At 36.7% G+C, this 288,358-nt stretch overlaps 1 protein-coding gene across 1 annotated transcript; it reads right to left on the bottom strand.

Annotated features, from left to right (window-relative positions):
- Window positions 1-46,467: 46,467 nt before the first annotated feature.
- Window positions 46,468-286,042, bottom strand: CHSY3 (chondroitin sulfate synthase 3). The gene is made up of 3 exons (XM_058539852.1): window positions 284,731-286,042; window positions 281,905-282,188; window positions 46,468-48,872 (listed from the first exon to the last, which is right to left on the bottom strand). The coding sequence occupies exons 1-3, from the start codon at window positions 285,530-285,532 to the stop codon at window positions 47,310-47,312; spliced, it is 2,649 nt and encodes an 882-aa protein (XP_058395835.1). The 5' UTR covers window positions 285,533-286,042; the 3' UTR covers window positions 46,468-47,309.
- Between the last annotated feature and the right edge of the window lie 2,316 nt (window positions 286,043-288,358).

The raw sequence follows: 288,358 nt of genomic DNA, 5'->3' as shown, positions 1-288,358 counted from the left end.
AAGTATTTTTAAATTAAGGTACGTACATTAGTTTTTTAGACATAATGCTATTGCACACTTAATAGACTGCAATATAATGTAAACATAACTTTTATATGTATTGGGAAACCAAAAAATTCGTGTGACTCGCTTTATTGCAATATTTGCTTTATTGTGGTGGTCTGGAACTGAACCTACAATATTTCTGGAGTATGTATGTATAATTTTATAGTGTTGTGATAACTTATAGGGCAAGTTCTCACGTTATTCTCTTCCTTCAAGAGGTCTTGGCTACTCTTTGGGCTTTGTATTTCTATGTAAATTTTAGAAGAAATTTTCAAGTTCCATAGAAAACCTGCCAGGATTCTGATAAAATTGCCTATAATTTAAAAATTTGGGAGGAGAATTTAATTATTTATGATTTTGTGTTTTCTTTCCATAAATATGTGATATTTATCTATTAACTTAGCGCTTCTTTAATATCTTTCAACAATCTATGTTTTGATAATTCTTGCTCATCTGAGTACTAATAGTTCTGTTTTATTATTATTATGCCCTACGGTAAATGGTGTTTTTCCTAATTATATTTCTAACTCTAGTTAATTTCTACTCTTCCTTTTTTCTCATTTATTTATAATCCATTCATTTTTACTGTGGTTATTAATCCATTCAAACTTACTTGTATCATCTTAATTTTTTTGTCCTAGTTTTCTATATTATTGCTTTTGTTTTTCCTTCTGTTTTAGACATGTATATCCATTATTTGTTTTAGCTTTTATCCTTGAATTTTATAAAAAAATTCTATTTATTGAAGAATTTATTAACCCCTCTCTAAAATAATGCATGACTCTTAAAACATTTTAACTCTAATTATGTCCCACCTAACATACATGCTACTGTTGTTTTATATTTTAGTTCTTTTGTCTGTACATACACAATATTTGTTCAGGTGTACATAGATTTTCCATTTGATTTCTCACCAGTTCCTTTACATTTCAGATTTCCTCTTCCTTAAAATTATACTGTTCTGTTATGAGAATTTCCTCAAACAACCAAGTCTGCCATTCTGTCAGAAGCAGAAGATCACGTGATAAATTTTTTAAAATTCCTGATAGAATAAAGCTCATATATTTTCTCTCCCCAGGATGAACACTAAATTCACATGATTGAGGTTTTTTTTCCCCTAAAGTTAGAACTATTCATTTTTTAAATAAATTCTGAAGTTGGGAGAAATATTTTCCCAGCTGGCATATGTGGCAGTGCTATCAGCCTCTAATTCCATATATTTTATTTTATAGAAGCTCATGTCTCTACTTCATAGATTTTTCAAAAAGTTCTGATTTGTTCTTGAAAATAGTGCTCCATTCTATATCAAGTAATAGATGCTTGTTGTCTGTCTTACTGCATTACATCATTTATATTATTTCTCAGAGATCTCTTGTGGACTGTGAGCACAGTCTGAAATATTACAGAAGCACCATAAAAATCTAACTCTGAAATCTTAACTTTCCTTTGAAATCACAAACAAATGTGATTGTTTTTTAAAAATTGTGGGGCTAGTTTATTAAGAACCCATAGAATATATAAAAATTATATTCAGACAGATGTCTTATAAATATTAAAATCACACAGGCTTTAGATAGATTGAATGCATTATTAGTGTGGTCCTTTCTGCCATTCAGTTTAGTCCTTTAGTTATCACAGAAAACCTCAAGGTTAGCATCTGCATTCTTCACTACCTACGCTGATGTGCAAAACTTCTGTAAATATCTAGCCAGCAAATTATGAGCTCCATGTCTAAACGGTCTTTCAGTATTCTTAAATAAAAGATTTTGAAAACACTTTTATTTGACATATAGTGCTAAGCAAAAGTGTATTTCCACACTTTTCTGCAGAGCCACATTTTAAGTAAAATGACCCCAGAAATCTTATACATACTCTATCAAAGCATTTGTGCCAATAAAAATATTTCCTAAGGCTGCATAAGCAAATGACATTAAGATTTATTATTAAAAAGTTTGATTTTAAACAGAACCCTAGATAAGTTACTAAGCTGCTATGTACATTACTGTGCAAAACCCATCTATCATGCTAGGATATTCTAACATGAAGTTTTCAGTAGGTTTCCTGCAACTGCCTCTTTTGTTTGTCTCTCTCTTAGTCAGTGTCCCACCTGCACCGGGTAATCCTGCAATTTTCAGATTTGGATTGAAGACCACACTGCAAGGTATGGGACTAAAGGGGAGCAGAATTTCTCACCCCAAAATATGCCTCTTTGGCATAAGTGTTATTTAAGGTTGATTATTTTTAAGAAACAGCAGGCACAGAGAAAGCTCTGAAAACCGAGTAGAAGCTTACCCTTTTGTAGGAGAAATTTACATTTATAAGGGAAATCTCCATTTGTAAGGGTATCTCCCTCTCTGTACCAGGAAGAGGAGGATGACTAAATCTCTAGACATGCTTATCAATGGAGAAGGCAGCAACTTAATTCTGCATAGCAACCCCATACCCTTGTTTACTGTGCTTTTCCTGGTAACCTCCCATAACCGGCTGCCCCACCCCCAACATCTTCTTTTGTCTTTAGCTGAAGATGGCATTTAAGGTGGTAGCTTGGGCCATTTCAGGAAATCACTCAGTTTTCCTGGGTATCTCCCATGTATACAGGAGGTAGACATGTTATTAAACTTATGTTTTTCTCCTGTTAATCTGTCTTTTATTACAGGGTGATTTCAGTCAAGAACCTAGAAAGATAGAGGAAAAATTATTTTTCCTCCCCTAAGGGACTTCATTTCTTGAGTGGTTGCTGAAGGGCCAGATGATGCAATCCAGAATCCTTAGCCCCCTTGGGATAAATCTTGACCAATGGGAAATAGGAAACAGGAAGGAGCCAGTCAGATAAATGCCTCTTTTTTTTTTCTCTCCTATAGATTACTCCAAGTTTAATTCCTTTTGTATTTCTTCGTAAGAAGCCCTGTACCTGGCCAAGTAAACAAATCTGCCTAGTGAGGTGCTGTATGCATCACATTATATCTCTTGCCTCATTTCCATTTTCCTCACTCTCAATACCTTAGCCTTGTACTTTCCCCCCAAATTATTGCCAAAGAAATTTTTTTGTGTGTGTGAGGAAGATCAGCCCTGAGCTAACATCCATGCTAATCCTCCTCTTTTATTTTTTTTTCTGCTGTGGAAGACTGGCTCTGAGCTAACATCTATTACCAATCCTGCCTCCTTTTGTTTTTTTCCACAAAGCCCCAGTAGATAGTTGTATGTCATAGTTGCACATCCTTCTAGTTGCTGTATGTGGGATGCGGCCTCAGCGTTGCTGGAGAAGCAGTGCGTCGGTGCGCGCCCAGGATCCGACCTCGGGCCGCCAGTAGCACAGCACGTGCACTTAACGGCTAAGCCACAGGGCCGGCCCCCAAAGTAATTTTTGTCTCCAGCTCTACTATCTAGAAGACTAGGCAAAGGCAGTAGTGCATCTTTATTACAAAGGTTATATATATAATAAAAATTACGCATATAATTGGGACTTTAGCTAGAGGAAAAACCTATTGTATCTTTGGGTAAATAGGAATGTTTCCTGAATTTCTTTTCCTTAAAAATTAAAATCTTGGGGCCAGCCTAGTGCTGTCATGGTTAAGTTCACATGCTCCACTTCGGCAGCCCAGGGTTCACAGGTTTGGATCCTGGGCATGGACCTATGCACCGCTCATCAAGCCATGCTGTGGTGGCATCCTATATACAAAATAGAGGAGGATGGGCACAGATGTTAGTTCAGGGCTAATCTTCCTCACCAAAAAAATAAATAAATAAATAAATAAAATCTTTCTTATATTCTTAAATTTCAAGAAATACTATTATTGAGTTAAATAATATTAATTACGCTAAGGTGTAAGATTGATATAGATTTCTGAGGTTTGACTCAGGACACCAACACAAACCAGAATTCTTCAAAGTTTATGAGCAGATATTGAAAATTATAAAGTGCTATGATCTCAATAAGAGTAAGATAGAATAAGAGTTCCCAGAACAAAGCATAAATAGCAACAATATTCTGATAAGGTTTCTTCTACCTTACTTCTTCCTACATGTTCCCCTCATATGGATATAGGTGGTTATAGTGTTGTTTGAGAGGGTGAAGTAATAAGCAAAAAGAGAAGTAAGCATAACCACAGGCCCACTAGGACCAGTTCAAACTGATTTCATCTCTTATCAACAGAGTGGTTAAGAGTTGTTCTTCAGAAAACATGCAAAGTCTCATAGCCAGAGCATGCGCAGAAGAGAAAATCTTGACCTGAAATGACACTGGAACCAAAGATTCTCCCCACCACAAAACCAGAGGACTGGGACATGACCAAACTTGAAAGTCAGACTCTCATCAGAGGTGAGCGGTCCATCGTCTAGGAAGATCCAGTGTTAAAGCCCCTTCCCAAACCTTACCATACATGTTTAAAACCTTACCATAAATGTTTAAAGCCCTCCAAGCAAAACCTGCCCAGCCAGTGTTTCCATGTACCAGCCTGTTCTCCCTAACCTCTTAAATTTCTCCCCAAATCCTGAGTCATGGAGACAGATTTGAGAGCTTTTACCTCCTGTCTCCTTGCAGGTGGACCTCACAATAAAGCTTTTTTTCTTTTCTCACAAGCTGATGCCTTAATAATTGGCTTTTTATGCACATTGGGCAAGAGAACATCATCTTTGTGTGGTAACATAAGGCACTATTCTGTAGTGAAAAAAAAATCATTAAGACCCTTTCTCTGTGTCAGCCTTGTCTAAGGTATTTCTTCGCTTCCATGAGTACAGGAATGCCACGAAGAAATGAAAACATCTTAAGTTTTCTACAATCTGCTTTGCAGATTCGTATTTTCAGTAGGGGCTCTAAATAAAAGAGGGGTTGTAAGGTATAAGGAGTATACTATACTGTCTATACTTACACTTGACAAATAAGTAAATTGAAGTACAAAGAAGTTATATTATTTCCCTAATTGTGTCTAACTCTGAAGCTTCTGTTTATTTCGTTATGCCACATGTAGTAAATGATAAGTGTAAAATGAGGGTTACAAATGAAAATTTTCTAATATCTAGCAATTCTATTGAAGAAGTCATAAAAGTTTGTGGAAACTCTGTTGGAGATCAGTTTTGATAATTTTCTTTAAAGGTATGATAGTTATTCTGAGTATGACATGTTTTCCTAATGAGTCCTGTTTTTCTAAGCTATCATTAGGTGGCACTAAATGGTTCTGAAAAATATGATCTCTTAAGGTAACTTTTGTGTTGAGATGTCAAGATGCAAATCTGTGGACAAAGACTGTAGAAAGTGAGACAATACATTGCCAAAGTTTAAGGGTAAGTCAAATGTTTGTGAAAATGAAATCCTCAAACACCTTACTATTCAAAGAATGGTCCTGGGATTAGCAGCATAGATATCAGCTGAAAGCTTGCTGGAAATGCGGAAATTAATGCCCTATTCCAGACACAATAGTAGAACTGCATTTTAGCAAGGTCCCTGAGTTTGAGTAGTAATGCTCTAATAGACTATATAGAAATGTTGGCTCCAACTAAAATCAAAAGAGGAGGCATGAAATCATTTAATTTTTGCTGAAATGAAGAGGATAAGAAAACTAGTTTCCAGTGTATTAGTCAGGGGTCTCCATAGAAATAAAATCAATAGGATATCAATCTATATTAAATATATACATGTATATTATATATATAGACACATACAGATGATATATAAACATATACCTCTTCATATTATATATATATATACCTCTCTCTATATATATTTATATAGATAGCTATATATCTATATTTAAATCTCTGTCTATAAAGAAACATCTCTCTCTCTCTCTCTGTCCATATATAGATGAGAGAAAGAGATTTATTGGAAAGAATTGGCTCGTGTGATTATGGAGGCTGACAAGTCTCAAGATCTGCATTTGGCAAGTTGGAGACCCAGGAGAGCCGATGGTATAGTTTCAGTCTGAAAGCCACCAGGCTCAAGACCCATGAGAGCTGATGTTTCAGTTCAAGTCCAGAAACTGGAAAATACCAATGTCCCTGTTCAAGGCAGTCAACAGGATAGAACTTCTTATTCAGCCTTTTTATTCTATTCATACCTTCAGTGGATTGGTGAGGCCTACCCACATTAAAGAAAGCAATTTGCTTAATTCAGCCTGCCAATTCAAATGTTAATTTCATCCAGAAACAGGACACCCTTCCAGACACACCCAGAATAATGTTTGACCTAATATCTGGGCACTCTTGGCTAGACACGTAAAACTAACACACAAAATTAACCATCATATCTGGTAAGATCTAGAACTAAATGATGGTAGCTCCATCAAAAAAGTGTAACTTTAAATTACTAAAGAAATAGCCTCAACACAGATCTGGAATTAAGAAAGCAATCCTCATAGGGTCAAGACAAAACAATTTTCTAGTTCTTCCTACAATTTTCAGCGAGTTTTAAGACAAAATAACTCATTCCGATTTAAAACACATTGAAAATTAAATGCCTACAGGCGGGTAATTCAAATGCAGACAGTAGAGCATGTGTAAAAAAAATCCAACTACCAGAAATAAAATCTCAATGTAAGCATTCAGTAAAATAAAATGTAGGTAATACTGGACATTACAGTTTAATTATAGTAATATTTAATTCTTAAATTTTTTCTTTCATCACGTTACTGCTTTGATTTGCAATCTGAAGCCTGACACATTTCTATGGCACCCAAGTATAAAAATCAGGAATTATTTCAATTTTGATCCTTTAACTTGGAGCAATATTTATTTATTTAATGTTTTAATAGTTTATAACATTGTGAAATTTTGGGTTGTACATTTTTGTTTGTCCATCACCATATATATGTCTCCCTTCACCCCTTGTGCCCACCCCCTACCCCCATTGCCCCTGGTAACCACAATACAGTTTTCTCTCTCCATGTGTTGGTTTGTATTCCACATATGAGTGAGATCATACAGTGTTTGTCTTTCTCTTTCTGGCTTATTTCACTTAACATAATACGCTCCAGGCCCATCCATGTTGTTGCAAGTGGGACGATTTTGTCTTTTTTTATGGCTGAGTAGTATTCCATTGTATATATATACCACACTTTCTTGATCCAGTCGTCCGTCGAGGGACACTTAGGTTGCTTCCACTTCTTGGCTATAGTGAATAATGCTGCAATGAACATAGGGGTGCATAAACCTCTTTGGATTGTTGATTTCAGGTTCGTTGGATAGATTCCCAGTAGTGGGATGGCTGGATCATAGGGCATCTCTATTTTTAATTCTTTGAGGAATCTCCATACCCGTTTTCCATAGACGCTGCACCACTTTGCATTCCCACCAGCTGTGTATGAGGGTTCCTGTTTCTCCACATCCTCTCCAACATTTGTTGTTTTTTGTCTTGGTGATTATAGCCATTCTAATGGGTGTGAAGTGATATCTTGGTGCTGTTTTGATTTGCATTTCCCTGATGATTAGTGATATTGAACATCTTTTCATGTGTCTATTGGCCATCTGTATATCTTCTTTGGAGAAGTGTCTGTTCGTTTCCTCTGCCCATTTTTTGATCAGGTTGTTTGTTTCTTTCTTGTTCAGTCGTGTGAGTTCTTTATATATTATGGAGATCAACCCCTTGTCAGATATATGTTTTGCAGATATTTTCTTCCAGCTGGTTCATCTTGATTCTGGTTTCATTTGTCTTATAGAAGCTCTTTAATCTGATAAAGTCTCACCTGCTTATTTTTTCTTTAGTTTCCCTAGTCTGGGTAGGCATGTCATCTGAAAAGATTCCTTTATGACCAATGTCAAATAGTGTGTTACCTATATTTTCTTATATGAGTTTTATAGTTTCAGGTCTCACCTTCAGGTCTTTGATCCATTTTGAGTTAATTTTTGTGAATTGCAATAGCAGATGGTCCACTTTCATCCTTTTGCATGTGGCTGTCCAGTTTTCCCAACACCACTTATTGAACAGACTTTCCTTTCTCCGTTGTATGTTCTCAGCTCCTTTGTCAAAAATTAGCTGTCTGTATATGTGTGGTTTTATTTCTGGGCTTTCAATTCTGTTCCATTGATCTGTGTGTCTATTTTTGTACCAGTACCATGCTGTTTTGATTACTGTTGCTTTGTAGTATGTTTTGAAGTCAGGGATTGTGATGCCTCCAGCTTTGTTCTTTTTTCTTAGGATTGCTTTAGCTATTCGGGATCTTTTGTTGCCCCATATGAATTTTAGTATTCTTTTTTCTATTTCCGTGAAGAATGTCATTGGGATTCTGAGTGGGATTGCATTGAATCTGTAGATTGCTTTAGGTAATATAGACATTTTAACTGTTTATTCTTCCAATCCATGTGCATGGGATGTCTTTCCATTTCTTTATGTCATCATCGATTTCTTTCAGTAATGTCTTGTAGTTTTCATTGTATAGGTCTTTCACCTCCTTGGTAAGATTTATTCCTAGATATTTTATTCTTTTTGATGCAATTGTAAATGGTATTATCTTTTTGAGCTCTCTTTCTGTTAGTTCATTATTGGCATACAGAAATGCAACTGATTTTTGTAGATTGATTTTGTACCCTGTGACTTTGCTGTAGTTGTTGATTATTTCTAATAGTTTTCCAATGGATTCTTTAGGGTTTTCTGTATATAAAATCATGTCATCTGCAAATAGTGAGAGTTTCACTTCTTTGTTGCCTATTTGGATTCCTTTTATTCCTTTCTCTTGCCTAATTGTAACTTGGAGCAATATTTATTTTTAAGCAGTTTCTTAGTTGAAAAGAGTGGTACACAAACATAGGTATTTATGAACATGGATAATATCTTGCAGCATTATTTGTGTTTTTAGGGAAACAACTCCTAAGATATTTATAGAATTCTGGTTTCTAATATTATCTCATTTAATTTTAGTACTATGTAGTCCTATAATTCAATAAGATCCATTAGTAGTTTTTCATTCACACTTTCAAACTTATGAGAGAAAAGTGAACTGGAAAATTATAGTTTATTTTCATCAGGTTTGAAATCAAAGAAACATTTTTTTTGAAAATTACTCTTTAACCCTCAAATTTTTGGAATCCAACTCAGGCCATTACTTTCATTTTGAAAACCTACTTCTGCTGAGGGCAGCAGAATGAATTTCCAGAATGAATTTCCCAGAGTCATAATTTCACTAGGAATGAGCAAATTAAAGCGTGTATTGGTGCAAATTCTCTTGAAGACCTTGCCGATAAAGAGTCAAAGGATTTCAATAGGTTAAAATGTTCATCCAAAAATTTTTGATCCAGTCTCCATTGGTTAGCTGATTTTCACTGTTTTAAAATTTCCATAAAAGGATCCAGCACCACTTCATAAGAAAACCATCTAACCTCAGTTTAATAGAGCCAACCACCGTGTTGTGCTTACAGTTCACCAATCAAGACGGAACTGTCTCCAGCTCAAGCCAGGAGAACACAGGTAAGATGACAGTGTCTGTTCTTATCTACCATCTACATCCCTTTTCTTCCATCCCAATAGAACCCTGATTTTTTCTAGAAAATCATCTTCTTCTAAGTTTTCATGTATCTCAGGAGAAAGTGACCCACCTTCCAGCTTCCAGGGCAGACTTCACTGGTCTAAGTATAATTCCTTTTTCAGGTGATTGGTTTCAGGAAAGGTCTCTCATCTTCCTCTGGGTATGAACATTTTAAAAAAGTGTGTTCAGCACCTCATCAGTCAGGCCTCTTGTTAAAGCCCAAGTATAAAACTGACATTGAGGATGCATATGGTCTTTAATGACAGTGAGATTTTGAATCCACCAACCTTAAAACCCTCCCTTTCTCTGCAATTTTCTGCATACGAAATTAGTAATTTTTCTATTTTTAAGCCAACTTCAGTTGGAACTTTCTATTCCTTGCAGCTGAAACAATCCTATATGATACGTGAAATCTTTCACTTTGAAGTTTTGAACACAATTCCATCCTGCTGAAGGACATGATGAACTTATGTTAATACAGCATCACAAAATATTGTCTCCTTGCATTTAAGTTCTATAACAGCTCCAGTGTTAGAAGGACCATCCCTCAGTTGCACCATCTATAGGCACTCTTACTAATTTTGATTAGTCTATGTTAACATTTATAAGATGCTTTTCAAAACAAAGAATTAATCTGCTCTTAATGTTGTGCTCGTTTTGGGTGCCATGTCCAAATTTTTTTGATCACACAAGACTTCTGTCAAAATATTATCTAGGTGGAATTATTTATATCTGAATTCTCAACATCCACTGTAGAAAAATACCACAAACAATTTAACTTTTTCATGCAATTGCTCTGGAAATTCTCAACTATATCTTCAACATGCTGATGAGTAGTATTTCTGGTAAGAATTAATTTAGAAAATATTAATTCAGATTCACCATTTTTCATTTCATTTCACCATTTTTGTTGCATTCACAGATACTTTCATCTGTCAGAGATTTAAATACTTGGACAACAATTTTATTTAGACAAAACTGCATTCCACAGCAGTACTAGTTATTTTTTTCACATATAGAAAAAAAAAAAAACCTTGTTAAAATTATAGTCTTTTATATCCTGGGCATTAAGTTTTTTTTTTATCACAAATATTTTCAAATACTTATCATAATTCTGACCAAAGTAATTGTGTTTCATAGTAACGTCTTAGTCTGCATTTTTCTGACACAGACACATTTGGTTTGCATACTGAACACATAGCATCCTCTTCAATTCTAGTAAGAAATATCGATTCCCATTTTTCTTTAAAAAATATATTGCCCTCTCACTTTTATTTTCTAATTTTGAGAGGGAAATACTTCTCTGAACTCCACTATAAGAAAGCAAGAGCACAAGCACAGTGATAAATGGCAATTGACACTTTGTTTCATTGCCAAAGAAAAAACAGGAACTAGTAGGGACTGTAGTGACTAAAGAGTGCATGACCAGGGCGAACCCGGCTGTGGCTAGTCAGCTCCTGCTAATTTGTGCCACATTGGAAGGTGGCCCAAGTGTGGCTAGAGTCTCTCATTCTCAATAGAAACTAAAATCACATTTTTATGCGAAACCCGCAATTTTAGATGATGGCAACCGATACCAACTTGAAAAGCCCTCTTTGGACCAACACTGTGCAAACTAGAAAGAACACATCTGCAGACCAGGTATCAACTTTGAGCTGTGAATGTGAAGCCACTGGTCTAAATGTTAATAAGTGAGTATAAAAATGCACCAAGGAGGTGTCACCGGGAAGCACTACAGGCTGTTAGCTAAGAGGCTTCAGGCGAGGACCTCTTTTTAAAAAGTAAACTTATTTTTTATAAAAGACATTTATGCACACAGTTCAAAGGGTAAAATGGTAATGAAAAGTTTACTACGAAAACCAGTAGTCCTCTCTCCCACCCCACCCCCATTTCTTGCTCCTTCTAGGAAACTACTTTCAACTAGTTTAGTCAGTCCTTTTTGTATTTGCCTTTGGTGTTATATATCTATAGAACATGGCTGTTAATGTCATTTCTTGAATTTTCAGTTTTAGGCATTATCTATTGAACTTCTCACTATGGGAATCATTATCCCCTACACATGTCACATTCTTGCAAACACACCTGTAAACACACACTTTTCTTCCTCCCATACTTTCATTATATTTAGAATATTAAAATTATATTTAGGCTATTAAGAATACATAAATACTATTAATAGCTGAGCTCTTTATTATACTATAATATAAAAACTTTTCCTTGTTTTTATAACTTTGTGTTTTCCTTGAATTTATATTTTTATTTTTTCATTTGGTTTAGTTTTTTGTTTAGTTATCACCAACTCATCCTCAAAGCCTCCTTCAGTTTTCTCGATATCTCAAAGCACATTAAGTCATCTATCAATTTTACATTCTTGGAAACACCTTTCACAGAGCTTTGGACCTTTCTCAGCTTGAATGAGTTTCTCTCTAGGCCCTTCATAGCCGTCATTCTAGAAAAATCCTTTACCATCATCTTGAGAATGTTTTTTGTCCAGTTTTGGAGTGGAAGGCCCTGCTTCCACAGTACCATGTGTTCCTCTTCCTCCAATTATGGCCTCAATTTGTTTAGCACCTTCTTTTAGCACCTTCTGAAAAATGAGTGGGAGATACTTTTTGAGACTCTATGTGTAAGAAAATGTCTTAAGAATATCCCTACACTTGCTGATAACTTGGCTGAGTATGGAAAGTTGGAGATGAAATTAATTTTCCCTCAGATTGAGAGGTTATTGCTTCGTTCTGCTATCTTCTGGGATTTGAAATTCTGAAGCCATTCAAATTCTTATTCTTTGTAAGCTCTGCCTAGAAGGTAAAGACCTCGATTCCAGCTGAAGGAGGCAAGAGGTTTTATAGTCTCTGCATGTGGTATGCACACATTGAGTTAACCCCCAGTTTTCAGTAAGCATCCCCAATCTCACTAGTGCCTGGTGGTATCTCCCAAGTAAATTACTCTCACGAGGAAAAAATCTCCAGCATCTTGTGGTGAGGAATGGGGAGATGAAGAGGGGATGGTGGCAAATGTTTGCCTATGTGGCGTGGGGTGGGGGATTTATAAATCTTACCTCTTAAAAAGACTGCTAACCAAGTCGCCTTCTTTCATACCCTCTTCTAGAAGGTCCTAGGGCCAACAACTTCCAAATTTTGGGGGAATTTTCTATTCGGCTTAAATGTTTACGGCTTATTCAAGTAATTTCCAGCTTCCAAAATTTCGCTACTTTGTCTCCTCTCCCATTCTCCATGTCCTTGTGAGTTTTATGCCTATTAAAGACAGATATGTTTAACCTCTACCTTTAACTAGGAGGTGCAGATCAGCCCTCTTAAATATATTGAAATTACCGTGGTTTTCTTTGGGCCTTTAACCTTGCAGGGAGTAAATGGTGATGATGATGATGATGATGGTGGTGATAGGTACTTGAGTACTCACTCTGTGTAAAACCTCTGCTAAATGCTTTACAGGGAAAAAATATCTTCAAGTATATTTAAAAACAGTATAAGGTTGGTATTAATATCCATACTTTAATATTTTATCTTTGGGGAAAATGTGGATCAGATACTAACTTTAAAAACTTTCAGCAATAAAATATTTTCTTACCAATATTTTTACCTCATCCTTTTCTCTTGTCTTGCTGCAGTGGCTACAATGCAATAGGATGTTATGCAGGAGTAGTCATTGCTTATACCTGGTTGATGGGAATGTTTCTAATGTTTTACCTCTATTTTTCTCTAATTATGATGATTATTGTAGATTTCTGATAGAACACCATCTATAAAGGCAGTTTCCTTCTACTTTTAGCTTGCTAAGTGTTTTGTTTTTTATTCATTTATCAAATTAGGAATTATTACATTTTATCAGTTTTTATTAATCAAATTGTACATTGATAATGTACAATGTAAAATCAAATTGTACATAGATAATAAAGTCAATTATATTAACAAATTTCCCAATATTAAGTCCTCTTTGTATTTCTACAATAAAGTTTATTTGCTCCTAATATGCAATGATTTCACTTGCTTGAATTTAGGATATTTGCAACTGTTCTCATACCTGATATTTATTTTTTTTTTTTTGAGGAAGATTAGCCTTGAGCTAATATCTGTTGCCAATCCTCCTCTTTTTGCTGAGAAAGATTGGCCCTGGGCTAACATCTGTGCCCATCTTCCTCCACTTTATATGGGACGCTGCCACAGCATGGCTTGACAAGTGGTGGGTTGGTCTGCGCCCAGGATCCGAACCTGCAAAGCCCGGGCCGGGCTGCTGAAGCAGAGCGTGAGAACTTAACCACTACGCCCCTGGGCCAGCCCCTCATACTTGATATTTAAAGGACAGTTTTCAGTTTGTGTGATATCCTTGCCTGATTTTGGTCTGCCTCATAAAATAAGTTGGAAATATTTCAGTTGTTTCTTTATCAGAACTGTCTGAATCAGGGATTATCTGTTCTTTAGAGATTGAGTAAAACTCACTCCTCTGGGTCTAGTTAAAAGTTGGGAGATAGATCTTTGACAAGCTTTCTAAATTCTCATACTGTAATTATCAATCCAGAAAATCTAGACATTTTTATGCTGGTTTTGGTAGAAAATCATCTACGTTTTCTGTATTTCCAAATTTATTGACACATAAAATTGAAAATAGTGTTGCAAAGAGGTTTAAATAATAAAAAGCATATAAAAGCACTTAGAACAGTTCTGTCATGTAGAAAGTGCTCCATAAAAATTATAATTATTAATTGGATATGCTAAGATTTATTTTTATAATTATTTTATGTATTCAACATAATTATATATATATATACACAGACACACACACACACACATATACTTCTGTGTATGTGTGTTTAATCAAGTCATTTTAAACTTATACAGACCAAGATGGCTTTTGCCTCTTTAAAACCATTGTAATTTTTGGTCACTGAAAAATTATCTTTTAATGGAAAATCTCAGTTCTCTCATTTAAAATTTGGGGGGAAATCAAGCTTATAAATCCTCCATAAGGACAAGAATGAGCAGTCAATGCAGAGTTTTTTATCCAATTAAGGGTGGAGAACTTGTTTTAGAGGATGATTTTTTTAAAAATTAGAGGTAGCAGGAAAAAGTAATATTTACTTGCTTCCTTGTTCTTAGAAACATATTTAAATTACTATTTATTTAGTAACTCCTACATGCCAAATGCCATGCTAGTGACTGAGAGATGCAAAGATGAATAAGACATGGTTCCTAGTATCTAATTGCTCAAAATTTAGTGAGGAAGCCTGACATATCAATAAATCACTGTAATGCAATGTGGCAAAGTATGTCAAATACATAAAAGAGATACACAGAAATGTTGTCGAAATGCACATATGGAACAAAATTATTCCACACCTTGTATATGGTGTGGAGACGTTGAAGAAAGTTACAGAGAGATGTCCCCAGCCCGACATTGGTTGATAGCTTTAATAGGATAAGGCTCGTTTATTTTCCTGAATCTCAGCAGCCACAGGTAATAAACTGACTGATATTTGGCTCCATGTCCTACCCAATTCTGTTTCTGAAATTAGTCTATCTGCTCATGTGTGTTGGAGAGTGATTGACTATCTGTTTATTGGAAGCATTAGGAAGGAGAACGCCCTGATTACCCACTCTGGGGATCTCAGGCTGGAGCTGCCTATAATACAACAATTACCACAAGCTCCATTTCTGCAATTCTGATTTTTAGCCCTAGAACCAGGACTTTGGTTACTGCCCCACTTTTCATTCTTCCTCATTGGTTCCATTCAACAGCTATTGACCACACATTATTTCCATTTGTCACTGCTTTTTCTGTTCATTGTAGATGTTTCCATTCACTGTGGACAGCTTTCAGGCAAATTAGAGTATCTGTCCATCCCCTCGCATATTTGAGCTCCCCTGAAGTCTTGTGCAATCTTAGTCAGATCACATCACTTCTCTGCTTACGATTTCCAAAAAGCTTTCCATCTGATTAAGAGTTAAAGCCAAAGTCATTACATCTTACAATGCCCTATATGACCTGGCCCCTCACTCCCTCTAAGGCCTCATCTCTTACCACCTTCCGCCACTACTACTGCTTTATAACCACATGTGCCTCTTTGCTGTCCCTCCAACCTCAAGTGAAGTCCCACCTTAAAACATTGCACTTGCTATTCTCTTTGCTGAGGAAATCTTATCTCAGACATCAGTCTATCTTTACCCACTTCAAATCTCTGCTCAATTGTCACCTTATTAGAGAGATCTTCGCAGGCTACTATGTATAAAATAGCAACCTCTGCTCAGTCTGGCACTACCTATCTTCCTTACTCTGCTTTACTTTGCTTCATAGCACATAATATACTTGACATATTTGCCTGTTTTATTTGTTTTCTGTTTCCTCCTGCAGAACGTGGGCATGGTGCTTCGTTTTGTCCACTGTTTTGTCTCTGGTACCTGGAATGGTACCTGACACTTAGTAGGTCCTCATTAAATATTTGCTGAAAGATTGAATTCCTAAGGCATTTGGTGCTATTCCTGTGCTGCTCATTTCACTCAAATTTGCACTGTAGTTCACTTTCACACCTGGTTTGTTCTGTATATTACATTGCCAGATCTTTGAGTAATGAGATTATGCAAAACCCCAATATGAGCACATAAGAATTGAATGGATAAACAAATGTATATCGTTGCATAGAAACAAGATACATTTCTAGATAAAAAAGAGTATGCTTAGAGGAATAAAGGATATACATTTTGTGGAGAAATCAAATATATACACAGACATCTTCTGTCCACTTAGTTCATCCAGAATGTTGAGAGTTATCAATAACTTTTTAAATATATCGAAATTTTGGGGACCTGAGTAGACTCTTCTTTCTTTTATGTGATTCATCTTACTCAGTAGGCGGGATGCTCCATCTTTATAATTGAGGCCTGTTTAATTTAGTCTAGGATACTCTGAGACCTGGTTTATAACAAATAAAATAATTTAGAAGCAAAATAGGATGAAGAAATAATTTTTCCAAATGTCTTTCCCCAGGGAAAGTTCTGCTTGTTAGGGCTAGCCTGAGTTGATCTGAAGGCTTATTAACAGAAAATGAAAGATTTGTAAATGGTTCTGTTTGTTTTAAGTAAGAGTAGGAATGCATTATTTTTATTCCCTAGGGGGAAAATATGCAGCAACTTGATTCTACTCTTTCCACTGCAGAAGCCAGAAGCAATTTCCTCATAAGCATTTCCATTCTTTTTCTCCAAGTCCTCTGTTAAGTATTTTAACAGCAAAATATTCTCTAAAAGAAATGGGAGTTACGTGAATATAAAGAAAAGAGAATATTTGGGTTACTTAGGTTAGAAAGTAAATCAAAATGATCTACATGATTCCTGCTTTTTTAAATTTATTAAGGTTTTCTTGGTGGCCTAGTAAATAATCAGTTGTTTTAAGAGTTTCACGGGAGTACAAAAAGAAAAAATGTTCTTTATTGTCAGGGTATTGTGTTTGAGAAATATTAATTAGGTCAACCATCTGATTTATTATATTACATGCACTCTTACATGTTTTGGTGTACCTCATCAATCATGAACTGACAGAGTTTATTGAAATTCACCAACAATCATTGTGAATTTCTACTAGCATTTTTGCTTTATGTATTTTTGTGGTAGGATAGTTGCTGAATAAAGATGTTTGAAAGTTATATCCTTATTTTGGATTACATGCTTCATCATTTAAAGGTGCCCTCTTTTTCTTATTTAACATTTTGCCTTGAATAAAACTCATCCACCAAGTTCACCAATTTGTTAAATACCCAAATACATCCTTCATTCCATTAGTAACTATTTCCATATCTGAGTATTTTTTTATTTTTCTAAATTTAGTTATAGTGCTACTCTGATGTACTGAAAACTCAGGACTAAATTACGAATGTAACCACTACCAACACACTTTGGATAAAATAGTAAGATAAAAGAAAAAAAAGGGGAAATTGATTAAATACATAAATTTGCAAATATCAAAAACAAAAACAAGCAAACAAATGAACAAAAAAACCATGAGTTGTTGTTATAGTTGTTTCTTCAACTGGTCTTGAGGTCATACTTCCTATTTATCAATTCCATGTTCCTCAGCTGGTAGAGTTGAGTGATGCAAACCTTTCTTCTTGTGGTGGCTGAGCCTTGGTAGTTTATTATTATTATTGATTTGCTTGAAACTCCCATGAACATTTTCAACTGGATGCAGAAGTGCTAAGAGGCATCCCAGAGAAACTCCTGAGTTTCAGACATACCCTTCCCCTATCGTGTAATAACATCGATCATATTCACTCTGGGATCAGCCACCACAGACAGTCTATCAATTCCCTTCTTTCCTCATTGCTTCCAGGGCAGGAGGAGCCCCAATAGTCTACTGGCAGATTCAGCATTGAGATCAATCGAACCATTATTTCGTGCCCTTGTGAAACCACTCCTGCCTTGTAAACCAGAAATTCTAAATCAGCCAAAATCATAGCTAAAGAGAATGAAAGCAAATTCTTTACAAGAAGGTCATTAAGAGAAATAATGAAAAGTACCATGCTCTAGGTGGCTATATTCTGGCTATGGAAAAAAAAAGAATCAGATACTGGTTACTGGTTCAGAACATATAGAGCAGCCTATAGGATAACACCTCAAATCTGCAACTTGTTGTCACCCAGCTGGTGTCATATTGAAGTAATTTGTTGACCATTGCACCATTTTGTAATGAATTCCTTAAGCATCAGCCTGTTTACTCACTTTTTCACCATAAAACCGTTTCTTTGTTAAAAGCAATGTATAAGAGATACAACGATGGGCAATAAGGGATTCAGGACTGCCTAAGAAAGACAAATCTGTATCTAGAATAAATGTTTATTCCAGCGGGGAGAAATTTTTCCTCATCCATGCTGACATAGTAGGTTGCTCAACCCTGCCCTCCCTTAACCTGAGGAAAGACAGTCAGTTTTGTCTCTACTATTAGTGGATGAGGCACTTAGCAGTGGGGTTAGCCAGATAAACTTCAGTGAGGGAAAACCAAGGTTGTTGAGAATACATATAACTTCCATCTTGGCTACTGTGGCCACTTTTCTCATTGACTCATTGAGCAAACCAGCACTGAGGTAACAGGGAAGAGTCACAGAGACATCCATAGAATGTGTGATATTGTTCATGTGATTATTGAAAGCTTGCTCTGCAATGGGTGGTCTTAATGAATATTCATATGGGACGCATATATTCTTATACTCTGGACCCTTCTGAGACAACCCTACTTAAAAAGGGCTCAACTCTTGTTCCTAGTCCTCAAATCCTGTTCATTTCAATTATCTGACCATTCCATCCAAACTTTAGCCACTATTCATGAATCGGTATACATTCCTACTTGTTGCCATTTCTTTTTCCAGGCCCTCCAGATATATCATCTGAAGACATAGCCAACAGGATACTATTGCTTCCTCACTATAGTCCAAGGATACCTCTGAGATACTGCAACAGTTCGTTTCCGGCTAGTACCATCATATTGTGCATACTTAGCTGCAAACCAGGCTCAACTATTTCCTTCCTCAGTCAACTCTGTCTCAGGGATCTTGATATTTGGCCGTAGATGTATGTTGAGGAAAAGGTGGCAGTGCCACAGGAGTAGATGTACTAAGAGTAGATGCACTGACTACCAAATACCAGGCGCATGTGCAGTACGCAACCATTCAGCCAGCCTTGGCCTACAGGGCCCTCCAGGCCCATGGGACCATGGCCCATCCAATCCACCCGAATATTGTCCTGGGTGGAGGGCACTCCCTTGCAATACAATCTGATATTGGGCCTGCAAAAGTGACGCCAGTTAGGCCGCATTTGGTCATGCTTCTGATGGGGTCGTGGGCCCCTCCACGAACCAGGACTCCCAGGTGTCTCTCATTACATGACAGGTCCGTCTTACCAATCAAGGCCTCAGTGTTCCCACCATATCTGGCTTCAGGATGAATAAGAGTCTCTATGTAGATGCAGGCTTAGACATTAGCAGATGCCTGGTTTCCCCCAAGAATCCCTGAGAGTAATTTGGCTTCTTCTGAACCAGGTCCGGCCTGGACTGCTTCCAGGCTGGGTCTCATTTCCCCTTACTCCAGGGAGCTGTCTGGACCTGCACGTGCATTCGCTCTCCCGCCTTGGCCTCCAGCCATGACCATCCCAGCAACCAGGATTCCCAGGTGTCTCTTATTGGAGGAGTCCCCGGCCAGCCCTTCCCCACCCTGTCCTGGCAAGACTTTTGAGTTCCCTCCAACTCAGCCTTCATGGGGAATAGGTGACATTAGGTAGGATAGGGATTGGAATTATGTAGACACCTTGGGTCCCCCAAAAACCAGTGATCTGGCCCCTCACAACCCTTGAACTCTTCCAGATCTCTGGCTTCCCTGAACCTCAAGGCATGCTCGTGCACAGTACACACCCCTTCAGTAGGCCTTGGGCTATGGGACCCTTCAGGCTTGTAGGGCCTTGGCTGGTCCAAACCCCATGAATATTGTCCTGGGTGGAGGGATTTTCTCCTTTGTCTTGCAACACAATCTGAAACTGGAACTGCAAAGGTGGCGACAATCTGTCCCCTTCGAAACCTTTATGCAAACTACACAAGAAGATACAAAATAAAACAGGTACAAGCATCTGAGACATCTGAGACAATGGTAAGGGCTGTAAAGGTAGGAAGAAAATACCTAGGTCGGTGACATTTGTCCATCTAGGTACATGTGTCTCCAGAATCGTAAGAAAATATAGGAGGTGATGTCACACAGTGGTTAAGATTGTGAGCTCCAGAGACTGAGAATACCAGCTCAACCACTTAAAAACTGAGTGATTGGATCTGTTACCTCTTTGGGCCTCATATTCCCATTTGTAAAAATGGGAATACTAGGTGTATGTACCTCATAGGGTTGTGCAGAGGATTAAGTGACCTAATATATATAAAACATTCAGAATAGTACATGGCACACGAAAGAGTGGAGGAAATGTTAGCTATTGTGATTTAGATTACAAGACAATTCTTCTTAGAGATGCATGAAGATAAAGAATATAAAACACAGTGTAGAATGGAGATGGTCTGGAGGAAGCAGAGAGGTGATAGAATGAAATAATTGTAAGGTTGAACAAACTGTACAAAAACTATATAGAAAGTATTAAACAGTTCATATGGAGCAAGAAGAAAAGGCTCCAGATGAGAGATAAATCTGGTTACAACAGCAAAAGAGGAAAGAGGTGTATGAAGGAAGGGAATGTCATCCAAAAAAATTAATGGAGGGAAAGTACAAAATGGCAATAACTTTTTTATAGAAAGAGAAAACACTTAAGAGAGTAAGAGGGATGAGGAAGAAATGGGAGAATTCAGACTACAATTTAAAAGGTGAGGAGGAATAGGTGGCATTTACATTCACTCTAAAGTGGGGGTGTTGGGAAGGGGGAAGTGAATAGTTGGATATAGATATGTTGTTGACAAATTGGATGTTGATCACTGGAGCAGATATAACAAGCCTATAATCCATAAATTATTTATTAGGGGTAAAATTGTTCTCATGAAGACAGGGAAGAATTCATTACTTCAATAAACTTTCACTTAGTACCTACTATGTGTTAGGCCCTATGCTAAATCCCAAGACTAAAGAAATAAAACACTGTGCCTGTTTCCCAGAGTTCAAAGTGTAGTGGAGGAAGGACAAGAAAAGCAACAATTACAATGCAGAAGGATAAGTATAGAGGTAAAAACATGGTTCTTTAAGAGAATCAAGGAAGATCACTCGGGAAGGAAACTTGGTTGAATTGGAAAGACTGAATATAGCTTCCAAGAGGCTTTTTTTTCTCATTAATTCATTTAATATTTAATAATCACAAGCAACAATTCCTGATAGTATCTTGAAGAATGAATAGTGTTTGGTCAGGAAGACAAAGAAGGAAAGAAAAAAGTGCAAAGGTAACAGAGCCACTTGGTATAGAGCTGGAATACAAGGTGGACTGTGTTCACTCTCCACCTCCCTTCCTCAATAAAAAGGGAGGAATTACTAGAGGAAAAAATATGGAAAGGGAAAATCATATATATAATAAAGCAGAAATTATGCTTTCCGTAAATTCACATGAAAAATAATAAGGAAGGAAGTTGGGAAATAACGTAGTGGTATATTTGCTGTATACTCTCCCCTTGCCTCTCTAGGATTCCACTCCTCTCCCTGCTCTTTCCCCAAAAGCTGATGTTTATGAATTGCGTCAACTTTATTTCTTCCTCTCTGGCTTTTGGAAGCTTGCAGCCAATAGCAGTCCTTAGCATCAGACTGAGAATGGGAAGAAATAAAGATGAGGATATTTATTCCTCCCATTCCCTCCCTGTCAGGCCTTGGTTTGACAATTGCTATGTTCCTCTTCCTAAGGTCACAGCTGGTTTTTACCGGTTCTTTCCCTCAGGAGGATACATTTTTAGAAAGTCTGATAAGAGAACTGGCAAGGTCTTTAAATGAAAATTGGCATCATTCCCTCTGCCCCACTACACAATACATTGGAATTTAGAACATTCCAACACAGACCTTAATAGCTTGAATCTCTATCCACCTTGAGGACTCAGAAGGCACTTTCTCAGGCACGTAAAATTTGGAAAACTTGAGGATCTTGAAATAAATCCCTTAATATTTACCGTGTGCTCATATTCTTAAAGTGTTAACATGATGCCAGTAGTTCACAAATCCACTTTGAAGACTGCTTTCTAGCTATAATAAAGTACTTGTGGTTTATGAATATGATCATTTCTTTCCTACAGCTATATAAAAAAGCATAGCTGCTCTCTCTTCTTTAAAAATATTCACTTCACCCTTTACCTAGAGATAATTCCTCCTTGCTTCATAATTTCTGGTGGGCTTCCCTCAACCACGTCCATACCTAGTAAATAGTTCCTTCCTCAAACTTTTTTTATTCTTGCATTTTGAGTATGCCATCTCTTCCTTGGCAGAAACCTTACCAATAGAGGTAACAGACAGAGATTTTATGAATCATGTTCTCACGCATCTTTGCACCATTAACCTACTCCACTATTCAGGTAGCAGAATAGATTCGTATATCCGCTGATTAATGTGAAAAGCAAATATAGGTAGAAAAAATAAGTTAGTTAAGCTTTTAACAGAAACTAGAATCTTAAAAACCACAACTCTTAATTTCAAGAGCTAGAGAAAAGAGTTTCTTGAATTCCAAATGACTGACTCCTCATATCGAGGGCCAAAGTCAAGAGAACTATAAATATGGGTTAATAACATAAACCATAAAACAGGGAAAGATTCCAGATGATAATTTGAGAACAGTTTTTCTGCCAATTTTGTTGAATTATAGGAGTTAGGAAGTGGTATTTTGGAGAGAGAGATCTGAAAGAAGGAGAAAATAGTATAGATGCAAATGTGAAATCCTGTCTTCTGCTCTCCATTGGGCTGAGATCTCCAGGGCTCAAAGAAATTCCACATAAGTTTGGGTGAATCTGAGAACAGATAGATTTATTCTTCACTTTGGGTAGTCTAAGAAGGTTCTTGTGCTTTAGAGGCATATGCATCTAAAGAGTACCCAGGCAATGGTTGAGTGAGTAACATAGGCAGATGGTCCAGAGGGCAAATTCCTACAGTCCTTTATACTCCACAGCAGTGAAGGAAAGCATTAGACAAGAGCCCCAAGAGGGAAAGAGACACGACGAAGAAGAGTAAGGAGGGCAAAGAAGATACAGATTACAAGGATCTGATGTTTGTAAATCATTAGCATTATCTGGTAGTTTAGGATGACAGGGATCAGGTAAGATGCTGCTCCTCAATAAAAGCTAGAATCAAGACCAAAATGGTATGATGATACAATAACTATCTCCCAGTGCCAGGATGGTAACTGGCATATTAGATGCTGGCTACATATCCAAGGAGATGAGAATGAAAATGAGGACCGGTGGGGACTCGAATTGGACTGGCTATTTACCCAACATACTGAATTCTGAAGCCGGTGTGACTGAGTTACTTGAATTGGCATATTTAAATTTTTTATCATCAGCAGAAATAGTAGTGCATGATCTTTATAACTGATTTATACAGAAATAAATATCATCTTTGTGCTTCTAAATATTGTGGATTGTTGTAATTGGCAAGGAAGTAGTGATGGACTAAATTCCAGAGTAAAACAAGCCCTTTACAGGTAAGCAGAGCCATATCAGTATTCCTACTTGGAGAAAGGTGCCTAATTTGGATACAGGTGGGGATGCAATGGACTACGGAGAAACTTTGTATGCAGAAGGCGAAACAGAAAACAACATTAGAGGAGGGGCTGTTGAGGAGAGAGAAATCACATAGTGCATTATCAAGGTAAGCGGATTCTGCAGCCCACCTAGAGCTGAATCTAAAGGTGAACTAAAAATATTTAAAATTTCTGCCAATCCTGTCACTATGCAAATAATGAATATATCAAAGAGATAGCACCTCAGGGAATTGGGGCTTGAGTTAATCACAGGTGAACTCCATCTATTTACAGCCTCAACCTGGTTCCAGCTCAACATATGCTGGGAGAAATCTGAATAATTAGCCTTCAAACAAGCTGGTGGATGCAGAAAAGGGCTTGCACTATCTGGAAAACAAACAAAACACATATATTCAGTCTCCAATATTCTTGTATACATAATTCTCAGCATACAATAAAATACACTACAAACATATGAAGGAGGAAAATGTGTCTCAGATTCAAGAGAAACAGTCAACAGAAGCAGACTTGCAGATAGGCAAGTTATTGAAATTAGCAGACAAGGACTTTAACAATTATTAATAATATGTTAAATAACTTAAAGGAAAAGATGGATATAGTTTTTGAAGAGATGGGATACTTCAAGAAGAGAATAGAAACTCTAAAATAGCACTAAGTAGAAATTTTAGATCTTGAAAATTCAATAACTGAAATCAAAATTCGAATGGATTGGTTTTTTTCTTGCAGTGCCCAATCTGCTGTTTATATCATGATCCAGAGATAGTTCAGTGAAACAGAAGTTAAAACCAAAATGAAATATCAGAAAGACTAAAATTAGAAAGACTTATACGTACTGGAAAAAAGGAAAAAGAAGTCTCATACATTGCTGGTGGGGCTGTAAATAAAATAGTAAACCACTTTGAACAACTGTTTACATATACTTGTAAAATTAAACATACCCATATCTGTTGTTCTAGCAATTCTACTCCTTGGATTACACGGCCAAGAGAAACAAGAACATGTATATACAAAAAAGAATGCATAAGACTTATTCATGGTAGACCCAAACTGGAAACAATTCAAATGTCTACCCATAGCATAATTGATTAAAAAATTGTGGTGTATTCATATAATGAGGTACTCTCCAGTAGAGAAAAAGAAATATTACTGCTACATATAACTACATGGATAAATCACAAAAACAGTGTGTTGAGTGAAAGAAATAGGACTTAAAAATGTACCTACTGTATGATTCTGTTTACATGAAAAAGGGAATGAGAATTCAGAATTCAGAAAGAGAATCCATTCAGAAAGAGAATGAAACTAGTTTATGGTGATAGAGTTTATGATAGTGGTTCTCTCTAAAAAATATCTATAATTAGTAGAATGCTTGGAAAATGACTAGGTATCAATAAATGTTTATTATTATTATTTGTAGTATTATTCAAACCTGTATCTTTTTTAGATATAAATATTGGTTAAAAGTAGCCCATGCATCTGTTTTAAGGAAGAAATAAAGACATTTCATAGTTTTCATAGTTTCAAAATATTTCTGAAGATTTATTCTAAAAAGTAATAAAATATATTTAGGGAGACAAACACACTCAGATTTCTTATATCAAAAGATTTTGGGAAGAGAAAGCACTTTATACACATATATGAGGGCATGGATAGAGAATTTTATAAATAATATGTTGAAAATTTTCACAAAATTGAAGATAAAGGTCATGGACTTTAACATTTGATTATGGAAAAAAATACTCTAAATGCATGTTTGTCCTTGTCATTTTCCATCTAGCCCTTGTTTACAGAATAAATTCCAAAGTCCTTAGTATGACAGAAAAGGTCTTTATTTGACCTTTTTTGGAGCAGATGACCCCTGCCTGCTCTGTTTTGTCCCAAGAAAAATTTGTACCAACTCCGCTGAACCTCCAATGCATTCATTCCTCTGCTGTGGTATTGCATGGGTTGTGCAATGGTTCTTTGCTCTTCTTCCTCTTTGCTAAACTATGAATTCCTTAAGGGCAACAGCCTATTTTAGTCAGCTTCATACGACCAGAGATTAGTGCTATGATGGGAGGAATACAGCAGGCACACCAAAACCATTTACTGAATGAATAACTATTTAAAAGTCTAGAATTAATAGAAAGTGGGAAAAAAGTCAGAGAGCACACACAGCTGTCTAAAATTATCAAAAACATTCATTCTTTAAATCAATGTAAAATCGGAAGAGCAGGGGAGTCGGCATCTGCCTAAAGGAAGAATGATGAAAAATAAAGATAGAGCAACAGCTTTTCATTTATCATTTTCAGAGCAACAAGCAGCTATTTAGAGCCATTCGTCAAAGGTTACTTAGGAAAACAAAGATGATGATGATGATGAAGTGTGATGAGCTTTAGGTAAAAAAAAAAAAAGATTATTACTATTATTGTTATTATTTACTCTAATGGAAAGGAGAAAGGAAAAAGATTTCTAAAATTTATTCTTGAAAATTAAAACCATTGGACACCAGGAGTATTGAAATTCATGTAAATCAGACCTGTTCTCAATTACAAAAACCAAAAAAAACAAGAAGAAAAGAAAGTGACACAAATAACAAGGAAATAATGACACGGTGAAAAATAGCTAGATTTATACAAAACATGTATATATTGTCTGTTGGGGTATCAATGACCTTGTTTGGTTGCAGGAAAATTTTAAACGTGTATTATTTCTATAATGCTTTTATATAAAAAATGTTTATCTTTTTATCTTTTAGGTTATTTTATGAACTATTGGTAAACAAAAATGCTGGGTTTACCTGTGTGAAAGTGCTAAATTCTTCAGGACACTTGAAAATTGCTGGAGAGATAAAGCAACCAATTAAACATACTCTTTCGAGATTTAAGTTTCCTGTGTCAATTTAACACTTTTGTCTAATCAACTCTTGATTGACACGTCCTCATATCACGGCATTTACAGCCTGCCAGAAATTCCTTGTTTCTGTGAGAGATTGACAGGCAATGTTAATAAAAAGTGTTTCATGCGTACCTTTTAAACATCCTTTCTATGAATACACCTTCATTCTTCTTGGGGGTAAAAAAAGTAATAGTTCAACTCTTGGTCTTTTTCTTTATGGTTAAATACATCATTTTGTTTGTTTCAATTTGTCTAATATTGAGATTGAAGTTTTAAGCTCTGAAGAGAGGCAGTTTTTCTTTCTCTAGCTTTAATTCCCTGGTTTCAGGAGAGAAAGAGATGAAGCAATTTTCTAAGTATATTGAATATACAAGAGATTCGAAAGGGCCATAAACCGTTTGCAATTATTCCCATTGAAAGGTAGAGTGGAGTCCCCTCTCCTTAGTGACTTGCTTGATGACTAGAATGTGGCAGACTTCTGGAGCTAGGTTATAAGAAGCCTTGCAGACCCTGCCTTGGTATCTCAGAACTCTTGCTCTTGGAGCCCTGAGCTGCCTTGTAAGAAGTTCAACAACCCTGGGGCAACCATGCTTTGAGAAACTCAAGCCACATGAAGAGAATGAGGAGGATGAAGAGGTTGAGACACCTTGTGGAGAGACAGAGAAAGGATCAAGAGCTCCGGACGTGTGAGTGAGGACGCCTTCTTAGAACTGGATCCTCCAGCCCCAGCCACCCCAGCAGTTGCCATGTGGATCAGCTCAGCCCTAACCCCACAAAATCATGAACAATAAAAAATATTTGTTTTAAGCCACTAAGTTTTGGGGGTAGTTGGTTATGCAGCAGTAGTTGACCATAACAAATGGGAGTCTACTGAAAACTTCTTGAGATATATTTGTAAGATCAACTTTGCTTTCTCCTTTAGCATTTTTATCAGGGAGAAGCTTCAGTAGAGCATTTGGATAAATAATAAAATAACTATTAAATTATAAAGGCAAGAAAAGTTATTCAGTTTGCATGCAATAAGGTCACTCAGAGAATGCTCAACCAAAATAGAACTTTTGATTACAAAAATAATAATAACAAAAAATTAATCTTCTTCACACCCATCCTTAATTTTTCCCCAAGCAATGATAAAGTGTCAACCATTTCTAACTGCCTAAACATTTCTTCAGAACGGTTTGTGCCTTTTTGACCTGGTTGAGAACTGATGAGAGAAGAGGATGTCAAGTTCATAAAAATGACAAATGCTTCTGTCATTAAGGGACGCATTAATCTCTATCAGGAGAAAACCTTTCATCTGAGGGAAAAGATAAATAAAAGTCGAATGCTGAAATTTGATTCCAATTGAAAACAAGCTTTTAGTAACTAAACTTCATTTGGGATGAAATAGTGTTATTTTTTGTTACTTGTAAGGGTGGACAGTTAACATAAAAGTGTCTCATTTCTGTCTAAACAAAATTCCAATGAATGGTTACACACTGCAAACTGAAACACGAGAGGAGTACGTGTTATATACGTGAGCATTATTTTTTAGGAGAAAGTTTCTAAGAGTTTTCTAGACAAAAATATTGAGTTAGACTTTATTTTTACCTTCTTTTTAAGTATTATATTGCTTCTTTCAGTTTTCTGAATCAATATAAAAGTGGGCCTTCAAAAACCTAATTTCATGAGTTATTGACAGGTAAGAGAATTGTGAGAAAAAGAGAAGCACACTCACCCTGATAACCAAGGCTTAAAAGAAAATAAAGCGTTTTGAAACAGGCACTGAGAGAAAGTATGGTTACTTCCCAACCTTGATAGAAAACCAGTTTCATGCCCCAGAGGCTGCCATAGCATATCATATTCTGTCAAATCACTAAGAGGCCATCTTAAGAGGGAGTACACACTGGTTTCAGGAGACAATGTGCCATGAATATTTTCATGTTTCTTCAGAGTCAGAGCTTTCTGAGAAGAGAGTGCTAGCAATCTGGGTTAAAAGATGAATGGAGGAGAGGAGTCAAGATGGCGGTGTAAGCAGACTCTGAACTCACCTCCTCCTGCGGACACAGCCAATTTACAACTACTCGTGGAAAAATTACCCCTGAGACAGAACTGAAAACTGGATGAGAGGAACTCCTGCAACAACGGACAATCCTAACTGAGGTGGAAGAGGCAGAGACTCCCTTCTGGAGAGGAAAAACGCCGCCTTCACAAGCCGCCAGCTTCACGGCCGCCGGGAGCAGCTCACAGGTATGCACCCTTCCTGGAGACGCGGGGCCCTGAGCCGGGGAGCACCCCCGCTGTGGGCACTTTGTGGACCCAGCACAATCGAGACCAGCGGCATAATATTTGACTGTTCCTGCTACTAAAACACTAGGGAGCACCCCCAGAAAACCCGGTTCACAAAGAAACTAAAACTGGCTCTTAAAGGGCCCGCACGCAAACTCACCCATTTCAGGAAGCACCCTAAAATCACCAGAGAGAAAGGTGCACAGTGCTTTGGTGACAAGAGACTCACCTAATAGGCCCTGAGTGCATCTCGGTGAGAGGTGAGACCTCTCCAGGGACTGGGACATTGGCGGCGGCCATTGTTGTGGCCTGGTGTGGGTGTGCTGACACAGACACCATTGGAGTTCTCCCAGAGGCCTGCTAGCCCAGGGTCTGCCCCACCCGCTAGAGCACCGATTTAATCCAGCTCAGCCAGGGCGGGCAACCCACCCTAGAGACTGACCCCACCCAACAACAAGCCCTCAGGCAACTTGTGGGCCTGCATAGATTGGTGACAGGATTCTCTGCAGCCTGGCAACTGAGCCGACTTGAGCAGGGCAGGGTGTGCACAAGGAGTGGGTGGAGAGTGTGGGGCTCCCGCCGTGGAGAGACTGGGTCTGCTTGGGGAGGTCGGGGAGCTCACACGGGGCAGGACTGTGTTGACTGTGTGTGTGGACCTGTGGGCGGCAGGGCTTCTCAGCTGCAGAAGACTTGTACTTCTCAAAGACCCACATAGGAGGTTTGCTCCACCTTCCAAAACCTGAAACAATTGGGTGCTCCTGTGCCTGAGGCCAGCCCCGCCCAGCTGCAATCCTCAGAGAGCTGACAAGAGACCTAATAGGCTAGAGGCTTACAGCAATTGTAAGGCCCTGAGCCTAACAACCTGCCACGGTGGGGGCCTACTCACTTAAAAGAAATACTGCAACACAAATGTGGTATTAGAACTTGCAGCCAACTGTGCTGGGGATCCCCACACCTGATAAAGAGACTGAAGGGCTCACAACAACTACAAGCAGCTGAGCATTACAACAGCTGGCCAGGAGCATAACTCAGCCTCCCTGGGCGCCTACAGGGAGAGCAAACAGGCCACAACAGAAGGACACACGTAGCCCACATAGGGGTCATGCCTGGAACATTGAGAACTGAGGGAAGCACACTGGAAGCCTCCTAAGCCATCACTTACATAAGGTCTCCTATCCAAGAGCAGGAGACGTAGCTGACCTACCTAATACGTAGACACAAGCCAGGGAAAGAGGCAAAATGAAGAGGCAAAAGAATATATTCCAAGTAAGGGAACAGGACAAAACCCCAGAAAAGGAACTAAGTGAAACAGAAATGAGCAACCTACCCGACAGAGAGTTCAAACTAAGAGTGTTAAGGATGCTCACTGATCTGGGGAGAAGAATAGATGAACTCAGTGAGAATGTCAACAAAGAAATGGAAGATATAAAAAAGAACCAATCAGAAATGAAGAATACAATACTGGAAATGAAAAATTCATTAGAGGGACTCAAAAGCAGAGTAGAGGATACAGAAGAACGGATCTGTGAGCTGGATGAAAGACTAGAAGAAATTACCCAAGGTGAACAGGTAAAAGAGAAAAGAATTAAAAACACTGAGGACAGTCTAAGGGACCTCTGGGACAACATCAAGCGCACTAACATCTGTGTTATAGGTGTCCCGGAAGGAGAAGAGCGAGACAAGGGGGCAGAGAATCTATTTCAAGAAATAATAGATGAAAACTTCCCTAACCTAAGGAAGGAAACAGACATCCAGGTACAGGAAGCACAGAGAGCCCCAAACAAGATAAACCCAAAGAGGCCCACACCAAGACACATCATAATCAAAATGTCCAGAATTAAAGATAAAGAGAGAATCCTAAAAGCCGCAAGAGAATGTCAAGTTACGTACAAAGGAAACCCCATAAGCCTATCAGCTGACTTCTCTGCAGAAACCTTACAGGCTAGAAGAGAATGGCACGATATATTTAAAGTGCTAAAAGGAAAAAACTTACAGCCAAGAATACTCTACCCGGCAAGGTTATCATTCAAAATGGAAGGAGAGATCAAAATTTTCCCAGATAAGCAAAAATTAAAGGAGTTTGTCACCAAGAAACCAGTGCTACAAGAAATGTTAAAGGGACTGATTTAAGGGGAAAAGAAAAGACCACAAATAGGAAAAATTATCTATTTCCATGATTAGAACGTAATGGATACAAATGCACAACAAAGAGGTTAGATATGACATCAAAAACATGAGGGAGGAGGGGAGTTAAAGAGTAGAGCTTTCAGACAGAGGTCAAACTAAAGTGACCATCAATTCTGTGTAGAAGAAGAAAGGAACAGAGAAGCACTACTAAAACACTGAGGAAAAAAAAGTTAAAAAATGGCAGTAAGTACATACTTATCAATAGCTACTTTAAAGGTCAATGGACTAAATGCCCCAATTAAAAGGCATAGGGTGGCTGACTGGATAAAAAAACAAGACCCATATATATGCTGCATACAAGAGACACACTTCAGACCTAAAGACACTCACAAACTGAAAGTGAAGGGATGGAAAAAGATACTCCACGCAAATGGCAATGAAAAGAAAGCTGGGGTAGCAGTACTCATATCAGACAAAATAGACTTTAAAACAAAAACTGTAAAAAGAGACAAAGAAGGGCATTACATAGTGATCAAGGGAACAATCCAACAAGAGGATATAACACTTGTAAATATCTATGCACCCAATGTAGGTGCACCTAAATATATAAAGCAATTATTAACAGACATAAAAACAGAAATAGTAACACAATAATAGTAGGGGACTTTAACACTCCACTTACACCAATGGATAGATCATCCAAACAGAAGATCAATAAGGAAACATTGGCCTTAAACGACACACTACAACAGATGGACCTAGTAGATATATACAGAGCATTCCATCCAAAAACCGAAGAATACACGTTCTTTTCAAAGGCACATGGAACATTCTCCAGGATTGATCACATATTAGGCCACAAAACAAGTCTCCATAAATTTAAGAAGATTGAAATAATACCAAGCATCTTTTCTGACCACAACGGTATGAAACTGGAAATCAACTATAGGAAGAAAATCAGAAAAGCCACAAATGCGTGGAGATTAAACAAAATGCTACTGAACAACGACTGGGTTAACGAAGAAATCAAAGAAGAAATCAAAAAATACCTGGAGACAAATGAAAATGAAAATACGACATGCCAGAATTTATGGGATACAGCAAAAGCAGTTCTAAGAGGGAAGTTTATAGCGATACAGGCCTATCTCAACAAACAAGAAAAATCTCAAATAAACAATCTAACAATGCACCTGAAGGAACTGGAAAAAGAAGAACAAACAAAGCCCAAAATCAGTAGAAGAAGGGAAATAATAAAAATCAGAGCAGAAATAAATGAAATAGAGACCAAAAAAACAATAGAAAAAATTAATAAAACCAAGAGCTGGTTCTTTGAAAAGATCAACAAAATTGACAAACCTTTATCTAGACTCACCAAGAAAAAAAGAGAGAAGGCACAAATAAGTAAAATCAGAAATGAAAGAGGAGAGATTACAACAGACACCTCAGAAATACAAAAGATTATAAGAGAATACTATGAAAAGCTATATGCCAACCAATTCGACAATCTGGAAGAAATGGATAAATTCTTAGAATCATACAACCTTCCAAAACTGGATCAAGAAGAAGTAGAGAATTTGAATAGACCAATCACCAGTAAGGAGATCGAAACAGTAATCACAAACCTCCCCAAAAATAAAAGTCCAGGACCAGACGGCTTCCCTGGGGAATTCTACCAAACATTCAAAGAAGACTTAATACCTATCCTTATCAAACTCTTCCAAAAAATTGAGGAGGGGGGGAAGCTCCCTAACTCATTCTATGAAGCTGACATTACCCTGATACCAAAACCAGACAAGGACAACACAAAAAAAAGAAAATTACAGGCCAATATCACTGATGAACATCGATGCAAAAATCCTCAATAAAATACTAGCAAATCGCATACAACAATACGTTGAAAAGATTATACACCATGATCAAGTGGGATTTATTCCAGGGATGCAGGGATGGTTTAACATTCGCAAATCAATCAACGTAATACACCACATTAATAAAATGAAGAATAAAAATCACATGATCATCTCAATAGATGCAGAGAAAGCATTTGACAAGATATAGCATCCATTTATGATAAAAACTCTGAATAAAATGGGTATAGAAGGAAAGTACCTCAACATAATAAAGACCATATATGAGAAACCCACAGCTAATTTCATCCTCAATGGTGAAAAACTGAAAGCCATCCCTCTAAGAACAGGAACCAGACAAGGATGCCCACTGTCACCACTCCTATTTAACATAGTACTGGAAGTCCTAGCCAGAGCAATCCGGCAAGAGAAAGAAATAAAAGGGATCCAAATTGGAAAGGAAGAAGTGAAACTGTCACTATTTGCAGATGACATGATTTTATATATAGAAAACCCTAAAGAATCCACCAGAAAACTTTTAGAAGTAATAAACAAATATGGTAAAGTTGCAGGATACAAAATCAACATACAAAAATCAGTTGCATTTCTGTACACTAACAACGAAGTAGCAGAAAGAGAAATTAAGAATACCATCCCATTTACAATTGCAACAAAAAGAATAAAATACCTAGGAATAAACTTAACCAAAGAGGTGAAAGATCTGTACACCGAAAACTATAAAACATTTCTGAAAGAAATTGAAGAAGACACAAAGAAATGGAAAGATATTCCATGCTCTTGGATTGGAAGAATTAACATAGTTAAGATGTCCATACTTCCTAAAGCCATCTATAGATTCAATGCAATCCCTATCAAAGTTCCAACAGCATTTTTCACAGAAATAGAACAAAGAATCATAAAATTTATATGGAACAACAAAAGACCCCGAATAGCTAAAGGAATCCTGAGAAAAAAGAACAAAGCTGGAGGTATCACACTCCCTGATTTCAAAATATACTACAAAGCTGTAGTAACCAAAACTGCATGGTACTGGCACAAAAACAGACACACAGATCAACGGAATAGAATCGAAAGCCCAGAAATAAACCCACACATCTATGGACAGCTAATATTTGACAAAGGAGCCAAGAACATACAATGGGGAAAAGAAAGTCTCTTCAACAAATGGTGTTGGGAAAACTGGATAGCCATATGCAAAAAAATGAAAGTAGACCCTTACCTTACACCATACAGAAAAATTAACTCCAAATGGATTAAAGACTTGAATGTAAGACCTGAAACTGTGAAACTTCTAGAAGAAAACATAGGCAGTACGCTCTTCGACATCAGTCTTAGCAACATCTTCTCAAACACCACATCTGACCGGGCAAGAGAAACAATAGAAAAAATAAACAAATGGGACTACATCAAACTAAAAAGCTTCTGCACAGCAAAGGAAACCATCAACAAAACGAAAAGACAACCTAACAATTGGGAGAAGATATTTGCAAACCATACTTCAGATAAGACCTTAATCTCCAAAATATATAAAGAACTCATGCATCTTACCAACAAAAAAACTACCAAACCAATTAAAAAATGGGCAAAGGACCTGAACAGACATTTCTCCAAAGAAGATATACAGATGGCCAACAGACACATGAAAAGATGTTCAAAATCATTAACTATCAGGGAAATGCAAATCAAAACTACAATGAGATATCACCTGACGCCCGTCTGAATGGCTATAATTAACAAGACAGGAAACAACATGTGTTGGAGAGGATGTGGAGAGAAGGGAACTCTCATACACTGCTGGTGGGAGTGCAAACTGGTGCAGCCACTATGGAAAACAGTATGGAAATTCCTCAAAAAATCAAGGCTAGAACTACCATATGATCCAGCCATCCCACTGCTGGGTATTTATCCAAAGAACTTGAAAACACCAATTTGTAAAGGTACATGCACCCATGTGTTCATTGCAGCATTATTCACAATAGCCAAGACTTGGAAGCAACCTAAGTGCCCATCAAGGGACGAATGGATAAAGAAGCTGTGGTATATACACACAATGGAATACTACTCAGCCATAAGAAACGATGAAATCCAGCCATTTGTGACATCATGGATGGACATTGAGGGTATTATGCAAAGTGAAATAAGTCAGAGGGAGAAGGTCAAATACTGCATGATTTCCTTCATTAAGTAGTAGATAATAACAACACTAAACAAACACATAGGGACAGAGATTGGAGTGGTGGTTACCAGAGGGGAAGGGGGGAGGGAGGAGGGTGAAAGGGATAATTCGGTACATGTGTGTGGTGATGGGTTGTAATTAGTATGTTGGTGGTGAACATGATGTAATCTATGCAGAAATAGAAGTACAATGATGTACACCTGAAATTTTTACAATGTTATAAACCAATGTTACTGCAATAAACAAAAAATTAAAAAAAAAAAAGATGAATGGAAGGCAAGCACACCTTGGAAGTTAAATTCAGATACCTCAGGGAGAGATTTACAGATTTATCATCTCCCCTGTAATCATTTGTTTAGATTACAAGGGAATGGTTCTAGAGACCTTCTCCCCCTCTCAGGGAGAATTCGTTCATTTGAAAGATAAGGTCTCTCTTTCTTCTGAGGGGAGGATGGGCAACTATGCCAGGTATCGGAGGAAAGCTCTGAGATTCATAATTTCAGAGTTCCTCTCCTGAGATACACACCCCACCCCTTGCATACACCAGGTACACCTGGCTTTCATCGCATCACCCTGTAGGGGTTGGGGTACGGGAAACTAATGCAAGATGTTCTGTAATTAAATAATCAATCTGTTTTTTAAGCCAGAAACCTCATGTCTTCTGTCAGGACAAAATAAATATAGGTATGAAAACTTACAGGACTACGGTCTGTGGGATAAAATCCCCCATCCTTGTGGTGAAAGCTATGTTGTTTGGAGCTTGGGGCTCCTTAAGTCTGCTAATCAGGTTCCTATCCTTAGTTTTTTTTATAATCTCTGAAGAATAAAATATTTTAATAAAGGTCATGCTATTTGTTGGAAAATATTGTTAAATATAAAAATTAAACACTTATTTTTTTAAATAGAATTACACAAAAATTTTAGCTAGTCCCCAAACTCTGTGCATCACCAGAATTTGAAAGCAAGGGCAGAAATTGTCACTAGTGAAGGAGACAATCATTTCTCTCACTTATATGAAATGGATGAGATTGTGGGGGAGGGGATACAGGTTTTGCCAGTTCACATCTCTAATCTCGGCACAGTGCCTTGTCTTAGCTAGTTCTCAGTAAAGTTTAATGGAGGTAAGTCATAGGAGTAGTTTGTCCTAAGACATAGTTTGTACGTTTATGGCTCCTGGGATCAGAGACCCATCGCCAAATCTCATAGATTTAATGTAATGATGAAACCAATATAAAATAACTTGTAATCTGATCACATTTAATATGTACATCATGAAGGCATGTTGTCATGATAGAAGAATAATGGTCTGCACAGAGGCTGGAATAGGAAGAGAAGAAGAGGCACCTCCATCATTTTGGGGAGACTGGCAGCCTGGAGTTTTCTGGGCTGCTTGGTAGTTACATGCTTATAGTGAAAAAGCCAGAGCTGGTCTGGAGTTAACAAAGGTCAAGGTGCAAGTCATACATCAAACAATTTGCTTTTTATATAACTCAATACTCTTTTATATATATATATATATATATATATAAATATATTTGTGATGGATATAACATCAAGTAGTCATTAGTCATTACCTGTGGCTAGTCACTTTTTCAATTGATTACTTAAAAGATGATGCCTTCACGTACTACTTCTCCACTTTAGTTGCAAAGTACAAATATAATTGCAAAGTTCAAATAGTTGTCATTAAAAAAAAAAAAAAACCTGTCTGTGTAATTGGAGTGAGATCAAGACAGTGCAGACTTCTGATTATTTTTATTCTCTTTTGTCTTTTTATCCTGACCATTAGTCACGGATGCACATTCATAAGAATCAGTTTTTCATAATTGCTTTGGCATAGAATGCAAGTTTTTAATTTGCCCCAGTTGATATTTTACAAAATATACTTTATTAAATTCTGTAAGTGAAACAGGTCAAAATATTTCACACTAACACTAGACAGTTTATTCACATGGCACTTATGACTGAAGCAGGCATATAGTAACGTGCCTTGGGTGGATGGCCTGCAGTTCCTCTAGTGATGGAAGGGTGAGTATTGCTATCTAGGATGAAGGCTCATAGTCCAGGGAGGTCCTTGTCCCTGGGAAATAGTCATCTACTTTCCTGCTAGGTAAAGGCTCCTCTAACTCTCAGGCCCGCCCAGCTTGATGGCAGTATGGCTTAAAGTCATCATGTATTTTCATTAACTCCAAACCTGTGCTTACCAGACAACATTTTTTCCTAAATTTTGCTTCTGAGAAAGACTTGGACATTGGAAGGAAAATAATATGGGGCCAACCAATATGCTCTTGTGTTATCTTTGTATTGAGCAGCCAATTGGTATTCTGTGCCTTGTAAGATTTGCTAATGCAGCTCAATCAATCTCAAAATCGGCTCTAAACCCCTTGATAAGGTGGAGCCCTGAGCCTACAGGATCACGGATAGACCCCAGAGCTGTTCAGATTCCACAGAAGTGTAGACCCTCCTAAGTCACAGTCTTTGATCTGAAACTTCAAACATAAGAGAGATTTGAAAGCACGATTAGGTGATAGTACAACGACACCCAGGGACACGGTTTATTTTCCTCCTGTATTCTGGAAGAAGAAAACGACTTTCAAAAGCAACCCCTGCCACAAATGTGAAGAATAGGGAGAAGAAAGGAATAAGGAAGAGTATCCTTGCTGATATGCTGAAGGACACTTAATTTGGGGTTTGGTTTTTTGTGTTTTGTTGTTATTATATGGAGGCGGTATGTTTTTCCTGCATTGTTTAGTATTTAACAAATATTCAGCTGATACTAAACAATGGAAAACTTGGTGATGAATGGGCGGAGGAGTAAAAGGGGTAAAATGATGCATGACACTGAATACTGAAGCTTGAGATCCACAAAGCCAAAATAAAAGAAAAAGGTGAATTGAGAAAGAAGAGAGATTAAAGGGGGTAGGGGTAGAGAAGACAGAAATGGAGAGGAGCTAAACCGAGCTGAGCCTGAGCAGTCAAAGTCAGTGACGCCCTATCTAAGGCAGGGTCCTGCTCCTGGCCCTGAGATCCCTGAGCCAGGGCATGAGTTCAGCCTGGCGGTCTTCTAGAGCCTGGGGGCACAGCACTGGGCAAGACAGTTATTGTCCCTCTTCTCGTGGAGCATATTATTTTAGAGAGGACAGAGACAAGGAGATAGATATAAAGAAGTAAACAATGACGATACCAGTTTCACAGTAAACACAATATACAGATAGAGGTATGTGAGATGCTGTATCAGAGTGATAATTGTTACGCGATGGTGATGAACAGAGAGGTTGAGGAAAATGACTTGGAGGGAGTGGCAGAGGGAGATATTTAAGATGGGGTGGTTAGGAGAGCTGTGCTCAGGAGGTGACAGTTGTGGTGAGATCTGAATTACAAAAAGGAGCCAACCATGAGAAGAGTTCAAGGACAAACTTTCCTAGTTCAGAGAGCAGGCAGGGCAGAGGCCTGAAGGCGGGAGCAAGCTTGGCCTGCCTGCAAGTCCAAGCGTAGGCCGGTGTGAGGGGAGCAGAACGAAGCAGCCTGCGAGTGAGGGGAGAAGGGGCCAGGGAGGAGGCAGGGGCAAATCATGTTATTTGCCAGGGCAAGGAGTTTAGGTTTTATTCTAAGTAAATTTGGAAAACTTTAGAGAGTTTTAGGAAGAGAAGTTACAATGAAACTATACATAATCAAAACCCTGCTTATTTTCAGTTTTATAATGTGCTAATTCAAACAACAACTTGGGTCTTCAAAAGTCAGTGTAGCTTCTTGTGGAAATAAAGACTAAATATCCTTAGATATTATTTTAATGAAAATGAATCTGGTAATTTCTAAAGCAATTTCCAGTTTTTTAAGCTCCTTTTTTTTTTAAACTACATTTGACTTCAGTGGAAAGCAAAAAGAGGTTAGTATTATGCATCTTTGATATATTTTGAGATGAAATGTATTTTTTCAAAAAAATAATGTTTAAAAGAATTTATTAAATATCCATTAAAAGAATTTTTAAGTGGTGATATAAAATTACAGTTTCTGAAGATGCTGCAGAAATCAATTAGAATGAGAAATGAATTCAGCTGTTCTGCCCACGTGAGGGAGAGACAGCCACTGAGAACAAGAGAAATAAAGAGCCACAGAGTAGAGTTCTTGGCTTAGAAACAATTCCCAGCTAAAGAAAGAGGTATTAGTATCAAAAAGGTCAAGGAATAAAAAATACAGAAAAATGTATAAAAGCACAGAAGGAGGAAGAGACTAATTTGCATGCACTTTTCTCCTAAAAGGCTTTAACTTCCTTGCAGTCAATGTTTTGTAAAGGAATTTAAAGCTCAAATTCCTTTTCTGAGAATGCCCAGAAAAAAAATACCTGCAACTAACTCACAACAGGATTTTGTGTGTGTGTGTGTGTGTGTGTGAGAAAGATCAGCCTTGAGCTAACATCTGTTGCCAATCCTCCTCTTTTTGCTGAGGAAGATTGGCTCTGGTCTAACATCTGTGCCCATCTTCCTCCACTTTATATGGGACACCGCCACAGCATGGCTTGACAAGCGGTGCACCAGTCTGCAGAACTGACCCTGCGAACCCCAGGCCACCGAAGCGGAGCACTTGAACTTAACCACTATGCCACCAGGCCAGCCCCTCCTTAAGATGTTTTGATGAGATCAAATCATGAATTGTGGCATATGGACAACGCAGTCATTTAGTGTAGATTGGTGCTATCAAGGCAGTGGTCTGAACAAAATGAGATGTTTCCTGGCACATTGTCTCAAATGAGGCATTAGTGTATGTTTGCTAAGTGAAGGAACTAAGGAAGGAAGGAGGGAGGGTAGGAGTGAAGGAGACAGAAAGGAAGAGAACTTTTCTGTCAGAACCATTCTGCCATCACCGACATGGTGCCAGTATAAATGCACCTCAATCTTGTTCAAAGAGCCCCCTGGGCGATCTTTAAACATTAGGAAGGTAGACAGATACACACTCCATCCTGCCTAACTTATTGTGGCTGGGGGAAAGTATGTGTCTGCCCTCAGATGGACCTGTGTTTGACTCTCAGCTCAAACCCAGATATTTTCATTTTGGAGAACAAAATGAATGTCTCTGAAATCCATTTTGCTCATCTGTAAAATGGGGATAATGGTACCTATTCTAGAGTTGATGAAGCTCAAAGGAGATACTGTTTCTCAAGTAACAGTGCAGAGTCACTAAGTACTTAGTGAACAATAGCTGTTTTGCTGTTATAATGATGAGTCAAATAACATAAACAAATCACTTTGCATTTTCCTCTTCCTTATTAAAACAGCTTCCTGTATGAAGTGACAAATGGGAGAAGTGTTTGGAGACAAAGGGACTCTTCCCTAAATTAACTGCACGCTGCCTAAGTAAAAGAAAAGATTGATGATTATGAGCAATAGTGGTTCCTTTCCCTTCTGAGCCCTTTCTGAGGTCTTAGCCTTCTTAGAATTCTGCTGTCTTATGTAGAATATGAAAATGTGAACATTACTGATATTGGGAAAACACAGTGATAACTGTATAAATCATATAATTATTTGATATTCCTAAGATCTATATAATAATGGCTTACCAAAAATATTATAAAATATATGTAAACTGATATCTTTATTATAAATTTATTTTGCAAAAGCAAAATAGTTTCTAAAAATACACATTAAAATTTATTCATGAAATCTCTTTTCCTTTAAACGAATAATTAATTCAGTAACAATTCTGATGCAATGCATTTTCCATTAAAGTACAAACCTGAATTTAAAGTTGAACAGATTAATCAAGAAGTGGGAAGCTCTTGGAGGGAATCAAAGTTCTCTGCCTTCAGGTTTTAGTCTACATACTGAAGAGGTTATGTAAGACCCGTGCCCTGGGGAGTCCAGTCAGCTAACAAGGAGGAGAAATAAATCCCAGCATACTTTAAATAGACCAGGGTTGCTTATGAAAGAGTTGAAAAACATATGTTAACTTCAGCCTTCAAGCTCATGATTTGTACAATAGTAACATCTCAAAACCAATACTAGAATGTTGTAGTCCAAACCTTATATAGCTTGTATCAAGTAGTTCCTAAGTGCCGGAGACAGGGAAGTATCCCCCAGCCGAGAAAAAGAAGGAAAATATTGAAAGGAAAAGTAGGTGGTCATCAGTGTGTTAGAAAGGCATAAAAACTTGGAGGCAAGTGAAAAAGAAGAAAATAATGCAAAGATCCGCAATGCACTGCCCTTCCCTTTTATTTTCTCAGTATTATGCCCTTAACATTTTATCACCTATTATTTTCCTTTTAGAAACAGGTATTAGAGTCACTATGTTAGGTATGGGAGGAAAAGGGAAATTGAGGCTGATTGTGATGACAGAATATTTAATAAATTAGATGTAGAGAGTTATTAATCCTAAGGTTGTGGTATTTGTTTTCATTTTTATGTCAACTTTTGGCCTGGAGTTATTTCTGACCGATGTTAAGTTGATCACTCGATGCCAGAAACAAGACACAGAGTCAAGGAAGGCTCATATTTCTGTATTGGAAGTTCCCCTACAGATCTTAGAGTCTATTTGGCTTATACACATACTTGTCCCCACATGGATAAAACAAGAAAATGTGATGTCTGTGGGAATTTAGGTGATAGGAATTGGAGAAGAACTGAGACAGAGATGGAGCACAGCCCCTCAGGAGGCCTGGGAGCAGCGGTAGGTCTGCTTTCAGGGGATGCATATTTTCACAGTCTTCGAGTTTCTACCTGAGATTGTTCCCAAACAAGTTCTCAATAAATATTTGCTAACTGGTTAATACTACAGATAAGAGCAAGTATTCTAGGGGGAAAAAAGCTTTTAAAAAAATTCTATTGAAGTGTCTTTTTTTACTAATAGTTCCATTTTAAATTTTATCCTTCTAATCTTATACACACCAGTTCCTTCAGTATTGACCCTATAAATAAAGACTGAAGTTGGTTGATAATGGAATAGCAAGAATGTATACCTGTGCATGATGGATAATCAAAACTGAGTAAGCTCAGCTTTTATACCAACCTATGCACTAATACATATCGATTGAGTTCAATTGAAATAAAATCCTGCAGGGAGTAGAATCCCAAATACGGTGCAGACCTTGGCAGCTTCTGACGTGAGAAAGGAAGAGGGAAACAGATAATTGGATGTCAAATTGTAGGCAGTACTAGAATATCCTGGCATCTTTGTGCCTGTGCCAGGTGGTTTGCTGCTTGCTGCAGATGTGACTGTATCGCCACCTGGGGGCATGAATCACTGCTGATGTCTCATCATCCCCACCATCTGTCGTGTCAACCTTGGCAGCGCGGCTGGGGCCTGAGTGAGGCTGTGGGGCACACAGAGGCAGAGCTGCACTGGCACATTCCAGGACTCCATCCTGCCTCTACTGTTGCTACTGCTTGAAAACTGAAGGGCTAGGAGGCTTTGGGACTCAGCACAGTCAGACTATCTTTACTGTACATTTGACAATGATTAGGATGCTAATAAAAGTGGAGAGGGGGAAGGTGGGCAAGTCAGCACTAAGAACCAGTAACAGCTCCCTTTATTGTCCCTTAGGACACTATTTTGCCCATTTGCCCAGTAATATCCATAATCACAGGCTACTTCCTGAAGAGATATGCCTTCATTAATGAGCACAAATGAGAGCTTAAGTGGACAATTCCCTGGATTACTAGCAGTCCACTTTTAGACAGAGATATCCCTAGGGTAAGGCACACTAGGTTACTATGACTTGCAGGGCCACAGATGCAGTGACTCAGAAAGCAGCAGGTGATAGGGAGAGAAAAGTAGCTTGGCCACATAATGTGAGTGTCTTGATGCCTTCATTCTCCTGTACCAATCTCATCATCACGGCCAACATAGAGCTACAGATATTGTACTGGCTATTTGAGACTCATCTTGATGTATTTTATCTGCTTAAACATATTTTCTGTTGGGTGGAGAGAGGTAAAGAGGGGAGATACCAAGTCTCTCTCTAGCTCCAAGCCTAGCTTAGGCTATTGTCTCCAGGACAAGGCAGTCCTAGGTGAAGGCTCAACAGTCCTGGCAGCACTACAGCCTCTCTTCTGGGCAGTCCAAGCTGTTAGAAAGGAGCCTCATCTTCTGGGTCCTCCTTGCGAAGAAGGAACTGCCCAGGGCTAATCTGAAAATGCAACCATGGGAAATCAGAGTGGCCCAGCCATGGGGCTGCTGACTAGAGAGGGGCACCAGCTTTCTTATGCTAAAAACAGAGGGATTTTATAATTTACATTTCCAGTGAGCATTTTTTCTCTTGGTTGGACTATCAGTTTGCACACTTGGGTATTTCATTCCTGTACTTCCCCATCTATTAACTAGGCACAATGGGCTCAACTCTTAGATTCAGAAATATCTCAGCTCTGACGAAGCTGCTTTATGCCAAGTCTGTATGATTCAAGAGACAAATAGTCAAGCAACGACGTGATGGTGTTCATTGTGGACAGCTTCTGCTCTCAGCTGGCTGAGACCATATAGAAGAACTGTTGCTGGCATCAGGGATTCTGAGAATTTTTTTCTGCTGGCTGAGGTCCAGTGACTTGTGAGCAAGTAGACAAAAGAAACCCTTCCCCAACACAGTGCTACTGAGAGGGAGCTAGCAAAGTGGTGGAAGACTGAGATGAAAAGCCTGAAGGGGCCCTAACTGAGCAAAACATCAGCAAACTTAGCTCTGTCCTAAATGAGCATACGGCAGAAGCAAGCTGAATGGTGGATCAAACACGTTTATAGTGTCAGCTAGACCTTAGCTCTCCTGTTGTCTTCCTATCACCCCAACAACTGAGAAGCTATGGGTGAGAGTGGAAAGACAGGTGCTTGAGATTCAGGCAGTAATAAACTTAAATCTTAACTCTATAGTATGGCAACTGCGTGAACTCAGGACAAATTACTTAATCATTCATGGCCTCGGTTTCCATATCTGTTGAATGAAGAAAATATTACCTGAGAGCTATAGTGAGGATTACATTTAAAAGGACAATGCAAGTAAAATGCTTAGCGTGGTGCAGAGTGGACAGTAGATGATCAATAAGATGATGTTGAAGGTTGACGGAACTGTTATTGGGGTAACATTTAAACAGAACATCCATAGGTGTCCAAATAAGGTAATGCCAATAATGTACACATATTGTGCTTCAGTTTGCATTCACATTGTGTTGCTCTTCAACCTTAAAGGGATTTTAAGTAGTAGATACTACAAGGATAGAAAAACACTCTTAATTTTACTAAGATAATTCCAATAAATTTTCAGTCAGGAAATATTGCAATGCCTGAAAAAAAACATAGGAAAGCTCAATGCAAAATTATAAAATAGAATTTAAATGCACTTATATTAATTTCAGCATAGTGTGCACATGAATAATTAAGTTCAAATGAGATCTCTGCCTTGCCCTGTTTCATCAGTATAATGGAGAATGCCACTTCATCCCTGGGCAGCTGTCTCAGGACTCTCGAAGACTCGGGGTGTTTCAAATGAGGCCTTCACATTTATTCCTCAGTAAAACTGTCTGTTATTTCAATTGTCTAAGTTAAAGAAAAGAGCAGATCCTGATTTCTTTTCTTCATTAATAAAATCATTAATAAACACTATTTAGTAATAGATCTTCCCAAATGACTATCTTTACTGCATGTTAATATATTTACTCTTCAGGAAAATAAAACTGGCATAAGAGCTAAGTGATGTGGGCCGGCCTCATGGCTTAGTGGTTAAGTGCGTGCGCTCTACTACTGGCGGTTCGGGTTCGGATCCCGAGCGCGCACCGAGGCACCGCTTCTCTGGCCATGCTGAGGCTGCGTCCCACATACAGCAACTAGAAGGATGTGCAACTATGACATACAACTATCTACTGGGGCTTTGAGGGAAAAAAAAGGAGGAGGATTGGCAATAGATGCTAGCTCAGAGCCAGTCTTCCTCAGCAAAAAGAGGAGGATTAGCATGGATGTTAGCTCAGGGCTGATCTTCCTCACAAAAAAAAAAGAGCTAAGTCATGTAACGTAGGAAAATAAGCTATTACAGAAAGGGTTTGTGAAGGCCAGAGACAATATTAAAGCAGAGATCAATTCTAAATGGTTGACCCTGTCAAGATTTTTAACATCTAAAAGTGCCATTAATTCCTTTCTAATGAATCTGACATTATTAAGATTATAGGTTATAGTCAAGGAGAGTGCCATCATGTTTGTCGCAATATTAAGCGGTATTATTTTTTTGAGGCCTCGCAGAACGTCTTCACTAAAAGAGAGTGTTGCCGTGTAAGGAATCCATCACTAAGGCAAATGCCATATGGCCTCCTGGAAATCAGTTCCAAATAACGGTAACAATTTACAACAATCGCTTTCAAATAAATTTTGATGTAAATTTTAGTCTTATTGTGTGAAGAAAGAAAATGTAAGTGCAGAACAGTATGTACAATATGCTACATTTTGTGTATAAAGGACGAAAAAGTAAAATATGTGTCTTTTCTGCTTAAGAAACTGGAAAGACATACAGACACCCCAAACAGTGGATATGTGTGGTCGGAGGCAGATCCAGGTGGATAGAGAGTGGGACTGATAGCCGTAGACATTTAAAAATTTCCTTTGATTTTGGAACCATGCAAATGTATCACCTATTTACAAGATGAAATTTAAAAAATATGCCTTCGTGAGATCTTCTTGAATGAATTTCCATTTTTTCTTACATTTCTTGAATGAGATTGTTTTTCTACAAAGTGGACACCATTGATTCAGATTTAAGAATGAATGATAAGTGACATTAAATCAGATATTTTCCTGTGTTTTATATAATTGCAAAATTCTAATTGTAAAATTATTTTTATATTCATAATTTCCCCATTGATTTTTTTTTTTTTTTGTGAGGAAGATCAGCCCTGAGCTAACATCCATGCTAATCCTCCTCTTTTTGCTGAGGAAGACCAGCTCTGAGCTAACATCTATTGCCAATACTCCTCTTTTTTCCCCAAAGCCCCAGTAGATAGTTGTATGTCACAGTTGCACATCCCTCTAGTTGCTGTATGTGGGATGAGGCCTCAGCATGGCCGGAGAAGTGGTGCGTTGGTGTGCGCCAGGGATCTGAACTCGGGCCGCCAGTAGCGGAGCATGAGCACTTAACCGCTAAGCCACGGGGCCAGCCCCCCGCACTGGTTTTTTTGTCTTTGAGCCATCTACCAACCCATATTAAAGGCTGTTTCTGACCTGTTCTTGGTTCAGTTTGATCAGAAAGCTGAAGAAATGGAGGAGGAATGCTTCCCCTGTATTGTAAATTATTGAATAAAGAAACTGCTCATTTTAACCACTTATGAAGGCTAGGACTTAAAGCATAATAATACAAATAGCATGCCCATAATCCCTTATTAACTTTTCCATTTTGTGTAGCAAGCACGTTTTGGTGAGTATGACCACTAAGTAATATATCAAATGTGACTAAAAGGAAACAACACAACGTTTTCAGTGTTTTTGAAAAAGAATACTGTTATACCTGTGTTTTATTATAAATAACCAGGTTCTGTCATATTTTATCTTCTTGCCAGCAAATGAAGGACATTGTTTCATAAAGCTATTTCTAAAATGTTTCATTTCTAAAATGTACACGAATATTTAATTAAATCATATTTCCTTGAGAAAATAAAGTTCATTCGCATTTATAGCAGACAGTTGTGAGGAGTACATAATTGTCATAAGACCAGGGTAGCCAGTACCGATTGCTTGTGGAACAAAACTCCTCAAATTTTAAAACTCTTTTTAAAAAATAAACATACAATCATAAGTGTTCATTTACTTTAAAAATTCTAAAGATGAAGAAAATTATTGTCTATAGATTTAAGTCCTTGTATAAATTACAAAACTCAAGTTTATGTTACAGAGTCCCTTCCCCATAGGAAGCATAAAGCACTTTTGTGGTACCTTTCACCAGTAAATATTGTATCACATTGAATTTGACAAACAAAATAAAAATCAATATTGCATCTTTAAGCTCCAAGAGAACATTCTTCTATGCTGTCTCTCATGATGAATGAGCTTCAAAAGTCATCTGATTGCCACGATTTAACTCAATCTCAAAGATATATAAAAGTAATACATATATTGACTTCAGTAGAAATCTGAAATATCAGTGAACTGCAGACTCTTCTTGCTTGAGGTCAACAAACACCCTTTGGAAGACAACCAAGAGTAGTTTAAGACCAGTACAACAAAATAAAATTATAACAATAATAATTATAACAATAAAAATAACAATAATAAAATAAAAATAACAACCAACAATGAGGTAAACTCCCCTTTAAAAAGGCAATATGTGTTGCCTGGACTGTCAGGAGAGAGTTCGATTGTACCTGACACCCAAATGTTTTTCCAACCAGAGTTCGGCCAGTTGCATGGTTGAGGCAAAAGTACTTGCCTTGGATCCTAAGCACATCTTATACTGCTTAGGGTCCAAGTTAGGGTCACAATGAACTGGATGGAAAATATGCACCACTCCTACTTCTTGACTTCTGAAGGGCCTTAAGCCAGATAGAATAACTTTGTTATAGAGATCTACATCTTCCAGTCCCCAGCCTTGTATTGAGGTATCAAATCCACCTGCACCCAGAAGATCACTTTTATAAATACAGGTAATTCCATATCCATAGTCTCTCCAAAATCCAGTCTTCTTTGAGAAGACAAAGTCATCATCAGTGGGAGGATTTCCCCCATTGATTACCTTTGGGTCATACTGGCTAAAGATGATGGGGTAGTACACCTGTTGTCCCTGAATTGTATTGTCTCTACATCGTTGGAGAAAGTCTCCTCTGAAGATCAAGTCAACATCACAAAATAGCAGCAAAGTATCATTGTCAAACTGGGAAGAAGCCATTTCAAGACCAAGACCTCTGGAAAACTCTCCCTTCATGGGGATTAGGGTCATTTCTGCTTTGGGGTACTTGTTCTGATATTCTTTTATCAGCTCAATATGCTTGTCGGAATCTTGGCCAGAATCCCTACTGAAAAGGACGATGACCAGCTTTACATTCTGCTTTGGGATAAGACAAGTATTTTCAAAGTTCTCCATGAATCTCAAGAAAATTTCATACCTCCCAACGAGAGGAACAAGAATGTGTATTTTCTTTTCATTGTACCCTCCCATTTCTTTGGCACCTTGAAAAGAAGATAATATATTTAAAGAATTAGATATAAAAGAGAATGACTGAGTGTCACTATTAATACTCTCCACAAGGCTGTTCACATCTAGCTTTTCAGTTTCTCTAAAGAAAGGCTTGCTGAACAACTGCTGAAGATAGGCATGACGTCTCACTGGCACAGTCAGTTTCCTCCCCTTGTGTCTTTTGTATAAGAGGAGTAAATCCAAAATATACTCCACCCCATGCATGGGATCCACCCTGCGATAGCCATACTGAATTTCCTTGAAGTCAATGAGCCGTCCCCTACTCTTGGCATTCTCATTGATCATCTCCATCACCTGTAGTACAGTGTCATCCAGTGCTGTTCTTAGGATGCTGTTGATGCTCTGTCGAGGAGGCTGGTTCTCAGATGCTGAGTAAAGGAGCTTCCCTGTCAGGAACTCCCATTCTATCACTTCATCTCTCTCTCGAGGCTGGAAGTGGTTGAAAGAAGGCACCACTCCCAGCTGCTGGTCCTCTTTGCTCACTTCACTGTTACTAAGCCTGCTCATCAGAGCACTTTCCCGGTGGAGCTGGATGGTACGGTAACGAAGTTCAGAAATTTTGCGACTCAGCATGTAATTATGAAGCCTGTATTGGTAGGCGGGCCTTTTGTTGGGATGAAGTGTTATGGCTGCGTGGATTTTGCTATTGTGAAGGTCTTGGATATAACCCTTCCGATTGTGTTCATAATTTTCATGGAACAGCTGCTGCATCTGAAAAGTAAAAAGAAATCAGGAGGTCAGAATAAATTTACAAAGAAATAAAGCAATAACCTAAAACATTTAAATTAAAATATTTAATAAAAATTAGTTATATGTTATTTCATAACAAAAATGACTTGTAAAATTTATATTTAAAAGAAATGAAACTAGTTATAAAATGTCAAATTCAGATGCTCAAATACTGCAAACTAACCTGTCAATTGGCATGCAAATACTGCACACGAACCACCAGCTATGTTTTGAAGAATCTTTGTCCTTCTATCTTAAAATCAACCCAAAATATCAAAGAAAACAAGACTTGAATATATCCAGAACCCCATAACAAATCATTGTGAGGGAGAGGCAGAGTGGGTAGAGCATGGATTTTTCAAAATAGGGAGGTTGTCTGAGGAGTAAACCCCATGCCCTGTTGCTTGGAATGGCAATATCTGCCCCAGAGGCGATGTAAATTTTATTTAGTATCCTGATATACCATCTTTACAGAGTAAATTCTTGGTAAGGTAAGATGGAACAGAAACTATATTGATCTACACTACTGATCTGAAGGATCATATCCCAAATTAGACATGCTTGACATCCTTATGAGCCCGAAAGGCTCTCTGTTGGTCTAGAACAAGCTCTCTACCTCAGGCAGAAACAAAAATGACAAAAAACAGAGAGTTATAAGATGACACTTTAAACTGCCAGCTGACTCCTCTTCCTCTGCCACGCAATAAAGAAACCTCCATCACACCCTCCAAGGTAAGCACTAATGAAGAGGCAGGAGAGGAGATGGAGGGGGAGAAGGAGGAGGAGGAGGAGGAGAATCATCACCAGCAGCAGCAGCAGCATGAGATATCTGCCAATATATTGATGCATAAAGAGGAAAGGAATATCACAAACTTAAGAAAACATATCCAAAGCAGGTAAAAATTATAGACGAATCAAATAAATTAAAGAAAATACAATCTCCATAAAGAAAGAAATCAAAGAATAGACACACGAGCTTAAAGAGGATAAATAAAACCACTGATAGTCACATTACAAGAAGCATAAAAAGAGATTTGTGGAAAACATAGGAAGAAGAGACTTGAAAAAATTTAGCAAAATAATAGAAATATAAAAGAGAGATTAAAAAAGTTTGGAGAAAGAGATATATATCCATATGCACACATATGTAAAAATGTATATATGTAACATACATTTAAAAGTTTAGATATATATTTAGTACGTATGGCTATATATTACAGGAGATAAAAAATATTTATGTGAAATATGTCTGAGGGACATACTTCCCTTAAAATAAGGGTAGATATATAACTATGTGCAATTAGGCCAAGAGAAAAAAAGCAAAATAAACAAACAAAACCCACTGTGGCTGTAAGTAGGAAAAGAACGAATCTTGCCACAACATTCTCTATAGCAACATTCAATGCTGAAAAATAGTAGAGCACAGCCTAGGAAGACCCCAAGAAAGCAAATTAATGACTCATAATTTTATATTCAATCAAGCTAGAGCTCAAGTTTATCCCAATCAGGCTAGAGCTAAAATTTTATTGCAAAAAATAAATACCTCCTAATATGTAAGAACTTGTGGCAGATTTGTGGTGGTAAATTCTTTGAAACTGCTCTCACTGAGAGGTGGGGTCTATGTCCCCTTCTCTTGAGTGTGGGTGACTCTGTGACTATTTTAACTAATAGACCACAGTAGGAGTGACACTATGCCAGTTTCTAGATCAGCAGCTTCTGCTTCCTGTCTTTGGGAACTCGCACTCTGCAGAAGCCAGCTGCTAAGTAAAAAGTCTACGTTAGTTTCCTTGTTGCTGGCAGCATCTTCAGTAAAATGTGGAATAGCAGAATCCTTGTTCCAATCCCAGAGTCGGGGAAGAAGCTGGCAATATTTCTCTTTAACACATTAAAGAAGTTCTTTTCTATGTCTAGTTTGCTAAGAGTTTTTATCATGAATGAATTTCGAAGTTGATCAAATGTTTTTTCTGCATCTATCGAGAAGATTATGTGATGTCATTGTTTTTTCTGTTGTGGTGAATTGCACTGATTGATTTTCTAATATTAAACCACCATTGTATTCCTTGACTAAATTCATCATGATCCTGATATATTATCCTCTTTATATAGGCCTGGAATATATTTGCAAATATTTGTTTAGAATATACTGTGAGATACCAGTTTCCCCAACTGATATATAGATTCAACACAAATTCAATACAAATCCTACCATTTTTTAAAAAGAGAATGTTGCTGTTGATATTAACAAGTTGATTCTAAAATTTACATAGATATGAAAAGTCAAGGATATTCCAGATAATCTTAAAGAAAGATACATTACAGATAAAAAGTTATGGAAATTTAGACAGTATAATATTGGTACACGGGTTAACAGAACAAAGGACCAAAATAATCCCTAAATGAACCTACTCATGACTTAGGACTTATCACTTGGCTTATGACAAATATGACACTGAGATTGGAGAAAGGGTGGTCTTTTCAGTAAATAGTGCAAGGTCAGTTGGATATTTATATGGAAAAAAGTAAAAACTGAGCTCCTATATCCCATAATAATAAAAAAAAAAGCCATCCTGGATGGACTGTTGATATAAATATAAAAGGTAAAAAAATAAAATAAAATTTCTAAAAGTTAACACAAGAAACTATCTGCATAACTTTTGGTTAGTTGAAGACTTAAATATGACACAAAGTACTAACCACAAAAATAGGTTGAGAAATTGAACTATATTAAAATTAAGAACTTTGTTCCTCAAAAACACCATTAAGAGATTATAAAAGGTAAACTCCATAGTCGGAGAAGACATTTTTAATAGATCTTATCAAAAAGGGCTAATACCCAGAGTATGTAATGAACCTGTACAAATTAGTAAGGAAGAAGGACAAACCCAGCTGAAAAATGGGGAAAAAACCTGAATGGGCACTTCACAAAAGAGAATATGCAAATATCTGATAAACATACAAAAACATTCTCTAGCTCATTCATCATCAGGGTAATGCAATTTAAAGTTACAATGTGATAACACTACGGACCTACAAGAATGGTTAAAACTGAACAGACTGATAATGTGTTGTCAAGATTTGGAACTCTCATACATGGTTGGTGAGAATGTAACTTGGTTCAACCACTGTGGAAAACTGTATCAACTAAAATAACCATACACATTCCTGTGACTCAGTAATTCTACTCTTAGATACATGCCCAATACAAATACATACTTACATACACCTAAAAATATATGTAAGAATCTTCACAGCAGCATTATTCAAAATACTCCCAAACTGAAGGCAACCCAAATGTACATGAAGAGCAGAACAGATAAATAAATGTGGTATATTCATATAATGGAAAACAATATATCAACTAAAATAAATGAAATACTACTATTCACAACAATGTGGACAAATCTTACAAAGTGAAAGAAGCCATATACAGAAGTATATATTTTGTTTGATTCTATTTATATGAAATTCAGAAACAGGTAAAGCTAACTATGCTGTTAGCTGTTAGAATAGTGATCAAAAATCAAGAAAGAGGGCAGGATGGGGCCGGCCCAGTGGCGTAGTGGTTAAGTTCGCACGCTCTGCTTCAGAGGCCCAGGGCTTGCAGGTTCGGATCGTGGGCGTGGACCTATACACTGCTTATCAAGCCATGCTGTGGTGGCATCCCACATAAAATAGAGGAAGATGGGCACAGATGTTAGCTCAGGGCCAATCTTCCTCAGCAAAAAGAGGAGGATTGGCAATAGATGTTAGCCCAGGGCTAGTCTTCCTCAAAAAAAAAAAAAAAAAAGAAAAGAAAGAGGGCAGCAAGCTCTAGTGTGCTGGTAGTGTTCTACTTGTTGATCTAGGTCATGGTTACACGTATGCATTCAATCTGTGAACATTCACTGAACTGTTACTTAAGGTATGTATGTCTATTATACTCCAATGAATAAAATACTTCGTTTTAAAAATATGTATATATATGCATGTAGAATTAGGTAGGTTTTCTGATACGTATGTACATAAATGTGTATGGATATGTGGGTGGAAGACAAAGAGAGAGTATCACGGAAGTTTTCCTAGAGAAGGTGACCTAAAAGGAGTAAGACCAATACCATAGGAGATTCTTTATCTCCAGTATTTTACCCGGTTTCTATTCTATACTCAGAAAGATTTTCAAATCAACATCATTTGACTTTGAAGAATATAACAGTAGATATTTTGAGAAAGATTTTTGGACTTGATTCAAGACACAGTAGTTCAGTTGCATCCAATATTTTTTTCCTGAAAACATATGCCAATTTTTATTTGAAACTTAGATCAATGTTAAATCAAATTAAATCCATAATTTGCAGTGGGCTGTTATATCTCCATTTTTGTAGTGTTATTATTTTTTATCCGAAATTGCTTCAATATTTTACTTTATGTAATTTTCCATGGATTTTTTTTCTTTGTATGCAAGAAGTAAAAAAATATATTTCTCATCACGTATAGACTACTAATTATATCACCTCTAAAAAGTATTTGGCTATTTGAAACTACTCTTTCTTAAGGCATGCTTTACATTACTAAGAAAAAGGGAACATGCTAAATTAAATAGGAAACATTGCTCAGAGGCAAACTATTCAATTGCAGGCCTATCTGGCTCCTTTAGTGATATTGAAGTGATTAATACTGCACAATTTGATAAAGGTGATATTTTGTTATACAACAAATAATATCTTAGTATTGAAATGTTTAACGAACTCGCATCACTCACATCATTACAACCTAAGCTGTCCTATAGTGCTTATCTTTCTAATGTAATCTTTTGCAGAAATATTACAAGCCATGATGAGAACAATCCTTAAAAACAGCACATTCATACATAATCCAGGTAGTACAGCAATGATGAGAATATCTTGAATTTATGTCATATTTTCCATCAAGAAGCATACAGCATATCCAAATTTTCTACTTTTATATGTAGGGAGGGCCAAGCTATATAGGATAGACATGAGAATGTTTAAGAGCCTGGCTATGAAGTTAGCCAGGTCTGGATCTGAGAACTGGCTCTACCATTTGTAAGCCATTTCCTATCCAATCTGTCTAAACCTCAGTTTCCTTATCTACAAAAGGGAAAATGCCAGCTACCTGAATGTATATTAAAATGTTGCTTAATAAGAAAAAAATATATATGATGCTTAGCATTGTGTCTGGCGTATAGAAAACATTCAATAAATAACTATGTATAAATAACAGTTCGAGGATTTGTCAACTTCCCCCTGAGGGGAGTTTTAGCTAGGAGTTTTTTTTTTTTTTTCTTTTAGCTAGGAGTTTTCAGAGAATGAAAGCAGCATGCTTTACTTGGCTTGCTTCATCTTTGCTCATTTCTGGAAATGCTTGGGAACAGTTATAATTTGGCCACAGACACTCAGTGCTTCAATGTGTCTAACATGCCATTGAGGCACCTTCTCCTAGAGTCCTCAACATTTCACTACAAGAAAGATAAATTACTGTGAGGATTTCAGGAAACCAAGGTTCAAGAGGGTTAAGTGATTTAACCAAGGATCTACTGAGAGTAATGAGATTATAACTGAAACTAGACTAAATAGCCAGTTTTTTTACTTATCACACTAAAGTTTGACTGTAGCAAAATTGTTTTAAGAAAAAGTGTAAAATTTACTTTTAAAATTATATTAGCTTGTTTGAAATAATTCAGGACCTCTAATTTAAATTGGCTTCTTCTCCTTTACAGAATTTTCAATTGACTTCGTGGTACCTCCAGAGCCTTACACTGAAAGGAGGGAGATAATTTTAGGCTAACAAAATCACAGCTGCCATTAACATCAGTGTGTCCCGACTGATCCCAGTGCCGTAAGTGTGTCACCCCAAATCTCACCCTCTGAGAAGAAAATTATCTGAGAAGCTATAGAAAAATCTATTATAAAAATCAGAGAGTGGACTAATAAATGCCAAGGTGTTGTTGTATGCTATTATTAATCTTCTACTATATTAAACTTCCATTTGCCCCTTAGATTTATTAATAATGAAACCAGAGCATAGGTAACTTCTGGAGTGATCATAGCTATGTAAATAAAGGACTTCTATTTCAGCAATTAAAATCTTCAAAGAAATAGTAAAGAGTCAACTGCAAACAGGCACAAGGTAACTTTTGGAACAAAATACAAAGTTCGTAAAGCTAGACTGTGGTAATGGCTGCACAACTAAATAAATTTACTAAATGTTATTAAACTGTACACTTTCAAGGGGAGACTTTTGGAGAATGTAAATTATACCTCAAGAAGGCTATTTTTAAAGACACATAGGGAATATTAAAAACAAAATACAGGAAACTCTAGTTTTAAAAATGAAGAGACTGGAACAATATACAGTCACCAAAATACGTGTAGGATTTCCAAAAGCTGATGGGGTTGAGCAGGCTCATCGGGAAGTAAGTGGAGACAAAAGGCCACACAAAATGATGTCCATGACAAAAGGGTTCAGGGACAGTAGATCTCAGAAATAATCAGGAAAAATATACTGCCTGACAGTGCAGGCGTAGAACCTATCCTACGTACCCAGCTGCGGGTGCAGGAACCGAGCTGGCTTGGGCTGGCAGAATAAGCCCCTGATGGAATGGTTCTGTTTCTGAGAAGCAGAACAGACAGAGCTACAGAAAGCAAAGCATTAAACAGTTAAGCCATGTTTTCATGAAGTAGGTTTAGTCTGAGGCAGCAGAGAGGACCGATGCCTTTTCTTTGTGGAAATCAGCAAGCCTAGGATGGTAACAAACATCTCTGCCAAAATAAATCTACGGTGAAGGGCTTGTCCAGGGACAAGTAATTTTTTCAGAGGAAAGTATGTTTTCTAAAAAAGGGAAATAGTACAGCACTAACACAAAGTTTCTTTTAAGAAAAAGACTAGATGAAAAACTAGCTCCCCTCACCCCGAATAAAAACAAGCCACAGAACTGAGGAAAACATTAAGCAACTGTTTTAAAAAACATAAGAAGCATTTTCCTTGATCTTTGAAAACAACAAAGTAGAAATATAAGACCTCAGGGATGTGGTGGTAAGAGATGAAATGTCAGCTCACAGAGCTAAGAAATAAAAAAAGAATAAAAAATAAACTATCACAGACATGAAAACAAAATCAGAACGAAAAGTATAGAATAGACACTGTGGAAAGCTTGGTAAGGGAGAGGAAAGATGAAAATTAGGAAAGTTAAAAACAATGGAATAGAGGGCCGGCCCCGTGGCTCAGCAGTTAAGTGCGCGCACTCCGCTACTGGCGGCCCGGGTTCGGATCCCGGGCGCGCACCGACGTACCGCTTCTCCGGCCATGCTGAGGCCACGTCCCACATACAGCAACTAGAAGGATGTGCAACTATGACAGACAACTATCTACTGGGGCTTTGGGGGAAAAAAAAGGAGGAGGATTGGCAATAGATGTTAGCTCAGAGCTGGTCTTCCTCAGCAAAAAAAAAAAAGGAGGATTAGCGTGGATGTTAGCTCAGGGCTGATCTTCCTCACACATACAAACACACAAAAAAAAGCAGAAAAAAAACACAATGGAATAGAAACAAAGAATTACAACAAATTAGAAACAATTCAGGACTTGGAAGAGTACTTGGTACATAGTAACAGCTATTAATAGGAATTACAATAAGAGTTAGCTAGTATTATTGTACTGTTGTTATTTGTTTTTACTATTATTATTATTAGTGCAGATATTGAATAAATGAGAAAATAAGAATGGCCTCGATTAACTTTTCCTTAGAAAATAATTCAAATATGCTCAGCATAGTCATCATTTGATTTCAGATCATCATCTAAAAACTAAAAAACTGAATTCGTCTTCATGAGGTCTCTGTTGTAATGAAGGGGAAATAAGAGGTCATGCCATTATTGGAAAGCTGTTCATGAGCATCTTTTGCATTCTCTATTAAGAAAATAATTGCATTAATTTTTCTCTATTAAGGAGAAAATTCCCTTAATTTATTTATGTAAAGAAGCTATTTCAGTTTAGTGCAAGTTCTTTTGTTCCCATTATGCCATTCCATTTTTCCTAAAAAGAAAGGATCCTCTAACTTAGAAAATTCTCTTTGAATCTCTTCCTATATATAATATTAAGGAGGATTTGGACAAAGGAGGTATTCTTGTTCTAGGAACTACAGACTGCAAATTAGAATAATTTATGAAGGTGAACGGGAAATAATCATTTAAGTGGTGTAAAATATTATGGTGAATATGTACCTAAGGGTTGGGTAATTTGCCTTGCAAATATTTAAGCTCATTTTATTCTCTTTGATTTAGTTATGCAATACTACATAACTAAATGGAGAGTCTTATTGCCCTTAATGCACATGCCTAATGATCTTTCATTTATTTTATAAGACCAGTAAACATAAAGGTCCTAAGCGAAATAGTGAATTTTCAAATTAACACAATTATTTTCCCTCAATTATTGTCTTCAAATATTAACACTAAAGTTCTTAAAGTGTGTGCTACTTCTTTGGTAATAATGACACAATGAAAACAGTACTTAATTTTAAATATTAAAGAGAAGAAATGAGTTTGGGAAAAATAAATGTACATATATCATTCTATAATTATAAAGATAATGAAAAAATATTAAAAGGTATGGCTTGGATAAGTTGTTGAAGCAAAGATCTAATTTAAGTATGATAAGATATGCCCTTCTTCATATCATGTATGTATGTATGCATTGTTACATACAATTAAGAGCATTATTTTGCTACTAAGATATAAAAATAATAGCAGTGGGGCCGGCCCCGTGGCCTAGTAGTTAAGTTTGGCGCACTCTGCTTCAGCAGTCCAGGTTCAGTTCCTGGGCGCGGACCTACCACTTGTCAGAGGCCATGCTGTGGTGGCAACTTACATATAAAATAGAGCAAGATTGGCACAGATGGTAGCTCAGGGCAAATCTTCCTCAAGTAAAAAGAGGATGACTGGCAACAGATGTTAGCTCAAGGCAAATCTTCCTCAGGAAAAAAAAAAAAAAGTAGCACCTTGGAAATAGCCACATCTAATCCACACACTCTACTTTAAAAATTCACTGTGTAACATGTAATAAAATTGCATGGAACTAAATATAAATACACATGTGTGTGCATACACATACACACACATAAATAAAAGCAAAAGTGGAGAAATCTGAATAAGATTAGTGGAATATATCAATGTCAATATCCTGGTTGTGATATTTAACTACAGTTTTGCAAGATTTTGCCATTGGGGGAAACTGGTTAATGGGTACATGGAATTTCTTTGCATTATTTTTTTACAAATGTATGTGAATCAATAATTATTTCAAAATAAAAGGGTTAGTTAAAAAGTATATACAAAAAAATCGAAAAGAAACTTTGTCTCATTTCTTTTCTTTTAAAGAAATCACCCCAAAGTACACTTGAAAGTATCAATGTTGAAAACTTGTATCCAAAGGCTGCAGACCTGATTTTGCCTTTTTTTCTTGGTAAGCCCAGTGTTTTGAATGAATTTGAATTTGAAAAATGTTAAGTGAACATTTTCCATTTATTTTCAGTCTCATAAACTTTCTTTCTGTTTGTTTCATGAATTTAAATTGCCTGAGGGCATTTGTGTTCTTGGATATCTTTTTAATGTAACTAAAAAAACCTTAAAATGTCTTTTCCTTTTGAAATCCAGTCATATGCTACAATATAGATGAATTTTAAGGACATTATACTAAGTGAAATAAACCTGTCACAAAAAGACAAATACTGTATGATTCCACTTATATGACATATCTAAAGTAGTCAAATTCATAGACAGAAAGCAAATGGTAGTTTCCAGAGGCTGGGAGAAGGGGAAAGGGGGAGTTGTTCAATGGGTATAGAGTTTCAGTTTTGCAAGGTGCAAAAGTTCCAGAGATTTGCTGCACAACGATGTGAATATAGTTGACCCTACTGAACTGTACACTTAAAAATGATTAAAATGATAAAAAAAAATTTCTTTTCCTTCTATTTCACATGATCATCACCTTTTCCCATCCCCATTTCCATCTAGAAATATAATTTACAGTCTGGCCAATTAATATACTTTGTTATAAATGTATAGGCAAGATCTCTCTCATTGTAGCAAAAAATAGTTCCCCTTGGCTATAGGCTCACATTTTGCACTTTATAATCCCACAGAAAGAAAAGCAGACCTTGCCACCCAGACAAGGGCAGAGAAATGATACAAGAAAGACTGAGTGCTGTTGAGAACACTGAACACAGCATTGAGCCGTGCCTAAGGCCAGATCACCCTCAGACTTCCTAGTTTCCCAGGACAGTAGTTTCTCCTTTGTTTCAGGCAGTTTAGTTGTGGTTCTGTCACTTGCAACCAAAGGAATTCTGTCAAAAACAATTTGACAAGTTGATGTATTTTGTGTGTGTGTGTGTGTGAGGAAATCAGCCCTGTGCTAACATCTGCCAATCCTCCTCGTTTTTTTTTTTTTTTTTTTTTTTTTTTGCTGAGGAAGACTGGCCCGGGGCTAACATCTGTGCTCATATTCCTCTACTTTATATGGGACGCCGCCACAGCATGGCTTGCCAAGCACTGCGTCCGTGCACGTCCGGGATCCAAATCGGCGAACCCTGGGCCGCCCCAGCAGAGCGCGTGCATTTAACCGCTTGTGCCACCGGGCCAGCCCCGACAAGTTGATGTATTTTAATTTCAGCTCTGTGCTAATGCTCTGTATGATTTGCCTCTGTTTAATTAGCTAGTTTAATCTTAGTTGAAATCCAAACAACAATCTCATATAGGCAATCTGTACCCTTAAAACTGGTACTTTTCTTCCTGTTAATTTCATTTTGTTAGCTATTTTAGTTTTAAAAAAAAAACCTGTCAGACAACACAGAAAATAGCTTCCAGATACTAACTCTTATATGTGATGAAGTTTTCTCAGTAGTATACATTCTCTACAGTTTAAAAATACTTCAGATAACACAGAGAATAATCAGATGATATACATTTCCCAGCTGGATGTATTCCGGACATATGCTATCTTAGGCAAACATAAAAGAGATTTAAAATCAGAAAGAAATCACCAAGTTCATCAGATTTCATTTTATAATGGTGTCATGGCACATAACCATGTTAGTTCAAATAAACCCAAATACCTTAATTAAAATTACCCTGTTACAAAATAAAATAATACTCCAATCAAAAAAAAAACACACTAATGATAAGTGAACTTGATGGCTCATCAATTTGCCTGATTTAGCCTGACATACCTACATTCAAGCAGTGACCATATAGATGCTTTCTGATAAATATTCAAGATAACAGTGAATCGTTGTTGAAACCTACAAAATAAACCTGTAGACATTTTTAAATTTTTGGTAAATTGTCAAGTAAATTTTTTGTATTCACTATTTCCTTAAACCTTTTTTTCTACTCACAATTTATTACAGAGAAGAGGCAAAGAAGAATTTCAAGAGGTTTTCAAGTTGCCACTTTGCAAACCTGCACACACCCTTTATTCACGTAATACTTAACTACCCCCTTCACTGGTGATTTAATTATCACACCATAACTAAGAGAAAACAGGAAGGAGGGAGGTTATCACTTCCAAACTAGGCTTTCAAAACCTTTGAAAAACAAAACATAAAGATCGTAGTTGCCGTAAAGTTTTGAAAGACATTAATACAACTAATGAATGTATTGTATCCATTGGAGGAAATGTATCAACTGTATAATGGCACTGATCATGCATAAAATTACACTTTCCAAATAAAAAAAGAGAAAAAGATCTGCTTTCTAATACATAGGTTTTATTCCAGTTATGAAAGCTTTCAAATCCCAAGTAGATTCCTTTTTAACTAAAGGTGCTAAAGCTAAAGTCAAAGATTTTCTGGTGCTGATTTTTTACTTTCATTCTCCCCAAATTTGAGCAACCAGTCCTTTAACATCATGAAAGACTTACCATAAGCTTATCTAATTCTGTATGAACATCATGTCATCCACAAATGCAGAAGGTATCAGAATGGGGAAGATAAGGATTGGGGAAACAGGATATTTTGTTTAAAGAATGACATATACTTCTGCAATTATGGACTTTGGCTACATGACAATTTTTAGTGATTATCAGTAATGTTCCTATAGTAACCTTCAGGGCAATTTGGAGCACTGTTTGTAAGAAGCTAAAATTTGATGACCTTCCAAGAACAGAAGGAGTCTTTGGCCATTATGTGGTGTTTAACGTTAATTGGTTGATGTGCAGTTTCTTTCTTTCTTTTTTTTTTTCATGAGGAAGATCAGCCCTGAGCTAACATCCATGCCACTCCTCCTCTTTTTGCTGAGGAAGACTGGCCCTGAGCTAACATCTATTGCCAATCCTCCTCCTTTTTTTCCCTTTTTCTCTCCAAAGCCCCAGTAGATAGTTGTATGTCATAGTTGCACATCCTTCTAGTTGCTGTATGTGGGACAAGGCCTCAGCATGGCCGGAGAAGCGGTGCTTCAGTGCGTGCCCGGGATCTGAACCAGGGCTGCCAGTAGCAGAGCGTGCACACTTAACCACTAAGCCACGGGGCCGGCCCCTATGTGCAGTTTCTTATGTCAGTAGAAGGTCTATGTTCAAATATACTTTGAAATGAAAACAAGACATTATATTCTCAAGATTTAAGAGTGAAAATTCCATATTCATTAAGCAGAAAATTGACTTCAGCTGTCAGTACATTACGGAGTATAGTCTTATTGGATAAATAGGGTAGAACACAGTGCAGTGCCATGTGCACAGTAGATGCTCAAGAAAGCTAGTGGAATGCAATTAATATAAACATTGAAAACAGAGAAAGATAACATAATAGGTTCTATGACAATACGACAATTTCTTTCATTAACTTTTCCTGACCAAACCTTTCCTGATCCAATCCTTCCCAACATTTTTGCTGTCTCTTTTATTTGTAGAATGAATGAATCATTCATTCATTTAAAAATATTCATAGAGTTGCTAAAATGTGTCAGTTGCTCTGGATAGAGCAATAAAAGAAACATGATCCCTGCCCTCATGGAGTTAACTGCCTAGTGGAAGAGACAAGTACCAAATATATAAATTTATTAAACAGCTGTATAAGTTTGACAAGTGCTCATTGCACTAATTGTTCCTTATTGTACTTGCTGCTTTACTTGACCATATGCCTTTCTAGGTGGCCTGCTCCCAGAGGGTAGCCTGGGCCTAACACTTAATAAAATATTTATAATTAATTTTTAATAAATTAACATATTCCCCCTAAAACTAGTTGGTAACCAAAACAGGCACCAAACCATTTACTGTAAGAACTTTAATTGTCTAACAGAAAATTCTCAGCATTCTGCATTATTTCCCAGGCTTCTAAATGCTTCTTTAAGTTAAAAAGTAAAATGTAACAGAAGACTTGACACATCTCTGTTGTACAAGATTTGGCACATATCTTAAAGCTATTATATCTTACTTAAGTAGTGACCTACAGTCCACTACTATTGTACCATGACTGATGGTGGTCCTACATCTCTTTACTATTTTCATAACTGATGTAGTCATCCAAGCAGGGAGAAAGGTTGAAGACACCCATCATCATTCCTGCTTTGTGCCACTGGAATGTGAAATGATTGTAGGAGTCTAAATTGATTCTAAATCAGGCTGGGCTCTGTCACATTAATAATTTTTGCACAAATAAATGAAGTGCTGCTGAGAGACCATGGTAAATGAGAACGAAAGCAAAGCTACCAAGAAGACCTGTGCCACCTGTGTGGAGACAAGCTAGTCTTCCACTCAAGAAACAGGACAAAACTAAGGCTTACGTAGGAATTGTTCAAGTGGTGTGGAATTAGGCCTGGCTTTTCGGGATCTTTCAATTACTTAAAGGAAAGAAAAAAGAAAAACAAACCTCTCCTGTATGTTCCCCTGTCATTGCTTCAGCTTGTGTTCTTGTGTGTCTATTCTGGGCTAAGATCCTGGCTCTGGGACCACAGAGTCACAGGCCTTGTTTTGAGATCTGCTCTTTCATTCCCAGTCTGACCTTGGACAAGTTACAACTTCTGGGAAAAGAAGAGCTCCTGGACTGTTCTCTACGTTACATAAAACATGCTTATAACAGTGTCTGGCATAGATTAAGTAGTCAATAGGTGCTGCTATCATTACGGTTTAGTAAACTTTAGATGGTGAAATTTCTTGCACTCTAAAGCAGATTGCAAAGACATCCCTGCCATACACTAATATCTAATTTAGTAGGTTACTGATGCATAACCTTTAGTTATACATAATGTTTAAAGATTTTAAGATTGTGTATCATTTGCCTGTAGGAAAAGACTTGTACTTTTAGATCAGTTCCCAGATCATCAAGTAAAATCTCATAGTCCACCAAATGGGTGACCAACATGGCTTTGACATTCCCTTCAGCTTGATTAAACTTTAGACAGGTTTCTTCCTGACTACAGGTCCCTAACCTCCCTTTGCTTAGAGCATTTACTTTAGAAAACTTGTAACTGTAAATTCTTCCTCTGCTCCTTCAAGATGTAAATCTTCTTCCAGCCTCTTGCCAGTTTTACAACCCAGGAATGTCTTTCTCAAGGACCTGGGAGCCATTGCTTTGAAATGTAATCATCAAGAAACACAGAGCCCTATCTACCAGTCTCTGTGGGAGGGTAGGAGCCTAACTTCCATAAGGGCCAATTAGCAAACACAGATGCCTAATCACATTGATCAATGTCCCTGCTAAAGTCCTCTAGTACTTTTTCCGCTAGCTCACTCCAGCGCTTAAAAACTCTCCTACCTTTTATTTCAGCGTAATTGAGTTCAATCTCTCTCCCTTATTGCAGTAGTTTTGAATAAAGTCTTCTTTGCCTGTTTAACTCTGTCCTGTATAATTTTTCTTTCGCATGGGCCATAGGCAACACTTGGTGAAGCATTGTATTAACAGTGCTTAGATCTCTTGATCCACTTAAAATTCTTTGCTCTCATTAGCTTAAAAAAAGAAGAAAGGCTCAAATTAAGATCCTACTCCTTATGGTGTAATCAAGGAGATAAGTAGTGCTTCCTTCCAGCTGATTTTATTAACATGAAAGTTTTATGATAAATTATGAAGATCCCTAGAGCTAAATACCCAATTAAAATAACATAAGCATGGCAGGATGTCTATTATAATGTTTTTCTTAGGAGAAAATTCCTAATTATAGTGCTGTAGACTTCTGCATGAGCACAGCACTGCTGTGGGAATGGACGAAAATCACAGCTCTAATTAATAGATACGTGTTTCCAAGATGATGCTAACTAAAACTAAGTGAAGCTTAATCTTTTAAAAGTCAAGTTTTCTGGAAATGAAAACACAATGAATTAAGTCATTTTGACCTTTCTAATTACACTGACATTTCCTCAGTGGAGACTGGGTATATAGCTCACGTTTGTTTCTTATATATAAAGTCATCACAGCAGAAAAGGGTAATTTATATTGAGGAGTAATAAAATCATTTCATGAGACCCAGTAAGTTTCACAGTACACTCATTAGCTTTAGTAAAAGAGTAAAGGATAATTTGGGTTTCAATCTGCACAGTTATCTTTCAAAATTGGTTAAAAGGAGTTTTTAAAAATTTTTCTGTCTGAGCAGATAAAATTAAATAAATGACTTATTTTTAGTCCTAAAAGGCAAAAGTAGCATTCCAAGGAGAAAACAATGAGACTTGAGGAATACAACTATGATTAGTACAATTAATGAATTAAAAAGCTGTATTTTATAAACAAGCAAAACTATACACTCTAAATCCTACTAGCTTTTGGATTTGTTTTCATGATTTTGTTTTCAACACTACTGCTCCCAATACTGGATGGCATTTTAAATTTATTTTACATAATATTTACAGGGTTATTTTTTTTTAAATAGATCACTTAAAAATCTTCACATGAATATCTAATTTTTTATATTTTGTAGGGCTAATCTCAGTGGCACATTCATTGTGAAAATACTTGACAAAAAGGCAAATAACTGGAGTCACAACTTAATATATGGGTTATAGGACAATTAGCTATTTACCAGGAAAAAATAAATTTAGATCCTTACCTACTTCACAGGTTATACTGAATATATTATATTCATACACATATACATATACATGCATGTGTGTACATACACGTGTGTGTGTGTACACATATGTGTGTATCTCAGCTATATTAAAGACCTAAATCCTACTAGCACTACCCCTTACAAAAAGAAAAAAATATTGTAAAAGAATGGGAAGAAAATGTAGGTAAATATTTACATTTTCTAAGCATGTAGAGAAGTCATTTTTAAGTAAAAAAAAAAGGTATAAACAAAAAATATAAATAAAAAATAATAGATTTTAAGAGTATATTAACATTAAAATATTCCCATACCAAAAGCACCATAACTAAAATTAAAAAGCAAACAATAAATTGTGAAAGTGATTTTTGCAATAATGATGCCACATTAAGAGTTATTATCCTTAATATATCATTAATCTATCATTGCTCTCCTTTAACCCTCATCACCAATTCCAATCTATTTTACCTCCTAACTACCTCTTGAATCTGGATTTTCTTCTTATATCTTCAGGGAAGCCATTCTGGTGCAAGATACCAAGACTTTTCTCTGTTTCTTCAATAATCACCTGTCTGACTATATCTCATCTGGCCAGTCTCCAAACCGTTTTCCATGATGCAACATGAGTCATCTTTCCAAGACCCAAATATGATCATGTGACTCTCCTTTTCCACAATGACAACAAACACTCTTAGAATAATGCATTCCTCTCCAGCTTTCTCTCTTACCTCTCACCCTCTATGCTCCAGCCATATTGGCTTCCTCTCTCCTTAGTGCCTCTGCACATGCCTTTCCCTCTATTTGGAATGTTCTCTCATCTCTCAGTCTCATTTCTTTTCCTATTTAACTATTACTCAGCTTAAATGTCTCTGCCTCATGGCTACTTCTCTGACTAGATCAGGACTGGTATATGTTCTCCTTGCACTAGGTGCCGTTCTTCCCCACTATTTAACCCAGCTTTAATTTTACATATGTTTGTTCATCTAAATACAGCTGTCACCCTAACAAATTTGGGAATTTTCTGAAGACTATGACTGTGTCTTCTTCTCACTCTATCTCCAGTGCCTGGTATGCTGTAAATGATGCAGGCCAGGGCTATCTGGGGATGGGAGCCTATCTGGACATGTGATGTATCTCATATGTCTATGAGTAGATTCTAGATTTTCAGAAAAGATCAGAGACTTAAAGACCCAACTAGAATAAATCTGATCCTTAAGTCACTGCTTTAAAGCCCATCTCAGTACAGGGATATACTGAAAGGGAAAAAAAATGAATAAAACATACACATGTACTAAAACAAACAAATACAGTTCTTGTCCTGACTTCCTAGTTCTCTACCTAGGACAATTGCTTTTCTTCCTGATACAAAGACACATTACTTAAGCACCATCTCAGACTCCTCCTTTCATCCTCTTCCCAGCATCCTTGTCAACAAACTGTATGTCTTTTTCATAAGTGCTCCCTAATTATCCTTTTGTTTTCTTCCCCTCTTACTGCTTGGACCCTGGTTCAAGTCTGAATTATTGCAAATGTCCATTATGGGACTTAAATATTAGTGGTCAAAGAAGCCACAGAAGATAGAGATACAAATGAAATATAAATGGATGATTCTAAACATGCTAAATTAGAGGCTCAGGAGAAACCAGGAAGACATATTAATAGGACTTGGAAGGCCACTTCCCTCCTCCCTTCAATCAGAGAAGTTCTGCTTTAAGCTGTTATATATCAGATTTCAAACAGTTTACTTGAAGAAAAATTTCTGCAAAAGGGAAAAAACGTTTGAAAATCCCTGTTCGCAATCACCTGAGGTTGACCTTTCTGCACAGTCCTGCCAATTCAAATGCTACTCATCCTTTGAAATCCAGCTAAATTCCTACCACACCGATGCATCTTCTATCAATTCCAGGACAGCCTGACTCTTCTTTACAAGAGCTCACTATATCACATAGTTTGGTGTTCAGTATATTACTTGGCTTTCTAATTTATTCTTCTATCAATTTGGGGGTTATTTATTTATTTAATTAGCTAATTAGTTATTTGGTTATTTTCACTCCCCTTCTATCCACAGCTAGATTGTAAGTTTATTTTGGCAAAGGTACTACCTAACAGATTTTTCATTTAGCTCACTATGACTAGTGTTGGGATAATTAAGAATGACAAAATCTGATTAAATGATCATGATTTTAATGAGGAAGAAAAAGAAATATGTTGTCTTAGGAAAAACAAATAGATTTTTCTTAGAGCAGACATTAGAACAAAAGTTGGAGTAGCTCTTTGCAACCCTAAGTAAAGAAAGATCCAGAAGTTGAAGAGATAAGTTGGGAGTGAATCCTGTTGGCCTGGTATTTGTCCATTTGTGTAAGGAAATGAAGGGTGAGGGCACCCTCTTTCTGCTTAAATGTCTTCTTTGTTAAAACAAGCAGTTCTTGTGTATGTTTATGCACTTTATCTGAAAAGAAGGAAAAATTATTCAAGTGTCAAATATATCTTATGCTCTTTTTTGACAAATATTTTGTTTCTCTATTAAATAAAATCACGTGTCTTGCTAATAGCATTATTCTACTCTTCTCACATGTAATTTTTCTTTGTTGAGAATGAGAACCAACTCAGATATTATCTTTGATCCCTATATGTTTGCTTTCTGTGTAATCTTTCCTTAAACTTCTTGATCTTATTATTTGGAGGGGGGCAGGTGGTGAGGGCTGGGCATTAAAAAGTGCAGAATAAATGAATTAAATAATTCATATACTAGAGTACTGATTTGCACAAGCTGCACTGATTGAGAAATTGCTTGTTTGATGACAAAATAAACTTGAAAGTAATTGCAATTACATAGAGAAGGCACAATATTGCTACATTCACATCACCTGAGTTTAGATTTCAGTTGATTGTGGCTGTGTAATTTATTTGCTCTGTATTATGGTGAGATCCACACTACAATTGGTATGTGGCTTTTCTATCACCCCTCAAGATTCCCTTCTTCCACTGTCCTCACAGCTCTGCTCCAAAACTGCCACTTGCAGAAAGTGTAATGAGAAATAACATACAAACTAAAAAAACAAAGATAGGAATCTTGAGAGTTGGTTTTATGGCATTTTAAAAAGGAATATTAGGAAGGAGTTGATTTTACAAGGAAGACCATTGGACTGGGAGTCTATTGATCAGCTACATGATAGTGAGCAAACCACATTATTTGTCTGTGTCGATCTTCTCACCTATTAAATGGGGAGTATAAATATCACTGCCGTTTCAAATGTACACTGTTGGTGTGAAGGTCAAAAAAGAACAGTTATATGAAAGCATTAAAAACACATTTAAATATATGATATATTATTTAAATGACCAGTTTAAAAGAAGAGACGTAGAAAAAAAATGTATCTCTGGTTAAATGTTAATTTTTTACAAATGTCCCAACAAACGAAGGAATGACATTTATTATACATAGAAGTGTCTATAGATAAAAGATCTATTGAGAAGTAAAATCAATTGACAATATAATAATTAAATAAAAATTCCTTTCTGGTATAAATTTGAAACATTATCCAAGGATACTTTTAATTTTTCAAGTAAAAAAATCAAACGTTCTTCACTTGAGATCAGTAATTCTCAATGGAGTGATGGTATATCAGAATCTTGGGTAGAATATATAGATGTTATAGTCTGAACAAAACACATTCTAAAATTTTCATTGCTTTCATTTATTTTTACCATGTTTTCTCAATTTAATTTAAAGTTTTAAATAACAGCAAAGAAGGGCATTAGTAAGTTAGTTAAAAGAGACCAGGAAACTCAGTTTTCAATAATTTACTTTAGAGCTTAGGATTTCTTATAACTCTCCTGCATCAGGAAAATTAAGGATGGTTTCAAATTAGATGTTATCTTACTTCTGAGTTCCTGAAATAATTTATTTGGATCTTTTTGTAAGATGAAATAGTCAAACTACATTTTAAGGAATTAAAATCACTCAATTCTAAATCAGAAACATTATGCCAAGTTCAAAGTGGTGAGAAGATACAATAAGCATTCTTTTATTGTAACAAGTTTGTAATGGTTGTATAATTGACTGATGTCCTTTGCAAAATAACCATGCCAACTTTGTAATATACATTATAACGTACCTTCAAAAATCCTAATAAGAAATGTATAACAACTATTAAAGAGAATTTAAGAACAAAAGAGCAAGCTCTGAATAAATTGCAAAATTTACCTTAATCCTTAATGAGAAAGCAATTCTTTAAAAATTAATTTCTAAGTTAGTTAAAATTTAATTAATTAATTAGAATTTATTAAAATGCCTTTTTAAATATAATATTACTTCAGAACTATATCAACTTTTAAAAAATGAAACTTGATAGGCTTATCTGAAAATACCTAAGGTGGTTGAATAAAACTAGTCAAAAAAGTCTTGAAAAGGAGGACATCAAATTTCTTTGAGCAATTTAAATAGTATGGTACTAGCACAAGAATAGACAAATAGATCAATAGAATAGAATGAACAATCCAGAAAGAGTCCTACATATACACAGAAATTTAATAAATTAAAAGGTAGTATTTCTAATAGGTAGATAATGGATAAATTATTCAACAAATGCTGTTAGAATAATTGTGTGTAATTAGGAAAAATACATTTGAGTCCTAATTTAGAACATTCCCACAAATATAAATTTTAGATGATTAATAATCTATATATGTATAAAAGTATTAGAGGAAAATTACCTTTTTTTCTCTCTCTTTATTTTTTTTTTTGCTGAGGAAGATTGGCCCAGAGCTAACATCTGTTGCCAATCCTCCTCTTTTTGCTGAGGAAGATTGGCTCTGGGCTAACATCCATGCCCATCTTCCTCTACTTTATATGTGGGATGCCTGCCACAGCATGGCTTGATAAGCAGTGTGTAGGTCTGCGTCTGAGATCTGAACATGTGAACCCCAGGGCCACCATAGTGGAGTGCACAATCTTAACTGCTACGCCACTGGGCTGGCCCCTTCTCTCTTTTTTTTTTTTTCCAAAGCATAAGTTCCCTGACAGCAAGTCTTTTGTCAATTTTTTTTTTTTTTTTTGCTGAGAAAGATTCTCTCTGAGCTAACATCTGTTGCCAATCTTCCTCTTTTTTTTTTTAAGTCCCCAAAGCCCCAGTACATAGTTGTATATTCTAGTTGTGAGTCCTTCTAGTTCTTTTATGTGAGCCACCGCCACAGCATGGCTACTGACAGACGAGTGGTGTGATTCCTCTCCCAGGGAACTGAACCCAGGCCACCGAAGTGGAGCGAGCTGAACTTTAACTGCTAGGCCATCAGGGCTGGCTGTCTCTCTGTTTTTAAGATGGAATACTTTAAAGCCTACTTTGAATAATGAGAGAAAGGATTTTCATAGCGGAAAAGAACGCACATGTTATGAGGTACATGCAGGAAAAAGCTCCAAATGCATCCCAAGAATTCCCTGTTTCTGCCACTTTGGGACTTTATTTTCATAGGAAAAGACTCAGATTAAGAGATTTTACTCTTTGTTCTTTTAAGTAAGCTGTGCCAAAATCATTCAGTACCTGTGCCTGAGGGAATGCAGGAAACTTTTTGTTCAGATTTTTTTTATATTGTATTATCTTCCTAAATAGACTGCAGAATCTCGGGGTGGGGTGAGAGGACCGGCTCTGGCTCTGACTACCCGGGTTTGACTCCTGCTCTACCCAATGTGATCTAGTGCACATCATTTAATATTTCTTTATCCCACTTTTCTTACCAATAAAATGTGGAAAATAGTATGGCGATCATGAAGATTAAATTAATTAGTATACACAACATGTTTTGAAGAATGTCTGGCATACAGTAATACTCAATAAACATAAGCATTTCATCATGAATAGAAGTGGTAATTGAATATAATATCACGGAGAGCCCATAGCCTATGCTCCGTGGAAAGTAATAAAAAGGACCAGAATTCTGTTCCACTTTCTGGAGCATGTTCCCCGGTATACATTCCAAAGGTTTAGTTGTAGCTGTGGTGAAAGCACTCTAATGGCCACCTCCTTCATCCTCTACCCCATCCTCATTGCCAAGTGAGCAACACCATCTAGCTTAGAACCTTCCTAACAACTGAAGATCCTTTCTGGAAGCAGAGTTGAAACCAGTGTAGGTCTTTTCTAGCTACTATTAGGATATTGCATTTAATGAGAGAGAAAGAAAGGAGGTCTCCATGAATCTTCCCTCTGTGAGAATAAAAGGATCAAAACTCTATTTAGCCCAGAGACAGGAAGCATCTCCAAATGCAGAAGACATCAGAACAGCACAGAGTAGGTACTCAGCAAATTGTTTAATGGATTTTGAAAGGAAAGAATGAAGCAAGAGGCAAAGGGAAGGACTTACAAAGGGAAGGAGACAGGTGTCTGAGCAAGAAATGAGGCCCACAGCACCAGAGAGGGACTGGCCTTTCGAGGAGAAAAGACATTTCCTGTGTTACAATAAGAGGGAATGAGGAGAATGGGGGGTGCAGACGCAGGCAGGACTGAGGATCTGGTGGTGGGCAGATGAGGGTCTGCCTAATAGTATGACTTCTAAGCAACTTCTTCTAAGTAAGGCAAGTATTGGGAGTAACACGGTCAGGAAACTTGCTTATTCTTAATTTAACTCTGCTCAGTTGAAATGAGTAAATGTGTGGTTCTAATTTACATAATCTTTCCATGAATAAAAATAGGATGTAAAACTCAATCTGTTCCAGATTTAGATCCAAACTGGAATGCAAGATTTGACAGAAATCATCTTCTAAGATGGAATTGTCTTTAAATGGTGCTAACGAATCTCAAAATAGAATATCTCCAAAAACATATGCCTCCTTTTTCTGTAACCATGATGACACCTTCAAACTCTTTTCAGACCACTGTGCTGCCTTTGATGTTCTTTAAAAAAAAAATACTACTATTAGGGATTTTTAGTTGGAAATGTTCCATGTCACATTAGGTAGGCACTTCTACCAAGAAGCTGTTCCATGCTAAGTATTGCCAGCAACCCATTACCTTGGATGCATTTTTTGGCTGACTTACAGCAATCACCAATGCCCATCTCTGCTCTTACTTGCCCTTTCAATTACTACCGATACCCTAAGTCTCACCACTCACACCTCTAGTCATGTGTACAAAATTGCTAGCATAAGTATAATTGATATATGCTAATTCAGTTGTTTAAAGTTATTAGATTTAATTTGCATCTAACAGAGAAAATTCATATCACATAATTAAGATACTGCATTCAAGCTTTTATTTTATTTATGATGCCTCAATTGAAAGCTGAAAAGGACAGAGGAGAGGAGATATAATATGTAAAAGAAAAGTGCGTATAACTAAATTTAAAGTTGTCTCAAGTACAACTTATGAGTGAAACATACTTTAAAACACCTTAATACAGAATTAAGGAATAAATGTTTTTTTTAATATACTGAAAATCTGACTACAAGTTTCTCTTTCTCTCTTTACACTTAAGTAATACTTTTCAGAGACATGATGCAAAAACTTTGGGAGAAACTTTCAACTCATCTGTACTTTCCTTTATGACATATCACTATTTACAAAATTCATTCCTCTGCTTAATGGTGGCCCCTGATTCAGAAATCAAAGGCTGTCCAGGGCATAATGCCAAGCCCTTTAAAGCACATCTTGTCTAAGCCCCCATTTGATGTCAAATGAATTCTATTAGATCCCTCTAAACTAACAAATTGACATTAAATATTTCTGAGGTGTTCTTGTTGGCAATGAAGTACTCCAGGAATTTTAACGTAGGGTGGACCCTACTGTTACTTGATTCTTTAAGAACAAGATAGTATCAGAGCAAACAGTAGAGTTGAGATTCAAACTCTGGCATGTCAGGCTCTACAGGCACGCTCCTGCTACTCACTACACCAGTCAATTGACTTTAATGACTAGGATCCAGGACCTCCCTGGTTAACCAATTTATTGCTTGGATAGATCCGACGCGCAGAAAATTTTTCTCTGCTAAACCAAAGTCTCCGGCCCTTTAATTTAACCACTGGTGTCAATTCTAACATCTAGTGTTCTAGTGCCAAACCCAGATTCTATTCCTTCTGCCACGTGACATCCATTCACGTGAAAGATGGCTATGATGGCTTAGGTCCGCTGCTAGCAGTCTAATAGTTCCTATTAGCATTCTAGTCACTCACCTCTAAGCATGTTTCTGCTGGATTTTAGTCCTTTTAAAGTATAATAAACCAAACTAAACACTCAACAGCATTCGGAGTGTGGCCTGATCAGCACAGCATTCGATTTAGCTCAATGTCTTGAACTTTTGAAAATTTAGTGTATCCTTATTCTCTTATCTTACATCTATGTTATTAATCCACACAGGATTCTTAAACTCGACGTGCTTGTTGCCTATAACTTCACCTGGGTCACTGACAAAACTAGAGAGAGAGAAGTCAGCGCTGCCAATAAACATCTCTCTCTCCAGACTGACAACCTTATCATCTGCACGTTTGGGGACCACAAACAAATCATTCATCAACTTGCATTTGAATCTAAGCCTCAGCTCTAATCAGCCTAGTGATGTGGACAAGGAATTTAACCCATAAAGCTTAGTTTCTTAAATCTGCAAATTGGGAATGATAATACCTCCTCATAGGTGTCATAGCAATGACGCTTGTAGATTCTAAGATTATCTGCAGTCAGAGTAAATACTCAATAAAAAGTATTTCTTTGCTGTTAAAAAAAAAGTTTCCATGATGTTGTCACAGACATGGGTGTCAAAAAGCCTGTTCCTACAGTTCAGTCTGTAGCTTTCCATGCGATGCAGCTTGCTTACACGCAGCAGACCTAGTTCATGTAATAATCAACTAAACTCTCTAGTAATTTGTCCCTTTGCTGCTCAAGCAAAACTATCTTTGCATTTACTAATATTAAGCCCCCTCTGAGCACTGGGTGGGGGGCAATGATGTTCGGAGAGTGCAATACATTTGATTTCCCAGGCTGGTGCTATGAAGCAATTTCTGGCTGCCTTTGACTTGTTATATTTCGTCGTTCAAATAACTCAGCTTCTGCCATCCTACTTTTCTGATCTGTAAAATGGTGATAATGATATTGACCCATCTCACAGGCATGCTGTGAAGAAATGCTAATTAACATTCACAGAACACTTTGAAAACGCAAATTGCTATTTAAATGCTAAATATGTATATTCCACAGAGGACAAGTGTACCTTAGGATTAACATGTCCTAGAAGCTGAAACGGCGTCACTTTGCTCAAAATGGGAAACCAAATAAACAGCCTGACACCTGCTTAAAATCCATACTCTTTTCTCTCTATTTTGAAACAACACAATTTTTATGGATTTTGTGACTGAAAGCTAGAAATAAGCAATAACTTGCACGTCTCTCTTTTTAAAAGGTGGAGGATATACTTTAAGGGATTGTCAGAAAGAGAAGTGACTAAAGTGCTCAGGGGGAAAAATGCTTCCAGGTAGTATACGGTGTGGTAAGAAATCTGACAGTTCAAGATTCTTCTGTAAAAACTCAATATTACTAATAAAGGTAAAACTGCACTCTTCTCACAAAAAGATCCATTGATTTGGATTAACAGAAACAGCTTGCTCTCAGATTCTAAACTGTCAGGTTAAGAAAACATCTTGAGATTGTAAACTAGATTAGAAGTGTAAATGATTCAAAAACAAGAGACCCCGGGGCCGGCCCGGTGGCGCAAGTGGTTAAGTGCGCGCGCTCCGCTGCGGCGGCCCAGGGTTCGCTGGTTCGGATCCCGGGTGTGCACCGACGCACTGCTTGGTAAGCCATGCTGTGGCGGTGTCCCATATAAAGTGGAGGAAGATGGGCACCGATGTTAGCCCAGGGCCGTCTTCCTCAGCAAAAAAAAAGAGGAGGATTGGCGGATGTTAGCTCAGGGCCGATCTCCTCACAAAAAAAAAAAAAAAAAAAGAGACCCCCACAAGCCTTGTCAGCCTTCTGCTAAGGCGGCTCTTACCCAGGCTGAACAGCTGCTCAGCAGAATCGCACTAATGTATGGCACCCCAGGAACTAGGCAGTGGCCTTCACAGGCTTCTGAAAAGAAAGCCGCCCAATATTCCTCAAAATGACTTTTCACTTACTTGGCCAGCTTAGGATCCCTCCCTTGCTTTGAGGACATAAAGAACACAATGCTTAAACCGTCTGGAAACGTTTTATTTATTCGAGTTGCCTTTTTACCCCACCGGGGACCTGTGGCGTCATCTGCATTTTCAGGGCTTTTCAATTTTAAACAGTTAATCATCTTAGAGGATAGGGATATGCAAAGCTGGCAGTGTTTCTTGGGAGACTTGATAGAAACTCAGTGGAGGAAAAGAAACGTTTTTAGTTTGAAGTGGAAGGTTGCATTAAACATGAAATAAACACTTCTTCCTGTGCTGCCAGAGTCTAAAAATAGGCCCTTGAACAGATTTTCAAGTGCCATTCTACGCTCTCTCCAATGAAGACACTGGCATTATTAGCCTGATTACTATGCAACAAGAGGGCCAGATGGCTTGCCCTGGAGCTGAAATCAAAGGGCCTTCTTTTATATGAACATTTTTTCCGAAGTGAAAGCTTCCTAGATACGTAAAGGCCCCATGTTTACTATACAAAGGGAATCTGCTGGCCCATTACAAACTCCCTATCCAGAGTCCAGTACTCAGTTTTCTTGGCACACTGAGTAATTAAAACCAAAGTTAAGTAAACTCACAGACATGCCTCCTACAGCCCTTGTCTTCAGATTACAAGGTGTCCCAGAGAGGTGGTCTACCACTTAACCAACACCAAATTCTCTATTAAAGAATCAAATATGTTGGACTTGCTCTCCAAGGTGTCATCATGGGCATCACCTTGGAGATTTTTAGAAATGCAGACTCAGGCTCCACCTTGGACTGACCGACTCAGAAGCTGCAGTTTAACAAGATCTCCAAGTGATTTGGATGCACATTAAAGCCTTATAATTGCACAGGGTTAGTCAATTTCTATATAATTCTTTGTCTCCCTAGGAACATCTCTAACTCTCTTAGTAGTTTTATTGTATTATCCCACACTCCTAACAATAACTTTAATTCCTTCTAACAGAAAAGAATTTAATCTGAGTTACACAGCAATTTCACATAGCAATTTCACATAGACATCTCACGTCAAAGTTAATTAACACATTACTACTTATTGAACACACACACATCTATGTGCTACACAACATTCAGAGACGAAAAAGACACACTCTCAATCCAAAGAGCTAAAATGTCTAGACACATATGAATAATCACAATGCTGGATGGATAGACACAGAGAAAGATGGCATTTAGGAAAGCTCTGAGACATTCTGAAGGGGTGAAACTAAGAGCATCTGAGGGTTCACTGAGATATAGATTAAGATAACTTTGGATTAGATATGATGGTGTTTTACACTCCATTCTAAGGCATTTGGAATTTAAATCAAGGTGTGGGACACAAATTCTAATACCTACAAGGTTCAGGAACAAATGGGTGAAGGGGATTAAGTGACAAGGTATTTGTCATATGATAAAGGACAACTATTCCTTAAACTCTAATCTGCTGGGCCCAATGTTGCCATATCTTCTGATTTTTTAAAAATAGCCATAAATCCAGATGTGTATGACATGTGCAATCTCCTAATATTTAAATACTGGCTACAAAAAAGTAAAAAACATAAAAAACAACAATGAACGGACCAAACAAAACACCTTTGTAGGCTGAAGTTTGCAAGCTCTACTTGAAACTCTAGGGTATTTTTGTCACCCAGAGAAGTCCCTAACATTTTCCATGTATAATGCTTTGCTTTTGTTCTTTTTTTGGTGAGCAAGATTAGCCCTGAGCTAACATCCATTGCCAATCCTCCTCTTTTTGCTGAGGAAGATTGGCCCCGGGCTAACATCTGTGCCCATCTTCCTCTACTTAGTATGGGAGGCCGCCACACCATGGCTTGCCAACCAGTATGTCAGTTCCTGCCCAGGATCAGAACCTGCGAACCCCTGGCCGCCGCAGCAGAGTGCAGGAACCTAACCGTTACGCCCCTGGGCTAGCCCCTAATGCTTTGTTTTTAAGTTGTGCTTACTTACAGAAACCAAGGCAGAACATTACCAGATGGCCAAACCACAGAACTGGTCAAAACTAGAAAGGTCCAAGATGGCAATGGAATGCTGTGTGCAAAAGGAAATTTGTGCAAAAGGTGCCGTAGGCAAGAAGGGAAGATCTCTGCATGCCGCAAATGCCCCCGCCTTGAGCAATGATGTGGAGACCCCTCCCCACTTCACATCCTATAAGAACCCTGCTTATCTTCCCTTCAGAGAGAAGGTGTTCTAGAGCACAAGCTCTCCCTTTTCTCCATTCTTTGAACAATGAATAAAGTTTCTGCTCTGCTATTCCCAACCCGGGCTCATTCTATTGGTGCAAGCGACCCCAGGCAGAATGACCACTTGCAGGTCACGGGTCCCTTGGGGCTCGGTAACATTTTCACACACCAGAAGCTTGGCAGCAGCCTTGCAGTTGGGGGTTTCCATGATGAATAAGACTGGCTGTAGTATTTCCAGAGGCAGACAGTGGGAGGAAGCACAATGTAATGTATGCTGAAGTAGAAACTTGCATGCAGGGATCTGTGGGTGAAGGAGAGACTAACTTTCCAGAGCAATAAGGAAAGGCTTCCCAGATTAGGGATTATGACTTGAGGTTTCAAGGACCAAAAAGTGCAAAGTAGGGGGGGCGAAAGGAGTACATGTGTATGGTGATGAATGGCAACAAGACATTTTGTGGTGAACACGATGTGGCCTATACAGAAGTCAAAATATAATGATGTACACCTGAAATTTATATAATGTTATAAACAATGTGACCTCAATAAAAAAAAAAAGAAAAGGTCCCAAGTAAAAGCGAAGAGAGATAATGGGAGAAAGTATTCAGGTAAGAAAACTGAACTTGCATAACTTAAAGGCTCGAGAGAGAATGATGTTTTGATGAAATAGAGTTCAGAATGGCTAGGAGAGTACACAAAGGCAACAAATTTGCTTAATTTTAAGCAGTTGGTGAATAATATCATGACTTCCTCTTAAGAATGATCATTCTTCGGGCTGGGGCAAAATAGGGAACTTTCTTTCGTCAGTAGTTGCTTTTATGTGATGTGTCTTTGATTTGACTGGGGCTATAGAGAAAATGCATATAGAAAGTAAGAATTTTATAATATTTCAGTGGATATAAACTCATATTGCTTAGGCTAGCAAGTAGTTTGTAATAATTCATTCAGTTTTTAGATATTACTGAAGGGGAGTAGAATTTGCCACCCCAAAATATGCCTCATTCGCATGAGGATTATTTTGACCTGGTTATTTTCAAGAAATAGCAGATATAGGAGAAGCTCTGAAAACCAACTAGAAGTTACCCTTTTGTAAGAGACATTTATATTTATAGAGGAAATCTCCATTTGTAAGGGTGTCTCCCTCTCTGTACCAGGAAGAGGAGGATGACTAAATCTCTAGACACTCTTATCAACGGCGAAGGCAACAACTTAAATCTGCATAACCACCTTACCTTTATTTACTGTGCTTTTCTTGGTAACTTCCCATAACTGGATCCCTCACCCACCAATATGTTCTTTTGTCTTTAGCTGGAGATGGTGTTTAAGGTGGTGGCTTGGGTCATTTTGAGGAGTTACTCAGTTTTCCTAGGTGTCTCTCATGTATACAGGGGGTATACATGTTATTAAACTGCTGTTTGTTTTTCTCCTGTTAATCTGTCTTTTATTACAGGGGGTCTCATTCAAGAACCTAGAAGGGTAGAGGGAAAATTATTTTTCCTCCCTTATATTACCAAAAAATGAATAAAGGGCTTTTAACAGATGTTCAAAGGGCACTGAATATTATCAATCAAGCTGACTTCATATTTCTTCCCAAAACAGCTTTTAACAACAGCTGTGATTCTTTTCTTTGCTGTTTTTAAAAGAAACTTTTATGTCTATTGCTATATCTGTAATTTTAATTGTAAGTATTCCATCTGTGATTTTAAATTATTTATTTACCTCCAACGTTAGCGAAAGAGCATTGATTAGAAACTTAAATAACTCTCCTCCTCTTACTCACTATCATAGAGCTGATAGGAAAAATTTTAAATGCTCTTTGGTGAAGAAAAGAACTCAACACAAAAACATCTACAAAAATTACAGGAAGAAAAGAAATGATGAAATTTATTAGAGTATTAAAACATGCTGTTAAGCATATTTTATTTAATTTTTCAATGTGTTCTGGAAATCATTAATATAGTCAGTCTGCAGTTACTTCTCTCCGAATACAGATGTTGGAATGGGAAGACCTCAACTTTCATGGCAAGTCAATAATTTTGGTTATGGTCATAAAGTTTGCAAATTACTCTGGCCTCAAATATTTTTCTCTCTATTATCATAATAAATATTAGAAATAAATGCCTGGACCAGTGGTTTCTACTCATTTTTATTTTTAAAATTTTTAAAAATATGAACCACTTAATCAAAGTATCATTACCATGTAAAATGCTGTATAAATTTAATGTATACAATTTGATGAGTTTGGAGATAAGTATACACCAATGAAACCATCACCACCATCAAGGCCACAGACATATCCATCACCTCCTAAAGTTTCCTCCCATCTATATTATTATTATTCTGCATGTGTGTGTATTAAGAACACTTAACAGAAGATCTACCCTCTTGGATCAGTGGTTTTTAAACTTCAAGATTGAAGAGGCAGCTGGGGATGCAGATTTCCAGGTCTTGTCTGAAGAAAATCTGATTCTGATTTTTTAAAGGTGTCCTAAGTGCTTCTGAGGCAAACAGTCCCAGAATTATATTTAAATGATGCTGGGTTGGTGATGCGCTGGGTTGGTGATGCACTGAGTGGCTGGCCCAGTCGAGTCTTCAAGGAAATTAAAAACTTCTGAGGTGTATCCATAGTGATAATGCCAGTGAATGCAAGCTGTTTTGTTCACAGCTATGTCTCCAGTGCTGAGATCAGCAGCTGGCACAGAGTGGGCACTCCATAACCATTTATTGAGTGAATACATGAAAGAATGAACTGAGCATGTCGGCACTTGCTTTGTGAACTTTATACCCTTCACTTGGTCCTGTTTCACACTAGCCATCAGTCAGATAAAGGATTCATGTCTCATCTTGCTCATCAAATGAGGCATTTATAGGCTTACAATGATGACATTCTGCAAAGTCATCAGCAGTCTTGAAACTATAATGTTGATTAGGGTTTTCTTCTCTGACCACTTACAAAACTGAGAATGTACTTGAAAGAGTTGCAACATCTTGGTGGATCATGATGAATCAGCATCCACATTCCAAATGTGTTCTCTAACATTTCACACAAAATATGGCACCCATAGTCCTAGCAAAATATCATGTGGGTCTGAATGATACTGAATTACAGAGTTCCTTTTTTTTCCAGATCTTGTGAGCTTGTGAAATGTTACTGTATTAGTTGTCATGCTCTGAAACCAATTGGTGTGGTGTTGCAACTGAATCTAGAGGTGATGAAGGGGTCAGACCCACAAAAACACATGATTTCTTTAAAAAACTTCTTTTATTATTTCTCTAGGGCACATGGAAATATTTTTATGAAACCTTCAAGTTACACAAAACCAGAGAGAAACCAATAAAGCTGCAAGTTTTATTCCTCCTTAGAGATTCAGAAGAGATGGAAAATCCATGGAGCAGATCCAGTGCTACTTCAAATGTGCTTTTCATTAGTAAAGACATAAGCAGTTTATAGTTCTGACTAAGGGCCTAATTTATCCTGTAAGTTACCACACGTAGGATGAAAGTTCACAGAGCTCTTAACACCATGGCTAAAAATCATTCTTCTGAGACTGCTTTAGTCCTAAATATTGTGTAATCATTAGAATTCTATTGATAGTATATATTCAAGTATTGATTGTTATTAATCAGTACTGGTTGACTGAACACTTCTCTGCTTATCAATAGTATTTCCAATGGTTTCTCTAGAACAACATTATTTCTATTAATTTTTTCTCATTTTAAAGTAATAAATACTTAAACCAAAAGAAAGCTGGAGTAGCCATACTTATATTAGACAAAACAGACCTTAAAACAAAGACTGTAATAAGAGACAAAGAAGGGCATTACATAATGATAAAAGGGTCAACCCAACAAAAGCATATAACATTTGTAAATATTCATGCACCTAATATAAGAACACCTAAATATATAATGCAAATATTAACAAAGAGAAAAACAGACAGCAAGAGAAATTGTCTATTTCTAGCAATGAAACTAGAAATTAATTACATGAATAAAACTGGAAAATTCACAAATATGTGGGAGATTAAACAACATGCTACTAAATAACTAAAGGGTCAAAGAAGAAATCAAAAGAGAAATCAAAAAATACCTTGAGACAAATGAACATGGAAATGTAACATATCAAAATTCATGGGATGCAGCAAAAGCAGTTCTAAGAGGGAAGTTCATAGCAATAAATGCCTATCTCAAGAAACCAGAAGAGTCTCAAACAACCTAACTTTACACCTCAAGAAATTATAAAAAGAAGAACAAACAAAGCCCAAAGTTAGTAGAAGGAAGGAAATAACAAAGATCAGAACAGAAATAAAGAAATAGAGACTAAAAAGATAATAGAAAAGATCAATGAAACTAAGAGGTAGTTCTTTGAAAAGATAAACAAAATTGACAAACTTTTAACTAGACCCACAAAGAAAAAAAGAGAGAGGACTCAAATAAAATCAGAAATGAAAGAGCTGATGTTACAACTGATACCACAGAAACACAAGTGATCATAAGAGACCACTATGAAAAATTATACACCAACAAATTGGACAACCTAGAAGAAATGCACAAATTCCTAAAAACACACAAACTACCAAGACTGAATCACAATGAAATAGAAAATCTGAGCAGATTGATTACTTGCAAGAAGATTGAATCAGTAATCAAAAACCTCCTAACAAAAAAAAAAGTCCAGGACCAGATGGCTTCACTGGTGAATTCTAACAAACATTCAAAGAAGAATTAATACCATTCCTTCTCAAACTCTTCCAAAAAGTAGAAGAGGGGAGAACTCTTCTAAATACATTTTATGTGGCCAGCATTACCCTGATACAAAAACCAGACAAGGATGCCACAGAAAAAGAACATTACAGGTCAATATCCCTGATGAACATAGATGTAAAAATCCTCAACAAAATATTAGCAAACCAAATTTGACAATACATTAAAAGGATCATACACCCTGATCAAGTGGGATTTATTCCAGGGATGCAAGGATGGTTCAACATCCACAAATCAGACAATGTGATACACTACATTAAGAAAATGAAGGATAAAAATCACATGATCATCCCAATAGATACAGAAAAAGCATTTGACAAATTCAACATCTATTCATGATAAAAATTCTCAACAAAGCAGGTACAGAGGGAATGTACCTCAACATAATAAAGGCCATATATGAAAGCCCACTGCTAACATCATACTGAATGGTATAAAGTTGAAAGCTTTTCCTCGAAGATCAGGAACAAGATAAGGACGTCCACTCTCGCCACTTTTATTCAACATAATATTGGAAGTCATAGCCAGGGCAAATAGGCAAGAAAAAGAAATAAAAGGCATCTAAACTGGAAAGCAAGAAGTAAAGCTGTCACTACTTGAAGATGACATGATATTATATATTGAAAACTCTAAAGACTCCATCAAAAAACTGTTAAACTAATAAATGACTTCAGTAAAGTTGAAAGATACAAAATCAATACACAAAAATCTGTTGCATTCCTTTACACTAATAATGAATTATCATATCACCTCACACCTGTTAGAAGAGCTATTATCGAAAAGACAAGAAATAACAAGTGTTGGCAAGGATGTGGAGAAAAGGGAACACTTGTGCACCATTGGCGGGAATGTAAATTGTTGCAATCACTACAGAAAACAGTAAGAAGGTTCCTTAAAAAATTAAAAAAAGAACTACCATATGATCCAGCAATTCCACTTCTGGAATTTATTTGAAGAAAACAAAAACACTAATTCAAAAAGATATATACACCCCCATGTTCATTACAGCATTACTTACAATAGCCAAGATATGGAAACAACCTAACTGATGGAGGAGTGGATAAAGAAATTGTGGTATATATATATACAATGGAATATCATTCAGCCATAAAATAGCATGAAATCTCGCCATTTGAGACAACACGGATGGATCTTGAGGACATTATGCTAAGTGAAATAAGTCAGACAGCGAAAGACAAATACTGTATGATCTCTCTTACTCTCTTGTATGTGGAATCTTAAAAAAAAAAAAGCAAAAGAAACTAAGCTCACAGATACAGAAAACAGATAGGTAGTTGCAAGAGGGGAGTGGTTGGGGGCCTAGGAGAAATGGGTGAACTGTGGATTTTTTTTTTTAGTTTAAATAAATTGAATTTAAAAAGTTGCCAAAAGACACCCATGTTTCCAAAATCATATGAGAGTCACCATTAATTTTTTATATACTTACTTTCAATCTTTTTCTACATATTTGTACACAGTTGTGATCATAAGGCATATGCAATTTCACAATCTACTTCTAAAGCTAGTTATTTCAAACAGTTCATAAGCATCATTTTAATGGCTACATAAAAATTCCAACCATAACTTATATTTTAAAAATCACTGTAATGTCCCACTTCATTAAAGAAACTTGGACACAGAAACTGATGTTTTTACCAATAAATGCATAGCAGCAACTCTGTCCAATTCTGGGAAAGAGATGCGACCCATATCACACCAGGCTTTTTGGCTATAACGCATTCTCATTCTTTATATGCTCAATCAGTCCCATTTAACATAATAATCTGTCATAATGAGGTGTCATTACATGTGCAGTTAAAATGCTTGATGTTTTAGAAGCTAAAGATATTTTAAATGAAACTTCAGAAACGGAATATCACCTTCTAGTAATAATAAGCAAGGCATGTAATCTTTCTATGACTTGATTTATAATTTTTTAAAAAAGGAGACTAATGTCTAAATTAAGATAAAGCAATCAAGCAAATTAGCAGTGGTATGGACTCCCTGAAATAAAGCTGAGCTAGTACAATCACAATTCACATATACTTCAAAGATTGGCTCACAGAACTATGTCTGCATCTGGGAAGAATGAGGTCTCAGTCCGCACTCTGAACGTCTAAATCATAGGCCACAATTTGATGTGGACTGATGCTCCCTAAACAAAGGTTTTTATCTTTTAACTTCTCTGGATCTTAGCTGCATCATGTGAAAAGGAGGCAAGCAGTACAGTCATTAGATAACAATACGTGAAAACCCTTTGAGGTTTTAGGAAGATATTTCTGTGTTCTAAAGTACTATCATTTATATCAAAAGTCATTAAAAGTTTTGCCATTAGTAAACATGGAAGTACTTCTAAATATTTTTCATCTTGGAAAACAGATCTTTACGGAAGAAACACCTTTTGAACCTTTTAAGCATAGTGACCTGGGGCCACCTACAAATCATTCCTACCAATGTCTAGACACCCTTAGACTGAATGACTTGAAAAAAAAAAGACGTAGCAGTAAAGGTGCCCCTCTGATGTTTATTTTGTGACATTACTTTTTCCAGACTATAAAAGTAATACTTACTGTCATACACTATTGGAGGGAATGTAAAGTTGGTTCAAACCCTTTGAAAAATTGTTTGGCAGCATCCAATATAGCTAAGTATATGTATATCCCATGACCATTAATTCTCCTCCTTGGTATGTAAAAAAAAAAACATGTACATATGTTCACCAAAAGGCATGTATAAAAATTTTCATAGTAGTAATAGCATACAATAGCCCCCAATAGTAGGAATAGCTCCAAATTGGAAATAGTCCAAATATCTATCAGCCAGTAGAATGAATGAATGTATCATGAGAATGAACAAACCCTAACTCCATGCAACAACATAAGTGCTCTCACAGATGTAATGCTGAGTGACAAAAGCCAGATACAAAGAACACATACTATATGAATTCATATATTTAAAGTTCAAACAGCATAGATTAATTTGGCCTGTCTTAGAACTCTAGTACCTTAGTGGGTCTATTAAGATTCCTTTGTTTCATGTTCTGTTTATTTTTCCTAGTAAATTCAGTATCATGGCTTGCTATTACAACCATTCTCATACTCATTTAACTCTGGAGGAGTGTTCCCTTCGTGTTTCAACTGATGAACTGAAGCTAGTGTCATCAGACCAGTTGTGACAATGATCAAAGGAAAGAGATAGTCTGAAGGAAGAACTAGCTGGCTCTTTATGCTAAGCAATTGCTATACTTTTATCTACAAAAAATTTTCTCTCTGTTGTAATTAAGGATTTATTTTTCTCGAGTAGACAAATGGAAATCATAGCAACGTACATTAATGAGAAAACAGCATTAACAACTGATAGATTGCGTGTTAAGGCCTTAACACATTTCCATACTTTTATAGAAGACAGAATACAGGGCCAGATCCAGGTACACTGTTTCTATCTCTTTAAAAATGGCTCCCTTTCCTCTTTCTGTACCTCCCTTCCTGCCATCTCCTGTGTTCCGATTGATGGGAAATCCTAAACTCCACCAAACACGTTCATCTGATTCTGCCCTATTTCCTGGAGCTTGGCCCTTCCAGTACAACTGAAAACTCGACAAAGTAGCTATTAAGCGGTTCCCTTAAGGGGAAGGTCACCGATTCTCCAACCTTGGAACGTGGAGATTTGGGACTTGATCAGGTGGCCTAGGAGTTCCCTGCACACTGAATAACAGCAACTGCCAGGATAATTTTTCCTCAGAAGCAGCCTCAAAAGTAAGGTTCTGATGAACTTGAGTTTATGCTTTCATTTATCTCTTGGTATCATGTAATTAATTCCTACAACAACAAGAACAAAAACTCCTTAAAAAGAGATTGATTTTGATGCCTTATTTCAAAATAATTTCCTCAAACATAATCACATTGGAATAATTTATTTCCTCTTTAGCTAAAAGTAACATTTCAGAAAAGTGAGGTTACAATGTTCCAACTGGAAAAGAAAAATTGTAAACAAAACGCCAAGATTCTCACATCAGAGAATAAATGTTTGAGTCACCAAATGAAATCATAGCTACAGAATGAAGTCACAATTTATTTTAAATAAATGAAATCATTGCATGTATATAATTGTGAGTTTCTAAATATTCTAAGATCTCCATCCCCTCACTTTGTGGCTTTAAGGGTTGGCCGTATGAGCCAGAGCCTAAATAAAATTCAGAAAATACTGATCGCTAGTCTAATGATGCGAAAATTACATTACTATTGAATTTTTTTTAAAAATAAGCTTCAAAATCCTATCACTGCGCCTGACTTGATAGCTAAATTTTGTGAGAAGTAGTTACACTTGTAAGGTGAGGTCTATTGTAACTACAATCATTGGCTAAAAATTTATTTTAAAATCATATTAAGCAATCTAGTAATACAGAAGCCCTAAAAATACTAGCTAATCTAGTAATATAGAAGCCCTAAAAATACCAGCTTTGCTTCCAGTTTTTCCACAATAGTCAACATCTATTATAATGGCACCCCTAATGATCACTGTGAATATTCTTTGCCATATTTTAAATGTAGAATACTCAGAGTGGAACTGCATGGTTTTGATATTCTGTTGTAAAAACTCAGAGGGCAGCCACATGTTCCCATTAGCAGGACAGAAGAAAACCTCTTGAACTTAAAATAAAGCAGTTCCTATTCTAAAAAATTGCTTTTGCTTAGATCTTCTAACAAAGTGTTGCTCTCATTTTTATGGCTGACAGCTTTTTGCCTTACCAGCTACCTAAGCTTCTGTTTCAAGATGTAAGGTTATCACATTCATTCTAACCTGGAGCTTACACTAAGACTTCAGTGTCTTGCTTGAAGTATGACAGAGCCCACACAGCTGGCTCTGAGCCTCTGAACTTCATAAAATGGGAAAAATCATCACCTGCTGTTATCTCTACTTCTCTCTTCAAAGTTGTTTCCCATATGTCTTGCCCAAGGGAACTCTTTGAGCCAATCAATTACTAGCCTTGGCTGAATCCCTGTTTTGGATAGATTTCTTTTGATAGTCTCATCCTTGCTCTACTTGAAAAAAAGAGATTCAGGCCCAACCTACAGAAACTGCATGAGCTCTTGAGTTAATATATCCTTATCTCATAATTCATCACTATTTTAGCAATGTCTTGCTCATTGCTAAATCAGATTAAGGGTGTATTCTCTGTGTGGCCTCTATTATCTCTATATTATCCTTGCCAATTATTATGAAATGGAGCCAAATTGGCTACAATGATCCCTTTTATATATTACATATGATTACTCCCCAAAAGATAGTTTTTGAAAAGGAGGATATTGATTTATGACTATGATTTAATAGTCTATATTTTAATATGGATTAGTCTAGCCTTTTTGGATCTGCAAGTAAAAATAACATAAACACTGACCTTGGAAAGTTTTTTCACCATAAAACAAAATCTTCTAACCTGCTATTTATCATCATTCTCATGAAAAATGCATCTTCCACAAGCACAAATTAAGAGAAAATTTTCATTTCTCTCTCTCAGAAGACTTTAAACCACTTTCCATACTGCTAAACATTCATTCATTCAACAAATATTAATTAAGCACCAACATACACTGTATACCATACCTGACTAGGTATATAAAGGCAAACTCGATGTGGTACTGTCCTCCAGACTTTCCACTTGGCTATTTTCTTTTTCTTTTCATACAGTTGATTTCAAATCTTATGAGGATTATCAATATCGTAATTATAAAATCAGTTAACTCTTTTGGTTACAATATTTTGGCTCTTATCCACTTGGGTGGATGAAAGTGATTATCAAACATTGTAAAAGTTCTCAGGACCTCTTTCCTGTCTATCCCTGCACAACAGATAATTGCACATAATTAACCCTGTAAAGTTTCTGAAGCATATTCCATTCAAAAATAGCTACAGTGATAGCCCTGCTGATCTGACTTCTTGAGGAAAGGATTAATAACTGTATGAGAAAAATTTTGGAATTATAGCTGCAGTACAGACTTTTGATCTAGGATTCTGTTCCCTAAACGCCCATGGCTCTCCAGGACCTCTGTTTTCCTTATTGAATCCTCATTTTTAATTTTTTTGAAGATTAGTCAGGAGAAAGAATAAGAAGGTGTTCTGGAAATTTTGCATACAAAGATTTCTCTTCAAGAAATTCTGCTTTAATAATATTTTATATATATAGGCTATTTTATATATAATACATATATCTTATATATCTCATTTTTTATACATATGTGAAATCTCTAGCCTTGACTGAACCAATTTTTTTTTTTTTTTTATAATTTTATTTATTTATTTTTTCCCCCAAAGCCCCAGTAGATAGTTGCATGTCATAGTTGCACATCCTTCTAGTTGCTGTATGTGGGACGCGGCCTCAGCATGGCCGGACAAGCGGTGCGTCGGTGCGCGCCCGGGATCCGAACCCAGGCCGCCAGCAGCGGAGCGCGCGCACTTAACTGCCAAGCCACAGGCCGGCCCGACTGAACCAATTTTTTAGATGTTTTCCTTTGATAGTTTCATCATTGCACTACTTTAACAAAAGGGAAGATATATACATATATATATTTATGCACATACACGCACATTTGTACATCTCAAATAATCTTTAGTCCCTAGAGTCTTTAGGTCAAGAATAAAATTGCCTCTGTGATAACGTACCTTTTTTTTAACCACACTCCTCCTTCCCCTCCCTCCCACTCTGTCACCCTGATACCATCCCTCACCTCCTACCTACCACAGGCTCAGCCTCATTCTCAGCTCTGGAACCAATCCTATTTCTGGGCATAAAGAACATAAAGGACTTCAGCCTAATGGTTCGGCACCAAGTCAGCTTTGCTGCCTGCTCTTATTCTAGTATCTGTCCTCTGTCTTGCCTTCTTCCCGATAGCCCACCTCCTGCCACGTAAATTGGTTCCAGTTTCAGAATCTCTGCCTGGCTGGCTGCCTCTGAATTCCCTACCCCTAGGCCATGCCTACTACCATTGCCTCTGTGGGCAGAGGGTCTTCCCTTGCTTACTCTACCAGCCTGTCAGGTAACGGCTGGCTACCTTTAGGTAGCTTGAGACCTCCTTGCTGCTGCTGACAGCCTGTGTCTACCTCTGGCCACAGCCTGCTGGCAGACTCTTAAGGAGATGCTGCCCTTAGCTCATCTAGCTATGCCCTAGCACCTGGGGGTGGCTCGGCCCTCACATAGCCTCCTCAGCCCAGCCGTGCCTCTTTGGCTCCACACTTCTGCCAAACAAGCTTCAATTCTAAAAACAACATCTGTAGCAGTGATTGGTAAGCAGGAGTTACAAACATGCCATGCCTGGCCTACAGACGTATTTATGTATTTTGTTTGGCCAGCACAGTGTTGATATACAGAGATTTTTTTCTTTTCTTTCTTTTTTTAAAATTCATTACTAACATTTGAAAATTAGAAAATTTCACATAAAAAAAAAAACCCAAAACACCAAAAACTGGATTTCTAAGCTGGCTTGAAGGTAGAAGCTATAACATGCTAGATCTATGTGCCACATGGCAACTCTCTACTGACATAAGTAGCCCTTGATTCTTCAGGTTGTGTGTGATTTCTCTCTCTAGATGCTACAGTGGCTGCGCAACCTACTGTCTCCCTCAGCTGTAGCCAAATAGCAATGACCCCAGTCATCATGTTTGTACTATTGCTTTTTTTCATATGGAAGATTTAAGCACAAAGTTAATATATTCTTCTATCTTTGTCTTTACTAAAAGTGGGCAAACAAATATTGATCTAGCTGCATGCTAAGAAAAAAGGAGAGAGCATCATTCTTAATGGAATAGGGGAGAAACAGATAGATAGATCCACTCACTGATGATGATCTGGTTCTTGAGATGGATGATGAGTTCAAAAATGCTTATGTTATTATTATGCTTTATATTTTAAATAAATGTCATATATATTTATGGTGCATAAAAGAACATAAAAATAGAAAACATATTCCAAATAAAATTTAATCTCTTTTGGAAAAGAACTGTCAAAAATTTTGTGGCTCAAGTGTTGCAAATAATGAGATTCTGACTAAAATCTAAAGATAATTAAAATCTCTACTTAGATTATGAAATCTAACTATAAAAATATTTGAAGTTAGCTACCATATGTATGCTCTTAAGACAAAAACATACATAAGATATATGAACCTAAAAAACTGTTATGGTCTTTCTGCAAATGTACATATAATTGAAAATAGGGATAAAGCCAACAATTATATATTCCATGTGTACAAGTAAAATCACATCGGGTGTAAGGAATTTGGCATTCTTTCACAGTTCAAATATTTCTCAAGTACGTACTACACCTCGGGCACAAATTGGGGCTGGAAGTACAGTGGCAATACCGAAAGGCAAGATCCTATTTCATGGTGCTTCAAGATGTAAGGAATTAGGAGAGGCACTGGGATACTAAGTAAGCGATAAATTAAAATTATAGTGCTATGTGCTATGAAGATAAGAAAATAGGGGTAATGTGATAGAGATGACAGGAATGTGAATGGGGGGTCTAATACAGGGTCATCAGAGATGACCTCTCTGATGAAGTAGCCATTAAGCAAAACATTTTCTGCAGGAAAAAATTGCCAGTTCAATGGCCCTAAATGGGAACAAGGTTGGAGTATTAGAAAAACAGAACAAGATCTATAAGGCTGAAGCCATGAAGTTGGAGGGGTTTTCAGGGGGAGGCCATGTGGCCTTGCCTATCATGGGGAAGAGTTTTTCAGAAGTTTGTTCATCAACTTCTTTTGGGTTCAATCAACAGACCCTCCCTGCACATTCTGATCCATCTTCATAGATGCGACTGCCAACTATACACAGTAATTCTAGATCTTTTGCCAGATAACACTGCTGACGCTCAGCCGCATATATTTAGCCACCAACTGGACTTCTCCACTTGGTGTTTCCACAGGTTCCTAAAACTCAACAGAACCAAAACCTAACACATTGTATTTCCCATTAATGTAGCTGCTTTTGGTGTTCCTGTCCCTTTTCACCCAGTTGGCTATTCCAGAATTTGGGAGTTATCCTCAACTTTGTTGTTCCACTCACCCCTCTAATTCATGACTGAGTATTATTGATTCTAACTTATAACATCTGTCTTATTTGTGTCTTTCCCTCCATTCCTACCACTTGAGTAATTCTCACCTCACCTACACTAGTAAACTGGCCTTTTTATTGTTCTTCCTGCCTCGCGTCTTGCCCCACCTCCAATCTGTCTTCTACACGATTTCACAGTAAACTTTTAAAAGGCATATCTGGCTTAAAATCTGCCAATTCCTTTCCTTGCCTAGTGGACAAAGTCCAAACTCTTAATGAGGCATGTGAGGCCTCTGGGATCTGTTCCCTGACTCCTTTCCATGCCATTCGCATGCAAGGCTCTAGCAGGACTGAGACCAGCAGCTCCCCAGACAGAAATGATTACTCTCTCCTTTGGTCCTCACTGCACCTTGTATAAACTTGCAGTGCAGTATGGAGAATACCATTGCTCCTAGCTGATAATTTGCCTCTTTTCTTCATATGCTTCACGGAGCCTCAGTATTTAGGGCAGAGCCTACTGTTGAGTAGGTTCTGAGTACTTTCTTATTGAATGACTCAGGAACGAATTAAGCTCTGTTTAATTTCTAAATAAATCTCAAACTATTATTTTCTTTCCATCGTCCCTGCCAATGCTTAGATCTGTGTCTCATCAGCTCTTGCCTGGACTATTTCAGTAGCTTCTGAAATGGCCCACTCTCATCTTTTTCAATTCCATCTGCCAGAGTTAGAATCCATTCATATTGCTCCCTGCCTCAAAACCTCAGCTGCTCACAGCTCCTTGGCATGAGGCTCCATGACTGTCCCTGGGATTTCTTTGTATCCATCACATGTGCAGTACACTCCAGTTATACCAAACCACTTAGTGTTTCCCAAATACCTTATGCTGTTTCTTGCCTTGGACTGAGTTAATTCCTTCTGCCTGAACCTATCTCTACCTTTCTACCTCTTCCATCTCTGGTCCCCCAATCGCTTCTCTATCTGGTTTAATCTCCTCAATCACTAAGATTCAAATCAAGTATTACCTTCTTAGTGAAGCCCTGACCCCTGCCTGGCTACACTAGATAACCTCTTCAGATTCCCACAGTATCCAATGCATACCTTGATTATATAACACCATGTCCTATTATTTTTGACCCACTTGTTTGATTCCTTTATTAGTTTTCTTGAAGGCAGGGTCTGGAATCCTGAACACATGGCATAATGTCTAGGAAACGGAAGGCATTCAATAAATGTTTGGAAGAATAAAAGAAAAATTAACATTCTTAATTTTGGTCTATTGGTAATACACAGTCTCTAAACAATTATATAAGCAAAGTAACAATGGATTTTTCTGATTTCTTCTGAGTCTGAAGATTAATGAGGGTAGCAAAATAATCTTCTGTCTTTTTTACCTTTATTAGGAAATATATAATCAAGACATGGTCTCTCTTGAGAAACACTAGCTTATTTCCAGAGAAATGAGTAATGAATTCAACACTACTTGCAAAGCCTGAGAGCTTTCTGAACAGTATTTCAGTGACAGTTTTGACATGCAGGGAAACCAATTCATTGTGATATGAGGAGGTGGAGAAAAATGAGGGTAACAAACAACAAAATTGAATTTGAAAGTGTGAAAAGTCGTGAAAGAACGTGACTGGCATGAGCTCCAAAGTTAAATTAAACAAATGAAAATATGTGAAAAAGGAATTCAAAGTTTATTTCAGACAGTTAAAATGCTTCGTAGTCTGATTTTTCAAAGACAAACCTCAACGTCTATTTAGTAATTCACTTTGCAGTCCTTAAAAAAAATAAAGTAAATCTGTATTTGTTAGTGTGCAATGTTTTAAGAGATATTATTGAGTGAAAGAAAACTAAAGTATGGAAGAGGACTTATATAATATACTCATATTTATAGCCAAAAATAAGCGAGCATATACATACAAGTGTTTGTATATGTATGCATATAAATGTAAATGTGTGTATATCTGTATCTATACCCATCTATATCTACATGCAAAGAATATTTCTGGAAAGATAAGATTCACAAACAGGTAACTCTAGGGAATGGGCTTTAGGGTCTGATGTTGGAGAAAAACACACTTTTCATTGTTTACCCTTTCATAGCTTGTGAATTTTTAGCCACATGCCACATAAAAATCAGGGAAAAAAACCACAAAATGTGAAAGAACACTTAAGTAAATAAAACCAGAGATGATTGTGCAATTATTCACTTTGTTTTAAGGAAACTCTATGCTGCGGTTATCCTTACCATTAAAACACTGAAATATGACAGTTTAACCGTGTATAGACAAATGTTGTGAGCAAAATACAGAATTACTTTGTTTTTAGTTAAAAGCTTTAATCACAAGATCTTAAATAAATCAGTGTAGTAATATTAATAGTGATTTCCAGATGATTCAGTGATTGTTAGGAATAGCATTTTTAAACTCAGCCAAGTTTTTCCTCTTAGCAGATGAAGGCCCTCTTCAAGATAGTAAATATCTTCAACATATTAAAATGTGACGTCACATAAGCTCATAATTATAGATTAAACTGGTGAATATGAACAGGATTCAGAACAATGCTACATGTTCTTGACTGTTACCTGCCAATGTCAAAGTAATGATCCTAAACCTTTTTGTGCCTTACCAAAATATACAACTTGTATATTATTATTTTTTTTAATTTTATTTATTTATTTATTTCCCCCAAAGCCCCAGTAGATAGTTGTGTGTCATAGCTGCACATCCTTCTAGTTGCTGTATGTGGGACGCGGCCTCAGCATGGCTGGAGAAGCAGTGCATCGGTGCGCACCCGGGATCAGAACCTGGGCCGCCAGCAGCGGAGCGCACGCACTTAACCGCTAAGCCATGGGACCGGCCCACAACTTGTATATTATATTTCGATTTCTAAGGCTCCCCTTTTAAAGTTACCATTAACCTCTTGGCTTTCCTAATGGAAACAAAAAATAAAACAAATTAAATTGTTTAAATGTTAAACCACCATGCAGGCTAGTATAGTGATAACTTGGAGATTAGGACCATTGCCAATGCACAGAATTAGATAAACCTGAGTTTGAATCCAAATCTGCCACTTACAAGCTCTGTGACTCCAGGAAAGCAATATAGCTTCTTTAAGCCTCACTATCCCCTTCAATAACAAAGGGAACATACCTCACTGGGTTGTTTAAAAGATTAGTGGGAAAATATAAATAAAACATTAAGTAAATGGCAATGGCACTTAGCAGATGCTCAGATGTTATTAAGATAGTAACACTAATAATAATAGTCGTTAATCCTTATAATCTGGTATTATTTTTATGAAACAATTGGAAATCAAGAATTAGAATTAAGCATCGGGGGAAAGGAGGTAATTGAAATAAAGGGAGTATAGTTTGGGAGCAAACCTAAAGCAGCTTTCTCCATTGCTGCTCTCCCTCAGGTTGGCAGCCCATTATATGAGACCTTTTCACTGTCTTCTTACCTTAGAAACTTATCTCTATGCTTAACCTCTTCTGAAACCTACTTTTTCAGAAATAGTAAAAATCAGAATATTTCATTAGTTCCAAGTTCCTGACAGCTAAAAGTATAAATTATGTGTCCCAGGTGGCACCCAAGGCCACCCAACAGTCACACATGTCTATGCACAGCAAGGGGTCAATTCCAAGACTGACTAGAAGGAGAAAAAATATATTACAAGTAATCTGCACAATCATCTCACAGATGATTGAGAGTTTAATGGAAGCAAAATTATTAAAACTTTCTCATCTTGCCCTTGTCATAGTGCTGAGACTATGAGTCCTTCTTATGTCTACCAAGAGGAACTTTTGGTAAATTGGTGAATGACTATATCATCTTTTACACAAAAATCCCAGGACTCAGTGCTAATAACATATCTCTCCAACATATCCAATTACATTACAGAAAGAGTCAAGAAGGGGCGTATCTTATAGGCCCATAGTAATTTCCAATAAAGATTTTCCAAGTGAATTATACCTAGTAAAGGGGCTTAGAAAATATTAACTGCAACATTTATGATGTCTCTGAGGAAAGAACACAGAAATCTGATTCCGAGGACTGTATTAGGCTATCTTAGAGCTTTCCAACCTTCCAACCTGTATTATTCACTTTTGGGGCTAGAAAATTATTTGGTGTGTGTTTGGAGGGGAGCATCCTGCACTTTGTAGGATGTTTGGCAGCAGCATCTTGGCTTCTACTGATTAGATGTACCCTCCAGTTGTGACAATCATAAATATCTCCAGACATCGCCAAATGTCTCCTGGGGTGGGAGGTAAAACTGCCCCCAGTTGAGAACCACTGGGCTATCTGTATTAACCAAATCAATTCTCACTACCCTAAGCCTATTTACTTTCTAAAAGAGTGTACATATTACATGTTTAATATACTTCAAGGGCTTGGGCGGGGGAGAGGTCCAAGTCTTTAAAACTGATAAGTAACATCATTGCTCCTTCATCAGTTTATTTATTCTATTTCTAAAGAAATGATCATTAGCTATAAATACTATTTTAGAAGCACTTTAATGATATTTATGAACCTAGGCTGCCACCTGCTATCCTAGAAGGATGAAAACTTTGATTAACAAAGTTTTTGTTTGTTTTGTTTTGCTTTAATTTCCTACTGCCTCTCCTTGGTGTAAATAACTAAGACAATGTATTGGTTATCATCATCGTAATAATTATTCCTTTTCATGTTTAATTTCTCATTATGGGTATAAGTCCACTGTAAATCTTATCTACTATGTTGGCCATTTTGATACTTTCATGGGGAGGTACATGTGGTTTATACACCGCCCCCACCACACACATACATGCATGCATGCACCCATGTGGAATTATATGCAGAGTGGAGGCAGACAGGATGTGGCATTAGTTCCTGGGTAAGGATTTTCTGTGGCTGATATCTGCAACCATCCCCCAACAAAGATTTGGTGCTCGATTTTAAGATAGATTATTGAAGAATTCAATAAAAGGGGGTAAAGATAAGAAAAGTTAATTACAGTGGGAGTATGAGATCCTGCAGACAGAGGGTGAAACTGGACCTTTGGAGAATTAGGGACCAATGCTGTATGAACAAAATAGAACTAGATACAGTTACAAGAAACTATGGAGAACAAGAACAAGGCAGGGGAATAGCAGAAATGAGAGAAAAGGTGTCTTCTTGAAAAGTTCAGCCAGTTGTGAGGTCATTTCTGCAAAGGCAGAAGCCAGAGCTCGAGAAAGAGCTCACAACAGAAGGAATCACTAAGCAATATTGTGTGCAAAGCAAGTTGCTACTTGTCCTGTGAGAAGGTCAAAATCAAAGCAAAGAGCACCTTCCTGTTGAAAGATTTAGGGGAGACTATGGTTTACCCCAACAAAGTCAGTTAAGGACTGCTGCCTTTCCAAAATACATACACATGTGTGTATATATATGTGTGTGTGTGTGTGTATATATATATATATATATATATATATATACATAGCAGGTCCATTGGAAAATGAAAGGTCTAGCTACATATATCAACTTGGATTTTGGCACTGTGGCTTAAATATCAAGAATAATGGGTTTTTCTATAATAACATCACATCATATTACATTATAATCATTTATTGTTATGTTGTTTTTATATTTCTCCTTTTTCTAGACTGTGAGCTCTCTGAGGTTCAGGACCACGTTTAACTTGCTCATTGTGGCATCTCCAGTTTCTAGCATAGCATTAACTTCAAGATAAAGGACTCTAGTCATTGAATTTATGACTGCACCAAGAATAACTATGCTTGTTTGAGGTTGTCTCTGAGCTTAAAGAGAGCTTAAACTTGAAAATGGAAAGTTGATTCATTCACAAATATTTCTTGAATGCCTGGTATTTACAACAGCACAAATGACTATGCCTTTGTGGAGTTTACATTCTGGCAGGTGAGTCAAAAGAGAAAAGAATATATTGATTAACAATAAGTTCAAATTGGGATAAATGGTATGAAGGAAATTAACTGAATGATGAGGTAAGAATAGTCAGATAGGACTTGCTGTAAGACGGTGGCCAAGGAAGAAGGCCTTTGTCGGGGCTTTGGGAGTAGAAATCACAGTTTAGGTAAGACATCAAAGACAAAGAGGAAGTTTCCACAGTAAGATTTAGGAGTGTGTCTAGGTAGAGGGATCAGCATGTGCAAAGACCACACATGGATGAGAGCTTGCCTCTCAGGTGCACACGTTGTTCCAGGTTCTGGGGACACAGGGGTGAACCCAGCAGACTAACACCTCTGTCCTTATAGAGTTTATGTTCTAGTGGATATAGTCAGGCTGAATGAGTAGACAACGGCCAACTCTGCAGGGCCTTTGAGTAGTGACCTGCACTGGTTCATGATAACAGACTCTGGAGGCAGCTGCCTGGGTTTTAATCCTGGATTCACCAGTTATTACCTGTTATGATCTTGCACAGGACTCCTGTATTCTCTGTGCCCCAGATTCCTTGTCTATTCAATTAGGGTATTAACAGGACTTACCTCATAGGGTGGTTGTGGTAATAAATAAAGAGACACATTTAAATAGTGGTTATTATCTTTGGGCTTATAAAGATATTAGATTTTATTTTAAGTGCAAATTTAAGCCATTCTAGGGATTTAAGTAGGCAAGTGGCATGATCTGATTTACAGTTTTAGAGGTGCTTTCTTGCTGCTGTGTGGAGAGTTGAGTGAAAACAGCAGAGATAGGGTAGGAGTCTATTGCAGAGGACCAGGTAAGAGGCAACAGTGGTATGGAGACATAGAAAAGTACCTCAAATGAGGATATGTTAGGGGACATCGAGTGTGGAAAGTGAGAGAAAGAGAGGAATCTAAGAATACTTTGGAGTTTCCAACTTGACCCATTCAATGATTTTCTAAGGTGGAGACTGTAAGGAAAAAGATTTGGGGGAGCTATTCTAGAATGTAATCTTCACTGCATTAGTTTGGTCCTGCCTAAGGATATCTGAGTAGATGCTAAGTGGGAAATGGGCTATACAAGTAGTGAGAGTAACTGATCTTCCTCAGGGAGATATGTGGAGATAAAAACAGAAGAGGGACGAGGAGCAGGCTCTGAGAAACCCTCAGTGAGCAGTCAGGAATACTGAGGGTATGGAGAATCATGAAGCCAGAACCTGTCTGTGAAATATGCAGAGGGAGAGCAAGAAACATGATACAAGAGTATGCATCATTTCTTAGAAACAATTTCTGGTAGAAGTGGGTCAGAGAAGTACTTCTTAAGAGAAGGTGAACACCTGTGTGGAGGTTTGTGGACTTGGAGTAAAGGGACTGGGGAGCATGCAACTAAAGACAAAGAGAAAGGGAACAGACTTATAATTACCGCAGAAGAAGCTACAATTGTCTGGGCCGATTAGAGAAAAGCACGATGCACAGCTGCCGTCTCTCCCCAAGTGAACTGCAGGAGGTAGTGCTCAGAGGGAACTTCAACAGTTGGGGCATCTTCCGTTAAGTCCCTGTCGAAGACTACAAGGAGTCTTAGTGTCCCAAGGAGGAGATGTGACTGGAGGATGGGATCCTGTAAACCTAATTCTGGCTAACGAGGAGGAATGGGTTAGAGAAATAACGAGAACCTCAAGATAAAGTGATTGTAGCACCTCAGAGACTGTGAAAGCTAGGGAGGGAACATGAGAGCAGAATTTCAAGTCTATACCATAGATTTAAGAATGTGGATTTCTAAATGGTTACATGGCATGGAATTCTGGAAGAGGATGGTTCAGAAGAATTGGGAAGTCAGAAGTGCATAAGCTACGCAAGCCTGTCAAGAGCATAAAAGGAAGGTGACCAGGTGGACATTGCCCAGTAACCTCCTGGTCACTGGGGATGGCAGAAGTCATACTGTCACACTGCCCTAACTGTATTTGGGTCTGATGTCAGGAAAGCAAAATAAGAAAGAGAGAGAGGGAGGGAGGGAGGGAAGGAGACTGAGAGAGAGAGAGACAAAGAAAAAAAAAAGGAGGAGAAGAGGAAGGAGAAGAGAAAGAAGACAATGAAGAAGAAGAGGAAGAGGGAGAGAAGGAAGAGGAGGAGGAAGAGGAAGAAGAGGGAGAGGAGGAAAAAGAAAAGAAAAGAAGAAAGAAGGAAGTAGGTAAGGAAGGAGGGAGAGAGAAAAGAAGGAAAGAATAATGAAAATGAAAGAAAGAGTGAGAAAGAAAAAGAAAGACAACCTAAGGAGGGATATACACTGACAGTAGGAAATTAAAAAAAAAAAAATCATGCAAGGGAAAATACATATTTAGAGCATTGTGTATAAACTCATCCTAATATAATAAACATTTTATAAAAGTTAGATTATAGTTAAGATAATTAAATTCCTCTATTTCTAGTTTCTTATAAAATCATCTTCACGTAGAAATTTGTGAAATTTAGTTTTTTTTATCATTGTGACAATATTTTTCCATCAAAAGCTAATTATGTCTTGCTTAAGATTCAGAGGAAAAGTACGTTAAATGTAATATTTTTAATAAAATCAGTTTATATGTATATAGCACTTCAGAGCTCCAGAAGGACTTTCTGTGCTTTCTTCCACTGGGTCCTCACGGGCACTCTGAGATCAGGTAACGTGGCATCCTCTGCACTATACTAAGAAGGAAAATGAGGCCGAGTCTGCAGCTGTCCCACAGGCACACACAACGAGTAAGTGGCAGAAACCAGCCCAGAGTTGGAGCTTTTGATAGATTGTATGTTGTTCTTTCCATTACAATACGCTTTTATGACAAAATTTAAAACTAATTAATTAATATTAATTTTTCTAAACTTCTATGTGTATTTATATCATTGCATCTCTAAAGAAGGATACAGGCCTAAACATTTTATTCATTTTGTGTTTATTTATTTATTCATTTAGTGAGGAAGATTAGCCCTGACATCTGTTGCCAATCCTCCTCTTTTTGCTGAGGAAGACTGGCCCTGGGCTAACATCCTTTCCCATATTCCTCTACTTTATATGGGACGCCGCCACAGCATGGTTTGACAAGCGGCGTGACGGTGCGCGCCTGGGATCCGAACCTGCGCACCCAAGGCTGCTGAAGCGGAGGGCGCGCACATAACACTGCCACCGGGCCAGCCCCTAGTTTTGTAAATAGCACATGTACAACCACATAAGGGAAGATTATCATTCTACTTTGTGACTTAGAATGATAAACAGCATAGTTAAATTCTTGTGTGTTATAAATTAATTTGTGCCATGTAAAGAAGGAGTATTTCTGACAAAGCCAAGCAATTCCATTGCTCACCTAAAAGCTTGGGACACTTAACTATGTGCAACTAGTGGCACACCAGGAGTAGAAAGCTTGGAAGCCCTTGTTTAACCAACCTTTTGAGTCATCCCATGTATCAGGTTGGTCAAACATTGATCTAACAAACCTTACACGGGCCCTTCAGTCAAGAGAAGATCAGAGCTAAATTGATGATACCTTTTATTAATGTTATATTTTAGACATACTAAATAGCAGAGAATAATGCAACAAATACTTGTGGATCATCCACATAATTGGCACTGATTACCTTGAGGAAACTTGGCACAGAGGGCTTTCTATGTCTACCCCAGTTTAGATGTGCCTCACGAGAAGAGAGCAGATAACAGTTTGCTGTGCACATTTCCCTAGAGTATTGACCAACTAGAATAGCCATAACTTTGCTTGAATTTTCTCTAGGTAGAGGTATTGGAAAAAAAAAAAAAACTCAGTTTCATCAACACACACACACACTCATGCCTTTCTTTTAATAAGAAATAAAGGTTGTTAGGGAAATATCTTTTAAACTTGCTCACCTCTGAGAGCAGAATTTTTGAAAGAGATTTGTATATTTTTTTTTTTAACTCTGTGGGATTTTGCTATTATCATTCCTCAGTATGTGTTCATTGTTAGAACTGGAAACATTTTCTTGGAACAAGCTAAAAACATTACTTTTTGCATTAAATTCTCCATCAAGTTGGGATATACTTCTTTTAAACTTTGTAAATAATTTAAAGTTGCAAATTGTCAGTGTGGAGGTAACAATTTAGGTACATACTTCCTCTCTTGGTTGATAAGGTGCTGAAATTGTACCTCATTGCTATATTTCAAGCATATATTTATAGAATTGAGAACACTAATAGTGTAGAATCATAATAAAGCATCCTACGCTCTGAAATAATCTTTAGAATAGAGCAAAACCTTGTTAGTTCATCTTCATGGAGAAAAAGCACAGGAAACAGGGTAACCCTTAAGCAGCTGCTGCTATCTTAATTTCAGCACTGGCAATTTCTTAATTATTTACCTAAATTTGAGTCCTTGTTAATTTTGTGACTGTCTAGTTTTCCTAATTTATGACTTGACAGTGGTCGTAAGAAACACCAAAATAAAACAAAATGATTTTATTCATAGATTTATAGAAAATGACTGCTATCAGATAACAACTGAGGGTAAGATATAATTATATTCTAGAGAGCTGACGGTAATTATTAACTAAAGAGACATCAGGGTTTATTAGAAAGAACATGGGCTTTGAGTCAGACAGATCTAGGATGCAATCCAGAATCTACAGTTTATTGACTAGGCAAGTTTTTTAGTCTCTCTGCTCTTCTTTTTCTTCAAATTTCACATGCGGATATGACACTTAGCTTGCAGGGTTGTTTTAATGATTAGAGATAACATAGGAAAGTGACACAGTGTATGGCATGAAATAGGGGCTTACTTTGGAAATATTAACATTATTGGTGTAATTACCCACAAGCTGAGATTTAGAAAAAGGCTAAGTCCATGATGATTGTCTCAAGAGAGAAATGTGGCATGAGTTACACTGATTTATTTTTTCTATCACAGTATATTGATAACATATACTTGGAGTACGAAGTTGCTGCTTGACTGAGATTAGATTTCCTGATACTGTCTGCATATGTATCAGAGAAAAATAGATACAGCCTTTGCTGGGAGATGCCAACATCTTTCATATGTCTTTGAAAGATGTTCCACTTGGTGCACAGCCAGAAAGCATTAGCAGAGTCACCCAGGCCATGAGCAACAGAACCATAGCAAGGCCCATTTTTGCATTTGTTCAAGTCAGACAGGGGTGGCTCGAAAGTGAAGTAAGAGCTTAAAGGAAAAAAGACAATAATGATAAGGTGACCCCATCGTTCCCAATGGTACTTTTCATTCCCAGATAATTATAAAAGTGCCCCTTTTACTCTCAAAGTGTCCTGGTTTGAATGATCTATTACAGAGTCATGCTACTATTAAATCGTATGACAAAAAAAGCCAAGAAATAAAATGTGAAGGATCTGACCATTCAAGTTCTGGCTTACCAGGGCAAAAACATACAGTCATAAATTCATAAGATCAATATGCACTCCTCAGTTTATAGACAGAGCAGGGTCTCTCTCTCTCTCTTGCTCTCTTCCTCTCCCCCTCTTTCCCTCTCTCCCTCTCTCCCCCTATAACAAAATTATAAGCCACTCTTATCACTATAGGAAAAAAAAAAAGACAGATGGACACTACTCTTACTAGGAAGTTCTGCTTAATACCACAAGCATAATTATGTCTTCATTGATCCAGAGTTGGTAACTTAATGACTATAAACACAAGCCCAACATGTTGCATAAGGATTTAGAAGCAGAGCAAGAAGATCATCTAATGTTACAGTCTAAAACCCAACGTTTTTTACTAAACCTAAATGACCAATAATCATTGGTCTTTCTTCCTTAGGTAAGGTTAATAAGCCCATTAGAGGCCATTCAGCAAGAAATCAATACGCACATATTTATCAAGTATCTACGATGTGCTAGGGACTCTGTATTGATAAGAAAACTATACTGGGGGCAGATATGAAATCAGTTCTCATGCAACCTCAAAATGTGATTATTAATTACAATAGCATTCATCAAAGAGCAGTGAGAAAACAAGTTTATAAAAAGGTATTGCAAAAGATAAATCCAAGGTATTATTGTAATGACCGATATCAAATATATCAAAAAAGTGTGTGAGGGAAGCACCTTGAGAGCTGGGAGGTTACCGTCAGCTTAAAAGCTCTAATTAATTGTGCCCATTTTATTAGCTAGTGAATGTGGGAGGAATGACATTCCTGGGACCAGTTTGCACAATCATAAGAGATAGATTCACAAAATCTAAAATTCAGGTTTGCTATCCAAGGAACCCTTAGACAGTCTAGCAGCACACTCTTACAAGAGCAGCTCTCGGGGATCACTTATCTCTTTTGTTTTTGGTTTTGCCACCATCGATTCAACAGATTCAAAGGCAAACAAACCTGTTCCCAAGTGACCACCACAGTGGTGTACAGCTTTGAGATCAGAAGGGGCATCAAGAGGCTAAATGTTGAACCCCTTATTCCTATCTTAAATTAGATGTTTACTTGGAGTTTATCACTATCTCTATATTGAAATTTTATTTTATTTTTTCTTTTATTTTTTTTGTGAGGAAGATCAGCCCTGAGCTAACATCCATGCCAATCCTCCTCTTTTTGCTGAGGAATACTGGCCCTGAGCTAACATCCGTGCTGATCTTCCTCCACTTTATTTGGGATGCCGCCACAGCATGGCCTGACAAGTGGTGCGTTGGTGCGCGCCCGGGATCCGATCCCGGGCCGCCAGCAGCAGAGCGCACACACTTAACCACTACACCACGGGGCCGGCCCTTGAAATTTTATTATTTATAGCTCAGGATTTCATTTCTAACCCTTACTCTCTTTTGTTCTCTAGGGATGAAGTGAAAAAGAAGAAAAATGCAGCATGACTGATATTCAACCTATTTATTTTGTAACAAGCATCTTCTCTGCTAGAATTTTTACTGACACTAAGAGCAAAATGTGAGAGGTGCCTGAAGAGTAAGGAGAGAGAAATCACACTTAGAGCCAAATTTAAAAAGCTGAATTTTTGAAGAGTGAAAGTTCAACATGCATGTTTTTGGTATTCTTACTGAAATAACTTTCTAGCAAATTGAAGCATTGATAAATGTGCAAGATACATTGTTTCCCCTATTTTATAGATAAGATTATGAGGATTACTACTGTGGGTTCATTCTCACTAGGGTGCTCCCATGAAGAGGATTTAGGGGCAGAGAATATGGAAGGAAGATAAGAGATTCACGTTGATCCTTGCAGGCTGAGGAAGGCTTAGAGAGGCGATTTCAGCCCTTTGAGACACTGTCTTGCCACCAGGGCTCACATCCTGTTGACATCACTTATAAACCATCTAGCAAATTCTGTCTTCTATTTTATCATGTGACTTTTCTATGCTTTTCCTCCATTGCTCTTAGAACTGTTTATCTTAATTTGTTTATATTACTTTTTTCATCACTGTGTTACAAACTATTTTCAGGCACTGTGTCTGTGTCTGAGTTTGTGTGTGTGTATTGGCACTTGAGAACTTGAGAGAGAGAGAGAGCAGTAATAGACGTGCCCTAAATAGGTTTATTTGAAAAATCAACATATTCATTAGATTGAGAATGGTGAATTTAAAACCAACTCTTTTTCTGAAACAATCTCCCTATTTGGTGCTCAACAGAAATGTTTTCAAATCACTATAATTTTATTTTTAAACACAGTGGCGACTTTATAAAATTACTTTTATTTTATAAATATCTGATGGAAATGTTTTGAGTTAATGCCTCTTTCTGCTGTTACGCTTTTAACGAACTTTTTTTCTGCACTTTATGGGCGTGGGGGTCACACCTACCAATTCAAGAAAACGCCAGTAGAAATGGATTCCAGAATGTTTGTTCCAAGTACATAAAATCTAAAGGTGGGATGGCATCTAATACCACAGAAATATTGCCATGTGGTGAGTCAACATCACCTCTCTCCACCACTGAAGTGAGAGCAAACAGACACCAGAAATGTACTCCCTCTGTGGGTAATTTTTTCATGTTATATACTGCTTCTAATATATGTTGGTATGAAAGAACATTTATAAACTACATGAAAAGAAAGCACATTATACTTTAATAAACCTATTCCTGGCCGGCAATAATCTTTTTTTTTCTTTGATTGTTAAATATTTAGGTAGGCCAAAATATTTATCAGTTTCCCCAGAAAACACTGTTCTATTTTGCAAGTGACATAAGCAACACTACCCTCAACCCAACAGCAAACACTGGCTGCTGCATATTCACAACTGTGGAACTGTCTGAAGGCCTCTCTTTGAAAACTGACGCAAATACTTCCTGTAAGACAGTGTTGTTAGAAAGCTGAGTGCTGGGGCTGGCCCCGTGGCTTAGCAGTTAAGTACGCGCGCTCTGCTACTGGCGGCCCGGGGTTCGGATCCCGGGCACGCACCGACTCACCGCTTGTCCGGCCACGCTGAGGCCGCGTCCCACATACAGCAACTAGAAGGATCTGCCACTATGACATACAACTATCTACTGGGGCTTTGGGGAGAAAAAGGGAAAAAAAAAGGGAGGAGGATTGGCAATAGATGTTAGCTTAGGGCCGGTCTTCCTCAGCAAAAAGAGAAGGATTGGCATGGATGTTAGCTCAGGGCTGATCTCCCTCAAAAAACAAAAAAAAAAAGAAAGAAAGCTGAGTGCTGCTTTTGTGCTACTTGCTACAGGCTGTTAGAGAACAAAAATGTATACCTCCTTTTTTTTCTCTTTCCAGAAAGGCTTCAAGAAAAAGCTTAAGTGTGGAAAGACATTCATCATTAAGAGGTAAAGAGCAACACAAAGCAATAGTTCTGCTTAGATTAGACCAATCTTTTGCTTTGCCCAAATCTTATCTTAAATGCTGAAAAAAGATCTATTTCAGCTCCACGAAGAAATGTGGTCTAATAAATATATATAGAGAGGAAACAACAAAAATAGCAACAAATTGAAGAGTGCCTAAATCTGCTTTCATAGATTGACTTTATGTGCGTATGTATATATATATTCATTCATCCATTCATTCATTCATTTACTTACTTATTCATTCATGTATTTATGTGTATATTGGCAAGTCACATATATTACTGAATTTAAGACTAAAAAAGGAGCTTGGGGTCACCTAATTCAATGCACTCACTTATATCACCTTGGGTACAGGGCCTTCACACACAGTAAGCACTCAATAAATACATGCTGGACTGACGAACTGTGCAGCGAAGGGCACTGAGGCCCAGAGAGACTTATCTAGGGCCACTCACCCATGTAGTGGCAGGGCCACCTCTTGCTTTCAGCCCACTGCTGGCTCCATTGCACCCAGCGTCATGCCTTTCAGCAGCCTCTCTGTCTCCATTTCTAAAATGAGATAGGCAATTTGGAGATATATGTGGCCCAACAAAACAAAATGTGTTTGCTCTTATTGCTTGCCCATCGCCATGACAAAGTATGCATTTTTTGTTATTTCTTAGGAGAAAACAAGTAAACATTGAAATGAATGGTTTCAAGTTTATTCAACAAGATTACTGCCCTAAATTCCTCAAAAATTACGAACGCAAATATTTTACAGTAGTTATTTAACGTGGGATGCACCCCTGTAGGTATGTATGTCTATGCTACTGTGGACGCCAAGTTTTTTGACTGGGGCTACAGGGAAACTCTGAGAGAAAATACAGAGAACTCCTCTAACGGATTTATAGTCTGGCCCGAAATTGTGAAAAACGTTTAAAAAAATTCACAATTCTCCTCTATCATTTTACCTTTACCTGGCATCTTCTCTCTAAATACATTAGAGAAACGGATCTCTAGGTCTCTGGTATGTATGAAATATGGCTTCATCCCCCCATCCCTCTCTGCGTTCCTTCCTTCCATTTACCCATCTAGTCCACATTTATTTATGGAGCCCTTACTATATGCTAAGAACACTGCTAGATTTTAGGACCTTGCTCTTCAGAGTGTGGATCAGCAGCATCAGCACCCAGAACCATTGAATCAGAACCTGCATTTTAACAAGATCTTCAGGTGATTCAAATTAGCATTGAAGTTGGGAAAGCACCATTAAGACACGTCCCCACCCTTGAGATATACAAAGTCTATCTGAGGAAACAGCCAGGGCCACAGCCAGCCTAAATAGAGCTGTTGGCACATTTTTAAAACGTGCTGATCTCCAGATGGATGAAGCCCTGTGGGCACATGGCTTGGCAAGTGGAGGAGTTTTTGCGTAAATTAGAAAAAGGAGCCTCTTCTTCCAGGGAGTCTCATGCACGTGCCCGGACTCAGGGCTACAGAAGGCAGCATGAAGGCCAGATTCAAGCAACCGGGTGACTTGTGCAATCAGCAGGGTTGCACAGTATGTTCCTGAGACAGTCATCTTTTTTCCTTCCTTCTTCCCTCTCTCCTTGCTCTCTCTCTTTCTGTCTCTCTCTCTCTCTTTCAAGAGAGACTGATATTTTCCCCCGTAAGGAATATATTGTATATTATTCTGGGAAGACTGAATGTTATCTACAGGCAACAGAGGACACCATAGAACAGTCCAAGTGGTACTATGATCAGGTTTGTTTTTCAGGAAGATGACCCTGGTAGCAATGCAAGAAAAGAAAACATAGCAGAGATATTTGAGAGAAGTCTCTAAAATTATCTAGGCAAGAGGTAATGAGGAGGTGAAGTCACCAAGGATCAAAGCTAGAAGACTCGCCATATAAATGGTCAGGTGTGGGTAGGAAAGGGCAGAGTGGAGGTTTTTAATTTAGGAAATGACATGGATGATGTGTCAAGAATACAAGCAATGAACCTCCATCAGGGGAAGATAACCCCTTCTGTTGGGAGTATCTGGTTGAATACGTCAAGCCAAAAGCCTAGAATAAAGACAGAAATTCAGAAGTCAGTGCTGCTCCAGGCAGGAAAAGGCACATGAGCGGCCATGAGGAAGCTCCTCCCTGAGGTCTGAAGCTCTTCAAAGGCATTTCACACACTAAACACCGACGTAACAAATCAGCCACAAAAAGAAATAGCTAGGGTGTTTAACACAGTTCCATTTTCCTCAAGCATTCAACCCTTACTCCTGCAATCATGGCCACAAAATAGCATGTTTGTGTAAGTAATCTGGGAACTGCTGAACTGCACGGAAAGAAACTATGGCAGAAATGGCATCTGCTGTGGAGTCAGACAGTCCGGAGTTGGACTCCTGGATGTTCCACTTTCTAACTACGATGACCTTGGGCAAATTACTTACCCTCTCTAAACTCCAATTTTCCTCTTTGTACAATGGCAGGGTCTGATGATCTTATCTAGGGGTCAAAGACAGGATGACCACATTTCCTGGTGTTCCCAGGATAGTCTTTGTTTATACCTGTTGGCCCTGAGTAATTATTAAGAGTGTCCCCTTTCATTAAGACGTGTCCAGTTTGAAACAAAATTGTATGTCTCTTCTAGTCATAGGGACATTAAATGACACGATGTATATAAAACCAGCACTGGGCTTCTAGTCATCATTCCCTTTCCTCCTATCTGTATGTGGAAGAAGAAGTGAAATGTGGCAGGATCTTCATCACCACATCCTCACCTAATGACACACCTGAAATACAAAAGCATCACGGCACTCCTATTTCATGGACACTTAGCTAAAGAATCACTCTAGCAAAGTGCTTTATCCAGAGTAATTTAGGGAAGAAAATTTCACCTCCATTAGAAGAAAAGGCACAATTCTTCATTTTAAGGTTACATGTGGAGAAAGGAAATTGATGGTAATTTGCAAAAATACTGCTGAAAAACTATCATACTCTGTAGCACAGGCTCACGTGCTCCAATTTATTCTCTCCACATACACAGAAATAGCCTGAAGTCAATATGGATCACTATTATTAATACGTACAGTAATCCTAGGTGTGCTGTCAATTGTCTACTTAGAATAACCTGGTTTATTGATAAAACAACTTGGCAAATTCTGATTGTTTTGGTAAGTCTATCTGCATTTAAAACACTATGAATGCCCTGGTATATATATGTTGAAAACAAAATTAGCTATTAATGCTGAGAATTTCATGAAAATGCAGCGTTACTCTGGGCACCAAGAAAAATGATCTGGAAACATCAGTATGTTTGGTATGGATGTATGGTATGTTTGATATGAGATGGGTTGTTTATGTCTAGCTCCACCACTATCTAGCCATGCGATCTCAAGGGGACTTCTCTGGGCTTCAGTTTCATTGTCCATAAACTAAATGGTTTGGAAGTGTCTGTTTCCACCATTCCTTCCATCACCAGAGTTCCATGACTGCATGGTTCCTTAGTGTAGAGATTACTAACATGTGACACATCTTCCGGGCTTCTCTCTATCCTGGAGACACGTCAACACCATCACTCTTCCACTCCCACCAACTCCTTGTGCTCCACCAGGATGGTGCCCATACGGACATCTCCTTGCTTCCTTATCACACCACTGTGGTAGGTTTCTGTGTGATCCTTGACATGCTCCCATCCAGCTCCACTTGAGTGACAAGAGGTTGCTAGGTACAGGAGGGACACACTGTAAGAATTAGGATGATCTCCATTCCCATCTCAACTCCCTCCTCCATCCTTCAAAAAGTAGCCCATCTCCCCCTGAAACGCTGCTAAACTGCCTATATAAGCTGCAAAAATATAACACTTACTACCCAGCCAACAATTTTGCTTTTACTGCAATAACTTCTTTAGCCAAATGATTTAAGCTAAAGCTGAAAGATGATTTCCAATTGGGGCAAGTTAGTCCAGTCTCTTATTATACTGCTGACTGAGCTTTCAGGAGAACCAATTCTGAATAGGCTTGGCTTGGAAAGCCACGATGGATCATCTGACCTCTACTTGCTGGCGCTGCCTTCAGGCTGGCATTCCTACAAGCGGCACACACAGATGGACTCTGTGTGATCTTAGGTGATCCATACAGGTAGCGAACTCTGCATTTCAGAAGGAGCGATGGACTAACGAATCACAAAGAATCACTCCACTTGGCACCAGCCAACTGCCCACAGAGGTGGAATAATTCATCACAGCCAACTACAGTGGCCATTACATCAGGAATAAAGAAAAGCATGTGCCAGTTAAGCTTCTTACCCAGACTGTTAAGGTTACAGGATTAATATTGCCCACGAATCTTCCTACTCCTTGACTCATACGAACTCTTGTTTAGTCCATAGGAACAAACATGCCGGAAGAATTAAATATTAGATATAAAAAGGGACAAACTTACTTCAAGAACATATTTAAAAGCCTGGTGCTTACTCTGATCTAGGAGACAGTATTTATAGCCTGATCGTATCAGAGAGCGAACATTACAATTAGCACTCTGTCTTCATCACATTTTTGTGAACTCTTCTAAGATAATTAGTATGATTGCTTAAGGCTGTGGGAGTGTAACTTTCCTCTTTTTACTGCTGGAAATGTTGTCGTTGCTATTTGGGTCAAATATCTTAAAACTTCCCAGAAAAGTTTTTCAAAAATAATTCCGGGAGGCAAATGAAGGAATCACTAGGGAGATGGTAGAGAAGAAAGGGGCTTTGATGCACTTAAGCTGGGTCACTTTGGAATAGATAATGAATTGAGGATTAAAAGCCTCCCTTAGACAAGAAATCAGTGAGGGGAGACAACTTGGGAAGAGGGGGAGTCTTTGAGCCATTGTAAGAGGAGGTTGACACGAAGCTCAAACAGATCCCGCAGATGTGGGGCCAGTCTGGGCTTCCCTGGGCTGCTAGTCTGGAAGACACTGCCATTCCAAAGAGCAGCTCTGCCTTGAGTATCATCTTGTAATCTGACTGAGCTCAGACCAAATGTTATTTAGCACTAACGATTACATGCACCTTGTTCTTGGTTGTTCAAAATTCCGTAATGTAGCTGGGCACAGACAAGAAGTCAGCAGAGACAATGCTACAATAACCCAGGTGAGAAATGGATAATTGGGCTCTAAATTAACAAAATGTCAACAGATTAGGACAGAAGATCTCGTGGAAGTAAAAGATCCTGTAGGAATAAAGAGAAAGGCTGAATCATTGATTTAAGAAATCTTAAGAGAAAAGGATGGTAAAGTGTCAAATTCTGGCTTGGGCAGAGCTATCAGGGTTTTCATCTTCAAGGGACATCATAAGTAGCAAAGAAATTGGCGTTTTAAGCTATGGTAAACTGGAGATATAAAACATAACCAAAAATGTTAGAAAATGTTTACACGGAGAAATACTTTATGGAAACCAGGAAAATGTGAAACTCATGCATTGCTTTGAAGTGACTTTTTCAGATCTAATATTGTAATTTAGGAATATAAACACATTACTATCAAAACATTAAATTTGATTATTTGCTCACAAAATAATTTTGTCCCCTGTATTTATGGAAGTAAAGCCATGGAAGACAAAAGAAAAATTTAAAACTTTTAGAAGTATGTTTGGGGGTGAGATTTAAAAAAAAATCGTCTCTGCAATCATTCATATTATAATGTTTCGATCTCATTGTGGAAGATTCGTAAATAGTCAGGAAAAGAAATAAAATCACCTAAAATTCAATAAACTCATTTAATATTTGCTTAATTTTTTCCTGCACATATATATTTTTTTGTACAGCTGTGATCCTACTCTAGACACATTGTTGTGGTCTTTGAGTTTTAACATGTCAATTGCACATTCCATAGTGGTAAATACAGACCCCACTGATAGTTGACAGATCTAGGACTAATTTAGGGAGAAGTGTTCCATAGTAATGTGGCATCTTTAGGAGACAGCTAAGGATAGATGTTCCTGCAGGCAACGGGCAGGAAGAGAAACAGGTACAAGGAAAGGGAGCAGGAGGCTCTCGTCACTCCGCCTGGGACGGCTAGATGATTTCCTAAAGGACAGCTAGAAAGGGACACAGTCTGAAGAGTACTTGCAAATATTTTGAAAAGGCAAGGACAATTGAAAGGATAAAGCTTTTTGCTTCAGGAACATCACATAAAGAAGCTTTCAATGCATCTTTCTTGTTAATTCATTACTGTATTTATCAAACATTTCCATGGCACTACTATTCATGATACCTCTATGAGCTTGATGCTATTATTATTCTCAGTATGCAGAGATTACAAGATATGACATGTTTTCATATTGCTAATCTCACTACGGGGCTTTGGTATCTTAAGAAGCTGAAAGAACAGCAATGTCCAATAGGCCTTCACTATATTATTCATTTATTATACAAACTTCCCATGCCTTCTCTTCTGTATCAACCACCATCAGATGAACAACTTTATCCATAATTCTCTAGTTGTAAAATTCTCCAGGCTTCTAGCTGTTTTGCTGTCCTTATAAGCCAATATCAAGAGCTACAACTAAAACGACAAAAATAAGGTTCAATAATAACTGCATTTGGGATAAACTATTATCTGAGGTTTTTAAACCTATAATGATGTTTTCTTAGTCTGTTTCACACAAATCATTTATGGCAACAATGAAGAAAAAGAATACTAACAAAAACTGAGTCTCATAAAATGATATACAACAGTAGGGGTAGTATCATATCCCCACATCCAAAAACATAACGCAGATCTCACGGTGGTAATGACAAAAGGAGAGTATCATTTCAGGAATTATGTATCTAATTCTTATTGACTCCATTATAATGGAGAGAATTTTTAGCACTTTCTTGTTTTGTAATAGTATTCTTGGCAGGAGCATATTTTTATAGAAAATAATTGATTTTTAAGTACCCGTTAAAAGCAGCACTACAAAAATGACTCCATTTGGTGATGGATATGTTTGGTGAGACAGCTCTGGATGGTGTGCTGCAGGTCTATCTCTCCTACAACTCCTGGGATGCGTCAGACTGAAGATTACAAACGGAGAGACCGAGCCGTGTGCTGGACAAAGGAATCGTGCATTAGGAGCAGACATCAGATGCCCAGTCTGTGCCAAGTCATGGCATAAAAGTGTATCCACGATCCCTAACTGCTAGGTCTGTATTTTTTTTTTTTAAATTCTGGATTACTAGTTATAATAGAAAACATGATTTTCTTGAATGAATTAGAAATGTTCTTTTAATAGTCCTATTTTGTTTCTGAGTTTAAATACATTGTGACATTTATCAACTGAGAGATAATGAAGTACACAGAATTGTACTGAAATATATTCCTACATAGATCAAAACTTACACTTGTATTTTATGAGGGTATACTAAAGATCTAAGTTCTGACAAAAATATATTAGGATATTATGCATGATTTACATAAACACTAAAGTTTTGGAGCTGAAATATTACCAGAAAGATAATCTATGAATTCATCATTTATCTTCCTTGCTATGGACATTAGCTGATATTCTGTCTCATATTCTTAACAGAAATTCTCTCTCTCTCTCTCTCTCATATATATATGAGGTATGTATGTATATATGTAAAACATACATATACACTTATTATATCACTTTCACAGCATGGCTCATAATTATAAAATTCCAAATATAATACATCTCTCATAACAACACAGTTACACAAAAGATTAATATCACTAGCTTAAAATGTGACTTCTAATTACCTCTAAATATCAGCTACAAATGAGTCCATAACAGTAATTTTCTGCATTACATTGCTAACCACTGAATTATTTAGCCAAAGGAAAATGGAGTAAGGATGGCATGGAACAAAATACCTAAAAGGGGAAATAGTTGGATGGTGGTCAAAGGAATAGTGAAATGAGGATACTCTATACCAATAATCTCATTTCTGTTTTCATTGCCTTTTTGTTTAATCTCACTTTCCCAATCTCTAATCAAGAACTCAGTGGCAGCTTATGCAATTTATACACTGATTCATCAACTCTAAACAACGCCAGCCCATGCCTCTTCAAATAAATAAAGGTGACTCTGAGTAACAAAAATATTTTATGTTTATTGAGACTTGGACTTTTACACTTACATCATTCTTATAATGAAGAGAACAAGTCTACAGTGGAGTGGAGCTGGACAATTTAGAGAGGCAGTATAGTATAGCGGAGTGGTTCTCCAGGTGATTCCCAGACCAGCAGCAGCAGCAGCATCACCTCGAAACTTAAAAATGTAAATTCTCAGGCTCCACACCTGGTTTGCTGAATGAGAAACTCTAGGGACGAGGTCTGAGAACTTGCATTTCTAACAAGCTTCCAGCTGGGACTGATGCAGCTGATTGAGGGACCACACTTTGAGAACCAATGGATTGGAACATAGACTCTGAAGCTAGGCTCAGCCCCTCACCAGCTGACTAAGCCTGAGGAAGTTTAACTTGATTTTCTCATTTGTAAATGAGGACGAGTTAGTGCATACCTCATAGAATTGCTATAAGGGTTAAATGAGTTAACCACTTAAAACTCTGTCTGACATCTAGTAAGTCTTGTATATGTGTTTTCAAAAATAAAATGTGTAAAATCAATTGCATCTGTTATATTTTACCCACACAGTCGACTCATTTTATTTGCTCATACTCTGCCAATATTTTATTTCCAGATGGCTGAAAGAAATCAGTTTAACCCAGTGGTTCCCAGTCCCTGCTGATGATTACAATCATCTGGGAGGTTTTTTAAAAAATTATTGATTTCATGATTTTGATTCACTTGACCTAGGCTGAAGCCCAGGTATTAGAATACTTAAAAATGCTCCCAGGAAATTCTAATGTTCAGCCAGGGTTGGAAACTATTGCCTTAACTTATAAACAAATGGGATGTTTCTAGAATACAATGGTCATGTTTGAGATCCCTTGTTAATCAACATAAAGAACCTTACACTGAACAGAGCAAAGCTCTACTGCCATATACAGAGCTGTCTAAAAACTTGGGCTCATTGTATAATAGGCTCGCAAACTTAATAACATCTGGATCTTGATGTATCTGAGGTCTTAGGATAAAATAAACCATACATATTCAGGGTTATAAAATGTGTACTTTCAGGCAATCCACTTTAGCGTGTACAGAATTTTAAACACCCCACTGATTGAAGAGGCGATCCTTCAATCCTGGCAATACTAGTGAAAACACAGTATAGCAGATTCTTGGCATTTGAGAGTTTAACCTTAACAGTTTTTCATCCTGAAGGTCCACAGCTATGGGGATTTGTATTTTACTGAAACACAGATTTGCAGGATTCATGCCATAGGGCTGGCTAATTGGATTTGAGCTGCTGTGCTAGAGAGTGAGCCTAGGCCACCGGGAAGCATACTTCCCCACTGTCTCATATTCCGTTTTCAATGATAAGAACATGGAGGTTTGCGAATAACAGGCAATGTGTAAGAAATAAAATGTCAGTGAAAGATGAAAAGGTAGCTATAAAAGCTGCTGCCAGCAAAAATTCAATACTAAAAACAGCAGAAGATTGTCCAAACATTTTCAGGTTCCCAAGCCTGGAGATTCCTAAAGATCTTACAAATATTCCTCTTGAAGATATCAAGGATATACTGTACACAGAGTTTAAAGATCTCCTATAATGCTACATATTTTATTTGGATTTAATAAATACTCAAGTTAATGAAATGTAAAGAAGCAATGCTTCTTACACGAAATAGAAAATAAGTGGGATACATTTTCCACCCAAGTTAGGAAAAAACTGCATGTAAGTGTCCATCCACTATGAAGATTATCTCTCCAAGCCTCAAGGCAGATGTTAACGAGGTCTGAGCTTCGCATACAGTCAGCATGAAACCCTCTGGGCAGAATGAAAGCCACAGATTAGATTGTGGTTTACCTGGTTTCTCCCTTGAGAAATGTTAGAACATATTTCTTATGAATTACAAAAGCTAAAAAAGCAACAGCTCTCAACAGCTGCTCCCCCTCTGTGTGTTATTATGGGCATGGCAGCAAGATGAAGAAAATCAAACGGAGATATATTTTTTCTTAATCCTAAATTTAGGTATCTATTGCATTTAAAACACAACTCTTTATGGTGGAAGTTTTGACTAAAGGCAAGACTTTACTCAAATTTTTGTCAGGAAATTAAACGATAAACAATGGTGACTAAATCAAATCCATGTTCACTAGAAACCAAGGCTAACTTTCGAAGTTACTATAAAAACAAGATCCTAAAGCATTTCTTTTAGACAAACCCCAGAAAAATATTCAGAAGCAGCCAGGTTTGCTATTGATACCCGTGATTTCTCAATGCTTCCCTTTATCAGGGCAGTCGCGGGTTGTTGGTATCTCCAACTTCAGTATTTAAAAGCCTTTTTCTTTCTTTTTTTTTTTTTTGTGAGGAAGATCAGCCCTAAGCTAACATCTGATGCCAATCCTCCTCTTTCTGCTGAGGAAGATTGGCCCTGGGCTAACATCCGTGCCCATCTTCCTCTACTTTATATGGGATAATGCCACAGCATGGCTTGACAAGCAGTGCGTTGGTGAGCGCCCAGGATCCGAACCCGTGAACCCAGGGCCGCTGAAGCCGAACGCGAGCACTTTGCTGCACCACAGGGCCAGCCCCTTAAAAGCCTTTTTCTTTAGTAGATTTTAAGTGATGGTTTTCTAAGCAATTGCGAACCTTCCATTCTTTGTCCCACCTCCTTCTACTGCCTAATAACCCATCTTGAGCCCACCTCCCCTTCTGGAGTTCTGCAGTTTTCAAGTCATTTATGGGTCAAACAAGAAGATTGACAAGACTAAAGGAGATGATGTATGAAACCTGACTACCACAGTGTCTAGCTCTGAGTAGGCCCTAGATAATTGTCAGATTCCAACCTCTTCTCAAATCTCCACTCAGGATTTTCTAATATTCATGTGCACATTGTTTTACAAAGTATTATATATGCAAAAATTTGTTTTTGAAAATTACTCTTTCCAGACTAAGAAATTTTGTTCTTTAAAGAAGAAGCAAAGGTAAAGTCCTCTTTGATAGAAATGCTCCTTATATTCTACATTGATGAGAGAAAAACTTGAACTCCTGAAATTTGGAAACTGAGAAAAAATGCTTGACCAACATATTTACATTTAAGTCTCAAAATTGTGTGTTTCGTATATGTGTGATAAAGATTTTAGAGTTCTCCTTGCTGGAGCCAACTTCAAAGGTATTAGTTTTATTTTTTCTTACTTTTTACTGAAAATATTTTATTTGAGAGCTTTCTACCAAGAATTTCCATTTTGTATTGGTAGGGCCACAGTGTTTTCAAACCTTCTCTTCTTACTACTTTCAATAGGAGATCACCCCCTAGTGGAAACGCGGTATATAATATGACGTTTCTGTGTTTCACTGGTGAAAATTTAAAGGAAATCTATGACACTTAAAATGATGTTTATATTCCTAAGCAAAGACTGAAGGGGGACTTTTTGTAAGCAACATAGATTACTAAACTGTAGTGAGTCTGCATTTGCATAAGGATAGATTAATAGTTTTAAAGTTTCTTAGACTTGTATCCCAATTCACAAATTAATGTCTCTTACCATTAGAACTTTTATTTTCTTATTTTCAAAGAATGGTGTAACTATTAAGGTAAACAATAGAATATAACTGTAGTAGAGTTCAATCTTCTTTCTGACCAAGAAACTTGAGGGCTAAGACAGTCAAATGGGTAATGATTATTTGGGCCTATTTGTAGAAGAAAGTGTCGGCAAAATATAAAATTAATATTTACCTTACATTGAATAGCTGCTATATATCAGGACTATTCTAGGTGTTTGGTAGATGTTATTCCATTAATAAACCTTTAAAAGTACTTCTGGATAAAGATGCTTAATTATTGTCTCTGTTTGTGAACCCACTTCTAAGTTCATAACATAGCATGTTAACGTTCTAATGAAAAGCCTAAGTATCAACGCAATTATTCTTTTAAATGTTGTAAAAGCTTTATCACATTTACAAAGCAAGACGAATAAATTCAACCTCACTATTGATTAAACCTCACATTAACACATCATAGCCTCATATACATATGATTGCGTTTTTACGATAATATAACTTTGACAATGCATTATAAACTAGGTTAATTGTTAGTTTTATATTTTTCTAACATTCTATGGAATAGTGATTACAAGTGTAATTCCTGAAAAAATAAAACTCCAATGTCAGGTGAATGGGAAATTACCACTTAAATTAGCCAAAGGAAAGTTATTTACTTGTATTAAGGTACTTTACATAGACTTTGGATTGCCCTATAAAATGTATAATATATCATATATACACTAATAGAAAGATTTGAAACATTAATGCAGGAGAAAATTTTTTTGAAAAAGATACTCTGGATTTATGCATAGAAATTCCAATATGAGCATGATGTTTACAGACGACTTCAAACATATCACTAACGTTGAAATATATACGTTATCTGTATCTATTTTCATTGTGTAATAAGTTTTTGCAAGCACTTTAGAATTAAATGTCCAATAACCAGAGTCCATGAATTATAAAATTAGGCAGGAATATTAATTCTTGCCCTACCTAACTTACAAGGCTTTTGGGAGTACCAAAAAAAAAAAAAATCTGAAAGTTCTTTATAAATTATAAAGAACTATAAAATTGTCAGGTGTTGTTATGCTTGTAGTCAGATGAATTGTTTTGATAATAAAAATATTTCTCAATGTAAGTCCTGAAAGAATCTACCAGCCTTATGGAAGAGTGTGCTGAACAATTAAACAAACATAACCCTTTGGCTCTTCTGCTTCTGGCAAAAGGAGGTGAGTAAGAAGAGAGAAGAGTTGTCAATTGATTTGGGTAACTGTGGGGAGAGGTGAAGGGGCGAGAGGCTGCTTTGCATACATGATTCCAATAATTAGACCTACTCATTAAACTGAACTGACTTGATTGATCAAATATCACTCAGTTTTACAAAGTATCTATTCTAGTCTAGTCTTTGATTTCTGAGTCCTGCCAGGGTCTGTTGTACACATCAGCAAAACATATTTTGACATTACATATGTAACACTATAAGAGTGAAGTTAGGGCTACCTAAGCTGAGAGCACATTTGCAAAAGTGGTATATGCATGTATAAAACAGAAGGAAACAAACTTATTTTCAAATTTATGTTAGTATCAGTACCACTTCCTTTATACAGATATATGGCCCTCTAAAGAATGCTTGATTATTCAGGAAAAGGGACTCAGAGCAAGTCACCTTCATTTTCAAATATACGCTACTCATCTTGCTGAGCTAGTGGGAACTCTACATTACTATTATTAACATTAGCTATCGTAACATTGTGAGGAAGGTCAGGAGAATTTACCCTTTATATAACGCTTGGATGGCAAAACTGCAATTCAGATCAGTTTTAGCTCTGTTTTTACAGATGAAGAGTCAAGAATTAAGGCTCTGATCCAGAAAATACAAGTTATACAAGTAAAAATCATTTTTCTTTGGAAAAGGCACAACATTAACTGAAGCAACCGTTATCAATGTTATGCTATATTAAGCATATTAATAATCTTAATAGTTACTCATATTTTAGTAAAAGACCTAAGATCCTTCAGTGGTAAAGCCAGAAATGGACCCTTATGGGGACAAAATGACAATAATTAATTAAATGTCCTTCAATCTCAACTCTTCAAAGCATAAACAAAAAAGGTCACCGAGAGTCTAGAGCATTTGTCACATAAAAACTGCTTAGACCAAAATTATCAACTTTCCTTAGTATTTATGTGGAGCTGGATTAATCCTTACTGTAATTTTTCTAACCAGGCTCATTTCCAGGTTTTCTTGCCCATGCAAGTAATAAATATACTAAGTGGTGCAGTTTGAGGTAGGTATCATGACTTCTAGAACAGTGACAGCTGGGATTATAGATCTGTGTTTAGGGACAGACAAACATAACTACACCAATGTGTCTTACAATTATGAGTATTTATAATAGACGATGCCATGTCACATCAAGGACAGGTTACACTGTGTTCCACACCTTCCTGCAACAATCCCTTCTCACTCCAATCCCACTTTATTTTCCTTCATAGGACTTTAGCACCATCTAAAATGTATTTATTTGTTTATGGGTTTACTGTCTATATCCCTGCAGGAGAATAGAAGCTGCTCGAGGGCAGGGACTTGATCTATCTTATTCCTGCTGTATCCCCAGTACTCCAAACACTGTCTGGCACATACAAGGCAGCATTCTGAGTAACTGGTCAGCCTGTGGGGTGTGGACTCTCCTCCTGTACTGTTTGGGGCAAAATGCCCTAAACACAAAGTAAAGGATTTTGTGTTAAGGTTGATCACTTACACTATTCAAAAGCACTAAAATTAGGTGAATTAATGAAAAAGCATAAGTGCATGACAGTGTAATATGCCTACTTAAGCTACTGCAAAGCTAAGCATGTTTCTTCATACGACAAATAAAATAAAATTCTCTTACAATTAATATGGCTGATTAAATGAATCATGTGGTGCAGTAATATAATTGGCAGCTATTTTTCTAAAACGATCCTGAGACTCTTCTTCTCATATCTAAATCCACGTGGCTTTGTTTGCTTTGAGAGGCTAAATAAGAATCTCAATCAGAGTGAAACATTTTCACATATTCACATTGAAAAATATCTAAATCCAAAAATAAAACCGCAAAACTCTGTTCTTAGACAGAAAAAATCAACACCCTAGTTTTCTGGGGAAGGCTAGGGAAAGACATTTTGACACAATTATAACTGGACATAAATAGACCAATCATTGGGACTTGGAGAACAGAACACTTGAATTGCTACATGCTACCTTTTTTTGTTTTGTTTTGTGAGGAAGTTAGCCCTGAGCTAACATCCGTTGCCAATCCTCCTCTTTTTGCTGAAGAAGATCGGCCCTGGGCTAACATCCACGTCCATCTTCCTCTACTTTATATTGGACGCGGCCACAGCATGGCTTGACAAGCAGTGCATCGGTGTGCACCTGGACCCGGGATCCAAACCTGCAAACCCCGGGCCGCCAAAGCAGAGTGTGCGAACTTAACCGCTATGCCACCGGGACGGCCCCATCCTACATTTTCAAGAATAATTTGATGTCCACGTTTGTTTTACATTTGATGTTTCCATAAGATAATCTGGAGATAATTCAATTCTTATGACGAATGCAATTGAAAAGTAATGATTGAGGATGGAGACTTGAGTGGACTCTGCCAGAATTTCAACCAGAGTCAGGAGACTATAAATTTAACTATAATTTAAAAATATCTAGTTAGTAGCTACTGTGTAGGAATGTGCATAATGTGACAGCACAACCACAAACTATTTTCAAAACAAAACAGTGCCTATGATTAAAGGTTATGCTTAATTCCACGCCACTTCATTCTAAGAATGTGTTACTTCATGCAGGCCTTTCTTGAGGTTAGTAATAAATATCTCTGTCTGTCATCTTTGTATACAGTTGGATCTGGACTGACTCAGAGAATGATAAACTATGCCACAGTGCAAATCTCAACATGAAGCATTAAATAAATGGCAAACTCTATAGACCTAAGGACCATTTCCATCTCAATGAACCCTCTGGTAGTGAGACTGAATCATTTTGTCTAAACACTAGATATTCGAAATAAAACAGTACCTTGCAGTTCCGAAATGCTTGTGTTTAAATTATTTTTAAACTAAGAGTGAAAAGGGAGCAAAAAAAAAAAAAAGAGGGAAGGGAAAGATGTGCGTAGGGCTGTATTGCGGAAAGACTTCACACTTTGTTTTCCTTAATCTCATAATCATACTTTGCACTTGCAGTTGATTGCCACACTGTTGTCACACTAAAATCCCTAAAAACTACTCAGGCCACTGCTCAAACATCAAGAATGGTTGCTTGAGTGACCAATGAATCTACCCCAAACTCCCCTATCAATCAAGACCTTTGATAGCCTGGCCTTATCCTACTTGTCTCCCACTCGCACCCACGATAGCACCTTAAAAAAAATGTCCTAGAAAACCCAATGCCCTAATCACCTCACCCCATGCCTTTGCTTATGGCACTGCTCTTCCCTTGATTTTCCTGCTCTCTGGTTATCTGACATCTCATGTGCTGAAACTAGGAGCCCTGGACCTCTGCTGTGGCTTGGCGTGAAGTCTCTCCTGAAAAGAGGTCATCTCTTCCTCCAGCCCTCAAGCCCCCAATTTTTCTTTTTGAGTCTCATTATGTTTCATCAACAAAGCACATTACCATGATGGAAGGTGGTATTTGAAAACACGTTTAGTTAATTTGATCAAGAGTGTTAATTCTTTCCTGAAGCCACATATGTATGTGTGAGAGAGCTGTTTGGTGAGAAAGGATTCCCATAAGAAAACATCACAGCTGAGATGTGCTGAAATATGTGTTTAATCAACAGCTTCGATTTTAATCTGCTGGCAAATATCGTAGAAGCATTTTTTTTTTATCAATGTGAATAATCAAGTTATTTATGCCTCTGCTGAGTTTTATGGACTGGTGATATAAACAGTATAAAGTAAGCCTTCTACAGCAAAAATCAACTTAAAAACAAAAAGAAACTAAACTAAAGTTAAGATAAAAATGTGCTTTCAAGTTTAACTACCAAAATAGCAAATGCATTTGGCCATTTACGAAACAGGAATGCTTAAATATAAAGTCCATCAATACATATTTACTCTCTGCCTAGAACAAGCTGCTGCTTTTAAGATACGACACTTTTAAGACATAAGAGACTCCTGGCAACCACATTATTAATGAATTATCACAGAGCAAACAATGTATCTCCATCAGCTCAAGATATGTACATCATGGCATGTACAAAGCAAGGAATAGAATTAGGATGGTATTTTATAAACACAAAAAGCAAGTCTTTCCTAGATGTAAGAAGCCAATGCCCTCAGGTAAATTTATGCGTAACACTAACAATTCCCTATTTGTAGTAGTAAATGTTTATGTACTTTAAGATTGTTCACACAGAAAAAATATTTCATTTTCAATAAAAAACATTTTATACACACATACACATACATATATCTCTCTGTTTTCTTCTTTCTACAGTGAGATTTTTCTCTCTTAACATATCTGATAACACAATGCTACCTAATTTTCTAGGGGTAGAGTATGCTCAGCAAAAAGGTGGAACTTGAATGGACCAAAATATAAAAAGAAGATAATTATAATAATAATGAAATTGCAGCTCATAAAGGGAACATTTATGCAAGCCTTATAAGGCATACTTAGCCTTCGTACATTTATCTTACTTTCTGCTCTCTACGTTGTGCAACACCATAGAAGCAAAAAACTCATTGGAGTGATTCTAATATAATCTTCATAATATATTAATTTCAGAATTCACAGATCCAGTCACTTCTGGATTGTGTACAACCCATTTCCTGCATAAGTAGGTTTGTCACACAACTTGCAAATGTGGCCAGAAGGCTAAACAAGACCACAGAGTATGCTGTTGCTAGAAATTTTCAACATTCTAGAAATGGCTCTGAAAGTGCATGTCTTCTTCCCAGTAGGAGTCTCTTAATTAGTCTCTGCCATATGTTCATCTGGCTGAATCCACAGTTGCATCTAGGCATGAGGAAGCTAAGCAGTGCTATTTTTCTAGGAGAGTGTGAGATTCATTTTTTTGTTAGGCAAATAAATAACCCTTTTGCTGCCCTTTGAGTTATTCAGTAAACACTTTCATCCTCAACTGGAACACTCTGCTAGAGTCATTATATACTTTTTTCTCAGGAAACAAACTGCTAGGAAAACATGTAGGTAAGAAGGTCCATAAAAAAGGGAGCGGAATAAAGTTCTGAAATAACATGGGCCAGAACATTCCTGGAACCCAATTTCCATATTCCTTCTCCCTGACCAGGCCAATATGTAGAAGCTTAAATTCCAATTAAATCATATTTATAACTTATGCTTCATTTGGCTTTAGATTCAAGGATTATTCCTGGTCACCAACATTATCACATCCCTATGAATTGTGCTCTCATATCTAGCAGATAAAAAATATCAAGCATGTGCTTAAACACCAGCAAGTTAACTAGCCCCATTTGAAAGTGAAATCATTGTCTTGCTTTCGGTGTGGGCCATAAAGCAAATGTGGTTACTGATAAAGTGATTGAAAATATTTTTGCTCACTAGGTTGGATTTTGGTGTTTCTTTTTGTAGGAGAGTGATTAAAAAATAAAAAGAGAATCTTTCTTAATAGTTAACTACCAGTAAGGTTTTCAAATTATATTGATTTATTAAAGGATTTCAAATTGCATTGATTTATTAAATAGTAAACATTTTAATGTTGTTTAGTTACAACAGTATTCAAGATTGATGATAAAAAGGTAAATTTGGAAAGATTTTAAAGTCAATGTATTAATGATAAGATTGACATGGCCATGTCTTTTTGGTGATTTTTTTTCCAGGAAGAACTTTCATGCTATGTAGCGTTTCTCAGAAGTTTGTAATAATTGCTGCATTAATGCTAATGTTGAGTAATATATGCCATATTATTCTATGGGTGAAGTGATAAAGTAAAAGATGGCATTTATTTGGTCACTAATCTGGTTACAATTATTCTTTGACAATGTTAAATTGACAAACAAAACCAAACCAAACCATGGATATGTTTTTCAAGATTCCGCAGCAGTATGATCACTAGTGAGAAAATGGGACTACGAGGACCTAGTCCACTGAACGCCAGCTCTTCAGAGACACTCCAACTGTCAGACAATTGCTAGCAGCCTTAGTTTTCAATTAAAGAGCACTTTGGGGACTGTTTAATATATTTAGATTCAAAGAGAGTTTATACCTCTGGGGCAACTCAATTGGAAAAATTTAGACCAGATAAGTGAAACATTTATATTTCAAGGCAAAGATGATGTGAGCCTTTTCATGACTGACACAGTTGATGTTTGATTAAATCACGACTGATACAGTTGATGTTTGATTAAATCAATAAGTCAATAAGCTGTTCCTTTTCTAAGACTTATTTAAGAATGTTGAGATAGTAATTACAAATTTACAAAGTATACATTTCCTAAATATTTAAAACTTGGGTAAGTTACTTATGTTCTTTAAGCCTCAGTTTACTTTACTATAATATTTACAATAAAATATCAACTTCATAAGGTTAGTTTGAGGATTAAATGACGCAATTCATGCAAAGCACTTAATTCAGTGCCTGGAGCATAATATGCACGCAATGAATAGCAGCTACTTTATCTAACTATTATCACTAAGGGACCTAAATTTGACTCTTCTATTCAAGCTTTAGGTGGAATCTAGAGAAAAATCAATAATCAACTGACAATTAGATACTTTGACAAATAGGTATATATAAGCAGGAAACATATAAATGGATTAGAAGTCTAAATCTTCAAATAGAGTATATCGAAAGCCTCATTTTTATCTCTGGCCTTATGAGATTCCCATCCCTTGTGCCTGTGCTCATAAAAACATTCTCCCACCAATCCTTGTTTTCCCAAATACAGGATGTATTTCTAAGTTTCTCCCTGCAAAACTTTCTCTATTTCTTGTGATCACATTTCAAATAAAGTGAAGAACACATGGCAGATGCCCAGGGACTCATGACAGGTCTGGGCAGAGTCTGTGACTGAGCCTGACTGAGCCTGCCCCAGACTTCTGCTGTATTCACCACTCAGCTCTGAAAGCTTGGCAGAATCTGGCTTCAAGAGATTGACATGGTTCTCATGTGCCATGGCTTACCTTCTGATTTTAGCCTGAGATTCTGTGCAAGGAAGATCCCCTAGAAATGTTTCGTCATTTGCCTCTGACCCAATTTTAGGCTCACAAATGCAACTTATAATAATAGCCATCTCCTCACGTCGGTAAAAAACAAATGAAAGGATAGAATGCTTAACATCAGTTTTATAGGTAATTACTTATTCAAAATAGAATCATTCTCACACATTCATGTGTGAACCAATGTGTTAATTCACTTATAAATGCAGAGGAAATTCCTATGTCATTGTCATTGTTAAACCATGTAATATTTGAGAATTATATAAGATTTACACAGCTATTACATCTCTGGCATCTGTGGTAAAATGTGGCCCAGTTTTAGTTAAAGAAAATATTACTAACAATGAACACATCTACTTGCCTTGCTACCAGCATGCCAAAGGAGGTGTGGAGAAATGGAAAGAATTGCCTTTCAAATATTTTTTCAGAGACCTGTTTGGAAAGGAGCATTGGATATACTAGAAAGAAAAACAAATTCAATATAATTATTCCATTTTTATCAACTGCCAAACAAACATTAGCAGATAGCCTTCAAAACGGTTTGTGGGAGGTAGAATTAAGGTTTATTTTAGGTGTATACAGCTGTACGACCCACGGGGTGGGGGGGACAGCAAATGTGTTGATTTACCAATATGTTATATCAATTACAGATGCTGCTCTCCCCAACTGCTCTTGAGATCTGCATGCTTAGTAGAGAATGAATTTAAATCTGTGCAGGTGCACATTTAGGGTTGTGCTGCAAAGTAAAATCAAGCCCACACTGTAAAATAAAGGCATATTTTAAGGAGAAATTCTAATACAGTTAAGAAATTTCAAAGACATTAATGGATAGGTTCTGACTGTAGAAAATGAAAAGTAAATGTCACTACTCAAAGTCAAAATTAAAATATTGATCAGGATCCTTTGTAATTTTAATTCTAATTTCATACTTTCTAAATATCTTGATGATTCCTTTTGGTGAATAACCTTGTATAAATTTGATTTTTTTTTCCCTTCCTGGCCTTCAGAAAGTTGCGTTAGGAATCTGGGTTGTCAGATGTCACTTGCCTTTTCCACACTTTCTGAACTCTGCCAGAGCCACCTCCATAGTTCCAGAACTATTATGCAGAGCCACCTCCATAATAGCTAGAAGGATTAGTATGTACCAGTTGCTATGCTGAGTAATTTACTTAAATCATCTCATGTAGTTTTCTCCTGAATGCTTTAAGGTAAATGTCATTATTGTTCTCTTCTTGTTTTTTTCCTCCTGGATGAGAAAATTTTGTTTCAGAGAAGTCTCCCAATTTGTCCAAGGTCACACAGCCAGTAAGAAGCAGAGAGAAAATTTGACCCCATAGTTTGGTGCTGAGACCCATGAAGTTACCACCAAACCATGAGTGCACCAACTCTCACAAATACCCAACTCGACAGATTAGTGTTCTGCAGATAGTCTATGAATATGGCAGTATCTACCCTCCAAGTTGTAGGAGAAAGATTGCCTTTCATTGGGAAGCAGGCAAATCAATCTCTCTTTACGAATTATTTTTTTAAAAAGTGCATATAGAAATAAAGAACTGATTGATGGTTGCCGGGAATAAGGAGGGGGTGGAGCAGGAGGAAAGTGGGTGTGGTTATAAAAGGACAACATGAGGGATCCTTCAGGGGATGGAAATGCTCTGTATCTTTACTGTACCAATACCTTGTACTATAGACTGAATGTTTGTGTCCCCACCCCTCAAATCCATATGTTGAAACCTAATCCCCAAAGTGATGGCGTTTGGAGGTAGGACCTTTGGGAAGTGATTAGTCATGAGTACAGTGTCCTCATGAATGGTATTAATGCCCTTATAAAAGAGACCCCAGAGAGTTCCCTTGCCCCTTCCACCATGTAAGAACACAGCAAGAAGATGGCCTCCTATGAACTAGGAAGCGGGTCCTCACCAAACACCAAATCTGCCAGTGCCTCCATTTTGGTCTTCCCAGCCTCCAGAACTGTGAGAGATAAATGTTTGTTGTTTAAGCCACCCAGACTATGGTATTTTTGTTATAGCAGCCTGAATAGACTAAGACATCCTGATTGTGATATTGTATTATAGTTTTATAAGAAATTTATACGTATCGTAGTTTTGTAAGAGGAAAAGTTGAGTAATGGATACACAGAATCTGTGTTATTTCTTACAACTGCATGTGAACTCTCAAAATAAAACATTTAATCAAAAATAGTGCAGGCATTTTAACATACAGTTACATGAAATGAATTTGAAATACAAACTAAACAAAGCTAGAAAGCAAGCAAGTGTTTTGAAAATCCAGACACAGGAGAGAAGCCCATAAGAAAGCCAGGGGCAGGTAGTGAAATCCTGCAGAAGCACTTTCTCAATTAAGTCATTCTCACAGGCAGCAGGAGGCTCCTAGAGGCTCATCTGCGACATGCTTAGAGGAGAAAAATAAGCCGTGGCAGCCAGTCTTTGCACTGTTCCTCCCTGCGGTTGCTCACAGAGGGAGACAGAGAAGGAAGTGGGAGTCTTTCTCCAAGTCTTGTCTCGCCACACCGGCTGACTGGCTGCTCTGGTCAGCCTAATATTAGATATACCTAATGGCTGGTGTCAGAGTTATTAAGAGGGGCCATTCAGAAAATGACAGTATAGTTGGTGACCTAGGGCCACTCTGCAAGCAGAGAATGTATTGCCTACTTTAACTTACATATTATCTAGCAGCTTAGGGCTCCTCGAATAATCAATAATTCCCAATTTCTTAGCAAATTTATAACTAAGCCACCAAGTTATCAAAGAAAACTTTTCTACTTTATGAGTGTGTGTGTCCAAAAGGGGAGTAAAAACCAAATTAGGCCCCTGAAAGCAGTACACTAAAATACTATATTTAAGTATCAAAATACTATATACCACAAATTTTAACAGGAGAAAGAGAGAGAGCAGTAAAACACGTTAGTACTCAAAGAAGAAAAGAACAAAACTCATGAATTGTAAGTAACTCGGGTCTTAATCAAGGCTCTTCTTCCAGGTGCTTCTCCCCATTAAGACCATTTGGAAGTAACTAGCTCCGTAACTTGGGATGAAGAGGCTGAATTTTTGAAAGATGGCACAACTGCTTCTAACTGCAGGTGGTGGTCACTCATTTAAAAAGACAGTAAAAAAATGTCTGGCAAAAGTTTTATATTATATTACGGAAAGAATAGTTGGCAGAAAAAAAATTAAAGCAAACTTTTTGAAACTTTATTTTGAGATAACTTTAGACTTCCAGAAGAGTTGTAAAAATAGTACAGAGAATTCCCATATGCCCTTCACCCAGCTTCCCCTCTGTTAACATCTTACATAACTGGAAGGAATTTATAAAGACTAAGAGCTTTGATACAATGCTATTAACTAAAGTACAGAACAGAACTTATTTAGATTTCTCTAGTTTTTCCAGGAATGTAATTTTTCTGTTCCAGGATCCAACTCAGGATCCTATATTGCATTTAGCTGTCATACTTCCTTAGTCATCTCAACCTTCCTTGTCTTTCATGACCTTGAGACCTTTTAAGAGCACTGGTCAGTTATTTTGTAGATCGTTCCTCAATTTTGCTTTGTCTGATGTTTTCTCATGATAGTATTGAGACTATGCATTATCTGGAGTGACACCACACAGATACGTCCTTCTTTGTGTATCATATCAGAGTGTTCATTAGGATGATACCGATTAGTGGTAATGTCAACCTTAGCTAAGACGGTGGCTACCACGATTGCCAAAAAAGATATTATTTTTCCATTTGTAATACTAAATATTTTGGAGGAGATACTTTGAGATTACACAAATCTGCTATTTTTGCCTACTAATTTTAGTATCCATTGGTGGATCTTGCATGCAGCAATTATTACTGTGGCATTCTAATAGTGATTTTCTATTTATAATTTTGTATTTCTAATGTAGTCCTTCCTTCTACATTTATAATCGGAATTATTCTGCAAGGGAGAGTTGTTAACTCCCTTAATTATTTATTCAATTATTTATTTATTTATATAAGTACAGTCCTCAATTATCCTGGTATCTGGTTTGGAATTAATTAGAATTAAATAGAGCATTTGTACCATGTTATAATAATCAAGCATCTGAAAGTCAGTACAGTGAAAAAGCCTAATCTACAAGCTACAGGCTGCTGTTACTCTAAACTATGTTAGTGCTTAGGTTTGGCCTTTAATTGGATCTAAATAGCTCAAAAAATTACACCAGGAATTTTTTGTTGTTAATTTTTCCTTCTTTGAATGCTTACATTTGGAATCTTCTAAGTAGTCCATAGATCAGCATCACTATTTACAGAAAAGCAATGGAAATACCTGCCTATTCCCTTACTCCTCAACACGTGGGAGACCTTGTTTTGGGAAAGAAGTCAGGTACTTACCAAGATTCCCAGGAGGGCTGCCATGTCTATTCACACCGAGCCCTTTAGAGAGTGTGCTGACACCAAACAGTCATGCAGAGTGCTAGTGCATTTTTGTATGTATTATATTTTTTGTTATTATTGCAGGTAATAGTGGATAATGGTGAAAAGGGATAGAAGACAAGTGACTGGCAGGGTGTTAAGGGAAGGCACTAAAAGAGACATGTAGTACTTTTTAGTCAGCAGAAAAAAATTAAAAACCACCACTGATTATCATTAAGTGGACTTTTTCTATGCCTAAATAGCAATTTCTCAAAGTCTGCTTCCTGGTGGTTACTACCTGTGGCTACAAAAATACATAAGGATGAAAATAAACCCACCCTTTGAGGAGATGCTGTCTCCCTGAGGCATAATCAAGCAGAAGAGGTAAGGCCCAAAGCACAAACTTTACAGTTGCCCTGGGCCAGCTGTTGTTTGATTCTGTGCAACTTACTTCATCTCTCATGAGTTTCCGTCTATGTAAAATAAGCCACATAATACATAACTCTCAAGGTTGTTCCAATAGTTAAGCAAGTTAAAGCATATGAAGCACCCAGTACACACAAGCACGTAATCATAGTAAGAGCTATTATTAGTAGTATTTGTGCATATTTTTTTGGGTGATAAGGAAATCTAATTATATGGGAGTAGTAATGTTTAATATTTACAACCAAACAATACTTTTTTTAAAACACCCATGATTCCAGAGAACCTCAATGTGGTTAGGTCATTCAAATAAACTAATTAGTGCTTGTGTTTCAAAAATGATGAGATAACATGCGCTGATATGTCTAAATTTTTCTCTGTGTCTAACTCTCTTACAGGCTGTGGAAGTTCCTGGAAGACTTACTCGTGCCTTTTTCATATTTGTATTTCTGGGGACTTCCAACAGTAGGCATAATAAAACACCCTAAATTCAACTGAATAATAACTATTCAGATCATAGGACTGGCCAACATATAAAGCGAAAGATAGGAAATGTCTTGGGTACATTAAAAATGTCCACATTTTAGCACTTTGAGGAATCAGAAGAACACTCCATCTTAGGAACAGAGAATAAGTTGTTCCTCTGAGTCTATGCTAGACAGAGCTCTAGGTATTTTATATAGAGGCACAAACCTAAACATCATCCTAGTAGAGGTCCCAGCTCAAGACTATACTGACATCACAATGGGTTTTGGCCAATTTATGTAAATCTGGCTTACTAGTAGTGTAGGTCTGCCAGTAATTTCTATATTATGGCATTTGTAACTCAGATTTGTCCCCTAAACTAACCTTTTCTCCACAGTATGATAAAATGTAACAGGATGGGGAGAAAAGCATTCTCCCATATCATATGCAAGGAACACTGTTTTGAAGGTTTCAAAGATTATAGGCCCCCTCTGCCTCCTTGAGGGTCTGCAGCAGTGGAGTCCTGCAGTGGAGGGGCCCAAGAGAGGATTAGAAACACCGTGGTGCTTCCACACGGCTCAGCAACGGCAGGAACAGAGAGGAAGAAAATAGACTCTAAATAGTCACCGACTGGGTTTGTTCATGAGAACACATGAGAGCAGATTCCCTCTCTGGGGATTCCCAAATACAACTGCTGGTGACCTGACATGGGCAGGAGTCAAAAAAATAGGGATCTTCACCATTAATGGGATCTCATTTTAAACCGCAGGCTAGTTAACTTTATGGAACACGGAGTACCTAGGAATATCAATTAACTTTGCAAAAAGCACAGTAAAATCAGAATTTTTAGAAAATTTCCTGAGGTACCCTTTCTTCAAGCACAATTTTAAAAGTACTATTTTTTTTTAATCTAAATACAATGCATTATTAGCAAAAACAAGCATTTATTTCATGTCTTTGTTTCAGGCACTGTTATATCACACAATGTTCTTATGAACTTTATGAAGTCTAATTACCTGAATCTTACAGATAAAGGACCTGGAAATTGAAGAAGTGAAAAAAAATTTTTTTTAGCAGTTCAAGTTCTTGTACTTAGAACTAGAAGGATCTTCAAAAGATCATTTGGCCTGGTCCATCCAACATTTAAGCTCCTCATAGCTGTTTTACAGATAAGGCAATGGATGCTTAGAATTTGCCTCCTCTTTTTTTTTTTTTTTTGGTTAATTTATTTCAAGATTAATTCTCTTTACCAAGTAGGAATTCAAATTCATGTGTTTACATTCAGGGTCACAAAAGCACAACTGGAAACAAAATGCTGCAAAAGATTTCCAAAGCAGAGCAACACTCTATTTTCTGACAAAAATATACAGATTCTCACTTTAGCAAATCGAGGACACTTGGAATAATTATACACTAAAAGGACTGAATCATGGTCCTGATAAGAAAGCAAAAGCCTACATAATTAAACAGAACAAAAGCAAAGAATTTTTTTTTTTAAGTTCAGAAACAGCAGACCTGGTGCTTTTGGCAATGGTCCAAATTCATTTCTGGTAAACAGAAATTATAAATACCTCATAAACAGAACATCCCAAATGAAAACAACAGATCTGAAAGGGAAGAGAGCACCCATGTGTCAGACAGCTCTTAGCAGGTTACACCAACACCAGGCTTCAAACAGTAGATTCATTCACCTGTTTCATAGGCAAAAACAAAGTCCTCTTTGATCCTCAAAAATGATTTATAAAGGACCCACGTTGGGAAGTACCAATCTGAGAGGAGGCACTTTTCATTAAGTAATTGCTTCCTTCTCTCCCACTGGTGATATCACAAGGATGTCACTCGTCAATGGAAACAACGCCATGTTATCTGTGTGTAACCTGAGTAAATAAATTATGTGCATTAAAATCCATGGACAATGAATGTAACCACTGGGGAGAGAAATGGCTGGGTATTGCAACATGATACACCTTCTCCAGAGTTTGGAGGATGCAGGGATTGGTACAAGCTCACAGCTGAAAACGTTTAAGTGTTCAGTGGACCTCCTAGAGCCTGCAGAGTGAGGAGAGTAACAGTGGTAAGAGGAGAGAGAGACCAGAGGTGGACCCTTGAGGAAGGGAGCCAACCGTGCATTTTCCTAAAAGTGACTCCACCCAAGTAGACACATGGACAGAAGTGACCAGAAAGGAAGCACTGGCAGCCAGGCACTGCAGGGGAATTAGTTGTAGAGGGCTAACTGGAGGGACTTCAGCATGCCAGGGAATTGGAAGACTCCAATGAAGGGCTCTTGGAGGAACCCACAAAAGCACCTCACAAGAAAAAGAATCTGTATTTGGATATCCAACTTTCTCAGAAGGCACCAACACCATACGAGCCTTTTCTACCCCCTTATCTCTCCTTCTTCCTCTCACCCAACTCTCCACAGCAGAGGCAGCTTGGTGAATGGAAGAGGAGGGCAAAGAATGAAGAAGCTAAGGCAGGCTTCATCAGGGGAAGACAGGAACTTTCAAGCTAGTAAGAGATTGAAGCTTTGATATTAGATTGGAGTGGACTCTTAAGTGCCTAAAAAACAAAACCATGTCTTAGTAGCTGGATTCAATGCAAAAGCCATGGGAACTGTAAGTGATTTTAGTGAGGAGGACGAAGGGAAGATGGTGGCCTGAAAGAATAAAGATGTGTGCCCCTTACTGTGTTCAGTTAGTTCAATAAATCAGTTTCAACTGCATTTTCATATTGAAGTGTAAATATTGGATGAAAAACCTTGTTAGTCCACAGTTGTTATATGGACACACGCTGACAATAATAAGCTTCCATTTCCCTTATCATCAGGACCTCATGGATGACAATTTACAGAGCTCTGCATTTCCTTTACCTATCTGCTTACGTATATTCAGACAGAGAGAAATGTGTATAATCATACACACACAAATAAGTAACAGGAATTCAGTTTTCTAAACAGACGAGAAGAAATCAAACAGGCATGTCACATCAGGCAATGCCTATTCCCCTAACATCAATTCAGCAAATATTTTTCAAATATTTTCTGTTATTACAAATAGATCAGATATTGGAAACTTAAGTCAAGGTTATACAACTGAACACATTTTGTACTATATGCAAATTGAAACTATTGATAAGCAAAAGTTTAATACCCACTTGAAGGCAGCATTTTTTTCTTTTGGTCATTTGATGCTTGATTTATTTATTTAAAAAATGAGTTCTCTATTGTTGAATAAAATAACTCCATATCATCCTAGATAGAAAATGCTCTAATATAAAAATCATCATAATCATAGACAAATTTTCTGACACTGAGCTCACTCATGTAGTATTTACAAGGCTGCTTTACATATCACACATCCATATCATTATTTGATTAACACTATGTATTACATTTTCCTATTTAAAAATCTGATATAAAAATTTCCCATTTGTTGAAGAGAGTAAGTTTTCAGCAATTTCAGGTGTCTGCAACATAATTATAAACACAGAAGTAAGTGGAGAAAGGGCCTCTTTAAAGGTATCATATAAAGTTAACATAAATTACATTCAGGAGAATATAAAACAACCTTAGACCACAGGAAATTTCCATTCTGGCTAAATTACATTAATTGGTTTAACACAATTAGTTATTTGGTTACATTAAAGGAAAGAGAGGGAAATACGAGAGGTGGGCAGTAAGGCTATTTGATAAAAATGCACATCTCATATTTACAGGGAGAAAAATACTGAAATACAAACTCCAACTTAAAAAAAAGAAAAAAGAAAACAGTACAAATCTATTTATAAAAAAGCCAAAAAAATGTATACTCCTTAAAGACTTCTGAGGTATTTCAATACAAAAAAACAACAAAAAATACGTTTTATGATCATGATCTTGAATCATCATAAAAATGTTTTCTGGTAATTAGAATAATACATTTCGAGAATTCATAGAAGTATAAATGCATTTTAGAAAGATGCATTGGAGAAAACTTGCTAAAATGAAAGCACATAAGGAAATAACCCTTTATTATCTAAAACATTAATTTATATTTATCATCTAATTTCTTAATAACGCCAGATAAATTAGATGTTACCACATGTGACGATTCAACTTGGTTTTAATATTTTTCTTGTCATATTTATGCTAAGTAATAATATCTGCTTTTAACATGGAATTGTTTGCCTCAGGGCAGTGTAAATGAGTTTTGAGAAAAGAGTAAGATAGTATGTATTTCCCTATGCATACATTTCCATAAAATGCTAACACAGCAGAGACAAATTTTTAAAATAATAGAACAGGATCCAGTGAAAAAAAATGCCTCGCCAGCTCAGTACCTGCTCTGTTCTCACATAACTATGTATGCAGGAAGATGAAGAATTGAGAAATGAACTAGCCTTACTGATGATCAAATGTACAATCTCCAAATATAAAATAAAATATTTGAGTGAGACCACATAGTGCTTTTGAATACAGTAATCACTTGTTATATTAGGAAAGAGAGAGACAAATGTTCAGGTCTTGGGCAAGTTATGTTTCCACACTGTATTCAACAAGAACTTGCAATACAGAAAATAATTAAAGCTCCTTATTTCTGTCACCTCTGTTTCTATAACTTAAACAATTTCTTCTTTTGAAAAAGGTTCTCAAGGCTGGCCCAGTGGCGCAAGTGGTTAAGCGCGGGCGCTCTGCTGCAGCGGCCCGGGGTTTGCCAGTTCGGATCCCAGGCACGCACTGACGTACCGCTTGCTAAGCCATGCTGTGGCGACGTCCCATATAGGGTAGAGGAGGATGGGCATGGATGCTAGCCCAGGGCTAGAAAAAGGGGGAGGATTGGCATTGGATGTTAGCTCAGGGCTAGTCCTTCTCACAAAAAAATAAAAATAAAAAAAGGTTCTCAAAGATCAGTGGTTATTGGGGGTTCGCAGGGGTGGGGGGGGAATGAATAAATGCAGCACAGAGAAAATATTCTGTGTGATATTATAATGATGGATATATGTCATTACAGTCATGTGTCACATAACTGTGTTTCTGTCAACGACAGACCGCATATACGACGGTGGTCTCATAAGATTAGTATCATATAGTCTCGGTGTGTAGTAGGCTATACCATCTAGGTTTGTGTAAGTACACTCTATGATGTTTGCACAATGATGAAATCGCCTAATGATGCATTTCTCAGTATGCATCCCCATCATCAAGCAATGCATGGCTGTACGTTTGTCCCAACCCATAGCATACATAACACCAAGAGTGAACTGTAATGTAAACTATGGACTTTAAGTGATTATGATGTGTCAGTGTAGGTTCATCAATTGTAACAAATGTACCACCCTGGTGGGGGATGTTGATAATGGGGGAAGCTATGCACGTGTCAGGGCAGAAGGAATATGAGAAGTCTCTATACCTTCCTTTCAGTTTTGCGGTGATCCCAAAACTACTCAAAAAGAATAAAGTCTTAAAAAAGAAAGTTCTCCAGCCTCTCAGGAGAACTCCTGTCATCCAAGCACAGGCAATGAATTAAATATACCCCATTTCTGTAATTGAGAAACTGGTGTTTATCACATGTTTCTTGAAGATCTTTCATAATCACACCCAAAAACATGTAGACATGCCTTCTCGCCCCTGCTTCAGCCCTACTCAACCATCCACGATCTCTGGGGATAAAACACAACATGCTCAACAGGGAAATGGTCACTTTTTAAAAATCAGTAGACAAGGAATTTGGTCAGATTCTTTAATTAGGGACTAGCACTAATGAGATTTTTAAGCTCTCATAACAATAGAAAAGAAGATTCTTTCCACAATTTTCAGTACCAAAGATAAAGCCTTAAGAGAAAACGTTTTATTAGATCAAACACATGATTTGAAACAAACTCTACTACGATTTAGATTTCTTATTTCTGAGTAAAATATACTAGTAACTGCTTCTTGAATTTATCATATCCAGAATCCCTTGCAGTAATTTTTCTATAGAGAATTCATGTTTTAAAAAATGTAATGAACCATATGCTGCAATTATCAATAACTTGTTACTTTTTAAAATCAAAGCTCTTTATATATAATACATAAGCCAAAATTCAGCAATCTACTCTAAATGTCATTTCTGCTGGGCTTTTGAAATAGTGACCATCATCATCGTAACTCCATGAATCTCCAATGGAGATGACTAATGCTAACACTTAGGTTTGCATTAGCCTGGCCTCAAGTGAGAAATACAATTTTTCATTTTATTCCTATGATGTGCACACCAGTCTGTGGGTGTTCCTAGGAGAAAGATTTTGTTCAATGTAGAATGTCTTTAGGGTTTACTTTTGATTAAAGACACATAAGTAGAGAGAATTTCTAGTTATAGCAATAACTTGGGATTGTTTTCTTTAATTCTTCTGTTAAATCTTTGTGACAAATATTTAAAAAGGGAGGAAAAGAATATAGGTTGGGTACAAGGGGATATTTTAAGATATTACATAATGTATCTAGTTTAATCCTCACACTATGCCTGTGGGATATATAATCTTCAATTCAGAAACAAGGGCTTAGAGAGTCTAAAAGACTGACCAAGATCACACAGTAAGTGAAGCATCTCGGACCTGCTTGCTCTGTTCTGCCTGCGTGCTGCCCATAATTTTTAGGTATTAATGGACTGAAACAATACAGATGGTCTTTTTTAAAGAGAAGCCAGTCTGTTCAGCTCACGCAATGACTTCTGGTCTTGATTACTTTCCAAGGATTACATTAAATAATTGCTAAAACTTTGTTTACATTCTCAATTTTACCTAACATCCTAAGAACAAGGATAATACATTATCAACTAAATAATAAACTCATTACAAAGTACTCCGCTTGCAGAAATAAATTGAGAGAAGAAACAGATTCTAGTGGGCTTTAATTGACAACTCACAGAAATTAGTCGTTATAAAACAGTCCTACAAACAATATGGACAGAGTGCCTACTATGTACAGGCACTGCACTGGTGATGGTCAGAATAGACATTACAAAGATTACACACCGATGGAGAAACCTTAGTCACACAGAGGGATGGGTACATGGTGCAATGATAGTGTGTAATGGAGATTTGACCTAGTTAGAGGGTAAGCAAAGACTTCATTGGTGAAGCATTTATATTTATATAACTATATTATATTCTATATAACTATATTTGGAGATAAAAAGAAAGGATAAATTTAAAAATTTTAAAGATTTAAAATTGGGAGTTCATCTACTTCAAACTCTCCATTTTATAGATGAATATAAACTGAGGGCCAATTGATTCATCTTGGCCACAGAGCCATTAAATAGATCAAACTTTTTGTAGCTTGTGGTGCTAGCCTCATGATTGATTGATTGATTGATAGATAGATAGATAGATAGATAGATAGATAGATAGATGTGTGTGTATATATGTATATAAATTTTATGTATATGTTTAAGTGTATGTGTATGTATGTAAATGTTCAGGTGTATTTCTTTAGGGCAGAAAATATTTCCCTGAGTATGGCCAACTATGAGCCTGCCAGAAAACAAACCACAGAAAAATGTAATGGCTTCATAACAAGAAGGAAGCCAGAGAGAGAAATGTTGGCCTTCTAATTCTCATACGTTGCACCAACAAACTTCTTTGCTTCTGATATGTATTTAAAAAGCACATCAGCATCATCAGTAAGAACCATTTACTTAAAACTTGTGCCAAGTACTTCACATGAATATCTGGTTTCTTCATAACATCTCTGTGCAACAAGTATGATTATTATTCTACTTTTACAGAAAAAAGAACAAAGATATAGAAAGGTTGAGCTGTTTGCTTGAAGTCAGGGAGCTAGTAAGTGTCATATCCAGTTTTTGAACCCAAGTAAGGTTCATATCTGTGTTCTTACCTGTGATCCTTTTTCTGCCTCTCTGTAAAATCATTTTCTCTAGAACTTGGAGAAGGACTTCATTCTACACATGAGAACAATCACTGACATCATAAATGCAAGTAGCAAAAATATTTGCTGTTAAACCTAATAAGACAACATTCTGTTTTCCACATACAGCCTGAAATTTCTCCAAATGTCAAAAATAAAAAATACCACAGCCAGGAAAAAGTTTTCCTTGTGAGATTTGGTTGAAGTCTTTAAAAAAGAAGCTTCTATTTATTTAAATACATCTGTAGGTGCATAAAATATATTTGAAAGGAAATACTCCTCTTAGAAGAGATGATAGCAATACAAGTCAGACCTAAAAGTCTAAGGAAAGCAGTTCTGGCCTCAGCTTTGAGCGTTGTCCTCTTTACAATCTACATCCTGGCTGGGAAAATGGGAGAATGAGTGTTGTCGTGGGTCTCAGAGGCAGACAGTAAAAAGTAGAGAAGAAGGGTGTTTTGCTTCAAATATAGCAGCTCTTGATAAGCAGGCAGTGCTTTTCATTTGATGGTTGCTGGAATCTTTTACAAACATAATCTCATCAATCCTCAGAATAACCTTTGGAGGAAAAGGAATCTCAGTACTTAGTGTCCTGCCTTGATGACTATAGCATATTAGACAAGTGAGCCCAGAGGGGCAGCTGATTATAGAAGCTCAGCATGAGAGACAGGGTTGGGGTCAGGTACCAGTGGATCCGTCTTATCCTCCACTGCTCTGCACTGCCTCTGCAACGGGCATGGCTGTTTTCTAGCCTGTCTTCCTCCCTCTCCTCTGGATCTCAGCTGGGCATCAGCAAAGCTTCAAGCATTGAGCAAAACAATCAGGTCTGCTTTGATGAAGTCAACAGGAATTTACTTTGGCGTTTTGTAATTTGTGTGTGTGTGTGTGTGTTTTTTTTTTTTTTTGTGAGGAAGACTGGCTCTGAGCTAACATCCATTGCCAATCCTCCTCTTTTTGCTGAGGAAGATTAGCTCTGAGCCAACATCTGTGCCCATCTTCCTCCATTCTGTATATGGGACACTACCATAGCATGGCTTGATGAGCAGTGCATCGGTCCAGGCCCAGGATTCGAACGTGAGAACCCCAGGCCACCGAAGCAGAGCTCGTGAACTTAACCCACTACGCCACCGGGCCGGCCCCTGTAATTTGTGTTTTTAAGGACCAGCTATGCAATGTATATCCAAATGGTCTTCAGTACACTGTTCCTAAAATAGTGACTAGGAGAGCAATCTGGCTTAGCAATGACTGGTTAGAGCAATAAGTACAAACAATAGCTATAGTTTTTGAATATCTGACAAAAATTTGAAGCATCAGCTCCCACTGGTGACAAAACTGACGTGTGAACATTTAAAAACCTTTAAAAATGATCTCAGAAATTAACCCCTTTTTAATCCCAGAGTGATTATATCATTGAGATGGGGCAGCTTTACAGGGACCACAATATGTTTCTTTACCTGGCAACTCTATAGGCAAGTGCTCACTGTTACCTTCCTGAAACAACATGCAGGCCCACGGAGTAAGAACACCACAGCATCATGAGCACGTAAAATTATGGAAATGATATTTGGTGTTTCTGAAGCCCCGGGTGGTAGGCTGGCAAGGAGGCATTTATAACTCAGGTAACAGGGATATAGCAGGTAAAGTGGTACGGACGGCCCCTCAACGTGGTGTATTTGGGATCTGGAGTCAGACAGCCTGATTTAAAATCTTATCACAACTACTTATAAGCTATTTCACCTTGGATGAGTTATTTAAGCTCTCTATATCTCAGTTTCCTCATCTGTAAAATAGAAATAATACTTTAAAGTGTCGTGCAGTTAAACAAAGAAAACAAACATAAATTACTTAGCACAGTGACTGGCAAACTTTAAGTCCTCAATAGATGCTAGCTGTTATGACTACATATTCATTTCTAACTTTTCTTAGAAATAGTCTTACTGGGAGGTTTCTATTTGGTATATACAATAAAACACATAAAATTTTTCCTCAACATATTTTCTAGCTAAAAAAAGGTATATATACATATATATGCATGTGTGTATATATACATATATATGTCAAAACTACTATTAGATTAATAAAAAAGTTAGACACAATAATTAGGCATCATGAATATAAAGATTACAAGATCTTTTAGTGGGTAATATGGGTACTTCCAAATTATCCCTGTGGATATTCAGATTTCTCTGATATTCTCAAATTTCATTTATCAGTACAGAGCACCTGCTTGTAGACAAAATATAATACATATTAAGAAAGAATTTTCCAACTCCTCTTCTTGCCTACCTTGCTGAACTAAACATACTGTCCTGAATAGTGGAGAATATTAATTCTATTTCATAAATCCTTTGTATACGGCATATACAGACGTTGCTGGACCAAACAACATCTCCACAATGAGAATGTCCCATGTTTATTCTACTAGCCTCCTTTAAAATTCCTATCTCGGCTTTTGCCACACTCTAGCCATGTTATGGTATCTAGCTACTTCAAATTAGAAGGAGGGGGCACTGCCAGTAATTATACTTTCCTACTGTACATTTGGTTGAAATTAAAATAAGCTCCAGAATCACGGGGGATATGGAAGATGAGTAGAACTTTGAAAATTTTGTGAAGCAGGCCTTAAGTCTCTTCCACCCATATGTGGGCACCATTTATGTGTCTCTTCCAACTATATTTGTCATTATTTTTCCTAGTCTAAAATCTTTAACTCCAAGGAAAGACTAAAGATCCTCCTCCTCCCCATCACAAAGTTACAATTAAATCCTAGTGGGAATAATGTAGCATCCTTAGGAAGAAAACACGTTTCTTTTTATACTGAGAGTAAAAAAGTAAAATCCTATGTGTGTTTATCTAAATATATATATTTTCTTTAGAGCAGTTGTAAAGTGTGCTCATAGGAATATTTCTAAAAACATTAATCTCAAGGAAATGTTGTTAAATCATTTAAGTCTGAAGTTACCTACGGGTTTTACATTCATGTATTCATTCATTCATACACAAACATTTATTTCTATGTTACTCCACAAGACTCAGGATACCAAAATGAAAAGAAACAGTGCTTTTGCTTTAGGGCCTTCAAAGCTAGTTAAGGAACAAAGAATGCTCTCAAATAATTATAGCGCGGCGCAGCATGGGATAGAGCCACAAAAGAGATAGAAACTGAGGGGCATGGGATTTTGAAAAAAGAGATTCACTTTAAGCTGGGAGGGTGGGATGTCCTGAAGCCAGACGCAAAGGTATGTGGTGAAAAAGAGGACAGGCGAGGTTCATGGACAATGCTGCCTCTGAGTCAGCTGTTTATAGCCCTCAGAAAATAATTGTAGAGGAGGGGCATTCTAGGAGGAGGAAAATGGATATGCAGGGGTGCAGAGGAGCAACATGCAGGGGTGCAGAGGAGCACCGGCATAGAGTGTGTTCACAAAGTGGGAAGCAGTTAGTTCAAAGCAACGCTGGAACCAGGAAGGCAACAGACAAAGCATGGATACTGTCCTTACAGAGTCTAGATGTGGAGAATGAGGAAGGATTAAAGATTACAAAGACTTTAAGCTGCCATTGCTGAAATGGGAGTGATACTCTTAAAAGAAATAGGAAAATCAGGTTAAACAAAAATAGTATTTTTGGAAACCATGATTAATTCAGGCTGTATATTTTATCGAATTTGAGATAGTGGGATAGCAATGGAAACAATCAGTAGTAGTAGTAATATGAATAAATTATATTGGTCTATATGAAAAGGACCTCAGATGGCACATCCCTTCCTTGATCCCATGCCACTGATATGGCTCACTCCTCCTCAGAGATGGCATAGCAAGTACTGTTCCATTTTTCCCAAGGCACTTCTGTCTTTGCATTTTGTATTTTAATATGTATCTCTAACTGATTTACCTTTACCTTACTAGATGCTAAGCAATTTGAGGTCAAGATTTACACATGTTTAGTCATTGTATTCTTCATGGTGCTTAGCAAAATGTCTCCTCTATGTAAGAGTCACTTGAAAAATAAAAGTTTGAATGAATGAGGAAAGGAAACAAGTCTGCCTGGAGGACTAAATAAAATCAAGAGAAAAGGAACAGAGAGGCACTTTGGTATATCCAAAAAGGAATGTTTTTCCATAGAGTGAAGACTACTGCATAAGCTGAAGTAATTAAAGGATATGGGATATGAATACAGTCAATCTCTTTGAATTTTATAAAGTTATGCATCGCTTAATGATGGGGATACGTTCTGAGAAATGGGTCCTCAGGCCATTTCGTCGTTGTGTGAACATCATAGAGTATATTTACACAACCCTAGATGATACAGCCTACCACATACCTAGGTTATATGCTACTAATTTTATGGGACCACTGTCATATATGTGGTACATCGTTGACCAAAATGTCATTATGTGGTGTATGACTGTACTGCTTTATTGTATTATCACTGTATTTCAATTAGTTTTAAGGTATTCCGAGTATCAAGAAGTATCAAAAAAAGCAAGGTGTTTTGGTTTTTTTAAATTTTAGGTCCAAAGTTACAAACAAAGAAAAGTGTTTGAGTTTTTTCCTGTAAAGCAAGGAGAGAATAATGAGTCGGATGTATCACCAGCCCTGAAATATTTTATGCACATTTAAAGTAGATATACCACAACAACCTTTTGCTGTTGTTGAAAAAAGTAACAGCAGCTTTAAAACAAATGGTATAGCACCTCAATGTGCCTAAGACTTTATAGTCTCAAAGCCCTTTATTCCATTTCATCCTGACAACATTCCAGCAAGAGAGGAATTCATTTCATTTACAAATGATGAAACTGAAGCTCAGGGTAACTTGTCTGAAGTTATGTGGCTATTAAGTCAAAAAGCTTGATAAGTGATCCCCATCTCCTGACTTTTTCTCCTTTATTATTATTGTTATGTGTTTGTTTATGTAACTCCAACTGATTACTCTCAGAAATTCAGCTTTCCTTTTTATTTAGTATAAAAGCAAAGTTTCCAATTGCATTCAATAACTATTGAATCCTAAATGTGGAAGTAATATTTCTGTGAGGCAACACTGAACATTTATGACTCTGCTGGGTTAATGTAAAAATCGAAGGAATGAACAGTCTTATAATCTTTAATAAATTATTTCTTCTCCCAAGAGCATTTACTAGAGCAAACTGTTCCCTATTTTCAGAGCCAATAAACAGAAGTATTCCAAATATTTTCCACACATATATAGTTGGATCTTTTATATATACTATTGGAGAAATTATGTAGCAATTCCATATTCTATCAAGATTTTATTTGCAGCAGTTCCTAGATTTTAAGAGAGCTAATTTGATTATATCCAAATCAATCCTCTTATATCCCTTTGTTGTTACAGTTTTATTCTACTATGTTGCTGTATCTTTTAGAAATGTGTACCGTTATCTTCTACTAAGCAGTGCACTATTAAAGAAAAAGCTGATAGTTGAATTCTAGCTGAAAGAAAACTGTTATAGTGTCCAATGTGGTATCATTTTACTAGGACACAGGCAAGGAAAACAAAAAGTCAAACCAACTAATGAAGTCTGATCCCCAGTTGGAGAATATTGCTCTTCACATAATAGTTCTGCGAACTTGGGTTTGTTACTTCGAATCTCTGTATCTCATTTCTCCTATCTGTCAGGTTTATTATGAGAATAAGATAGAAATGAATGTGAATATGCTTTTAAAACTAGATACAATATACTCTCTAACATGAAAATTTGGGGGGATACTTTTACAGTCATGCGCCACATAATGACATTTTGTTCAGTGATGGACCACATATACGATGGTGGTGCCATAAGGTTCGTACCATATAGCCTAGGTGTGTAGTAGGCTATGCCATCTAGGTTTGTGTAAGTACACTCTATGATGTTTGCACAACAACGAAATCACTTAGGAACACTTTTCTCAGAGTGTATCCCTGTTGTTAAGCGACTCATGACCGTATAGTTGATTTCAATACAATTTTGCCACTGGTGATATTTTTCTACTCAACTATATTTTGTCTTGTACTATGCGGTGAAATAAAACTGCTTAGTTTTCTCACACAAATAGTGGCGGCTATTTTCACTCATTTATTTATACCATCCACACGATTCAGAGGAGGAGCTCAACTCTTCTCCTGACAATACGCAAACAAGTTTAAACATTGATTTTTTTCTTTTTTTGGCGGGGGGGGGGAAGGAAGATCAGCCCTGAGCTAACATTCATGCCAATCCTACTCCTTTTTGCTGAGGATGACTGGCCCTGAGCTAACAACTGTGCCCATCTTCCTCCACTTTATATGGGACGCCGCCACAGCATGGCCTGACAAGCAGTGCATCGGTGCGCGCCCGGGGTCCAAACCGAGCCGCCAGCAGCAGAGTGCGTGCACTTAACCGCTAAGCTGTGGGGCCAGCCCCTGAACATTAATTTTGAATGGAAGCTTTCATTAATTTCCATGCAAACATCTAAATTTAAAAGACTAGGCCATAAAAAACTAGTTAATATTTCATTTAACAAGTGTTACTTCTAGTATATTGTTATAATAATGTGCCTTTTCTGATTTTCCAATTAGTTAAAAAACAATAGCTGTGTTTATGAGGCTTCTGTATCTCAATAGTGCTATTACCAAGAGAACACTGCATTGATGTATTGTGAATGTTAGGCATCAGATTGGATTCCACACTGTGAATCTGATATCATCTTGAAAAAAATATGTATACAGTTAAAAGGCACAGACATACAGATATATGAACACATTGACATATGACACATGTCTATGAAACCTCCAAACCCTTCCCCTGCAAATAAAAAGAAATCAAATAAAAGTGACTTCCAATCTCTACCAAAGCACCAATAAAACAGATCTGAGTTTGAAAGCAATCAAAATCTGACTGTTCTTACCGTGTTTATTCCTAGCCAGTTTTATTTTGGCTGCTGAAGACAGCTTTAACACTACTGAGATTCATCTTACTTTTATTAACACTTCAACAGTATTGAAGATCTGTATATTTTACCAAAGTAGTTAAAGTTGAATTTATTTTTATAAAACTGTAATAAATAAGTCAAGAGTACAGCATTTAGCCAAATAAATGAGTACTGATCTTACAGTTACAGTGTGGAAAACACACTGTGATGAACCAGGGAAATTTGGATTTGGAGGATTCATTCATTGAAGTCTTTGCTTCTCAATCATTGTGCCCTAATCTTGGCTCATTTTTGGCTGAAAACCAGATATCCCAGCCTTCCCTAACAAGTAGCTTGATAATCCAATCAATATAATCAATTCTAGGAACAACTCAAATTGCTTGATTAGTTTAATAGCTATCATTTCTTTTAGCATTATATGACAATGAGTGCATAACAATAATCCAAATGAAATGATAAAAAATATATGTTCTTCATGAAAATCATATATTATACATATATCTTTCATATATCTATCATAGATATGATTTTCATGAGGAAAAATTTGAGTAGATAATACATTCATAGGTTAATATTGAATGGAAAGATGTTTCTGAAGTTCTGAAGAATGTACTGTGCTTGTAAGATAGCCCATAAAATATAAAATGAATTTTCCATTATGTCTATTATTGGTACATTTTTCTTAGACATGTAATCTTCTCTGTGTTTCTACTTCTATAATCATAAAATAGATAATATACACACAAATATATATGTGCACATAACATGTAATGAGAGAAAAATACATATAAGTTTCATAAACAAAAATGTTAACGCTTCTATAAAAATTTAAGACAAGTGCCAAATATTAAATGCAAATACCATAGTAGTAATGGTAATAAAGTGACCTCTTATTGAAATATTGAAAATATCAAAGGTAATTCATTATTGTTTTTATGACAGAGGAACTGTCAACCAAAATCTTAATTTAGAAGAGAAAGGATTGGTGAGAAGAGGGGAAACATGAACGTAGGTGGTAGATAATTTTTGTTTTCCAAATTATGAGATTCCTAGCTATTAGTTATATCTAGAGCACAGTCTAGAATATGTCGTTTCCCGGAACTTGAATCCAATAAGAATAATAGTAGGAAGTCAAATGATATATGATGCATTATGCAAATATAGCCATAAAATTACACCAATGTTAAATAGCCACGTCAGCAAAGATTGACAAGTATACACTTGCCAAATAGGCCTCGGCACACCAGAAACAAAAAAAAATTCTATGAGAAAATTGTTCCATGTAAGCTCTTCTTGTATCTTTGTTTAATATACTTAATGAAATTGAAATGTATATTTTGTTCCTGACAAGCCTTTTGGTTGCAAATCCATATTAATAATAATTTCCTCCTCTGTAGTCTCCTATCTTCAAATACATTTATCTCCCACATCTGGGAAGATGATAAACAGGCTATGTGTCCATGTGTCCATGTGTTTGGTCCCAGTCTCTGTGATGATAAGCCTAAACTTGGACATTTCTTTTTCTTTTTTTATTGTGAGGAAGATCGGCCCTGAGCTAACATCTGTCGCCAACCCTCCTCTTTTTGCTGAGGAAGACTGGCCCTGGGCTAACATTCATGCCCATCTTCCTCCACTTTATATGGGACGCCACCACAGCACGGCTTGACAAGCAGTGAGTTGGTGCGCACCAGGGACCCAAACCCCGGGCCACAGCAGCAGAGCGCATGCACTTAACCACTACGCCACCGGGCCAGCCCTGAACTTGGACATTTCTGTCTCTTTAATAACATTCTCCATCCAATGAGCTAACTAGTACTTATGTTTTCAACCTCTGCTAACTTGATTTAAAGGTGATTGAACTGTGGATAGCCTAACAGAGAAAATGGATTTTCTATGACAACACATGGAATGAAATATATGCATATCTTTTGGGTATTTCATCCATTTATTTATTCATTCAGAAAATAATTATTGAGTTCTAGACCAGTAATAGACTCTGGTACAAGATTCTGTGGATGCTAAAATGAATAAAACTGCATCCACAAGTTTCTTTTTCTCAACAAGTCTCCTTTGTAGTGGTTATTGAACTACTCATATAAATTATTCTTTTTTCCACTTTGAACTTTGATTTTTCTTTCAGAAAGTATAAAACATAAGCATGAACTGGTTATATAAATAATCAAAAAATGTCTCACAAGCTTTGTTTCTTTGCAAGTGATAGTTTCAAGCTCTAGATTAACAAAATCAGCACAATGTAGGAATCATTGTAGTATGCAAATACTACTAAATGTTTACAAAGGTTTACACCATAAGTTAAATTATCCAAAACAGAGTGAATATATATTCTCATTGGTGTGTGTGTTTGTGTGTGTGTATGTAAATGTTTTATGTTGGGTGTAATTTCTCATTTCCTTTCTGGGGAAGCCAGTATGGACAATTATTGCAGATACCCTTAGAGATAGCTGCCCACTCACAGTCATTCCCCTTTCTGTAGAAATGGCCCTTGACGCCTACTGGTATATGTGTTCCAAAACCCTGCCCCCTGACCAGAGCTTACCAACCCAGGGTAAAGACCCATGATTCAAGCTGGAGCATTCAGATTCTTTCTCCCAGGAATTTCAAATTTGGATGGAGAAGCCTAGTAATAGGAAGTCATTGGCAGTCAACTATTGTAAACGGCCAGCAACTCCTACTGCTGTGGCATTCAGGATTACCCTTGTTCTTGCCTTACCTAGGCATGTCGTTCAGCTCTTCTTTCAACTAAGCAAACTACCTAGTCTTTTCTCAACAAATCCTCTAATGCCAAAGTGGGCTAGGGTCAATTTATATCACTTGCAAGACATTTAACTGATAGACATATAAGTAATGGGGCGGGGGGACAGGGAGGAACAAAACAAAAGTACTTAGTCTCTGGTCTTGTGTGTGTTCATTACAGATGGTTATCACCAAATGTGAGATGACAATTGCCTTCTTAAAGAGATCGACTGTTCAGAAAACATGAAAATATTAACAGGATTGAGAGCACTAATATAAAAAGGAAGCAAGGTACAAAGCATCTTTCCTTTTTATTTTACTTTACAAAAAATAAAGTAATTCTCAGTCTACTTAAATTAAAACCTTACGGTTTTAAATATTTATGAAAATTTTAGACTTAAAAGTTTAGACTATCACATAATATAATCTAACATTCCTATACAAAATCCTTGTATAAATTTTACTTAAATACTATTTAAGTGTTTAAAAAGAATCTTTCTCTCTTAAGCTACGTTTTGAGCCTTTTTTAGTAGCAACAGACTATATGGAGAAAAATAAATGGTATATATAAATCAATGTATACCTAACGGTAGAAAAAGAATATTGTGACTGAAGGCAGGAGGGAGGTCTGGGAAGAAAGGGGAAAAATATCTCTTTATGAATAAAGGAAAAAGTTCCAGGGTTTTACATCATCAAATCTGTAATATACCTTCTTTCCACTACCATCATTTAGGTTGGCTGAAAAGGCTACCTTGGACAGCTTGTCATGCTGTAAGGGCAGTGTGTGTGTGAGACAAATAGGTGTTCAAATGACCTGCAGAAAAATAACTATCCTCAGAGTCTTTGATACTGAGTAAGAAGAAAATTTAGAATAAATCACAGAAAAGGATTTTAAGTCCAAGGCAGAATTCATGGTAAGTCTCCATAATGAAAAAAAAATTAAATATTGTTCAGATGTGTATCAAATTATACCTTATTTTTTAAAAAAAACTGCTCCAAAATACATATGTATTTGCTGTTCCATTCAATGTTTATTGAAATTTAGATGCTTTAAGAATAGTTGCATTTTTATAGGCACTCTTCCTTATCATGTGCACAGACTACGCGAGAAGCCACTTCTTTAGATTATATCTGGCCTGACCTTTGTTAGAGGACACCACAAATCAGAGCATTCATGTGTCCATTTTTGCACTGAAGATTTCTTGGAGGCCTTGTCCGGGAGTTATACAGTACTAGTTTCAGTTCCAGTTTTGCTAGTTACTACTTTTATGCATTTGAGCATTTTCATCAACCTGAAATATCTCCATTTCATTCATTTAGCATGTATTTTTAACAAATTCCTACTGGAAACAAAAGACTCCATTAAGTTGAAATTTGCATTCCTATGATAAATCTACGTAACAAGATTTCTACCCATTTTCTCGATATAAAACTCTCTGTGGAAAAGTCACTTAACATCCCTGAGTGTGTGTTAGGAGTATAGCAGGGCAAGAGGGTGCAAGGATAGTTGGGCTACTTGATCTTCATTTCTGGTCATTGACATAATGAGCACTCAATAAAATATTTTTAATCAGTAAACAAACCAATGAATGAATATATATAAAAGACTAAGAAAACGCTTTAGCAAATCAAACTGACATAGGCCTTATTGAACAGCTTGTTTAAGAGGAACAATGTTTTTAGGGGGCAGTTTAGCATGGGCTGTCAGGTCAAACTGCCTGCTCTGCCAGCTCTGACACCTACCAGCTCTGTGATCTTAGGAAAGTTACTTCTGTATTCTGGTTTCTTTATCTATAAAAAGGATTTAATAATAGTGCCTACCTCTTAGTGTTGTGAAGATTCAATGAGATAATACATAGAAAGTGCTTAGCACAGTACCTAGCACTTAGAGAGTGGTCAATATGTGTTAGTTATTTTTAGTGAACTCTATCAGCTCACCTAAAGTGAAAGATCAGCTCTTTGAGCTAGACCCTGAAAGTGGCAGATTATAAATAAATTGACTGTAAACATCACATACCACCATAACTGACGAAAGCGTTTAGAAAATGTTTTTATAGAATTATATTATTTAAAACTGTGTCCTTCATAAAAAAACGTAGTATGGTGTGATCTTACTTCCTATTTTCTACCCAGATTTTGGGCGTGGCATCCCCCCTTTTTTTTTTTTTTGTGAGGACGACTAGCCCTGAGCTAACATCTGATGCCAGTCCTCTCCCTTTTTTTTTCTCTTGAGGAAGACTGGCCCCTGAGCTAACATCTGTGCCTATCTTCCTCTACTTTATATGGGACGCCGCCATAGCATGGCTTAACAAGCGGTGCGTGTGTGCGCGCCCAGGGTCTAAACCTGTGAACCTCAGGCCGCCCAAGTGAAGCGCGTGCACTTAACCGCTTGCGCCACCGGGCTGGCTACGTGGCATCCCTTTTGCTCTGCTATGTCCCTCCCAATACATACCTAGGGATGTTAAGTGAATTCCGCACAGTCCAAGACTTTCATGTTAGGAAAGGGAGTAGAAATCTTGTTACATAGTCTTTTGTGCTTTAGAGGAATAGTATTTTTGTCACAGTGTTTTCCTCCTAACAAATAGGAAATTGGCACAACTGAAGACAGCCCATCCTGTGAGCACCTGGACCATGATTTACAGTCAGAGGCATCAATTCAAAGCAGCAGAGAGATGCTTCAGTAATTATGAAATCTTCTGAAAGTGAAATAGGCAATTAGTGGATTTCCATCTTATTTTTTAATTTTCATGGGAAACTCAAGTGTATTCAATTCTTTCACTTGCAATTATAGGGCTAATTAACAGGAATTGGCGGTGCTCTGTGTATGATAATGACACAGTTGTTGGCTGGAAAACCAATAAAGAATTACAAATAAAATTAAACTCAATATGAAAATAGGCCACATTGAAGAAGGGGTGAGAAGAGGTGCTGGCAGCTTAAATATTAAATAGTTACACACAATATGTTTATAATTGTCTGGACATTTATGAGTCAAGTACCCTGTTATTCACTGGGAGAGTTATTTATAGACTGAGAAACATTAAATTTTCACAAACCTAAACTATGGCTGAAATTTATTTTCTAAAAAGTTCTAGATTATTTTCGGGAATCTATACAACATTAAATCATTCAAAAATGCTTCTTTTGTGATAGAATGGAATAATAATCTTGGAACCCAAAGATGAATAAAATACAGTCTATGTGTCTGATATCACAATCAAGTAAAAAAAGCAGATATGTGAACATCCATAATCACTCATATTCTCAACCTCTACCCTGAACATTCCTTTCACCTTCTTGCTCTAACCTCCTTGCTCTAACCTCTCTCCCATGAGGGCACCACTTTCCCTGGAATCTTCTTGAGGAGATTTTTTTCTCTAAAAGCTCAGTATCGTCAAGTACAGACGTTTGGTAGGTGTCTTCACTGCAACTGCACATATTCCCCCTCTCCCCTCCATGAAAACACCCAGTTTTGAATTTCCCGTCATCAAATTATATCTACTGTTCCTCCTTGTCACAGTCAATTATGGCAACTTTGGACCACTGTCCCTCAATTCTTGAAAATTTTGGCACCTGGGTTCCTGTAAGTACTTGCAATGCTGGCATAATTCTTTTTAATACCAACATCCAAAAAAACCAACCTCCCAATACTCTGGCCTCTCAAATCCTTAACCTCTTCATCTTTAATAATATGATGATCTATCACCACTTTACCTCAGCTCTTCACTCCCAAGTCATACTCTCGATCTTATTACCAATAAACACAACCAATCCATAATCTCAATGTCCATTATCCCATCCTATGACTACCATCTTCTATCATTCCAACTCACTCTTTTAGTAACACTACAATTATTCAACCCCTCTAGGACCAACAATTGATTAATCTGATCATTATTTTACTTATGTCCTCACTTCCTTCCTTCTTTAGCTTAAAATCCATGGTCCATTATTATCATCTTTATAATAACATACACCCTCAACTACTGCCACTCTCTTGATTCACTTACTCATTTTTTGAAAATATATCTGTGAGTACATCCAACTCTGCACTTACTTACTTTCTACCTGCACAGCTGAACAAGATGGGAGAAAAAACCACTTTCCATATGATCCTTCTCATCTGAATGGCAACACTATCTTTCCAGTTGTTTAGGTCAAAATATTTGGAGTGATATTTAACTCCTAGCTTTCTCTTATACCCCCACATCTAATTCATAAGCAAATCCTGTTGACTCTCTTTAAAACATTTCCAGCATCTAACCACTTCTTACCACTTGTACTGCTGCCACCCTAATTGAAACCATCATCTCTTCCATAGATTAATGGATTCCCTCCTTCCTGCACTGTCTCACTACGGTGTTTTCAACACATCATCTACTACTCTCCTTCTTGCTCACTGCCTACTAACCATATCAACATTTTTGTTATTCTTAGAATAATTCAGGCACAAACCAGGACCTTTGCACTGACTTTTTCTTCTGCCTAGAATGTCCTTCTCCTAGAGAGGCACATGGCTCACACCCTCAGGATGGATGATATTTATATTATCATAATACAGAAAGTGGGACCCAATAAACTGTTTAGAGAAAAGATGGCAAGAAAATGAAGATGGCCAATTTAGCTAGGAGGAGTGAAAAGTAACACCAAAAGAATCAAACATGGGGTGAGAAGCTATGAAAAAAAAATCCACAAAAAAGAACGTCCTGTCCTACCCCTGTAAGGACCTCTCCCAGTGGCAGGTATATCCTTAAAAACATAGATGGATCCAGGGGGGTTTCACAGTCTGATCTTGATGGTATTAAATATTTGAGTCACACAACTTATCACCTTCATATTTCATGTTCTTCATAAAAATATCTAATAGTTTGGATTTTCACATAGTTTTCCATTCAGATACAGAATGGACTAGTCACTTTAATGTCAATGTCCCTCTATTAAGTGTTCCTTTCTTTCATTGTTTCAGCAAGTCACCATTGTTGTTATAACTTAGAATCCTAGGCATTTGCTTACAGGCCAAGAATGTAGTGATAATTAATGTAAATATGTTGGACTTGACATTGTACATATTATTTTTAATTAATAAGCTGCCATTTTGGCATCAGCGTCAGCAAGTTTATTTTGTTCCATGAAAAGACTCCTCATGGATGTATTGACTTTATGTTGACATTAACTGACATAATATGGCCCAGCCACAGTAAGTCCCAAAGTAAAGCCCCTTTGTAGTGTCCTGTGCATGCAGGTACCCACTAGTGCCTTCTGCCTCACCACTCCCTATGATGTGTTTCCATTTCAAAATGACAATGAATGTGAGGAAAATCTCAAGAAATCTACTCTCACCATGGGATATCAGACTGGCACATACTCTACTGAATTTGTGGTTTGTTCCAGCAGAAAACAATCACATAGAAAAGGACACTTTGAAATAATACATTTGGCCTTACTTAGAATGCCACAGTTTTTGTATGGAAGATAACAAGGTTAAGGGGGAGATCAAATCTAAAGAACACAAATAATTCCAAATTTATACCTAAGAATAACAATTATTTCATTTACTCAAAGACATTGGTTTTCTTCCCATCTCCCTCCTAGTTATATACTATGAACAACTTTAACTCTTCTAATGAACATTTCTACCCCCAAAAGTCTGTTTTATAGAAATAGTCTAGGTCATGCTTTTATTTCACAGCTATTTGAGAAGTTGGGAGAGAGAACAAAATTTCATTATCTCAAAGAGTCATCCAGTTAGAAAATATGAGTGCCCACTGTATGCAAACCATTCTACTAAGTTTGTAAAGGATATGCCAATTTTTCAAATGGTCTCTGCGCTCAAACCATATTACAAAACAGAAGTATAGAGACGTATCTAACAAAAATATAAAAAGTGGCAAATTCATAGAGAAATCTACAGGATACAAAATAATTATAATATACAAGAGGAAGAAAACTATTTGGCCAGTGGAATTAGAGAAGGCTTTAGGAAGGGGGATATTTTACTATTACTAGAAAATTTTACTTGTGAGTTTTAGCAAACTATAAAGTGACAACTTTAGTAAAGAACCATTTCCCACCCAACGTCACTACAACTTGCCCTGTACAAAATATATATTAAAATAATAAAAATGAAATGCAGGCAGGAAGAGAAATGTAAATATTGACTCACAAAATTCTCAAGCACTATTATGAAACACATTTCCTACATTAGCAGGTCACTGAAAAGGAATCTAGCACCCTGGCCTGGCTGGCAGTAGCCCATGCATAGGATAAAACAACACCCTTGCTGAAGTAGCCACCATAAGCCTATGACAGACCCTAGATCCTGAATGGTGCTGGGAAGTGTCAGCAGTAAAGGCTGCTCCTATGCTCACGCTCTGACCTGCATTTTAGGCCTTGTCTTGGCCTGAAAGTAAGCCAGCACACTCAGAGAAGATGACTATTTTCTTCATGGAAAAGTTAGATTATATAATGAAAATCACCTAAAAATATCAAAGTGCTTATGAAGTTAAATACAAATTATAAAAACAAGAAGTGGACTAAGTAAAGCTTTACCTACCTAAGGATTGGGTGAAATTCACAGAGTTGTGGGGAAAGCTATGCTTTGGTTTTTTTTCACATTCTTTTTTGGGGTTGTCAAGCCCTACTGCACCAAACACCCAAGTTCCATTTTTTTTGAGAGTGCAGCAGCATGGAAATAATACTAGACTTATAGTAAGGGGTCCTAAGTTCAAATTTCACCTCTGTTGTTAATTAGTTGTGGACCTTTGGACAAGTCACTTAACTTTTATGCTCCTTAGTTGTCTTATTATTCAAAAGGAAAGAGGTTGACCAAGTGCTTTCTATGGCCCTATCATGCTCTACCATTTTGGGGGTAACAAAAGATTATACCTGGAGTGTTCTGGAATAACAGCCAGCATAGCTGTGTGTGAAATCAATAGGAATAGAAGATTTTGGTCAGGAACTCAATAATCACCTAAGTATCCTCCAGAATATTATAAATGAAAGAAAAATATGAATAGGGATATTTAAAAAGAAGTAATGATTAGCAGAAACCTGTGTCAGAAGCGGTAGAAAAGGCTGGTTTGAGGAAGTATGGAGAAATCAGGGCAAAGATTCATGACTTTTTGTTTTGGTGCAGTCTCAGGACATGGTGTGTCCAATTTCTGATTCATTTTTCATGGTAGAAGCCAGTATGTGTTTGGAAACAATGAGTTAATACAATACAATTGAAAGCACACTGATGAGATATTAATGCTATATAAAGCAGCATGAACAATAAAATTGTTTAAAATTAGGAAAACTGTGGGCTCTGAACCAATGTGACAAGGAGGGTACTCCGTGTGAACCAGACATTTCAGTTTAGTAAGCTGGAATTTCACCAAACAAGAAAAGTCAATGAACAGTTGTGATTAAACAATGATATTAGATAATAAATTTAGGAACATATTAACAAATTGGATCAAATGTCAGACTAGAAGTATATCTTTCTCTGATCCTTTTATACTGTGTTGAAACAGTAATGATAGCTTAGATATCTTACACTTTACCAGCTTTTCTTGACTTATGAAGTCAATCAGTAAGGTTCTCAGGACAGTCTCTGGTAGTCTGATCTCCATCAGTTTGTCAGATGCACCCAAGAACAAGAAGCTGCCCCAGAGAATAGGAAAGAGTCACACAAAGAATGGACCTTAGTGAACTCCACACAACCACAAACAAGCAACCTCATTTTATATAAAGTGCCTTGAAATTCCTGTAATAAGAATTTTCTACAGAAAGGAACAGACAAAAGGTCACTGACCTACATGGCTTGGTTTTTGTGTTTGTTTTTTATTAGCATTAGACAGAGGCTGACAGCTACTACTAATTCTTCAATGAATATTCAAATATTGTTAAGAGAGGACTTTACAAGCCAGTTCTAAATGTCAAAGTTGTTATTAGCCAGCAACAATATTCCTCTTCCTTCAAAGTGAATTTTCTCTTTCAAAATAATGAACACTATTTTAAAGGCAAACCCAAACAACCATCACAAAAAAACAAAAGATGTTTAAATAAATTCAATTGTTCCAAGGCATTTGCATCTGTTGACTCAGTAGTAGCAAAATAATGGACTTCTTCCAGATGAATGAGTTACAGAAAGCAAGTCCTATTCACCATATATGCAGGAAATCATTGCACACAGAGTAAAGGAAAGAAGAAAAAAACTCTGCTCTTACAAACTGATGTATGCAAAGTAGAAACTATACATGGATCCCTGACTGTTCAAAATAAAAATATTCCCCCTAGGCAGCTACTCAGAGAGGCACTTCGTTAAACTTAACACAAAAGCAGAATCAGAAGGGAAAATAGTGTTTCATGTGCAGCAAAATGATTCGGTAACAGATCCAGCTTTTCTCTTTTCTCATGGTAAATGACTTTGTTTGGACTCAACTTTCTAGACCCTGCAAATTATTTGGAAGAATTCTGGGAACAGCACTTACCCTTGGGAACTCTCTCAGATCTGATTCTAGATGAAGATTCAGGCATATGCTGATTTAAACGTCACATATTCATCATGCAAAATGTGAAGTCAATGAATAGCAGACAAGACTTTCATCTGTTTCCCAAGTTAAGTAAAATTATTCGAACTGTTTTCTAAATTCTTAACATGTGTCACAGAAGTAGGTTTGCTTCTGAAACATGCCTAGAGCAAGTAAAGACCATTTCAAAACCACCTCCTTTATTCCAAATACAAAATAGATGGCCAGTGAAGAACTGAAGCAATACATAGACCTCACCTTCAGTACTGGCTTTGCCACTGAATAACTGTGTGCAAACTCCTTAACCTGTCAGCCTCGATTTTTCCATGTAAAATGGACTTTAAACCTACATGACAGGCCTGCTGTGGGGACAGGATAGAATATGTGGAAAACACCTGGCACATTTCTGACAGAGTATGTGTACCTAAAAATGACTGCTAATAACAGAATTAGATAGGAATATCTATCAGCTTATGGGCTAATGATGGAAATATTCTAAAAGTAAAATCGTCTTCAGCCAAAATGCCAAGTCAGTTGTTTTCTAAGTGTTCCTTAGCACATCTGCATGTTAATTTTCTAAACCTCCTGAAACTCCTCTTTCTTTAGAGATTGAATAGAGAGGCAAACTTAGAGTGATTTCCCCTACAGTCGTCTTCAAAGACTTTACTGTTAGGATCCCTCTTAGTCAGTCCTCACTTACCTAATCATTCAGGAAATGAAAATACTAATTTAACAAATAGATTGGACACCCTCTTCAGATATTTAATAACAACAACAATAACAAAGATAGGTGCTCAGGAATAAAGATGGAAATTTCGGGAGAAAAAGGGAGACAAGAGATACAAAACTATTACAAAAATATATGTCTGAGATGTCCCAACAATAATAGATCAGATGAAGAACATTTTAGTACAGCAGAAATTGTACTACTGAAACACGTCCAAATTTATGAACCTTTTGACAATTGGTGTATAAGTACAAATGAAAATTGAGCTCCAAAAGCTATTTTAAAAGTCATTGAGCTTACTAATTATGCTGAGTCTTCCCCTTTTTTCTTCACTTTCAGCTCTTCTCTCCACCCCTAAATCAAATACCTGATGAAATTCAGGCCAGTAGACATATATTGACAAAATATCCCTCAGATTATTTGACTACAATAAGAAAATCTTTAAAATTTATGCTGTTTCAAAAAGGTGAGAAACAAATTAAAAAATGAAAAACAAACGAACAGATGTAGCCATTTAATAAAGAAGACCAAGTTCTGTTGAATCTTAAAAGAGATTTTGAAATGCAAGAAAGAAAAGAATGCTGAAAGAAGCCATACTCAACAAAATCCAGGAGCTATTCATTATCCACTGAATGCAAAATTATTTTTAAATCAAAATCTGTTTTTTCTTTGGGCACTGACTCCTAGCTGAAAAAAATGTGTATTTTCTCAACATGCTTTAAAAAAAATTGGACAGGCAGAGGGGAGTCAATACATACCTTAAAAATATGGTCATTATTTATTTCAGTCTGATATATAAGAGCTTGAATAACTTATTCACTGGAAAAAACTCTTCATAAACTCTGGCAAATGTGCAATTAATAAAACAAATAAAATATGTGCTAACCTCTAGGCCTAATATTTAGAAATTGGGTTTCTTCTTTGTAAAAAGATGAGTTTCCTTGTAAAATACTTTCACTTTATTCCTTTCCTTTTTTTAAAGTGTGGCTCAGACTCTAGATTTAATTAACAAAAATAGCTATATGCATGAATTTTAAAGTTGCAATTCATTCTACTATTTTTTAATCTACTTTAAGACATTCTTCTCTCTTATAAGTTCCATCTGGTATACATATTCATTCTCTGATGTGAATAAAATTAATTTTGTGTTGATAACTGTTTTGAGAATTGTTTCACTTCTTGAAAAACTTGCTAACATTCCATGGTACCCCTAAAATAGAATCAGAAATTCCTAATTTATAGAGTAGTGGTGGTAGGCAGAAAAATGGTCCCTAAAGATATTCACATCAAGTTCCTGAAACTTGTAAATGTTACCTTTTTTGGATAAAGGGTCTTTGCAGATGAAGTAAGTTAAGCATTTGGAGATGAGATCATCCTGGATTATCTGGTTAAGTCCAGTATTAGTGTTCTCCAGTGATATAGAACCAGTAGGATATACATATATATATGCATGTGTGTGAGTGTGTGTGTGTATATATATATATATGTATATATATATAAAGAGAGAGAGAGTGTAATTATAAGGAATTGGTTCATGCAATTGTCAGAGCTGGCAAGTATGAAATCTATATGGCAGGCTGGAAATTCAAGTAAGAGTTCATACAGTCCTGAGTCTAAATTTGTAGGGGAGGCCAGCAGGCTGGAAACTCAGGCAGGTCTTTTCATACTACTGTTTTGAGGCAGAATTCCCTCTTCTCCAGGAAACTTTAGCTTTTGCTCTTGAGGCCTTCAACTAATTGCATAAAGCCCATCCACATTATTGAGGATAACATTCTTAAAGTCAACTGATTGTAAATATTAATCATATCTACAAAACACCTACACAGAAACATCTAGACTATCATTTGACCAAACAACTGAGCATCATAGCCTAGCCAAGTTGATACATAAAATTAACCCTCACAGGCCCTAAATCCAAAGACAAATGTCGTTATAAAAGACACACAGAAAACAACAGACATAGAGAAGAAGTCCATGTGAAGATAAAGCAGAGAAATACAGCTATAAGCCAAAGAAGCCAGCAACACCCAGAAGCTAGAAAAGACAAGGAACATGTTCTCCCCTAGAGCCCCAGAGGGAGCCCAGCCCTCTTGACACCTTGATTTTGGAAGTCTGGCTTCCAGAACTGAGATAACAAGTTTCTGTTGTTTTAGGCACTCAGTTAACGGCAACATATTATGACAGCCATAGGAAACTAATGCAGTAGCTATACATAGAAAATTAATATCTATTTCCTCTCAGACAATTACTTTTAGCCAATTGATCTAAACTTACATTATTTTATGACGTAATACGATTTTTATCACTCCATGTCCATTTTTCATCTACCCACACCTAAAGATAACTAACCAACGCAACATTTTTAAAGCAAGGATCATCTTGCCTCTAGATTTGACAATAAAAAGTAATTTGATCAACAAATGCAGATTGTTAAATAAATAATATTGTAAATACACAAGATGGAAAGAAGAAATGGAGGGTTTTATCTTGAGTCATGACAGGTGGTAGCAAAGAAGGGATTAAAGGAGCGACATTCCCCAGTGGTGGAACAGAAGGAATATAAACAAGAGCTAATTTAAAGGAAGATTCAGTTGCCTGCTGAATGAATGGAATGAAGAGAAATTATGAATCAAATGTAACTAAATCTTCAGGATTGGGTGATTAGGAAAACAAAGGTATATCTGATAAGGAAGGTGAGCAGAGCTGCTGTGTGTGTATTTGTGCTGACGTAGGCAGGGTAAGGGGAGGGTTGGGGGGATACGTAAAAAGGGAAGCAAGCATAAATGATGAGGACTTAAGTATGGAGTGTGTTGAATTTGAGGTGTTGGATAAACATCTTCGTATGAACATCTTCATCAACAGAGAGTTAACACCGGAGAAGATACAAACAGAAAGCAAGCCAAGAATTATAGATGATTCCACCATTAGTCTATTTATATTTACATTAAAAGGCATTGGCATTCAACAAATGCAAAAGTTTAATGTGATTTTTTGCTATCAGCTCTGAAAACGAATAAAAATGCTACAAACTAATGATATTATTGAGTTATGCTGTTAATGACAAATATTAGTATTATGGGATTATTGACACAGTTTCCTTCCAAACGCAGCACATTTTCTGTATTTTTTATACTGAGCCATCCAAAGGAAAGAAAAATATTTTAATTTCAGAAAACAATGACACTGGTAAAAACAATTATTGTTTAATTACTAAGCTTCCTAATAGTAAATGGGAAAGTTATTTAGTAGCAATTTACTACACACGATGTCATAACCATAAAGTATTTTTACAAACAGCTTCAGAAATAGTTTGATTTTATCTAGTCCAAGAACTTAAGCATCCCCATAATTTCAGGTGGTTTCCTTTAAAGGAAATATTGATAGCAAGCATATATATATATATATACATATATATATAGCTTTCGTGTAGTAGGCACTGTTCTATGTGCTTTCTGTGTGTTGACCCACGTGGTCCTCTTAACAATCCTACGAAGCATATACAATTATTATTCCTAGTTTCCATATGAGGACATTGAGTCACAGAGTGGTTAAGAATCTTGCCCAAGACCACACAGCTAGTAAGGGGCTGAGTCAGGATTTTATACATGATCCAAATCACTAAGCTATTCTACTTCACGCACTACTTGCTATAAAGGCTGATATTCACTTTAGAAGAATGTGATAGGTGTGTACACTTAGTTTCTTTCTTTCTTTTTTTTTATTGAAGTGAGAACAGGCTATAAAACAAAAAGATCAATTATGAAAGTCAAGCTTCCATTCATCCTTTGCTTTTCTACTGAGATCAGTGAAGATTCACCTTTGGTTCCTTTTGAAATTCCTTTTCTTTCTTTCAAAGGAAATTTTGAAATTTCCCTTTTTCTTACACAGTGCTATAACCCAACTCTATCAAAGCTCTTTAAGCAAAAGAAAGAAAAAAAAAAGCCTAAAGATGGGAATCGCAATAAATGGAATGCTATCATTTTAACAAGAAGGCAGCACATTTTAAATCGAACTGAACACCGAGCTGTCAAATGAATAGCTCAAGTTTTTTAGTTGTTTTTTTTTTTCTGAATTTTTGTTTCTGATGAACCAGAACTTTCTTTAACCAGCTGAGTCAGAGAGTTTGTTTAAGTGCCAAATCGATGTCATCAGATACTTTCTGGGTCAATGAATGAATTGCATCCAACCCAGAGAAGTTAGGATGTACAGAGGAAAGAAATTACAGGGTGAGGTTTTCCAGGCATGTCACAAAAACCTCAGTCCTTAGGTAGGGCATTATAGGCATTCCCCTCTTCTACCAAGGAGAATCTTAATGAGCACCAAATTCTAGGCAATACTAATACTTACGAGCTCAAAAGGGAAAGAGAATCAGCATCAATTCTCATCACCTTTCCAAATCTTTCTATCGACATTGTTTTTATCATGCCTTTCTTGGTGTTGGTGACCAGTTGCCACCAAGACAGCTCTGCAGGGGAGGGACGAAAGTGACTCTGCCATTGCTCTGCATGAGCTCAGATACTGAACACATCATCTCTTCAAAAGGCCCAGGCTTCACTGGCACCCTGCTTGCAAAATTGAGTCCACTCCCACCACAGTGCTGCTGGCTGCTGCTGCTATTGCTGCATATCCTTTGGGATGTGGAGGGAACATACAGATAGTCCTAGGGTACTTGTGTCTTCTCATTGTCTTATTTTCATTTTCTGCCCTTAAAGACATTATTTGATTCCATGAAAATAATTAAGACAGCCCATCTAAGTAATAGCTGAAGAAAATCTCATGTCTTTTTTGTTTCATCAGTACAAAAAAGCCAGGGGCTTAACATGTTTTCCAGCTGTTCCCAACTCTTCTTTCTAAATCTATTAACCTCAGCTCACAAGGGAAAATCCATACTCTGTGGTATTAACAGATAATGTTAGACATTATAGCCATGTATCATAAACTATAGAATGGAAACAAAGATCTTATCTTTATAATACTTTCGTAGATTGCCATATCCATAGCTAAAAATGACCATTTTGACAAGGGGCAAATACTAAGAGCTATTGGGAGAAAAGAGGGCATGGCAAAACACACAACTTTTTTTCAAATAGTATTATGCAACTCATGTTCAATCACTGAGGGTCTGCTCAAGACGGGGATCAGAGCACAGGCTGCACTTCACTTTCTTGTCATAAATCCCTACAAATGACAGACCCAGGGGGAGACACACTCCCAACAGGGCGAAGAGCAGTGATATCAGATTGGAGCAGCTGCGTGGTCCTCCACCTCACCACACACACGTGGAGTGAGAAAGAGATATCACGCTCTCCCACTCGCATCTCCAGACCCCACCCATCCCCTTGGCGCAGTAAGTGCCCCCGGTGGATGACTATATTCAGTAGGATCAGAAAGCCCCTACACCTAGAGGACAAACTACTAGTATACTCCTCCCAGCGGCACAGCCTAACCTCTCACACAATCACTGGAGTCTGGCTACAATAAAACACTTCAGTAGTCACATAATATTAACAGCTAGTATTCATTAATACTAGAAACTTCATTATTCCCATAACATTAAAAGCTAACACATATTGAGCGGTGGGGATGGAGTGTGTGGTAGGTTGCCTTCCAAAAGTTTTGCATATATTGATTGTTTAAATCTCAGAAAAACCCTGTGAGGTAGGAGCTATAACTGCCTTCATTTTACAGGTGAGGAAACTGAGGCATAGAAATATGAAGTCATTAATCACATCCCAGCCATGCGGCTCTGGACCTCACACTCTTAACTACTTCACTAGACTTTTTCTTGAGCTGACAAGGAATCTCAATTACAAAAGTGAGCACACAGACATTTGAGGAAAGCCAATGCCATGAAAAATGAGTAATAAATATTAATATATATGAAAACAAAATTAACAGAACAAACTGCTCAAGAATTTAGATTAAGTATAACTAATATCATCAGGGAAGGAAGAGGTTATAACATCCATAACAAAGAATCAATTAGTTTTCAGAGAAATGACAAAAGTGATCATTGACATTTAAAGCTCAATAGAGAGAACTCGTACAGCTGAAGAACAAACTAGAAAAATGAGCCAAGGAATTCTCACAGAAGCAGTTAAAAATACAAAGACATAGAAAGAATGAAAGAAAAGCCAAAGGATGTGCAGGACTGATTCCAATATTTGACAATAGGCTTTCCAGAAAGAAAGAATAAGAAAATAAAGCAGGAGAACATGTAAAGCAATAATAGAACAAAATGTCCCAAAACTAAGGAAAGTTTTAGGTTCTCAGGTTTAGAAGTCCCAAAGAATGTTGGGTAAAATAAGTAAAATAGACACATCTTGAGACATCATGATAAACTTTTCAGATTCACTAAGAATTCATATTTTACTAGTTTTGGTCACCTCCAAGTAAACATAACTAAAACATATTTAAAACTGAGCTCACCTAACCTAAACAGACTCATTTTAATTACTCTATTTCTATCATCAACATTAATATTCTTCCAATCATCCTGCCTCCGAAGGCAATGCCTTCTTTAACTTTTCTCTTTTCTGGCCACTGTAGACTGAATTATTTCTCCTATAAATTTATATGTTGAAGTCCTAATCCCCAATGTGGTGTTATCTAGAGATGTGCCTTACGGAGGTAATTAGGGTTAGATGAGGTCATGAGGGTAGAGTCCTCATAATGGGATTAGTGCCTGTATAAGCAGAGACAGCAGATAGCTTACTCTCTCTCTCCACCATGTGAGGATACCGTGAGGAGGCAGCTGTCTGCAAGCCAGGAAGAGTTCTCACCAGAACCTCACCTTGTTGGCACCCTGATCTCAGACTTCTAGCCTCCAGAACTGTGAGAAAATAAATTTCTGTTGTTTAAGCCGCCCAGTCTATGGTATTTTGCTATGGCAGGCCAACCTGACTAAGACTTTGACTATACTTATTCTAAGGCTCTTCTAGTTATAAAGATCAGAGACTCACTCAGGCCAGTACAGGAGTCATTGTAAAGACACACGTGAGGTGATAAAGGTGATGGAATCACATGGAAATTCATAATCAAGAGATGTTATAAGCCTAGTCTCACAATTAGGAACTAGAAGATAGTTCTGGAACCAAGGCAGTATCTATGGATCTGAGATTCATAAACATGAGGAATGATTGTCATTATTAACAGATTCAATTCTGCTCTGTGCATTCCTTCTATAGATCTGTCTATTTGGGCTTCCCACCTCCAATTCACTAATTCTTACCTTTCACTCTATACAGCATCTCCTTAATTATAGTTCTTGCTTCCTTATAACTTTGAGCTGCTGTGACCCATTTTGGTCCTGACTTTGTTTCTGCCCTCATTGTCTATACTATCCACTTGTTACTTAAAATTGATTACATTCTAGTTTTGGTTTTATTTACTTAGTCCTTTAGCGATTCTATTCTCCTTTGTGAGACTGAGTCTACAAATAGTAGCTATTTTTTTTTTACAACAAACTCTGTCTTAATGGCTCAATTTAGGAGGATGTCTCTATACAGGAATACATAAATTGTTGAGCATGTCCAATCTTTAGTGTATTGCCTTCCTCTGAACTTATAATAGCTATCATCATACAACTAAATCGACAGTTAATCATGGGTTTGTTGTCAAATTCACCCTTGTTCACTGCCTTTCATAATTATTAAAGTTTTATATTGTTTACTTATCATGTTTTATAGCTTCTTGTCTCTTCTAGGCATTCTCTCTAGTATCAGAGCCTTTTCCAGTACTTAAAGTTATGTGTTTATTGAGGTGAGTCCATTTTTTCTCAGTCTTATGTAGCTTTGAGAAAATTTAAGTGCTTCAGCTTTTCCGTTTGTAAAATAAGGGCAGAAAGGAGCATCAAAGCCTGTAGATATTAGCTTATTACAACATCTAGGTAGTATTAAGATGCAGAAAGTCATGGCTAAAGACATAGTCTCCATTAGAAGACTGGAAAAAAATTTTCCCAAGATTGGTTTCAGCACTTCTTGATCAGACAGAAGTCTCTCTGTTTTCCCTTTGACTAAAATCCCTGCTTATTTTCTCACAGAGCAGAGGAGACCGTAAAATAAAAATTGTTATTATTGATGACGAACTGGTATGACCATGCCATGGGACCCAATGCTTAGTCACAAAATTTTTCTGAGCAATATTCTTACTGATGATAGTTCCAAAAGGAAAATCTCCACAATGGCTATCATATAGTTAATAGTTATATAGCTAATAGATGGAGGAGCAATCTGGTTCACAATTCAATCCTCTGCTTTCTCTGGGAACTGCATCCACACATTGGGGGGAACCCACAGGAGTCCTGATTGCACTATGCAGCTGCTCAGGACTCCTCATTGGTAGATTATTAGATGGGTTCTAGAGCCAAGTTTGGCTAATTGGATTCATCTCTCCCCATAATGAGAGATTTGGGAGAAAGGGAGTCCAGTACCTCTGTCTATGGGGCTACACCATGCAGAGTGGGAGTTGTGAGAGTGAGGATCTATGGCAGTGTGGACTGAGAGTCCGTGAAAGCTCATCTGCAGAGAAAAAAGGAAAGAATGACACAGATACACCCAGAAAAGCAGAGAGGGGTCAAAGTATAGTTCTTGGTTTGCTCCGTTCTAAGCCTTTTAGTACGTTTCACTTTTGTTTTCAAATATTAATGCACAGAGTTGCCATTCCCAATTCTACCTCAAAACCTGCTCTGTCACTTCAGTGTATGCATCTATTTTTATGTCACTTGTTCACCTCCTCTGGCAACTCTAATTCTACATCTGGGTAACAAGCCTATTCACGATTGACCACAACTTGCTTTTCTCCCCTTAGTGTCTCCAAAATGCTTCATAAATCTTGCATTTCATCTGTCTTGATCTCTGTCCCCTGAATATTCCTTAAAAGTCATCTTTAGGGCCGGCCCCATGGCTTAGTGGTTAAGTGCGCACACTCCGCTACTGGTGGCCCAGGTTCGGATCCCGGGCGCGCACTGACACACCGCTTCTCCGGCCATGCTGAGGCCGTGTCCCACATACAGCAACTAGAAGGATGTGCAACTATGACATACAACTACCTACTGGGCCTTTGGGGAAAAAAAAGGAGGAGGATTGGCAATAGATGTTAGCTCAGAGCTGGTCTTCCTCAGCAAAAAGAGGAGGATTAGCATGGATGTTAGCTTAGGGCTGATCTTCCTCAAAAAAAAAAAAAAAAAGTCATCTCTAGGGGCCAGCCCGGTGGCGTAGCGGTTAAGTGCGCACGCTCCGCCGCAGTGGCCCGGGGTTCGGATCCCGGGTGCACACTGACACACTGCTTGTCAAGTCGTGCTTGGTGGTGTCCCATATAAAGTAGAGGAAGATGGGCATGGATCTTAGCCCAGGGCCAATCTTCCTCAGCAAAAAGAGGAGGATTGGCAGATGTTAGCTCAGGGCTGATCTTCCTCACAAAAAAAAAAATAGTTATCTCTATCTTTGCCCTAAGTTTGTCCCTTTTTTCAAATGCCTGATTCTGGCTTATCTCTCCAGACAGTCAAGCATGCCCTCCTCACAGAAAATGTCCCTGTCACATCTCCAAGGCATTTATGACATCCTATGATAATTTTCTAGATCATTCTTTTGGGACCTATTATATACTACATCCATGTGGTGTCAGTTTCTTTCCTGGTACGCAATAACTTGATTACAATGTGAGCACTGCAGGCACACTGTGGGCTCCCAATCAGTGGATTCAGTAAGATATGTTCCCTATCTTCTCAAAAAACGTGTCTTCCGGGATTAGGAAAATAAAGCAGGCCAGAAAGAATCAAAATTTAGTACGACCCTGTAGACAGATGTATAGTCTCTAAAGAACTTTAGTTTCTTTTCAAAAAGTTTTATAGTGATTTAACAAGTAAACTTACTGTTTTTGGTGACTTTCAATTATATTCCTTATATTATACTTACAGAAGCAACATATGAATATATCTTTACCCTAAAAACAAATCCAAATAATATAAAATTGCACAGAATATATGATGCCTCCCTTCGTGCAGCACCTCACGCCCACCCCCATCCGCATCCACTCCTCTCCACAGAGGTGATCACTGTTAAGAGTTTGATAGACATTGTTCCAGATCTTTTACTGAGGATTTCCTTGTAAATATGAATATATTTTAATTTTGTTAACAAAAATAAGATCATACTTTATAGTATTCTAATGTTTCATTCTATATTATTCTTCTGTTTAATATACTGTTTATCTTTCTATGATAATGTATATAAATATACCATATTTTTTGTAATAGCTGCATTAATAGCCCAAAGATAGATGTATGCCAATTAATGTTAACCATTAAATTATTGATGGGCATATGTTGCTACTGCAAAAATGCTACAGTGAAAAAAGATAAATAAATTGTGGTGATTTCATTTGTTAGCTGAGTTTGGTAACAATACTAACAGCTGGTTTTCCTCAAACCTTGATGAGTCTTGCTTGCTCATTTGTATCTATAAATGAGTGTCTATACTGGCAATGAATCTATTTACACAGGCCAAGTCCAAATTCTCATTCCCTTAACAGTGGAGATAGGTTCTTATCTAGAATTTGAATCTAACTATGTGTGATTCCAGTGCCTATGTTCCATTCATTTTATCAGGTTTTTAGTTTTAAAACATAATTTTTTTGTTCCTAAATGTTAGTGCTTATTAAACCTTCTATAAAGGGTAAAATTGTATATACAACTAGCTATTGTGTAATATTCGTTAAATTATTATTTCTTTAGAAATTGTTGGTATTTCAAAAAAAGCAGTCGGTTAAATCAGGATTTCACAATGTAACAATAAATTGGTATTCTTTGTGTAGAATACTGTGCTTTCCTCTTGTTGGCAGATGGTGTCATTTATAAATGCCCCCTTTTAACTATAATATATTGTTTGAAGATACGACAAATGAAATTTAAATTATTTTTAAACAGGAAAACATACCAAATGGAGGCTAATTTGAATTATTCTCACAAAATGATTAACAAGAGATAATAGAAGATAATTGGCATACAACAGGAGCACTTATATAACACTAGAAGGGAATGTACCAGCCAAAAGAGCAGCACTTAAATACAATCCTGCTAGAGCTGCATGTGCATTCACCTCTGTGGAGCATCTACACAAAGTTCTACAACACCAGGTGGCTTAGGAGTTATACTTGGTTCTTAGGGTTCAAATATTACGCAGACACAGCTTACACATCATACCCACCAAGTATGCTCCTAGATGCCTTGAAAGGGTTGAAGAAACAGTCTTAAAATACAAGGTTCTACTTTGAACTCCCTTGGCAAGGCATTCAAATAAATACAAACCATAGAGAAATTCTGCTATCCAACCAAGAAAGCAAACTGAGGACCAGTTTATTCTCCCTTTGTGCTGACTTTACAGACAGAAGAACTTTATTTCCTCCCATCTGTGACCTGCTCAGGAAGAGGCATGGTCATTGACAATCTCAATTAAGGATGTGGAAAAATATGTAGGAAATGTTTTATCATTGATTGATGGCTGGTCACGGAAGAGAACCACCTAATTATGTGCTAATTAATGAATGCATCAAACAGCATTTTATCATGACATTTACAAAGCACATCCTAGAGAAGGGGTTTATCCTCATACTTTATCAGTTAATAACGTAAGCTTATGCTGTTACTAGAGTGCCTGACAGCTCCTCTTTCAATTAAAAAATATATATTCAATGTCAAAGAAAACATCTTGAAAGTTTTTTCCCAGAAGTCTAGTTAGATTTCCTAAGTTTGAGGAGCTGCTACACGGTGGCCTTTGGCTTTGAACAACATGGAAGGGAACATCTGAGAATGATTTCTTGTTCTTTTTCATGGCATGTGCCAGCTATCTGTAGGCAAAACGTAAGGAGACACAGCTTTAACAAATTATTTCCTTTCATAGGAGAAGCCTTGTACTACGCAAGCAGGTTCCCAGCTGACATTAAAAGAAGCTCCAGTCTCTGTCAATGAAAGAATTTTTAAAAATATCTTCTTGGAGAGATAATTTCTTCCCAACCATGAAAACCAAAATTCTCAACTCTGACCAAATAAACATCGTATTTTACTTTTTATTTAGAAACTCTACATCACGTTCTAAAGTCACAGTTTGAAAATATATTAATATATCTCAAGACTTAAGGCCAAATTATAAATGTTGTCAGTTCTGAAACCACTATCCCATCTCTTTTCCCGCAACTTTGATGAAGGGGAAAAACTAGGTGAAAAGTGAGTTTCACTCATGATCCAAATCTTAATAACCACCCTCATCATCTCACTCACACGCTGGAAGAGGATTGGGGAAAAAGAAGAACTTGGAGAAAAGGTAAATAACAAGAGCGAAGAAGAAGAAGAAGAAAAATAGAAAAGAAGAAAGAGAAAGAAAGGGAAAAAAAATGGAGAAATGTGCAGAGTAATTCGCCCAGATCTGGACGTGGTGTGTTCCCTAATTGAAGACAGGAGTCCACTTACAGACCTGCAGAGACATGGCCTGTCCACCCAGTTCTGTCTCTACCTCAAGCTGTGCTCCACATATTCGAGAGGACACAAAAACAATTGCATTGGCTGAAATAATTATACACAGAGTGATCATTTTTCAGAGAAACACATGGAAAATCATAAACTATAAGGTAAAATAAGGAGAAAAAATTACAAAGTACATAGAAATATTCCTTGAGGAGTAGGAATATATTTCAGGGAGTAGCTATACATTTCACTTTATATTAAAAAAAAAAAAACTTCTACTTTTTTTCTTGCTTTTTCCTCCTTATTTTTTTCTCTGCTTCCTTCTTTTTAAAAGCCACATGTTTGTAATGGAGATAAGGCTATCTTTTATTTTTACTTAAAAAAGAAAGAAAAAAGTGGACATCCCCAAGATTTGCAAGTTAAAACAAAAAAAAAATCTGCCAATATACTCTGTTCAGTAATTACAAAAAGTGAAATGTTATTGAAAATTGAATTTACCGGGGGACTGGTCTGGTGGTATAGTGGTTAAGTTTGCATGCTCCACTTCAGTGGCCCAGGGTTCCCAGGTTCGGATCCCAGGTGTGGACCTACACACTATCAAGCCATGCTGTGGCAGGCATCCCACATATAAATAGAGGAAGATGGGCATGGATGTTAGCCCAGGGCCAATCTTCCTCAGCAAAAAGAGGAGGATTGGCAACAGATATTAGCTCAGGGCTAATCTTCCACACCACGAAAAAAAAATTGAATTTACAACAGTGGTTAAAACGTATATATATGCAATGGTAGCATAGTATTTGATTTGATTAGATAATGACAAAAGGGAAAAGTGATGAAAATGTAAAGTATCAGTCTTTATTTCCTGGTTTCTATACTTCAAATGGAATTAGATATTATTGTTGCTTTGGCATTAGTGAGAGTTTAAAATGTTTTTATTGAGGCTTTTTAGAATATATTGTGCAATATAGTACGCCTTCTTTGAACTTTATCTCAGCTAGTGAATTGCACCCAACAGGAATTTTCCTATTATATAGAGGTGGGATCTGGTCCAGGAAAAACCCTGGATGATGAACAAGGGATCATGATGGTCTCTGGGTGGCCAATGAATTACTATCTCAAAGATTTTGGAAAACACTTTTTCCCTATAATGTAGTATTTAACTTGTGTGCAATTGGTCAGGGTCTATTTGTAAGATCCTCATGGCTGGAGGCCCCTATCTGGTTCATCTTGAAATCACACTCAGCTCATATGGTACTTTATACACAGTTGGTAAAACACAAATGTTGTTAGATGAATGAGTCATTACTATTCCTAAAAGTAATTAAATCTTAAGGGAGAAATATCAGATAAAGGTGAGGTGAGTTAAAGCAATTTCCGTGTATTTTTTAATATGAACACAGTTTACATTGGTCAAAGACAAAAATTGAAAATACTTTCTCTTTTATTTTTATTATTCTAAGGTTTTTGCAGAACCAGATCTTGCAACTTCTAAATATGCTTTTAAATTTGACTTATTTATTTTTCCTGTATTTACAGAAGATATGAGATTACATGTATCCACTGAAATAGGATAGGAAAAACAATACCATGTTTTAAATTTTTAATTAATTTATTTTAGTGAATTTTATAATTTATTAATTTAATAATTAATTAATTAAAATCTAATCTCTTCCAAGCACATGACAACTGAATACATTGAACTTATTTACAATTAACTTGCTGCCAATTAAGAGCTCACAAAAGTCTGATTTTCTAGACAGACATTTTAATAGTAAATTAAAAAACTGAAATTCTGATTTCAGGTCTCTGTGAAAATTATTTATTGATGCTTAGATCTCCATTCATTTGAGACGTCTGTCCTGACACCCGGCCCCCCAGTTTAGGTTCCCTGTTCTTCCAATGTAGATGGTTGGGGTGTTGTAATTGCCAGTTGATTATATCTCTTACTAGATGGTAACCTCCCTCGAGTCAGGAAATATGTCATATTTAACATTGTATCTTCAGGTATGGCTTCCCTCACATTAGTTGTATTGGGGATATGTGGGATAATAGATATTTGGGATAACCACAAGATCAAATATATTAGCCTACAAGTTTGTCATGGTGAAAATGTCAGGTTTTAAAGCACCTTAATAACTAGCCAGTTTTTTTTTTTTCATGATAACATCCTTCACAGCATTTCCTCAAACTTGAACCATTTACTTTAGTATATACTTAAAGAATAGCATAGCACACATGGCATCTAATTATTAACCAATTTAATTTTTGTCATGGATAACGTAGTTCACCTTCATTTGTATGCTACATTGCTTCCTAACCTTCAAAAAGATTAGGATGCAAGAAATCTGAGTTCCAAATGCAGTATCACTTCTACTTAAATGTAATGTGATAATAACAAAGTGACCTCTCTGGCCAGTACTTTTTTCACTTTAACAAGGTAGTTTTAAAGACATTAGTATAATGACATGAGTTATAACAGTTGTTTCCCACTTTCCAGCCGTTTTAGCCCTAGTAGAGTTGAGAGTGTTGCTTGCAAAATGGGCAGAAAAGTGGACTGAAGTCACAATAAATGAGACAAGGTTGTCAAGAGCCCAGCACAGCTAGATCACAATGAAAGTTCATTCCTTTCACTCCTTACCCTGCCGATGAGCATAGGGATTTTCCATATCAATCAGGTTTGAGGCACACCTTGGCAGGGTTGGAAACGTTTACCTACTTTGAGATGCACAGGATGTTCTCATTTGCTGACATGAGTGACATATTTTCTAGCTCAGAAGATTCACCAGATTTAGCAGGACCCAGACTGAGACAAATTAAAGGAGGAATGCACGACGCTTCCCCATCCTTAGCCGGTAACAGTGGTTCCACGGCCATGGCATCACCACACGCTCCCAGGGAGAGCACCAAATCTTCTACATCAGATAAATTTTCATGCACACAGACAGAACTGATTAGTCTTCCTTCTGCTCTGATGCTCTCAGGACTAATGTCATCTTGCCCACATCCCTGGCCACCAGCAGAGAGCAAACCTCCCAGATCATATCACTCAGATTTTCATCCCCAGTTTGTCCTTTGCACATTTTGTAATTCTCCACTTCTCTATTCCCTTCTAAACACTTTAATGTGTCCTCTAAAACTCCATGTCCGTGATACTAAACTTTCTTCTACTCTCAATCTCTTCTTTAAATGCTTCCTTCACCTTGTCATAGCCCAAATTTGAACATACTCTGAGTACACCATTTTCTTTAACCAGACCTCCCTAGTGAATGCTTTTTTATTTTCTTTTACATTGTATGTGCCTTGGTGCCAGGAGGTAGAGATGAGTGTTCTTGACCTCTTTTCCTATTTGTAATTCACTTAGTCCCATTAAAAACCTTATTTTCTTATGTCACCCAAATATGCCATCCACCAAACCTTACCACTAGTATTATTTATCAAACTCGGATCATTCATTGACAACATTAGTATCTTCTTCTCTGTCATCCTTCTGGGTGACATCAACATCCTGTGAATGACCCTCTGATGTCTTAATTCTTTGATTTTATCACCTCTAACAACCTTTTCCTATTCCCTTACTCAGTCTCCCACTCCTATAATAATATCCTAGCCCTAGTTTTCACCTGGAAATATTCTACCTCCTTCATCTTGTATACAGGTATCTTACTCTGACTACATCTTCTTACCCTTTTCATTTACTCATATACATAAATCATAAATTCTGCTACTTTATAATGAGTTTCTCTGAGCCTTCTACTTTTTCACTGCCCATCACCATCCTCTTAGCTTCACTTATTTCCTTACCTGGCTTTAATTCCATGGCCCATCATTATAGTCACTGCCTTGTAAGTATTTCCAACATCTTGGCCATCCCAGAAAAATCCTGACCCGGTTTCAACACAATTTTCTGCCATTATCTGCATCTGTATCTGAGCATCTAATGTGACTGGAAGAAATCACACAATGAGCTGACTGGTTCCACATTAGTTTCTCAACAACAACCATCACATGACACTCAAAATTGCCAGGAAATTCTTTTATGTTTCCTAATAAACTCAATTTCCTACTCTCCAAAACGATTATTTAAGACACTTTCTTCTCCCCCAAACTGTCCCAATTCCTTCCCCTACTCATTCTTAGCTAATGATTACACTTTTCAATTTATTGAGAAACTAGAAGCTATCAGATGAGGATTTCCCATCTTCCTATCACTGAATCTATAAATCTGCCTGCATCTGTACCCATCCTCTCTGCCTTCCCTACTGTCACAATGGAGGAGGAGTTCTTTCTTCTACCAAAGGCCAATTTCTCCACTTGTGCTCTGTATCTCACCTTCCCTTGTCTCCTCTGGCATTTTGCTCTTGCAAGATATTATCTTTTCCTTGCGTCATGCATTTCTTCTTTCTATTAGGTGATTCTAATCAGCATGCAAAAATACGGTTAAGAGTTTTATATCTTTAAAAAATATATATCTCCTTTGACCTCATATTCTTTCCAGCAACCATTTTTCCTCTCCCTGCTTCAAAGCAAAAGCCCTTAAAAGATCTGACTTAACTTTCTTTCTGTCCTCTTCTCCTACCAATTACGCTTCAGTACACTCCAATCTGATGTCTGTCTACCATGCTTCTGAAACTTCTCATCAAGGTCACCTAACAAAACCGCATGTTGCTCAATTCAGTGACAACGTCTCTAGCTTCATTTTTCAGCCACAGCTGACACAGCTGACCTCCTCTCCCCTTCTTGACACATTCTATTCCGTTGGTGTCCAGGCCACTGCACTCTGCTGGTTTTTATCCTACTTCTTAGTGACTCGTTGGTCTTATTTCACTGTTCTTTCTCCTCTACTTGACCTCCAAACTGTGAAGTTCCTAAATAATCAGTTCTAGACACTTCAGATTTTTCTCAATCTATACTGTCTTCTTAAAGTAAATTTATCTCATCCTGGCCCTTTAATTAATTGCCATCTATATACACTGAAGATTTATGTATTTCAATATATGTATTTCCAACTCTGATCTATTCTCTAAGCTATAGACTCAATTCAGCTGCGTACCTGACGTCTGCATATTGATGTCTAACATGAATTTTAACCTCAGCATGGCCAAATTTAAGTCTTGATTCCCACTTTAATATTCTCCCCCCACTCTAGTCTCTACCACCTCAATATATGAACCACCATTCACCCAGTTTACTTAAATGAAAAAATGAAGATATCCTTGATTACTCTTTTCCCTCTCTTTTTTCAAATCAGCAAGTCCTACTGGTTCTATCTCCAAAATTTATCAGTAAGCTATCAATCTTTATTTCCACTGTTACCACCCTCATCTGCATCTCCCAGCTTCTACCCTTGTTCCCTTATTCTAATTCCCTAGAGAAATCCAGAGAGATCTCTTAAAAACAGTAATTAGGTTATATTGCTTTCCTGCTTAAAAACTATGAATGACCCTCTACGCTTCTTGCAGTAAAACCCTCACATCTGTCTACAAGGCCTTGAGAGATGTGGGCCCTGCCTGTCTTTCTGGCCTCATACTCCAACACTCGCAGTGTTGCTCCACGTGTACCAGTGACCTTGGCCTGCCCCAAATACACCAACCATCACTCCTGGCCTGCCAGGTTCCTTACTAACCAACTTACTTAAAGTAGCCTTCTCCCATTACTTTCTATCACATCACCTCATTAGCTCCCTTCACTGCATTTTTCAAGATTTATACTCATCTTGTTTGTTTTCCTGTTTATCTGACTTCTCCAATAAGCCTTAAGTTTCACAAGGGCAGGGATCTGCTTTCCTGATCACTTCAGTGTTCCCAGCACTTAACACAGTGAAGAACACTGAGTAAGCACTCAATAAATATTTGCTTACTGAACAAAATGAATGAAGAAATGTATGAGATCACCAAATTCCTGTTCAAAGTTCTCATTTATAGTACACTCATTTGTTATAGAACCACAAAGCTGACAATACAGGCTTTGCATGATAAAACAGTGTTTTCCAACATAAAAATACACTGATCTTGAATCTAGAACTAAATTGTAATTAAAGTCAGAAGCCAATATTTTTCTTCAAAGAAGTTTTAAAGACTGCTCTTTTTCTATGATCTTTTAGCACAACCATAAACATCAAAAAACTTGTGCATATTTCAGGTGCTTTTCCAATGACTTCTTAAACTAATTCTTCTACGTGACATCAAATACAATAGATGAATAACCAGAATTATATGTGACTTACTTCCAGATTAGGATGCAAAACACTGTGCAGTAGTACTGCAAAGGATAATTGTGCTGTCAATGCCCTTCGTTTAGGATTGTAGATGGTAATGTTCTAACACTTGATTTAGATGATGTATGCATTATTCCTCTCTACCAAAACAGATAATGCAAACAGACCTATGTAGCAGAATTGTGAAATAGGGGAAATATCTCAAGTAACTTGCTACCTACCTCCAATTTCTAGGTCCTCCCCTCTCCAGATATCTAAATCCATGTAAAAGCTTCCTTTCAATCCCTTATCTCTTTATTAAAATCTATCTTCAGGAAAAGATCTGATGAGTCATCCACGTGGCATTATAAATTATAGGATAGCCAAATAGGTGACTTCTCCCTAATTGAACATTTAACATAATCTGGACATCTAACAATAAATAAAGTTCCAATTAAGCACAGCAAACAAAATAAAACAAAACAAACAAAAAATAACACCAAAAAGTAATCTCTAATGTGAGAGATTTTTGCGTTTCTGACCTAGTTAGTGAAGGCAGTTGTGACGGCAAGAGGACTGCTTGTTAATATAAAATTTATATCAAGATTAAGGAAAACATCTCAGCTTGCTCACTTGGTCAGCAATAGTTCTACATAAGTTTCAGGTTTTAGGATAACTACCTCAGGTCAGTTACTTAACGCTCTATAATCAAAGTTGGCTACCTCAGTTCTTGAGATGGAATTCTCTAAGTTACCATGATGAGCCTGCTGAGGAACCAGAAAATCAAATTCCTTTTCTGAACACATTTTTGCATTTCTACTAATGATGGTTAGATAATATGTACCATTATAACAAGCAGAAACTCCCCTAGGGTACTCCACACAAAATACAAAATAATGAATTAATGTTTATTTGCTATATTGAAGAGTGAAGAAAATTAAAGACAGCGATGCACCACTCTACTCCATAATAACTCTGTCCTGCTAACTGTAGCCGTTATATTTTTCCCTACATGGCAAGAAAGGTGACTGATTTTATCTCTAAAGCACCATAACTTAAAAAATCAAAAACAAGCTTTATTAAACTTAGAACATAAACACTTTATATCTTAACCAGAAACAGATAAATATTGAAACCCTGTCTCATATATGCAGGGTGCTGATGAAATTAAGTGACGAGCTTAGCTTGTTAAAACCAGCAGACAAAAATAACTGACATTATAATGAGAATTTATCATTTTAAAATTGTAATAGGAAGTGCAAATAATTCAAAATTAGAGTGTATGAATATTTATTTTGCCTTGATCTAATTAAAGATTTGCCTGAATAATTACTATCTGGGGGGAAATTCATATTAGATGCTATGCTACAATAAATTTACATTCAAATTAAAATCTAGAAGGTAGTAATGATATCTGGTAACAAAGGAGATTCTTGAATCTTAATTCCAAGCTTCCTTAAAATGTCTCTGAAAGCTTTTATCACTTCTACCACTGTTACCCTTTCTGCACTCTTCCCAATTTATAATTTATAAAGACACAGGCATCCCCAAAAGATGTAAGAAATACTTTTACATTTCTTAAAATTTAGAATGCAATAGCTATGCGTTTAATCTCTATCACTGCACTGTTTATCTATACCTATATTAAAATATAGCTTCACGACTTTTGAAAAGCAAAATAAAAAATGTTGTCAAAAGAGGAAAATTTAATGACCCATATGTGAGTATTTTAAACTCACTCTCTGTACCTTTCTCTTTTATTGAGCTTCATCTTTACAGAATTAGGATATATTTTTTGAGAAAACACTCATTATTTTTGTCATTCTGTCAGTTTAGTGTGATGACTAGAGCTAAGTAACAGATGGCTTTCTAGTCACTTCTGGTGTCTCTTACATTTGATACTAGCAATGTAATAGTAGAGCTGAAGAAATGCAGCATTCGCCTTTGTCTTGGGTTGGGTTGCCTAGAGGCAGGTTCAGGCGCACAAGTCTTATTGAGGGAGCACTCTTGGGGAGAAGGGAGTGAGGGAAGCAGTTAGAGCAGAAGGAGCTAAGCTTGATGTGGTCTCAGCTGGAGTCTAGCTGCAGTCTGATTGCTTGGGGAGCAATGGTTGTCAAATTGCACAGCAGAGTGTATTCCACTTTGAAGCAATCAGTCAGTCATTGGGTGGAGAAGGGAAGCATAACCTCCTTCAGGGGTAAGATAACTCCTGTCATGCCAAGGACAATTCTCCAGAGAAGGAGACAGTTTCAGTTGTTCGCAGTCAAGCCTTAGAGGAGCTTCCTGATGGGCTCACTGACAGTATAGGTGGGGATCTGAGCAGTATCTCAACAGCTGAGACAGCTAGGATCTTCCTTAGTCACCCTATCTGTTCATCAATACTAATTTGCTTTTGTTAAAGAAATAGCTAAACAATTTTTCTACTTGAGCTTACCCTATATTATTTTCTCTTCTGAAAATAAATAGACCACTTAGTGTATTTAATCATATAGGTGACCTCCCAAAGTGATCTGCACGGAATATACACTGAAGGTGTTTAGGAAGAGCCTTGAAAGAACCACTTTCCCTCTTTCCTCAAGAAATATTGTCAACATAGGTTGAAAACTGCTCATTTAGGAGTTTGATGTAAGAATCAGTTTCTCTGAAACCTAACCATTTGCTCATTTTGAATGCCCATGAAGTTTCAAATTGTTTGCCTCTCTAATTTTCATCATCAGAACTGCATGTTATGATTTATAGCTTTCCATGATATGATATTGAAAACACAAGGGCCATAGAGGATTTATTATAGACCATTGAGTATCTTCCCTGCTGGTCTGAGACTTTCCCATCTCCTCAAAATTAAATGCGGGCAAAGAAAGGCAGTTTTGACAGTTCAAATCTTTTCACAGTCTCAAATGCATATTATTACATGTCTGAACAATTTGGGGGAGCAAATTTTAGAATGAATATCCTGTCAAACAGTGTGGAAATTGGTACTCTGGAAGTCTGATGACAATCTAATACTGACAGTTGGACAAGGAGAGCTTTCGCTGTGATTTGATTTCGCAGGGTGTACACTAAATGCAAGACAATTACTCAATGTTTCCATGAAAATGGTCACTGATTAGAGGTTCAAAATTCAATTTATTTTGAAAGCAACTTTATCTCAAATTTAATGAAAAGACATTCAAAGGCCTCGATCAGAGCTCATGCACCAGGGCTCCCAAGTATCTAGATGCTTAGCAATCAGGGATGTGGTCAACAGAGCACAAAACTCGGGACTAAAGTTCAAAATATTTATAGTCACACTCTTCACTTTCCACATGGAAGAAATGGATTAATTTCACCTTAGCCAACCTCCCTAAAACTACCAAAACTAAAAGAATTTGAACAACTTAGACTACTATCTAGAATCTTTCAAAAGGGAACCCTAGAATACGAAATATCACAAGAGATTTGGGCACCAGAAAAGCTCTCACAGGGCAAATCCCTTTGCTACAACTGCTATTTTAGAAAAATAATGTTCATACCAAGGGGAAAAATTCCAAATCCCAGACAATGACCACAACAAAATTCCAGTATATTGAACAATCTTGTAAATTCTTTAGCATTCAATAAATCAACTTCAAGAATATTATGAAACAATTACAAAGCTGTCACCCCACACACACACACAAACTAATATACCAATCTATCATCTATTTTTATTCTATGAACTGTCCTGTTGCTGGAATTCTATCCTAATAGATAACTCTAAATAACACTAACATCCTGGAAAGGGAATCTGCCACACAATTGCCATCTTGTTCTTGGTGAATCTTTAATTAGATTTAATTAGAGGTAAATCAAAATCAGAAAAGTGTTTTGGGGGCCCAGCCTCATGGCATAGTGGTTAAGTTCAGCACACTCCATTTCGGCAGCCCGGGTTTGCGGGTTTGGATCCTGGTATGGATCTACACCACTCGTCAGCCGTGCTGTGGCAGCGACCTACATACAAAATAAAGGAAGATTTGGCACAGATGTTAGCTCAGGGCTAATCTTCCTCAAGCCGAAAAAAAAGAGGAAGATTGCCAAAAGATGTTAGCTCAGTGCAAATCTTCCTCAGCAAAAAAAAAAAAAAAAGTGTTTTGAAAATATTATAACTCTCTAATCTCTGAAATTTTCAAACTTCCCCTTCTATTTCTAACAATTTTTTAGGAACCATTATGTTGTAGAAACATTCCTCTGAATTTTGGCATTTCTTTTAGTGGTGCTTTTGTTTCTTTTCCCTCTGACAATTTCAAGTAAGTTTAAGTACAATAGGTGGAAAAGAGGAAAAGACTGGGAAGTAAAGATAATCTATCGACTGTCCTTGCTTCTTCCTTCCTAATGACTTCTGTTATGATTCTACTAAAAACCAGGCATTCACTCTTAACTACAATAATGGTGCACATATTGTATAGTGCAGTGCAGATAAACATTCCTTGTCCAGCCTGCAGAATGTTCATTGTCTTCTATTGCAGATGTAGAGAGAACTAAAATCCTTTGGCGAAGGAATAAAAGATGGAAATGGTCAAACAATGCGCTATGGAGAGGAAGGTAGAGAGGCCCTACAAAAGACTTAGCTGCCTTACAGCATCACTAACGGTTTGATGCACTTCAGTCTTTCCCAATCTTTGCATGTAGGGTATGAACCTACACATGCAAAACCTCTACATTACCTGCTCTTTTTGGTTAACTACAAATTCATGGTCATATATAAGAGAAGGTTTATCAAGTTTTTTTTTAAAAGTCATAATTATGACCAAGAATAGCACAGTCATCCTGTAAGTTAAGTATATTTTCAAGTTTAATCACAATCGGCTGTCTTATTATTAGAAGGTAATACAGCAATACTGCCTTATAACTTTCCAGGGAGATAAACATAAAGAAGTGCCGTTTTCACTATCACCAAATCTTTTTCAGGGACAAATGTTCTGGGGACAGAAAGGAAAGGATAATTACTCAATATTAATCCTCTGCCCTTTTCCTAGGCAGAAGTATCTCAAGTCATTTTCTACAGATAGTTAAATACAAAGCAAATGTAAATTTCAGTAGCTCCCTCTTTGGCAGAAATTAACCTACTAAAACAGGTATCTTTTGTGTTCAGTAGCACTGCATATCACAGCGGCTAATGAAAGATCAAGTTCAGGTTAATAATATTTATCTCACTTACTGTCCTCTCACAGCCATTTTTTAACAGTCAAATAGCACCACAAATTAAGGGTCAAGAGGATAAGTGATTCTAAAAATAAATATCTCATTACCAATACTAATGACCCTTGGATTAAAAATCAATCTGCATTCTTTTCTCTATACATGATCAGATGACTGCTTTTAAGTGAAGGTAGGATTCAAACAACTTAACTACTAAAGTCCCAAAAGGCAGATTCTCTCTCCTGGGGATCTGGCTCTGGGATACTATCTGCTGCCTAATATGAACCCAGCATTGTGCTGGGCACTTTGGGGAATATTTTCTTTTTTCCTTCATTTAAAAAACTTTAAATATATATGTAAAAAAGTATATATATATATATATATAAATTAAATAATTATAATTAATATAATCAGAGAAATGGAAGAGACATATTAGGAAAATAATATCTAGAGAATTTAAGAATGCATGCAAATTTTAAATTTGGTAATCTCAAATAGACAAAATGAGATCGTACAGAAGATACAATTAACGGAGGGTATGGGAAGGCTGTTGCTACTGTTTTTGCTCAGTATATTCCCCAAAGAGTGTACATTTCACGGGCATTATTTAATTAATTCTCCATAATGTCCTGGAGACAGTGTAAGAGAAGTATGCGTGAATTATTGTTATGTTACATTAGAGTGTGAGACAACACTGAGATGCTAAATCCATCTTCCTCCATTTTGTTAAGATAGCCAGTGCACATGGAACCAAGCTACTCTCTTCACTGGCAAAGATCAAGCAACGTGACTTGTAACATTTTTAGCATTTTAGCATCTGACTTTTTAATTCAGGATGATCACGCCTGACACGGTGATATTTGTGAACTTCTTGCTAAGCAGTAGTAAATGAACAGCTAAATGAATGACCAAACTTGGGAAGGTGCTCTAGAATTACCCTGGGGATGCCAGTATTCTGATCAACCACATACCTTGTTCTTAATTTCAATGTCACAGCAATTAGCTGCACAGATATTAAGAAGTCATTTGAATTTGAAAAGAAAGAAATTTAGCTAGAAGCAGTCATTTTTACAGTGACTGAAGATCTGATGTAACAGTATTCTCACGAACAGAACTGATTACTCCCTCCACATAGTAATTTTTACCCTTGCTACTGACCTTGGCTCATTTTCTGCTTTCTGTATCTTGAGGCATATGTGCCATATCACTCATTTCTCTTCACAGCCTGAGGTGATCTATAGACCTCATGTTGCTTTACTTTAACTATAGCCAATTTAGTTTGTTTTTCTCTCTCTTGTCTAGCAATACCTTGTACTATGACTAGTAAACTCCAAATGCACAAATGATTATGATTGGATTGCAGATATTCACATATTGTGGCAATCCCATTTTTTTGACTGCTCATACCAAAAATCTTAAAGGCAGGCTGGATTCCTCTCTCTGTTTCATTGCCACCATCAACCCATCAAAAAATCCCACTGGCTCCATCCTCAAAACATATCCAGAAAACTGCCTCTTCTCCCCATCTCCTCCACTGCTGTGGCCGGTCCAGGTCACTATCATCTCTCACTTGGATGATTACCACAGCCTCCTATCTCATCTCTCTGCTTCTTCTTTTGCCTTGATGCAGTATATTTTCCATATATGTTGAAATGGAAGTGATCACTGTCACTCTTATGATCAAAATACTTCTATGCATTCCCACCTCACTCAGCATAAAAGTCCTAGTTCCTAAAATGACTTACAAGACCTTATCCACTATGTCTCTATTGTTTCTTTATCCTCATCTCTGCTCACTCCTCTGTCCACTCCATACTAGCCATATCGAACTCTCTGCTCTTTCTTTAAATAAGCCAAGTCAGTTCTTGTCTCAAAACCTTTGCACTTGTTGTTCTCCCTGCCTAGGATGTTCATCCTCTAGATATTTATCTGATTCTTTCCTGATCTCCATTGAGTCTTTACTCAACTATTACTTTCTCAGTGACTACTTCTCCATTTAAAATTATAACACGCTGTCCACTCCCACCTCATCAGCACTCTGTCCTGATATTCTGCTTCATTATTTTTCACCACAGCACTTATTACCATCAGGTATGCTAAATATTTTTCTTGTTTATTTTAAATTATCTCACCTTTCTAGAACATGAGCTCTCTGAAGTGAAGGGCTTTGTCTGTTTTGTTCATGGTTTTATCCACAGCCCCTAGAACTGTGCCAGTATCACAAATACCTATTGAATGGATCCTTTCTTGGTTTTGAAAAGAAACCAATTAAATGTCAATGATGAGAATGGTGACAAGTGCTCATAAGAAAATGTTGTTAAAATTGTCAGTGGTCAGATTTCTATTTGGGGAAATGAACTATTCTTTTAAAAAATGTAAAACTGTACCTCATAAATATGGAAGAGATGAATTCTAAATAACTTAGGAAGTTAATAATGATAGAGTCTCCTATTGGAAAATCATCTAAGATTAAAAGCAAAAACCTATCAGAATATTCATTGTAAAAGACAGTAAAATTTGCTTCCATTTCATTTACATTCTTTGTAAACAATAATAGCAAAACAAACAAACAAATCTTGACTTCTTTATTACTCTAACGTAAGAAAAAGTAGAACCAGCCACAACTGATGCATGCTCTATTTCAAGTGATAAATACCAAAGCAATTTGCAAACAAGCAGCTGGGAGACCTTACTGTATAGACATACTTGAGTAACAGCCAAAAGCAAGATTTAGTTGAATTAGATCTGTTATTCTCCTCAGCAACTTCTTCCAGAACAAGTTCACTCTTTTTGTAACTTGCTAAATTGTATCTTCCTAAATCAAAAAATAAATTTTTACATTTAAAACTACCTTCCAAACATGCAGGGAATTGCAAGTTAAACTTCTTGAATTTGTTCTGAGCTAATTGATTGTACTTACTCACTTGATTTGTACTAAGAGTAAGACCAGTAATTGATAAATATAATCAAGCTCAAGAGTTTTATTGTTGTAAAAATAAAAAATAAAATATAAAGTAAAGAATGTAGAAAACATTAAAAAATCTATCCTACCTTTGGGCAGCCTAGGAACAAGAACTCTGGGGTCCTCACACACACAGATTCCAGCTCCTCCATTTACCCGTGGGGTTTGTTTCTCATATATAAGGATTAAAATTTGATAGGGTTTGTAAATAAAGTGCTGGGTAGAGAGTCTGCCAAATCAGTGTAGTTATTATGATTAATGAAAACACATCAAAAGCATCTAGTACTTTCATCATTCAATAAAGTTCCATTTATCATAAGACAAAGTTTCATAAGACAGAATCAGTAATTGCATATTTGTGGGTCAAGGAGACCCCAATAGTATCTCCTCTTTCCACTAATGCCTCTTCTCTCCGGGTCTAAACTAAAGGGTGAGAAACTACCTCTAGCAAGTGGGAGAAAGAAGAGTTAAAGAGCAAAGGGCGGAGGAGAGTAGTCAAATATGTGCTGGGGTTGGAGGGAGAAGAAAAACTTGGGAGAAAATTCAGAATTTTGAATTATTACACTAGATCAGAAAATTTTAATTACTTAAATGAGACTGTTTCATGACTAAAAGTACACAAAGGACTTTTATTTTTATGAGTATAAACAGAAATGAGAGGGAATTTGTTACAAAGGGAGATGCCCCACCCAGATTCCCCTCCCAGAAAGCACTGGATGCCCATCTGTGAGGAGTGTGGTTAGCTGTCAGCTGGAACATGTCAGCTTCTGTGTCTGCCTCTGCTTTTAAGTCACCGGTACAGTTTTCTCAGGGTGGTCCCCAGCCCGTGATTGAGCAAGACTCTGGTACAAGGGCCTGGCCATTTCCACCCAACATGAGACTCTTCTAAAGTGCACCCTGCTCAGAGCTCCCTACTGGGCTGTCAGAGATTTTGCCAGGTCTGCATGATTTCCTGATGGCTTCCCCAGCCCAATCGATCCTGCCTCTCTCTTTTTCCTTTCACAGCTGTGAACTCTGCAATAAACCTTTTTGCAATAAAATAAACTAACTCCATCCCAGTGTTTGCTTCCTGGAGAATCCAACCTGTGACAGGACTTGTTTGAGATTCATCTTGGGAAGTTCCAACAAACTTTGGGAGGGCAGGTTATCCTAAAGCACCCACATCTCTCTCATTTGTATTCAACTTTGATTCCTCAGGCATGTTTTAGACAGTAGTCCACTATATCTCTAAACTTCAGGGGACTCATTTTATGCCCTCAGAGTCGTCTCCTTAAATCCCCTCTCTCTTATCTGGAGGTGAAGGGGGTAGCACTCCTTGGAAGGTGGGAGATCAGAATGCACAACAGAGTTCTCCTTGAGGACTCTGTCACTAGGCTTGGGGTAGGAGATGGCATCCCGCACTCTTCTCATGCCGGAAATAGGGGGTGTTGAGTCACAGCAGAGTTCTCTCTGAAGGAAGCCTAGGCAAGATCTGCCTTGATAATATATCTCAGCCAAAGCTTCTAATTTAACACTCTATGACACAAATAAGTACCGTCTAAGAAAAATATTATTAAATTATTAGAAACATAATACATATAATCTAGGTGGTATGAATACTATCTTCCAAACAAAAACTATTTTAGGAGGGAAATACTCTTTTATTATTTAAAGTTGTCACACATTTCTAATACGTGGGGAAAAATGATTTGCAAATGGCTCTCATAAAAGACCATAACTACATGGACTAGAACATACTACAGAGAGATGCAACAGATACATTCCAAACTCATCCATATGTAATTATATAGTTGAATTTATGGACAATAAGTAGTAGAGGAACAGGGATCATAGTAGAGGAATAAGTTAAATGAAAGTTTGCTTTTACTTGCAATTTGCTTAATGTTTCATTGAATGTCTACATTCTTTGACTTACCAAGTTACATCTGAGTTGAAGATCACTTTTTCCTCCTAACAGTTTCTAGTCTGCCTCTGTGAAATATAAAAATGTTTACCTTGGGCATATTTCTGTTAAAACAAGTTTATTTCAATAGAGATAATTTATTTTTAAAGCTTAAAACAGTAGATTGTTAGATATTTACCCAAATGTCACTTAGTGAAACTACCTTGCATGCTTCATGAGGGAGGATACTGTATCTTTTTGGTTCACTTTTGCGTTCATAACATCTTATACAATTCAAGTAATTTGTTGAACGAATAAGTTACCTTTTTTTCAAACCATGCATAGTAATAAAAATATTTTATAGAACAGTGTGCATGGTATTCACATTTTATGCAAGATACGTACCCCTGCAGACCTCAACCAATTCAAAACTTGTGTAATTCACATAAATCCTGATGTCCAATGATAGTTTTATTGGTTTACTAGCCAAAGCAATGTTGCCACATGGAATATCATAAACAAAGTATACAAATAACCACCTATCTTTCAAATTTTGTAATTCCTTAGCAAGTAAAAAGTTAATCTGGGGTGTCATTCTATTAAAAATTTTGTGCACACAGTGAGACAAAAATATTCTATATTACACTATTTCAAATTTACATAATCCAAATTTGCATAAAATTCATTAAAGGATGCGACAGCAACAAACAAGTATATCTTGGATGAATAAAGACAATTAGTCTAATAACATCAATCCCTGAACAGACCATCAGCTCCCTCATGTGTCAGTAAAGGTGCAGAAGTTAAGAATTCATTGGACACACATAAGGAGCAGCAGAGTCTAGGTCTTCTTTATATTATACTGTCTTTTATCTTGAATAAATAATATTTGTTTTTTCAAAGAAAAATAAAGACCTAGGGTTTCATTCTCCCAGAATGTGTCTATGATTCTGCTATACTCTAGCTACTAAAATTAATAAAGTAAAAACTATTCCCTGTTTTGCTTCTGTAGTACCATGCAATTAGGCAAAAACCTCCTTTCATTTTTCTTGTAGCAAAATGTTTTATAAGAAACTAATATGATAATGAGTCTTAACTACCATTCTTCAGACCATCTTCAAACCTTCAAAGGATGGTTCAGAAGCCAAAGAGATTGGGCTCATAAGCACTGTAAAAAAGCAGCTGGAGGGGGCAACATTGAGTTCCCAGTAACCGTGGAAGACTACCCTGACTCAGTGAAGAGCCCACCCAGAGGCCGCTGTGGGATCATGGCTCAGATAAGAGCTTAACAGCACTTCAAAAGTGGATTTTAGAACTAAAAATGTCAAATTACTACTAATATCACACTTTGTAAAAACAATACTTAAAATCCACTATTGAATTAACAGATTATTTTCATAAAACAAAATAAGAGTCAACATAGGGTAATATTAAAATTTTTCTATTTTTGAACAATGACGTAAGCACCAGCAATTATTTCAGAGTTGTGACACAGACTCTTTTGGGGGAATTAACCTTGAAATGGAGTTTTAACAATAAAAATAATTTTACTCAACTTCTTGATAAAGGAAATTTAAATCATGTTGCATCCATTTCTAGAAGAAATAAGAAACATATCAATAAAACAAATAAACAAAAAATACCCTCTTCTAAAAACTATGGAGACAGTAAAATGATCAGTGGTTGCCAGGGGTTGGGGAGGGTGAGGAGCAATGAATAACGAACAGGTGGAGCACAGATGATTTTCAGGGCAGTGAAAATACTCTGTATGATACCATAACAGTGGAAACATGTCATTATACATTTGTCCAAACTCATAGAACGTACAACACCAAGAGTGAACTCTAACGTAAACTATGGACTTTTGGATAACTATGATGTGACAAAATAGGTTCATGAATTGTAACAAATCTACCACTCTGGTGGGGGATGTTGATCATAGGGGAAGTTGAGCACGTGTGAGGGCAGGAAGTATGTGGGAAATCTCTGTACCTTCCCCTCAATTTTGCTAAGAACATTAAACTGCTCTAAAAAAATAAAGTCTTAAAAATACTCTTCTAAACCTGTACTGCACAAAATTGGTTAAATGTCACATAACTGGAAAACTCTGACATTTAAAACTTCCCCTTTCAATTAATTAGAACAAAATATCAGCAATGATAAAGATATTTTAAGAGAGAAAATTCAAATTATTGTTAAAGTATACAAAATAATAAAACATATAGATCAACCTAGAGAATAAATTAGAGGTTCTCCCAAAAGGAAATAGAAAAATAATGAGAAATAAAAATCAGAAAACTAATTTAGAAAAATAATTAAGTACAGGACAGACGCAAATATTTGTGCCTGTAGTAACTTTCATTTATAATATGCAAAAGAAAAAGGGCTACTCCACTACTTCTTATATTTTTCAACTGTACAACAAAGATATGATTTGGCCTGTTGTTGAGAATGAGAAGTCTTTGGACTTCAACCCCCATTTCTGAAGGAAAGACAGGAGTGGGGCTGGATTCTGGTTAGGGGAGTCAACACTTACACTGTGTGCACAGTGGCAACCAATGCTAATTTTCTCTCTTACGGCAGGCTATGTTAACTGGGAGCTCTGGTAGATCTGAAATAATGTCTTAAATAAAATCCCATGCATTGTTATACAAAAACAAAAGAGAAGTGAGAGCTATTGGGGAGGAGCAAAGGATGCTTAAACACATTTATAACATACCGCAGATCAACTGCAAAATTATTATAAGGACTAAATAGTATACATTCCTAAATCAAATAGTTCATTTTATAGTTGAAGAAATGGAGACCCAGAGAATTTAAATCTCTTGTGACATGTGGCATGTGTGGAATTAAGAGCACAGGACTTGGGCCAGGCAGTCTATTTTCTGATGCCAGCTCACTTACTTATTTGATAAACCCTGAGCAGGATACTTAATTTTTCTAAACCTCAATTTCCTCATTTGTTGAGGAGGGATAGTATAGTTCTAAATACCCAAAGATGTTATGAGGACATAATAAGATTATAAAAATGTGTAGCAAAGGGCCTGTTACATAGTAAATACCTAATAAGCTACAGTGTTTATTATTGTTACACACAATCTACTTTGAGTCCCAAGAGATTCGGGTGGAACAAGCTCCAGGCTCCAGACCTGGGCAAACACAGTACTTCACTCACTCCCGGGGGAATTGGGGTAAATGGGTTTTTGCTGGAGGTATGGAAGGAGTCTTTTCTGTGGGATCACCAGCACTGATTTCCATATAAAGTGTCAGAGGCCTTCCTGATATCAGAGTCGGCTGAGAATTATTACCAACACAAAGGAAAGTAAGACAGAGGGAAACAGGACAGATGAAGTGACAAAAACAAAGGGATAGAAGAAGGAGGGAAAGAGAAGAGACACAGGGCAGAGGTGGAGGCGGGAGAAAGGAGGGCTAGAGAAGAGAGAAAATAGATGCAAAGAGGTAGAGAGAAGGGAGGCAGAGAGATAGAGGCAGGAAGAAAGTGACAAGGAGAGAAAGATAGTTTTAGAGAGGGACAAAAGACAGAGAAATAGAGACAGAAACAGAGAGGCAGAGACAAAGAGTAGAGGCAAAAACAGAGAAAGAGAAAGAGATAAAATGACAGCATGAGAGAGAGAGAGAGAGAGCACACTCGAGTGAGACTGAAACTTTTCCCAGCACCCTCTCCAGGCGACCCTGGAACGAGGACCCCTGGACTTCCCAGTGATGTGAGACAAAAACATCTCACTATCGCCATAGCAATAAGTTGGGTTTCACTTCAACCAAAATAATTAAGGAGCTTTTATGTACCAGGCAACATGTTGGATGCTTGAACAAATAATAATATAATAGTTATTATATTATTATGTATAATAATGATAATAATTATCATTATTATTGAAAATTACTATGCATCTGGTAGTTTTCTGCATGCCTTATTTAATTGAATCCTCACAGTAATTCTATTATCACTTTTTTTTTTTAACAGATAAAATAAACGCTCAGGAGCTTTCCCAGGATCACACTCATTTTAATGACCAGCTAACAACCAGCAAAGTCATGGCTATTCTTCCTGCTAATTCATTATGTTCTCCTTTCACAAAGTTGTCTAGGGTTTGGACTTTTATAGATATCAAATGAAAGGCTACATCCCTTATCAGCTGTAGATTCATTAGATTCATATTATAAAATTTGCTAAGTTCAATGCAAAGCAGAGTTTCTCAATGCCAATATAAAGCCCCTTCCCATGTCTCAGGAAGTACCAAGGTGCTAGAGAACCCAAAAAGTTGAATTTACCATGGTGTGTTGGGGCACACAGTTCAAGTTCGAGTTTCTTATGGGTCTACAAAGATAAGCCACATGGGGTAGTGGCCCTGCAGTAATCAGGGCCATAAATGCAGGAAAAGAGAGCACAAAGCACGTTACTGTCCATTATTTTAAATTAGATTTACACACATACACACGTGGCTCTTGAGAAAAATAATATTTTTTTCTCACAAATTACAAAAAAAGTGAAATAGCAAGTATTTTAAAAAATGTGATGGAATAAAATGTGATAAGCATTTTAGCTTACTACATGCTGTTATTTAATTCAAATTTAAATAGACTAATCTGCCAAACTTTCTGAAGGATGGCAATTTTTTATTATAATTTGTTTATAATAACTCAATTTTTAAAACACAACCTAATATAAAATGCCAAAAAAAGTTACATACAATTTTAAGGGCAGCAAAATCCCATTTTCAGAGAATTGGTTTGGGACTACGGTTATCAAACACGATTTCCCTGTAAGAATGCAAATTGGCAAATTAGGCTCAGAAATTACAAGGTATAAATCCATTTACATCAAAACCACTAAAATATATCACTGCTATTTATAGATCCCACCTGAGAGTCCATAATAACATTTTTTGCTGATGTGAAGCAATGAATTCTATCGAAGGAAATCCTGCTTACCAGTGTTTTCAGCAGGCAATTTATTTACAAATGATTATCTTCTTTTACTAGTATTTAATTGTAGTGAAAGCAGTTTATATTTTAATCACTTCATTACTTACATTTTAATACTTTTCCAAATAAAATGTGATGTTTTTCAAAATGTCGGATTGGTAATTAAGAGGAGATACTATGGATAAACAGTAATTCCTATCTGTGGATGCCATGAATCCATGGTAATGCAGAAATTTCAAGGAAAGGAAGGCTGGGCTGCAGAGATCAGAGATATTAGGAAAAAAAAGATGAACAGTAACTCTCCCTGGTTTGAGGCAACATGGCCCTAGGAGGAGATTTCCTTCACATTCACTCACTTCTCTTCTTCACTATCCTGGTCCTTGGAGCCCCCACCATCTCTCACCTGGATGCCTGCAAGGGCTGTGGATGTTAGCGAAACTGATCCCTCCCTGCTTCCTTCTTGGCCCCTCAGTAGACTGTCAACATAACAGCCAAAATGATCATAAATCAGCTGATATCACTTTTCTCCTTTAAATAATTCCTCAGCTTCCTTTGTTAAATAACAAATCTTTTCGGTGACCCAACAAGGGTCCACGTGGTCTGGCTCCTGTTGGCTCTTCAGCTTGTGTGAGTCCCTCTCTTCCTTGCTGTCTTCACTCTGGCCACACTGGCCACCTTCCTTAGGCAGGCTCCCAGTACTGCGCCTACGGCATGTTGCTTCTGTTGCCTAGAACACCCCTTCGCTCCATTTTTCACATGGCTAACTTCAGTTCTCAACCAAAAGGTTACTTCTTTAGAAAGGATTTCACTGATCCCTCTACCAAATCCAAATTAGGACGCTTCTGTTATTTCCTCTCATGCAAAGCCAAATCAAGGGGCCTGCCAACCAGGAGGATGTTCAGAACACTAATCCATAAAGGTCCCTAATATGACACTATAAATGAGTATTACGTGGTGGAGAAAATGTGTATTTCTCAAAACTCTTCTCAAGAGAAGAACTCTCTGTTTTATTTCCTACTGTATAACCTGCTCCAAGCCATAAATTAATCACTCATCAAACATTTGCTGAATCAATTAATGAATGTAGAATTATAAATGGAATTCAACCACAGTGTGGCCATTCTCGGTTTTGATCCTGTGCAACTCTGAGACTCAAATAACTTATTTGTAAAATTGGAATTAAAATAATAGCTGTCCAGCCTATTTCAAGGTGTTTTTCAAAGGATTAAACGAAATGGTAAATGTGAAAAGGTGTCTTAACTCTTTAAAAACTTTTTAACATTTGTCAACATCATTAAACCTGCCCAGGTAATTCCTACCGAGGTCTCATAGAGATCCTTGTGCAGAAAGGACGGCAGCTGGGGTTGCAGGGCTACTTCTGTACTCAGTAATGTCAGTTACATTTTGAATTGCCCTTTACTCATTTAATTTTATTCATAGTAATTTACAAAGCAACGTTAGGGACCAGTGAGAATTTGCCAAACTCAAAATGTGGGCCCAGTGGCAGAGCAATGAAGTTCACGCGCTCTGCTTTGGTGGCTTGCAGTTCGCCAGTTCAGATCCTGGGCGGTGACCTACTCACTGCTCATCAAGCCATGCTGAGGCGACGTCCTATATAGAAGAGCTACAACCTACAACTATGATACACAACTATGTACTGGGGCTTTGGGGAGAAAAAAGAAAAAAAAAAGGGGGGGGGAAGACTGGCAACAGATGTTAGGGTAGGGCCGACCTTCCTCAAAAAAAAATGCAGATTCTTTGTGGACACTGCCTCAACATTTTGTCTAATTGTTTTTTCGTGCTATCTATGGTTACAAAGAACTTCTAGTCTCTCGCCACTGCTCTAGGCATGTAGAAAAAAAATAACTCTCCATATTGTCAATATGAAATCAGCAAAACTACATTTTGTAAAACATAATTTGATTAAGACTATCTTATATTGTGTCAAGTGAGGTTAAAACAGAGACTAGAGGCTGCTGTGAAATGACTGCACAATGCAGGAAGCCTGCTTCAGGGTTACTATTGTCTTTCCTACAAATAAACCCTTCCTGAACTAACTGCTTGAAAATTCAAAGCACTCAAATTATATTAACCAAGCAAAAGTGCAATAAAATAGAGATCACTGCAATGGGCTTTCATATTTAAAAGATTTAGGTGAACTATTGCCATTTTGAAATCTTATCAAACTCATTTAAATTGGATTCTATCTCTACTGGAAAAGCTGGGGAAAAAACCTTGAAGATATTTTATTCCTAATGTGGACGGAATTTAGATCCCCCTGGGGAAGGTGGTTACACATTACACAATTATGAGACAGGCAAGGAGAGAGCCCTACACGGAGCAAGACCAGTTTTTAGTGTCTTTTGGCATCTATTACAGGGAAGGATGGGGACAGCGCTAGATTAGTAAAGAGGAGGTAAAGTAGGCCTCAGAAGAAGCATCTATGTTGGTTGTATATTTTACGTGGAATAAACTGTTCAAAACCTTTAAGAGGTATGTACAATACCTGGTATTAGGAAAATGTGATACTATGAGCCATCACACTAGTTCGTGCCTTCATGCCATAAACCTTGCATTTCCTTTTAAAGAGCTACTTTGTAAAAAAAGAAAAGAAAGTGGTTTTGCTGTATTATCTTTAAATAATGTGTACTTTAATGCAGACTATTTAGAGAACAAGTGTTTCCTCCTATGTTAGGTTAAATTGCCTGACTCATTTTCCCTCTCGGCATACTTCATTAACAGACCAAAAACGGAGAAAAAAGTGGAAGGTGTTACATTAAGGCCTGGGTGTTAATTTCTACAACACTGTCCTCAGGACGGTCTTTAATACCCTGTGATGATAGTTTTAGACTTCAATGTCCTTTATTCACTGTTTACATATGTTTTAGAAAAAATTTGTAAATCTTGCAAATCTGAAGGCATACAGCACAATGATTAGCTCTCACTTAACCTTGGTTGGGATCTTCTTGTTATATGTTAAACACATTACTTTTAAATTTAGTTGATGAAATTCTCATAAACACTATTCATTTCCAGAGTTTATTTCCCATTATACATATTATTATTATTGCATTTATTATTGCTATTGCATTATAATTAACTTCACGATAGCTATTATGAGACAAATTGGGAAACAGACCTCTAGAGAAGTTCAACTGTAGCATAATCAGAATCAAAGGCTAGATTATGGTCCCTTCTGTCTTATATAATTTCTCTAGAACAAATGTATACCAAGAAAACTGAAACCGGTGGCCAGACAGCCATTAATGATTATTCTTAAAGTCATGTAGATAAGCAATATATTATCAGACTCTCAGTAGGTTCCTTACACATAACATCTCTGACTAGGCTTGTGTCACTATGGTAACAGGTGCTTAAGTTGTTTTTCAGGAACTGAGAGTTGACTCTCTGTCCAGTTCAGGCTGGTTGAGACCACCAACTCATCAACCGAGCCTGCGAGAATGACTAATAGGTGACCTTTGACGTCACTGGGCTGAAAACTCCACCCTCAGATCATGCTAATGCTGCCATTTTGTGAACATGCATCCTATGAAGAGCCATGAAGCTTGACTATGCTTGCACAGATCATCAATTACCTTGCAATTACCTTCCTTTTCCTTACCTCCAATCATCTATCCCCACACTTCAGACCACCCTGCCCCTTTATCCCATATATACCCCTAATCCCCACTTTCAAGGAGCAGGATTTGAGACTTGTTCTCCCATCCCCTCACTTGGCTGCCTTGTGAATGAACCCTTTTTCTGCTGTAAACTTATCTCAGTGATTGGTCTACTGCAGGGCAGGCAAGACGAACCTGGTTCAGTAACAAAACCTCTTAATATTTACTAAATTCCTTACAGTTAGGTTAACTAGCCTATAGTTCAGTAACACCTACAACCTCTTTTTTTCTGCAAAGGGTAGGGAAAACAAAATTTCAAAAACAAAGACTGAGCAATTTATATGTAGAGATTTTCCCATTTCTAAAGGGGAAGTGGAGGGTCTCACTATCTAAGAGTGTACCATGGAAATCACTCTAATCTGGAACATTCTAGAAGGTATTATGAAATCTTTCAAGAATTTTGAGGTCTTCTCTAGGAATATGCAGGGACATTCTAATCATTGTTCACGGTTTCCAGTATCTCAAGTTTATGACTCCACCTAAAGTCAAGTTTATGTTATCTTAAGTTTATGAGTCCATCATTATATGACTTTAAAATTATCCTTTCCCCAAATACAACAACTATAGGGCATATTTTATATCTTAAATTTTAAGTGAATTAAATTTCACATTTCTTGGAAGTTTCATAGAAACCTTTTGCAAAACTGAAAACACAAAAATAAGAAGAGAAATCACTATTCTGTGCTTCCATTCTATGTAATATATTTACCATTCGTTTTGATATATATCCTAAAGTAATATACAAGTTAAGGTGGCAACATTTAAATAATGTGATTTCATGGAAGGCCTCTTTGAACAAAGGACTATGTCCTGAGTGTAACATGACTAAATTCTACACAGAGAGTGTTATTCATTAAGTTTATCACTTCACTCCCTGTTGAAAATGCACTTTTAAAAATAGATTATAAATTATACTTGACTGACCAGAGTGACAAAAATAAGGCAAGATGTCATTGACAAAGAAAATAAATAGTACAACTGGGTACTGCTCTCAAAGACTTTTCTATATTTTCACTTTTGCTAGGATCAAATGCAAGCATATATGTAATTTAATACATTACTAACAGTGGTGGTAGTAACAGCAGCAGTTCAAACACAGTGTACACATAAAAACCAAAAGAGTTACTTAGCACAATTCATAGTCATGACGACTTATTAAGATGATGTAGATAATGCTAATAAATGCCAAGAATGTAAATATACTGTAGAATGGGGTGACTCACAAACATGAAAATGAAAGTTAATAACAGTAATGGTAAATCCAAATTATTGACAATAACAAGCTGGTATAGATGGAAATAGATATTCACTAATCTCATAGGTATAGAATTAAATTATTTTCTACATTAATATTATAAATCAAATTGTCAAATTCATCCAGCCCCCATGGCGGGGGGTAATATTTCCAAAAGCAAATTCAGCCTTTCAGAGGAGAGAAGAAATTTAATCTACTTTCCCAACTAATGACCTAATTCATTCATACCAATAAAGAACAGTGCAGTTAATTACCTCCGTACTCCACGTGTCTCACTAGTTATATGGATCCTTCTAATAGATCACACACAATTACATAAAATTTATATCGGCAAGATAATGAATAAACAATAGAAATAAAAACTATCTATTTTCTAATTTTATTGAAACCCCAGTAATTAGAGAAGTAAAAGTCTTCATAACCCTGAGAGTTGCAGTATATTTTGAAAGTATACTGACACATTTGTTCCTTTCTCATTTTCTAAATATTCATCATACACATGAATTTAGATAGTGTTTACCATTTTCAGATAAAAGAAACAGCATTGGGTAAGACAAATTAACTGAAGCAGAAAGAAGTATTAAAATTTATTCTAGTTTTGACAAGATCTGACAGAATAAACTTTTGTGGTGTATGTTTCTTATGTATGTGAGTATGTGTGTGTGCATGTGTGTATGATGCATATATTTGCGTGTGTGTGTGTGTGTGTGCGCTTGTGAGAGAACAACAACAAAAAAAGCTTGTGCTAGCATTCCTTCCTGGTTAAACACATAGAAGGCTCCATTACCATGGAAACTGAGAAGAAAAGCAATTTTTTTCATTTATTTTCTCCCCATATTTAGCAGGATATGAAGAAAAAATCAGGTTGCATTGATAGAGTTAGAATAGGAATTCAATTATGACTGTAAATAATAGTAATTTAAAAACTTCAATATTGCTAGTTGAGTATTATTACTATTTGGGGCACATTGCTGGTGGTGATAGTAAGGCAGCATTACAGCCACAAGTGTAGACATAGAAACCAAGAATTTCTTAGTATTGCACTTAGCCACAACCTCATAGCTATGTAGATAACAACAAATAAACAGAGGTCCTGCCTCCAAGGCTTACCACCTTGGCAGATCAAGACTTGGATTCATCTGTTTGTCAGGAACTTACTTATACATACCAAATTCTGGGGACACAACACTGAATGTAACATGGCTCCTTCTCTTGAGAGTCTAATAGAGTTGAGAAGAAAAAAACATGTACATATCCGAAAATACTAATGGTATGGAGGAGAGTTAGATAAAGGTCTACACAGGACAAACATGAGCAAGACTTGAATTTTGATAGACTTTGAGTAGGGGATGGGGAAGGGCAACAGGCTTCCCAGGGGAATGACACAAGCACTCCACTAGCCAAAACTTGTTATTGCTCAGGTAAAGGTCAGCAGATTTCATGTTGATGAGCTCGGGGGAGGGGTACAGACTCCTAGGCTTTGCCCCCAGAATCTCTGATTCTGTATATCTGGGAAACAGTCTGGGAACTGATATTTTTAATATGCATCTTAGGTGATTCAGATACATGTGGTCCTGGGTGGAGAAGGACTGCTAGAGGGACAGTGTGAAAAGTCATGGGGAGGTATAGAAGGCTTTCTCAAAGCAAGGTAGAGTTTAAACTTGAATCAAAAGGATGTGAGGGAGCTAGAAAAAATTTTAATCTGGGAAGTAGGAGAGTCAAATTTGTGTTTTAGTAAGATCCCTAAGACAACAGTGTGGAGAAAGTATATACATCTCATTCCTAACATCAATAACTTATGAAAATAAGCTGTTCTGATGTTCTTCAGCAAAATGCTAATTAGAGCTTATTTCCCATTATTTTAAGTGGAAAGAATTATAATGCATAAGAAGTCAACATAAATCCCTAACATTTTTCTAAAGCATATATAAAATATCTACAAACTATCATTTCCAGATGGTACAATATGATTGCTAAACCACAGAGCTTTAAGAAGAATAACATGGCTTTTCATAGGACCGGTGATATCAAAGATGCACAAACCTTTAGCTGACACTCAACCTGATGCATCTTTGGTAAATTAAAAATTTATAAAATTTTCCAACACAAAGATCAAGTGAATACATTATATGAAGTTTTAGTTATAAAAACCAAAAGCAGTTCTACCAGGAAAATATGAACCAGGTTGTTATTCTATGGGGTAAGCCTGTATAAGGACAAGCTAGTCTGGACATGGATTAATTAGGTGGAAATTAGAAGATAAGATCAACCAGTAATAATTGTGGGGGGATGAATGAGTATTGGAAGGCAAAGGATGTCCAAGTTTCTGGGCTGAGTAATGGGGTAGTTCATGTTGCCAATCACAGAGATAAAGAACACATCAAAAAAAAAAAAAGGGAAAAGAAAGATAAGAGCAAAATGAGTTGTTCTAGAATACATGTTAAGGTCTAATAATATTGTCACGTTGATGGTAACTATAAGAACAACTGTTCTTCAAACAAACAGATATAAAAATAGTTATTTAAATGGGAATATAACATTTTAGAAAAAATATTTTTTATGAGATATACTATGATAGAGCCATTAAAGATCAACAAGGCTAGCCAGTAGTTAAGATATCAAGTCATTTTATAAATAACAAAACGCCAAGAAATCTGTTTGACCTAATATAATCATCACAAAATCCTTCATAACAAGAAAATATTCATTCAGAGGCACAAAGCTACAGCAGAATACGCAAAGCACAGGTTGAACCAGAAAGAGAGTACATACTGCAAAAGAATTTATTGACTTAATTACTAGGACCATTTCATAGTTACTCATTATGTTATGTTAAATAGTTGGAGGTGTACGGATGTTAAATAGTTGGAGATGTATGGATGTTTTTAATGTAAACAATAACATTTCTGGATACTTGTTAAAACACCAGGAAATGTCTATCCGGATAAGAGGCATAGAGATTTATGCGGCAAATAAGGACTGACTTTATTTTTATCACATTAATATAATTTCTTCAAACAAATGTGAATCATATTCTTCCTTTAAAGAGAAAAAGAAAATAGTTGAGCTAGGAGAAGTTTGTCTATCAAAAAATAAAAGGATCTGAAGGTGTACCTCTGTAATCTACTCAATTCTCTTCAGTGGCAAATCCCACATAAGATTAGGAGGTGGCGGGCACCCAGCTGTGACCCCCAGACCACTTAACAGGAAACACAGCAGTTACCACAAAGGAGTCACATGTCCTTCAACTCCATTCTCCCAAGAGTAGGCTTCCTTGTTCAAAGAAGGTTGAAGAGGGTTAGGGTTGGTTTTCTCATCTGCTAGTGATACCATAAAAGCAAGTGGAAACAAAGCTGTTTTTGTCACTTTCTGGAGTTCCTGTGTTAAATCCCCTTAATATCATAGCTTAGTAGTTCATTATGTTTTATTTAAATGTGTTCCAAAGCTAGGTTTTAGTAAGCTTTATATTCTACAAGAAAACATTGTTCATAGAACATTTTTAAAAATTTACTTCAGAGCGTTAGCATTCAACTTGCTCGAAAGAAACAATAAATAAGTAAATGTAAACATTGTTCAAGAGTAGGAATATGGAGTGAGATTTCCTTGAAAAGAGACTTTTTAAAAGCCTGTCAAACTTTCTTATTGGAGAAAATAAGATAATAAGGACTTCTCAGGAGATCAGTTCAGCCAAGTAACTTTCTCTCTTTCATTGCTTTCTAAGGACATCAGGATTAGAAACCACCCCCTCCACCCAACCCCCAACTCCACCCCCAGCGCCTACAGACATTAAAAGACCCACTAGAGAGGCAGTGGGAACACTAATGACTCAAGAAAGCCTGGAGCAATGGAGACACTAGCTTGTTAGGAGCTCTCAAATACAGAGTGGGGAAAAACAAGCAGCAGGAATCTAAATGTGGTATAGCCACTAAGCTCCAGAATATCAAGAGGCAGGTGGCACCCTAAACACAGACCTTACCCACTCAAACTTATACACTTGCATAGCAGCAATATAAAACACACAAACAGGGGCTGCCCCTGTGACGTAGTGGTTAATTTCGGCATGCTCTGCGTTGGCAGCCCAGATTTGCAGGTTTGGATCCTGGGCACAGACCTACACCACTCATCAGCCATGCTGTGGCGGAGACCCACATACAAAATAGAGGAAGACGGGCACAGATGTTAGCTCAGGGCTAATCTTCCTCAGGCAAAAAAAGAGGAAGATTGGCAACAGATGTTAGCTGAGGGCGAATCTTCCTCAGCAAAAAAAAAAAACAAAAAACCCACACAAACAAGAAAGAAACTGCCAATACTATCCTCAAAGGACCTTGAAGCACCATAAAGATACTAATGAGAGGGTAAAACATACATGAATCTGGCTTATAGCCGTGCCTTTCAATTACTATGGCTATTGCCTTCATCCTGGTCCTTACCGTGGCTGGATGGTTACAGTAGTCTCCTAAAAGCCCCAACTATGTACAGACTCTTACCAATACCACCTACACTATGCCCCATATTGAGATTCTGAAATATCTCTTCATGATCCTCCCTCTACCAGCACCTCCTTCCCAATCTTCTCTATTAACTCAAAAGCCTTTAATGGATGGTGCCCATTGCCTGCTAAATAAAATCCAAGCAGAAATTCTAGATCTAATATGATATTTTAGCTTCATGTCTAATTAATCCTCAATGTGATCTCTATATTTCAGGCACGCTAGGGTCCTTCTTTTCCTTGAACAATAATTAATATTATTAATAATTAATAATAATGTTCTCAAATGGTGGACTAACAAAAACATAAGCTGTAAAACCACACTGCTTTATCTGCTCACACCAGACACTATCTATCATACAATCTATGCACAGCCTTATATCCTAATTGTGAGTCTTTATGTCCCTTTTTAAATGGAAATTAATTGAGGGTGATGATAACATCTTTTACAACTTTTTGTCCTTCACAGCAGATCAGTAACTGAAGAGACAATTAAAACATCAAGCATAAAATAAGAGAATGCTGAATCCTTCATAGTATTTAAAGTTTGTTGGATAGAATCTTAGAACATATTTTAAATGCAAATCAATACATAACAACATGGTATAAGTGACTGTCCATGTACTATACATTAAGAGACTAACTTGTTGAAAATTTCATCGTATTACTCAAAGTGTGGCCATATGATATATCATACGAAGTAAGGACATACATCATTGGTATCACCTGGGAGCTTGCTAGAAATGCAGACTCTCTGGCTCCACTCCAGGCGTATTGAATGAGAATCTGCATTTTTAACAAGATTTCCAGATGATTAGTATGACGTTAACATATGAGAGCCGCTGATCAATAGTTTCTTCAGAATCAATTGATTTCCTTGGTCATCCAGCACTGTAGGCTAGGGACCCTCTCATTACTGATTATATTTACACAGAATTAGATAAATTCTTCAGAGGCCCCAACACCAAAAATATATCCCCTTTCTATATGCAATTGAAAACGATAATATTAAAATTTAAAAATTATAAAGCTCTGATTTTTTCCATTAATGAATACTTCAATGCCTTCTTAAAAAATCAATTCTTTCATAGATTATTTTTGAGGATATTTTGCTGATGTGCGACACCTGTGCTTCTTCTGCCTCTTGGGTAATTCAATGCAGTATTTAGAAAATCCAAAATTTTATTAATATTTTAAATATTATGAGCTCTAGCAATCAAAATCTGTAGCATAAAATGTTATTTTATAAAACATTTTCAAACATATTACCCAAACTCAGATCCACATAACGCTCACCACTCTCTGATCCATCTGATACAACTGGTTCTTCAGCACTTGTCACCCTCAGCTCAAAGACCTGCAGGAGCTACATAGAACAAACTCCTGAGCCTGACATTCTTCACCCCGATCCTGGTGTCACACTACATGATCTGACCTCCTCCAGACAAACATTCCAGGCACATTCCTAACTTTATATCTTAACCCAAATTTTCACTGCTTGGAAAATGTTCCTCCTGTTTTCTGCTTATTTTAGCTCAGTCCTGAGTGCTGTATCCAAGTACAATCCAAGAACATGGAGGTCACTGACTACCCTTAGACCCCAATGACCCAAATACCCGCCTACTTTCTGCAATGCTTATTTACTTGTGGCACACACATTAGCATGTGCTGCCATTGTTGTTTATCTTTTCATGTACAATTTGCCCAGGAGACTAAGTCCATGTCTTATGCCTCTGGGGTTCCCATTATCTTTAGCAATACTCTAAACAAATATTTGGGAGGCAACAAATATTTGTTGTTGATAACACAATGAAGATAAACTAAAAAGAAAAAAAAAGTATAAATGACTGTATTCTATAGCCAAACATACATTACTTGGGGATTATATATGCATTACTTCCCTCTTTGAATAGAATATTTTAGAGTTGACATATTTTAAATTTGCAATTAAGGGTATTAGAGTGCTTAGGACAGAGGTTATTCATTATTGCCTTATTGCAGATCTGAACATAAAAAATAAAAATTGTAATGATTTTTTCTGAGTACTTTAATTTGAAATCTTACTGGAAATACCTATAGATTTAAAAAGCAATTAAAAAGAAACAAGTGATTCCAAAATAGCACAAGTTTTTAAAGTTCTGTAATATCTTCAGAATGTTAATGTGAACTGAAATTGAAATTCAGTATTGTGTTGAGTCATGTACAGCAATGTACACTACAGTGATATTTTAAAAATTAACATTTTTATTAGACATAATAATAATATAGTTTTTTTAAGAAGTGACTTTAAAAAATTTCAGCTGATTTCTTACCTAAATAATGGTGATTTTTACAAAACTGGACTCTATAATATCTTCAAAAAGTTTAATATATTGAGTTTAAATATGTGCTGTTGAAATAGAATTCTCAAATTATATACTGTTAAACATGCACACAAACCATCATCTTTAGATAATGTTTAAATAACATTCACTTAGTGCATCATTTAACTTGATATAATGATTTTAGGTTATTTATGTATCATAAAAATTGTTTACATCCAAAATAAGATTGAGATTATATGAGGATATTAGGTGATAAGGAAAATAAACTAAAACATGCATAAATATAATTTTAAAGTGACAAGTCTATTCAAGCCCTACCTCATTATCTTCTAGTCTTGCAAGTATTATTTCCTAATCTCTCAAACCATATCCAAATCACTTTCAAATGTTCACTTGAAAAATGATCCCCCCTTTTAGAGATATGCAAATAAATAACTCAGAGCCACCTCAATCCCCAAATATCAATTTTTAAAACTAATCTATTTTAGGTCTTCTCATTTTTACCCTAACCAAATCTCACACTTTTCCTCATCTTATCTCTTTCCTTGTTCAAACAGATATTATTAACAAATAAAAACAGAAGGACAAACAGGCATATAGTTGGGTAGCTGTAGCTTCTATGGATTTATTTAGTTTTTACTTTAAGTAATCTTTAATAAAGATCAAGTTCCAATTTGCACTTCTACTCTAGATGATTTAAAACTTTCAAAGTGAATAGAACTATATTACTGACATTCAAATACATAAAAATCTTAAACATTGCAAAATATAAGCTTATTTAATGAAAGATATTGCATTATTCATTATTTGCCACTCCAAAGTCAACTTCACGTTATGTGGTTCAGTTAAGAAAATAATATAGTTTAATTCAAGAAAAGTGAGTTGCATGGCCACTATATGGAGACCCCAAAAAAACGAGAAACAAATTTTTTCCTACATCTTAGAATTTCAAGAGTTAAATTATTTAATTTACTTATTATTAAATAAATTAAAGCAAGCTTAAAGATCACATAAATCTAGAGAATATTTAATTTATCAATGGCTTCCCATGTTTCAGAATATATTCCAGGTAGACATCTCAAATAAGTAAAGTTCTCAAAGGAAAAAAAAAAAAAAACCGCTATTCTAGCAAACCATAGATCTAATAAATAAAACCATTTATTTATTAAATAAAGAAGTATCCATGTTATATGAAATATTTGAGTAATTCTAAAATGTCAAAAAATAGTGCTGGGAAAACTGGACAGCCACATGCAAAAGAATGAAACTGGACCCCTATCTTACACCATACATAAAAATCAACTCAAAATGGATTAAAGATTTGAAAATAAGACCTGAAAGTATACAACTCCCAGAAGAAAACATAGGGGGTAAGCTCCTTGACACTGGTCTTGGTGATGATTTTTTACATTTGACACCAAATGCAAAGGCAACGAAAGCAAAAATAAACAAGTGGGAGTACATCAAAAAGCTTCTGCACAGTAAAGGAAGGCATCAACAACATGAAAAGGCTACCTACAGAATGGGAGAAGATATTTGCAAATCGTATATCTGATAAAAAGTTAATATCCAAAATATATAAAGAACTCACAAACCTCAATAACAAAAAACCAAACAATATGATTAAAAAATGGGCAGAGGATCTGAATAGATATTTTTCCAAAGAAGACACACAGATGGCCAACAGGTACATGAAAACGTGCTCAATATCACTAATCACCATGGAAATGCAAATCAAAACCACAATGAGATAGCACCTCACACCTGTTAAATGACTATCATCAAAAAGACAACAGATAACTACTGCTGGCGAGGATGTGCAGAAAAGGGAACACTTGCACACTGTTGATGAAAATGTAAATTGTACAGCCGCTATGGAAAACAGTACGAACGTTCATCAAAAAATTAAAAATAGAACTACCATATGATTGAGCAATCTCACTTCTGGGTATTCATCAAATAGAAATGAAAACAGAATATTGAAGAGAGATCTGTATTCTCAGGTTTATTGCAGCATTATTCACAATAGCCAAGATATGGAAACAACCTAAATGTCTGTCAGTGAATAAAGAAGATGTCAATTTGTCAATTTTATATATAATTTGTCAATTATCCTAAATAAAACTGAAAAAAAAAAAGAAAAGAAAGTGAACAGCTTTCATTACATGAGAAATTTCTCCATGCAATGAGGACTAAGAATAAGATGCTCATAAAATATTCTAGTTAGCTTAATGACTTAACTGAATTTCCCATATATCAATTTCACTAAAGGAAACAATTTTTTGAGTCTCAAATTTCAGCACTAAAATGATTGTAGTAGTTGTCAGCATTACTCTGAATTGGCCACTTTTCAACAATGAGCATTAAGATTATACTGATTCCTGGTAAAACTCTTATATCAATGCTTTTTTGATTTAAGCATGAGGTGAATATAGGATTTTATAATAAGTTATTCAAAAATAGTAATACTTTAGTATCTGTCTTCCAACAAGTAAAAAATAAATTACCCTTAATAAATAAATAAAAGATATGATGAAAATTGATTCATGACATCTCAAATGGTGATTTTTCAAAAAATTTTGTGTACATCAGAATAAATCTTTGAGGTGTTTAAGGTACATACGTTAGCTTTGCAATGGTACATTTAATTTTCCTCATTATATAAAGTTCAGATAAAATTGGACCTCAAGGTCTCAAATTGTCAAGGGAAGAACTTCAAAATTCTTCTCCTTTTATTCTCTGGGATGATTTTCTGTTCTGCTTTCTTAATTTTTAAATTAAATATTGTTTATCCTGTCTGGTTTACCCCTCTCTGCCTTGCCTCCTTAGCACATCAGCACAAACTAAGGATGGAATGCAAAGTGAATCCTCCCCCAGCTACCACTGCGCCCTGGAGCACAAGGCCACTCAACACCCCAACAGCGCCCTTCCCTAAGCCGCCCTTGAGCTACCACGAAGCCCCAGCAACAAGGCTTCAGATAATTTTTTTCAAATTCGTTCACCATTTAGGTTGATCATCTATCAGACACAAGTCTGAAAGAGCACTCTGACCACAATAAATTCCACAAGGAACTACAAACCATCACTCCTTTGAAAGCCTCCTGTCCATCCAGAGGAAACAAAGACATTAAATATCCTTTTTACATACCAGTGAAGTCGATTATAACATGGCATTGTACCTCACGAAAAACTCATTATCTGAATGATAATGCTCCTGGCTACATTACAGTTTTGAAAACAAGAATCTGAACTGTCATCATATCCTGTCCAGAGTCCCAAGAATTTAATTGGCAACAATCCTATCGGCCACATCGAAAAACAGGACAAAGTTTCTGACAACACGCACAGCTGATCGTCAGTTGTTGTAGGACAGCTTAGGACAAATCAGTAGAAAGTTACCTGAGTAGTCCTGATAACAGTCCTGTGCAAAGCGACTCAGGGAAATGGGGACTGGACACAGGAAAGTTAAAAACAAGGCAAACAGAAACAGTAATTCAAAAACAAAGAAACGAAAACATTTATAAAGCCATTTGGGAGCCCAACAATTAGGTTGGAAATGTGGCTATGTGAATTCAAATAATAAGCCCCTACAAAAAAAAAAGAACACACTTAATACGTGTTTCAGGTTCCAATCATTAAAATTGATTTATGTCTCTTTAGATTCTACTCTGCTCTCAGTGGCTCCTTCATTATAGTATGAGGATCAGGATTGTCTGAAAATGACTCTGGGAGTATTCTGGTTGCAGGGACAATAAGCTAGCTGGGATGAAGGCTTCCCTGTCTCCAGGCAGGAGAGGCCATCCAGGTTCAGCTTCCCATAACTCCCACTCACCCACAGAGGGAACTGTAATATCCCAGGTGTTCTAAGGTCTGCAAGCACTGGGCAGTTGGCATTTCCAGGTTTTTAAACAGCTGGCATCCTAAATCCAGGCTTTTTGGCACCCATCAGCCTGTGTATCCTGCTCTGAGAGCATGTGCCCAGAAGCACCTCAGCCATGACACGTTTCTCTGTGAAGTGATGGGAGGAAGAGAGGCACCCACACCTTCTCTTCTCTTGTTGATCCTGGGCTATGTAGGTTTTTCCAGTAAAGCCTATTCCTTAACAGTGTAGGCTTTGTCGAATTTGTCCTAAATCCGGGCTATAAAAGGCAGAGACCCAGATGGTTCTCACAGGGACAACAGATAGAGACGTAGAGGGAAGCCACCTTGCACCACCTTCATATATAGGCAACAGACTGTCATTTTCTATTGTTAAAGTCATGGGTTAAAAATAATAAAACAAGGGCATAAAGAGTAATTCAAATGTAAATATAAGCATTGGCTTACATATCAATAACCTAAAGGAAACCAGGCAGAATTTTAATTATCTTAACTATCTTTTTTTGCCCTTTTTGGTTTACATGAGATTATGTTTGTGGGTTAAATCTCTGAAAGTCAATGTGAGGGATACAGACATTTGTATTCTCCCAACCTAGAAGAGAGAAAGCTATTGGTGAGCACATGTTCAGAATAAGGGATGCCAATTTTTATGAACATAAGGATCTTTTAAAAATAATATGCTATTGGGGACTGGCCGAGTGGCATAGTAGTTAAGTTCACATGCTCCGTTTTGGTGGCCTGGGGTTTGCACGTTCAGATCCCCGGCGTGGACCTATGCACCGCTTATCAAGCCACACTGTGGCAGGTGTCCCTCATATAAAGCAGAGGAAGATGGGCATGGATGTTAGCTAGGGCCAATCTTCCTCAGCAAAAAGAGGAGGATTGGCAACAGATGTTGGCTCAGGGCTAATCTTCCTCACCAAAAAAAAATTAAAAATATGCTATCAATTTTTAATGAAATAACAATGAAGAATAGCTAATAGAGAGGCTTTTAAATTACTCTACACATGTTACCCTACCCCCTAACTAGAAGCAACAATACATAAATTCTCACAGAATGCTCATGTAATACTATTCCTGCGGAATAATGGAAGTGGGGAGACACTCTCATTGAGGTCCTGTGTATCTTGGTTCCCATCCCAGGCCCTTCACTGGATCCTGGTACCAATCCCTGCCACAGACACAATAGGGAGATGTCTCATGTGTTATTGACAACACCTCCACCATCTGGTAACTCCTTCAGTGGACTACTTACTCAAATGTCTTCAACAAAAAGGGAGAATTAAAAAAGAAATGAATTCCAGAGATACCCTAATTCTAAAACTTGTCAAATTATGACTCTCTCTCAGATTATCTCTTCCTTCCTTTGAGAATGAATTTAACCTCCAAAGACCTGAGGGCTGAGAGGTGGAGCCCTTTGCCTAAATTTCTGAGCACACACATAAAAAAGAAGCCAGGAAGTCTACCTGGCCTTTACCAGTCTGTAAAATAACTGTCAACTTCTAAGTACCTAGATAGAGAAAGAATACATAATTAAAAGTAGTAAACATAATGTATCTGAATGTTAGAAAGATCTTTTAAACTTACAATGATGTAGATGTAAGTTTTTAAATAAATGTAGAAATGATGTAGATTTTTAAATAAAGTATAAATTTGGGTTGACTTGAAATTTAAAATTGGAGATAATTCTAGTCATTAACTCTTCCATTACTGACAGCCAAATAAAAATTATGCACCCTCATTCTATCTACCTTGTTATTTGTACCTATTACCAAAAGCATTATTTTTATAGTGTAGCCTTTCAAAATTTTACACCAAAATCCTAAAACGTTTTTAAAGTAAGAGACGGAAAAATATACTTAGCATGCTCTTCTCTCTCGTAAAAAGCAACAGAAAGTAAAATACATATCATTCTTAATCATTATTGTGGAAAACTAAATGTCTATTCTTTTAAAAAGTCATGAGTTCTTTAAATATAGTGATCATCTTTATGAGAAATGTTTTTTCACCACTGTTCAAAGTTAGCTGTTTCTGAGACATAATGCTGAAATTCATCACAAATTTCTTGGCAAGCAAGAGATTTTCATTTTCTGAATGAACAAAGTGATGCTGTATAAGAGAGAAATGACAACTAAATAAGTCACAGCCTTATAAAAATCAGCAGTTCTTACAGCAAATATGAAATGATTTCAAATATAGTCTTCAATGATTTGTACAGACATAAACTGGATTGAGGATCATTTTTTCTTTTTGAAGATATATTTATATGCCACTGGGACTTGAGCCTGTGATAAATACACACTCTGAACATAAATACTCACATATTTAAGGTGAATGAATTATGTCATATCACTTATTACTTCCCTCCTTTATTCACTCAACAAATATGTCCTAAGAGGCTCTTCAAAACAGGCAGGTGTCACGTCATACGGTGGGCATATCACAGGGAGTTACAGACGGACAGTGTCTGGCCTTATGGAGTTTACAGTCTAGTGAGTAAGAAAGAAATTAGCTGAATAATCGCACAAAAGATGGAATTACATTTTGCTAAGTGCTACTAACAGGTGCCCTGAGAGATCATTTAGAATGGGACATCAAGGCAGAAGCCTTAGAAAAGATTCATAACTATACATTTTTTTAAATTCTGCATGAAAAATAAAATTTAAAAAAAGGCCAAACAACAAACTGAAAAAATAATTTTGCCACATATGACAAAGGATCAATTTCTGTACTGAATGAAGCTTTCCTACAAATCAGTAAGATAAGCTAAAAACACAAAAGAAAAATGGACAGCAAAAAAAGAAACACAAATGGATTTCAAATATATGAAAAGATCTTGCCTTTTCTATAATTAAAAATGCAAGTTAAAACAGCTTAAAAAGGACCTGCCATTTTTCACTAATCAGATTACCAAATTCAAAAAGATTGATCATAAACAATATGGGAGAGTAACTGGAGGAAAGGCGCGTCCATAGACCCTTGGTAAGAGTATAAATTGTGACAACCAACTGGGAGAAAAATTTGGTAAGAGCTATTATCACTTAGAAAGTACAAAACGTTTTACTTCAAGAATTAATCCTACAGATATATTTAAATGTGTATATAAAAAGTATTTATAGTAATATTTATTTCAGCATTGTTTTTAAATGTCAAAAGGCTGAAAACTATCTTAACATTCATTAATAGACTAATGATTCAATAAATGGAATTATAACCACACAGTGAAATACTGTGCAGTTGTTTAAAAGAAAAATCAGATCCTCATGTACTAATAAAGACATAAAAGATATATACTTTTAAGTGGGGAACAATAACCAAGGGGTTCTAACAGTGAATGTAGTATTCATTTAAGTATATACACACACACACATGCTAGCATAAATGTTTCTGAATAATTAGTAGAGATTAAATAATTGATTACTTCCGGGCATGAAGCCAAGGGGTCTGACATGACAAAGAGACTTTAACATCACTGTACAGTTACTTTTGTTCGATTTTTTAAAAATATGCATAGATAGCTTTTTCAATTAAAATCCTGGCTTGGGAAAGTCAGATTAAACAATGAGTAGCATTGCTGATGGAACTTTATTGTCTGAGAGAAGATGAGGTGGGTGTCACATTGGTCATGTATATGGCATATATTGTCATATATTGGTTTTGACAAAGTAAGTGCAGAGAGTGAACTGGTATGGTTTTCTTTAACTTATTCAAATAAGTCATTCTCAAGAACGAAACAAAAGAGCTGGAAATTTTTAAATACGCTTTGAGTCATCTGAAAAATGTGTCCATTGGTAGAATTCAATCATCAGAAGCACATGCACAGAAGATTCAAGAGGAGGAAGAAACTAACAAACATTTACAGAAGGCAGAGTTATGAGCCAGACATTGGTACTTATATGGTTTCATTCGTTAGTTCAAAAAACTCATATAAATTCAGGAATTATCTTGTACTAGGGATATTAAAAACAAGTCAATTAATATTTTTGCTTTTATTGGTTTGTAAGTATGGTGGGAAAGACACATCATAAACAAGTAAACAATTAAATAAGGTTGCTATGGATATAATAGATGCTATAAAGACAAGAAAATAAAGCCAATGTTGTAGGAGTATGTGTGTGTGTGTGTGAGTATGGGTGTGTGTATTCGGGATGGCAGACCTTAGAACTATGTGTCTGTCATTAAGATAACAAGAAATTCTTTGAAATATCCAGTCTGGTTTAGAAGGCCTCTTCCTCAAAAACTTGACCATATGAAACTTATCTATAATATTCATCAAGACAGAACTTGGCTGTGCATTTTTAAAACAACTTCTTTCTAACAACGAACTAAGAAACCAAATCAAGAAATCCTGTATGTTGGTTAGAAGCCAGAAACTCTTGCTGGCAATAAGTTCTGCAACATTTTAAAAGGTTATAGGAAGACGTAAAAATAAACACATCCACACATCCAAACAACTTCAGGGTTTGGAGGGGCAAAAATGCCACCATGTCCCATTGGGCTTCTTGTGCAGTTTGTGAGGACATTCACAGACGGTGTAGGAAATAATACAGTTTCTCAAAAGATCTTATAAGCAAACTATTCCATCAGCTCTAAAGATACGACAAAGCAATTGGGCTGCACTGGCCAAGTATGCCAATGACATCAGCATTGAAAGTGAAGCTCCAATGTGACCTAAAGTAATAGTATGGACAATAATAACAAAATTTAATCATAATAACAACAGCTACTGGTTCTACTTCCCAGACATGGAAACTACCCTGACAAGGGTATTATTATCCCTTTTTTAAGATGGGAAAACTGAGTCTCAGGAAAGTTCAGTAACTTTCTCAAAAAAAGGTGGTTAGAAAAAGACAGAACCAGGCTTTGAAATGAGGTCTATTTGGTTCTAAGCCCCATGCTCTATGTCTAGAAGAAGAAGGAGGAGGAGGAAGAGGACGAGGTGGAGGAGGAGATGGAAGACGAGGTGATGGAAGAAGGGAAGGAAGAAAGGAGGGGGGGAGGGAGGGAGGAGGTAAGAGGGGAAAGAAAAATAAAAAGATAAAAAGACAAAAAAATGCCCAAATGAATTCGGGTTTTCCACATGAACTGTGGCCCTGAGAAGTGGCTATTAAATGCAGGTGGAAATCTCTTAGTGCACATTCATTGCCTAAAAGGAATAAATGCAACCTCCGTGAATGTGTACTACTTTTTTTTAATGTATACAGATGCTCTGGGCCCAGATCATTCAGATAGAGTATAGTAGATAAAAGGTGCTGCAGTAGAATGAATGATTAGAACTAGAATCCTGATTCCAACATGTATTAATTTGCCATATAAACTCGGGCAAGTCACTTAAACTTTCTGAGCTCAATTTTCTCATCTGAAATAGCATATAACAGTACTCATTTCTTGGGAATGGGATGAAAATTAAGTGACAATATTTATAAACCATTTAGAACAGTGATTTGAGTGCCAAAATACTTAACAAAACTTTGTTATTGAAAATGCTAAACTCAAAACACTCAAAACACTAAACAAAACTTTGTTATTATTTTATTATATTATTACTACTACTAATAATAATAATGAATATGTGTGAGAATTTAAGCCTAGAACTACTGCTCTGGAGCACAATTTGATATAACATGGCATGACTGGGAATTTACTAGGAAATCACCTCAACTAGATCAGCATGTAGCAACTAGAAATAGTTTGGTTCTTTTGAGCAAAAAAGGTAGATCAGAGATTTAAAAGCCAAAGCCACAGAAGGTGACAGCAACTACAAACAGTTGCTCCAGACATAAAACACAGGATCTATTGATGGGACAGGACTACTGTCACAGTCCATCTCCTCTGCTTACAATACTGCCAATAACAGGCATCATGATTGCTTTCCTGCTTTATCAGAGTAAGAGAAAAATCTATCACAGTTGAAAATCTAAAGACTATGAAATGTGTTCAAGAACTTAAGACAAAATCTTTTAAGTACCAAAGAATGCCAATTCTTTCCATTTTGTATCTTATGTTGTATTTGTAGTTTACTCCAGCAACTTTTAGTAATTAAAAATAGCAACTACTCAGTGAATTCTGGTTTCTAACTAAAAAGTTTGTAAAAAATCAAATGTTATTAAAAAATAGGGGCCGGGCCGGCCCCGTGGCTTAGTGGTTAATTGCGTGCGCCCGCTGCTGGCGGCCCGGGTTCGGATCCGGGCACGCACCGATGCACCGCTTCTCTGGCCATGCTGAGGCCACATCCCACGTACAGTAACTGGAGGGATGTGCAACTATGACATACAACTATCTACTGGGGCTTTGGGGGAAAAAAATAAATTAAAAAAAAAAATTTTAAAAATAGGGGCCGGCTGGTGGCGTGGTAGTTAAGTTCACGTGTTCCACTTCAGTGGCCCGGGGTTCACAGGTTCGGATCCCGGGCGCGAACCTATACACTGCTCAGCAAGCCATGCTGTGGTGGTGGCCCACATACAAAACAGAGGAAGATGGGCACAGGTGTTAGCTCAGAGCCAATCTTCCTCACCAAAAAACAAAACAAAACAAAAACAAAAACAAAAAATAAATACAAGCACGGGAGATATTCTTATTCCTTCTGAAAACTATACTGGCTTAATCAAGGAAATCATTTAGTTGGGATGCCATGATAAGGTACTATTGAACTCTACTTAGATTTTAATTTACTTTTATTGTTGTTGTGACTGAAAGGTAAAGAAAGTACGTTCCTTAGCAAAAGTGTGTAACGTCCTGCAAGAGGATGCTCGCTGGTCTTCAATTTCAGCAAGCTGGTTTACACAGTCATATGGCTTGTTTGAACTGCTGAAGGAGTGCACAGAAAAGAAAACTTCAAAAGAAAGCTGCAAAACGACTTTAATTAATTAAAAGGTTCTTGCTTCATCCTTGATTGTCTATCTCCAGTGCTTCTCGGATAGGGTAAAGGGAGTAACAAAGAGAAGTTTGTACTATAGGATGCGTCTATCCTTTCCGTCTACACAGAAAAAGGGCACTCACCGCAGAGCAGCTACCTAGAGAGTTGCAAGAAGTAACTTCTTTTCCCCTAAAATCTCTGAGACGACATTATTTCTTGCTTTTGCTTTTTAATCCAAGTGCTAACAGTTATCTGCTTCCCTGATTCCCAATTCAGAGCAAGAATCCTTCTCTCCTTCCTCTCCCCCTTCCTCCTCTTCCATCTCTTCGTTCTCATCCTCCTACTCCTTCATCTAGTGATAGATTGCCCATGCTGTTCTTAATGTAGTACCCATGGCTGCTTCCCAGTTCCATTACTTATAGAATCCAAATTTCATGTTTATAACCATTGCAACAGAACAGATTTGATTACGGTAGAAACTGCTTAAGACTTGACTGAAAAACTCAGAAGCTTGATGATCAGATCTCAGTGCCGTAATCTATTGTTTACCATTATTACTGTTATACTATCCAAGGAATAAAATCTTGAACACATCAGCACTATTACTATTTTGTAAAAAGAATACAAAGAGTAATTAATGTATGATGAAATTCCACACTTGAGATGCCACACATAAATTAGTATAAAAGAGAGCCAGAAATCTAGAAGTCGTCCTGATTTCATCTCTGCTCTCACTTCCCACCTTGAATCTATCCTCAAATCTTTTAACTCTACCTCCTAAATTTTCCTTCAGAAGTCCAAGCTGGCATCATCTGTCAAATGGATTACCACTACAAAACTCTTAATTTATTTCAACCTCTAGCCTCATCTTCCTCCAATTAACTCCCCACATACCATTAAACGTTCTGCCTGAACGGCAAATACAATCATGCTATTCCTCAACTTGAATACTTTAGTCACCATCCCTGTAACTATACAGACAAAAATCTGCAACCCAGACCCTTCTCATGTTACTCACTCCTAATGATCTACTTGGTGTCCCCCTGTGATCTCTCAGGTTGGTGCTCCACCTGTTTGAAATGCCCTTCCCTGTATCCTTAAACCTGCTAACAATAACCCCTCCACGAGGTCTTAGTTTAGGTGTCATCTCTTTGGGAAGGCTAGATTATGTGCCCTTCTTCTGCACATTCACAGCCCTCTGGGTGTCTTTCCACAGTACCTTTGCCAACCATGATGCAATCACCTTACAGCTTCTCTACTGTCCCTATTCTACTGTAGATTTCTTGATTACTGGGACTATGTTTTTTTCATTTTCTTGTTCTCAAATCCTAACCTAGAGAAGATGCTCAACAAATTGTTACTAAATGAATTAATGAATAAACAAATGAGTCTAGAAATAAATGAATATGAGTCAAACCCACTACTACATAAACAAATGGAGTTTGACTGGATTAATTAACCTTGATATAAATGAGACTGAGATAATATTTCTAGCATTAAGTCAGTTACAACCAGACAGTGAAGTTAAAGTCTACAAAATTAAAAATTTGAGGTAATATATTACCTAGTCATCTTTAAACATGCACACTACTTCATACTCAATTTGTTTGGTCAAGAGGTAAACATACTTTCTGAATCCCATCATACTTAAGATTAGCTCGCGCAAAGGCCACAGAACCCAAAAGCAGGAGACACACGCCAACATACACACACAGGCGCATGCACGTGTGTTCACTCATACCACGTCAGCCCCTATTCCTGCTGCTTCTCAGCTTCTCGACTTGAACCAAATCATTGAGTGTCCCTAAGCAAATTCAATTTATATTCTTCTAGAAATACTTTCTAATAATATCCCTTGATTAATCTGAGGATTTCCCACCAGAAATTTTCAGACATTCTTTCACATTATAATCATTTTTTATTTTTGTTAAAAAATTAGATTTTCAAATATGTTGTGGGTTTTTATATACTGGAGAATTCTATGTGCCTATGATGTGTTAATTGATAAAAAACTTCAAAAGGTGGAATAAAATATTTAATCATTTTGAAACCTGATTATATATTAAACAATATTTTAGACTAGGAGTCAGCAAACTATGACTATTGACTGTCTGTTTTAATTAATATATTTTTATTGGAACCTAACCACATTCATTCATTTATGGATTATCTATGCTGCTTGCACACCACAATGGTGGCACTGAATAGTTACTTAGTTGCAATAGTTACTTGCAAAGCCTAAAATATTTACTATCTGTCCTTTTGCAGAAAACGTTTGCTGAATCCTGTTCTAGGCACTTTACCTATATTAAATCATTAAATGACAAAAACAATCCTATGAGGTTGGCACAAAATGATTCCCATTTTATGGATAATAAACTGAGGCACCAAGAGGGTAAGTAATTTACCCAATGTCACAAAGTTAGTAAGTGGCAGAGCTGGGACAAAGGCACTCTGGTTCCAAGCCTGTGTTCTTAACCATTGCCTGTCAAGCTAATTTAATAGAAAGGAACTCTTTTTGGTGTTGTTTAATCTGTATGTTATTTTCCACTTTAACACATCAATTTTACAAAACTTGATGAGAGAGAAAAGAGTTAGATAGTTTCTGCAAACGAGCAAACCTGGTTGTCATAGTGTTTTTATTCAAGTTAACCTGATGCACTTTACTTAATGAATAGTCGCCTGGTTTTAAAATGTTAATGGTTCTCTAAATACTCCATAGTAATGTATATATCATTAACAGTAATTATTTATATATAACACATATGGTAGTATCCTTCCAAGTCATGCTATGTGTTCTGAAATCCAATAAAATATGCTTGACATAATTTGTAATCTTGATGCTTTCTTCCTTCAATGATATACTCCTTTTGGGTTTTGCTAAAATGTGAGGCTTTAGGGCCAAACTGTTAGAAAGCACCAGGATTACCAATTATTTCAAGTAGATTTTATTGGATTTCAAAATCTCTTAATGTGTACCTCTTCTCATTCTGAGGCACCCCTCACTGGAATGCAGCTGTGTGAAGAAGTGTGCCAGATCTGAGGCAGCATGGAGAAATGTTCCAAGTTGCCCTTCCAGGAGGGCTAATGAGCCCCTCTGATGACATTGGTACACAAGTACAGTTTTAATGTCTTTCCCTGCTTTAAATTTTATAGCATGGATTTATATACTTCAACATTTTCTTGAATAGTAGTTGAATAGCGTATATACATATATACACTATAGTATATGTATATAGTATAGTATAGTATAGTTGTAGTATAGTATAGTATATAGTCGAATATAAATATAGTATATAGTATAGTATATAGTTGAATATAAATATAGTATAGTATATAGTATATAGTATAGTATATAGTTGAATATAAAGTATATTATATTTACTTTATACTATAGTATATAGTATAGTACAGTATAGTATAGTTGAGTATAGTATATAGTTGAATAGTATAGTATAGTATATAGTTGAATGTAATATAGTATAGTATAGTATAGTATATAGTTGAATATAAATATAATTAACAATAATTAATATTAAAAATAATATAATTATTGCAAAAGATCAGAGCACTCTTGAGAAGTCGGTAGCTCCAAATGGCTACATCTTTGACTTGATTAGCCCAATGATCTAGTAAAAGTTAACTCACTTACACAAGCAGCAGTTCTAATAGAATATACATAATGTATTCATTCATTCAGTATTATTCATTGAGCACTTACTATAAGGAAGGCTCTGTTCTAGGTGCTGAGGATACAGCAGTGAGCAAAATTGACAAACATTTCTGCTTAGTCATCCTTCAAGTTTATCATAATTATACCCTAAACTAGTTGTAAATAAAAAGCCTTGCTCTAAATTTTAAAGAAAAATGAAAAAATATAATAAATGTGTACTCTTCTCTTTCGAAATCAACACACCAAGAGGAGTAAAGAAGTTTTATTATTTGTGCTAAGTTGTAAGAAGATTCCTTCCAATAAATATCACTTTTCATTCTGGCTTTAAATGTCCTATTTGTGAGATTTTTCCTTAGGAATTTTTACACATGTTCTTAAAATGCTAATATTTAATCTTTTTCCTGTTGTCAGAAAATGACTTTTTCTTTCTTTTTTTTTTTTTTTCCCGTGAGGAAGATTAGCCCTGAGCTAACATCTGTTGTCAATCCTCCTCTTTTTGCTGAGGAAGACTGGCCTTGGGCTAACATCCGTGCCCATCTTCCTCCACTTTATATGTGGGACGCCTGCCACAGCATGGCTTGACAAGCAGTGTGTAGGTCCACACCTGGGATCCGAACCTGTGAACCAGGGCCACTGAAGTGGAGCAAGCGAACTTAACCACTATGCCACTGGGGCTGGCCTCCAGAAAATAATTTTTTCATATGAAAGTTATGACTTGGGGAAGCAAGAAGGAAAGATGACATAATTTTTGCCCAACATCATGAAAGTAGAGTCTATAAGCAGCCCATTACCTGTATGGTGAGGTTACATACACATTCTGAGGACGCAGGAGAGAAAGCACAAGACACGTGATACAGAAAAAGCAGAGCCCACAGCAGACATTCTGCTTTCTAAAATATACATGAATTCATGTGCTTTGAAATGGCAGAGCCAACACTGACTATCATCAATCACAGAAAAGAATATTTCTAGAAGATACTATAAAAGCGAATGGGGTCTCATGGCCGTCCTTACCACTGCCTAATTTTTCAACAGTGTTCATAAATAGGTCTGCTTCTGAAAAGGAATCTTGGAAGGAAGGTGAGGGAAACTAATGATACCCTTTTAGATGAATGATCAAGGTACGCTTTTTATCAATAATGTTTTCATCATGTGTACTCACCTCCTGAGTGATTACACAGGATGAAAAGAATCTAAGAGATCTGGACTCACTTACATGTAAAATGGCTCTGGTGCTATTACTCATCCAAATTCAGGGAACAGTATGCCATTATCAGGAGAGTACATTTCCCTGGACAAGGACAATAACTTGTTTTTAGCCTATAACATTTTATGTTATAAGTGTTCTATAAATTTATTTTATTGCATTCCTTGGTTCACTAAAAAAAACATGTGTAGATTATTTCAGCTACCTAAAAGTTTAACTGCTAATTATAAATTTCATGGCCGAATGGAAGTATAAAAGGAAGATTTTGAGAATGATCTGAAACAGGCAGTCTTGACATCTTCAGTTGATATTAAATCTAAAGAAATGACTTAAGAGCCACAACTGTAGCTACAAGAGTTAGCGACTCTTCCAACATAGTTAACAACAATTGAAAGCAATGGTCCAAATGTAAGATCATTCTTCCCAAGATATTTATGTTTATTTTTCTTACTGGCCAGCTATTATTTAAGTATAATTTATAGTCAAATTATTAACACAAATATGCCACGTTACACATATGACCAAGACAGAAAAAAAATTTAAATACTGTGAAGGAGCTGATATCATGAATTAAGAAACATCTCCTGTTATTAATTATATAGAATCTGTCCTAAGATCCAATTAGTGGGAAAAAAAAAAAAGGTCTTATTTAAAAACATCTTGTACTCACTTCATATGACAAGGACAACATTTTGCATTCTCTATACATCATTAACTGGGATGGGTGTTTGATATTAGTTTTGTATCATGAGATCCCTCTATTTTTCAAATAGCTCTACTGACAACATACTGTTGAATCCCCTGCACATGGCCCAGAGAATTTTACGAACAGACTGACGAACATAATTCCTTGCATCACAAGCTGGATTCTAGGATAGTGGTAAAATCTTTATCTTTTCTGTATTCTTTATTCTAATATTTTTATTTTGTTATTAATCAAGATCTAATGTAACCACTAAACTCTGCAAAAAATGTACCTTTAGTAAAAGCAAATTTTTATCAATTTAAATAATTATAAAATATTTAAAAAATATTGCTAGTTTCTTATGATATCTATTTTCCAGCTTTGCCCAATTTGTTTTTTTTTTTAAAGATTTTATTTATTTATTTATTTTTCCCCCCAAAGCCCCAGCAGATTGTTGTATGTCATAGCTGCACATCCTTCTAGTTGCTGTATGTGGGATGCGGCCTCAGCATGGCCAAAGAAGCGGTGCGTCGGTGCGCGCCCGGGATCCGAACCCAGGCCGCCAGCAGCGGAGCGCGTGCACCCAACCGCTAAGCCACGGGGCCGGCCCCACCCAATTTGTTTTTAATCAAAGAAAACTCTTTAACAAGAAAACTTTTTTTGAAATATAGAAAATGGCAATAAACCGTCGTGCTGGTATTAAAAAAATCAGTAGTATATTAAGAATTAAAAGATAGTCTCAATCAAATAAAGTGTGAATCCTTGATTAGTAATAATACTTAAGAAATGAGGTTTCTGATGCACTTTCTAGTTAATCATCAAGCAGACAACCCTCCCCGTTTACTACACTTAAATGTTTTTACTAAAATGCATTAGGATGTTTTGCTTAATATTCAGGAAATGATCATGATCGTAAGTGAATCTTTACTGATGACTGAGAGTTTGGTGAAAATTCAGAGAAATAATTCTGAATATAACTATCATTCTACTTTCTGAAGAGTTGTTTGGGTTGAATTCATTTCCTGGAAGCTGGATTAGGCGCTTTTCTGACACTCTATTCCCCTCGAATTTTATGCATGAATTGGTCTTAACACAAACTACAGTGAAATGAGTTTGTATGTGTCTGAGCATCCCAAAGGCAATTTTCATGGTTTTATCATTAGCATCCACCCTACCACTTGGTATATAGTTGGTGCTCAATAAATATGTATTGAACTGAATATTCATAGCCCACGTTAGAGAAGAATGAAAAGACTTCACCTTCCTCAGAGATCAAAGAATATTTAAGCTTAACCTAAGCGTATACAGTAGAAAAAATGTTAATGTGCTTCTAAAAATGGAGCAAATAATAAAATTATTTTATTTCATAATAAGCAATATATTGCATTGCTTACATTTATAATATTGACAAATATGGCTCTAGGAGGACAAAGAATACTAAGCAAAAAATAAAGTAGATTTAATCACACTGTCTCCGTGAGCATGAATTTAAAAGAATTACAATTTACCACAGCACTAAAGAGACCTGAACAAGACATTAAAAGCCTACAGATTTCATCTTTCCATTCTGGAAACAGTCATAGGGCTGATAAATGAAGAGAAGAAAGATGATGCAAAGGCACGACTTAAAGCATACAAAAGACATCTATCTTATTATATTTTTTTAACTCAGTGGATATATAATACAGTCTTTTACGAAGTATACCTTAAAAGTTCAATTTTTATTTAAAAAAAGAATTATGCTTCACTATAGTATGGAAAGTTAAAAACTGGTTAGTTTAATGATAAAAAATAAAATTCAAATTCCAACCAGAAAATTATAATGAACATTAACCATTAATAAAAGCTACCATTTAGCTTACCATTAATAAAAGCTACCACAATGAGCATTCATTGTGTGCCAGGTACCCTGTTAATCCCTTTAACTACATTGGGCCATTTAATTCTTAAAACCACTCTGTGAAGTAGCTATCATTTTTGCTTCTATCAGATAAGAAAACAAAGAAGTGAAATGAACTTCATATTTAAATCAAAAGCTAAAAGTATACACACTTCTAATCAAGTTTAATTCTATTAGTGTTTATGTAACTTGCTGAATGCTGCTTCTGACACTTTGCTTTAATTAAATTAATATAAATTTTCTAAAGCCTAGAAATAGAATGTTTCATTTACATTTGAATTTGATGAAACTACTAAAATACATTGGGAAGGGTGAACGAAAGATACTATATTAAATATAGTAACTATTCTTTATCTTTTTTTATTATTTTTTTACATAGTTATGAATTGTCCAAAAGAAAATTATACATTGGGCTAATAATCCAAGACACAAATTTTGATCAAATTATATAACTGCTTTTAAGACATTATTCTACTCTCTAAAGGGGAAAAGATGATTAAATGAATGTGCGAAGAACCTAAAAGAGGATTTATTAAAAAAAAACTAAGTTATACAAATGGATTACTAAAAGATAAAAATGCTTATGCTGGTAAAATTAGAAATATTCATGGCACTCAAATCCTATTAAAAGGTGAGCCAGAACCTCACTCTAATTGAACCATTTGTTACCAATTGAGAAGTTAAAATACCACATGATATCATCCGGTGAATGAGTATATATAATATAAGGAAGACCTAAACCTTAAGTTAATTTTTAAACTCATTTATGATTTTCATTTTTTTTTCTTTCTGGGAAAGATTTGCCCGAAGCTAACACTGGTTCTCAATCTTCCTCTCCCTTTTTTTTCTCCCCAAAGCCCCAGTACATAGTTGTATATTCTAGTTGTAGGTCCTTCAAGCTCTTCTGTGGGAGCAGCTGCCACAGCATGGCTATTGACGGATGAGTGGTGTGGTTCCCTGCCCAGGAACCAAATCTGGGCCACTAAAGTGGAGCATGCCGAACTAGAACTACTAGGCCATCAGGGCTGGCTCTGATTTTAACTTTTTAATATAATATTTTCCACAATAGATTAATTTCTGATTTATATCACTTACTACCAAATTAGTAGCAATTTTTCTCATGACAGTATAATACTAATGGACATTTCTGTACCTTTTAGATAGCTAAATAAACAAATACAGTTGCAGTTGGGAAACTAACCATAATTTCAAGCTTAAAAAATTATCAAATGTGTTCAGTGTTTTTTCTTCTTCCAGGTAGATTAAAACTATTTTTATATATATAGATAAACTAAGATAATATATTGTCACTGTAGAAAATTCAAAAAAGCATTAAAAAAAGACGAAATACTCAGGGCTCAGAGGCAAATCCCATCAACCTTATGGGCTATACTTCAGGATGACTTGTGCATACAAATAAATATTTTTTTATAAATAAAATAATTCTAAACATGCTGTTTCACAATCTGCTTTTTTCTTACAATGTATCAGGAAGATCTTTCTAAGATAATCAATGTAGATGATAGACATTATACTTTTTAGTACTCGTACCATGTTATATTTTACAAATATACCATGATTTTTTTTAACTACACTTCAGTAACAGATATTTAGGTTGCTTACAGTTTTTCCTCTGTTATAAACAATGTTTCAAGAAATATCTTCATCCACAATTTCTCCCCAAATTTCTTTAGTTTTCTCCTGAAAATAATTGTCAAGGAGTAGGATTGCTGGGTTAAAGAGCATACATAGGGGCCGGCCCGGTGGCGCAAGCGGTTAAGTGCGCGCGCTCCGCCGCGGCGGCCCGGGGTTCGCTGGTTCGGATCCCGGGCGCGCACCGACGCACTGCTTGGTAAGCCATGCTGTGGCGGCGTCCCATATAAAGTGGAGGAAGATGGGCACCGATGTTAGCCCAGGGCCGTCTTCCTCAGCGAAAAAAGAGGAGGATTGGCGGATGTTAGCTCAGGGCTGATCTCCTCACAAAAAAAAAAAAAAAAAAAAAAAAAAAAAAAAAAAAAAAAAAGAGCATACATAAATTTTTTAAATCAATTGCCATTTCACTCAAGAATCTCCTGCTACTTTTTTATTGTTTAACACCTAGAGAGAGTACCTATCATAATTTGTAAAAACTCAACATTTTCCTCCACCTCTCCATATCCTCATTTCCTCTTAATGAATAATCCTCGCTTCCCCAATTTAAGTCAAAATAATCAGAAGGTAAGAGTTACAGTTAATATAGAGATACAACTCTATATGATTGTTCCTATGTACATATATTCTTTCATTCAAATATATCATATTATATTCAAAGAAGCCACATCAAAACCACATAGAATGGTTTAAACCTACAAAATTTAAACCAGCCTTGTCACATATCTCAAAACTATTACCACTTTTTTTTTTTTTTTCCTAAATTTGGTCCTGGTGGAGAATGCACCCAGATGAGGAGGACATGAAGCTTAATTTTCTCAGTTTTTGACAGTTGTAAAAAAGAGGGACCATAGCACTGAATGCAGAAACACTAGAATACATTAAAAGGTGATATCAAACCTGTTCTGCTTCCTTAAACTGAATTCATACATTTTCAAAAGAGACTTAATATCAAGAATATTTACATATATATACACACAAGTACACTTTAAAAGATACAAATATACAGCTGTTTTGAATACTCTTACAGTTAATGTTCAATTCAACAAACTTTGAGAGCCTGCTGTATTTTAGAAACTACTAATTTCTGCTCAAGGAGCTTCCAATATATCTAACTGAAGAGAAAAATATGAATGAAACTACTAAAAAACTCTTATGAGCATAATTTCCATTGGCAAAATACTGTATATTAAATAACTTAGATATGATTAAAATAAATCTTTTATATTAGATATTATTATAAGTTTTGAAATCGAAGAAATACTATAAATATTACTGAAAATATCTCATTAGAAGCAGAACTTTGAACATCTTTTTTCAAAAGCAAAAAACAACAATGAAAGCCAACAAAATAATTAGAACCCCAAGTTTGGAACTGAAGGAATATCTAAAAATAAAGGACATTAATGTTCAGTTCACAGCACTGTAAACTCCTGCATAAGTAATTAACACACTTTCTAGAAAGACAGAAAGTTGTATTTAAGGTGGAAAATAAGCACAACAGAAACTGACAGAGAAAGAGGACTGAGGAAATCTGGCGAAAGGAAGTTTTAGACGGATTTCTTTCAGTTCTGCCTTTTATAATCTCCATTCAGAAATCTACCTCTGCTTTATTTTTTTTCTCCTGAAGTAAGTTATTGTTTTGTTTTTTACTTACACATATAGTGGTAATACCGAGCAAGCCAAAATCAAGGAAATGACTTAATATTTCCATATATGTTCCAAATATTTCTTTTAAATTAAAAATGTAGTACAGATAGTCCCATCATTAATCTTTTGACAGTTATATGGTTATGATCAAATGATATTTTTCAATCTTTTATTTTCCCCCAAAGTAAAAGAATATTTAATTTACTTAAAGGGAATAATTACCATTAAAACGTAGACACCTGGTTAAATGTTATGTTCACTGCATTCTTTTTTTATACTTTGATGAATCATCAGCAGATTTTACTTATTGTCTGCCTACATCGTTAAAACTGTCTTACAGAACTCAAACCAGCTTTGGGTGACACGAGACAAATGTACATTTAACTTATTTAATACAGATACCTTACGCGCACAAAGGCCTGCTTTGTTTTGAGCAGCCACCGTGGATGGTGAGCCTCTAGGATTCACAAGGGCAGTTAGTCCCAAGAAATCTGTGCCCAAATAAAATGTTGTCCTTAAAAGCTTGCTTATACTTTATCATTTTGCTGCTAATCAGTAGTTGAAAATATAGCCTATCCTTGACATTGCTTTGTTTGGATTCATTTTGTCCTCGGGGGCTGGTGTGGTACAACGAAAAATGCGTGATCTTTGGGGAGAGGAGACTGGGGTTTGGATTCCCACAATGCCATTTCCTGCATGACCTTTGGAACATTGCTTTACCTAAAATTATCTGAGCTTTAGCTTTCTTATAAGTAAAGTAGCGTTAATAATTTCTACCTTAAGTAGTTCTTCCGCAGATTAGAGATGTTACATATAATACACCTAGTAAGCAGTGCCTTGCATAGTAGCTACTCAATTAAATGACATCAATTAAATAAAAATATTAGAGTAATATCTGAAACAAAAAAAGCAACACTAAAATAAACAAGAAAATCTTATATACAGTAATATCATATCTAGTTTATCTATATGTAATAAGCAAGAAAGTTGCTTTCTCTTAACAAATTAAAGAACAATTTTTGAGACATTTTTTATGAACTCCTCAAGTGAACCACCCCCAGTCAGAGACTATCATAAGAAAAACAACGTGATTTATTCAGCTCTTCTTTTTAACAAATCTTTTTCAGTTTACTATGGAGTTTTCTTTATCACGAGGTAAAAATGCCAGAGTAGTCAGTCTGCTACCATCTTCCCTCTACAAATCATTACATACATAGCCTGAAATCTCATCGTTAAAAAAAAAATTCTATGAAGTTTTTTATGTACATGTAAGTCTTCCAATCAGAAAGACCTACATTAAATATCACTAAAGGAATACAATTTCCAGAAAAGGCAAGATCCCCAGAAATCCTTCATTCAACCATTCCCTTTTATAACACTTGATTCTAGTGTCACAAGAAAATTCACTGTGTCTTTAGCTGTTTATCTGTTACAGAGAAAGGGACATTTTCAAACCTACTATTGTACGAAAAGAGAGCAAATAAATCAGCCGATATTCTTGAACAAGATGAAACTCCAGCCAATAGTTTCATTTCTGACACAGGTCTCTTTGAATGCTCTCCTGCTCAAACCAAGGCGAGTTCATTTAATGGCTTCAGGCATCTGAGCCAGTGAATTCAGCCTCTAAAAAACCCCTAAGTACTGATCAGCCTTAATAAGAGTCTAAGTCACCTCTGAGGTAGAGGAAGAGATGGCCCTGGTGCATATTGGGTAAATAGACAAATATTTGGTAGATGTTGAATTAATAAATGCCTTGTGCTGCCTGACACACACAAGTTGCATTAAAGTAAAACTAAATCTTAGGGCAATTCTGTAGCAGAAACAACATTTAATTTGCAGTAACGAGGCCTTACTTCCAACTGGCTACTGATATGTGACCCTGGGAAGGCACATGGCAGTCACCTGGTCTGTCTATTCAGCAGTATCTTAATTTATATAACGAAGGGCTTGGCCAAATCTCTGAGTTCAGATTATTGAATTGAACCTAGAGACATGTGAGGGATGCTGTGCAAATCGATCTAGATTGTGCCCCTAATTTCAATCAGAGAAGCTCTCGTTTTATCTTTTTTTACACACAGAATGTAGAATTGGGTCAGACCAGCTGAGATCCAACTCTGACTGCAGCCACTCACTAACCTGGGCAAGTTACTTGGACTCCTTATGCTTCAGTCTCCTTGTCAGTATAAAGAGGAAAATGATGGCACTCACCTCATAAACTATCTCATTTAATGCATGTAACAACCTTATACAAAATACTTAGAACACTGACTTGCATATAATATGAAGTCAAATTTCATACAATACCTATCATGTGGTCATCATCACCATTGTCATTATCACTGAAGAGAAATCTCATAAGAAAAATGGTTTATAAGTAATGTCCTCATTACAATAATGCTTCACTATGCTGAACACATGGAAAGCTTCAAAGGAAAATATTATTTGCAGAATAACGTACTATAATATATGCAAAAAATGCGTTATAAAATGAAAAAATCATCAAATAATCATATTAGAGAAAGTGCTCTTTATTTAAAATTTATATTTGACCATCATAGACAAATTTGCAAAGAAATAATTTTGATACATGAAAAGTAACTAATAATTCATTATCACATTAAAATATTGTCTTAACATTAAAGATCACATCAGTCAGCTTATAATCAATGCTTTTCTTACATTCTTCAACTTTAGAATGTAAAGTTGCTACTTCCTTTAGAAATTAAAGGTCAAAAAGAAGTCATTTTGTCACGTCATAAATTATGAAGTAATCATTTTTAAGTAATAATTACATAAATTTTAAAAAACTAAAGTTCTAAATAGATGCTACCATATCAGAAACAATGAAAGGAATAATCTTTACTAGATTTTAAATATCATCATGCCTAACATTACTTCTCTATACTATATTTTATGTCAATACATATTTTCCAGTATAAATTATAAATTTAGATCCTTTCTACAGAAAGAACAAAGGACACTCTATGGTGGCCTGAAGTCTGTAGGAATCTGTGATTCTATCACCATCTGCTGTGCTGCCCACTCTGACACCCAATGAAGGAAACCTGCGCTCAGCTTTCTGTTCTCAGTGCCACCCCTCACAGCTGTACCATGTAATTTCTCTAGAACCGTGAAGTGCACCAACTACCCAACCATGCTTGACAGCCCTGAAGAACCATAAGTACAGAGGGCCCTTCGCTTTTTATTCTCAATCATGGTACTTTTATTTCACTAAAGATAATTTGAAAGATACTGTGTGCTTTGAAAATTCTAGTTTTGAAACTAGGTGTTTTGAAATCCTAGTTTAAAGATGAGCAACAGGAACTATAGCAAGAGCACTGGAGGGTAGGGGTAAGGGTAAACACATTTTAAATTATTTCAGTTAGAATTATTGTTCCTCAGACTGGTCCAATTCTTATTAAAGGTAATAGCTTTAGCAAGCCAGAGTCAGTCCACATAAGGGCCTGTTAGTTTCTCCTTCCTGTAGTGTTAATCTGCACACTCAGACTGGCACATTCCATCCCTTGTACGTGATTCACAAGAAGGACCAGGCAGGAGTATAACCAGATCAGTGCAGAGGGCCTCAACAGCTCCAAGTCATCCCTTCCGATTAAGGACTACTAGAAAGAAGCTACATGCCAGGAAATCCCATTTGCTCCAAAATAGATTTGATGAAATTCTAATATTTCATATCCAGTTATTTGGGCTAAAAAGTTCTTTTTACAACTATAAAAAGTCCAGGAGTGGTCAATCTATTAAGAATGCAGAGCAGATAGGAATTTGCCAAACAGACAAAATAGAAGCATTCCAGACCAAGGATCCAGCATAAAAAAGCCACAGTGTTGTGAAATAGCATATCATTCTAAGAGAAAACACAAGTAGTTGGGGTTTTATAGGGAGTAGGGTAATTTTTATTGAGAACGTAAGCAGGGGCAGATCTTGCTGTAGAGTCTGGTTTTTGTCACTAGGGAGACACTAAAGGACCCTAAGCATAAAAATGCCCTATCCAGAATGACATTTTTAGAAAGATTACTACGCAAGCAATCATTTGGAGAGGGGACGGACTGTGAGCATGCAGCGCATCGTTCCTCTAGGAGAGGTAATGAGGCCTTTATTACCTGCTTGTAAAAATTGAGGAAAGTAGATTTTACAACATGACAATATAGACTGCTAAAAATTTCTAACAGAAATTATACCAAACAGCAGTGGGAATCAGAAAGAGAGAGGGAGAGAGAGAGAAAAAAATAATCATTTTGAAATCCTGAAGAAACTAAGTTGCATTTAAAATTATCTAAAAAATTTAGCAACTATTCAAAAAGAAACATTTTATAGTCATTAGAACAGGAACAGGAGTTTTATATTCAGAAAATAACTAGTCGTACAAAAATATGATTCAGAGATATATAAAAACAGGCAAAATTTGCTCAGTTCATTTGAATATGCAGTTAGAAGTAGCTAAGCCAGGACTATGATACGATTTCAGATTCTCTTTAAAATTCTTCATAAAAAGTGTAATTAAATTAGAAGAAATAAAACAGGAATGAGCTCTTTTTGAAAAGCATATGGTCTTGCACTTGAGTAATATGATGTGAATCAACAATCACGGCTGATGGGACTAAATTCCTGATAAGGTCTGATTGGTATAGGCAGGATTTATGGCACAAGGGTTTCATAAACCCCATAGCTAAAAGATAACTCACAAGAGAGGTATTTAATGAAAGAACCATCAAACAGGATGGAGGAGCAGGGAGCATGATGTGAGAGAGTTAGAACCACAGTGTGAGAGCCACAGAAGGCATGAGATTCATCACGAGATGAGAAAGTATGAGTGACCCATCATAAGACCCAGTCAGTGGGCTAAAGATCACATAAGAAGGGACAGGACAGTGCATGGGAAAAATGGGCAGGGCAGGCAAGACAGGCCTATGAGACAGAGATGATGGCCATGAGAAGACACAAGGCACAAAACTAAGACCCAGGCAACTAGAGCAGACAGGCAGCAGAGAGCATGCAAGATGGCAATATCTAAGAACCAGACACTGGAGAGGAACAAAGAGGAGAGTTTCTCTACATACTTCTTGCCTATTACAGGCCTGGTTTTGAGTGCACAATGGGTGGGGGAAGTATCCTTGAGGGTCCAATTGCAGAGCATTTTCCCATATTCATCCAGACGCAAAGATACACACAGACACACACACACATGCACACACACACTTGACTACAGAAATAGGCCATTAGCGGCTTTGGCTTTCATGGTGTAGATTTCCCAGAACAGAGCTCCTGAAACAGACATGAAGAGTTTTACTTAGCCAGGAAGGGCTACTACCATCAAGAATTTTAGGTTATGAAAAAATACTAGGATGCTTCCTCCTATATAGCCAGGCTCAGAGGACTAAACTGGGCTTGTTTCACCACATCCTGGAATACTAGAAATAGCAAGTGGGAAGGCTAACATTTCAGGGACAGAGGCTAAGTGTCCTCAAGTCATCCCCTCTCTCTTGCATGATTTTCCTCCTTTTATCTTTCTGGAACCCTGAAGTCTGCTTAGACACTGGGATTTTCTTAGAATATTTTGGTATTGGTATGGCTAGAATTATTAATAAATTCTTCATTTAAATGAAAAAAAATACGTTTTTGTTGTTTTTTCAAAGGGAACATGCACGAAAATACTAAATGCAGATAAAACAAATAGGCATAGGAGCATCTCTCCCTTTTGGGAAAAGGTCTAGTGAAGGAATTTCAGTCCAAACCACTCTATTGGACAATAGATGCTTAAAGGCTACTCCAAATGGAAAGAGAGATCACAGGCACATATTAGCAAAACACTATTCACCTCAGACACTGAGGAACTCTTCTCCCCAGCTATGCACCACTTAGATTTAGTGGTGATTACTAAAGCTGAGTATTGGGTTAAATAAAATGAAGTATTATTCTATGGTATATATATTAGATAAGGATTTTGTTACTCATTTCATAAAAAGATTGGAAAAAGATGAAAATATGTTTATACAAGTTTACAGATGGCACCCTGACAATGGGTTATTATGGGAAATTGAACACATTTAAGCTTTATTATCTAGTTAAAGGCAAAAACAAAAACAAAAGCACACAGCCCGTAATGATACTATCAGAAAGACAATTAGGAGGAATGTAACAATATGACAGTCCACATGTTTGTAGTGATGATGCTATATGCACATTTTATGTTCAATTAAGCTTTTAATGGATTTCAACATGAGACTTCTCATTTTTAAGTAAAATCAATTATGCTTTTATAAATCTTCAAAATTAAAGTATCAAACCAAGTATAAGTGCAAATCCTTTCATTGCAGATTCCCTGCAACTAAAAATGTTGCGCCCTTGGCCCTCTGTTTCATAGGTGATTGACAACGGTAGCAAGTAAATATTTCTGCTTAGAATTTCTCCCTTATTCTCAAAGGTAAAATCTTTCCCTACTGAAATTCTCAGTGCTGATGCATTAGTCCTAGTCTAATGAGGTTTCAGCTTGAAGAAGTTAAATAACTACAGCTGATGGTCACTAGAAATTACAAGCCCTCACTTAGTAATTGGCTTTATTAATTGAACTTATATGCATTAAATGCCAGTTGTGTCTGAGGTCCCAGTTGGGTGTTACAAAAACAAACAAGATGAATGTATTATATGATCCCTGATCATCAGATGTTTACAATCTATTTGAAAACATAGTCACATACTGAGGATAGAGATGAATGAGCATACAAAAGGTTAGAGAACAAAGAACTGTGAAACAATACTGGCTAAAAGAGTTCTGGGAAGGGATGATTAATAGGGATGGGAACAGTTGAGAAAGCCTTTGCCAGGGAAGTTGACTTGAGCCAGACATGAAATACGAGTAAGATTTGCCAAAGCAGCAGAAACACTCCAAGCACAGGGAACCCTACAGCAAAGGATTAGCATCAATAAGCACCAGGGCAAATTTAAGGAATAAGGAGGTAGATAACCAGCTTTTTCGATTTCAGTGTTCAGAGTGGTAATCTGGAGACAATTTGGAGTGTTTTTAAATTTAGAGACTGAAGATATATTTTTTAAGACAATCTAAATAATTTAGATTTACTCCGCAGGTAGCAGGCAACATTGAAGTTCTTTTCATTCAAATTAGCTACTTTAATTCAGTTAAAATTCCAATCTGATTCATAAGGGAAAATCTGTCTCTTGTCAGAATGATGTAGTCATTGTTGGTTAAACAAGGCACACTGAGAGTTGCTCTAGGGGAGGCAGCTCTTTCACGCTTTTGAACTAGCTAGAGATGAAGACATGGGTAAAATAGTGTAGATGAATTCCCATTAGAACCCAAGCACGTGCAGAAATTTACAGTTGCCAGCAACAATGTAACTTTACAAAAATAAGGTCCTTGGGGACAAGTTTCATGCATAATTTTAGATTATCCCCAATTCTCAGTTCAGTGCCTGGTCACTTCTTATAAATGTTTGTTGACTAACTAAATGGAAAATATAAACTACATTAACAATGTCTCTGAATTTTATTTTAAATTGCTGAAGCTATTTTCTAGAAGCAATATGATACGGCATAAAGAATTTGGGATATGAAAGGCAGATAAACTCGACTCAGCAATTTTTTAGCAATATGACTTTAGACCAATAACTTCTCTGAGCCACGTTTTTCTCACTTGTAAAATAGAGGTAATAATATTAACTTACATAGCTGCTGTGAAGGTAGATATATTAAAAACCTGCCTAGCTCAGTGCCTGGTAATATAATACAATAAGCAATTCAACTTACAGTACATAGTACTATTCCTGTGCTAGTCTTTTATTAACTAATGATTGAAAATTTATAAAGCTAAAGGAATAGCATGTAACAAAATTAGGAACCAACACGGTATTTTTTATTATTTTTGCATACCTTTAAAACAGCATCTGTCTTAAAACAACTTATTATATTTTGACTAATTAATGTATTAAAAATATCTATCTTTCTCTGTAATATGATGCCAAATCTAAAATGCACAGTCTCCTACCTTATTATTAAAATTAAAACACAGGCAGAGTGACTTTCATCTTATCATAAATTAGAGAACAGAATAATCTTGAAAACTTCTCACTTTCAATCTCTTGGACCTGTTCAGTACATTCCCTTTGAATTCCAAATATTCCAATTTCTTCCAAACGTTTTCATGTATTTTTAAACAAAATACCAAGGAATGCACTAACTACACATTTTATAGGTACATACTGCAATAACCTTAATTTTCTAGCTTCATGGAAAAGAGCTGCCATGACCTTCTATTTATTTGGCATAGTAGAAGCATTTACACTGATATTTAACAATAATAATTTAGAATTGCATATATCAACTCATTTTTTTCCCCAATGCTATCCCATATATCATCAGGCTTAGACATTTACCAAATTCAAATCACAGCATGACTTCTGGCAGCATAACTTTATAGCCGTCAAATTACACCCCCAAATCATGTCTTTTTTACAAAAAGGAGAAAAAGTATGTCCACAGTTATATAAAGAAAATCGTATCTATAGTATCAAACAAGTCACCTAGAACAGTGTGAATCAAGGATCTCAGAAAAATGACACAAGCCACAAAATGCTCCAACTCGATTAGTCCAGTTCCACTCAAGTGGTTTAGATAAATATAAAATCATTCTGCGGGTTTATCCTTTCCTCACCACTGATTAAATGTAAGCATTATTTCATGTTAGTGTGCCATTTAAGATCTCTCTCTCTCTTTGTAAATATTTTCAATACAAGAGCATTTCTTATTCATCTATCTATCTATCCATCCATCCATCCATCCATCCATCCATCCATCCACTCATCCAACCCTGAGGTCAAACAAATATGTATATTGAGTACCTCCTCTGTGCCAGTCATTCTGCTAAGCTTGGGTGACACAAATGTTTACAGGACAAATATTTTCTCTGATCTCAAGTTGCTTACAGCCCAGTGGGAAAGACAGACAAGAAATCAGTCAACAGACAAAACAATTACAAGTTCTAAGGTCTTAAGAAAGAAGCAAACAAAGGGCTGAAATGGAGGTCTACATTAAATAAAGTAGTAGTCACACAAGGCTGATCTGAGAAGACTGCCTTCAAGTGCGAATCGAAAACACGAGAAAGAGGCAGCTTTGCAAACTTGGGGGACCTCTTCACAGGCAGAGGCACAATGTGTGGCAAGAACCCTAGGGCAGGAAATAGCTTGGAGTGTTGGAGAAAGTGAAAGGAGCACAGCATTCACTTTATTTATTCAACAAATAAATACATGCATAATGCTTCATTGGCCTTTGCTTGTAAGTTCTTTCTTTCCCCTTGATTCAACAGAAAGAAACTGCCTTAATGAGTTAATTAAAGTAGAACATTTTGCTCAAGCTTGTATTTCTGGCTGACCTTCAGGTACTACAGAAATAGCACTTGAGAATAAATGATTCCACTGCTGAATAAAAGACAAAAGAATTTAAAATTGGTGAGGAAGGTATATTTTCTACTCCAAAGAATCTTGCAAATCCACTTACATCATGCTTTGAAATCGCATGTCCTTTGTGTAAAGAGAAATGAATTAAACACTTTATGAGAAAGTTTCTATTCAGGCCTGAGTTCAGACAGAGGCAAAGAAAAATAACTGATAGTTATTCTTACAGTATTTCAAATTAAATGTTTATGAAGAGCAAGAAAATGTGTTTAGCATGCAATCAGTATACTTAATGACTTAACTACAATTATCTAATGCTTAGTTGAGGAAAATACGCATCATAAAACATGATCCATTTAATTACATTAAGTAATGTTTAAGCATTAAACATTAATGAGTAAATCATTACCTTGATAACAGAAGTAGTATCAACTACTTTAAACATAGTGGTATTTATACTGACTCCAGAAATCTGGTTCCAAAGTTGTACCAACTTATTTAACCCTAGCCATGCCACCTCTTAATTTCATATGTGTGTTCATGTCTGTGTGTTTGTGTGTATACATACAAAGTAAATTTTTTGAAGTATCATTTTATGAGAAAATAGGAAAGGACTTATCACAATGGCATCAATTTACTTCCACTGACCTACAGATTCTCTTTTGAAAGATATAGTAATTTTGTAAAATATATACCAAAATATAACAACACTGATTTAGCTATAATGTGATACCCATTAAGTATAAACATTTTTTGTAGAAATAAATCACTCACTACTCATATGCTAGAACGATAATTGAATCAGTGGTTAAGAATTACTCAAGGAATATGCTAAATGCAGATTCACAGGCTCCCCTTCCAGAGATTCTGACTCAGTTAAGTCTGAAGTGCAGCCAAGAAATCTACATTGACAAATACTTCATATATTTCAAATGCAGGTAGACTATCAGTAGTCTGAACTTTGGGAAGAACTGCCCTTTATAGCCTGGAAAATCTCCAGAAGTGTGTTTAAATACACATTGGTCTATTTGCTCCGGGATCTTATTGTCACAGAATGCTTACCATTTAATAAAAATCTACAATCAAAATTATTGGTTCCCATTTGCTTTTGCTCCAACAAAGTGTAGGAAATATCTTTCATTTACAACACCGTTACACCTCAACTCATAAGAAACTAGCGAGAAACCAACTGGTCAGATCAAATGACTAATACTCAGTCCACACCATGAGTGAAGTTGGAAAATCCTCTCTTCCCCACCCTGCTTTTCCCAAGGTAAATGTTAAGAGTTCCAAGTTTTGATGGCCCATCAAGATGGTTTAATGTAGCACAATACATTTTGCACTCAATATTTAATGTGTTTGCCAAAACGCAGTAAGACAGGTAATTTTAATATTGGAAATGATATGAATTTTGCCTACAAAAATTAGATGTAAGCGTTTAACTTTAAAAAGAGGCCAAACTTGAGAACACATGGCTCAATTTTAAAAGAATTAGCGGCACAGATAAAACTGAAAACAGAGTTCACATAGAGTTTATTGCAAAGTCATTTTAATCTATACTTATGTGTGGATTTATAAAAATATATTATGAGAAGATGTCACTCTAATAGAAATGAAAGCAGAATGTAGATTTCCAGTATAGTCTTCATTTAACAAGACACAATCTACTTACTGACATCTTAACAATAAGTGTGAGGATTGCCTCTTCTTGAATCTTTATACTAAGGAAACATTTTATTTTAACCTGTAGTGGATTTTAGAAGAGTACACCATCATTGTTTATAATGAGGGGAGAGGAATCTAGTTCATAAAAAGTGATCCGTAGCGTCTCAGGATTTATTCTTATTACATCATACATGCTCCTTGTTTGCCACTTCAACCAAGCAGTCACGCAAACTAAAGAAAAATGACTTAGCAGTAAATTAAATTAAATGAAAAAAACTAGACATTAATGTTGCTTCTAGATGTGTCCTTTAAAAACCCTTACTGTGGTTGATTCCAAATACTTAGGCAAATTAATGCCTGTCAGATGAAGTGTATAATGGTTGAGGACACAGTCAGGTTTAAGCATGGTTTGCCTTTGAATGATCCTTTCTATTCACTCACCGTCTTCTGTATAATTAATAGTCACTCTCCCAAATCACATGCCAGTTAATGAGATGCAGATAAAGACTTAAAGGTCTGTACTGCAATTCAGTCTTAATGAAAGTCAATATCCTTCTGCCAAGAAAGCCCATATCACATTTGGCTTTCTCAGATAATTAGGAAGATTGTTATGGAACCAAATAATAGCAGTGACTAGTAAATATTAGACCTTTTAAATAAATGCCATATATAGCCAGAAAAAGAACAGTTAGAAGTTATTTTTCAATTTCTAGAGAAATAAATTTGTTTTATTCTCTTCAAAAGATATTTAAAAAGTAAACAAGCTACAGATATATCTATATCTGTAACTTGTATGTCATATAAATACTTTTCATTAAGTGTAATAATTTGAAATCATCTTCATTCACATTACTTGATTTTGATTCTTCTTGGATCAAATGTTGACTGGTATAAAAGGCCCTCCATTAATTGATTCCATCTTCCTTCAAACTCTTTTTCTCACCCTAAACAAATGTGACCTGGGAAGTTTAACATACTATCCTATATAATTGGCCTTATTTTCATCCTTCTTAAACTCATACTTTTTGAACCGCACCCCTCATGCCCTAAAATGATCTTTTCTTCCCTTCCTACCAATATGCATTAGAGGACAAATTTTCACTTGGAATTCTACTTGGGATTTGCTCTGTGCTCATTAATCCTGCCTGAGCTACATTTCTAAACATTTGATTACAATGTTGCTCAGGAACCATTTTCTAGCTCTTTCCTATATCCAAACATTATCCTATTGATTACGTGAAAGGACCTTTAGGAGCCAGGGCCACTTCTTTGTCTTCCTCAGGCCACAGGCACCTGAGTCATGCAGCTTTTTTGCAATAAATTTGATTTTATAAAGTCAATCTCATTTAGGTAAATAAAATTACCTGAAGAGAGAGATATCTCCATTTTCCTCCCTCCCTTTTTTAATGATAAAAATACCATACCTACAATGGAGAAAAAAAAGTGAGGGGAATTCTAAAGGGGAAAAATCCAGATTAAATTATCCATACAAAAAATACTGTTTTTATGGCTCACTCATTTATCTTTTATTAACTTTTCAATACCTAAAATCTAATCCCCAATTTTGAGAATTATTGTAAATTATATTTTTAAAAATACTGTGATGCCCAATTTGAAAGACTCTATGCTGTTAAATATTGAAATTTTGAACAATTTTAATAAAGGATAATTGATTTTCAATTCTGAAAAATAAAATTGAAAAAAGTGAATCCAGTGGCTTTAAATTATTTCCTGTCCGCAGATACACAGAAGAACCGTTTTGTTACACACATAGAGATATACATGGGGCAGCCAAATGACCACACCCTCAAATAAGATTAAGTCAGATTTCTGATGTTTCTTCACACCAATGTTTGAATCAAGCCTGCCTCAAATAATTGGATTAAGTTTCATATTTAACTAACATATAGGGGATACTTATTATGTGTGAAGCACATTAAACCAGAAAATCTGTGAGAGAAGTATATTTTTATTTTGCAGATGAGAACACTGAGGGCAGTGGAGGTGTAGAGTCTCATTTTAAACAGAAGGACCTTTGATTATACGATGAGTGTTTTTTCCATTACAACCCTGTCACTCTAAATTGGTTATATAAATAGAGGATGGTCAGAATCATTCATTTATTACCTTCCTAAATTGCTTTCGACACAAGTAACACTAGACACGTTGAGACCCTACACAAGGAGTCCTTTGACTTTAAGTATAAAATTACTTACAGTATGCCCAGCTTAAGACAGGCAACATGGTCACCAACAGAAAATAAAGTCAGGCATTGGCTCCCTTCTTATTGTTACTTCTTATTGCCCTTTTTCTCTCCCTTTTCAAGGCCAGAGCTAAACACATTTTAAGAAAACTGATCCTCAGTAGTAGGTTAGAGTCTCTCCCTCAAGTAGCCACCGGATAAAACTGGAAATTTTTATGGAACTGAAACAGCCCCCATTTAGTAAAGAATCTCTGCTGAATTTGCAGAGGCTCTATAAACTCCAAACTGATTTGATGGGTATATCTTGGGAATCTTTCAGAGTTTTGGTTCCTCTGAAATGTACTAAGCCCCAAATAAAAATATTTATTAAAATTGTATTATTTTAGGGGCAGGCCCAGTGGTGCAAGCGGTTGGGTGCACGCGCTCCGCTGCAGCGGCCCAGGGTTTGCCGGTTCGGATCCCGGGCGCACACCGATGCACTGCTTGGCAAGACATGCTGTGGCGGTGTCCCATATAAAGTAGAGGAAGATGGATATGGATGTTAGCCCAGGGCCAGTCTTCCTCAGCAAAAAAAGAGGAGGACTGGCAGATGTTAGCTCAGACTGATCTTCCTCACACACACACACACAAATTGCATTATTTTATTAACATCTTATTATCCAATTTAATGCTCATAACAGCCCTATGACATGGTCTTATGATTGCCCCATTTTCAGATGAGCACACAGAAATTCAAGAGAGATAAGGGTCACAGGGCAAGCTGGTTGGAGAGCCAGGATTCAAACTTGTGCAGTGCATTGAGCTTTTACAAATGACCTACCTACCTATTCAACTGTGCACTAAGAAATGAGACGTTGATTATTGTCATTCACCAAACATAACATCCTGATATATACAGGCACTGGATAGTTTCCAAAGATGAATTTATTTGAATGAGCAGATTAAATAGAAGAAAAATACTCCACACTTTAGCTTCCACCACATAAACCCTCCTCAAAGTTTCAGCAGCTATTATTCTCCAACCATTTCGTATTTCTAATACCATAAAGAGAATTTTCTTTTTTTAAAATTTATTTATTTATTTATTTATTTAATTAATTTTTTTTGTGAGGAAGACCAGCCCTGAGCTAACATCCAATGCCAATCCTCCTCTTTTTTTATTTTTATTTTTTGCTGAGGAAGACTGGCCCTGGACTAACATCTGTGCCCATCTTCCTCTACTTTATATGGGACGCCGCCACAGCATGGCTTGCCAAGCAGTGCGTCAGTGCGCACCCGGGATCCTAACCAGCGAACCCCGGGCCGCTGCAGCGGAGCATGCGTGCTTAACCACTTGCGCCACCAGGCTGGCCCCAAGAGAATTTTCTTTAACAGCCTACAATACAATTACAGAATAACATCTGGAATAAGGCATGTTGTCAAAAATGTTAGGATAACCTTTTACATCTTTACAAGTGTGTGCAGATCTCCCCCCATCAAAATATGTTTCTGATGGACAGAATCCAGAATTCATGGAATATGAGAAGAGTCACTCAGTCAACTGTTCCTCATCTAATAGATTTAAAACAAGAATTTAAGACTCTGATCTCACTAACTGAAATTTTCTACCAGCAAATTTTATAAGAAACAAATAGTTGATGAACTAGTATTTCCTAATATAAAACAAAGCTTTTGGTGACCCAAAAAGAAACATCTCCACACTTTCTTTCTTACAGCTGAAATGAATAATTACTAAAGAAGAAAACGTATGGCAAATATGTAAAGACAGCTACCCTTTACCAATTTTATGTTAGAATTAGTAACCTCCCTACTATTGTGGGTTTCTTTTTGAAACCTGTCAATCATCTTGTTTCAATGAAACAACGTACAATGAAAACTTCTCTTCAACTACTCTCAGAGCATTGTATTAATATACAGTGTGTTTAAATGAAACAACCTCAAAGCCCACTGCAGCACCAAAATAGCATTGATAACTAAAATTGAGGAGTCCACAAAGCAAGTGCATACAATATTTAACTGTCAGTACTGACAGTTAAAGCAAACTTTTGGTGAGCTGCATGTCAAACAAATTGTACTATAGATAAAAGTCACTTGGAAATTCTTTAATAAAATGAAAGAACATGTGATGGTGTCACAGATTTTAAAGCTGGTTGTAAAGAACTGAATGTTCGTATCCCCCAAAATCCATATGTTGAAGCCTCAGTTTAATGGTTTTTTGGGAGGTAATTAGGTCATGAAAGTGGAGGCCTCATGATGGGATTAGTGCCTTTATAGGACTAGACATAGAAGGCAGTTGTCTGCAAGCCAGGAATTCTCCCTAGGAACCAAAGTGGCCTGAACCTTGACCATGGGCGTCTAGCTTCAAGAATTGTGAGAAATAAATTTCTATTGTTTAAGCCACCCAGTCTAAGGTATTTTGTTACAGCAGCCTGAGATGAATAAGATACTGACTGGCAAAGTCCTTGGAATACATCTTGTCAAATTCTGTTTATTTTAAGATGACGAATGCAAGCATTAAAGAGGTAACATCATTTGCCCAAGGTCAAATGGCAGTGTTTATCAGAAGTTGACCTGAAAAAAACAGATTTCTGACACCCATTTCAAAGCTTTTTCCACAAAATAATGTGCACCCCCACCACCGTTCAATCACTTATTCTTGAAATGCAAACTCCTCTTAAATCCAAGTCTTGACCAACACACATAACCAGAGAATTCAAACCTAACATTGGAATTTAGAATAACAAAAAATTAAAAGGAAAAATTTTTTTAAATAAATGTGTGCTGGGGGGTTGGAGGCATGGGGCAGTGTCGTCTGTCTTACCTATAGATCTCTCTTGGGCCAGCTCTGATTATAAGTATATTGTCCTGGGTACCATAACAATACTGCAGACACCATGGATATGGGGCTGGGGTGGCTCCATTAGCCAATCACCCACAGAGATGATGGAGAAGATCCTACTTTCTTTTCTTGATGATTCTGCTACCAAGTCATTCAGAAAGCCTACACTGGCTTCCCAGCTCACTCAAAGGAAAAGCAACATTCTTACAATGGATTCCAAGCCTGCAATGGTCTGTTCCCCCTGCAATATTTCACTGATCTCATACTACCTTAGCCTTCCTCACTCCTGTTTTGCCTCACTGGCCTTCTTGTTAAGCCTATGAGTACACTGAGCATGTCACCACCACAAAGCCTTTGTACTTTCTCTGCCTAGAACATTCTTTCTTTAAATATTCACAAGGACCACTACTGTACTTCCTTCAGGTCTCTGCTACATGTTACCTCAAGAGAGCTTTTCTAGATTTTTCTTTATAGCACTTGCCAGCACTTGACATGGCATAATTTATTTGTTGGTTTGTTGTCTGTCTTTCTGAACTAAAATGTAAATTCCAAGAGGGCTGGGATTTGGTTTTCTTCATCTTGGAATCCCTAGTACCTAAAACTCTTCTTGGCATATAATAGGCACTGAAAATTTTGAACAAATAAGTTTAATATACAAAGATTTTGTTAATGCTCTTAATATATTTATGAAAATGTCACATTGAAATTAAATTTTAGAAGACAATGACCTATATCAATTTGTGCTCTGGCAAAAAAAGGGATTAGTTCCAGAGTATTAGTATTTGACTTGCCCCTTGAAGACCAGTTCATTCACTGATTCAAAAGTTATTTATTGAGTGCCTACTATGCACCAGACAGATGTGGATATAGGTGCTCGAGATACAGCAGTGAAAAAAGCACATTAAAAAAAACTCCTGTCATTCATGAGTTCTAAGATTTGCCAAAGGAATAGTCACAATCACAGCCACTTAAATCTTCGATGAGATAAGAGCTCTTATTTTTAACTGGCATGTATGTGGCATGTATGTGGCCGGGCAGCCTGACACTATCTAGTACTTACCATCCATCCTCCACCCCCCACCACACACACACGTCTTGCCACTGTACGGCCACCAGCATTGACATCTATCTTGCAAACTGCAGCCAGGAAAATACTCAAAGGCTAGTACCCTGAAGGCAAAGTAAAAGGCATATCTACAGCCCCTGACGCTGATGACAGGGACCATCACAGTTCATTGTGTTTAGACTGATAATAAGGTAGACACAAATACAGCATTCTCATGAGACATGTAAAAACGTTTTTCGATTTAAAAAACTTAGAAGTTTAAATCGGTAGAAATGAAAGGCTGTAAATTCAACCTATATTTTTGGGTAGCAGATTAAACATATTTCAAAAAAGATATTCACGTTTGAATGAGAGAAAACACATCAAGGGAAAAAAGAAAGATCAAAGATCTTTTGTGTTTTTAGTCACAGGTCCAAAAGTAAAAAAAAAAAAAAAAGAAAAGAAATGTTTACACTGTGAGTAGCTTCATAGCTCAAGAGTTTGTTCAGGGAGGAATAAAGACTCTTCATATTAATTAGAATTTTAAACACACCAGAATTACTAATAACCTATCTTATGTCAGTCATTAAGATTACTTCTGAAGTGATTAAGATTCTGTACATACTATTTGCTGTACACAGGGGAAAAAGTCATACCAAATAACTCAATCCTAGACTGTTAAATAATGGTTGTTAAAATAAGAAGATTGGAGACAGTGCACTGTTTCCAACTGGGAATCCCAAACAGAAAAGAGGCACATAATGCTGGCAGGGATGGATCCGGAGCTGTCGGAATCCTCCACGCTACCTGTGGATGCATACACAGGCTATGCTAGCCCCTAGCTTCAAGGAAAGTTAATAATTACACTCTTCCCTTTCCTGGACCACTCTCTCCTTCTCCTACCTTCTCCTTCCGAAACTAGGCAAGAGCCTGATTGACGGGACAGCAGAGGCTATGGTGGCAGTATTAGAATTCCACCTTATCCAAGGACACCTCTCCTCTCCTATACAAATATGCACATTCAGAGTCAATCAGGCCTGCAGCCAGTCACTCTGGGACCACATGACCAGGAGGCACAGCAGATTCTCTTCTCTGGAAGCAGCTTCCAGCCCACATAGAAAGCCTGGCTCCTGAAGAAGAAGCTGAACCGTTACCTCATTCCCATCCGGCATAGATTTCCCTGTTCCCCACGAGGTGGGCTTAACAGGGAGGTTAAACAGCTCTCTATTCCTGACTGGCACATACGCTCTGAGAAGTGAGGATGGAGAAAGTAAGCACTACCACGCCTCAGAAATTTTTCATCACAAGTGAATTATAGGACACACACACACAGAGAATCGTTTCTTAGGGTTTTTTCAAACTCTTAAAGGAAAAAAACCTCAAAACCCTGACACTATATAGGACACAAGATGAGCTGAACCAATACTGTAGAAGAAAATGAAAATGTGTATTTTCTGAGTCAGATAACATCAGAGACATTCAAATGATGACTAATGGCAAGTAACACCAAGCAGAAAGTTGTAGACTCTGTTCAGTACTGCTCTGGGCTTCATCCCAAACACAACTAAAAGTAGGTTGATTTAACTGCTGAATAGAGGGCTGCATTGTAAAAATCAGCTGAAAATTGACTCCTCAATGTCATCTGCTAGTTATTTTCCCACTACATCACACTTCACTAATATGTTAATAGTACACACTGTGACCAGGATAGTTGAATTTTATACCAACCCTGTGAGGAGCAGCACAGGAATTAGATGCAGCTGTTCATTCTAGCTTAGAAACTGTCACAGTGAAGTTGTAGCCTTTCTTTTAGCTTCTTCATCTATATAAAAAGAATTTGAAAAATGGTTGTTGTGCCTACCCTAAGAACTGGTGAGCTATCAACCTAGTAGGGGAAAATAGTTTCATAAATATTAAAACTCTACAGAGATGTAAGGTATTTGTAACAGCTATAATCCACTTCCCTAGCCTGAGATATAAAATAAGGTCATATTTTTCTTTAATAATCAATAGGATTCTAGCCTGTGGCTCAGCACAGAAGTCATCTCTCTCCATCGCACCATAGTTTTGTTGGACTGATTATAAGTAATGGTCAATTCTAGTCATCCTGGCCTCACCATTGAAGCTGGAACCCTGGTAGCCACCTTGAGTTTCCTAGAAATCATCCTGAGGTTAGCATAACTCAGACAGCAGAACATATAACACAAACCCCACCTGAAACTGGCTGCTCCAGAATGACTACCAACACCCAAGGTGGCTGCAACCTAGTTCACAACCCATGTGTTCTAAACTCTCATAGAGTCCATTTACCCTTTTATATTCAGATAAGTCAGATAGATAATTCAGATAACTCTAGATAACTCCTCTCTTTCTGCTGGAGTTTTCATTTGAATGCAATCTTCGAAGCCAGAATTCTGCCACTGAGTTAACATATGCAGAAAAGCCAGAGTCCAGAGACTTGATGTCGCGATCAAAGAGGAAGAAGCAGGATTCTTTTGCTTGACCACAGGAAAGAATGCTGACGTGGTTAAAGAACAAGGAGCAGGGAGAGCGAGGCAGGGCTGCAAATGCAGGCAGGAGTCAGTCCATGTGGGATCCTACAGGCTACGGAAAGGAGTTTGGCTTTTATTTTATTTTGTTTGTTATGAGAAGTGACTCAAGACTTTTAAGCAAAGGAGTGACAGGTCATATTTATAATGAGAAAAGTTAAATACAGCTTCTAATTGAAGAACAGTCTTGATGAATTTGGAGGCTTTGGTAATCTCTCTGGTAACAGATGATGCTAGCTTGGATGAGGGTGTTTAGAGGGGTTATGGAAAGAAGTAGATATTCTGGGAACCTTAGGAAACAAGATCAACAAGACTTGGGGATAGATTGAATTCAGGGAGTAGGAGAAGAAGAGATCACATGAATGACTCATGTTTCCACATGCTTGGAGTGGTGCTACTTACTGATATCAGAGGATCAATGGCAGGGGATAGTGTTGAAGATCATGCATTCAGTCATGGAGGTGTTGAGTCTGAGTCTTGATTGGAGTGATTCCTTTGAGATGAAACAGTTGGTATGGGAAATATACAGTAAACAAAGCCCAGATGAAGGGCTTGGTATAGTACGGGTGGGACGCCTCTTATGTAACAGAGGGAAAAATTGAAAGGATGGCTGAAGATATGGGTAGCTTCCTGGTTTTGACTGAGGGAAGCTGAATTTTCATATGATGGCTTTTATTTTCTTTTGGATGGAAGAAACAGGGTCATCTGCAGAGAATGACATGGGAAATAAGAAGTGTGAGAGTAAAGAAGGTTTGAAATAGTTATTGAAAATTAAAACAAAGTATGTTGACCAGAGAAATTAAGAACAGTTGTGCAAACTGACATCAAATTGTGCTTGTATAAGAAAGTTTGGGCTTAAAGGGAGTCATGATATAAAGTGTTAATGAAATTGTAGACTACAGTGTGGAGAGATATAAATATCCTAGGTAGGAAAGGAAGGAAAGCAAGCAAAAGGGTAATGGAGGGAAAGTAGGGAATAGTTGAAGGATCATGCTGAAAGAAAAAAAATTATGATCAGAGAAGGGACTATCTGAAGTAGTATTTAAAATTAGGAACATAGAGGGATAAGTAAAGCACGAGCAGTTTAGGGTGTTTGGGTGTCAGAGAAAAATCCCAGGGCTAAGTCTGTATTGTTTACAGTATGCTCAGATATTAGAAGAGTTGATCACGATTAACCGTTTTTCCTTAAAAGTGGTGAGCAAGTGATCTAAAATCTTGTTCTCAGATGCAAGAGTGCAACTTGGGAAGTTCAGACAATTTTGAGGAATAATTTTCTCTGTATTCCTATAGTTTCACATGAAAGCATTGTAAGAGACTATAGGCCAACGTGAACACATTTGTTATTATCCCTCAATTAAACCCCTTTTATCACTATTACACCTCTCCCCTGCTTTTACTGACTTTATATGTTACAATTAGGAAAGTAAGCATTTTGAGCAACTTTAGCAATGTCAGAAGTACTAAATTTAAAGACGGAAGGAAGGAAGCAATCACCCCTTTTGGTGTATTCCATGCATTAGCTGTAATTTCCATGGCCCATTTTCTGAAAACTCACGTCTGTACCATTTATGGTGAAAAGCAAGTCAGACTTGCCGCAATCAACCAAACATTCCAATTCAAGTCACTCTGGGAAGAATTTCAACTCAGAACATGCTGCGGAAATTTTCTACTGGTTTGAGCATACCCACTAGTGGACACAGTATTCAGAATAGCTTGCAACATAAATTATAAGTTGATAACTCAGAACAGTAGACACAAAGTAAAATTATTACAAGGGCAGTTCTTTAGAACACTCTTCTCTATTTATGCTAACATTAGGAGTAGGGTACATATAAAATGTTCTATAGAAATCTGCTAAATAGATTTCAGGAAAAGTAAAAACTAGTTTACTTCTAAAACAAAAAAATAAATTCATTATTTAAAAAAAACAATTAGTGTATAAAACAATTGATTTACTAAAACAATGCTGATACAAATTTTCACATTTACTAAATTATCAGAGATTATTACGTCAAGAATTTTAAAACATTAAAACAAACAAATCTAACTAAAAGCAGAGTTAGAGTTAAGCGACCTTTTTTATAATTTCCGTTTCCTCATGTAGTCAAGTAAAATGTGCACATCCTTGCTCATCTCACTACAGTTGTCTTTTTCAAATAATAAAAATTATAAATTTACTTGAGCCATTCCATTAAAAAAAAATCAATCCTTGAAATTTTTTTATTTATTAAAAAATGTACCAAGTAATAAAATTTCAACATCAATGGCCATTTTAAAGAGTATCAGGAAATAAATATTTTAGAGACACATTTTTCACCGTGTTAGTTTTGGTCAAAAACCTTCAAAGATTCTCCAACATTCAGGAAATCAAACTTCATTCATTCAACCATTTTCGTGAGTATCTGCTATGTGCCAAACCCTATCCATCCTTCCGTGGACAAAGTCAAGTAGAAAAAGAGGTCTGTAAAGCGAACAAAGGCAGCACAGGGCCTGTGTTGGAAAGATGTGCTGAGCTCTTTGGGAACAGAAAGAAGTCAGGCATATCGGTGTCTGCGGGGTGGGAAAACTGCTTTGAAGGGGTCCCAGAAAAGCCATTTTAACTTCTTCGAATGGTCATCTGTTGTCATAAAACCAACTTAGTCTATTCAGAGTTCTTAGGATTAGAGATTTCTAAGGTTTGTATCTGAACCATGTTATCAGCATAAGAAATGCTTAAACACTCAACATGACTCACCTGTAGCAATGAAATAATCAACTAAGATATAAGAGAAGTTTTAAAGTGCTGTTAAGAAGTTAAAAAAAAAAAAAGATATACATCAATTACAATAAAAGGAAAACTAGTACTTTAAACTATAAAAAAAAATTCATGCTAAGTAAAACTGTGATTGAAGAAAACTTCCAAATTTATTATAGCTCTCAGCATCTTTCCCATGCTGGTGACATAGAAATCTGAATGCAAATAAGTCTAAAAATGCTATCTATGGAAACCACTTACATTTATAATCTTGCCTGTTTTGCTGCATATTCAAACTGAATAACAATGAACTCAACTATTCCAAATCATAAATATATGTTTATTGTTATTTTTCCCTATTTAACAATATTGAAATCAACATATCTCACATTTTTTTACATACAAATTAGGAGTTTCTTTGCTCTACTGAGTTATAATAAATATGAATGTGAAAAAATAGAGAAGAGAGTATGTGTGTTCAAATTTTTTATCCATAACATCCAAATATCAAGATGCAAACCATAAACCAAAATACCAACTATAATCCTAAAGATAAGTTTAGGAAATATGAAAGGAAAGCATCAAAAGGCAGCAATGTCCTGGATATATGAGCAATGCTTTTTGCTTAGAAGCAAATAACAAATTATTATGGAAAAATGTGATGAGATATGCATTGTTCCAATCATTTAACCAATCTTATTTACATGTCTACTAGGTAAAAGTATCTAAGAAATATATGAAGATAATTAAAAATTAAAATCTTGTTCACAAGATTAACATCTAACATTAACTATAATATTAGCACACAAATCAGAATATGAAGCAAAACATATTATCACAAGAGAGAGAAATAAAGATGAGAGTAGGTAAATAGAGTACAGAGAGCACATTCAGTTGGAGTTTATCCAGGAAGACTTCATGAAGAGAGGCAAGATTCAAGCCAACCCTTGAACGATGAATAGGGCTTTGCTATGTTCCACTAACAAACTAGAGTAACTACTCATTTATTTAGCCTAGTAAGAAAATATAGAGTCCTCTATTTTATTCTTTCACAGATTAATCTTTATAAATTTCTTTGGCCATTTAAAATAATCTCTCTAAAGAAACTACTTCTCTATTTTCTTAAAAAGAAGGCATTGAACACAGTTTAACCTGGAGCTTATATGACTTATTATTCACATTGTATGGTTCCATCTGCTGTTTACTTTTGACCTCCAGCAGACCATCTACTTCTAACTACATCTCCTCTCTTTCTCTTTTTTTATTCTCCTCTTTTTCTATGGGTAAAGAAACAAGAAGCAACCTTGTTAGAAAAACAGAGAAACGTAAAAATCAATGAAGTCCCGTATGAAGGACAAGAAATAAAGTTCATGATTTTTCTCTAAACTCTTTGTGACAGATACTTTGGAATCACAGGGTCTTTTTTGGTTTGTTTGTTTACATTAAATTCTGCTTGATAAGCTAAAAATAATTGACTTTTAACTTGTTAATAAGTAGGATTTCCCTGACGGTAGAACCAGCAGTAAAGTGAAATTTAATGGATAACAAAAATAATTCAACAAAAGTATATAAGTTACAAAAATGTTTAAGTAACCTGGAGGACAGCTTTTCAATGCAGGTCCCGGGGGTCAACCATTTGACAGCAGCTTCCTGCCCACTCACCCTAAGCGATACTTCTCAGTCAGCTCATCTCCCTCGTAGATATAGTTCCCAGTCAGATGCCCTACTCCAGAGAAAGGCCCAGCAGGAAACAGGCCTAGTTACACAACACCAGAAGAAATCCACACTGCCTAATTAGAATAATCAAGCAAAGCTTTCACTCAAATATGGGCAGACAACCAAAAATCACCAGATTTCCAGGGAAAATCAACGACATGAGCAAGAAAGAACAGAAAAAAGTGCTAATTCAAGCTACAGAAGAAAAACACTAACAACATTCAAATATTCAGAGATATCATATCCAAAAAGACAACTGAATGCTCTGAAAGGGAGCAACCTGAGAACATTAAAAACATTTAGAAAGTTAAAAGATTATCAATTTAAAAATCCATAGAAGGTCTGGAACATAAGTTTGAACATATCACCCAGGAGGTAAATCTGAGAAGAAGAAAAATACGAAGGAAAGATAAAACAGAGAGAGGGGCCGGCCTGGTGGTATAGCAGTTAAGTGTGCGCCCTCCGCTTCCGCGGTGGCCAGGGGTTCGCAGGTTCAGATCCCAGGCGCAGACCGATGCACAGCTTGTCAAGCCATGCTGTGGCGGCGTCCCATATAAAGTAGAGGAAGATGGCCACGGGTGTTAGCCCAGGGCCCATCTTCCTCAGCAAAAAAAGATGAGGATTGGCAACGGATGTTAGCTCAGGGCTAGTCTTCCTCACAATAGAAAAAAAAAAAGAAAGAAAAACAGAGAGAAACAATACAGTAGGTAAAAGATCTGACTAAGGGATACTAATTTCAGGAAAAAAGGAGTGAAAAAATAATAGAGCAGAGGAATGTATCAAAGAAATAATAGGGGAAAAAGTCCAAAATCTGAAGGGCACAAGTATTTATATTGAAATGAATATGAACCTACAACACCCAGACACGTTATAATCAAGTCTCGCCATGCAGTATCAGTTTATTTATATCCACATTGACCCTTTCATTGGAGCCAAACAGGACTCTTTTCATTATCATGAGCTAAGGGTAGCAGAAGACAGTCAGATTTAATATGGACATAATACAGTAGCACCAAAATGAAGATTAAAATATCATCAATGCACACTATAAGACAGATTTTGTAGTCGTTCAGAGGGAAGGGTGACTAATTGTTTAGCTGTTATCATCTGTTGAAGATTACACAAAATTACTAGATTTGGTAAAAGAAAATTGATGAGATTAGAAAAACATTCTTAGAATACCTGTGTGTGTGTGTGTATACTAGTTTAACCATACTTGAATGGAGCTATATTCTAAAAATTATTCTCAAAGTTTCCACGGGACTGTGACACATCTGAATATTAATTAAACAGTATAGATTCCACTGCTTTCTATTTATACTCTTCCAATTGCTTCTCAAAAATGTTAGTCTCAGTAAACACTTTATATGTTATTTCTTACACTAACATTGCACATTTTATTTTATAGGAGATTAGACAAAAACCTGGCCAATAATATCAACTCCCAAAACAGAAAGTGGAAAAGGCATTATAAAAAACTGAAAATATTATATTTATTCTCATGTTACCTTTCCTATCTGATCACATTTATTTTTATAGATATGTATTGCTTAAATATAATTACTCATATTGACACCAATTATTAAATAATAAAAAGTAACTTACACTAAGATGCTTCGGTATTTAATGCAACCCATATTTAATATCAAACAGAAATTTTCATATATTTTGCTTAAACGTACGTTTTTAAATTAAAAGTGAAGAAAGTATAGATTAATGCAAAATTATCTATAAATACACAAAATTATCTGTAAAGACACAATTCCACCTTAAACAAAATGTTCACATAAATTTATAATTCTGTTTGGATTGATAGGTTTAAAACATATACTTTTTCACTTTTAATCCTATGATCTTCTATTTTACCTTGATGTAACTTTGGATAATAATTTCCTCCTCTGGAGAAATCTTTTCTGGAAAATATGCTTACTTCCCAAATCCCCTAACTTGTCCTCAAAATTATTCTTTAGGAAGCAGCTATGAAATGAGAAATAAAAATTTCTGGAAATGTCCATTTTTTCTAAAACAAACAAAAAATACTTCAGCCACGCTACTTAACATCAGCCCACATACTTAAAACAAATAGATGGTGCACAAAACAGGGATATTCATAACGGTGAAAAGTTCAGCCCAGCACCCCACTGTACTTTACCAAGTCAAGATGTGCTTCTCTCATGCTATTCAAGACACTAAGTGTGGGAAGACTGTTAAAAAGCCAATTTCGTGGCTTGAATAGTATGTTTATAGTTTCACTTCTCTCAAAGTTTTGTTCTTTTTTTCTCTGAGAGAGTCAGAGCCTCTTATATCTACAGGATTAAAAAAAAAAAAAAGTACCAGCCAGTTGAAGAGTGTTAAAGAAAACTTCCCGGCAAAGTTTGGGAGCTGGCACTCAATACTAGCATCATTTTCCCATAATAAGAAGAGAAACTGAATCAAAAAACCCACAAGCATTTTTACATGCCCTACCATCTGCAAAGTATTATGCTAAACACTGTGGATAATAAAAAAATGAGCGAGAAATCCTCAATTTTTATCTACCCATCTCTTCTCCCATACTGTCCAAAATGAAAAATCCATGAGTGTCTTCTCTCTCTTCTTTCTCTACATTCTCAAATTTTCCCATCCAGAAGTACCCTTAAGGGCAGAGGAGATGAGATACAAACACTCAGGGATTGATGGCATAAGCTCGATGCTCAAAAAGAATTTCTTTTGTTTTACATTAAAACTTAAATATTCTTATAAATTAGGCACTTAATTTCATTCCTTAACATTGCCTATTTATTTCATTATAACTTTTTGCCCTCAAAACTTCAAGCAAAGCTGATACTTCAGGCAGCTGTACTATATTTATCCTGTGGCTTTTCTTGGGGTGCCCAGGCCAATTTGAAAAGAGCAGACTAGCAATTTTTGTTTTTTGCTTTCTCCCAGCAGTCGCATGTGCCATGTTCCACATTCTTCCCGTCCCACAGAGTCTCTGAATGACCATCTTCACCTACAAAACCCAGGGCAGTAGCTCACAGAAGGCTTCATGGACTTTGGATATTGGAGTAATTGGTCTTTAAACAGACATCTGCTTTCACTGAAGCACAACAAGTCCAACCTGTGGGCTCATTTTATTTTAATTTCAAATGCAGTTAATTTGGGTAGACAAATTCAAAGAAATAAAGAGAAAATAAGAGATTTCCTATCATGGAATATTAGTGTACTAAAATGATCATTTGATATCAGCATTTGCTCAGAAAATGACAAAACAATCCTTGCTGTGCCGTTCATTTTTTTCATCAAAAAGCCATTGTTTTGTTTCATATATGAACACATATTGTGAAGGGTATAGCGAAAGGAGACTTTTACTTTGTTCCCCTTACCTGTGTGTATTCTTACTTTATAAGAAGCATGCATTACTTTGTAATTAAAACAAAGAAGAAAAACTACAGAACTTGGAATTTTCATCTGTAAGCAGGATAAATTTGTTTTCATGTAACACTTTCAAAGTATATTCTTCTAAAATAATTAGATCTAATAGTTACAAATATATGCTGTAGCCAGCAGTTCAAAATACTAAATCCATTTCATTGTTCCAAAAGAGCAACCTAAAGGTCCTTCACCACAGGCAATTTATAAGGCCATCTTCACACATAACTTGTAATTCTGTTTAAACCAACTGAAACAGAGCTCTTTCTTGTTATTTTACACTACCAGTCTAGAACGACTGCCTTCTCCCTCCTCCTCACCTCCACCAGCAAACTACCATGGGTATTCAGAGGGGTCACTTATCTTAGTCCAAGAAAGGAGACCTCTCGGTTGGTTAGAGGTGCTGACTCTTCCTCAGATTAATTACTGCTGGCCCTTTTCCAAGCACCAGGGGAGAGGGATATTGTAGACTTGGTGTTGAAGCCCAGGGGAAAATAAAAGTTCTGTGACTATCATTTCCAAGTGGAAACTCTTAAGTTTGATAAGAATCCTTGAAGAGCTGTCATTAGAAAAGAAATGTAGCACTGCGTAGTGGCAAGATATACAAGGAAAGCAACTTTACCACAACTCTCATAGATGTGTGTTCTCCAGCTCTGTGCAACTTGTCTAGCCTTCATCTAATTTTGTGAGATTTCCAGTTAATGCCTTCCAAATTTTTTTGTTTTTTTTTTTGTGAGGAAGATCAGCCCTGTGCTAACATCTGCCAATCCTCCTCTTTTTGCTGAGGAAGACTGGCCCTGGGCTAACATCCATGCCCATCTTCCTCCACTTTATATGGGACGCCACCACAGCATGGGTTGCCAAGCGGCGCATCAGTGTGCGCCCGAGATCCGAACCGGCGAACCCCGGGCCACCGCAGTGGAGCGCGCACTCAACAGCTTGCACCACCGGGCGGGCCCCAATGCCTTCCAAATTTTGTGGCAATGTTTAATAGTTAACCCCAAAAACTTTACATGCTCATTATCACAGTGTTTTTTGTGCATGATCTGTGTTTCCTTAATTGCTATATACATGTGGTATTTTACAATTTAATTCTTCACAAATTTATTGAAAACATCTATACTCTAGACCTTTGAAGTAGACTTAGTCCTTGTCTTCAAGGCATTTGGAGTATCCTAGTCTATGCTTTACCAAATTCTATGTAGAAAACACTTTTAAAGGAAAAAAAATTCTGAAGGATCATGATTTTGATTTAAATTGTTTATTACTATATTACCTAAATATGTACAAACATATCACTAAGTATAAAATCTATAGACTTATATCCCACATAATAATACAGCTCTATTTCTATATATTTAATTTATAAATAAAACACAAACATGGCAAACATTAAAATTTGAATTAACATTAATTTTGCAATATTTTAATGCGACAATTGTTATTTTGCCATTTGTTTAGGGTACTGCCTACAATGGCATAGGTTCTTTTGAGTTCAGCATGCATTTACGATCACCATTTCATTAAGCAATTTCTCCAACAGTTTTCTCTGTTTGAACTACTGCAAAACCTTTCTTACAGTGTGCATTGTTGATATATTAATCTTCATTTTGGTGCCAATGTATTATGTCCATATTATGTCTAACTCTTTTCTGCTACCCTTCATTCATGATAATGAAGAGTCCTATTTGGCTCCAATGAAAGAGTAAAAGTGGATATAAATATACTGATACTGCATGGCAAGACTCAATTATAACGGCATCATCCAAATGATCTAGAATCTGTTCATGTGTCATTACACACTTTTTAATTATCATCAAAATAAAAACACAGAATAACTTCTGTGGAGAACTTTCAGACCCATAAGAATGCAACTGTTGATTCCTTGAGGTCCAAGAAAACACCCCAGTGGAGACTTTCCATTGGAGGCGAGATAAACATAAGGATCAAATGAAGCTAATCTTGTCAACGATTACCAACTCAATTTGCAACATGACATAAGTGGAGACAACATTAAACACATGTTCTACCTCCCAAATCCATCATTAAATAAAAGATACTTTTAAAAATTCAAACCGAAGTGTGCACTCTCTCCCTGATCTGATGAGGTAGAGTGCAAAGAGCACAGGCTTTGAAATCAGATAGATTTTAGGAAGATTATTTAATCTCCTCTAAGCACCAATTTTCTTCATCTGTAAAGTAGAGATAAAAACACATACACTCAGGGTTATTGTTAAAACTAAATAAGATAACATAGGTCATGTTATGCATAGTACCTACTTCAATAAATGTGAATACCTTCTTTTATTCCAGCTAATCAGGACCATTTCCCATGGAAATAAAATTTTTAAATAATAATCATTTTATTTTATTATTATACCTGAATAAAATCTATATTCAAGAATATGGGGTAAATTTATTTAATTTTATGTAAGTTATGAAAAGTTGACAAATGTAATTTTGCAAATACATAATAGAAATTTTAGAGACTAACATTTATAAGAGAATAATGGGTTCATTTAAAACAAATTAACAATGTTCTTAAAGTTTCAATGACTGTTAAACTCTGCTAATCATCACATGGTTTTTATAAACTAGTGTTCATATTATGAGAATTTAAATGGGCCCTACTGTAGCAAAAGTGATGTATTCGGAAGTCTAGAAAAGTTTCACTTATGCCAAGAAACATCCCGTAAAATTCTTAATCAAGGCACTGGCATATATCTGTCTACTACTAAAGCTATGTGTATGTGTGTGCAAATATACAATTATAGACATATATAGACATATATCTATAATTATCATTTAGGTTAATGAATATATATTATATATATCAGATATACCTATATATGTCATCTACACCAATATACTCTCACATACATCTGTACATCTGTATATACTACATACATATAGTATACATATCTACATATACATACAAGGATATACACTGCAGCGTTTTTTTATAACAGTGAAATTTTTAAAGCAGAGTTTTATAAAGAGAGACAAGGCCAATTTTATGTAATTTTCCCCCGAGAACGCATATTCTCACATCTTTAAGAATCTACATAAAATTACTAATGTGTGGATTTGTTCTCAGTGTATTTTGTAAAAGGTTAACATAACGTCTAAAGATATTCCTAAAAATAAAATTTTTATAGAAGTCTAATGACATATTTTTGACAATTACCTCTTCTGAAAAACTTTAATCACATATAAGTTATCAATACAAATGCTAAGAATGGGTTTAGTTAGCAAGAGTCAAAAGAAGATTCATCACATCTTAAATAATTCAATGATCATAAATTCATCTCACATCTATAGTAAATAAAGACTCATTTTGCTTTTAAAAAAAGCAAGCAGGATGCCACCCCCACATTACTTTAGATCTAGAAAATAGGTTTAAATCTCTTATACCTGGTGCATAGACAATTTATGGGGCATGTAGGCAATAAGAATATATTCCCCTATGTCCTCAAGGACTAAGGTAGTCTAAACTGGAAAAAGGAATTTAGACTATTTCTATTTAATGTCAAGCCTTTAAAGAACTCCTTCAATGATATGATTTGATTAGCATAAACTACTTAGAATCTGAGATAATATATCGAGATCATACTTTAATAGTTTTATAACAGATAACAGAAAATGGTCCCTAGTGAATGAGAATAATATCTGCCATTATCATATGAAATACAATAATCAGAATTTAAGACATGTTTGATCTTTACGTCTTCATATCCTCAGGCTTTATCTGATCTCATCTTGAGGCAGTACTTATAAAAAGATTTCCCATGCTAATTGACATTACAGGCTCTGCAAGAAAAAGCTATGAGCACTTTGATTTTCACCCCATCATTTTCAACACCAGTGAAGATTACTCATGTCCCAAATATAAATCTGGACTCACCGAAATAAAGTTCACTACATGATATAAATTCAAAGCATCATTCAGAATAAGACTTTCCATATTCCAAGTCTTCATTTAGCAATATTCTAGGTTTGTGTTTTGTCTTTTTCTCCTTTATTTTTAATCTGAAAAATTCTTTTTATGATAGCCTCCCAATATAATTGAACCTACACTTAGACAAGCAGGTAGGCAGGCTTGGTGTTTAATCCAAAGGAACTTGTCTTAACATTATACATTATTATTTGGAGAGAAAAATTCAAATTTACGTATTTTACTAAGCTTATGTCACTTTTCAAATTATGCAAAGACTTAATACCTGAAACTATATGCAAAACAGTGTTTGGGAGCAAATAAGTAAAAATCTAAATTCCCATTAAAATACTACAAAGTTAGAGTCTTAAAGAGTCACATCAAAAATCCTTTTGACAAGAGGATGCACCAGTGAATACAGCCTAATGATCAGTACGGCTTGAAGCTCCACAAAATCACAAAGCATGGCACCTCATCTTGAAGAGTTTACATTCAAGTGGGAATGAGACAGAAACTAAGAAGTGAATAAGAATGAGAGCAAGAGAGAGCAAATGAAGGAAGATATATCTTCCTAAGGAAAAAAGGAAGACTCTGTGGAAGATGTGTTATGGAGGTAGCCCTTGAAGGACAGTCTACATAAATGGGAAAGGAGAGAATCCCAGGCTCGGGGAACAATGGCTGCACAACCACAGTGTGAGAAAAGTGTAAGGGATGCTGAAGGGATGATGAGGCGTCTATGGCCAGAATGCACGCTATACAGGACAACATGAAGGTGGGACAGAGCAAGCTATGAAGATGGTAGTTTAAGGCCTTGCATGCCATACACATTTTAATTTTTTTCTGGACTCTTATCATCTATACCCCATTCTTATATCTGAGGAACCCCTCATCTTATGTCTGTCAAAGAAGCAAAGAATGGAACACAGTCACATTCACAGCCTTCCTTAGAGCTTCCTTAGGGTGTAGAAATCTGACCTGGAATTTCCCCACCGGCCCCACCTGATCCAGGAAGCTGGTGACAAGAAGTAGCCTAAACAGCACACGTTGCTTCCCTGCAATGGTGGTGGCTGCTAAGGCAGCTGCACCTCATTTCCTGTGGCTCCAGGGGCAGTGTCTGGTGACCAAGCTCTGGTGTACACTCAGCTGCAATGGCACCTGACATCACACCAGATAGGGGCTGGAGCATAATTCTGGGCCCTGTCCCTGGCAACCTAGCCTCGACCTGGTTCTCAGGCTCTGTCAGAATTCTGTGAATTGCCTAAGATCCTTTAATAAATCCTCCTCGGTATAAATTAGCCAGAGGTGGCACTTTTGCTTTCAACCAAGAATCCTGACAGATATGCCATGCAAAAGTGCTTGACCTCCATTTTGTAGGATATGAAAAAGCAAAAGCCAATTAGAGGCAAATTAATTTTCTCCAAATGTGGGTTTGATTTAGAAGCTTTATTTCTTTTAATCCTCTGAAGCATTTTAAAAAGTAGATCAAGCTTTCCCAAAATTTTACATAAGGACATATGTATTATTTAATTAATGGTTAAAAACCACATGAATATAGATTATCTTTTAATTGGTATTTTGCTGAAGTTTTGAAATTCTGATTTTTTTTTTTTACCTTCAAGTTACTTTTTGCCAAAAATTGCCTTCTGAATCAACAAATAAGAGGTTGTCCCCAGCCCTGTTTCCAGATCTGTTGTAGTCAGAAACTGCTCTGCAGCAATCTGGTTTAAAAAAGCACTAAACGAGACATTTTCCTGCATCAACTTTGCAGATAAACTGTCTGAACAGGGGCCAGTGGTCTATGAGTTATGTAAGTCAACACCTGAGCATGGCAACTGCAATTCAGAGTTTGAGACTGTAAATGTTGTTATATCACTTGTTTAAAAATGGAGTATTTCCATGTGATTGACTCAGAATTTAGTAAAAAGTAAATAAATCAAAAGAGTATCCTATCTCATTTCTAAACACAACAAATTTAGGTTTTCTTCTCCATCGATTCTTCCTTTTTGTTCAAGCAATTCTGTTTGTGAAGAATTCCCCTTATGCAGCTATTTGTTAGCCTTTTTGTGGATGAATGAACTCTGAAAATGCAAATTGTGTCAAATAAATATTTTTTCCAAATGACAGATTGTCAAGGACCAATCTTTTAATTGGATGAACGGCAGAGTGGCCTCAAGAATCATGTCTGTCCTTTACTTGGCACAAGAAAATTAGTGTTCTAAGGTAAGGCTGTGTCGTGAGTTTAATTTTGGGACACAGAATAAAGATATAGGCTGCCAAAAATAAACAAAAATTTCTTATTTCATATTTCATATATGACTATACGTGACTACTATGAAGAAAAATGGTACATAATAAGACAACGTCTTTCATGGTTATGATCAGAAAGAGATTATTCAAACATTAAAAGGACTGCTCAAAATAAAATATTTCAGAAAGTTTACCTCAGAAATGTGAATTCGAATACTTAAATTAAAATTTTACCACAATTATAAAAAAGAGGTAAATGCACAACAGAAAACATGTGCAACTGAGGAAACTGTATCTTTACTAGAAAGGTATTTCTTAGCACAATAATTAAAATAGCTCTTTTTAGTAGTTCATCTCCCTTTTATAGCCCAGTTCTTAGTACAATTCATTTAATGTGAGGGTCTAATTCTTATTATGGGTAAGAATTTCTTTCTCTATTTCTAAATGCCACCTTTAAACTAAGTGCTCCTAAGTTTGTACAATTACATTCCCGAGTAGGCTAACCATTCCAGTGCAGCTCCTTCCAGTAGTCAAAGCTAAGCCTCTTAGGGCAACCTGCTTTCCCATCACTTCTCTTCTCCTTTCTCAATTCTTACTCATATCAGACCACTATTGAAAATAAAACGATGTCAGTATTATTTTTTGGAAACAAAATCAGATGTCTAGGTTTATTTTATGTTCTCCAAGAACCAACACTGAGTCTTTTTACACACTCAAGTACGAATGAACAACCTATCCTGAACGACAAGAAAAAGCTTCCTATCTACCTTGTCAAAACCAGTTACTCCTCTAGAATTTGCCACACCCTGTACTTCAGTTGTCTACCTAAAAGGCTATCGTAATCATGGAACTTCACTACCTAAGAACATACGATAGTGCATATTGAATCAAATTCAAATAAATTCTTCTATATTGGCTATATGCCCATCATCTGGCAATAACCCACCCTGTTTGGTTTTTTCATTTCCTCACATAAAAAAGCACTCTAAATTTAATTAAACAGAGTACCCATAATATTTTACATATTAACATATTCTTATCAAGAATAACAGAGTGCAATGTACTGTCCCTAAAGTCCTAATTAAACTGCAATACATAATTTATATGTTGACTTGAGGTAATGTTTATATTCCACTTTCACCCCATTCTTTTCACATAGTATTTGTCATAAGTTTTTTTCTATTTCACATAGTAAACGTAGGAATCATTTTTAATAATGGTTGACTGTAATTCTGTCATATGGACACACAGTAGATTAACTATTTGCTTCTATCGTTTAGGTTGTCGCACACATTAAATATTACACACAAATCTAAAATTATCTCTAATTTCCCTGGGATAAATGACTGAAAGTGAAATTGCTAGGACAAAGGATAGACTACATATAACCTACATTGAAAACTTGAAACCAACTTTGAAATTTTAAGTGTCTATTTCACATACACATCAAGAAAAAGTGTTAACAGCTAGTGTTTAAGAGTTTCAAAATCAATATTTTTTAAAAGAATTAAATTGCTAGGTATAGCCTTTAAATTTTATCAATAAGAAGTTGATATCATTTATAAACATATTCGAAATCATTCTCCCAAAGACATTTAGGATTATACGAAAGAAGTCAGAGATTAATGTTAAAGCAGTTAAGGTTGTGTAAACCTCATTCCACAGGTAGAGCTATTATCAACTATTTTTAGAAGTTTAGCTGATTTTGATGTGCTTGAAATGATGGCTCACTGAATTAAACAACTGTCAATGACTTTTAGTTGTGTCTAATTAGTCTACATACAAGTAAAATTAACTTAAGTAACATCACTTGAGACTAAAGGCTGCTCTTAATAAATACATTAGGTAAACTCTTCCGTTACTGCCTTTATTTGGTATTTTTAAAAACTAATATTTAGCTCTAGAAATTTGTTCTTAAAATGAAATCTTCCTTAAATTATATTTTTCCCAATATTGGTTGAATAATTGTGTATATTTCCAAAGGAGAGGGTCAAACAAGCATGGATTGAAACAGCTGTCATGCTGATGAAAACTAACAGCCTGATGTTAATTTCAAAACCCTCCTCCTTCTACCAGGAAATGGCCTTCCTACTGCTTTCCACAGAATCACACTCTCATGGGATGGATGTTCCTCTGAGGCCCTCTAGGCTAAAGCTTACTCCATCAGAGCTTGGACCAGATCACTTCTGAGTCTGCCTTCAGCTCTAACCTTCATTTGACAGCTCGTCAGCCATGCCATCCTCCAATCATGGATATTATTATGAAATGTTTATCTTTATATTCTAGTGTCTCTTTATATATTTTTATCACTATGGTTCATAAAGCATTTTTTTAGATCTATTATCTCATGTAACTGTCACAATCCAGTAGGAAAGGTGGGGAATCTATTATTAGTCCTCTTTTATAGGTGGTTCAGAAAGGCAAGGTAATGAACTAGCTGATGGCAGAGATAATATAAAAACCTAGATCTCCTCATTTCCAGACCAGTCAACATTCCACCATCCCTCCTAACATTCTCGGGTCCATTTAGGTAAAAATAATCTGATTGATTAAAATGCTCTAAGTCATTTACCACCTTAGAACTAAATCAGAGCCTAAGAAATCTCAATATATCTTTAAAAAATAAAGCCTCTCCTTTGTTTAAATGGATATTAGTCAGTATTTTAACTCTATTTCAGAATTAACATGAGAATTTTCTCAGATTCATAGAAAAATTATTGCATTTGATATACACAAACTACAACATGAATCAGAAAGATGTCAACCCACTGAAGCTGACACTGGACTAGAGTAGCAAAAGTTCTAAACCATTGGTTACTATCAAACCTTAGTAAATGATGTAGGTGCGATGGTTAATTTTATGTGTCAACTTAAGATACGGCTAAGATATGGCACCCAGCTGTTGGGCCAAACAACAGTCTAGATGTTCCTATGAAGTTTTTTTTGTTTTTTTTGTTTTTTTTTTTTTTTTTGTGAGGAAGACTAGCCCTGAGCTAACATCCGATGCCAATATTCCTCTTTTCGCTGAGGAAGACTGGCCCTGGGCTAACATCCATGCCCATCTTCCTCTACTTTATATGGGATGCCACCACAGCATGACTTGACAAGCGGTGCATCAGTGCACACCCCGGATCCGAACCTGTGAACCCCAGGCTGCCGAAGCAGAGCGTGCATACTCAACTGCCATGCCACTGGGCCAGTCCCTGAAGGTATTTTTAAGATGTGATGAATATTTAGATCAGTAAACTTTGAGTAAAGCAAATTACCTTTCACTGGATGAGGGTGGGCCTCATCCAATAAGTTGAACGCCTTAAGAGAAAAGCATGAGGTCCTCCAAAGAGCCAAAGAGAAAAGCACTCTACCTCCAGACTGCTTTCAGATTTGAACAACATCAGCTCCTGCCAAAATTCCAGCCTTCCAGGCTTCCCTGCAGATTTTAGCCTTGCCAGCCCCCGAATCATGTGAACCAATTCCCTAAAATCTCTCTCTCCTTTATAGATAGCTAGATAGCTAGACATGCAGACAGACAGACATATATCCTATTGGTTCTGTTTCTCTAGAGAACCCTAAGACAGCAGGTTAGCTTTATTAACACCTATTCCCAAACTCTTCCTTTGCTTTCTTCTGCTAAGGAAGCTAGGTAAATTGAGAAGTACTCAATTTACCACCTCTCTTACAGCCACAGATGGTATATGACCCAATTCTAAGCAGGGATATGTTGGCAGGAGTCCATGGGGAGGATTTACAACCCTGAAAATAGGACTAAACTCATGCCAGTAAAAAGTCTTTGCCCTTCCTATCTGGAACTAGGATTAGATACTTAAAATTGCCTGAAATCTATAAGCGTAAGGACAGAAGCCAACACTAAGCCAAGGCAGAGCAAAAAGGTGGTAAAAAGCATGGGACCATGATGATATTTAGCATCCACTTAGTTATGGTCTACTACACGTCTGGAAAATTGACCAACAAAAGCCACTGTGGTCAAGTTTTCTGTTTTCTTTAGTCAAATACATTCTTCTCTTACACAGTGACTTATAAGATGGCTTTATAACATCTACCCAAATACGTATAGCACTAAGCTGGTAAATATTTGCTTCCTTATAGAAAGGTTAGTAAAAAAATAATTTAAAAAAATACAAATATTAAAAGCTCTGGTATAATTTATTAAGCATTTAATGATTTCCTTAATTAAAATTTGGGACAGCAATTAATATGCCTTCTTTTAAAAGCCCTTTATTTATAGCTATGCTGGAAGAAATCAGCCCTACAAATCAGTTGAGACCCACAAAGCAAGGCAAAGAAGTCAGTTTGTCCATAGGTACAAACAGTTGCAGAACAGCATTAATAAATAAGAATATAGCTACATTTTTAGGCTAGATATATTTTTCACAAACATATATGTTTTAAATTATTTACAAAGCTGTATTAAACAGGAGCTGTTTTCAGCAGATTATTCAAAATGAAAAAAACATTTTTTCAGTTATCATGATATAGAGAGCCTACAAATGTTGCTATAGGTGGGCTGTAATAAGATCAAGGAGGCTGAGATAGAGGCCATTTAAAATGAGCTGGATTGGAAAGATTGGGTCACATCGGACAAGAATAAGAATAAAGCTGTTTTCAAAGAGGAGATTAAGTTAACCTAGTGGACGAAGGGCTTCCAGAATTTCAAGACCTTACTTTAACTGGAAGGCTAGACGAGATCCTCAGTCCCCAGTCGTAAGAGAGGATTCTCATTCATACTTTCCGGGCCCATCCATCATCTTTTGTCTGTAGTCTTTGCATCGCTTTCTGCCAACAGTTCGGCTCTTAGGTAGTCACCAATAGTCAGCCCTATGCGGGTAGAGTCTCTGGTCCCTCTTTTGGTGCTTTGACTCCCTCTTCCAAGCTTTGACCTAGGGGAAGCCAGCCTGACCATCGTCCTCTCAGGGCATCAGGCACAGCTCATCTTGGCTCATCCTTTCTCTATGCTTGGAGAACTGACCTACCTATTCTTCAAGTTAAGATCAACTTCTCCATGAAGCCTTCCTGCCAAAACCTCATAGTCCCCAATGATGGCTCCTTTTAAACATCTATAGTGCTTGTCCATGTACAACTCATCAATTGTATGCTCATTTCCATGTTAACATTCTCATTTAGCTATCCTTGTTCCTAGCTACACACTAAACTCTTCAAGGGAGGAGATTATGTGCTTAGAACAATGCATGAAATCTTATACTTAGTAAATGCTTCGAATACACTCAATCAGATATAGTGTAATGTTCTGATACTTCTACTGCATGACTTTATATTTTGTTTAAACTCCAGAAATAGCTGTACCTTTCTAAAGCTGTTATCTGAAGCACCATCTTTATTTTCATATTCCATCTACAGCTAACATACGGCTGGCACTCAACACAAGCCAGCTGACTATGATAATTCTTATAAAGATGGTAATAACCCCATTTATCCACAGGGATTTTCAAAAGAATTTATTAACCATATAAGTCCTTGTGAAAGTCACTCCTAGAAACTAATACTTACATAGTACTTATATTAAAAATCTCTGAAACAATAAGGGTTTCTACAAAGTTTTAGCTCTTTTTTAAAAAATATATTTAACTACTCCTGAAAAATTTCCTATATGTGTATGTATTTCTGAGCAGTAAATAAGAACTCTTCATTCTAACATAAACCAATTACCAGAACAGGAATATTTTCAAGGTAAAATGATGAGTTCTCAGAATATATCCCAATAAGTGAATTTCTAGCGTGACACAAATGCTCAGGTGCACTTTGTTCCTAAATAGTACAGCTGAAAGAAAAACAATTTAGATAAAACTGACAGCTTACATTTTTATTCTTGCCCTGAGATAAGGTAAAATATATAATTTTCTGTTTCTATTGAGAATGAAAACTTTATTGTTAGATATTTTTGCTATAAACATACATGCTAAGGACTGGAAGGACTGTAACAATTTTGGTCCCTTTCATTCGCTCAGATATCTTCCAGAAAGATGAAGAGACTCTTTATCTCCAACAGGTAGCCACGAGAAGAGAGAAAGCTAAAATTGATGGCAGCAGCTCTCCATTCTGTGTGTTTACTGTCTGACCTTTGTAGCCTACCTCTTTTCTTTCCAATTTCCTCATATTGAATATACTTGAACTTGTCTATTCCAGCCTGACATCATAGTTTTAAAATAAAAATGAAATATCATTCTTTGAATCCGTAGGCAGAATGTCAATGTAACATTTCGAGAAGAATACAGTCTTTGGAATCAAATAAACCAGAGTTCAAGGCAAAACGCTAACAGCCCTCTAGCTGTGTGACCTTGGGCAAGTTACTAAACTGCTCCCAGCCTGTTGCCCACTTGTAGCATGAGGCAAAGGATACTTTGTCTCATTTAATCCTCCTTACAGCCCAGTACAGTGCTTGGTACATAACTAATGATCAATAGTTTATTTTTATAGCTATATATAAATATAAATCAATTTGATGCTTATTATTATTATATTATATACTTAGAAAAGTTAAAAAGCTTAGATTATTGTTCATCATAAGCATAATGAAATACTAGACATTTCAAGACATTTCCTAGCATAGTCTTTATTCTTAATAAGACAGAGTAGAAATTAATAGAACTTCACCAAGATACAGATCAGTATTTGATCAGGTTCTCTATACTGCTTTTCACACTAAAATAAGTCCTTATTCTGGTTTCTGTTTTCTCCACAGGCTATATACCTTAACTGTTAAAATGACGCAGACTCATCTAAATTTACTTCAATAATAAGTATAGCATTCAAAAGAAACAAATCTGATCAAAGCAACTGTACAAAATGATGCCAGCATTACCCACCAATTTTTAAAATAAAAGAAAATCTATTAGATCCAGATCTAGATTAATTTGGCCAAGGCACACTTATTCTATTCTACAGAAAAAAATATGGCAAATATGCTAACAAAAAATTTTTTCAAAATTTTCTAATATTCCACAATCTGTGACTAATAAATATACATAAATTGGCCATAAGAATCATATACCACTAACATCATTCTTGATTCAACTTACCTAGGAATTGTGGAGGCTGGCTGGAAAACTTGATGTCCCATAAACTCATGCATATAAACTGGAATTTAACATTAACATGGAAAAATGGAAAACCAAAAGAAGAATTCACCACTCAAATCCCTAAAAATTATCTTTTTACCTAGTGTTTCAATCACAAATCTTCCTTCGGACAGAGAATAAGATGAAAGCAGGGGTTCTTTAAAAAATAAAAGCACAAAAGTTCTACGTAATCAGGAATTGTCAGTATCATTACTTATATATTTACACACAGCACTGATAACTGCTATACAATAACACCTGGAAAACAATGCAACAGATCTTCCTCCCATTATTTCCAGACTCCTTGTACAACTCTCTGTCAAATTTGGTAAAATCAATTTCAGTCATAATCAACTGTTTCAAGCAATTCTTCCAATGATGTATTTGATGACATGGAACTTTGGTCTAACTCAAATGAGATTTAAGTTTTGCAAGCTGTGGAGAATTTGAGGGTGTTTGCCGGGCTGGTCTTTGCATCTCTGAACATAATACCTGCTCATGTGTCCCTTTGTTAAAAGTGTCAAAATTTAAATAAGATGTTTTCTCACTTAATCTGGCAATTTAGTTTTATAAAAAAAATGTAATCAAAATTCATAATGTGCCAAGAATATTAGGTCAATGCGGCTATATTTACCAGCTAAGGAATCATTTTGAAAATGGATTGAGGCAGAATAAAACCTGATAATAGCATTTGAACACTATGAGCACTAGAAAACAAAGAAATATTAGGAGAATAAAGGACAGAAAATTAAAATTTAATTAAGATTAAGAAAATTAGTACTTAGTTAAGATAAGAAAAAAAGGACAGAAAATTAAAATTTTTTTTATTTGGACCTTATAGGACCTCATAAAAACGTCTACATTTATAGAGTCTGTTTCAAGTAATTTCGTTTTATTATAGAACTGTCATAAATATTTTATAATCATAATTATGTATTTCAATTAATACATTACCATTCATTACACTGCTTATGTTTCAAAAAACTAATTTATGGTATACTATTAAACGATCTTCAAATGAAAAAACAAATCAATATTAATGGATTTGAAATTATTTTTACAATTGATTGTTAGGCAATCTATATGCAGAATTTAATGGATTGAATGTATAAATATTACGGTAACAATGTGTAACTAATGTGTATAATAGTAAGAATAATCATCAGTTACATGCTTATAACCAATGAAAATAAACATTCGCAAACACCACTATAAAATATATTGTCAGAAGAGCAAAATACGGATTAACAAAGCTATTTGACTATGGGGGGTCTTTCCATAGACTTTCCAAAGTCAGAAGACATTCTTGCTATAATTTGATTGACCATAACTTCATAAATCTTTAAGGTTATTTAATAAAAAAGCGAAATCAAGAAAAGATAAAGGTTAAATATGAGAAATGCAGAATTTTAAACAACCATAGGGGAAAGACATGAATCTTAATATAAGCAATTATATGGGTAGAAAATCAAGGATGATGAATTTATATGCGATGTAATTAACCTAAAGTTATCCTGCTATGAATCTACTTGTAGCAGAAGCACCTACAATTCAATTAGCGAAGACATAAAACAGAACTATATGTTCACAAATCCAAAACTCCATTTTCACAAAGGAAGACATATATCTTAAGAGATTTAGAATACTAAACTAAAGCCATTTCAGATAGAAAATTTATAAAATGATTCTACATTATAAGAAATAACCTCCAAGTGTAACAAATAATGTCATGTAAATATGTAATAAATTGCCTATCTAAAATTACCAACTAAATTTTCAAGGGAAATAAAAAAGAACTTTGGTCCATTGCCAAATAATATTGTATAATAAAGTTTCATGCTATATATGCTTTAATGACTCAAAATTTGGTTTGTAATCCTATTGCAGAAAACTATACACTGACATAAAATATTGCATATAAGATCTGGTAAATCATATATAATAAATGGAAACTCAAATTTATAATTTGACATTATGCTTTATGCCCATTACCCACTTACTAACCATTTAGTAATAAAGCACTTCTGTGACTTTCTATTAAATCTGTCCTCACAAGCTCACATATTATTGTCTTATGTATATACACATATATGTTAAATATATGTATATATAATTAATATGCAATATAATGTACTAAATACAATATTTACATATTTAGTATAAATAACATTCAAGAAATATAAAGTGTGTTTTTCGTATTAGAATTCACACCAAGATACCTTTTGGATCACACTATACATATCTAAAAAAATGAGATCATGATTTTACATGTTCAAATACACATTACTTTCTAGAATATGAAAAAAAACCTCATAAAGTTATAAATAAGACATACCACCCAGCTCTTTAAAATCTTTCCAGTGTTCTCATTCTCTTACTAAGCTTCTCTTCTGCCATCTGACTCTTGCCTGTCTGGAACCTCATTCTCATATCACTTTCTCCCGGGATGTTTACACTTCAACCACCTTGGCCTCCAGTCAGTTCCACACACACCTCAGGGCCTTTGCACAGGCTATTTCCTTAAGCTAGACATTCAACTCTTCCCAGGTTCATTATAATGCTTTGCCTCTGGGCTCAAATGTCACCTCTTCCCAGAAGCCTTCTCTGGTAAATTTACCTAGAGTGGCCTCTACATTTACTCTTCCTAATATCATCCTGTTCATTTATAATCAAAGTTTGTGATCATCTATTTGTTTACTTGTTTACTGTCTATCTCCTTTCATGAGACTATAAATTCCACAAGGACAGAGAACTTACCTGTCCCAGAACCCATCAAAGTATCTGAGACCGAAGGAGTACTCAACAAATGTTTGCAGAATAAATGAGTGAGACATATTTTAAAACGCTAATCATCTGGGAAGTCTGTTACTCTTTTAAAAAAATTTTAGCGGTCTAGAACAGGTGGGAATTTGCATGTTGATTTGAGGCTCTTGTGCAGCCCATTCTTCTTTTGCTCTCACATAAGTGCATGCAAGGTCTCTTAAACTAATAATTCAATTGTTCTGAAATACTAGGCAGCACTAAAATAAAAAAGAATGAGGATTCTTTTTATTTTACGAAAAAGAGATTACTTAATGAGAATGAGGTACTGATATAAGAATAACTCCAAGAAATATTCTTTACTGAAAAAAAGCAGCATTCAGAACAATGTGTATAATATGTTACCTCTAGTGACAAATAAAAATTGGGGTGGGGGGAATACTGTATATACATAGTTGTCTGATATGCAATAGAAACCCTGGAAAAAAGAGTAGACAGTAGGTAGAGGGAGGGCCTCTCTAGGCAGATGGAGGACAGAATTTGGAAGATTTTTCACTGTATATATTTTTATGCTTTTAGTTTTTGAACCATTCTATAATATTACCGGTTCAAATCACTAAATACAAATAAATTACTAATCTTAATGAAATAATTTTAGACAAACTAAACTCTTTTATCCTATGACTGTGATATGGTTTCCCTTTTTTAATTTTTAACAATAATGGCTTCACCCATGAGTGAAGCTTGCTTTAAAAAAATGCATTTACATAGTTTGATGATACTCACAATGGAGGGACAATCTGGGAAAGGTGTTCAAGCAAGTAGACCTCACTCTTCTACTAGAAAGTATTTACAAAGGGCTGCCAAGCCGTGCATGAAATCTGCCCCCATCTCTCATTTCTCTTCCTTTCTGAGCTCACATTTTACTACTCTCTCAGCCCCTTACTCAACTCCAGTTTCTCTTGCCTTCTGGCTAGTTCTTGACTTGCCAAGTACTCTTCAATGGGGACTTGTCCATCTACTGTTTTCTGGCTGGAAATCTTCTCCCGCAGATATCTGCATGGCTCAGATACTATCCTCTCACTGAGGCCCCCCTAACCACCCTATGTAAAACTGCACCCCCACGATCATGCACTCCTTAGCCCCTTCCCTGCTTACTTATCGTCTTTCCCCTCTGGAAAATAAGGCAGGGACTTTTGTCTTTTGTTTTTTTTTGACTGCTATAACTCCAGCACCAAGAAAAATGCCTCGAGTATTAGATTCTCAGTAAGTATTTGGCAAATAAATGAATAATGAACGAAACTCAATGTATGCAAAATAGAACTCATTTCTCCTCTGCCCATGCCTCAAACACACCAATCACTCAAACCTACTCTTGTTCCTTTATTCCCTATTTCTAGAAATATTACTATCAAGCGAGTCTATTTTTTGTTTTTCAAGTATTTTTTTGGCGAGGAAGAGTGGCCCCGAGCTAACATTTCTTGCCATCCTCCTTTTTTTTTTCGCTGAGGAAGATTGGCCCTGAGCTAACATCTGTGCCCATCTTTCTCCATTTTGTGTGTGGGACACTGCCACAGCATGGCTTGATGAGCAGTGCATCAGTCTGCGCCCAGGATCCAAACCTGAGAACCCCGGGCTGCCAAAGCAGAGCATGTGAACCTAACCACTACACTACCAGGTCAGCCCCTCAACGGAGTCTAAAACCTAGGAGTCACCTTAAACTTTCTCCCATTCCACCCCTACATGTAATCAATCACCCACTTCTGTCAATTCTCACTCCTCACTAGCTCTCAATTCCACCTCCTTACCTCCCCTCTTCCACTTGGACTCTTTCGTCAAGAAGCAACTCTCACTTAGTCTAGGGCCACAGCCTCCTAACTGTCTTGTATCACCATCCCTAGGCACAAAAGCCTCCAATCCACCCTTCCATGCTACAGCCACTATGTGGTAAACTGAGCATGGTGTTCACATATGAAAATCTCTTCAAAGCTACCCTTTATCTATGGAACGGATTTTTCACTCCAACTGCTTGTTAGAATCACCCAGAGAGATTTTTAACATATTATTCACCAGCTCCACCATAATTAGATCTAAACCAATTACATTACCCCCAGTAATTGTAAGAATCACTGACCTACAAGGTATACTCAAAACATTTGAGGATGACATACAAGGCCTTTCATAGTCAAGTTCTACCAACAGCTTTCGAGCCTCATTTCTCTTGCCTGCAGATATGCTTGAACCCAACACACTACTTACTATCACGCTGTTCTTCCACCCATGCCTTCCCACGTATCGCCACACACCAGACAACGTCCTTATGCATTACTTCTAGTTTGGAGGAATACTGCATTTTCCCATACTCCTCGAGGACTTCTTCCCTTACACTCCTGTGTATCCTACACTTTCCTCCATTATGGCAGTTGGCTATAGCACTGAAATATTTGTTGAGAATGACTGGTTGAAATCAAAGCTACTCATTTAAGTTTTTAAATAAATTATGGTTTCTGCAATCAATCAAACAGGTCATTCTTTTTTCCTTTTTTCCTTTTGAGCTCTAATTCAGTACATCAATGTAAAGCAATCAAGTCAATGAAAACATTTCACCTATATTTTAAGAACTCTATTACTATATATTATTCAAATATAATAAATAAAAATAGCTATAAAACCTTAAGTCTTGCATGGATAAACAATATATTTTTTTCTGAGAATGTTTTAAAACACATCTTGAACTTTTCTAAAAAAACAAAAAGTAATATATGAACCATGAAAATCAGATCATGAGAAAACATATAGTTGTGAGCAATGGCTTTATATTCATTGTCTTTAAACCCAGTGACTAGCTCTCTGGAACAGATGAGTAACAGACAGAAAAAAATGCAGAAGAGCTGGTTACTTTCCTATGATTTTCCCAAAACGAAAATAAAACAAAAAGTAATTTTTAAGGAATAGTTAAGAATGGATTGGGTATCTGAAAACAGAAAATTAATAAAAAAAATTTATACAGTGCTCTAAACCCTACAGTCACATTAGAATCACCTGGGAAGTTTTGAATACTACTCATGCTACAGGCTCACCTGTAAGGGAGTCTGATAAAATGGGTCAGGGATGGGTTCCAACACCAGCATTTTTTCAAAGTCCCTCAGGGGATTCCATTGTGCAGTCAGGGAAGAGAACCACAGAATCAGCACCTTCGCTACTACAGCAAAGCCCATCTTTCAAAAAGCAATGGCAATAAACCCTTGCCGATCAATGGCATTTCTTTCCCGTGAGGGGAAAAAAACGAATATAAACATTGTAAACTGGAAAATATTAATAACAGTTAACAGTTATACAGGAATTATTATGTGTCAAGCATTACTCTAAGGGCTCCTGATACATTGAGCTTTTTATTCCTCGCAATGACGCCGTAAAGTTGGCATCATTTTATACCATTCTGCTTCCAGGGAAATTGCTAACAGTTGCAGAATGCTTAACCCTGCCAGATATTATTCTGAGCACTGCTATATACACTGACTCAATCTTCAGAGTTCTGTGAAGTAAGCACTGTCATATCCATTCTATAAATGAGGAAATTAAGGCACAAATAAGTTAAATACCTTGTCTAAAGCCATACAGCTAGTGAATGGCAGAGCTGGGATTTGAAGCCAGGGAGTCTCGCTCTAGACTTAATTAAAAAACAAAATCCTAATCATCTGTGCTATACAATGGACACACAATAATTAATATGCAATAAAATTGCTAAGCATGTCTTTATTTTTCTCCTCTTCCGGAGACAGTAATACAAACAAGAGAGGAAGATGCTCACTTAAGAAAACTGAAATAAGAATCATTTGATCCTACTTCCGAGACAGGAGCCACCGTTGGACCCAAGTGGAGCTTTCATGACTTAGAACAAAAAAGAAGAATTGAGAAGGATGATGGAGACTCTATATCAGATGTGAAAGCAAGAGATTGGTTAGAAACCTGACTCCTCCTCCCTGTGAGCTCCATGAGGACAAAGAAGGTCTGTGCGTGCTCACTGCTGATAGCAAGTGCTCAAGAAATATATTTGAGCAAATGAAATCAGCTGGCTACATAAGATATGAGATGACTGAATTCTAAGGCAGAATATTTTCAATTTAACACTATATTTTTTCATATTTTAAGATACTCATATGTATATTAAATATCCTTATTTATATAAAATTTGTTTTTGTATAATAGAACATTATTAAAATATATTGTTTTTTCATTAAAATGTTGACCTCTCAATATTTTGTTTTGTGCATGCAAATTTTACCCTTAAATTTATATTTATATAATAAATTTAATAAATATATAAATATTCATATTATTTATATAATAATTATATGATAAATATAATTATTAAATGTATGAAAATAGACACTTCTAATAATCAGCTCAATAGCTAGGTAACCACATTGCTAACTCTAGGCAAGTTGTTAGGAATTCTCTTGGACCTGCCTGTGCTCCTCAGGTGGGGTGGCCATCTGGTCCTTGATCTGGTTTGATTCCTCCATCTGTAGCTGGTGTCTCTACTGTCCTCTTGGTTAGCAAAGCACAACCGTGGATCTCCCTTATCCAGTGACACAAGAGGTGCACTCTGGATTCTCACCAGAAAATACCCATAACTCAAACTTCCTGTTGGCCAACCTAATACAAAATATTTGAGTGCGAAGTAATATCCATGGAGGGCTCTCTGAACAGTATTCTAAATTTTAAAATAAAATCAAGCAAGGTACCAAACAATGGTGCACTTGACTATTATTTCCTTGTCTCCAAGTAGAATTTCTCCTGCAGAATTGCCCTTCTGTGTTATACTCCTGGTTTATATTGAGGGGATTTATAAGAAACATCCACACGAACTATGCTATTCTACTTATCATAGAAGTCGTGCTAAGTATGTGATCCCTCAGAGCCCCTGTCTGTTCAGTGGGGAAGAGTTCTCTCAGGTCTCAGTATCATGATAAGTCAGGGTTCTCTCAACCATAAAACTCCTAGAAGAGGGGCCGGCGGAGTGGCGTAGGGGTTAAGTGCGCGCGCTCTGCTTCCCCAGCCCAGGGTTCTCAGGTCCAGATCAGGCGCGCGCCAACGCACCGCTTATCAGGCCATGCTGTGGCCGTGTCCCTTATAAGTAGAGGAAGACGGGCACAGACGTTAGCCCAGGGCCAGTAGTCTTCCTTAGCAAAAAGAGGAGGATTGGCAACAGATGTTAGCTCAGGGCTAATCTTCCTCACAAAAAAGAAAATTAAAGAAATTAAAAAAATAAATAAATAAAATAAAAACCTCTTAGAAGAAAATATAGGTAGTACGCTATTTAACATTGATCTTAGCAGCATCTTTTCAAATACCATGTCTGACCGGGCAAGGGAAACAAAAGAAAAAGTTAACAAATGGGACTACATCAGACTACAAAGCTTCTGCAAAGCAAAGGAAACCATGAATAAAATGAAAAGACAACCCACCAACTGGGAGAAAATATTTGCAAATCACTATCTGACAAGGGGTTGATCTCCAAAATAACATAAAGAACTCATACAACTCAACAACAAAAAAACAAACAACCCAATCAAAAAATGGGCAGAGGATATGAACAGGCATTTTTCCAAAGAAAATATACAAATGGCCAACAGACACATGAAATGACGTTCAACATCACTAATTATGAAGGGAAATGCAAATCAAAACAATAAGATATCACCTTACACTGGTCACAATGCCTATAATTACCAAGACAAAAAATAACAAATGTTGGAGAGGATGTGGAGAAAAGGGAACCCTCATGCATTGCTGGTGGGAATGCAAAATGGTGCAGCCACTACGGAAAACAGTACGGAGATTTCTCAAAAAATTAAAAATAGAAATACCATATGATCCAAATCACCAGTGGGCATTTATCCAAAGAACTTGAAATTAATGATCCAAAGAGATTTATGCACTCCCATGTTCATTGCAGCATTATTCACAACAGCCAAGAGGTGGAAGCAACCCAAGTACCCAAGTATATATATATATATGTATACACACACACACACACACACACACACACACAATGGAATACTATTCAGCTATTAACAAAAGACAAAATCGTCCCATTTGCAACAACATGGATGGACCCTGAGGGTAGGATGTTAAGTGAAATAAGCTAGACAGAGAAAGACAAATACTGCATGATTTCACTCATGTGTGGAAAATAACAAATACATGGATAAAAAGAATAGATTAGTGGTTACCAGAGGGGAAGGGGGTTGGGGGGTGGGTGAAAGGGGTAAAGGGACATAGATATACGGTGACAGACAATAATTAGACTACTTGGGGTGACCACGATGAAGTCTACTCAGAAATTGATAATAAATAATGTACACCCAAAATTACACAATGTTATAAGCCATTATGATCTCAATAAAGTTACTGGAAAAAAAATTCATAAATTAAAAAAATAATAATAATAAGTCAGGGTTCTCTTTAATGTCAGGAAAATAGGAGCCTAAAGTATTTTTAGTGTTTTTTTTCTTATTTTTCTATACGTTTTCACTTTTCCCTTATTTCTTCACATTTTAATTTTATTGTATTGTATTTTACTTTTATTAATATGTATATTTCTTGAAGACATGTCTTTTTGAGGTACTAGTACTCTATAGATAAACAAATAGCTCTATAACAAAAATGAATGAAACTGGAAGGGATAATGAAAAGTTCAGATACCACTGACTGTGAAGAATGAGGGACACAGCTTTCAAAATTATAAATGGTGAGTAAAGATTTTAAAATCTCAAAAAATTAAGAAATCCATTTCATTCATTAGTTAGTTCCAAAACAGTGCCTGCTGAATTTTTTTTAAAAACAATATTTTGATTCAGTTAATTTAGAAACGTGTAACATATTTATTGTACTACAAATGTCTAACACCTTTGGAAGAAAGGGTAACATTAAATGTATGCCATGACTCAAAATGATTCATATGTGGTAAAGTCTTAACTAGAGTGTTGTTTAACAGGACAGTAAATGAAGAGAACATTAGAATTCTGAGGAACTGCAACTCCTCAATTTTTCAGTTTACTTAGGTTTTCCTACTATTCAATAATATCAAATAATGACTCATATGACTCAAGACACTGTTTTTTTAACTTTAATGAAGTTTATGTTTAGCTCAAATTCCTTATTAAAAGTTACACCTTTGTGTAGAATAAGTAACATGTTATAATCAAAGTAAAATGCAGTACAGTTATACAACAGAATACATTTCTTTGTATGTTCAGCACTAATTCACTAGGTAGAAAAAAGATTGAAATAAATGTTTCTCAATATATAGCTTTTTGAAGACCAAGACAAAGAAAGTGGAAGTAGAAAATCGACTTGGAATTTTTTCAGGAAATTAGAATATTTATGATCCATTAAAAAGGAAGAGTATTACAAGTTTTAAAACTAATATGAGCATTTATGTTATTATGGAGCTTACTTCAAATTGTATGGAGACGTCATCCAAACTTAACATTTTTTATAACTGTTGGAAATCACCTTCTTGGAAAGTACGTGTTGTCACGATTCAGGTGATAAGGCACCCATTAACAATGAAAACGAACTAGCTAAGACTACAAATTATGAAAAAAACCATACTATGTTTTGCTTTCAACTCGGAATGCAATTTTATTTTGTACAATGAAGAAAACAGTATCTCAGAAAAGGAATTTCATAAAATCAATGCATGATGATTTCATCTGACAAGTGGAATGGGGTGTGAAGAGTAGGTGTGAGAAGCTTACTGCTTCTAGTTAAGTTAAAAACTAAATTGTGACTGAATCAGAAACAAGAAAAGATTTTTGAGACTGAATTTTAGATCAAAATCCCAGACTTACACTATTCCATAGATATTAATATATTTTGGGGGCATGGGGCCGGCCCAGTGGGGCAAGCGGTTAAGTGTGCGTGCTCCACTGCGGCGGCCCGGGGTTCACCGGTTCGGATCCCGGGCGCGCACTGATGCACCGCTTGGCAGGCCATGCTGTGGCAGCGTCCCATATAAAGTGGAGGAAGATGGGCATGGATGTTAGCTCAGGGCCAGTCTTCCTTAGCAAAAAAAAAAAAAAAAAAAAAAGAGGAGGATTGGCAGATGTTAGCTCAGGGACGATCTTCTTCACACACACACACAAAAATATATATATATATTTTGGGGGCAGAAACTATGTTCATGATACACTAAAATTAGCATTACAGAAGAGGGAAGCCCATAAGAAACAGGAAGAAGATAAGAAGGGTGTGCAACAGCTCCTAGCAGAATGGCACAGATATTTTAGCCTTAAAGGGTATGTTATGAAGAACTTATATGTAGTTAAATTTTTTATAGTGTAGATCTCTGACATTACAAGCCCAGGGAAACACTTATAGGACATATCCTTTTGTGAAATAATGGAATTTTCTAGGGTGTTTACAGCCTTTAGGGGGCCAAGATGAGACATAAGACATTCTGGCATGAAATTAATTCTTTAAGGAATCTAATAAAAATCTGTTTAGTCATAAGAAATGTTTTCTTAAACCCATAGAGAAATATTTTTATCAACATAGAGCTATGTTTTATTCGAAACAACATTTAATTGAATGAAATAAAGATATATATTCTTTGGCTCCATTTAACCGCAAACATTACAAAAATAAATACAAACTATTCTGAAAATAACTCATACATGAAATGTAAAACTCCCTCACAGGGAAAAGAAGGATCATTGAAATTAAAAATTATTTTAATGCTTGAATGTAAGTGATCTTAACTAAAACAAAAATCAAAAAACAGAACTTCCAATTCTGCTGAGATGCAAGCTAAAAATAAACTGTATAAATAACTTTTTTTAACAGTGATGACTTTCTAGTTATTTACTAAAAACATGTCTATAACAACAAGGTGTAACTACTGTATTATATGATATATAATTCTAACAGCCAAGTTTGAAAAAAATTAATTCTCCTGTAAATTAAAGTCTTCAAAATACACATCTCTTTCTCACTGGAAAATAACTTCATTTTCTAGAGAATATTTTCATGAAATTTGCACCACATGGATTATGGTTCCAAATATCGAGACTCTCATGCCTACCCGGGCCAGGCAGTTAAAATAAACATGCGAAGAGAGCCTGGTGTACAACAATAGGACATGAAGGGGGCTGAAGACTGCCTGCCTCTGCTCAAGGCATCAAAAAACAAAAACAAAAAACCTTAAAACACTCCACATGCCAAACAATGTTTAAGAGCCATATGCAGCCTCCCAGGCTGCCAGATTGCAGCTCAGATAACTAGAAAAACAGTAGCCAAGATAGATCTCAACAGAAAACGTGAACTCAGCCAACAGTAGATGCCAATAAATTCTAACACTCACAGAGTGACTAGAATTGAATAATTTTTCACGAACAAGCTTAAGTTAGTAATCTTTACTTATGCAATTTGAGGTATAAATGATACAACAGCAACCCATGAAGTCTGTTGATTATTACCATCTGTCATATGTCCTTGAAAACTAGATGTTTCTACCTCCAGGTGGGGAAAGGAGAATCTCATTCTGACTCTCTAACAATCTCAGGCACACAGAGAACCACTCTATCTGAGGTTCATCAGCAGCCAAAGGCCTCTTTTTTCAGATGTGGTCAAGCCATTCCTGGGCCCTAAGTGTGATCTGGGTGCACATCCTGTGATCTCTTGGAATATCAGTGTTGGCCTGTCATGAGCACATTAATTTACTACGAACCTGATGAAAAGTAGTGCATATCAAAATGCATTTGTAATTTAGTTTATTTATCATTAAAGACAGAAGGAAAAAACAAAAAGAGTGTGGAGATGACAGAGAAGGAAACAGATCAAGAGGCCAACAGGCAAGACATATTTTCCCAGACCACCAGGATCTTATCGTGAGAAAGAACTGAAGCTATACATCATTTCCTGAAAAACCCGAAGAACATCGGGGGAAGTGCCAGCTGCCATGAGAGACAAGTTTCTGAGTGGCCATGTGAAATGATTGCAGAATGGGATACTACTGACTTTCTTTCCTACTGAAAATTCCAGAGAAACTCAGAAAAAAGGGGCTATTGTTCTGGCAACTAATCTAGAAATCTACACAGTAATTTTTAAACGTAGATAGAGTCTGACCTGTTTGGGATTCCTTAAATATGTATATTAAATAATCACTTGTTAAATAATATTTTCCATATAGTCTCCCTCAGGTCAGATATTTAATATTATGTTCCAAGACTGAGGCAAATATTTGTAATGCATCTTTTAAACAGTCTTCCATGTTTTATAATAAGTTTTACTGATATTGGACTCCACATACTTCCAAAAATACTGAAACATATTGGTTTCTTGTCCCTTGCCAAAAAAACAAACTTGGATTCTTTAACTGAAAAGAATTTATGTTTAGTGTGACTCTTTTGATATAGATGAATCACTCATTAGTAATAATTATTAAAAAACGAATAAAATTGAATCACATATTATATAATATAGTACCTAATCTATTCAGTATTATGACAATAATAGCTAACATCTATTGACAATTTTCTATATGCCAGACACTGTATTAAGGGCTTTACATGGAGCATTTCACCATTTCAATTTATCGTCTCCAAAATCTATGAGGTAGACACTGTTATAATCTCCACTTTCAGTGGAATTCAACAACATTCAGAGAAGTAACTTACAAAAGGCAATGAAACTCATAAGTGTTAAAGTAGTGACCCAAACAAAAGTTCAAGTTTATTCCTTCTCTCTCTCTCTCTCAGTATTGTGCTTAATTGTATACAGAGAAAGTAGACTTCAATTGAGCAGTAAAGAAGAATACTAGAAGATTCCTAGGTTTTATCAAAAATATAATTTACATTCAAGAAAAGCTACACAACCTATATATTTGAATATTTTTGTCCAATTCTCTTCCTACAAGATCTGCAAACCTGCTCATCATTTTTGAAAGATAACATTCCACCACGAATATTTCATCTATTCAAACTCAATAATTGTGAATATATTTCCATAACAGTGCTCTCAACTCTGCAAGAACTTTTAGTAGGAAGAAAAGCCAAACAAAATCCTGAAACCCATGAAACGCATAGATCAAGGAAATTCAAAATTTTAAGAGAATTCTGTTCCAGACGTTTCTTTTAAAAGAAAGATGAAAACAAAATTACTGATCAATTTCATAACTTATTCTATGACCAGATGTGAAATTTCACCTTTACTGTGGATGCCAACCCAGAGTGGGATACACTAATTTTTCCATATAATGTGAATAGTAGCTTAGATGGACATCATTTCAACTAACCTAAAATCCAAACTGGAAAGCCCTCGCTTGGCTGTGTTTCAATCGACCTACTCAAGTGTTTCACGAAACATATAACACACCCTAATATTAAAATGTTTAGATATAATTGTATATTTACCTTTACTGAATTTATTAACAGATGCTATTTAATATATTCCTTGGTAATAAAATTTTCCATCATTCCTTTAAATAAGACTTTTTGTATTAGGATTAAATCAATGCCTACTTGAAAATATTATTCAAATAGCTCCTTTAAAGACTGAAATTCCAAAACAAAGTAAATTCTATATAATTGCTTAGCAAAATATAGAGTCAACATTCTGAAACAGTTTTCCTTTATATTTTCTATATATATTTCCTGTTGCTAGCAAAAAAAATGCAGAGGTGATTTTTTCATACAGATTCTAAAGCCAGTGATGGACAAGTGTCAGTCTGAAATTCAAATACTTTGGGAAAAGTTAATGAAAACACCGTGATTGTGAAGCTTCATCCTGTAAGACTTGCAGTCCCTTTTCTTTGTCTTCTTTTATACCAGTTAATGAAAAGATCCGAGATTCCACTTACTCTAACAGAGGGTGCACATCTATGATAACTCCCTTCACTTTAACCCAAACAAATGCCTATGTTATAAATAAAATATTAAATCCATTCTTGAGCATGTAGGTCACCTGAGCATTTTTTATTCTCTTGGAACATGAATGGGTAGACTGCTATGTGAGAACTGTACCTTCATAGCAGAATCAATGAAAACTTGAAGGGAGGGATATTTAAACAAAAGGTTTGTTAAAACTTTGTATGTGATGTTAAGGCAATAAGGTATCAAATAAAACATAATAATTTTCTATCTTTAAATGGAATGATTTTTATATAAATATGGACGATTTCTTTTTACTCATCCATACAGAGTATATGTCTGCAAAAATAATGTCTTCATGTAAACAAAATCGACTGAACCTGTTTTCTATGTTGAGTATTTACTTTTTGCCTTCGTTATTTTTGTATTAAATGGAGAAAGACAAATCTTTTTCACTGAGTTTACTCTAAATTAGCTATTTATAAATTATACGTTCTTGCATAAATTTTTATTCTATAGGATAGTCATATGATAGTTTTACAAAAGAAAAATTACTATTTTTATTATCAAAAGGAATGAGGCATGTAATAATTTTAAATTTGCATAGTACATATTCCAAATAACTAGTTATCAATAATTTTACTTCCTGTAATAAATATAAGAAATATTTCCCCAAAGTGTAAATACCATAAAGTATAAAAAAGAAAGCAAAATTAACTAAAGTGGGATTACACTTCTAAAAGAAAAATGAATGGGACTGTGCAATCTTGAGGTAGAATGATTTCACAATGAACATATTTTCATAAAATGTTTCTTCTATATTAAGAGACATGAAAAATTTGAAAAGATAAGTAAATGAGTTAAGTTATAATTTACAAATGTGTGCACTGGGTAGATGAAATATATTAAACTCCAACCACTTGAAAACCAAACAATACTGAAAACTGCAATACACTACTATTTAAATGTCAATTTTTACTAAGACTATCTTTCAGGAAATTATTTTAAATAAAACTGTATTTCATTTCAAAACAAATTTCTGAAGGAAAAAAATCCCAGAGTATGTCATAAAACTAATTATTGCAATAAAACAACTGTTCTTAACTCAGATTATTTAAATAATGGTTGCTATTCAGAGAATGGAATAAGGGCAGACATAAATTTTAGGGAACCAATCATAGTATTAAGCAATTACTTGACATCTTCAGAACTCCCTCTGTTTTTCCAGATAATTCATTCCTTTTAAAATTTGGTTAATAAATATATCATTAGATTTATCTGCAGATTTACCAAATCTGCATTATGGGTTAACTTTTCCTACACTTTAAAAAAATACATGTTAGGGGGCCGGCCCAGTGGCACAAGTGGTTAAGTGGGCGCGCTCCGCTACGGCGGCCCGGAGTTTGCCGGTTCGGATCCCGGGCGTGCACCGACGCACTGCTTGGCAAGCCATGCTGTGGCGGCGTCCCATATAAAGTGGAGGAAGATGGGCACAGATGTTAGCCCAGGGCCAATCTTCCTCAGCAAAAAAAGAGGAGGATTGGCGGATGTTAGCACAGGGCTGATCTCCTCACAAAAAAAAAAATACATGTTAAATTTCCATGTGAAAATTTTCCAAGAAACTTCAGATTTTAACTATTTAAAAACAAAGAGATGTGACCTGACCAAAACAACAACAACAACCAACAACAAAGTACCAAATGCTAAAATCTACAACCCAAGAGAATAAAATTAGGCCTCTTGTTAGAGACAGGAAATGGATATGCATGTATATAAACAACAATAAATCAAATAAAAGGGAAATAGCATCTTCCAGAGATGTGACCATATAAATAGGCTGCTGCTTAAAGTTAAGGGTCAGGCTAATAAGAAAGCCTCAGACAGGCCTTAGATCTAATAAGAATTGCATCTCCCATAATCACCCTTGTGTCCATTACCGGCTACTGCTATCATCTTCAAGTAAATACAAAGATACAGAGAGAATAAACAGAATCACTGCCTCAGACTGTCAAGTGGCATGCACCTGTAATATGTGAAGATTTTCATCACAGCTCATCTTACCTCATAAGACCAGACACATTGAGTCCCACCAAAACGTCGAACACACCTTCCTACTTCCACGTCCTCGTGAGTCGTGTACATTTCTCTGAGGCATTCACCTATATGTGGCACCATCCTTCTGAGAACCTCTCGACTGAAGATCATGCCAGGTCCTCCCATACAGAAGTTCTCCCCAGGCTCCAGCCCCAGCTTTCCAAGTTCTTCAATATTCCCCAGGCCAGTCTGGCCCAGGTAGAGAGGCTTGCTGCTATTCAGTGATCTAAGAAACTCTTCTAACTTATCACCTACAAAGAGAAAGACAACAATCACCCCTTTTCCTAATTCATGATCATTTGTAACGTACAAAGCAAGTAATAGAAAGTAGGGACAGAACTTCCAACATTGTACATAAATTCCCCGTAAGTCTTATACAATTGAAAATGAGAAAAACCTCTCTGAATATTCTATTATTTTTAAAAAATACTAATTTATAGTTATTAAATTAAAAATACTAATTTATAGTTATTAAATTAAATAATGTGATAGTAAAACTTTATCAAATTCCTAGTCAAGGTCACTGAAAAACTTTAAGTTTAATGATCATCAGTTTTTTTGTAAAAGGTGAAATGAGAATAAAGACAGGTTTCTTAGCATGTTTGAAGTAATGATAAAATTCTCAGATATATAATATTAAATATTGATATTTAGCATTGATTTGGCAGACTGATGTCCAATAATTATTTTTTCCTGATAATTGCTTTAGTTTAGTGTTTTGTCCTTAACTAAAGTTCAGTCACATACAACTCAAAAGTTTTATAACAGAGAGAAAGAGAGAGAGAATCAAACTGGTCTTGAAATTTAACTTTGGAACTCTGGAAAACACCCTTTTGGAAAAAAATAAAATTTGTTAAAAATTAAATAATTAGTTTACTTATAGTTTGTAAGTTTATCAGGAAAAACAATTTAAAAATAAAATTCTGTAGCAAAAACAGTTCAAAAGCATTTGGTATTCTACAAAGTGAGACACTGAAATAAGTAGTCACCTTCTTTATATTTCTAGTCAGCATCTTTACTATCATTTTTGATAAGCATGGCATCTACAGTCATTATCTTGATCTCAAGCCACACCCCCTTGGATCTCAATGAGTTTTAGCTGACTATTGGGTTTCTAATACAAACTGCATTTCATTCTTAATAGTAATGGAAAGAATATGGTATTTCAATGTTCTGAACGACAATCTTTCAAAGCATTAAGAGAAGTGACAAAAGTAGATGCTGTTAATGCATTTTGGAAAATTCTCTGCAAAGTGTGTCAAACTGCTGCCAAGAAATCTTTGTGATTTTAATGAGACACAGAAGACAAGAGGACTATAAGATAGCAGACCTATCACTTATAGATATCTATCTTATATCTATCTATAAGATAGTGCATTCATCAGAAAGGCAATCATTTCTTTATTTTTGTACTGAATTTTTGAATTATTTATTTTTGTATCTAATTATCAATATTTCCTACGCCAACCAGCTCTAAGGTGATTTCACTCCTCCTAACCCAAAACCAAGAAATTTTTAGTTATTAATTTTACACTCCTTGCGCCAAAACGGGATAGGTATTTTTGGTTTTATTTTTTTTATGTTTGTTTTTCCATGAGTCACATGAAAGATACCGCCTGGATCAGAAGGCAATGAGGCTACAAGCAGAGAGGCATAAACTAAGGAAGGGCTGCCCCCCTTTGACCAAGAAACTAGGAAATGTGAGAAGCACAGGGAGACCTCGTTCAATACAACCCTGCTACTTCCCTTGTGTCCCTCTCCACCTCCGAAATGGGCTGGACTGGAAAGATTTACTCCTGCTCTAAGGAACTTCTTTCTCCTGAGTTTAGAAATCTCTGGCCAGAGCCACGCACACTCAGGGTGAAGGACCGCGCCTCTTTTAAAACTGACAAGCAAGTTTTCTGTTGCTGTGGCTGCGCGTGGTTTTGGGAAGGACTTTCAGCCTCTGCTTATTACCGCAGCCACCAAGATGGAGCGGAAAGTATCCATACTAGTGTGTGCTAGCATAGCTTGGAGCTCCTAGGGTATGGATAATTCCTGGACGCTGTCCCCTTCTTCCCCACCACCTATTCCTGTCAATATACCTATGCCCTCGGGGTTTTACTGAGGTGGAGGTGGGGGGGGCGGCTTGGTGCTGCACCGCAGTAGCTGGAAGGAGCTGCGCGCTGGAGCGATGGGAGTGCTCAAAGACTCCCAGTGTGTGGCGGGTCGTGCGAAAGGGAAGGAAACGCACAGAGGAGGGTCCGGAACAGCAAAGATGATTCCTCAACCTCACCAGCTCCAAAACTGCCCTAGATCCAGTTAAAACAAAAAGGTAGGAAAATAAAGCAGGAATACCGATCTCCAGACTAGCTCTCGTCTGCATCCTGTGTCTTCCCTTCCTTCACCGAGGACACGCCCCTCTGGACTGATTTGGGAAACCACCACCACCCGGGGGCATTCAGAGCTGGGCAGGGTGGGAACCGCCTTTGGTTTAACCGTCAGGTCCCCTTCCTCACCTCTCCCACCTGGTAAAGAGTAGGGGCAAGCTCTGGGCGGAAAGGAGAACAGCAAGAGTGAGGAAGGCGAATAAAGCCAGGCAGGTGTGAGGAGGGTCCAGACCGCAGGAGAGGAGGAGGAGCGGACTAGGAATGGTGGGCGTGTGCGAGGGGTGGGGACCGCGGGCTGGGGGCTGCCGGAGCCGGAGCACGTGCTGGCAGAGAAGCAGAAAGGGGCTGGGCAGAGATTGGGGCTGGTTGCAGAGAAAGGAGTTGGGGAGACGGGCAGGCGGGACAGCCGGCGCGGGGAGGTCACCTTTGATGTAGACATCGTCGTCGGCGCGCATGAACCACTCGTACTTGTCCAGGTAGTGGTCGTGCATGTACTTGATCATCATGAAGGACTTTTTCTGGGGAGGGTAGGAGTCGTCCACTCCCGGCAGCGCGATGACAGGCAGGGGTGGCGGAGGCTGGCCGAGCCCGGCGTTGACGGACTGCTGGCTGGAAAAGAACTCCACGCGGCCAGGAATGAAGCGCGCCCAGGTCCGGTGCGCCGCCAGCGCGCGGCTGCCCAGGTACTTCTGCGCGGTCATCACCCCCACGTACAGGAAATCCCGGGGTCGAGAGCTCGGGGCAGCGGCGCCCCCGTCCCCGCTGCCGTTGTGGCTACTCCCCGGCCGGCCGCCTCTCCGCTGCCCAGCCGCGCCCCCGTCCTCCTCCTCGGTCTCCCCCTCGGCCACGGGGGCGCCGGGGAGCCCCGTCGCGCCTTCGGGCTCGCGTCCTCGCCGCCGCTGCTGCAGCGGAGGTGGCTGCTGCCAGGGGCTGCTCCGAAAACTGGTCTCCCCAGGCGCTGCCTCAGGCGGCTGCGGCCCCTGGAGCTCCCGGCGCGCAGGGGGCGGCGACTGCTCCGGCCGGGGCTGAGGCTGGGGGAGCGGCTGCTGTGCGCCGGCGCCGGGGCCAGCGGCCGAGCGGCCGTAGTAGGAGCAGAGGCTGGAGCCGCGTCTCTTCCTCTCGCTCAGCTCCGCCACTCTGGGGGCGATGAGCCAGGACGCGGCAGTGAAGCCCAGCACCAGCCCCAATGCCACGCTCACCCACGGTCGGCGGGAGCGCACGGCCATCGCGGCTGTGCCCGGCGCGGACGCTAGCTGAGCGGCTGCGGCGCTGCGCGCGGGGCTCCCGGCTCACACCGCCCCTCCTCCGCCTCAGCGCCCCCAGCCCGGCCGCTGCCTGCCGCCGAGGCGCCGACGCCGGCTCGGAGTCGGAGCTTTCGGGGCGCCGAGCCCGCTGCGGCTGGCAGCTGCCGGCCGCGCTCCCCGCTCCGCTCTGGGTCTGGGCTGTGAGTGAGGGCCGGGAGTGAAACTTCTCCCGGCGGCGGCGGTGGCGGCAGCGGCAGCGAGAGAAGCTGCAGGAGGAGGAGGAGGTGGAGCGGCGGCGGAGGCAACGCGTCCGCTCCTAGGCTGCCACCCTGTCACTGGCGCGCCTGGTCCCTCCCTCCTCCCTCCTTCCCGAGCCCCCGCCCTCGCTCCCCGCCTCCCGCTCCCCCCGCGCCCGGCTCGGACCGGGCCGGAGGAGGAGCCACGAGCACCGGTGCTGCCAGCCCGGGGAAGCGCGGGCCGCGGTATTTCCCTGTCACCCGCCCTTGGACGCCCCCCGTCCGCGCCTCGGTCCAGAGCCGGCCTCCTCTCCGGAAGGAAACGATCCCTGTCGGGCCGCCTCCGCCTTCCAGCGCCGACGCCCCCTCGTCCCTCCTCCCCCGGCCCTTGCTCTCCATCCCATTTCCCGTCGCGTCCCGCCCCTCTGCCGGCCTCGCAACACCCGCGTCCGGGGGCTCCACTGCCCTCCTCCCGGCGCGTCGGCTCCGCTGACCTCATCGGCGGAGCTCGGGTCCCCGAGCCCCCGGCAAGTGTCCGCATCTCCCTCCCCGCTCGCCTCCCCCGGCCCGCCGCCAGTTACGTCCTGGCGTGACCCTTCCCCATTCTGCCCCGCCCGGGACCGCTCGGCTCCACTCTTGGCGCTTGGGTCCTGTGAGCGTTTCTCTCACGGCTGCTACTCCCCGCCTTCTCTCTCCACTCCTTGTCCCGCTCGCAGCTCAGGAAACCATCTGTCCCGTCCTAGCACCTCTCCTCCCAGCCTTTCAACTCCCCAATCCCTACCTGCATCCTTCAGCACCATCCTTCACCAACGGTACACAGAAGCACCGTTGTCACTCGGCGTCCCTCCCAAGAAAATCTCAGAGAGATTGGAAATACCTACCCCGAAAGGCTGGGACAGATCATGGTGAGTGGGGGCTCAACCCCCAAAGAACATAGATTCCATGTTCCCCACCTGTTGAGTTAGGAAATGTGGCCCTGCCTAGTGGTTGCCTCCTCAGCTCTTCTAGTGATTTCTTGTCTAGAAGTGAGAACCATGAACTATTTTCAGTCTTAGTAGAACTGGCAAATGATGGAGATACGTGAACAAATTATAGGGCCAAATACCCGGAAGATTCAAACTAGGGAAATTCTTACTCCCCCAAATAAATGAACTTGATCAGAAAATAAAATAGAAAATATAATTTGTATTGTCTATAAACCATTTTGTTTTCTAAGGCAATGACCAGGAAATGTTTCACCTCTCCAATTAGGGAGGAAAAATCTCCAGCAACAGAATCTCAAAAAAAGTTAAATTGTATGGGCCAAAATCACTGAAAGTTACATTAGAAGAAATTAGCTGGAGATATGTGACACTTTAAAGAAGGAGACATTTGAAAACTTTCTCTCTAGAAGTTGTGAATCTAACTATAGTCTGAAGTGCATTTGGCATCCCAAACCCTTTCCTCTTCTTCAAATTTCAGTCTTCTGTTTTGTACATCAAATGCAAAGGGATGGTGTTCAATGGTATTAGACATAGGGCTCCATCCAGCAAGGTGCTGGCAGTGACCCTGGAATAGCAGGCCTGCCCAGAGCCCTTAGAGGAGTGGTTCTTTCCACACCAGTCACTGGCTGTGCGTGAGCACATCTGACTAAATGTTTCATCTGCTGGACAATGAAGCTCCTTTTCCATGTCTAGGTCTTGCCCAGAAACGCTTGAGGATACAGATTATTGGACTCTTTCTCAAAGTTTAATTTTAGTTAAAATACAAAACTAATCAAACAAACAGGCCTCTCCTGATTTAAAAATATGTCTTCTCAAGGACATTTTAAACTTTTGAGAATAGTGCTGTTCAATAGAACTCTCCCTATAATGGAAATTTTCTTTGCGCTGTCCAATGAGGCAGCCACCAGCAGCATATGATTACTGAGCACTTGAAATGTGGCTAGTGTGATTGAGGAAATGCATTTTCAATTTTATTTAATTTTAATTAGTTTTGATTTAAATAGCCTCATGTGGCTAGGGGCTGCTGTGTTGGACAGCACATTTTCAGAGGAAATCTGTATCCTGTGGTCCCATTACCTATGGTCAATTGTGAAGAACAAATGGTCCACCTACACATACAGCATACTCTTTCCAGCAATATCCAGCCGGGGTTCATTCCAATGAGTGCCATTCACGTAGTTGATTGACAAAATCATTAATTCTCATTGAACACAAATAACCCACTCACCAACTGTTATAATATTTTGGGAGAAAGTAAATTAATTTGTTCACTTATTTAACAAATATGTATTAGAGATTAACCATTAGACAGGGTGGAAGGCTCTGGACATGGAAATGTTAACAAGATATTCACTGCCACCTATCATGAAGTTTATCATGCAGTGGAGAAGACAGACATTAAACACCACACTACAAAATGAATTACAGTGGTGACAAATGACATGAAGGGAAAATGTAGAGTACACTGAGAGAGCATTTACAAGAGCATCTAATTTAGTCTGGGAGTCAGGGAAGGCACTTGGAGACATTGAAATGAAATGAAAAGTTGAAATGGTGTTCCATACTGGGTAAGTGACCTTGGGAAAGTT

The sequence above is a fragment of the Diceros bicornis genome, chromosome 1 (genome assembly GCF_020826845.1).
Source record: "Diceros bicornis minor isolate mBicDic1 chromosome 1, mDicBic1.mat.cur, whole genome shotgun sequence".
Taxonomy (NCBI): Eukaryota; Metazoa; Chordata; class Mammalia; order Perissodactyla; family Rhinocerotidae; genus Diceros; species Diceros bicornis.
Note: the sequence above shows the minus strand (reverse complement) of the source record. Positions and strands in the feature narration are given on the sequence as shown.

What these genes read in the sequence shown, in the direction of transcription:
- CHSY3 (XM_058539852.1), bottom strand. Translation starts at nt 285,532, where the DNA reads ATGGCCGTGCGCTCCCGCCGACCGTGGGTGAGCGTGGCATTGGGGCTG. An exon ending in CGACGATGTCTACATCAAAG is followed by an intron (nt 282,189 to 284,730) that starts GTGACCTCCCCG and finishes TTCTCTTTGTAG; the next exon opens with GTGATAAGTTAGAAGAGTTT. An exon ending in AATGTGTCTGGTCTTATGAG is followed by an intron (nt 48,873 to 281,904) that starts GTAAGATGAGCT and finishes TTTACTTTTCAG; the next exon opens with ATGCAGCAGCTGTTCCATGA.